The sequence below is a fragment of the Notechis scutatus genome, chromosome 4 (genome assembly GCF_049901735.1).
Source record: "Notechis scutatus isolate UNSWTSFEM ecotype Mainland chromosome 4, rNotScu1.2, whole genome shotgun sequence".
Taxonomy (NCBI): Eukaryota; Metazoa; Chordata; class Lepidosauria; order Squamata; family Elapidae; genus Notechis; species Notechis scutatus.
In genome coordinates, this window is record NC_142012.1 from 48,952,242 (window position 1) to 49,240,599 (window position 288,358).

General features: G+C 39.9%; 7 protein-coding genes and 2 long non-coding RNA genes across 26 annotated transcripts; 3 read left to right on the forward strand and 6 right to left on the reverse strand.

Moving 5' to 3' along the window:
* Nucleotides 1-10,930: 10,930 nt before the first annotated feature.
* On the reverse strand, nt 10,931-41,655 carry LOC113419471 (tripartite motif-containing protein 59-like). 11 transcript variants are annotated; one of them, XM_087963338.1, is made up of 9 exons: nt 40,375-41,655; nt 38,476-38,562; nt 35,663-35,896; nt 33,598-33,620; nt 25,154-25,299; nt 24,863-24,936; nt 24,681-24,779; nt 17,555-17,662; nt 10,931-11,166 (listed from the first exon to the last, which is right to left on the reverse strand). In XM_087963338.1, the coding sequence occupies exons 1-9, from the start codon at nt 40,936-40,938 to the stop codon at nt 11,158-11,160; spliced, it is 1,344 nt and encodes a 447-aa protein (XP_087819464.1). In that variant the 5' UTR covers nt 40,939-41,655; the 3' UTR covers nt 10,931-11,157. The 11 variants fall into 11 exon arrangements, with proteins under 11 accessions (XP_087819464.1, XP_026534632.1, XP_087819466.1 ...); XM_026678847.2 differs by having other exon boundaries at nt 24,863-24,951; XM_087963340.1 differs by lacking the exon at nt 24,681-24,779.
* Nucleotides 41,656-66,450: 24,795 nt separating this feature from the next.
* Nucleotides 66,451-153,181, forward strand: LCORL (ligand dependent nuclear receptor corepressor like). 4 transcript variants are annotated; one of them, XM_026678839.2, is made up of 8 exons: nt 66,451-66,600; nt 88,684-88,749; nt 115,879-115,958; nt 116,126-116,249; nt 119,356-119,610; nt 128,707-128,794; nt 136,968-141,598; nt 151,625-153,181. In XM_026678839.2, the coding sequence occupies exons 1-8, from the start codon at nt 66,480-66,482 to the stop codon at nt 151,747-151,749; spliced, it is 5,490 nt and encodes a 1,829-aa protein (XP_026534624.2). In that variant the 5' UTR covers nt 66,451-66,479; the 3' UTR covers nt 151,750-153,181. The 4 variants fall into 4 exon arrangements, with proteins under 4 accessions (XP_026534624.2, XP_026534625.2, XP_026534627.1 ...); XM_026678840.2 differs by having other exon boundaries at nt 66,451-66,596; XM_026678842.2 differs by lacking the exons at nt 136,968-141,598; nt 151,625-153,181 and adding an exon at nt 130,016-134,532.
* A 7,562-nt stretch (nt 153,182-160,743) lies between these two features.
* On the reverse strand, nt 160,744-194,735 carry NCAPG (non-SMC condensin I complex subunit G). Of its 2 annotated transcripts, XM_087963358.1 has the most exons (21): nt 194,628-194,735; nt 193,640-193,846; nt 192,812-193,040; nt 191,897-192,042; nt 188,020-188,104; nt 184,681-184,873; nt 183,517-183,657; nt 182,922-183,062; nt 182,030-182,153; nt 180,001-180,090; nt 173,961-174,140; nt 173,018-173,128; nt 171,785-171,904; nt 169,916-170,125; nt 169,020-169,201; nt 167,995-168,160; nt 167,674-167,835; nt 165,858-166,026; nt 165,002-165,082; nt 163,248-163,320; nt 160,744-161,292 (listed from the first exon to the last, which is right to left on the reverse strand). In XM_087963358.1, the coding sequence occupies exons 1-21, from the start codon at nt 194,733-194,735 to the stop codon at nt 161,181-161,183; spliced, it is 3,030 nt and encodes a 1,009-aa protein (XP_087819484.1). In that variant the 3' UTR covers nt 160,744-161,180. The 2 variants fall into 2 exon arrangements, with proteins under 2 accessions (XP_087819484.1, XP_087819485.1); XM_087963359.1 differs by lacking the exon at nt 165,002-165,082.
* A 3,799-nt stretch (nt 194,736-198,534) lies between these two features.
* On the reverse strand, nt 198,535-209,361 carry MED28 (mediator complex subunit 28). Its single transcript, XM_026678816.2, has 5 exons — nt 209,224-209,361; nt 207,109-207,420; nt 206,075-206,141; nt 201,288-201,400; nt 198,535-199,210 (listed from the first exon to the last, which is right to left on the reverse strand). The coding sequence occupies exons 2-5, from the start codon at nt 207,289-207,291 to the stop codon at nt 199,013-199,015; spliced, it is 561 nt and encodes a 186-aa protein (XP_026534601.2). The 5' UTR covers nt 207,292-207,420; nt 209,224-209,361; the 3' UTR covers nt 198,535-199,012.
* A 3,855-nt stretch (nt 209,362-213,216) lies between these two features.
* LAP3 (leucine aminopeptidase 3) lies at nt 213,217-249,308 on the reverse strand. Of its 4 annotated transcripts, none has more exons than XM_026678834.2 (13): nt 249,151-249,308; nt 242,057-242,172; nt 240,862-240,916; nt 238,551-238,656; nt 237,303-237,462; nt 235,180-235,344; nt 233,008-233,166; nt 232,507-232,631; nt 228,372-228,460; nt 227,483-227,585; nt 221,089-221,168; nt 219,446-219,555; nt 213,217-213,731 (listed from the first exon to the last, which is right to left on the reverse strand). In XM_026678834.2, exons 1-13 carry the CDS (start codon nt 249,280-249,282, stop codon nt 213,536-213,538), a joined length of 1,596 nt encoding a protein of 531 aa, XP_026534619.1. In that variant the 5' UTR covers nt 249,283-249,308; the 3' UTR covers nt 213,217-213,535. The 4 variants fall into 4 exon arrangements, with proteins under 4 accessions (XP_026534619.1, XP_026534621.1, XP_087819486.1 ...); XM_026678836.2 differs by having other exon boundaries at nt 248,743-249,248; XM_087963360.1 differs by lacking the exon at nt 249,151-249,308 and adding an exon at nt 247,458-247,632.
* A 58-nt stretch (nt 249,309-249,366) lies between these two features.
* Nucleotides 249,367-257,763, forward strand: LOC113419468 (uncharacterized). The gene is made up of 3 exons (XR_015749261.1): nt 249,367-249,482; nt 255,963-256,080; nt 257,629-257,763. It is a non-coding gene; the product is annotated as an uncharacterized LOC113419468 (long non-coding RNA).
* On the reverse strand, nt 257,441-267,128 carry CLRN2 (clarin 2). The gene is made up of 3 exons (XM_026678838.2): nt 266,738-267,128; nt 263,802-263,981; nt 257,441-257,840 (listed from the first exon to the last, which is right to left on the reverse strand). The coding sequence occupies exons 1-3, from the start codon at nt 266,988-266,990 to the stop codon at nt 257,575-257,577; spliced, it is 699 nt and encodes a 232-aa protein (XP_026534623.1). The 5' UTR covers nt 266,991-267,128; the 3' UTR covers nt 257,441-257,574.
* Nucleotides 267,129-269,327: 2,199 nt separating this feature from the next.
* Nucleotides 269,328-283,502, forward strand: QDPR (quinoid dihydropteridine reductase). Its single transcript, XM_026678837.2, has 7 exons — nt 269,328-269,464; nt 269,789-269,881; nt 271,876-271,972; nt 273,384-273,524; nt 278,733-278,841; nt 279,400-279,483; nt 283,343-283,502. Exons 1-7 carry the CDS (start codon nt 269,372-269,374, stop codon nt 283,446-283,448), a joined length of 723 nt encoding a protein of 240 aa, XP_026534622.1. The 5' UTR covers nt 269,328-269,371; the 3' UTR covers nt 283,449-283,502.
* A 957-nt stretch (nt 283,503-284,459) lies between these two features.
* LOC148130732 (uncharacterized) lies at nt 284,460-284,829 on the reverse strand. Its single transcript, XR_015749260.1, has 2 exons — nt 284,723-284,829; nt 284,460-284,677 (listed from the first exon to the last, which is right to left on the reverse strand). It is a non-coding gene; the product is annotated as an uncharacterized LOC148130732 (long non-coding RNA).
* Nucleotides 284,830-288,358: the final 3,529 nt, after the last annotated feature.

Here is a 288,358-nt window from a genome sequence, read left to right on the forward strand (position 1 = left end):
ATTCTCCTTGAACTCCAGAATTTTAAATAGCCAGGAATATGAAAGGACCAATGAGAATTCTCGCTTCTTCTGCATTATTGGTCTCCAGGCAGAGTCTGGAAGAAGGAACCGGAGATCCAATTTGAAAGTGAAAAGAGTAAGAGTGATAAAAGGAACAGAAAGTAGCAGAAGGAAAGTGGAAAGTAAAGCTGAGATTTGAAGGAGGAAGAGAGAGGAACACCCGAGATGACAGAACCATATTGAAAGACCGTGTTTGATGGTGCTGACAGTGAATGACTAAGTAAGATTATTGGACTACCTATTAAGCTTAAATTAAGAGAAGTTAAGAGACTTTGGAAAAAATATAGATTTACATATACTGTTTGCTTATTGTAATTATAAAAGCTATATATTACTCACATACAGTTATAAATACAGTTATATATTTATATTGAAATATTTATACAATTCATATTTGTATATATTTAAGTTCTTATTTGTAATTATATTTTTCCTAATAGAGATATTGCTTAATTAGATTGCTAGATTGATCAGATAGTAATAGACAAGTTACTGTTGAATCATTATTCTATTTACTGAACTATTAATGAATTATTACCTAAGATTATTATTCAATAGAATTAATTAATAACGCTTAGTATACAGACTAAAAGGAATTAAGTAATATATTATATATAAGATAAGAGTTTCAAGAGGAAGTTGGACTGAGAAGTAAATATTTGTGGTATTTGTACATTCTGGGATAGGTAGCGATATAGTGAAATTAAAAGATTTAAGTATTTAAATAATAAGGAGAATCTAATAGGTTGGACTAAATTACAACATGGAAGAAGACAATTAAAATAATAAGTAGAGAAATTAGCAGAGAAAAGAGACTTAATATAAATTATTTTTTAAATAAAATATAAAGTGGATGGTAGTGTGGGCAGAAGTAAACAGAAGTTTAAGAAATGTGACAAGTGCCATAACAACAACTCTGAAAACAGCAAAGAAGACAACATCTAACCCATCATTAACAGTTATATCTCCAACTGGCCAAAAGACGATTGAGGGAATTTGGGTGTGGAAAAACAAAGCGCAACATCTAATATACAATCAATACAGACAATGCTGCTGGCGATTCAAGAAACCATGATGAAGATGCAGGAAAATATGTCAAAGAATCATGTGGAAATGAAAGGGGTCATTAATAAATTAGAAGCCAAAGTAAATACAATACAACAAGCCACCGAGAAGAATGAACAAAAATTACAGCTGGTGGAAATTAGATCAATACAGAATGAGAAGAAATTGGAATTTAGTGGACAAAAAAATGATGACAATGAACAAAGAATTAGAGGAACGAATTATTCATTTGGAGATGGGTTGCGCAGTGTTCTACCTGCAGTTCCAGAACATTATGGAAAGCAAAGAGGAAGATCTGAGTATCATCATGGCAGAGCTAATTGCACAAGCATTACAGAAGACAGTCAAGAGATCCTGCTAGAAATTGATGAAGCCTACAGAATTCATACTAGTTATTCAAGACATAATAGACTACCACAAGAAGTCCACATTAGATTTGCTAGAAAAAAAAAGTAAGGGACATAATATATTAAGATAACGAGGGATGAACCTCTAATATATAAACACAAAGAGATACAAACCTTAAAACAGATCCCAAAGAAAGTAAGAGAACAGAGAAGATATTATAAATTTCTTGCAATGCAATTGATTAAGAGAAATATAATGTTTCAGTGGTTAATTCTAGAAGGGCGTTGGTATCATGGCAGGGCTAGAAAACAAAAAAGATACCATCCTAAGAGAATATGATACAAAAAATAATGGTCTGTGTGGAAATGGATAAATTCACAGTGGAATTAAAAAGGCAAGGATGAATCGGACTATTATGCAGTTTAGGATAGGTGGTACAAATGGGCAGAATATAGAAATAAGAATTTATGTATAGGTATAAAAGCAAAGATATGTGTTACTAACGACACAATGCTATTAATGTAAATAGAGACTTGTAATTTTGTTTTTTTTAAAAAAAGGATTACTTGCATCAACACTCCCCCCCCTTCTTCTTCCATTGAAGAATGGCAGATACATGGATCTGACAGCAGGGAAACAAATGTTTGTGGGACTAAAAAAAAAGTTCACTCAATCAATTCCAACTTTGCGAGAACTTTTTCCTTCGCGAGAAAAAACAAGGACAAAAAAATAATAATTCAAGATTATTATGAAAAACTGTTTGAGCAGGAGAAAGTTCCAGAAGAGAGAATTAAACAATATTTGGAAAAAGTAGATCTACCTAAAATACCAGAAACAATGAAAGCCATGTTAAATAGATATCGATGATGAAATTGTCAGAAGCAATTAAGAGGCAAAAAAATAATAACAAAAATAACACCAGGACCAGATGGGCTGCTGGCAGAATTTTATAAACATTTACAAGATATTTTGGGCCCATCAATGCTGGAAGTTTACAATGAAGTACTGTTTGAAGTAAAAGTACCAAACTCGTGGATGGAAGCAAACATTACTCTTATTCTGAAAGAAGATTTAGACTTAATGCAGATAAGAAACTATAGACCAATATCCTAACTGAATGCTGACTATAAAATATTTGCCTGAATAATAGCAGAGATGTTGAAAAGGTTTTTGAATGAATTTATACATTCAGATCAAAATGGCTTCCTGCCTAAGAGACAGATTAAAAACAATTGGAGAATGATCTTAAACGCATTGGAATATTATGAAGCACATCCTGGAAAACAAATGGCATTGATTTTTCTGAATGCGCAGAAAGCATTTAACAATGTAAACTGGCAACTTATGTTGTTACAACTAAAATTTATGGATTTGGGGGAGAGATTTATTCACATGATTAAGGCAATATATAACAAACAAATGGCAAGGGTGATGGTAAATGGAGATATGACAGAGAATTTTAATATAAAAAAGGTAAGGATGTCCATTATCCCCTTTATTATTTATATTAACATGAGAAGTGTTAAACAGAAATATTAGACAAGATAAATAAATTAAAGGTATGGAGATAAGAAAGGAAGAGTACAAGTTATTGGCGTTTGCAGATGACTTGATTTTTATTTTGGAGGCTCCACAAGAAACTGGACTTAAATTAATTTTAAAAAATAGAAAAATATGGGGAAGTTGCAGGATTGAAAATAAATAAAGATAAAACTAAAATATTAGCCAAAAACACATTACAGATACACAGAAAAAAAGAGTTAATGAGGAAGATAGGCATATAGATAGTTAAGAAAGTAAAATACCTAGGAATTCAATTAACAGCAAAGTGTGTAACAATTAAAGAAGATAATTATGATAAATTGGCGCAACAAATTAAAACAGATTTAGAGAAGTGGAAAAATCTGCAATTGTCATTGATGGGAAGAATAGCCACTATAAAAATGAATATCTTGCCGAGATTATTATATTTATTTCAAACAATGCCAATAAAATTGGGAAAAATACTTTGAGGAATTAAACAAAACAATATTAAAATTTATTTGGCAGGGGAAAAAAGCAAGAATAAATTTTAAAATGTTGCAAGATTCTAAAAATAGAGGGGGTCTTGGACTACCAGACTGGGAATTGTACTATCAGGCTTTGATACCCAGATGAAAAAAATGGATTGGCTTGAGGAACAAAAGACTATTGACTTTGGAGGAACATGATCTCCAACTGGGTTGGCATGCTTTTTATGGTATAGATGGAAAAAAATAAAATACATAGCTATTTCCAAAGACATTATATTAGAAATGCACTACTATCTGTATGGGAGAAAATTAAAGAACATTACCTGAAAATACTGATCTGGCTGTCCACAATGGAGGCATTGATTTACCCAAATGTTATTGATATGGAGAATATAAAGATATAAAGATATTCTGAATGAAAAGGGGGAACTTAAAACCAAACAGGAACTGAGTTGATCAAGGAATTGAGATAACATGACGGTCATACTTGCAGATACAATCTAGATATGAGAAGGATATTAAAATGTATGGTTTCTACAAAGACTTAATAGAAATAGATCAGCTGTTAATGGGGACAGATGAAAAAATAATAAAGTAATTATATAGCTATTTATTAAGTATTAAGATGGAAGATGAACAAGTAAAAGAGACAATGATAGTATGGGCTAAAAATTATGGCTATCCGATTGAGTTAGATAAGTGGCAGAAACTATGGGATAGTAACTATAAATTAACAATGCCTACTATGTACAAAGAAAATCTTTATAAAATGTTTTATAGATGGCATTTTCCACCATCAAGATTAGCAAAAATGTTTAAGGATAAGTTTGCAAAATGTTGGAAATGTCACGAGACACCCGGCTTGTATTATCATTATGTGGTGGACATGTCAAAAAGTGAAAAAATATTGGACAAAAATCCATACATGGCTGGAAAAAATGATAAAACAGCATATTGACATGAAAGCAGAGATATATTTGTTGGGCATTTTGCAAGATCTTTTTCTTTCGTGAGAAGTTGGAATTGATTGAGTAAACTTTTTTTTTAGTCCCACAAACTTTTGTTTCCCTGCAAATGGCAAGAAATGCAATGGAGAAACATGATGGAGCTGGGCTGTGGCGATGGTGCATGTGCTCATGGAGAGGGCTCTGAGTGCCACCTCTGGCACACATGCTATAGGTTCTCCACCACTGGTGTAGAGTCTACACCATGTGGCATCCTATCCTTAAATCGAGCAATTACTGTATATTGTCAATTTTTTTTCCAGTAGTACCTAGGAATGCATTATATAGGAATGTTTTAACATATAACATTTCCATATCAGGATGAACTTTAAAATAACAGTAAGACAACTGTTCCCATTCCATGTTATTCAAACTGCTTATATATGACCTTCAGGGATAGTCAAAATCTATTCTAAAACTTTAACAAGCTGGGGAGCACATTTGGAATTTCAAAAACAAGTCATGGATATTCTTATAGAATTGCTACTTTGATGGACATGATCAGTTTCAAAACATCCATTTGCCAAAAAGCCATGTCATGGGGAAAATCCCATCATTCCCTTCTATTCCTATAAGGGGACCTTTGTCACAGACTTTATCTCTGGCCCATTTCTCTTTGCTTTCCTGCAGTGCTATGCAGCCATCCTTTGGGTGTCCAAAAAAAAAAGATCAGCATGAAATTTGTTAGTTAGATTGGCAGATTTATTAACACAATTTTTCCTTAATAAAGCAGAGCAAGAAAAAGATAATGAGATACAATAACAACCACACAGAACACATTGCAAAGAAAAAACAATAAACACATATTTCTTATCCTGCTACCTATTTGAATAGAACCTTGGCCTTCAAAGAACAAGCAGAATTTGTTTCAGATAAAAGGTTCTGAGAGAACATTTCTATATTCTTGAATTAGATAGGTTGTTTTAAATAAGTCTAAACTTGTATTACCAAAGTCACCTGGTTTCAGCTACATAGATTGCTGAGAAAAATGTTTTAAAAATAGATCATTTAATCAGCCTGTAACCAAGGGAGATGATATGGGAAGGCAGACTGTTTTGTAAGCTATTGAAAGGCGAGGTCCTTATCTTTTTCTTGCAATGGTCATTATGTAAAATTAATTTTTAAATTTAATTAGGCTTAGCTTTCATTTTTTATCTTCCTCTTCGTTCTGTTCTTATTTGGTGATATGCATTTTAGACTCTAAGCATGTAAGGCAGGGAGTATTTTTTTTTATTGAATAGATATAAGCTATTCTTTGGTTGAAGGATAGGATAGCAAAGATTAAAATTAAAAAAAATTAAATTAAAGCAAATGACTTCTTTTTTAGATTTCTTTACTTGACAGTCAGTGGAGAACTACTGAATTATAATAGAGTGCACAGGTTTGTTGTGGTAGAAAATATACATGTAATGTACAAAATGCACAAGGTGGGTTGTAGATTAATTTCATGCACACATCTCCTACGAAATCATTACTTGTACATATCATTCCTGTTTTTGTCTTTCCACTTTTAGCAGTTATATTAAGCAGAAATATTAAGCAGAAATATTGCTGGGTAACTTTGTAATCTATTGTTTTAATCTATGAATTGTTTGCATTCAGATATCAGTTAAGCCTGGGTCTGAGAGCAATCTTAATATATTAACACAATCAACAGTATAGATATCTTTTTCATACTATTGTCTTTTACTCCTACTCCTTTGCAACTTGTTGAAATCTAAAAATAAATGTTGTGTGTACAATCTAGTTATTTTTAAAAATGTAGTTCCATTAATCTAATGCCATTAAATGTGCTGACAATGATAACAGATATATTTTTCCTACTTCATTAAATCATGAGTTTTCATCAAAGGACCAACAAACTACACTGCTCAAAAAAATAAAGGGAACACAAAAATAAGACATCCTAGATCTGAATGAATGAAATATTCTTATTAAATACTTCATTCATTACATAGTTGAATGTGCTGACAACAAAATCACACAAAAATTATCAATGGAAATCAAATTTAGCAACTCATGGAGGTCTGGATTTGGAGTTACACTCAAAATTAACGTGGAAAAAAACACTACAGGCTGATCCAACTTTGATGTAATGTCCTTAAAACAAGTCAAAATGAGGCTCAGTAGTGTGTGTGGCCTCCATGTGCCTGTATGACCTCCCTACAATGCCTGGGCATGCTCCTGATGAGGTGGTGGATGGTCTCCTGAGGGATCTCCTCCCACACCTGCACTAAAGCATCCCCCAACTCCTGGACAGTCTGTGGTGCAACGTGGCGTTGGTGGATGGAGCGAGACATTATGTCCCAGATGTGCTCAATTGGATTCAGGTCTGGGGAACGGGCAGGTCAGTCCATAACATCAATGCCTTCGTCTTGCAGGAACTGCTGACACACTCCAGCCACATGAGGTCTAGCATTGTCGTGCATTAGGAGGAACCCAGGGCCAACCGCACCAGCATATGGTCTCACAAGGGGTCTGAGGATCTCATCTTGGTACCTAATGGCAGTCAGGCTACCTCTGGCGAGCACATCGAGGGCTGTGCGGCCCCCTAAAGAAATGCCACCCCACACCATTACTGACCCACTGCCAAACCGGTCATGCTGGAGGATGTTGCAGGCAGCACAATGTTCTCCACAGCATCTCCAGACCCTGTCACGTCTGTCACATATGCTCAGTGTGAACCTGCTTTCATCTGTGAAGAGCACAGGGCGCCAGTGGCGAATTTGCCAATCTTGTTGTTCTCTGGCAAATGCCAAACGTCCTGCACAGTGTTGGGCTGTAAGCACAACCCCCACCTGTGGACATCGGGCCCTCATACCACCCTCATGGAGTCTGTTTCTGACCGTTGGAGCAGCCACATGCACATTTGTGGCCCGCTGGAGGTCATTTTGCAGGGCTCTGGCAGTGCTCCTCCTGTCCCTCCTTGCACAAAGGCGGAGGTAGCAATCCTAATGCTGGGTTGTTGCCCTCCTACGGCCTCCTCCACGTCTCCTGATGTATTGGCCTGTCTCCTGGTAGCACCTCCATGCTCTGGACACTACGCTGACAGACACAGCAAACCTTCTTGCCACAGCTCGCATTGATGTGCCATCCTGGATGAGCTGCACTACCTGAGCCACTTGTGTGGGTTGTAGACTCCCTCTCATGCTACCACTAGAGTGAAAGCACTGCCAACATTCAAAAGTGACCAAACCATCAGCCAGAAAGCATAGGAACTGAGAAGTGGTCTGTGGTCACCACCTGCAGAACCACTCCTTTATTGGGGATGTCTTGCTAACTGCCTATGCTTTCCACCGGTTGTCTATTCCATTTGCACAACAGCATGTGAAATTGATTGTCAATCAGTGTTGCTACCTAAGTGGACAGTTTGATTTCACAGAAGTGTGATTGACTTAGAGTTACATTGTGTTGTTTAAGTGTTCCCTTTATTTTTTTTGAGCAGTGTATTTCAAGGTATATGCAAGTAGTCCTCGACTTATGACCACAATTGAGCCCAAAATTTCTATTGTTATGTGAGACATTTGTTAAGTTAATTTCGTCCCTTTTTAAACCAGTTGTTAAGTGAACCACTGCTGTTGTCAAGTTAGTAACATGGTTAAGTGAATCTGGCTTCCCCATTGACTTTGCTTGTCAGAAAGTTACAAGCCGTGGTCACATGACCCCAGGACACTGCAATTGTCATAAATATGAATCAATTGACAAGTGTCTGAACTTTGATAACATGACCCTGGGGATGCTGCAATGATCACGTGAAAAATTGTCATAAGTCACTTTTTCAGAGCTGTTGTAACTTTGAATAGACACTAAATGAATTGTTGTACGTCGAGGACTACCTGTACTTTGAAGGAATAGTCATTTGATAGCTGTACCTTGATGACAGAAATATTACTGCTAAACAGAAAACAAAAGAGCAAGTGCAATAGGGATTTTCCAAAAATGTATATTTTTAATGGACTGTTAAATCAAACAAAGAAAGGGAAATTGGCACAACCCAGGAAAGTGAACAGGAGAGTGTGTGTAAAGTAAAGAGGCACTTAGCTTGAGACTATTTTGGGAACAGAATTTCCAGAGCTGGAAAGTCTTCAATCTTTTTTTCTTCATCGTCCCTTTTGATTGGCCAAGAAACAGGTGCTCCAGAAGGTGATGGCAGGAGTATTCCAGGCTTCCTAGTATGTTATTTAATAAACTATATTACATCTGTGTTGCCTGCATACTTACTTGTTCAATCAATTCAGTTACAGGAATTCTTTATGAGACAAGTAACAACTAAGTAATCTTCTGGGTTTATACGCCAGACTGTTAATATAGCATGCTAAGCTACAATTGGTTTGTTTTTTTGTCTTAAGTGTATCATGTGAGTCAAGACATTATTAAAAATTGATTCCTTTTACTTTTTTAAACTGGTTATGTCTAATTTGGCCAGTGAAATAAGAAATAGTCTGGTTTTACGCTAATCAGTCACAATGTAGTTTACTTTTTAAAAAGTATATCAAGGGTTTGACTTTATCTTCCTCTATAAATTCTCTAATGCTTTTCCTGGCTTCCTGGTAAAACAAATTATTTTCTTGTTCATATACTGTCCAAGGAACACATTTTCCTCCTCCACCTTTTTTCTTTTCTCCATAGGATGGACAATGTTATGGTATGGAATTGCTGTATTACAGGGATTGGCATTAGGGACAACAAATTTTATGATGTATGTTGGTAGATAGCTGTTGAAAAGCAATATAAACAACCAGTTAGAAAAAGGTGGCCAAATTCTGAAATATATTCCTTTTCGTACCATGTTTCCCTGAAAATATAACCTACCTTGAAAACAAGCCCTAGCCCAATTTTCATGCCTGCACCTAATATAAGCCCTACCCAAAAATAACCCTGTTAAGCCCTGCCCACCATCTGGTTGTATGAAGTGGGGTGAGGTGCATGCATAAAAATCAAGCTAGGGTTGGGAGGGTGGAGCGCCCTGCATCTGCTTACCTTAGGACCACTGCAGTCAGGCTTCCAACACCTGTTGTGCTGCTGCCTGACTTCTGCTGCCATTCACGGCTGGATGCCATCTGGTGCATCACACCAGTGTTGCCACTCACAGCAGGCAACTTGGCTCATCATGGAAGGCCACAGGGCATGTCACGCCAGTGCCACTGCTCGCAGGAAGATGCTGCGAGGCTCATTGCATCAGTGCCGCAGCTTGCAGCAGTATGCCGTACTGCACATCGTGCCAGTGATGCTGCTTATGTGCGCAATGGTACAACGTGCCATGCAGCCCCCTGCTGGGAGCAGCAGCACCAGCACAAGCCAAGCAGCTTCTGGGCACAAGTGGGCCCAGAAGTCAGGCATTGGTGTGACAGGTGTCAGGGAATGGGAAACCTGGCTGCGGTGGTCCTAAGGTAAGTGGGTAAGACATCCTCAGAAAATAAGACCTGGTACTTATTTGGGGCCCCAAAGAAAATAAGACTAGGTCTTCTTTTTGGAGAAACACAGTAGTTCTTCATTCACAGAATCATAGAACACAAGGTTTGGGCGGAATCTTTTGAGGCCTTCTAGTCCATCCCGCTACCTGGTACAAAGCAATCCAGCCTATTTAAAGGTCTTCAGTAAATGATAGTTCCTCAGCTCCTGAGGCAATCTGTTTCATTGTTGAAAAGCTCCGATAGCCATAGCCTACTTTTATAATCCAAATGCATTGTTTATTGGCTTGCTTTTTGGAACACTCCAAATGATCTTCCTGTCTGACAGCCCTTCAGATATTTAAAGTCAGCTATCATGTTTCCCTCCTGCAACCATCTCTTCTCTAGGCTAAACATAACTAGTGTCAATGGTCCGACTAATGAACCCAAAAGAAATAGGCACGCTCAGGAACTTTGTAATCCCAAAGGCATAACTTTATTGGATATACCATTTTGGCACTGAAGAATCATAGCTTTAGCATACTTCAGTACATCCACATAAACCCCACTAGCCAGCCGCACTGACTTCTTACAAGCTTCCTGATACAATTCAGGATGTTATCACCTGTAAAGGTCTAATGTGGACAGGCTATTAAGAGGATTGCCTTTCTTCAATGGTATCTGCCTGCCCACATGCCCTACAAGGAAAAAACAATCTGAAGGGACCTAGGAGGTGTACTTAGGAGGTGTACCTGCCCTTTGGAATGATCTCCCTCCCCTCAATTTACCCCAAACCTTTTTAGAAAGGCACTTAAAAACTTGGGTTGTTTGGGGGGCATTGGGATAAGGATGTCTAAATTTTTTGTTTGAAACAGTGTAGTAAATGTGAGGTTTTGATAATCTCTCAGTGCTTATTTACTGATTTTTAAGTGTACCTGTTGTTTTTGTAAACCCAATTAACTGTTGAAGGAGCTAAAAGGTAGCTTAAAAATAAACTGTACATCTTTGTATAAGAGTATTGTGACAGAAAGGAATATAAGATCTAGCCAACTGCATCTGTACATTTTATTATTTCATTCAGGTGCTGCCCATCTTGTTGTTTGAGGAGGACCAACAGCAAAGTTCCCTCTTTCACACACCGACCCATTTTGGTTGCTTTTTCATTCTGCTTGCTTTGGTCTTCTGGATGTCAACTGTGAAATGCTTTGAAAATAAAAAAGCTTCTGTCTTTTGTCCAAGTGCTTCTTTTCCAAGTACAAAATCGTGCTGCACTGTACTTCAATGAATCTATAGGAAGGAATAAGCTTAGTAATTGATTTTTGGATAATCTGTTTTGACCCTCTTCCCATTTTTGGCACGCTCTAGTTTTAAAGTTACCATAGTACATTGGATTACTAAATCCTGTGGAATCAACTGAGTTTTAAAAATATGTTTTTGACTTTCAATTTTAGAGAACAATGTGAAAGACTAAATTTACTAAATATTATACAGTGCAAAAATATCTGAAAAAACATCACTGTGGAAAATGCTGGGTTCAATTGCATAACAGGCTAGAACATTATTCCTTAAAATATTTGCTTAATTATTGTAGCACATCAAAGAAAAAATGCAGTCTCAAAGGACTTTTAGACCTTCAAATCAAGTTTGACTCCTTTTGACAACATGGACATATACGTTTTTCCTTCTCTTAGCACTTATATGAAAATAAGTGTTTTTCCTTCCCAGTATACAGCTCTGGAATATTTTGGCTGTCTTCCATCTTAATACCAAACAGATCCAAACTATGTTACTTTTTTTTAAAGATCAACCAATGTCAGTTTGGTGCTATAGCAAACAACAAACAAAAATATGGGCACATAAGGATGTCAGCTTTATTAAGCATCATCTTGCTCTATCCATTATTACTACCTATTGTTTCTTATGACATGCAGATTACTCCAGAACAGTGGTTCCCAAAGTGGGCAGTACCGCCCCCTGGGGGGCAGTGGGATGCCTTAGGGGGGCGCTAAGAGGCAAGGGGGCCGGCAAGGGGGCGCTAAGAGGCGGCAGGGGGGCGTTTGAGGCATCGGCCCTGCAGGGTCAACCCACTGACTGTTGCACCGCTCCGGAACCGGTGCCTCGAAGGCGGCAGCTCCAATGCACCGCTCCGGTGCAAGAGTCAATGGCATCCGTGGATCACCTAGGGTAAGGATCAGCAACGTGCCGCACATGGCCCTTTGGACCCTCTCCTGCGGCTCCCTGTCAGATGATCCCACCACTGGCTGGCTCTGCCCCTCGCCCTCCCCTCCCCCTCACTCTTTGCCTGCCCTAAGAGAAGGGCAATGGAGGCAGATGGAGTCTCATTCCGTATTCTAGGGTAGGAGCGAAGCGCCCCTCTACTTGCTTCTTTTTCTGGCCCTTGTTGGTGCTGTATTCACCTCGGCCGCTGGGAGAGACTTTTCTCCAGCCCGGGACACTGGCCGGGTCAGCTTGGAGCCGATGTTCCGCATTGTAATGGGCTCCAGGAGGAGGAGGAGAGGATGGAGTAAAGTGCACTAAATTTGAGTGTGCTGCAAAGGTGCTGCAAGAGCCAGCTGTGGTGGGGCCTGGAAGGTGCACACAAGAGGAGAAGGAGGGGAAGAGGAAGGAAGCCTCCGTCACGGCTTGCGCTCATTCCTCAGCCAACCTGGATTTCCAAAAACTCGCCAAGAAGAAAGAAAAGAAGCTTCTCACACTCTCGGAAAGCCCTGAGTGCTCTACTTGGGGCCCTTTGCTATCCTTTTTTCTTCCTTCCTTTTGGAAACCCAGGCTAGCTGAGGAACAAGCAGAAGCCGCGGTGGAGGCTTCCCTCCTCCCCCTCCTCCTCCCCTCATTCTTCAGCCAGCCCAGATCTCCAAAAGGAAGAAAGAAAAGGGGACAGCGGAAGAGCCCCAAGGAGAGCACGCAGGGCTTTCCAAGAATGAGAAGAGATACAGACAGGGAGCCAGAGAGACCGAGATACAAAGGGAGGGAAGAGAGATTCGGCTCAATTCAGCTCTGTCTGCTCCCCTCTCTCTGCCTTTGCCCAGTTTTGCAAGGATTCAGCAGCAATCTAAGGCAGCAACCTCGTAGCACTGTGAGGCAACAGCCTAACTGTCACTCCTTTTGGAATGCAAGGTTTATTTTTGTATCTTTCCAGAGACAGCAAGAACGTGGCCAAATTTCCTTACAGTTATTCCCTGGGTGTGAGAGTTGGGAAGGGAGGGAGTGGGGGAGAAGGAGGGAGGAAGAGAGGCATAGAGAGAGAGAAAGAGTTAGAGGAAAGAAAAAGAAGGAGAGGGAGAGGCAGAGAGAAAGAGAAAGAGATAAGGAGGAAAGGAGAAGGAGAAAGAGGGAGATAGAGATGGGAGAGGGAGCACAGAGAGAGAGAGAGAGCAACCTGTTCCCCATAGAAAACACAAAATCACAAAACCTGGGCGGTCATGTGACTCAGTGGGAGTGACATTGAGTTGCCATGCCCACCCATCTCTTGGGGCTCCCGGTGTTTTCTGTGGGAAACAGGTCCAAATAGCTTTTTGAGTGTTTAAGGTTGCAGACCCCTGACCTGGGGGAAGCAGAGGAAGGGGGGCTTTGACCACATGCCCAATATCCAGGATCCCGCTCAGCCAAGCCCACCTCTCTTTGTAGTTGCCATGCCTGATAGCAAGTTCACAGGGTGCCCCTCCTGCCAGGGATCAGCTTCCCAAGCTGCCCCCCCCCCCGGTGCACTCATGTCGTAGAGGGTGGTGCTGTTCCTTCCTTCCTGGAGCAGGGCAGGGTTGAGGAAGCCCAGGGCAGGCAGCTTTGCTCTACTTTCACAACGTGCCATGACTGCGTTCGATGCGCCGGCTCCGCAGGCTCACCCCATTGAGCCCCTTGCACTGCTCCAGTGCAACAGTCAATGGGGTGAGCCTGCGGTGCTGGCGCCTCGAACGCCCCCCTGCTGCCTCTTAGTGCCCCCAAGGGGGCCGGCAGAGGGGCGCTAAAAGGTGACAGGGGGCGTTCGAGGCGCTGGCACTGCAGGCTCACCCCATTTACTGTTGCAGTGCTCCGGAGCAGGCACCTCGAATGCAGTGGCGGCGGCTTTGCTTTACTTTCCCAAAGTGCCGCTGCTGTCACATTCTGTCTTGTCTGCCTGCCTTCCTGCCTACCTAGTACCTGCCTGCCTGCCTGTCTTTCTACCTACCTATCTACCAATATCTATCTATCTATCTATCTATCTATCTATCTATCTATCTATCTATCTATCTATCTATCTATCTATCTATCTATCTATCTATCTATCTATCTATCTATCTATCTACCAATATCTATCTACCTATCTACCAATCCATCCATCCATCCAAAAGGACTGTCTGTCTTCCTGCCTGCTTGCCTGCCTACCTAATTACCCACCTACCTACCTACCAATATATCTATCTACCTACCTATCTTATCTATCCATCTATCTACCTGTCTCTCTCTATCTATCCATCCATCCATGTTCGAAGCACTGGCCCAGCAAGCACATCGGAAAAATAGAGCAAAGCCAGTTTGGGGTAGAGAGAGAGAGGGAGAGAGGGAGGGAGGGAGGGAGGGAGGGAGGGAGGGAGGGAGAGAGAGAGAGAGAGAGAGAGAGAGAGAGAGAGAGAGAGAGAGAGAGAGAGAGAGAGAGACTTGATGCATCAGATTGAAATGAGGCCTAGTTTAGACTGAAGCCCTTTTCCACATTGAAACATCTTTGGCTTCTATTAAAGGTCTCGTGGACAAAACATAGTCAAGACTATCAGGAAGCTCTCACATTTTGTTGAGGCTTTAAACGGGATCCATTGGACCAGATCTCCACCCTAAAAAATTACTTTTCCCCAATGTATTACAGTGCCAATTCTGAAGAAGGTAAAACCAAAATGTACTGGTAAATTACAAGAACACACACACACATACACACACACTCCATTCTAACCCTGCTGGAGCAGGTGATTGGACTAGAATAGATATCTCATTATCTTTCTCCTCCCTCCTTCTTTATTTCTTTTTCTTTCTATCCCTTCCTTCCATCCACCTTTCTTTGTCCCCTTTTCTTTCTTTCCCTTTTCTCTTTCTTTTCTTCCTTCTCTCTTTCTCTCTCTTTTCTCTCTCTCTCTTTCCCTCTCTCAGGCTCACCCCATTGACTTGGTGCACTGCTTCACTTGGACTTGCTTGGGCAGGTCCCTCCAGTGCAGCGGGCTCAATGGGGTGGACCTGCGGGGCTGGCACTTAAAACGCGGCAGTGGCGGCACATCTGAAAAGTAGAGCAAAGCTAGAGGTCAGTAATTTTTGCTGCAAAGAATCACAAAAGCTTCTGGGTTGTGCACAAGAAGGGACACACATGTGAAAAAACAGAATTTGCAATCTTATTATTTACAATTAATGCCTTGATAAAAGGGTACAGTTGTTCCTGAAAGAAATACATTTTTAAAAAATTATAGAATATACTAGTGATATTCAAGTTTTAGAATTTATTTTGTAATATTAAGTACTTTTTCCATATGATATTAATGTGGTCAACATGACATAGGGAATACATTATGAGATACTGTATATAAAGCAATTTATTTTAGTATCTTAATCTTCTAAATTAATTGAATTATATTTCATGTTCTGGATATATTATTTCTGCAGCTGTCCAAAGTAGATAGATTATTAATTCCAACAGATTTTAGCAGAATTCTATTAACAAAAGTTTCCATATTATATTAGGAAGCTATATTTGCAGATAAACGAAATATCTACGTCCATAATTATTAAATATAGAATTACTAAGTAATTATTAAAGGAAAATCTTTCTATGGTAGAAACAGATACAAAATAAAAATGAAAGTGTTATATTGTTTTACATTAGACATATATTCCAGCTTTAGAGACAATGGCTTTCTAAGCCTTGGAATGGGAAACAAACATAAACGCTTTTATAAGTGGCTTTGAAAGTTCAATCCATTACTATGAAACATGACTTTCTGTATTGGAAATAGACATGAGGTTTAATGTTGATTTACCTTGGACTTTAATAACAATGAAAGTAACATTATGCCACAAACTCTAAAAACAAAACAAAAAATGACTGAGTAAAGCCAACTCACAAGAAAAAGAAAGAATAAAAATAGCGTTCATTATTGTCTTTATAAAAAATTGATTTTTTTGAAGATGAATTAATATTCAAAACCAGATTTAGTGTTTTATATGTTTTACAAAATCAGTATCTAAAAATTCTTGTTAACTATTTGCCCATATAATTATTCTAAATGAGAATGCTAATAAACATGTAATGTGAAAAAATAAAAAAATGCTGTCACTATGCTTCAAAATATTGTATCTGATTCTATTAAAACATCATGAAAGAAATTTTATTTGATCATTTTCCTCTGAAAGAAAATTAATAACTATTTTTATATTTCATTCTGCTTCATTCTGTTTACACATTCTCAGTTTCCAGCTGGGTCGTTATATCTTCAGAAACAGAAAAATATTCTGATAGCGTGCTTTGATCACTAGCAGTGGACACTTGATTTATGTCTTCAACATCAGGATCTGAATTTGCTGTGCAATTTGTTTCATTAAGTACTGAAGGAGATCTATATTCTTGGACAGCTAATGGATGACTTTCTAAAACATTGATTTCAGTATCATCAGTGGAAACTGAAGTACTGCTTGCATATGAATCACAGACTAAATTTTGCTGAGAAACAAGAATACTATCATTTTGAGAGTTTAGACATGTTCCCATGCAAAATAATGAATGACATATTGCTTTTTGTTTTTGATGCAGAGGCCCATTTTTTTTGGATGAAACAGGTTTTTTTTCAAATGCAGTTTTAGCTTTGGAGTTAACTTCTGATTTATTATAAGCATATTGAGTTTTATTGAAAGGCACTGTTGGAGAAATCAAAGCCTCATAATTATTTCTGGAAGCTTCTTTGACACATGGAGTATTCCCTGTCCAAGTACAATTATTTGAAAAGAAACTTCTAGATATTGGTGACTGCTTTGAAATGTTCTGTTTAGATATCTCAAAACAATTACTTTCAGAAGATAAATCTGAGGAAAAATGTTTTCCAGTAACAACATTTGGATTAAAATTAATGGCTGTGCTAGTAGTAGTAGCAGCAATTTTTGTAGGGAAGGATGAAGAGATTTTCTCATTTATATTTCTCAGGTTGCAAACTTTGCTTTTAGGATTTTCCAGAAAAAAATTGGACAACACTAATTTTTGTTTTTGGAAAGATGAAGTAGATGACTCTTTCAAATTGGCACCAAAATTTGAAAAATGCTCCATAACTTCTGTTGAGACTGGCTTTAAAGTCTTTTTTGGTTGTATGACTGTCTGAGATACATTTGGGCATGCAGTAAATGAGAACAGGGTTTTAGAAGGATAGGTTTCTACAGGAGTTGGCAAATATTTTTCTGTCTTAAGACATCTATTGGTATTTTCCAACAGGTTAGTTTTCTTGGTGTCATTTTGAGTGTCTTTTGGATCTAATACATTCAAACTACTATCTGAGCCACAAAAATTGAAGTTTGAGATTTGTGTTTTGAATGCAAAACCAAGGGAATTAGATAAACTACATTTATTGGCAATTTGTTGTTGTAGTATTTGCGTATTTTGTTTCTTCGGATTATGTGCTTCAACACCTAGGCAAAACAAGCCATTTCCTGAAATTACCTTTTTTGAAAAGCAAAATTTTGGCAATGTATTTCTTTCATGTAAATTCTCTGCATGTAATTCATCTGAATGTACTTCACGTTTCATGTAATGTATAAAACGCAGCTCCTAAAATAGAAGAGGATACCATACTTATTGCAAATTTCCCAAAATGATTATAATTATTTTCTACCAGCATTTCAGATTTATCTAAAATGTAGCAGTGACCTGACTCAATCAACTTTGGGTGATCTTAAAAAAGCTGAACAATGCTGAACATTGTTAATAAACCAGGAAATCCCTAATCTCTACTGTAGGTTATATCCCAAGTTGAAAAAAATATTCTGGAAGATAACAATGCCAAACCAATTTTGTGTTATTGCCCCCCAAAACTACATGGAGTACCCACATAGTCAACAGGAGTCAAAACTGACTTGAAGGATTCTTTATATTACTAAGTTACACATTACAGTACTTAAATTTAGTTAGACATTACTAAATAAATATCCAGAAATAGCACAATCTGCAAAGAATAAGGTTGTATTATTATAATAGGGTGAACCATAATTTTTCTTTTTTCAAAATGTGATCCAAGTAATATGGGCAGTATACATACTTCATATAAAAGACAATAGAAATAGGGAGGCTGTAATACACTGGGTGGATTTGAATAACTTCACTCTTTTACATGACAACAAATTACTAGCTTCATTTAACAGTGGCGCAGAAGATATAACCCAGATTTGATATTTGTGAGTGATAGTATAATCCAGCAATGTGTTAAAGTAGTTTGCCCACCTATTCCAAATACTCAGCACCAGCCGATTATGTGTCAGGTTACCGCTGCAGTTCGACCTCACAGAATCCCCTTTAGATGTAACTTTAACTTTAAAAAAGCTGACTGACCTAAATTTCAGAGACTGTTGGACATTGCTTTTACTCAATTAATACCTAAAGCAAGCTAAACTAAACAGCCGTGGTGGCACAATGATTAGAATGCAGTATTGAAGGCTAATTCTGCTGACAACCAACTGCCAGCATTTCAGCAGTTCAAGTCTCACCAGCTCAAGATTGAGGCAGCCTTCCATCCTTCCAAGGTCAGTAAAATGAGGACCCAGATTGTTTGAGGACATATGCTGACTCTGTAAACCACTTACAGAGGGCTGTAAAGCACTGTGAAGCGGTATATAAATCTAAGTGCTATTGCTATTAAACTAATTTGTGGAGGCCATTAAAAATGTTCCCTGATATCAGTCCTACAGGGTTGTAAAACCAATGATATTGAAGCCTTACAGTGGAAACAAAGAACAAACCACAGAAGTATCTTGCTCTTTTTGAAGTTGATGCAGAGGGCACAGTGAATGCAGGCCAACGGTTAATTACTTCTACAACTGAAGCTGGATTAAAACAATAGAGGAACTGGACATACACATAAATAGCCAGAAAGTTTGGAGATTGTTGAGCCACCTGAATAATGATGCAACTTGCTCTAGAGATTATGCCAACATGACTGCAGACCTAACAGCCAGTCAGCTTCTTAAGATGACAACCCAGATCAAAGGCAACCAAAACAGAAGATTAAGATCCATAGAAATGAAGAAGATGAAATGACTAACTTATCGCCCCTCTTTATTATAGAAGAACTGAGAGGCTATAAGGAAGAGTAAGCCACTGAAAGCTGCTGGTTTGTATGACATCCTTGTTGAAAAGATAAAGCAATTGAGGCCGAAAGCAATGTCTACTAGAAATGTTTAATTGAGTGCTTCAAACAATATAAGCTTCCTAGTGTCTGGAAAAAGGTTACAGTTGTAGCAGTTTTAAAATTAGGTAAAGATGCCAATAACCCTAACTACAGTCCCATTTATCTCTCTCTCTCTCTTTTTTAGGCTAAAAACTATGAACATTTTATTTCTTTCCCTCAAATCCATCCACATCCATCAAGGGGAAGTCTGCAAATGAATCCTTCATTTTATAGTGATTTTTCTTATAATATTTCAGTAATTGAAATTGGGTTGGAAAGATGGTTTACTAAAAAGTTGATTAAGAAAATGTAAGTCTCAGCAAACCATTGTTCAGGATGGATAAAAATACTGATTTATCACATTAGTTTGTTTTAACAGACAATATATGAGAAGCATGTTGAATATTTTAAAACTATGCATCGTTAAGTATTTTTGTCAGCCCTGGGAGCCTGACATTCTTATCTTGCCAGCAATAAGAAAGTCAAGGATAAATATTTTAATGTTTTTTCAATAAAATTAACATAACCTGAGTGCCATACCTACAAAATCTTTGAAAGAATTATACAAAAATCACCTCACTGTAGCTGTAGAATACTTTCTCATACCACAGCAGGGTGGATTTTGCCTGAAAAAAGCTGCATCATACAGGTCCTGAATTTAACCCAATATATCACAGATGGATTCCAAAAGGGCAATGTAACAGGAACTTCATTCATAGATCTCACAGCCACATATGATACTTAGGATCTTAGGAGACTGAAGCAGAAAGGCATGACTAAAGATTTTAAATACCAATATCATCAGGAATCTGCTTGATAACTGTATACTTTTTGTGGAGTTCCAGGGGGAAGGCTTCCAAAGAAACAGCTTACCATAGGGTAGTGTATTGGTTCCAATTATTTTTAATATTTATACAAATGATCAGCTGCTCCCTCAAGGTACTAAACAATTATATGCTAATGATCAGGCAATGGCTGTACTGTTTAACTGAAGCCCAGGTAGAGCTGGATCAATACCATTGTGATAACCAGTTAAGACCAAATCCAGCAAAACCTCAGGTATGTGCCTTCCATCTTGGAAATAAGTTGGCTGCTAGAAAGCTGCTTACTATATGGAGTGGAAAGTTACTGGAAAATTGCTACAGCCCTATATATTTAGGAGTCACTCAAGATAGGGCCCTAACATATAAGCAGCACTGTACCAATACTAAACTGAAGGTCAGTGGATGAAACAACATCCTCAGGATTAATGAGCTCTACCTACCGAGGTTCCTTAAGACAATACCTCTAGCTCTTTGTTACTTGGTATAAATCAGCACACACTTGGAAAGTAGATGTTGCTCTCAATAAAGCAAGCAGAATTATTACTGGATGCCTTAAAACTACCCTCTAAGATACCCAATGTTGGAAATGTAAAAAAGTTGACAGTACATTTTATCACATGTGGTGGTTATGCCCCGAGACCAGGACATACTGGATCCAAATCAAAAATTGGTTACAAGAGATCACTGGGTATCAGATTGAGCTCAGACCGGAAACCTTCCTCTTAGGAATCATCAAAGATGGATAACCGAAAGAAGTAAAATACTTATTATTACACATTATAACAGCTGCCAGAATAGCCTTTGCGCAAGTATGGAAAACCCCAAATACTCCTAATGAAGAACTAATAATACATAAAGTAACGGAAAGTGCTGAGATTAACATGCTAACAATGAAACTGAAAGAAAAAGATGACTCTGAATTCTTTTCAATTTGGAACAATTGGTATAAATGGTTAACAAACAGAACTAAGGTGAGACAAAAAGCCTAACTGAAATAATCCTTAAGAAAGTAAAACAAAATTTTGTAAACTAAAGATATAAGAATAGTAATCATAGTTAAAGCTATTATTTAATATTAGACAAATGTAATATAATTATGATATTTAAACCAAAAACCTGTATAGATGCCGGGAAAACTTCCGGTTTGTCGGCCCATGAGCGGCAGGATTTGCGAAGCTGCGCGATCCCTGCCGCGCTAGCCGTTTTGGGGCTCCGACCCAGCCGGGTACGGAGCTAGGCCCCTGCAGGGGCAGCTGAAGGTAGGGGGATCCGGAGAAGGGTTTGGGGGTGCTGCAGACTCCCTCCCTGGCCGGCAGAACTCCCTTTTCCCAGGACGTGCAGCGGCGGTCTGTAATGGCCGCCACAAAGAAGCTGGCAGCCGGGTAAGAATGCGCAGGAGGAAGTGGAGAAAGTGATTGAGAGGAGAAAGTTTTTCTTGGCTCCTAGGACTCTAAGACATATCTAATAAAATTCCTGAAAAGTATGACTTTCTGAATAATACCTGCCAGAAGAGAAAAAAGCGGCTGTTTGAAGGTGCTGAAAGGATAGCTTTCCCTCTTTTCCTACGGAATAAATAACTGGATATTAAGAAACCTATTTCTTTTAGGTGAAAATTGGTTTTAAGCGATGAGTGGGAAGAGAGAGGATTAAAAAGAAAACATTTGTATGCTAAGACTTTGTTGGAGCAGATGCCTTAAGGATTTGAAGACTAGAATATATTGCAATAAGATTTTAAACAGATTTGGACTTTCTTTCTCTTGGATTGATATTACCCCAGAAGGAGAAAGTGAGAACTCTGCCTTGGTTTGGACTGACTGATAACTTTGGGACTGTTTTATTTTTTTTATTTTCTTTTGAATATTCTGGTTGTTGTAAGAAGAAAGAAGGGGAAAAGAAAAGAAAAGATTTATAATGGCTCTTTCTGTTGAGGAACTAAGAAAAGAATATGAACAAGCAAAAAAAATGGTAAAGATGGTGTGGAAGAAGCTTTCCTTTTCTTAGAAATGGCGCTTATTAATTATCAACAAACATTACAACAGATGAAGACAGCAGAGGAACAAGAAAGAAAGAAAGGAGCCATTTTTAATGAATCTCAGAACTTGATCCAGAAAGAAGGAAGAGAGAAAGAAAAGAAAAGAAGAGAAAAAAGAAAAATTAAAGGACTTAAGGACTTAAGATCTAAAAAAACATTTAAGAAAGGGAAAAATAAGGTGCAAAACCAATATGATGATAGTAAACAAAAGGGAAAAGGAATACGACAGAGAAGGGAAGCTGGCAAGGCAGAGGCTAGAAGAAGGGGGGGTAGAAAGGTTTGTTGGGAGAAGAAAGAAAGGGAAAAGGTGGAGAAAAGCTACAATGTTTTGAAATTAAATGAAAAAAAGAAATTTTTTTTGGATAATGGATAAAGTATAATTTTTTTAAAAAAAAAAGATTTTGCAAGGTACATAAGATGAGATGGTAGTATTGTAATGATTTAAGAGTTGATAAGAGATTAAAATGTTAAAATGTTTAAAAAATGATTGGCTTTAAAACCTAATAATAGGGGAGGTTTAGAATATTGTTTTAATTAAAGAGTTTAATAAGACTATGGTATTGATGTTATTATAAAATTTTTATTATAGTATCTTTTTTTAATATTTGGATTTATTGTCTAATTATGTACTTAATTATTTTGGATGTATTAGTTAGATAGAATGTACCAAGCAAAATCGGATTGGGTATTAGATATTATTTTAAAGATTAATTTGATTAACTTAGGGGGGAGATAGAAAGGCATCATACTCTGATTAATGATTTCAGGAGAAACTTATTTTTTTTTTTTTTATAAGGAATGAGACAAAGGGATGATAAAAAATGGACAAAAGATATAAATATAATGATTCAAATTAAGATGATTAATTAAGATGGAAGTAAGAAGTGTGAAATATGTGGGGAAGTTAATATAGAAGGCTTAGAATGGTAAATAAAATAAGTAATGATATGTAAGATGAGCATGAATATAATTGAAGTCCATGAAGAGAGAGACACCTGGGTCCAAGTTACTTTCCAAAAAGATTTTTTTTTATGTTTTGTGTGTTGTGTGTATATGTCTTTTTGGGGGGAGAATTAGTTAAAAATTGTAGAAATATAGATTGAGAATAATGGTAACTAAGTCAGAAAGAAACAGATGAAATAATAATAATGATATTGAATAAGAGTAAAGAGAAGTAAAGAGAAATTGAATAAGAGGTTTTGGTATGTTGTATGGAAATGGTTTAAAACAGAATTATAATTTATCTGACTTGTTAAATTGACAATGAAAAAAGGTTTAAACATGTAATGAATAATGACAATTTGTGTGTTTTAAAAATTAATAAAACTTGTTTTAATAAAAAAAAAACAAATGCAAAAAACAAAAACCTGTATAGATGCCAAGAACGCTGTTGATACCATGATGTTTTACGATGTAACAAAAGCAACTCAATAAAAATAAAAAAATAAAAAAGGGAAGGAAAGTAATAAGGGCAATAAATAGGTATATTTAGTTCCTCCTGCCCTACAACAGCACAACTTGGTGGCCTTTGTCAAGCACAAAAAGTCTTCTGCATGGCGGGTCTCAGAATATTGTCATGAAAGGGCCAAATAAAAGGCTCCAGAGCTCTGTAGGAGCTCTTCCTTTGCAGCCTTGAGTTCAACATCTGGCTCCAGGAAAGGCTGGCTTGCAAGACTCCAGATGTGGCCAAAAATATTAGCAATCCAGTCCTTCAAGGAAAGGGTCCCATTTTGAAGCCACAACCGGCAATTCTGATCAATACTGATGTGGTTTATGGAAGCAACCCAGCCCCACAAAGTCAACAGTTGTTAAGGGATAATAGTAAATAGTCGTAAAAGTAAGAGTCTCAGTGGTGCAGTGTTTAGAATGCAGGATTGAGGCTACTTCTGCTGACTGCTGGCTGCCTGCAATTTGGCAGTTCGAATCTCTCCAGGCTCCATCCTTCCGAGGTGGGTCAAATGTGGACCCAATTTGTTGGGGGCGATACGCTGACTCTGTAAACTGCTTAGAGAAGACTGTAAATCCACTGTGAAGCAGTATATTAGTCTAAGCACTATTGCTATTGCTGTAATAAGTGAAATTAAAATCCTTTCCTATATGTAAAAAAAAAAAACCTACCCTCTAGATCAGATCTAGCTAGCTGTGGTGACATGCAAAGAATAAAACATATGTATACATGCCCTTTTTGTCCTGATCAATGTACACTTGAGGACCTCATGGCAGCACGACTGAACACAAATAATATTACTAGTTTCTGGGGAAGATTTGTTTAATTTGTACATATTTTAATCTTTTATTTTATATTTTAAATGTTATGTTGTATAATATGCCTTATTTTAATTGTGATGCTTCTGACACAAATAAACAAATGTGCTTCAAGATGAAAAGAGAAAAGATATGAATATTTTATTGAATGTCTCTATTTGTGAGGTCACTGAATTGGGTTAAAAAGGATAATATCCAGCCAGATATCAAGAGCCCTTCAAGTATCCATGCCACCCAGCTTACATTTGAATTACAAAGGCATTAAGACTAAACATGTAATCTTACCTCATGACTCATGTTTTGAAATTTAGCAGTTGCTGACACTGACATATACTGAGTTGGAATATTCTTACCATTTTCCAAAACATCTTTTCCTGGTACTGGCTAAAAAAAGATATTTAAATTAAAAACTGTTTTGATAGACCAACTGAAATATCTATTACCATCTATTACATGCAGTAACTTACATGGAAATTATCTTGTTCAATTTTATCTTCCCATTTGTCTTCAGGATTTGCAGATGTAGAAGGTTCACTATTTCCTGAAGGAATATCAGCTTTTAAGATGAAAGGTAAAAGAAAAGTTTGTCTTATATACTGATGACTATATTAAATACACCGAAATAGTTTTAGCCATAATTTCCATGTTTACAATTAGTAGAGCAAATGAAACAGGAAAAACAGGAAAAAGTTCCCTATTTATGTAAAGAAAAGCTTTAAAAATAAGTATGAATCATTTCAATAGCTGTATAATCCTACCTTTTGGCATATCCAAACTAACTTCAGTAAGAGTCAAGGCTGAAATATCCTTTATTATAGATTTGATATCTAGCTGTATTTGTTTGCATTCTGGCTGATCTTCATGACCAGATGCCATCTGAATCAGCTCAAGTTGAGTCTTCATTCTGTACAACAAAAATACAATTATATGGGATTTCCTCTTGTGTTTTTTTTAAATTGAGAAGTATATAAAAAACATATATAAACGTAGAATACTATACAAATAAAATATTTAAATAAGGACACTTATTTGTGCCAAGCACAACTAATCTAAGTGAAATAAAATAACTGTTAAGTGAAAGTTGATTTTTATGGAATTATCAGAAAAAAATACTGGTAGGTTGGGCAACCTCCCCAAAACTTGGTCAGAAGCAAATATTACTTTAATACTAAAAGAAGATTCAGACTTACAACAGATAAAAAGCTATAGACAGATATCATTATTAAATGTAGACAACAAAATACAGTGGAACCTCGGGTCACGAACGCTTCTGTTCGCAACAAAATCGGGTGATGACCAAAATTTTGAGAAAATTATTGTTTCTGGTCACGAACAGATCATTGGGTGCCGATCAAATACAGCTGCAGCGATTTCTCCTTCTGCGCATGTGCAGAATTGTAGGCACATGCACAGTCAGTCCCACTTCTGTTCGCAAGCAAATCGGGTTGCGACCAAAGTCCTGGAACTGATTATGGTTGTGACCCAAGTTTACATTGTATATGTCTCAATAAGAGCAGAGAGATTAAAAGGCTTCTGAATGAATTTATCTATCCAGATCAGAATGGCTTTCTACCTAAAAGACAAATTAAAAATATGAGAATTATTTTGAATACATTAGAATATTATGAAGTACACTTTGAAAAATAGTTGGTGCTGATCTTTCCAGACGTGCAAAAAGCCTTTGATAATTTGACAATAATTGACAATAATTGGCAATTCATGATATCTCAATTTAATATCTCAATTTAATATCTCAATTAAAATGTATGGACTTTGGCAAAAAATTATAAACATGATTAAGGCAATATATTCTAACTGCAAGTGACAGTAAATGGAGATATGACAGAGGATGTTAACATTAGCAAAGGCACAAGACGAGGATGCCCTCTGTCCCCCTTATTATTTATAGTGACTTTGGAAGTTTTGACAAGAAAGATCAGACAAGATTCAGAAATAAAAGGTATTGAAATAAAAAAAGAAAACTACAAATTGCAGGAATTTGTGGATGATCTAGTATTTATACTAGAAGAACCATTAGAAACAGGATCTAAGTTATTAAAAATAATAGAGGAATATGATGAAGTAGCATGATTAAAAATAAACAAAAAAACCAAAATGTTGTTAAACAACCTTACAAATAAACAAAAAAATGAATTGATGAATTGATGAAAAAAGTAATATACAATATTTAGGAATTTGATTAACAGCAAGACGTGTTACTATCAGAGAAGATAATTATTCTAAACTAATTCAATAAATAAAGCTAGATCTGGAAAAATGGGAAAACCTATAGTAATTGATGGTAGCAAGAATTGCTACAATAAAAATGAGTATCTTACTTAAGCTATTATTCCTGTTTCAAACAATTCCGATAAAAACTGAAAAAATGTTCTTTGAGGACCTAAACAAATTGATCTTAAAGTTCAATTGGCAAGGGAAAAAAGCAAGAATAAAACTGAAAATGTTACAAGAAGCTAAAAACAAGGGAAGATTTGGGTTACCAGATTGGGAGCTGTATTACCATGCCTCAGTGCTTACATGGGTGAAAGAATGAGTAATTCTGAGGAATAACAGGGTAATGACCTTAGAAGGACATGATTTACAATTGGGGTGGCATCAGTGGTAGACTGCTGCAGGTTTGGACCATTCTAGCAAACCCTCGATGATTGGGTGAGCAGGTTGGCCAACTGATCCGCCCCTGCGCTATCCTGTCTTCCATTTTCTTCTTTTACAACTCAGCTGATTTGTGCAGCAAAGTGGATTACTGCGCGCGCTCACAGAACTGGTTGTTAAACTGGTTGCAGCCTACCCCCTGGGTGACATGCATTCATGTGGTATGGGAAAAATAAAATACACTGTTATTTCTGTTATATTAGAAATGCTTTATTATCAGTATGGGAAAGGCTTAAAGAAAAACATAAAAAAAATACCGATTTGGCTATCCACAATGGAAGCACTAGTTCATCCAAATGTTGAATTGGGAAAAATTACAAGATATAAAGATATTCTAAATGAACAAGGGGAATTAAAATCGAAACAAGAACTGGAAAACCAAGGAATTGATTTGGCCTAGTGGTCATTCATCCAAATACAATCAAGATACAAAAAAGATGCAAAAATGTATGGATTTTATAAAGAACCTTTAGAACTAGACTAGATATTTTTAGGGACGAATGACAAATTAATAAAAAAACAATATAGCTACTTATTCAATTTTATAATGGAAGAACAGGTAAAACAAACAATGATAGTATGGTCTAAATATTTTGGGTACACCATAGAATTAAGGAATTATAAATTGACGATGTCACCAGTTTATAAAGAAAATTTGTACAAAATGTTTTATGGCATTTGCTGGTGGCAAATGCCAAAGATGTTTCAAAATGTATCTCCCAAATGTTGGAAATGTAAACAGATAGAGGGTTCTTATTATCATATGTGGTGGACTTGCCCAAGGGCAAAAAAAAAAAAAAAATTGGACAAAAATAAAACAGTGGCTAGAAGGAATGACAAAACAACAAATAGACCTAAAACCAGAAATGTTTTTGTTGGGTATTTTACCAGAAAAATATAACAAAACAAAACACACATTTAATTTTATATGTGATAACAGCAGCGAGAATTGGGTATGCACAAAATTGGAAAAATGAAAATATACCTACAGAGGAAAATGTAATAAAGAAAATATTAGATTGTGCTGAAATGGATAGATTAACTTGGAGATCAAGGATAAGGAGGACACAAAATATCTTTTAACTTGAGAACTATTTTATCAATGGTTAGAAAATAGAAGCAGAAGTTACAAAATTAAAAACTATGAGGATATGTAAATAAAAATGAAGTAAACATATAATTAAATAATGAATGTTGAAAAAATAGGATAAGGAAATATGATTATTAGATTTGGAGGATAATGGTGATAAATGTGATATTCACAAGGTCTGATATTAATTATATGATAAAATCAAACAGAATGTTTAATTAAATAATGGAAACTATTTAATAAGGACAAGTGAAGATTATGGTGAATAGATTGAGTGAATAATGGTTATAATTATAATTAATTGCATAAGGTTTGTTATTTGTATTTAAAAGAAATTATATTCAGACAGTACATTGCCATTGTAGATATGGAAATTTTATATATAATAGAAATTGCACAATAAAAATAATAATACAAAAAGAAAAAAGAAAAAACACTGGTAGAAAACTAATTTTAAAAATCCTGGAATTTACAAATAGCTCAAGGATTAGGAAAAACAAAACCCATAAAACTAAAAAATGAGAAATTATTAAAAGAAGGTAAGCAGTAAAGTAGGTTGTGATCAACAAAAAAAATCATAAAATGACTTATTTTTTACATTGTGAACACGGATTTGTCTACCTGATTAATAACTGTATCAATCTAATTTTAAACTATATTTATTAATTATGTAGCTAATATTAACATTTCACATAAGAAAGTAGATTTCTTGACAAGAACATAAATCATACTCAGAATTTGACCAGTTATGGAATCTTGTTATTTGACTTTTTTCAGAATAAAAATCTTATTCAATATATCTTAATATTTGTCTACAAAGATATACTTAAGATTACACTTTTACTTGCCTCAAAACAGTAAGTTCAGGGGTAGGATTCAAATTTCTTAACAACCGGTTCTGTGGTTGTGGCCTAATTTATGGGTGTGGCTTGGTGGTCATGTGACTGGGGTGGGCATGGCCAGATGGCCATGTGACTGGCAAACCAAATGTAAGTGGTCCTCGCTTAATGACCAGGTCCTCGCTTAATGGCCAGTTGCTTAGCCAGTTTTTTTGCCAGTTTGGGAGGGCAGGGCAAGGCCTGGCCAGCCGAGGGCGGGAGGGCAAAGGCGCGGGAAGCTACAAGGAGCTACAGGGAGGGCAAGGCGTGCGGACAGCTATGAGGAGCTACGGGGAGGACAAGACAAAGCCCAAGCAGCTACGAAGAGCTACGGGGAGGGCTGGGCAATAAATAAATAAACAATAAATTTTCTATTTAGTGCTTCAGTTGAAAAAAAGCAAAAGCATTTAAGTCTAATCTCACAACAGAAAAGCAATTTTTTGTATTGGTTAACTATTATATTAATCATCAATTTCTGTATGAATAATCCACTGTGTTTTTAACAACTGAATAGACCCAAAAACGTGACACATAATTATAAAGTGACCATTTTTTTTACGATGAAAAGGAGGACACAAATTGAAGAAAAAAACTAAACTACTTGTGCGCGACGCACTCTTGCATGTGGTACACTCTTTTACATGGCACACTCTCTCAAAACAATTCTGTGTGGCACGCATGCATCTCATAATCACGTCTCGCTGCACTGTACCGAGCCCTGATGAGTCGTCATGTCAAATACAAATACATCACATCACACACAACAGATCAGATCGGCATCGATCAAATATGGAGATTTACAGATTAGTCTTCAAATATCAAAAAGGAGGACATGTATGGGGACACTTTTCGAGAGAGGACAGAACTTCCTAAAGGAGGGCAGTTGGTCACCTTAATAATTAAAACACATTCATGAATTCAAATATGAGAAATGATCAATTCAATATCTGGCTGTACACTGCAAGTGGACTTGTAATAACACTTTGTTTCAGCAAAACATATGCTTGACACCTTTAACTATCAGCTCCCAGAGAAGAGCATTTACACTCCAAAGTAATGAGACAATGCCACCTGCTGTTTTGGAAAGAATAAAATAATTGTGACTCTTATGTAAATGCACCATATTATACATTGCATATGTGGGGATGAAAGACAGACAGAATAACAGAGTTGGAAGAGACCTTGTAGGTCATCTAGTCCAGGGGTCGCCAACTTTTTGGACCTCAGGGACCATCAAACTCATAATTTTAGATCCCAGGGACCACTAACTGGTTCTATGGGTGTGGCCTAATTTGTGGGTGTGGCTTGGTGGTCATGTGACTGGCTGGGCATGGCTTTTATGTAAATATTATAAATATTGATATAAATATTGTTTTTTTTTAAATAAAAAAGAGCAACTTTTACCCAAAATCAGGCAAAGCAGGCAGGTAGATTGAGTTGCTCACAGAATCACAGATTCACTTAGAGATCCGTGTTCCTGCCATCAGCTAGCTGAGTCTGCACTGCTTCAGTCCTGAGCAAGGTTCCTCTCTGCTTAAAAGCAGAGCGGAAGATCTAAAGAGTAGCTTTAGGAATGCTCGGAATGTTGCACTTAGCAAAGAGTTCCAGGAATAGGATACTGACCTCTGTAACAACTCAGCCTGTAAAAGAAAAGCATACTTTTGTTTCTCCAATTCTTATATGACCGTTTTAATCTAGTAGTTTGAATAAAGCACCACCATAAAATAAAAAGAGGAATTAGAATCCTGTGGCATTCATATGTTGCTAAACTGTAATTCCCAGGATACCAGGACACCAGACTACTGGTGAGGGGCATTAGGAGTAACATGTAGAGATATCACAGGTTGATTATCACTACTCTAAAAGATGAAACATGTTATTTATTATAATATACAATATGAATTCTTCATCACTCCTAGATTTTTTTCTGTAGAGTCATATAAGCCAGTACTTATATTTTTAAGAGTATGCTAAAATCACTATAGTGTTTTTCAAGTCAGGGTACCTTGTAATATCATTCTTACAGGCTAACATTACCTTCAGAAATAAACTCTTACATATTAAATGGAGTTCTTTCTAAATTTACATTTAATTTATCCTATCCTTACTCCAAAAATAATATATATTTATCTATGTCAGAGCTGGCAAAGCTATGGAACATGTCATAAATATTCTCATAAAATGGCAGGGATAAACGTAAGCAACTAGGGGATGAGGCAAGTGATGAAACAATTAAAACATCATGACACAAACCCTGTGACTTATGCAACTGCACAATATGTTCTGACACTACAATTTGTACTACAATGGCTAGGTGGGTCGGAGTCACAAAATATCTACAGAATCCAAACTGCTAGCATTGTACCAAATTGTCCCATTTGCCTATCATTAACTTTCTTCCATCCCCTTTTTGTTTCATTAGACAAAACAGAAACATTTCTAAAGAAAGTTCTGAATTGCAGCTATACATTTTATTTTGTTTTTCCTACAAACACTTATGTGACTGAAATAGTATCCAAAGGTTTTCCTTGTGGATGATGCTAAGGACTGATGACTTGCACCACAACATTTTAACTTTTTAAATTAAAAACAACCAGGGCAGAAGTATTTATGGGTGGGATTCTCTCTTTCCCTCTTTCTTTCTCTTTCCCTCTCTCTTCCCCTCTCTCTTTCCCTTTCTCACCTCTCTTTTTCTCTCTCTTTCTGTCCCCACTTCTCTCTCTCTCTCTCTCTCCCCTCCCTCCCTCTCTTCCTCTCTTTTTCTTTCTATCCCTTCCTTCCATCCCCTTTCTTCCTTTCACTTCCTTTCTCTCCCCTTTTCTTTCTTTCTTGCTCTTTCTTTCTTTCCCTCTCTCCCTTCCTCTTTCTTTCTTCCTCTTTCTTTCTCTCCCTTCCTCTTTCTTGCCCTTCCTTCCTTCCTTTCCTTCCTTCATCTTTATCTCTCTCTCTCTCTCACACACACACACACACACACACACACGAGCGACAGGAGAAGAAAGTGAGCAACCCCGGAGTTCTCCCCCTTTCAGATAACCTCCGCTGCTACTTGCTTCTCCTGGGTGGCGGAGTCAGCGGTGGCACTCCAAAAAGGAGGGGGGAACCCCCAGGGCTGCTCCCTTCATCTGGCGGTGGCGCTGGGCAGATTTGGCAGTTACTGAAATTAAGCAGCCCCAATGAGTTCCCGGCGGCTATGGGGGAGCACGTCCGCCGCCCCTCTCAGCCCCAGCACAGCAAAGACAGCAAACAGCTCCGGTTGCCACCATCACCGCATCACCCTGAGGCCTGGCAAAGGCTCCGGGTCAGCGATGGGAGGCCCCAGATCGTTGAGGGGAGGCATTGCAAGCGCCGGTTTGCGACGGGAGACCCCGGGTCAGCAAGGGGAGGCATGGCAAGCCCCAGATCGGCGACGGGAGGCCCCATGTCAGCGACGGGAGGCACAGCAAGGCCCGGGGACAATGGCGGGGGGTGAGATCGGGGGAGGGCTGGGCCTTCCAAGTGGTGGGAGGGAAGGGGCAAAACAAAAGGCAAGTGGTGGGGGGGGGAAGGCGACCAGGTCTTGCACTCACCCAATCAGATCAGGCAGGACTGCAGCAAAAGGCAGGCAGCAATGGCTCGCTTGGCGAGCAGGCTGCAGGGATGTTGTGCATGCACACGATGTTGCACATGCGCAACAGGGACTGACTGGGCAGGTAGCAGAGAAGCGGGTTGAGAGGGATGGGGCCAGCCAGAGGCCCAATTTACCGGTTCTTCAAACTACCGGGAACCATAACAACCAGTTCTATAGAAACGGTTCGAACCGGTAGAATCCCACCCCTGAGTAAGTTCTAATATTGAACTCATCACTGTTCTATCTGAAGTTGATAAGCATAATGTTCCAAACCAAGCCATCAGAAGAAGAGGCCACATTGCTGTGAGCAGAACAGGTCTCTTTACTGGAGTCTCAGCTTGGTATGTGGTGTTTCTAGCCAGCATTACTGGCTTCTACTAGCCAGCTGGCTATACGGGCTCAGCACATTCCACCATCCTGTTACTGGTTGTTCCCGGCTGGCTCCAGCAAGTACTTTTTTGACCTGGTAAGCACTCTTCGAGCCCAGTTGATCACTGGCTGGTTCCAGCAAGTACTTTTCAGGCCTGGATTGCTTCTGAACCGACTACAGCTGGCTTGCCTTCCTGGCTCCTCTCCCAGCATGAGTCCCATCACCTGACACCATCTGTGGTCCCATGCATCCCCCTCCCCCTGCTGTGTGTGGCAACTCTGAAACAGTGCATTGTGGCCACTTTAAATGGCGCACTGTCTCAGATGTTGATATATATTTTTTCCCAAGATGTTTCACTTAATATAGTCAGAAATTTTTACACAAATCAGCACATAAAAATCTGATATGGAAAATCAAATAGTAAAATATCTGGTGTTTTTTTTAAACCACAAAGTCATTTTCTTCTATTGAATATAATTACATACAATTAGCTTTATGCATAAAGTACCTTTCACACATAAAATATTTCCAAGATTTGACAATTACCTAATGTTCATAATGCTAAATCAATTTTAACTTCTTACCTTTGGTTCAAATTGCACGCAACCTGTGAATTAAGAAAAATTAAAATTAAGTTCTTTCAATTATATATGACAACCCACCATATTATCACAATATTTTTCAGAAATTGGATAATTAACCAATAGTCTATATTGATTATTTTAACACGTAAAAGCAAGAAAAAATTTGAACATCTGATATACTGTTTGATGAAATGAAGGCATTAAGATCATTTTGGGCATCTATTCAATGAAATCCTCAAATATTTTGTTTCTAGCTCCACCATCCCAAAGTCTGTATTCGGTCATGTAAGTTTGCATGCCTGAGTATTCAATGTCCAATCACTCCTCCAACTAATAGAAACTATGTTGTACATTTTATGCAGGGCTAAAAAATTAGGACCTTTTAAATCATGGAAAAGTATTTCCATTCTGCATCATTTTATGTTGCTTTTCAGTTTATCTCATTTCTTTCAATTAAGATTTATTTGGAATTAACATTTTGATATTTAGTCTTGCTTTGTTTATTAGGTATATTTTATTGTTTGAGAAGTCTAATATTTTATGCATTTTATTAAAATTAGTCCATTTCAGAGGTAATTAACCTTTATTGTCAGAGTACATGTGTACCATGAGATTGGTTGAGCCTCCCTTCGTGTACCTCCCTCCAACACAACTCACAGTGAGGAGAGAAGTCCCCAACCCAGTCCCAATCTTATTACACAATGTGACCTTGTTGCACAACGAGCCGGCCCCGCAAGTCTATCATACTACGTTAATATCATACTACGTTAATAATTAAAGTTATTTTCTGTTCAGAAGTCTGACAGCCCACAGGTAGAAACTGTTTTTCAGTCTGTTGGTACAGCTGGTGATGCTTCTATATCTACCTAATGGTAGGAAAGTGAAGAAATGCTGACCGGGGTGTGAGTCGTCCCTGCGAATTTTCCTCACTCTTCTAAGGCAGCAAGCCCTAGCGATGTCATCTAGTGGTATCAGGGAACAGCCCACGATGTTTTGTGCTGTGCTCACCACTCTCTATAATGTCAGTGGCTGTAATCAGCAACTGTCAAGCCAGCATACCACACCGTAATGCAATATGAGAGGACGTTTTATATTGTGGACCGGTAAAAGGAGGTCATTGGTTGTTGTTCCACTTTATTCTTTTGCAAGACCCTAAGGAAATGGAGTCTCTGTTGGGCCTTTCTGGCCATCTGGGTTGTGTTGATTTTCCAAGTAAGGTGGTATTCAGCAGGTTCTGACCAGTTCTGAAGAACTGGCAGCAGAAATTTTGAGTAGCTCAGAGAACCAGCAAATACCGTCTCTGACTGGCCCCGCCCCCATCTATTCTCTGCCTCCCAAGTCCCAGCTGATAGGCTGGGTCTTCTTTTGTTGCCCTGCAAAAAAGGAGAACGGAGCTGGAAAGCAGGTTAGTGGGGTGGGAAGAGAATGGGATTTTGCAGTAACCTTCCCTCAGGAGTGGGGAGGGAATGGACATTTTACAGTATCTTTCCTCTGGAGTGGGTTGGGAATGGAAATTTTACAGTATCCTTCCCCTGCCATGCCCACCAAGCCATGTCCAAGTCACGTCACGCCCACCAAGCTATACCCACAGAATCAAAAAATTCAGTAAAAAAATCAAAGAATCAAAGAATCAGTAAAAAAATTTGAATCCCACTACTGGTTTGTTTGGATATCTTGAAAGGAAATGTTTCAAGATGAATAATCAACATCAGTACATCTTGCACTAGAAATCATGTACATCCATCTGAATGCCCCCATTTCTCTCAGACTACTTATTTAGTTGTGCACATCTGAATCCACTATCTAAACACTGAGTTGGTGTCTTGAAAGCTTATTAGGGCTCAACCGTTTAGATAATCTACTAAAATTGTCTGAGCATGCATGCAGACAATAAAAGTTACTTTTACTGGGATTGCCCCAGTGTACACCCAAGTAGAAAATATAAAATACTGTAGCTATTGTTTAGCACACACCCAAAATTATATTTAAAATATATTAATTATTGTTTTAAACAATATGGACAAACAATTCACTTTATAGCAAAGCCAAAACTAAATGTGTTTACCTCTAAGAAATGCTGTGGATCACATTCATCTAAAAGATTTTCACAGTCAATTAGAATATTTTCAATTGTTTTTTGATGAGCTTCTTTCATATTCTTCCATATAAGATGCTCTTTCTCCTTTCTTTTCTTCTGGCTTTCAAGGTTTTTAAGCAATTCCTTCTTTCTGGCTTCCAAAGCATTACAGAGTTTTTCAAATTCAGTTTTAATCAATTCCTCTTCATTCTGCATTAGGGCCTATAGCAGCAGCGACAAAGAAAAATGTATGAACACTGAAATGCTCCTATCCATGCAGAAGTCAAAATACTAGAAAGCAGTTCAAAGCACTAAAATTTTGTGTGTGTGTTTACATGCGCACTTGTGCGCACATGATGCTTTTAAGTCAGTGCTGACTTCTGGCAACTGACTTTTTAAAAAAAGCCAAAAATATTAAGTCTGCATGTCTGAAGTAGGCAATCTCTTTTGACTTGGGGATTGCAATTTCTTTTTGAAACCAATCTAGAAGGGGGTCACAAGAGACAAACTAATATACTATCACTGTAGTGAGGTAACATATTGCAGATATTTAAGATGTTTTAATTTGTACATTATCCCCTACTCTACCCTCACTATTCATAAGGGTTATGCCAGATTTTTAAAGGATAAATCATGTGCTTTAATTCTATGCAAGGCTCTCAACACTCACCTCTACCTAATATATACAAAATCTGCCAAAAGTTGGAACATTTCAGATCCTTCAGAGGTTTTGAAACTGAAAGCAGCCCCCAGATTTCCTACTTTATTCTGTCACTAGGTTGCAACTATTACCAAAATTAAATGCTGTAAGTACTGTATTAGAGTTACTATGTTTTTGCATCCATTTCAGTTTCTTCAAACATTACTGTGCCCAACTTTCAAAATTACCAATAAATAGGATAACTGATAGGGGTTTTTCCAGTTATTTCAATTCACATATAGAAGTCTGGAAAAGTTAAGTTTTCCTGGAATTTTAATCCCAACCAAAGTGTTTGCATACCTGAAAAAAAAAAAGAACTCCGAGAATATAATAATTACGACTATTTATTTAATGTTATGTTTCAGTATTAGATTATTATTGGCTATATTAGAAAAAAACTAATATGGGAAACAAATTTTCTTTCATTTTACAGAAAACCTCTCAATCCATGCCATATTTTTTAAAAAATATATATTTTTAACATGTATTCAGAAAATCTGACTGTTTTCAATTCCAACAGAAACAAAGGACCAAAAGGTTTATCAGTATCAGTGTATATAATACACAGATCAAAATGAAGATGGAAATGAAGAAAAGAGATGAATCAATAACGTGTTTCAAGTTATTCAAGTTACTTCAATATTTTAAATATTTTTGCAGCTAGTTGTTTTTGGATATGTTACTGCTTTTTCTGTAAATAAAATTAAGAATGAGGATATTATCAGTTTTTCTTGAAGCTTCATCAAAGGCTTCAGAACAATAGAAATAAAACCACCACTTTGGCAAAAGTGAACAGATGACAAATATGACATAGTATCCCTTTTCTTTCTGCATTAAAAATAACAAAATGGGTATATAATAATAGCCTTCTCTCTTTAAAAAGCTGAAGAACAAGGCCATCAGAGCTCTAGAGAAACCGGATAGGATTAGAGCTTTTTCAAGAATGAGAAAGGAACAATTAAGATTTTGCCATGATAAATTAATGTTTGCATTCAGTACCCTATCTATCAGGCTCCTATCTATCTTACCTTCAAGTTCCAACAGAATGTTCTTCTATGCATGATGACCCATGTTTAGTCTGTGTCTATATCTACTAGTACTTCTTAAAAAACATCCAAAAATGTTGCTACAGGCCCAAGTAATCTTTGCTTTGACTACACAGCTTTCTTTTATGCAGTGCTCCTTTGCTTTGATCCTGTCTACCAGCTTCACCACTAAAATAATTCTTTCTGTTCTGGATATGCTGTTCCTCTTTAATTTCATGAAATGGCTTCTAATGCAATTGTAATCTCATATACATTTCTTATCCTTACTCTCAAAACTCACTAGCCAGCCCCTTTTATCTTTCCATTTGTAGTGGAATGTATCATTTCCCTATTATCATTCACTGAAGCTTCATGCTGAGTTATCTAATGGCCACCACATCTTTTCCTTTGTTCTCAAACAATATTCAGCTATAACTAAATAATGCATCTATCTGTATTTATGCCTGATCTAATCTTTTTTAAATGGATATGGAACATACAAATGGGTTTTTAGGTTGTAAATACTTTGGATAAGAAAATCTAATTTATTTTTTGTAAAATATAATATACAGGTAGTCCTCAACCCTAACCCTAACCACAATTGAGCCTAGAATTCATGTTACTAACTGAAACATTTGTTAAGCAAGTTTTGCCCCATTTTATGACTTTTCTTGTCACAATTGTTAAGTGAATCACTGCAGTTGGCAAATTAGTAACATGGTTGTTAATTGAATCTGGCTTCACCACTGACTTTGTCAGGTCACAGAAGTGATCACATGATCCCTGGGCACAACCATCATAAATATGAGTCAGTTACCAAGCATCTGAATTTTGATCACATGACCATGAGGATGCTGTGACCGTTATGTGAAAAATGGTCAAGTCACTTTTTTCAGTGATATTGTAACTTTGAAAGGTCACCAAATGAATTGTTGTAAACTGAGGACTATCTGTATATCATTATGCCAATGTTAAGATATGCTTAGGAAAGAATTGAGGAAAGTTAGTATTTTCACTGTATATATGTACAAACAATCTATTTGGTGAAATATTTTTTCTCAACTTATTTAGTTTACCTTTTCATCCTTTGGAGATACTGATATTTCATTCATCATTTTCAGTTGTAATTCTCTTATTTTCTTCAGGTTACTAAAGAAGGCTAGCTGTAGAAAAGGTAGTTTGAAAAGTTAAACCAATTTGAGATGCACAATATTTTGTTTAAACATCACTTCTAATTACTTCAAACATTTTTGTGCTTTTACTAAAAATATCAGCAAAAATGTTTTTCAGTTTTAATGTTAGTATTATGTTTAGCTAATATAGATTCAGCCTGGTCTAGATTTCCAAAAATATATTCAGAAATAGGAGTCTATCCTAATTTTACTGTTATTTCTTAGAATTTGGCTTACAAGTTACATTTTTAATTAAGGTCCTCAATCAGACTTAAAGTCCAGAGACCAACAGGTTTGGTAAAAGTAAATAAGAACTAATAAGTTAAAGGAAAAGGGGAAAGTGCAAATTAATGAACTCACTATTTATATTAACCCCAATTTTCTTTTGCTTATTTATTTAGTGCCTTTCAGTTAGTAAGTTAATGAAGCTTTCTTGGAAATATTTTCAAAAGTGGTTTGCCACTGCTCGATTGCTAGGGCTAAGAGAGAGTAATTTGCTCAAGATCATGCAGCTAGCTTCAAGCCTAAGGCAGGGCTAGAACTCATGGTCTCCTATGCATGGTCTCTCTTGCCTTAACCACTTCACCAAACCAGTGCTTTTCTTACACTATGCATTTTTTGTGCTGCAAATCTTATTTAGTATAGTAATAAATAGAAAGATGGGCTAAATAACAAATAACAAAAACAATGGACAAGATGGCAATCAAACAAAATCCTTTAGTATTTACATTAGTAAATTATATACGTGGAGAATTTTGCTTAAATTTTCACTTCCCAGTTTGATAGTTTGCTACTTAGTTTTTGCTTTTCCATTCCACATCAGTAATTCATCAGCAGTGAACAACTTCAAACAGTTCTAGGAGCAACTAAACAATTTATCTGAAAGGTAATATGGACCTATCGGTCCCTCACTGTTATCTATCTATCCATCCATCCATCCTTAAGATCTGCTGGTCCATATCTTTTAGGTATTCCTATCTTCGTATAAAATTTAACTATTATGATTGAATCAGCTGGATTATCTCAAATTAAGTTACTGCTATACTTGCACAAGCATTTTACTGTATATATTTTATATATGTCATGTATATAAATTATGTACACATTTATATTCTAAATTAAATTGTGAACAGATTACAACCACAACTGGGACCAAAATTTCTGCTGCTAAGGCAGTTAAATGAATTGTGCCTCATTTTATGATCTTTTTGCCATTGTTGTTAAGCAAATCATTGCAGTAGTGAATCTGGCTTCCTCTCCCGATTTTTTGGAAGTCAGCAGAGAAGGTTGATCACACCACCACAGGATACTGCAACCATCATAAATACATGCTTGTTGCCAGTGTCCTAATTTGATCATGTGACCATGGGGATCCTTAAGCGGAAGGACCGACTGATAAGTCATTTATTTCAGTGCCATTGTAACCTTGAACAGTTGCTAAACAAATGGTTCTAAGCCTAGGAAACCTGCAGTACTAAAAAAGCTTGCTACAAAACCCTATATTCTTATTCTATAATATTTTCTTATGGTATTGGATTTGTGTTTGTAAAAGTTTCATCATCTACTTCTCAACAGATTTTTATTGATTCATGTGTGGAGTGTGTCCTAGGATCACAGAGAACTCTATTCTCTTTTATCAGTCTTCCCTGTATCTGATGCTCTTCAAATGGGCTGGGTCTTAGGGAGGCCTTCTGGAAAGTACTCTACACTCCTACAACTGCGTATATGTTGGTCTCTCTTGGGAGGCCCGCGTCCCTTTTCCAGGATCGCTCCCTTCCCTTCCCTCTATAGATAAGCGCGTACTTTTTCCTCTTGGTACACCGTGTCGATGAGGTTGACTGAATGGAAGACGCCACGGTGGTCTTCTGACACGCACTGCCCGCAGCCTCCAGAGCGACACATCCGGCAGTAGAGCTGCAGAGGTCGCCCCGGGTGTTTCTTGCAGATCCCGCCCAGGGCAGCCAGTTGAGGGATCACAACTGACGAGTCCACCTCCGCTATCGCTTCCAGGCTAGGCTTCATCGCCGGGTTGGCAGCCCTGAACAGTTTCACCACCTCGGCTAGCGTAGTGTTGACAGGTAATGCAGAGGCCCCGCGGTCGGAAGGAAGCGAGCAGAGCTTGCGGCACAGCGGGCATGACAGAATAATCGAACCTCCGTCCCGTGACGGGCGGCCCGGGGTCTCTTGCAGTAAGTCACGGCTTCGAGGAGAGGGCCTCGGTGCGGAGGAAGAGGGCAATGCGACGCTTGCAGCTTGACTGAGACACTCGACGACGCAATGGCGGCAGAAGTTGTGAGAGCAGGCCGGCAGCGTGACTGGATCCTCGAAGAGCGACAGACACACCGCACACGTCAGGCTGGCCTCCATCTGCACATGCGTTGCAGAATCCCACCAAATGAGGGTCGAGATGGATGTTTGGTGTTCTAAAGTCTTTCCGAGAAAGAAGGACTTTCCCCCTTACTCTCTATTCACGCTTCCGCCAATTAACAAACGCCCAGCTTGCCTCTATCTGTCATTACTGAGAACTACCATTCTCAGACCATGTCCCGCCTCCTTACCCCAGTAAAGAGCCAATTAAGAAGAAAACGAAACCGTTAGCGGTTCAAAGTCCTTTCTCCCCGCCTCTTAATATCATTCCAACGGATCATTAATTCAGATTGGCAGTATTCCCCACCAATGAATTTGCAGGATATCCTGTTTTTTTTTCCGAACGGAAGGCAGAAATGAATCAGAAATAAATAGTTCGTCCTGGAGAACAAGTGGTAGTTTGAAGCGATCTCTGTTTTTCGTACTATCTATGAAAACGGGCCCATTATATTTTGAGGCTCAAAAAACTGCGTTCCTCATGAAGTAAAATAGATGGAATGCTGTACAATCCTGTCCATGTCCTTTCAGAAATAAGCCCTATGAAATTGGCTGATAAATATAGGATTGCTGTTTCAAAGTATTTTATGTGGGGCTTGATGATATGCTACCACTTGAATACGAAATAAGTTTAGTTTTAATTTACTGGAAATAAAAGTCACCTTTTAAAAAACGTCAATATATGCTGCTCAAACTAAATTGAAATATTACAGATATATAATAAAGAGATGTCAGTGCCTATGTTAGTTGATTAATTTCAAAAGGACTTGTTCTTCATGGACTTCAACTTGCACTTATTGACATAAACAACATGGTCTGGAGAGCTCCATTTTCTGCCATGTTCCATAATATAGTCTCCAACCCATAAATGTGATAACCATAAATCACTTTCAGCTGAACTGGCATTTACTCTGGTAGTTTTCTAGGACCACTTCAAGATATACAAAATCTGCTAGGCTTTATCACCCATGTTGCTGGAAAAAAGGTTTGGGAATAATTTAATTATTTCCTCTGAGGAGAGATCTTTTTAGCAAAGCAATCAATACAGATAGTACTCGACTTATGACCAGTTGCTTAACAACCATTCAAAGTTACAATGGACTTCCCTTGAACTACTTCTGACCAATTTTCGGATTTACACACATACCCACGCTCAGATGACCATATTTTGGGTGCTCAGCAACAAAATCCCCTTTACAGCCATTTACAGCATTCTTTACAGCATTTTTGCAAAATTTGCAAAATACTGGAATTTTTGCCATCTTCCAGCATTTATTTCCAGTTGCTGGCAAAAAGACATCCACTGAGGAAAATAAGTTCACTTAGTGGCATACACTTAACAACTGAAATAAAAAATAGTCATAACTTTAAATCCAACCAGGCAATGCCTAAACTTAAAACTGCAATGACCCCTGCATCAATTACAGTTATAGTTAATTACAGACACTCCCTGCATCTACATATAGGAATATTTGTAGATTTTCCCCATAGAGACAAGATTCCCCATATCTGTCATGAAAAAAACATGAGAAAACAGGCCATAATGTTGCTGCCTTACATTGCCCACATATAACATTTTCCTTTGAATGTACAAAATTTTGTGTTCTAATGAAAGACTTCTTCTGAGCACATTTTACTGTTTCTAGCCCAGATTGTTAGGAAACCAACTTTCAAAGATCAGGGTTTTTCTCCTGATGTCTCAAGCACTATTTTCCCTGTTTTGACCTCGTCTGCAACTGCTGATTAAGAAGACTAAGAATGGCATTAGGAGTGAATTTGATACATCAATTCTGGTTTTTGCTGTCAAGGATGGGTGGAAACACTTTATACTTATTCCATGTCCAACCTTCATCAAGATGTGTGTTTGTAGATTATGGAGATAGATCAAGGACTGCATTTAATATTTTGGGAAGGGTGCATTTTTGGAGAGAATTAGGGGATCCTTCTCTTATTAAAAAAAATATCCAGTATTTTAGGGCTTATACAGTCATTTTCATCATCATCATCTTCTTTTTTTTTTTTTAGCAATGATGGCCAGAGTAATTTAGAAGATTGAAAAAGGGGTGTTAAAGAACACAAATGGTCCTATGGCACCCACTTCTGTTTTAACAAATGCAAATGGCCAGATCATCAGTTGAACTGGTTATCTTCATCTTTTGATGTGGAAGAGGAAATTTAAAAAAATCAGACTCCAATAGTTCGCAATATCTGATTTAAACCATTTATTAAATTATTATTATTTTAATAAAAGTTTTATTGTTTTTTTAAGACAAACATAGACAAACACAACATAAAAACATCAAGCCATCTTCCATGTATATACATACAGTGTGTCAGTTGGTTTACAAATTGTTTTGTGCTTCCACTTCGTAGTCTTCAACTACAATTACATTGTATATGTTCTCATGTTGTCAATCAAATATTCCTAAATACATTAATATCATTGTTAATCATTTGACTATACTATTATTCATTCATGTTTTACAAGATAATCCATATTTTGCTTAATTTGTTTTATGGCAGTTCATATTATCATCTCAAATCTATCCTAGTCATTTTGTAGATATAATAAAGAAAAAATACATCTATATATATTCATTATGTTCTAAAAATCTGCATATTTCATTACCATGTTTTATTGTCTAACCATTGATAGAATAGATCCCAAATTTTTTAAAATTGTTTATCTTCTTGTTCTCTGATTTCAAATGTCAATCTACTCATTTCAGCACATTCCAATATTTTCTTAATAACTTCCTCCTGTGTTGGTATTTTCTCATTTTTCCAGTTTTTGGCAAATACAATCCTAGCCGCTGTTAATACACTTACAATCAAATATTTCAATTATTTACTATATATTTCAGGTAAAATTCCCAATAAAAATATCTGTGGTTTCAAGTCTATATGCTTTTCTGTCATTTTTTCCAACCATGTGTGTATTTTAGTCCAATATTTTTTGGCATCCACACATTAAATTATTAAATTATTCATGACTCACCAAATGGATCAACATACATTTCCATAAGAGTAGCCAAAGCCAACCTAGCTATTCACCCCACTATCTTCTCCAAAAGAGCCCAAATCCAGAATCTTAGAGATAGATGTTTTTAGGGCAAAATCTGCCACTTGCCCAGATGTCCCTGAGATGTCACAACAAGCTATTTTACATTTTAAGAGCCTTAGTTTTAATATTATTTTCATATACTGAAGTTTAGGGATTGCCTACAAGTGTTATTGAACAAGTACAATTGTTTTCCATAAGTCATTGGCTATTTGAATGACATCAAAGTGTTTTTCTATACCCTGATTTAATGTTAAGTATATTGTTAATTTTGAAGTTATTTCCGTATTAACAGAGACACAATGCTTGACAGCTCTAAGCCATCAAATTGATCTAATTGGCTTTTAAGGGGCTGGATCTGAAACCAATGAACCAATCTCCATGACAACTACATTATCAGGGTATTGCTTTGGCCAATATGTGATAAATTCATTGCTGGGTAAGATCAGTGGAAGATCATGTTTGCATAAAGAAAACTAGCACAGCGAAGGAAAAACTGGAGTTTTGCCTTGATATGCTAGCTTTCTGTATTCAAGACATTTTGTATAACAAAAATGAAATATGATGAAATATGAACAAGACATTGAAGCATTCTTACTAAACAGTCAATATCTAGGTGTTTTGAAAGAAGTAGCATTTTTATCTATACTCTTAGCTATGTTTCTTCCTTTTATATGTGTATGTATTATCTGTATATAAGGTTTAATGGTGTGCTGCATTTTAAATTTCGTGACAAGATCTTGGACTATAAATAAATGAATAAATGAAATATAATGGATACTATGTACAATTTATTAATTTATCCATTTTAGAAATGTGAGTGGAGGTTTACAGAAAGAATATAAATTTGTGGTTTATTTGATCCTATACTTTTTCTTATATACCAACTTTTCCTTGTTTATTAAAAAACATTTTTATCATACCTGGCACAGCCCATGAATTAACTTTTTTAAAAGAAAAATAATCAAGCTAGTATTCAGCTAATTTAATGATGTAGTTACACCCCTTCAATTTAATCTCTCTTTCAGAATTACTAAAATCATTTAACAGAAAGCCAATAAATATAATTACATCAAAAGCTATGATGCAAATGAATACATTTACAAATGCCATTTTGATTAGAAAGTTTTCCTACAGCTCAAATATATTAAATTACCCAGGCTGAAAAAAAATGTTGGGGAATCTTTACTTTTTAATTTAATCTCACTCTGCTTTTATTAAAAGGCCAAAGCAATTCCCAAATGGCTTCCCAGACTCAAATTGTAGTAAATCATATACCACATATGATTAAAGTGCCTTTAAGTCATACATATGAGAACTTCAGTTAATTATTGCACAGTAGTACAACAAGTTAATCTCTTGAAAAAACTTGAGGCAACTTCTTCTGCACCCCTTTTAAATAGTGGGTGTTCCTAGAACTGAACTGGCAAAGTGTTCAGTTGAGTCACATTGCAAAGTACATCACAGTCAAAATAAAAGATAAGCATCTAACTTCCGAGTTTTAATTTTGACTTTTATGTTATTTGCAAGCTGGAAAACATGCTATTCACTTATCTGTTGTTGTGTTTTTTTGGGGGGGGGCTAGTAGTTTCATATTTCCCTTTTCCTTCAGAAACTCAAGAAGTGGAGAGTGCTTTTCCTACTTTTCCTCACAACAAGCCCTGCCAAGTAGGGTAAACTGACTGAATCATTATCCAGAATCATACATAAATAATATTATAACTTCTTGCTGTTGTTAGTTGTGAAGTCATGTCAGACCAATCGCAACCCCATGGACAATGTTCCTCCAGGCCTTTCTGTCCTCTGCCACCTTCTAGTTTATTTAAGCTCATGCCTAATGCTTCAGTGACTCTATCCAGCCACCTCATTCTCTGTCGTCCCCTTCTTCTTTTGCCCTCAATCTTTCCCAGCATTTGGCTCTTCTCCAGTGAGTCTTTCTTCTCATTAGGTGGCCAAGTATTTTCAGTTTCATCTTCAGGATCTGGCCTTCTAAAGAGCAGTCAAGGTTGATCTCCTCCAGGACTGTCTGGTTTGATCGCCTTGCAGTCCAAGAGACTCACAGGAGTCTTTTCCAGCATCATAGTTCAAAGGCCTCAATTCTTTGGTGCTCAGCCTTTCTTATGGTCCAACTTTTACAGCCATACATTGCAACTGGGAAAACCATAGCCTTGACTATACACACTTTTGTTGGCAGGGTGATGTCTCTACTTTTTAGTGTGCTTTCTAGATTTGCCATAGCTTTCCTCCCCAGGAGCAAGCATCTTTTAATTTCTTGGTTGCAGCCCCCATCTACGGTGATTTTGGAGCCCAGGAAAATAAAATCTGTCACTACCTCCATTTCTTCCCCATCTACAGTATTTGCCAGGAATTGAGAGGGCCGGATGCCATGATCTTAGTTTTCTTAATGTTGAGTTTCAAGCCAACTTTTGCACTCTCCTTCTTTACCTGCATCAAGAGACTCTAGTTCCTCTTCACTTAAATCAGGGGTGTCAAACTCAATTTCATTGAGGGCCGCATCAGGGTTGTGTTTGACCTTGGGGGCCAGAGTGGGCATGGCCAGGGTGGATGTGGCCAGCTTGACATCACTTGGGTTGGGGGCACCTGTGGCCCAGGTGCTTTGCCAGAGAAAACAGGCTCCCAAACTCTGTTTTCAGCTGGGATCAACTCTCCCAGCAAAAACAGAGTGGGGAGGCACCACAGGCTGGCCCTTCGCTATTTCCAGGGGTCTCCCATGGACCAGATCTAAGTACTCTGTGGGCCACATCTGGCCCCGGGCCTTAAGTTTGACACCCCTGACTTAAATCTATTTGTCATCTCTACTGTATATTCATCAGGGATATGATTTAGCATACCTGGGTAGCCTAGTGCTTTTCCCTACTTTTTTTAATTTAAGCCTAAGTTTTGCAATGAGAAGCTCATGATCTGAGCCACAGTCAGCTCCTGGTCTTGTTTTTACAGACTGGATAGAGTTTCTCCATCTTTGGCTACAGAGCACATAGTTAATGTCAAGCCCGAAATTGACATATGCATAGCCATTTTATTTAGTCTTATTATATATTCCTTTTGTTTCTTTCTCTTTGCTGGTTATGGGGGAAAGGGTTTTGGGGCTTGCCACATTCCTAAGGTGGGAAGAGCAGAGATAGTGAGAGTTGTTTAGGCTAGGTGGTTTTCCTTCCTGTGGGAACAAAAGCTGACCCTGCTGAGACCTGTAGGTGGAGATTGATGACACCAGGCAACGTTGATTTACTTCTATTGGGGAATGTGACTTTTGGAGGTTGTTTCTAATTTTCCAATATTATGTGGTATAATTCCGGGTTGTGTCAGATCTGAAATTACAACAGACTTTGCCAATTTGATGCTTTCCTAAATAAAAGAAATTGTTTTGGAAGATGGAGTTTGCTTTTTTCTTTTTCAATGGATTTCATCACTTGGAAACCTGACAGTCAATCTGATTTCTGTGTTGACTGTCTGGTGATGTCCATGTGTACAGCCGTCTCTTGGGTTGTTGGAAAAAAGTGTTTGTTATGGCCATCGTATTCTCTTGACAAAATTTTATCAGCCTGTGCACTGCTTCATTTTGTACTCCAAGGTGAAACTTGCCTGTTGTTCCAGTTATCTTTTGGCTTCCTACTTTAGCATTCCAATCCCCCATGATGATAAAGACATCATTTTTGGTGTTAATTCTATAAGGTGTTGTAGGGCTTCATAGAAACGATCAATTTCATCCTCTTTAGCACCAGTGGTTGGGGCATAGACTTGGACTACTGTGATATTGAATGGTTTGCCTTGGATTCGAACTGAGATCATTCTGTCATTTTGGGGATTGTATCCCAGTATTGCTCTTCCTACTCTTTTATTTACTATGAAGGCTACTCCATTTCTTCTGAGGGATTCTTGCCTGCAGTAGTATATCTGATGGTCATCTGAATGAAATTCACCCTGTCCACTTCAGTTTGCTGATTCCTAAGGTGTCAATGTTCAGCCTTGGCATCTCTTGTTTGACCATATTGTAACTATAGGATGTCAAAGCTCTGCCCAATTTTTATGTCTGATAAGCATGCAATAGACATTAATTGATAATTTCATGCTCCAAAGAAAGCTCTGACCCTGAGGTCTCTATGTCAAAAATTGAAAGCTCATATCTAGTTTTAATGGATCAGCTTTTCCTCACAAAGAGAATCAATGAGATTCTTGGACATGGGTAGAACACTAAGGAGCATCCATTTTGGAATTCCCTGTTGGTCAACTGGATCATTTCATACTCATTTTTCATATTTTGAGTGTTGTGGTGATAGGAGCCCTTGTGGTTCAAATTTTACTCTTTTTAGGATTTGGAAGGTGAAGGAATGGCAGTAGCATGGAAATACTGTAAGTTGTAGAAGTTCCATGTTGGATCTCTCTTAAATAATCTTCCACCTATTATTTCTTATCTTGCCCTTAGGTGGTTTGGCTACTTTCTCCACCCACACTTCAGCTATGGGTTCAGCTGGTTTTTTTCCCTTTCTGTTTCTTTGACTGCTTCTCTTCTCTCTGCCTCCCAGGATCATTCCCATATACCATTGCAATATCTGATAGTTGTTTCCCACATCTGTTCTCAGACACATAGGACCACAAAAATTTTGGTTGACAGCCTTCTACCTCAATTATTAATGGTCAAGGCAAATTGGTGATAGACAAGGGTCAGTGGAATTCAAGGAGAGCTGGACTTCATTCTTTTGTGGGTGAGAAGGGACTCTAAACTGATAACGTGCTTGACCATTCCCTCAGACTCAGCCTGGTCATCTCTTACAACATGCAGTTTCTTTTTTGTTTAAATGTTTCTATTGATATATATGGAAAACCACAGGATTTCTATTTTCTTAATGAGATGCTTCAAGCTGCTGAGCTGACTCAGCTTTAGGCTTTTGTCCATTGATATCCATGAAGGATTTATTACCACCATTTTATGAGACTGGGAATAAAAGAATAAAATAGAAAGATCAAAATTAATTAGCCAGCTAAGTAACTTTGTGATCTAGCTTACATATGATAGATATTAGATAACTGTACTATGACTAAACTTGTTTGTTTATAAATCACTCTCTCATTTCAGTGGAAATTTGTCAGGCTAGGAATTAAATCAATTGCTTTAAATACTGTGGAAACAAGATGGCAATGAGAAAGATAATCTTATTTGATCCTCTAGTCTAGCCATATCTTGTGTCCTCTGCCATCAGCATCCTATAAAGATAGGGACAAAAAATTGATAAAAAGATGAAAGTGTATGTTCAGAACACCTCTCGATTGAAGATAGATGTAAGTAGTGCTGAAGAAAGACACAAAGGGACAGATGTTGTAATGGTGAATCCATTACAAGAAAAGGCAAGTTTTAATCCATCCTCTGTCATGGGAATCTGTGGGTGACATGGGTTAGTCACTCTCCTTCAGTTTCTAAGAGCTGAATCTAGCAAGGTAGGAATTCTCAGGCCACACAAAACTACTATATAAACACGAACAAAGGTCTCCAATTCTCCAGACTAGAAAAAAATGGTGAAAGTTGGTTGACTAGAAAGGGCTGAAGAAAAAGATTTGGATGTAAATAGATGGATGGAAAGGGAGAGATATCTATGTTCTGCAGTATTCTAACTTCTTTTTTTCCTGCAACAAAACAAAGCCACATATAGACATATGAATCATCTGATGTTACTCAATATAGTTTATGGAGAATGTTTCCCCCCTGCCTGTTATGTAGTCTGACTATGTAAAATTTATTTCAAAAGGTTGTGGCTGTAGAAATAACATGAATGGGGATCCCCACAAAGGTAACTTTGAACATCATTTTATAGAAATACAATAATAAGTTGGTACCTCCATGGGATTCTTTCATATGTGCACCACATATGAAGGAGTGCAGCCTAACAATAACAGTTATGAAATATACAACCCAGAATGTGCAATAGAATGTATTTATTCATGCTCAGTAATGTAGAGTTTTACACCCCTATTCTAAAACAGGACAATTTAGCTATACAACTTTTGGACAGTTATGGGAGTATTTTTTTTAAAAAAGAGCTGACCACCCAGTTTAAGGGTAAAGAAATATTAGTCATAGTTGCTTTTTGAAAATCCCATTTCTGTTATCCTATTACAGGATATTATATGATATTTCTGTTATCCTTTTCATTTAAAAAAAATCATAATTTTATCATTAGCAAGAGTTGCTTGGAATTGGGCAGTATCAAAAATTAAACAAATAAATAAAAATAAGCACATCCAAGTGAGTTCCAAGCTTTGAAGACATCTCACAATTCTTTATTTAAACTAAAACTGTTTTTAAGATAAATTCTGTTAATCTATGATTCCACTAGAAAATGCAAATCTACACTGAAGCTTATACATTAAATATGCAAATTATATTGTACATAAGCAGAATCAAATGCATCAAAACTGAGAGTCATCTGTTTAGTATGCATGTCATTTAAAGTTTTGTTTCATTCTAAAAAAAAATTTAATTGGTATATAACATACTGGGTTTAAACATACACTGTATAAATAAAACAGGCTTCCCCCTTCTATCCAGAGACTCTGTCAAATACCTTAGCCTACACACATTAATATAAAAGGCTTCATTCATTTTGGCAGCATAATTCATAGCACATGCCATCTCACCATACAAGTGAATCCATTATTTCAAGACAAAATTTAACTGAGTGAAGAATTATTACAAGAATGGCAAGAATGGATCAGTTAGGGCACATTTCATACTTGGGATAGACAGTTGGAGAACAGAAAAATAATATACTTATTGTTCTGGATTGTTAGTTCCCAATTTAATTTGCCCACAGGAAGATAAATCTCTCCCCCTGGAGCAGAATTTCCAAGACAAAGAAAGCAAGGAGGTGATATGGAGCTAATCCCCACAGCGTCCTATAGGACACACTGTATTTTCAAAGACTGTGTGGAAGGAAGGAACCTGTTGCAGATAACTGCTTCACTTGTTATATAGGCGAGATTTAGGCCTTGTTTGCCAAAGTAAAGTAAACATATAAAGATGACAGTATGCAAATTCAAGAGATACACAATAAAATGACTAGGATTTTGTATAATGCACTAAGCTGCTAATGCCATTAATCATTTTTACTTCACAATGTGCATGAAATCAACTATTTAAATTGGCTGAAATGATGCAATGATAGGTCCCCTTCTGCCTTTCAATCTGGAGGGCACCAAGTTGCAAAACTACTTTTAGTGATATTTGGGATGCTAGTGGATTATATCCCAGAGAGTTAAAACAATCAGACATTTCGAGAGCTGTTGTGGTACAGTATAAGGCATACAGGGCTGAAGCAAAGCAGACTCAGTTTCAAATCCCTATGAGATTACCTTTTGCTATTCATAAACTCTCAGTTTATCCCATTTCTAAGCATGATTTTGGTACAGAGAACATGAGGTGCTAAGTAAACTGTTTAAGCCTGTGCAGAAAAGAAAGGGTATACAAATAATATAGAAACTGGCAATGTTCTGTTGAAAGAAATATCCTTCTGGGTTGAGTTCCAAGTGGGGAAAAAGACACTGGAAACATGGAGGCTGTTTGGAAAGATGGTTTAATGGTGGGCAGGACCACATGGCTTGGTGTTCCAAAGTGAAAAGGATGATCACATGCTTCAAGGTGAAAAGAGAAGGGAGGACCAAGATGCTGAGAGACCCTTATAGACCCACTGTTGGGCCCCACCTTAGTGTTTCCTGCTCCTGTGCAAGAAATGTATCCCATTGGCTGTCAGGCTCACAAGGGTGCAGGTCTTAACTAACTTTGTAGGCTTTGTCTGGACCACATGGTTTCACCTGAGTCTTGGCTGATAGAATCTTCCCAGGCTAGGTGGTGAGATGGGTAGAGGCCTTTATTATGTAGAATACTCTGACCTAGGCCTTCATGGCCCATTAGTAAAGGTGGGGGGGGTGAGTTTCTGCCTCTTTGGGGTGAGTTTCTGCTTCTGAGTTTCTACTCCTTTTAGGGGAAATATTCTGCCTTTTTAATATTTCCCAGGATATTTCGTTTTTCTAGGAGAGGGGTGGGTGCTAACTTCCTACAGTTCCAAAACTTGAAAAGAGAGTAAAAGAAACGATAGTGGTTGTGTTGGTTTAATAGATCCCTGCACTAACAGGGTTTTGGGCTAAATGACATCCCAAGGCCCCTTCACATTCATACATTCTACCATTCTGTTATCATTAGGAATGAACAGAGTAAATGTGAAGTTGCTTTGGTGCCTGGGTTAGGTACTCTTCAAATAAGCCATCTAACAAGAATATTGTAAGCATAAAAGTAGCATGATGTTAAACAACTATTTGCTGCATTTGGGAGTTGTTTAGGAACAGAAACTACATATTTGTAAAGAACACCCAATAGACTAAGCTAAGATTTGATTATTTTTGGCCTTATCTTAGTGTGTTATGATTGTGTTTTTGTAAACCACGATGATGGGCTGGCTGCTAAAATAAAACAAGTTTATGGCATACACTTGAAAGGAGACCAGGAAGTCTGTAATTGTGGAATCTGTTTGGCAAGAACAAAGAATAGTTATTCACAGAAAATATGCACATGTAACACTTGTAGCAATTCTAGGTGGTTAGAGGACTAATAACAGTATCAAAGAGTTAGACATCCTGCATAGCTCAGCCAAAAGTTAGGAATAGGGATGGCCTGAAGCAAATAGAATGTGTATTAGATAAGTCCTGGAGCATTCATTAGCCAAGGTTTAGGAATAGCGATGGCTAGAGACCAATAGAACAAATTGTGAGATCATTACTAAAACGTTTATTAGATTAAATTTCTTATTATCCCACCTTGTCCTTGGCTAAGCTGTGGATTTCCAAATGCTCTAATTTAATTTTCATCTAACTAGGATTCAGCAAAACACGTTAATTTCTTCATCTTTCTTCTCTCCAATTCCTGGATCATAATACTTATTCCCAACATTGACACAGCACTGCAAATAGTTCACCATTACAGCAGTCAGGAATCTGGGATAATTAATTTGAAATATTAACAGATAAGCGTTTGTTATTGTATCTGTGACTATTCTGTAGTTTAAAAATATGTTAAAGTACAATATAAACATAAAACTGAACTAGAAAGATATATACTCTAGAACAAGAATAAAACCAAAGGAAATAATAATAACCAGATTTAACAAATATTTAACAGGCTGATTGGTCTATAGTTTCCTGGGTTGTTTTTTCCAGTGTTTTGAAGATGGGAACCACATCAGTTCTTTTCCAGACCTCTGGTAGTTCCCCAGTGCTCCAGGATTTTTGAAAAATGTGGTACAGTGGTTCTGAGAGGACCTCTGCCAGCTCCTTTAGAACTCTGGGATGTAATCCATAGGGTCCCGGTGATTTGTATTCATCAGGTGTTCTCTTACTTTCCCCCCCCCGCTTATTTTAACTTTTGTTTCTAGTCTTTTCTTTTACAGTTATGTTTTTGGTAGGTTGGGCTATAATTTATTTGTGTGTGAAAACTAATGCAAATAATGATTTAAGCAGCTGTTTTCTCTCTGTTGCCTGTTACTTTCTTGCCACCTTCTCTCTTTAGTGGACTGACTGTTTCCTTGACTTTTTTTCTTGTTATTTATATGTTGGAAGAAACTTTTTATTATCTTTGACTTTTTGTTGTTATTTTCTCTTCTGTATTTATTTGTATTCTCTATCGGGGTCTTCCCTCCTTTCCTATTGGGACCTCAAGCTTAATTATTACCTTCACTTGGGTCATTCGCTGCTCCAGCCTCTTGTTGTTTCTCTGCCAACTCCCTTCTGTCCTTCAGTGCTTGGGTCTTTTTGGCCTTGTCTCTGCTCTGGTCAGCTCTCTCGGCCTGCCATTCAGGTTTCTGGTCAGCTCAGCTCCGCCATCTGGTCTGCTCCCTTCAGCCCACCACTCAGTTTTAGGGATTAGAGCTCTCTTAACTCAATGCACCTCTGCTGCATTTCTCTCCTCCTCCTCCGATTCTGCCATCCCCAATTTCTCATTGCCCTTTGTTGGATGGGTTGCTCCAGGCTTTTTGTCCTGCATCACACGGGCTGCTAGGTAGGGCTGGCTAGCAGGAGGCGGGGGCTGCTGATCTTGCTGGGGAGGGAATGTTGATCAAGTCCTGCACTTGGGTCAGATGACTGGGGAGGGCTGCCAGGATGGAAGTTTTCAGGGGGAGGGCTGTGGCATTCAGGCTGCCTCAAGTTTGCTAGGCCCTGGGGCCTGCGATGCCTGGCTGTCCCTTCGAGCAGTAGTTTGAAGTATGGGTCTAGGCAATTACTGAATATACTGTGTCCCACTGGTTCTCTGCCTCACTGTTCACTGGTTCTCTGTGACCCATATTCTCCCTCTTGCAAATTTTGACACATCCCACTGTGGATATCTGTGCTGGCTTCTTTTTGATTTGACATGTTGGCTAGTTGATTGGAAAAAAGAATTTGGTTTGTGTGCTCAGTAGAAATGCGGGGATCCAGGCTTCCAAGCAATGGTATCCTTTGCATATAAACCAAGCTGGTGGTTACATTAAAAGGATGCCAATGGACTTTGGAGTTGGACTTTGTTAGAGACTGTATGGACTGTCCATTTCCAACTGAATTGTTTGACTCTCTTTTTCCAAAGATCCAGGGTTTGTAAATATAACTAAGGAAGAAATGATAAGTTTAATGCTGTGTTTCATGTTGTTGCCAATAATTTGGTCATGTTTGAATCTTATTAGTTTCTGTTTGCTCTTCTGCCACATCAAGATTTATCCAGGAGAAACAGAATTTATTATCCCACAAATCTATAACCTGCATCCTTGTTCTTTGAGCCCTGGAGCTTCAGAATGATGAAGGAAGAGTGTGTTAGGTAGCCAAGCCAGAAAGTACCACATAAATGTAATGAAATAACAAGCTGGGCAGTACTTTAGAAATATTAATTACAATCATGATAGAGCTTGATTTTAATTCACTGCCTCTATATTTGTCTCTTCTGGCTACTTCATTTTGCATAATCTTGCCTTGTCTGAGAAACAAATTAATTTGGATTTCTTCCATTCTAAACTGTTTCCATTCCATTTTGGAATTATTAAATTTCTCTCTGCAAAATTAAGACATGCTAGTCAAGTTGATTTTCTATTTCTTTTTGATTCTTGTTTTCCTTTACAATAAATTTGTAGACAGCTCCAGAACACAGGAGGAGAAATGCTTGAGAGGTCTGACTTATAATGAATGGCAGTGGTGATGATCAGAGGTGGTATTCAGTAGGTTCTGACCAGTTCTGGAGAACTGGTAGTGGAAATTTTGAGAACTGGCAAATACCACCTCTGAGTGGAGATTTTACAGTATCCTTCCCCTGCCACACCCACCAAGCCATTCCACAGAACCGGTAGTTAAAAAATTTGAATCCCACCACTGGTGATGATATTGTGGAGGAGGAAAAAAAGGAAGAATGTCTGTAGATAAGCCAAGGAAAAACTTCTAATGGACACTACTATTTAAGAAACATACCTATCAAAGAATAAACACATCCTTCTCATCCATTGCATAATATGGAAATAACCTGTCTTTCTAAGCCACAAGAAAATGGTTTGAGGAGTAAACGATACTTGAAGCCTTGAAAAAACAAGCCAACTTCTTTTTTTGGGGGGGAAAATACCCCTGTATTCAAGAAAGTGTGGCAACAGTAACAAATATTCTTGTTCTGACAATTGTACAACAAATAATATTGGGCACAAATATTTATTTATTTATTTATTATTTATTTATTTGATTTGTCAATCACTTACAAGATAATAGATATAAGTATAAACATGAGTAAGAATACAAGAAATAGGTATGAATAAATGGGGACAATAGGACAGGGACGGTAGGCACGATGGTGCACTTATGCACGCCCCTTAAATAAATTAAATTAAATTAAATAGCTATTTAAACTATTTGCATTTCTTAAGATTGCTTTTATATTCATACACACATGCACACACAGAGAGAATTTTCTTTTAAAAATGTCTTTCAGTTTCTTTTGATTTGTTATTGTTTAGTTTTGTAATTCTTCCTTAAGTATTTGTCTTTTCACTTTGCAAAATACATTAAGATAGATTCAGTAATAATAACAACAAATAATCCAATCAATCAAATCAATCAAATATTTATTACAGTAAAAGACTAATAACACAAATAATATGAAAATGAAGAATGATAATCCACTTCAAAAAATCCAGGTATTTTAGAGGAACAATTTGACCTATAATAGCATTTGTAAACATTTCACATTTCATCTGTGCTTTTGTGTCAAAAATAGTTTTACTTCTAAAGGACATCTGTGGATTACTAATGATAGAAATACAATTTGGTTATTTTCATGAAGTGCTTTGCGGGGTGTCAGAATATTTAATTCAGGATGTTAAAAACATCCTCAAATGTCACAATAATTATATCACAGCAGGCAATTAAAACACAAGAAAATGCCAACTGACTAAGAGGGTTCCTTGTTATTTAGAAAACTCACGAGAGGCTGACACTTACAAGAAGAAAATATAAATTATAACTACAAATTCCTGAGCACGCATTCATTTTAATAGAAAATACATCTTAAAAGTAACCAAAACATTTATTGATTCAAGTAATTCAATTATTGAATAAAATAAATTGCTATGTGATTCCCACGAGGCTGGATAAAGTTAGGTAGCAAGACACAGAGTTTACAGTGCAATAAAATATAAGTACAGGTAGTCCTGGACTTATGACCACAATTGAACCCAAACTTTCTATTGCACATTTGTTAAGTGAGTTTTGCCCCATTTTATGACTTGCCTTGCCATAGTTGCTAAGTGAATCACTGCACTTGTTAAATTAGTAACATGATCTGTCTTCCCCCTTGACTTTGCTTGTCAGAAATTTGCAAAAGGTGACCAGTGTCCCAGTGACCCCGGGACACTGCAACCATCATAAAAATGAGTCAGCTGCCAAGCATCTGAATTTTGATCATGTGATCATGGGGAATGCTGTAACAGTTGTAAGTGTGAAAAGCAGTCACACTTCAGCTTCAAATGGTCACTAAACAAACTGCTGAAAGTTGAGGATTACCTGTACATATATTATTGGAAAAACAGAGATTTAGAGCTAAAATGAGACAATAGAAGTTATATTCAGCCAACAAGCTATTTCACTTAACTCTGAGATGTACTTTAACCAAGATACATCTTAAGGACACAATGGTATACATTATGTGGAGAGATGTGAATATTGGGTTGCAAAGATGTCTCTAGAACCAAGTTTTCATAGAATTGCATGAGTATACTTTGGTTAAACTGAGTTTTGACTGCACTGCACTGAAGCTCTGATTCTGCTGACTTAGTGTACACACTATTTTACTAAAAATAAAAATATGTCAAACCCCCATTGATTAAAGTTATAACAGACAGTGAAGATCAACATCCATGGGCCTATCTGTGACAACCATGGGATATAAGGAGCTGCAATTGGAATATAAGAGGAGTAAATGGTAAAAAAAGCATGAAGTAATTAATAAAACCAAGAAAGAAAGAAAAATGAATATGCTGGGCTTCTGTGGAATAGAGTTGTTTGCTGAAAGCAGGGGAGTAAAGGTGGAGGTTCAGTTATGAATGAAAGCTAAAATGTATACCCAAAAGTATAACCTAGTGTCATCTATGACGTTAGAGGTCCAAATGAAAATTGAAATCCATAGGTTAATAATAGTTGCAATTTATGCTTGAGTAGTGATAATGGTGGCAAGGTGACTTTTGAGAAAAATTGCAAAATTTTTAATGAATGAGATTCAAAGGAAAAAAAATATTCTGCTTGATGACATGAATGAATAGATGAGAAGATGAGCATACAATAAATGTGACTGAACTGTTTGATTATTCAAAAATGAAAGAGAACAGTGAGTATTTGGCAAGTATCCCTAATACTAGTTTTTTGCAACTCTAGCAATGTTAAGATGTGTGAACATCAACTTCCAGAGTTCCTAAGTGCACAGACTGACTTGAGAATTCTGGGAGCTGAATGCCATACATCTTAACATTGCCAACGTTGAGAAACACTGCCCTATATAAAGGGAAAGGGAAGCAAGACGGAATGTAAAACCTGAAGAGGGATTTGTTTGGTATGTTTTATTAGGATAGGGAAAATTGAGACAGATTGTTGCTTTTCAACTGCTCATTGAGATATCTATGAATATGCCTAGGATGTTTGGATCAACCTTGCTTCTCTAGGGAGATGAATTAGATATCAATGTGGATTATTCAGAAGATTCAGAACTGTTCCCACCCACCCCAAACTTCTCTGATTGTACAGAATACAGAAAATGTCTATACTTAGAGTTTTAAACAAGAGCCCTATCTTTTCTTGACTGGTTTGGGGTATTGCGTAGTCTAATAATACAGGACTGTACTATTAACAATATGACTACAGTGATAACTACTTATGTTTCTTAATTAATTTTCTTTCCACTATGTTTAAAAAAAAAACTTGCACTGTATACTAGATCTTACAAATTTCTTTCCCTGGCAACTTCATTTATTTCAGCTCCATATAATTTAAGAGAATAATATGGAAAAGGAAATACTGAAACTCCAGTCTTCTTTTACTTGTTCTTTTAAACAAGTAAGAAGAGGCATGGACAAAATTGGAAGAAGAAAAGGACCAGAGAAAAACAAAGTAATAGGTTAAGAAATTACCAATTCATGATACCTGTTAAATATGCATGATGCTACATTTACATGGACCATGTCATATGCAAAGTGGAGTCTGATGTCAGACAGACAATTCGAAAGCTTCCTCACAACAATTCGAAAGCTTCCTCACTTGTTTGGGGATCCGACATGCCCTATCGGCGCCAGCTCATCCGACGGTGAATGGGCAAGCAGAGAGGATGGTCCGAACGACCAAGGATCTCCTAACAAAATTAGGCTCCGGCGATTGGCAGGAAAAAATTGACAAATTTTTGCTAACCCAACACATAACGTCAAGTGCAGCAACAAACAGGAGCCCAGCAGAAATGCTCGTGAATTGAAAATTAAGGACCACCCTGGACACAATCCATCCAAATTACACAAATGACACCCCTCAAGACTCCACAGGGAAGTGCAGAACATTCACACCAGGAGACACGGTGTATGCATGTAACTACACGGGAGGGGAAGCCTGGGTCCCAGCAAAAATAGTTGAGATTACTGGTCCCAGATCATACAGACTGGAGGTAGAAGGGGGAAAACATGGAACAGGCACATAGACCAACTATGGGGCTGCATGGTTCAACCCCCATATGAAACCGAACAACAAATCACACACCCAACAACAAAACCCCAGATGTATGAGATGCCACTTGAAGATGTACCCACATGACATTATACATACCTCAGATTGGATGTCCAGTTTGAATTGTTGGGGTGGGGTCATGGGATAACTTTCTATATGTAATTTCCAAGCCTTTTGCTTCAGATTTGTATTTCTCCTATTGCTATCACTTCAATTTCAGTAAAAATCCTTTTCTCTATAAAAATGGAGTCTAAGGTTTTCTTTCTTGGAATTTGAATGGAGCCACATCTGACATTCCCTTGCTTTGTTAATTGTATTTCCATTTTAAGTGTTTATTTTTCAATTAATTGTAATCATGAAAATATCAGCCATTCTTTTATATACATGGTATCACATCTTTTTGATAGAATGTCATTTTCAAATCCACTTTCAGCTCAGTCTTAGTCTTGTCTGGGTGAACCTTGTTCTTCTTCCATAACATCTTTTAAACACTAACTATAGTGTCAGACACACTTAAAAGTAACTGAATATTACTGATCTCTGCTCCTTGCTCGCTTTTTTCACTTGCCAGCCTTCACCACTCAACTTACAACAGTCCAAACCACAACATTGTTGTGGTTTTTTTTGCAGTAGCTTACCAAGATGAAAAGGCAACTGAGTTTGTCTGCTTTCTTTGGTAAGAAAACAAAAGGAGATCCAAAAGAGTCATAATGACAACCGTCGGAGTCTGGGGAAAGCAGCACATCAACTACTAAAAGAACTGAGTTGGACATTGAAAGCAATCTTCCCGATTGCTAGACATTGCAGCAGTACCCTAACTTTAAGGAGAAATATGATTGACTGGAAGTTTCCACCCAAAAGGTTGTTGCAAGTATTGCCAAAAAATTGAGATTGCAACAAAAGAAAAAAATGTTCACATAGCAAAGGAATGGAAACATTTCCAAATTGAGGCAGCAGGGAAGACTAAAGAGGTGCAACAAGCGTCTCTTAGGGGAAAAAATGAAAGAGCATTTCTCATCTAAAGCTCACATGGTTTGTACAGAGAAGTTAAAGCAATGTGAGCAGGATGGACTGTACAAGATGACTGAAAATATTTAGGTAGTACTTGTAGAGTATTTAATATAATTTACAATCTGGCACAAAGATGCAAACCATTTTAAGACACAGGAGATAGAATTGCAAATTAAAAATGGATTAGATCTGGGAATAGAATTGCATTCAAGTAAAACTGCAATGTAAATAGTTGATTTCAGTGCAAAAGACATTAGAAAACATTTATTTACTAAAATTATTGAAAAAACTCACAAAATATGTTTGATTATTGATGAAGCCTCAATGATATCTTCCAAACCAGTTCTTATACTTTACTTAAAAGTTGAGAATTCAGTTTTCTCACCAACAATTTTCCTTGAACTAGTTGGAAAAACAAGGTGCAGAGACTAATTGGAATCCCAGTCACATAAGTGCTGCCCAAATCCCCGCAACTTGAGGGAGCCATGCAGCTGCTCCACCCGCCCCTGCCTGCCCACCACACCTGGGCCTGCCAGGCACCGTCCACCCAAACAAGGGTGGGGAGGCTTTAGGACAGCACCCTTCTAGTGCCTGCCACCCAGCCAAGGTGAAGCGGACGGAGGTGGGAGACGCACAGGACTCATCCTAACTCTATCCCAGCCATACAGCACATACCGGGGGCAGCCCATACATGAGGTATGGGTATGGGTTGAGTTTGGCATTTTACCTTGCTGCCTTTTGCAAACTTTTGGCTGCACACAAGGAAAGGAGAAGCAGCAGAAATCTTTCTTTCTCTCCTCCAAGCTCCACCAGAAATGAGTCTTTGTGAGAATGTGCCGGCCTTTTGGAGCAGAACCCTGCAAGGCTTGTTGTTATTGCACATGTGAATGGCAGCACTGCCATGAACTTCATCACACTGGCGCAGCTGGCATTCTACCGCTTGCGGCTGTGTTGGTATGTCAAACTTCACAGCAGTGCCACCACTTGGACTTAATAGCACAAGCCTTGCAGTGTGAAGTTCGACATACTGGCGCAGCCACGAGCGGCAGAACACTAGCTGCGCCAGTGTAATGTAATGAAGCTTGTAGCGGTGCTGCCATTCACATGTGCAATAACAACAAGCCTTGCAGGGTCCTGCTCTAAGAGGCTGAGTTGGCTTGATGAATCTCATGAAGACTCATTTCTGGCAGAGTTTGGAGGAGAGAATATGAGAGAAAGATTTCTGCTGTTTTCCTTGTGTGCAGCCAAAAGTTCGCATGCATCAAAGTACTCCATTGCATGGCTAGCCGGTAAAGGCCTTAAAGAATAATGACATGGCCTCCTTCCTCACCTGACCTAAACCCAAATGAGAACTTGTCAGCCTTTCCTAAATGGAAGATTTATGGTGAAGGAAAACAGTACATCTCTCTGAACAGTGTCTGGGAGGCTGTGGTTGCTGCTGCACAAAAAGTTGATCGTTAACAGATCAAGAAACTGACAGATATAATGAATGAAAGGCTTATGGCTGTTACTGAAAAGAAGGATAGCTATATTGGTCACTGATTTGGTGTGAAATGTCAGAAATATTTATTTGTACATTTTGAGTTGTTTATTATTCTCACTTTAACAGATGCAAATAAACAAGTGAGATGGGCAATTTTTTATTTTTCATTTAGTTGCATAATAATTCTGCATGCTAATAGTTGCCCTATAATTGTGCAGATATTCTCCTAAGAAAGCCAAAACCTTACTTTTACTTTCTTAAATGTTCAGGTTTGAGGTTTATTAACATTTTGGATTGACCAAGAACACTGTAGTTGTTCAATAATAAAATTAATCCTCCAAAATACAACCTGCCTAATAATTGTGCATAGAATGTAGAGAATAAAGTGGTCCTTTAATTATCTTGGTCCCAACTAATAGAATCAATTCTGGATCTAGATCCAGGAGCAACACAAATTTACAAAGCTATTCTAAAATGAGTACAGTTAGTATAGGTGATACCCCCAATCATATATCACCTTTTATACTGACTTACATTTCTCTCTTTCTCTCTCTCTCACTAAAAATAATCTTTTGTCAGCTTTTCTACTGACTTATAGTTCTGTCTCTCTCTCTCTCTCTCTCCCTCGCCCTTTCAGCTACCCTAACCTAGTATACAAGGGATGTGCTACATTTTGAAAATACTTAAGAAGAAGTGGTGCAAGCAGACAAGACCGCTAGCATAGTATTGTCTACAAAATATTAAAGTAGATGCTGCATTTCTTCACAGGATTTCTTCATTATATTTTTATGCTGCCTATCTCACTATAAAAGTCCCTCTGTAGTTGCATGTAATATAAGGGACACAGTTGCTTTCAAGGGCTGTAGGAGATACCATGTATAATCTTCTTATACTTAGGGATATAAACTGGTGGCCTGCAGGCTGGATGCGTCTCCATCCCACCTCCACAAAGGCAAAAAATGTTATGATATTTCATGTGATGTGATCGAGTTTGACACCTGTGCTCTAAAGTATAATTTGCAATGAAATTCACAGCGTTACTTCATTATTTATGTACTTAATTTGTATAGCGCCCATGTTACAACTGGAGGCTGAATGACAATAATAAACTTAAAAACCAAACAAAACTGCCACAATTAATAATGAAATCATGGGACCATAAGGAAACACAGAATCCTGCTGATGGAGTCACCTTAAAAAATAGGATTACTTTACAGCAGATGAAAATATTAAGACTGAGCAGGTGCACAAATAAGGGCATGTTTCAAAGGTACAGGTGCACCTGAGAAATATCCCGTTATAGGAGGCTCAATATCACAACTTAATGGTTGCATGAGATCTACACTTAAAGTAACCCGATTCTTTCCCCTCCTTCAGCCAAAATAAGTGTAAGCCTGTGAAATGTACTTTGCCATTTGCAATGCAGATATTATTACAAGTAATTCTATAGTAAGCTATCCTGAAATCTCAATCCAATGTCCCATTCCTAAGAAGTAATTCTCATAGATGCTGTGATCATTTCACAATAGGCTTGTTAATAGCCTCTTATCTTTATCCACTGACCTATTTAAAGACCTGGCTATCATTGGAACCATGAGTGAGTCCCTGAAGCTTGGCCTCATGAGTTTAATAATAAACACAATCTTTATTTCTTATGTTTATTTACTAACTTATAATAGCTTGTATGCCACCTCTTGATGACTTCAAGATATTTACAAAAAATAACTTTTATGAACTCATACAATCAACATACAAACATAATATTTGGAACAAATAATACATACATTAAAAATGAACAAATTCTCCAAAGGCACCTCAGGATGAAAACTTCTGCCCAAACAACTCATCAGAATGAGATCACTTGGATAGTCAACATTATGTAAGGCCAGAAAGTCTGGGCTAAACAAATCTTGGTACGCAAGTTATTTCTAATATTGCAGCTGACTCCTCTCCTTTACCTTCCAGAATGTACCCTGCACAGTCAGGGTGGGAAAATTCTAGCTTGGATCTTGAAGATCTTCAGCTAACCCATATTCAAATTTATAGGTTAAAAACATAATTTTGAATTGAATCTGGAAACCGACTGGGGACCATTAAAATGACTGCACCACCAGTGCTATACTACTACCACAGCTTACTCTTGCCAGCTAAGTCAAATGAAGTTTGTGAGTTGTCTTCCAGTGCAGCTTCATCTCTAGAGCTTATTGTAGAGGTTTAATTGTATATTAATAAAGATACCAATTTCTGCTAAAAACGAATTCTGCTTCAGCATGGGCACAACTCCTCAACTTATGACCACAATTGAGTCCAACATTTATATTGTTAAGTGGGGAATTTGTTAAGTGAGTTTTGCCCCATTTTGTGACGTTTATTGTCTCAGTTGTTAGTGAATCACTGCAGATATTAAGTTAGTAACACAGTTGTTAAGTGAACCTGGTTTCCCCATTGACTTTTCTCAGCAGAAGGTTGCAAAAAGGGGATCATATGACTCTAGGATTGTGATGGTGAACCTATGGCATGTATGCCAGAAGTGGCATGCAGAGCCATCTCTGCCGGCATGCGAGCCGTCACCCCAGATCATGTCCACTGCGCATGCCTGTGTGCATCCCACCAGCCAACTGATTGTTGGGTATCTGCTGCACGTGCACATGGGAGATGCACGCGCATGCGCATGGGCTTGGGCCACATGCAGGCAGGGGGAGGTCGTGCATGCATGTGCAGAGGGCGTGGGGAGTGTGAGGGGGTCATGCATGCATGTGCAGGTGGCAGGGGGTCACGCACACACTGCATTATGCACGCATACGCACACACTTTCGGCATGCAACAACGAAAAGGTTAGCCATCACTGCTCTAGGACATTGCAATTGCCATAAATGTGAGTTGATTGTCAAGCATCCAAATGTAAATCATGTGGCCATGGGGAATACTACAATGCAGAGGTGGTATTCAGCAGGTTCTGACCAGTTCTGGAGAACCGATAGCAGAAATTTTGAGTAGTTCGGAGAACCGGCAAATACCACTTCTGAGTGGAGGTTTTACAGTATCTTTCCTCTGCCACGCCCACCAAGCCACGCCCACAGAACCAGTAGTAAAAAATAATTGAATCCCACCACTGCTACAATAGTCGTAAGTTTGAAAAATGGTCCATTCCTTCTATCTTCTTGGTTAACTTCATCCAGTGGTGCTTTCTGTTAGAGACTGATTCTTTTCTAATATCCAATCTTATCAAACAAATGACTAGGCTCAAATTATTCTACTTTTGGACCCATTATACAAAGACCTAGCTCTCTCTGGAGAAGCCTAAGTCCTGGAAGAAATGAGAATATGACCATCAGCAGCAAGGGGAACTAGTTTACAGCAGCAATGAGTGCATCACAAGAACAAACAAAAGACCAGAATAGGGATAGATTATCAAATCTATCTATGTTATTGCAAAGAGATTTATTTATTTATATCCCAACTTTATTATTTTTACAAATACTCAAGGTGGTCAACATATCCATCACATCTTCCTATTTTCCCCACAACTCCTGTGAGGCGAGTGAGAGAGAGTGCCTGGCTCAAAGTCACCCAGCTGGTTTTCATGGCTAATTTGGGACTAAAACTTATGGTCTAATGCTATTGCTCCAGGGAAGGCTCTAATGCTGAGAAAGAGTAAAAGGAAGAGGATGAGCACCAACAGCAGGGTAGATGTGTTCAGATACAGGAGCAATTAGGGCACAGTTGGAAGTTATGAAGGACCAGAATAGTGACAAATCATACTGGAGGAAAGCTAACTATGTAGTCACTAAGAGTTCACCTCAAATTGATGGCATATAATCAATCCACAAGAAGACCTAACTTTCTGGAGAAGTCCATAATTCTGGGAAAGATGGGGAAAAGAAATGAAAGGGCCACCAGCAGCAAGGTGGAAGGATTCAGTTACACAGCTTTAAGACTCGTGGACTTCAACTCCCAGAATCCCTCCTCCAGTTATATTAGTTCAGGAATTCTGGGAGTTGAAGTCCACAAGTCTTAAACTTGCCAAGTTTGAAGACCCTTGAGTTACAGTGGTCACGTTAGGGACCGATTGTCCTGGATAAAATCTATGTGGTTTGTAGGTTACTAGCACCAAATGATTTGGTGGCATATCATCAATCAATGCAAAGAGCCAGCTCTCTGGAAGTAAAGAGGGTGAGGTGAATAGACTCAGTTACAGGGGTGATGTGCATTTTTGGGAGACCCGAAGAGGCAGATTAGGGATAAAGAAAATCGATCTGGTTGCTAGGAGTCGGCCACTACTTGACGGCACATAATCAGCATGAAGAAGCGGTTTATATTCTAGGAAAGGCAGAAGGGAGGGTAGATGACTCATAGCAGGAAGGTGGATGGCTCAGGTGCAGCGGGCTATGGGGTTCAACTTGGAAAAGATCAGGGTGGGGAAAGATCGTCCCGGAGAGGCTGCGTCTAAGGGCAGGGAAAAGTCGGCGCTAATTAAGCGTCCCATCAATGAATGAAGCTTCCGCCAGGGTCTGTCTACCTGCCTCTGTTTGGCGCCCTTCAGTGCTGGTCCTGCTCTTGCTAGCCTTAGCTTGTCACCGCCAGCAGCGGGAATGGCGTCCCCCTCCCGAGGGTGGGGGTGAAATACGCGCGCGCGCCGGGCGGGGCGGGGCCTGCAGGGACGCGCGCGCTCCCGCATGCAAATGACGGGCGTGAGGTCAGTGGCAGTTGGAAAAGGGAACAAACGGAATGGCCGCCGCGGCTCCCGCTCCGGGCGCCTCGCAGTGCCGGAGCCCCCGCTGCACGGCGGAGCGCCGGGGCGTCCGCCGAGAGCTCGACTCCTGGCGGCACCGGCTTATGCACTGTGTGGGTAAGGAAGGCCGGGCTAACCCCGGCGCGGGAGGGCGGACGCGGGCTGAGCATAGGGACTGACCCCCGGCGCCGCCGCTGCTGCGGTCATTCTCCGCAAAACCGGGCCGAGAAAGGCAGGCGGCCGTTGCCGATCCAGTCTACGGCCCTCGGTTCGGCTGCCTCCGCTTGGGCGCCATCCCTTTTGTCCTGAGCAGCCGGACGAGAGTGCGCTGGCCCCTTTAAGAAGGAAAGCCAGTCGGCGTTGACGGTTGGGATTTGAAGTTCCCCTCCCTCCCCTCCTTGGCGTTGCCATAACAACGGCTGTTCTCACTCCTCGTCGCCCGCCCTCCCGCCAGCGTCCGGCGGGGCTCTTGCGCCTCCCTTCTCGCCGCTTCCAAAACTTTCCGGCCTGGAAGCAGATGGCAGCGCCGGCGGCCCAAAGAAGTTCCTGTCCCGGCTCTCTCTTGCTGTGTCTTGTGTGTGTCTTTCCCAACGCGGGCGCGATCTGGTCTTTACGAGCGGTGAGGGGGCTTCCTACGTGGGCTTTTGCTTTGCCCCCCCCGCCGAGGGGTGGCTGGATGGTGGCCAGGCAGCCTAGGAAAGAGTCTGGGTCTACAGGTTCTGCTGCAGAGACGAGCCGCGGACGTTGATGGCTCCCTTTCAGCCCACGGGCTCCAGAGCAGGTGATGAGATTGGCTGCAAACGGAGAGCCATTCCCGGATGAGAGGGAGAAATAGGGATCTCACTTTGCAAAGTTCCGGGTCCAGGGAGAACTTTCCGCCCAGCAGACTCGGCCAGAATGGTTTACAAGGGATTTGGGGGGGAGGGGGGGGGGCAGGAGAAGGCCATCGTCCTCGGTCTGTAACGGCCGCGTCGTTCTCTAGCCGGAAGTCCGCTCTTGTCCCTCTTTTTCCACCTGCAGACTTTTCCCATCCCTCCAACACAATGGAGACGTCCCCACGCGCATGGCCTGGGGGGGGTTGTATTTTCATCCAAACGCTCCCCATGGCTTGCGTGCATCCTTGGGCTTATTTCATTGTAGAATGTAATCTTGCCCAGCTGCACATTAGAGACTGCCTTGCTTCCAGGGAGCATCATTATTCAACACTCTGCCCTTCCCCGTTTTCAGAAAAGATAATTTTGCATGGTTTTTAAGAGACATGCCTTCTATATATCTGGCTATGTAGGGTTTCTGGAATGGCTTTATGTTGACAAATGGTCTTTGCTTTGTAAATAATGCCTTTTAAAAATCAGTAATGGTAGTACATCAGTTATTTTGTAGCTAAAAATAAGCACGGCAGCTTGATAGACTATTGGAAGATATTAAAATATCAATAGGATAGGCATGGGACAGAGCATTGAGAAGCTTTATGTAGGGGGCCTTTTCAAACTAACTTAAGTATACATGGTCCTCTGTTTTTTTTTTTGCACATTTTGCAGTTTCTCAGAGGGGTTACATGTGTGCCTAAAAATTCCAATATCCTAACCATTGCTTTTAGCATTTGCTGAATCTAGTAGTCCTTTTCTGAAAGAAAGACTACAGAAGGAAAAAAAGGAAGTTTCATTCTTCAATCTGCTTCTGGAGATTTTATCTTTTGCACAGTATGCTAAAAGATGAAAGTACAGATTTTGCATTAGAACCGATTCTGTGCAGGATGCAAATTTTATTTGATTTCTGTATATCTGACATTTTTATTTCAAGATTTGAAAAGGCATACTATTGCTAATTTACAAGCAGAGAAGAACCACTTTTTATAGTGCACTTTCTGAATGAGATGTCATATCCCTTTGACAAATGAGATGTGATGTGAATATAATTAACTGTATATATTCTACTACAAACTTCACAAATCTGGGAAAAAGTTCTAGTTCAAATTGTCTTCCAAGGAGTGCTACATATTAACAGAAGATTTAGAATATATTTTAGAGTATTTAGAATACATGTTGGACCATATCATGACATTGATAAAGTAAATGGGTATTCTCTGTGTGACTAGTAAATCTTGGTTTTGCAGCAAATGATTCATAGCTCCTAATAATATCTTTTGGGGCAACTTGTCTGCTTCTCAAAGGAGGCTAGGAGTGCTTTTTTTACAAATCAGAAATAAAGGCATAAAGTCATCTTGTTAGCTTGATGCCTGTTGATTACTATACATGGATTTGTTTGCTTGGTAACAATAATATATTGCTAAAAATAGAAACAAAGAATTCAATAAAGGGATGTACAGCTAGTATATATATTTTGCAGCTTGCACAAATAATTGATGGTAATACATATGAGGATGCTAATTCATCTTGAAATTCCAATAGCTCTTACTGTGACAGGACTCCTTATATTTCTGAGTGGTGTTTAATTAGAAATGCACTAATCAAATTTGATTTCACTCAGTTTTTGTTTCTCTTCCTGTTAGATCCTTTTATTATATTTTCTTACTGATAATAAAAATCTTCCAAAATCCATTCACATCTTTGTAATGGTTATTGTCTGTATATGATTTAAGTTTGCACTTTTTTAAGGATGCAGGTTAGTTAAATTTGTAAAATGAATTTGTCCCTATCTGTTCTGTTTTATATTCATTTCACTAATTGTTGTTTCTCAGTTGCCCTCCCCCATTAATTTTTTAAACTCCATTTCCAATAGCTCAGGATTCAAATAGTTTTTTTCTATTTGAATGCCTCATCTTATTTCCTATGTATAAACTACATTATAGTCCTATTTATCTTTTGCATCAGTATCTGTTGCCTTTTGTCCTTTCCTACCAAGGTGGCTTGTTCCAAATTTCATTTTTCATCTAATTCCTTTTCCTCTTTTGTCTCAAAACCTAGATTTCTTTTGGTTTATAAAGCTGCACTTTATTTATCCCATAGTATTTTGTATAAAACATTTCAAATTGTGATTGAAGAGTTTGTGAATAAGATAATAAAATCAATATTGAGACCTGTGGTTTCATTTCATTCTACTTGATCTCCAAGTAGAACTTATTAAATGTATTTTATTGCATTATTTGCTTTTATCTGTTTTGGGGCATAATGACTATGGTTGTCAATTCTTTATCTTTATTTGATCTTTAACAAATTCTAAGGCTATAGTAAAGAATTACATTTCTTTAAAATTACTAGAGTGGTATGCTGGCAGCTTATTGAATACTTTGGCTTTTAAATAAATTCTATTATTAAATTGAACTTACATTACATTAGATAAACAATAGAAGTTAAGGACAGATGATTTGTTGCTATATTTGGAATCTTGAAACACTGCACTTAACCTTAATATGTTTCTGCTAAATTTTAAGGCTATGAAACTTCAAGAGTTGGAAAATTGAAATATTAGCAGAGTGCCATTTGATTAAAGTAAAACATTGCAATTATAGATGTTTTTGCCTCCATTTAGCATACCCTTTAATATACACATCTCTTCTAAAAATCCAAACACCAAAAAACTCACAAATGAACCATGAGAACAAGACAGACTTTGGGAAATACAGATTTATTATAACAAAGTACTGTATTTGCCGCGTATAAGCGACTTTTGCCTAAAAACATGCCTCCAAGTGGGGGGGTCTTATGCGCATGCGAATACATTGTCACGTGCAAGAGCGACGGGCGGAGCTCCGCACTGCGGCCCCTTCAAGCCCAGCCGAGTCTCTCTTCCTCCTCCCACCCACCCACCCACCCACCCTCCGCCCGGCTCGGGCGCTGAGGCCAATCTGGAGGTGGGGTGGGGTGGAGCGGGAGGGTCTCTGGCGGGGCCCGCCCAGCCAGCCCCGAGCCGCGTAATGGCCCAGGGGGGGGGAGAAGGTGGTGGGGGTGGACTGTGGCGCCCCTCCTTCTGGGCAGCGGGCGGGGCGGCAATTTGCTCCTCCCGCTTCTCCCTCCCTCTTTGAAAGACCGGGAGGGCTGTGCTTGGGCGGGGGGAATGTCCTCAGGAAGTTCCTGATGGGACCCCGCTGGGCAGGGCCACCCAGCTCCCGAGCTGCTTTCCAGGGTCCCCTTGGGAAGAAAAGGGTCCGGTGGGCGGTGGAAGAAGGCGAGCGCCCTCCTCCCGCCCCTGTCCCGTCCCGTCCCTCCTCTTGTCCCCTCCTCCCCTCCCCGCTTAAGAGAGAAAGATCTGCCTCCCCTGCACCGAGCTTCCACCCGGCGCCGCGTCTCCCGGCCAGCGCGCGCTGCGACTTGGGAACCGGCCAAGCGACTTTAAAACCGAGCGGAGGCCAGAGATAGCGGAATTACCCTCCACACCACACACACACACACACAGAGAGAGAGAGAGAGAGAGAGAGAGAGAGAGAGAGTGAGTGAGTGAGTGAGTTGGCAGCTGTCCATCCCCCACCCTTGGAGTCCCGATGGCACGCACGCGGGGCTGTCACAAAGAAAGGGAGAGGAATTGAGTGCCAGCCTGAGAAAGGCGAAGCTGCCTCTCTAAAGCATTTTGGTGGCTTTGTAAGTTTGGGGGAAAGGGGTTGGGGTGTCAATCAAGAATTATATCCAGAATACCCCAAGTGTTACAACTTACCGTATTTGCCGGCGTATGGACGACTTTTTTGCCTTGAAAAGCATGCCTCCAAGTGGGGGTCGTCTTATACGGCGAGTATATAACAAAAACTATATTTTGAGTGGAAATGTTGGGGGCTCGTCTTATACGCCCAGTCGTCTTATACGCCGGCAAATACGGTAATTAAAATTTGCTTCACATTTCACCTGGACACTCTCTGCACTTCCCCAAAGGAAGTACATCTCAGAGATTGAGAAACCCTGGTTTAGTCAGTGTCACTTTTGGTTGAGTTTCAGTTTTCATAGTCTCATGTTCTCAAAGATCCTGAGAACATGACAATGACAAATTCATAGTAGATTCCGTGAATATGAGCTGCCCAAACCCTGACGCAGCAAAGCGGCTCCAAACTCCAAACATTTCTACCACCATGGGTTACAATTGGTATCAAGTTCTTTTGATGAAATGCTGTATTTGGTTTTCACCAAACACACTCCATCTTTGCTGCTCTGTCCAAAGCATTGTTGCAGAAGTTCTGGTCTTTACCTGGGTATCAATGAGCAAACTTTAGTCTGTGGCTTTCCTTCTGGCACACCTGCCATGTAGAATCTGATTTGTGCAACTTCTAATAGTACAGTCATGCATTTCAGCATCATAGTGGCAAAGCTACACATCATGAAATTCTGGGACTCAGATATTTCTTACATAATCTTGCAATCTGTTGTTGGGTTGAATTTGCTGGAGTTGCTTGGCCTAGGAAAATTGGCTGTTCTTTGAACTCTATTTGCAGAAGATTTTTCAGACAAATTGATATCATTTATTTAGCAATAGTATTTGTTGTAGAAACAATATTGTTATTAATATTAATGTTGAGACTTTGGAAAAAGTGCGGAGAAGAGCAACTAAGATGATTAAAGGCCTGAAGACTAAAACATGAACAGTTGCAGGATTTGAGTTTGGCTAGTCTAGAGAAAAGGAGGAATGAAGGGGGACATGATAGCAGTATTCCAGTATTTGAAAGGCTGCCACAAAGAGTAGGGGGTCAACTTCTTTTCCAAAGGACCAGAGGGCAGGACAAGAAACACTGGATGGAAATTAATCAAGGAAAGAAGCAACCAAGAATTAAGGAGAAACCTAACAGTAAAGACAATTAACCAGTGGGACAGCTTGCCATCAGAAGTTATGGGTGCTTCATCACTGGAGGTTTTTAAGAAGATACTGGACAGCCACTTGTCTGAAATGGTATAGGGCAGGGCTGTCAAACTCCCGGCCCATGGGCCAGATGTGTCACAACCTGGCCACACCCATGCCTGGTTTAATGAAGGGGGGGAAGTCAGATATATCACATGGTGCCACAGTGACAACATGAACTTAACACCCCTAGTATATGCTTGAGCAGGGGGTTGGATTAGAAGATCTCCAAAAACCAATCTGATTAACTGATCTTTAAATCTGTTACCAGACTTAGTGGTTATCTATAACCTAATTTCTGAAAACCTTATCTCTTTGATCTAGGCAGTCTATACCACACAACTAAAGAGCAAATACATGAGGTGTGAATTAGATAGGTTCCTCCCAGATCCTCTCTAATAATATAGAAATCATCTACTCTGATATGTGCACCTGAATCTAATTCTAGTATTGGAGGTAGTAAAATGTAGTTATGTTCTTTTTCCAAATGCAGAATTTCCATTTATATTTATAGGTAGTGCTTGGGTTATGATGGTAATTGGGATTGGAATTTCATCACTAAGCAATGTGGTGATAAGATGCAGTACCACATCACTTAGCAACAGCAATTCTGTCAGTCTGAGTTGCCATAGTTACCAGTGATAGTTAGGCAAGAGCCCACCCTGAACTAATTCATTCCTACTTTGGTTACTTCCAGTTCCAAGCCGCCATAAGACATCTTCTCTTCAACTCCCCCCAATTGTCTTCCTCCCCCATCTTTATCCTTTTGGGCATCTTTCACTTTCTTCCATTGCCTTTGCTGCCCTCTGCTCCACTGGCCCTACCACCCCAGTTCTCCGTCTTCCTCTTGATACTGGTACATATCTGGCTTGGCCTTCATGGTGATTTGGACAAGAGTGTACATAGCCTACATAACCTTCAGAGAAAGGCCTGGCCCAGCCAGCAGCTGCATAGGAAGGTCCAAGCTATCCATGTTTTGTTGGCAGCAGAAAGAAGATGGTGAACATCAACTGAGGACAGGGCCCATTGGATCACAGAGTGGCCAAAAGAACAAAGATGAGGGAGGAGATACATGGGGAGCAATTGAAGTGCCCCTGTAATAATTGGGTAAGCTTCCAAAGCACCCAATTTTTTTTAAAAAAAATATTTTTTATTATACATTTTCCTTTTTTATACATTTCCATTTCTGCAACGGCTGTGTACTATCTATCAATTCTCCTCCATGCTGCTACGAGAGTCCAGGATAGAGAAAGACTCCTCCTATGTCATCCAGCTGAGTCTGCCAAAGCTATAAAGGCCAACTCCTTTGACCTTCTGGGGGTGGGATCAAGGTATTTCCCTTGTTTTCCTTCAGGTAGTCCCTCCTGAAGAGGGGTTTTCCAGGCCCCCTGAGCAAAGGTTTTCTTCCACTCAATTCTGATTGGGGGGAATATGAGGAAAAGGGTTCTATGGATCCTTCAGACCAAAGTCACTCCTCCATGTCTGAGGAGGAAGAAGGGGAGGTTAGAGATTCAAATCTATCAGAAGATGAGGGATTAAAGCCTAAACAACCCATTTTTCAGGTCTTTTAAAGTCATCCTTGTTCAAATCTCTATTGCACAAGGCCCTAATTACTGCCCTGCTGGGATCTAATGAAGTGGGAACCTTCACCCCAGGGCGATTCTTTATTTTAAAAAACTAATTGTTCAAGCTGAGGTACTTCTATCACCCAAGTTATTTTTAGATCTGGTGCGTGAACAGTACACCTCTCCAGGGTCGGGGCCATGCCCTCATCCCATGACAGGTGTTTTTATAATGTAGGCCCTTGGCCAATGCCCTTCTAGTGCCGCCAGTTGACGCTCCTGTGGTTGCCTCTGTCTCCACACCTGGAACTCTGACAGAACCAGAAGATGTCCTTAAGACTGATGACAAGAGGTCAAAACACTCTTAAGTGCATTCATCAAGCCGCAGTATGGGCAGTCCGATCCTCCACCACAGCATCCTTCTTTACAAGGTCTTCTCTGCGTTGGCTATGCCAACTACAAGATCATTTGCCTCCCAGTGATACCGGGTCCCACCAGGACATGAATAAGATCATTGCTGCAGCAGAGTTTACACCTTAAACTCTGCAAAATTTGCATCAAAAGCAATGGCATCCTCGGTGGCAGTGAGACACCTTCTGTGGCTGCGCAATTGGCAGGCAGAATTGTGTTGAAAATGGAAGCTCGGGTGAGAGTGTATGGGGACACCCTGGAACCATACCTGGTCAAAACCAGGTACAAAAGGAAGATTCTTTTATCTGTAAAGAGATCGGATTTTTGTCAGGCTCCGTACTTCTGTCCATCTTCCTTTCGGCCAGAGTCCAACACCCATTTTCCTCGGGGCCAGAGGGCGTTCCCTCCTCACCAGGAGCAATAACTTGATCGATCGGGCGGATAACAGCAATTTTCCAGCAAACGGCCCTTTTGAGGCAGAGGAGGCCATTCGTTCCGATACTCTAAATGACTGCTCTCCTTTCCCTTCCATCGGTCCTCAGCTTGAGTTCCTCTCCCCTCCTCCGAGGTTTTTTCTCTGCTGTCCAGTTTCTCAGGACAGTTCTAGATGGGCCCTCATGGAATCAGCCATTCAACATATGGTAGACATAAAAGCCATCCAAGTGGTTCCAGTGAATCAACGGGGGCTGGGATTCTACTGCCGGCTCTTTGTGATCCCAAAGGCCTCGGGGTGGGGGGTAGAGGGCAATCCTCAACCTCAAGCCCTTTAATAAGTTCATTCCCTACAGGTGCTTCAAGATGCAGTTCCTCCAGACTATTCTGGAGAGCATTCGGGAGGGCGACCTCCTCTCATCCATAGACCTCTCGGAGGCATACCTCCATATCTCGATCTGGCCCCTTCATAGCCAGTTCCTTTGTTTTTGCTACAACAAGCACTATCAATATCGGGCCGTTCTGTTTCGCCTCTCATGGGCCCCCAGGGTATTTAACTAGTTTCTGGTGGCATTGGCAGCGTTCCTATTCACCCTCCCTGTGAGGGTCCAATGCTACTTTGATGATATACTGATTCAGTCATCTTCAACCCAATCCGTCAACGACGACCTTCAGAACATGGTACGGATTCTGCAGGAACACGGTTTTTCCATAAACTTTGGCAAAAGTCATCTTCTAACAACCATCTGTCTCCTACACCTAGGGGCAGTCATCAACACAACCTTCTGCAAGGTTTTCCTTTCCCCGGATCGTCAAGAGAGTCTGAACAACTTTATAAACTGGATTTTGACAGCAGCATACAGTTCCTCTGTCTTTACTATCCCAGCTCCTAAGAAAGATTATTTCCTGTATGGACATTGTGCCATGGGCCCGACTCCATGCCTGGAAACTGTAATGGTTCCTGCTGCCATTTCAATGGGCAGGAACCAGCCACTCATCCAACAGAGTCTGAGTTCCTCCACCAGTCTTTCGTTCTTTCTGGTGGTGGCAGTCCCAGGCCATCAGGAAAGGCCATTTTTTCAAGGAGCGAGACAGACTCATGATCATGACAGATGCCAGTCTATGACTGGGGGGAACATCTGCAAAGCGAGATAGCTCAGGGTCATTGGTCCCAGACGGACAGGTCTCGCCCCATCAATTGGCTCAAACTCAGGGCTATCTTTCTGGCTTTGAGAGATTTCCGGGGCAGGGTGACAGGGTCCCACGTGTTGATTATGATGGACAATGTAGCTGCCAAGGCCGATGTCAGGAGACGGGGGGACCCACTCCAAATCCTTGATGCAGGAGGCCGAACATCTGGGGCTGTGGGCAGAGAGACACTTTCTGTCCCTCAGAGCAGATCACATCTCAGTGGTCGACAACATCCAGGCTGACTGGCTGAGTCAAGCCAGGGTCGACCACTTGGAGTAGTGTCTTCATCCCTGTTCCAGGAACTGTCCAACAGGTTCGATCCCTCAGTAGTCAACCTATTTGCTACCCCTATTTGCTACTGCTCAGGTAGAGAGATTCTTCACCAGGTTCTCTACCCAGGGAGTGGAGGGGACCAATGCACTTCAGAGCAGATGGCCTCCTGGTCTCCTCTACGTCTTCCCCTCTCTTCCTATCATTCCGGCCATTCTTTGGAAGATGTTGGAGGAGAAGGCAGAGCTGGTATTCCTGGTGTCTCATTGGCCCAGGTGGCCCTGGTTCACTGACCTGGTGAACTTGTCAGTTGCTTGACTGTGGAGAATCCCACCCAGTAGGATTTCCCTCAGCCAAGGGCCTTACTCCACCTGGAACCTCAGTGGTTCCAATTGGCCGCATGGTGCTTGAGTGGAAATCTCTGAAAGAGACTAACTTACCCGATAAGGTGATTAAAAACCATTGAGGCATCACGTAAACCATTCACCAATCACATATGGAGGGCCTTTTGCAGTTGGTGCTCTAAGGCTGACCGAGTTCCTTCATCAGCCAATGTCTCTGATGTGCTGGTGTTCTTACAGGAAGGTCTAGATAAAGGGCTTTCACCAAACACACACCACAGGCAGATTGCAGCCTTATCCTCAGTGTTGTCATGGGATAATTATAACTCTCTGTCCTACCACCCATCAATATGTAGGCTTTTAAGGAGAGCCTCAAACTTGCATCCCCCGGTAGTTCATAGATATCCCACTTGGGACCGCCCAAAAGTACTCAGGCCCTGACGGGACCCCCATTTGAACCTCTAAGGTCAGTGGGTCTCTGCTTCTTGACTCTCAAAGTGTTCTTCCTGGTGGCCATCACATCGGCCAGGATGGTGTCGGAGTTGGCAGCTCTCTGTGAGACAGGACTTGTGCATTTTTCACTAATTCCTGGTTCCACAGGGCACAAAAACTAATCCTACCTGACTTCTGACCTAAGCCTCGACATGAGTTAGAACACAAGTAGCATATGTTGGATGTGCGGAGAGCCCTCTGTATATATGTAAAACAAACTGCAACTTTTTGCAAGACGGAAGCGATGTTTGTGTCCTTCCAACCAACTTCCTTAGGGAGCAAGGCTTCCCCATCCATGATGGGCAGATGGATGGATCAGGGCTTGTATTTCCACAGCATATGAGACTTTATCTATCCCGGTTCCCAAGAAGCTTACATCCCACTTATCAGGAGTGCAGCCACGTCGACAGCCTGGGTGGCTCAGGCGTCCATTGAGGAGATCTTCAGGGCAGCAACCTGGGTGTCACCTCCATTTATCCAGCACTACTGACTGGACTCCTTCGCCTCTGCAGAAGCAGCTTTTGGCAGGAGGGTACTTCAGCAGGTTCTTCCAGTGTCGGACTGGGGACCAGACCTAGGCCCTCCCTTGGATATGCAGACGTTGGTATATCCCTATCCTGGACTCTCATAGCAGCGTGGATGAGAATGGGCGTTGGTAGAATTACCTGAGACTCCTATACACGCGAGAGAGTCCAGCCCCACTCTGTGTTCGTCTGGTCATGGTTTGGGAGGGGGCTTCTCACTGTTTTATTTTTCAGACACACCACGTCTGTCAAAAGTCTGCCGAAAAGCTGGGGGCCAGCAGCAGGGGCTGGCTTTTATGGCTTTGGCAGACTATAAATGACGCAGGAGGAGGAGTTTTTCCCTATCCTGGACTCTCTTGCAGTGTGTATAGAAAGGGCATCTCAGGTAATTCTACCAACATCCAATCTCTTTTGAATATACATAATATTACGCACACCGTAATTATAACCATTATTCTCATATACAATATAATCATTCATATATATATATATGGCCTTCAGCTTTGTTCGGGTATTTTCCCACGTCATAGTTACCCGGCTTGGTTCGGGTATTTTCCCATATATACATACATACATACATACATACATATATGTGTGTGTGTGTGTGTGTGTTTTCTGAGGTTCTCGCGGGTATTTGTATGTGGATCTTTGGGTTTTCTCCCGCGGCTCTGTGCTTCTCTGCAAGCTCACATTACTCTGAGAAGCACAGAGCTGAAGACACAAGCCTGAAGATGATGAATGAGACTTTTATCGAAACATTGCCTGTGATACTTCAATCTTTCCCAAATCCATATATATATATATATATATATATATATATATATATATATATATATATATATATATATATATATATATATATAACACACACACACACACACACACACACACACATATATATATACACCTCCACATCTTTCCACCCTACTGGCGGTTCCTGAGGTTCTACTGTGCAGGCCAACACTATTAATATAAGGCCCATTTGGCCTATCCTCTGCGCCCAGGACTTTCACCAAGTTACTGGCAGCGCACCTCAAGGGAGTGCCCATTCATGTCCAATGCTACCTGGACAATATTTTGATTCAGTCCTCCTCCCGTCTTCAGGCAGCAGAGGATTTACAACTTACGATCTGGGTCCTTCAAGACCGCAGCTTTTCCATCAACTTTGAGAAAAGTCACTTGGCTCCTGCTACTTGGCTACTTCACCTGGGGGCGGTTATAGGCACCTCGTTGTGTCAGGTTCACCTGTCTCAGGAGTGCCCAGACAGCATAAGGGCCTTAGTGAATCAGATCCAAACAGACTGAAGAGTCCCTCTGGCCCTTCTTTCCCAATTCTTGGGTAAGATTATGTCCTGCATCTAAATTGTCCCCTGGGCACGCCTGAACGCCAGGACCTTACAGTGGTTTCTGCTGCCTTACCACATGTCTGGCAGAAGCAACTCAACGGCCAGGGTTCAGGTTCCACCAAGGGTACTTCGCTGCTTCCAGTGGTGGATGTCTTGGCCCATAACCAGGGAATGTGCCTTTAAGGAGCCCAGCCGTCTAACTATCAGCACAGATGTCAACCTCTTTGGTAGGGGAGCCTACTTCCAGTCCCAGATGGCACAGGGCACTGGACACAGGAGGACCTGGGGAACAACATAAACTGACTGGAACTCAGGGCAGTCCATCTGGCCCTTGGAAGGTTCCAGGACTCGATTTTGGGCTATCATATCCTCATTTTGATGGGCAGTGTAGCCACTAAGGCCCATATCAGCTGCCAAGGGGACACCCACTCCAGGTCCCTCATGTGAGAAGCCAAACAATTGGGCCTCTGGGCGGAGAAGCATCTTCTCTCCATTGGAACTGAACATATCTCAGGGACATTGAATGTGCAGGCACACTGGCTCAACAGAACCACATTCAACCACTCAAGAGTGGCGCCTGCATCCAGACCTGTTCAGGTAGCTATCGGAATGGTTCAGTTTCCCGATTCTGGACCTGTTTGCCACCCTAACAAACAGCAAGCTGCACAGGTTTTACACCAGATTTCCAACACCGGGGGCAGAAGAGGGATATTCTATGCTTTTCCTCCTCTGCCCCTGATTCCAAGGCTAATCAGGAAGGTGCTGGCAGAGAGAGCAGAACCCTAACCAGGAAGGTCCTGGCAGAGAGAATGGAAGTCCTGCTCCTGGCTTCCCACTGGCCCAGATGGCCTTGGTTTGCCAATCTGGTCAGCCTGTTGGTATCCAGACTGGAGGATTCCTCAGGACAGAATCTCCCTCAGGGGGTCCTGGTCCACCCGGAGCCGCAATGGCTGCAACTGATTGTCCGGCACTTGAGCGGACAGTTCTGAGATGGGGTTATTTCTCCAACAGGGTGATACAGAAAACCCAGGCCTCCAGACAGCCATCCACTAACAGGATTTATGATTCGAATTGTAGGCCTTTTGTGACTGCTGCTCCAAGGGTCACATTGATCCTTTATCTGTATTGGTGGCCCAGATCCTGGGCTTCCTTCAGGAAGGGCTGGACAAATGTCTGTCCCCCAACACCATACGCAGGCAGGTGGCAGTGCTGTCTTCGGTGTTGTCATGCGGAGATCTAGAGTCCCTCACTCAACACCCTGTTGTGCGCAGTTTATTAAAGGTGCCACTAACCTGAAGCCTCTGGTTGTGCACAGATATCCCACCTGGGACCTGCTGAGGGTCCTGCAAGCTCTCACCTCTGCATCCTTCAAGCTGTTACGATCAGCCAGCCTGCAAGGTAGCCTTCCTTGCGGCCATTACCTGGGCCAGACTGATCTCTGAACTAGCGGTCCTCTCTATAAGGAAGGACCAGTGTGTGTTCCATTCAAACAGGGTGGTTCTGCAGTTGGATCCTTTTCTCCCCAAGGTTAATTCCTTGTTCCACAGATCACAGGAAATAATCTTACAAGACTTCTGTCCGGACCCATCCCATGCCCTGGAGAAAAAGTGGCACACCTTGGATGTTAGGAAGGCCCTCCGTATCTACATTAAGAGAACTGCTTCTCTTAGGAGGACAGAGTTCCTGTTCTTATCCTTCCAGTCTTCTACGCTGGGACACAGGGTTACGGCATCGACCATGGGTTGGGATACGGCCATGCATCGCCAATGCCTACGAGCTTTAGACTTTCCCACTGCCTCTGCGGGTGACAGCACAATCCACCAAAAGTGCGGCCGCGATAGCAGCATGGGCGACACAGGCCTCTATTGATGAGATCTGTAGAGCAGCGACATGGTCCTCTGCATCTCCATTCATAAGGCACTATAAAATAGATGGCTTTGCATCGGCTGAAGTGGCCTTCTGCAGGCGAATCCTCCAAAGGTTGAATGCAGGACTGGGGACTCCGGACCAGATCACTGCCCTTAAGGACAAGCCAGCTTTGGTATGTCCCATTCCTGGATTCTCTCGTCAGCACACTGGAGAAGGGGCATTGGTCTTACCTGATACACTCCTTGGTGTGCTGAGAGAATCCAGCCCCACCCTGGAGGTCATCTAGACCAGAGTCCAGGAGTGGCCACAATCACACCAGAAACATGTCAAGTCTGTCACTATGCCTTCATCAAAACTGGGGACTGTTGGCAAGGGAGTCATGTTCACACAACTTTGTCAGACTCAGTCTAATGAACAAGACGGAGTTAACCCATTCCTGGATTCTCTTTCAACAAGAAGGAGTGTATCAGGTAAGACCAATGCCTCTTTTACTTTTCCCATACAACATAAATGCATGCCACCCCAATTGTAAGTCGTGTTCTTCTAAAGTCAATATTCTTTTGTTCTTCAAATTTATCCACTCTTTTGCCCATGTGAGCGCTGAGGCCTGATAATACAGCTCCCAATCTGGTAGTCCAATTCTCCCCCCATTTTTGGTGTCTTGTAACATTTTCAGTTTGATTCTTGCTTTTTTGCCTTGCCGGACAAACTTTAAAATCAATTTGTTTAAATCCTCAAAAAACTTTTTTCCTAGTTTTATCGGAATTGCTTGAAATAAAAAATAGCATTTTCAGTAGGATATTCATTTTTGTTGTGACTATCCTTCCGACCAACAACTGTAGATTTCTCCACTTTCCCAAGTCTTTTTTATTGTATTGTTTTTTATTGTTTTTTATTGTATTGTATTGTTGTATTAATTTAAGGTAGTTGTCTTCTTTAATGGCTGTACATCTTGCTATTAACCAGATTCCCAAATATTTAATCTTTTTACTTATCTGCATGTCCACCTCAGTTCATTTTTCTGTTTATTTGTGAGATTCTTTGTCAACATCTAAGTCTTTTTCTTGTTTGTTTTTAATCTTGCCACTTCACCAAACTCTTCTATTATTTTATTAATTTGGGTCCTGTTTCTAGGGCTTCCTCCAGAATAAATACTTGGTCTGCAAATGCTTGTACTCTGTAATGTTCTTTTTTTATTTCCAAACCTTTTATTTCTGGATCTTGTCTGATCTTTCTAAGCAAGACTTACAAAGTTAGTATGAATAATAAAGGAGATAGTGGACATCCTTGTCTTGTGCCCTTGCTTATGTTAAAATTTTCTGTTATATCCCCATTTGCTATCACTTTTGCCATTAGTTTGGAAAATATTGCTTGGATCATGTTTATGAAGTTTTCACCAAAGTCCGTACATTTTAATTGTAGTGTCATAAACTGCCAATTCATATTATTGTAACCTCTGACTTTTTCTTGACTATAAAGTTTCCTAAAAAAATTCGAAGATTATTTTCTTTTTGTCTTTGTTCTGGTGATAACGAGTCCCCTTCTTATTTATCAGTTTGTATATCATTTTCTTCTCTTTCTCTTTTTTCAACTTGTACGCTAGCCATCTACCTGGCTTATTTGCATTTTCAAAATAGTTTTGTTTCGCCATTTTAATTTTTTGTGCCATTTCATCTTATACTATTAGGCTTAGTTTATGTTGTATTAGTTCAACTTTTTTTTTATGTTATTTTTTGTGGATCAATCTGCAATTCTGTTTCCAGTTTCTTAAGCTCTTCTTGTAAGGTATTTTGCTGTTGTTTCTTTTTCTTACTTTTTCTTGCTATATATGCTACTGCTAATCCTTGCATGTATGCTTTTGCCGTGTCCCAAACAGTTTGCACTGATGTTTCTTCTTTTCTATTTTTTAAAAAGAAAAAAATCCATTTCTTTTTCCATCGTTTGTGTGAACTCCTTATCTTTTAGAATAGTTTGATTCAGTGTCCATCTCAGTTTCTTCCTTTGTCCCTTCCATGTAATTTTTATCGGATTGTGGTCTGCCCATATGTTTATTTCTATATCTACCTCCTGGACATCTGTTCTCATTTCTGACGACAAGCATGCCATATCTATTCTCGACCATGATTGATGTCTATTCAAATAGAACATATATTGGTTTGTTTTTGGGTTTAGCTCTCCATATATTCTGTAAGCCTATTGTCAGGCCCATCCCCTATCCATCCTAGGTCATGCAGGGAGCAGAGGATCAGGGAAAAGCGAGGTCTACTCAAGAGGAGATTACCATGATCCTCCTCGTGACTTGCAGGTGGGAGCTATGTATATAGGTTTGCAACTGCGCAGTTAGAATTGCTGAAGTCAATTAGTGTTTACCTTGAAAGAGGCTTATCTTTGCTGGCGTTCTTCCCTTGGACTTTTCTCAGTTATTTTCCTGGAGTTTATAATTAGTTATCTTGGCTTCCTTCGGAACTCTTATCAATGCAGTTTGTTTTGGTTTTCTGCTTGCCTCATTATTTACTTTTGTGACTTTTAAACTGTGCCTAATAAAATAGTGAAGTTAAGTTGAAGCCTTTACAGGACTTTAATATATGTTTTGGGTTTTGGGTTATTTTGAAAGACTGCGGGTCATCACATTTTGACTTCAGCTGCAACGGATGTGATGACGGACAGAGACCATATCTGTTTCCAGCAAGATGGCGCCCTTGGTGGAAGTGCCTTTGGAGGAACCCATGCAGTTGGGGGCTGGTCGCCCTCGCCTGACTCAAGTAGAAAAGAATAGACGTCGTCTTGATGGTTTATGCCTCTATTGTGGAAATCGAGGCCATTTTGCGGCCAAGTGTCCTGTTAAGACATCCATAGCAGCGACACCTGTGATGGTGGAAAACGAGCATCGCTCAGCCGACGGGGGGCTGCAGGTCGGGGTGTTAAGTCCATAGGCCCGCCATCTTCACCAACGTTGCCACCCTTGCCACCTTAGACATCTTCGACATCTCCACCACAGTCGCTATTGGTGAAGCATCTTGTGCTGCCAGCAAGTGTGTTCGTGCCTGGGGTGGGAGCGGTGGAGATCCCAGCTTTGGTCGACTCAGGGGCCACAGCCAATTTCATGGATGCTCATTTTGTCAAGCAGTGGTTCATTCCTCAGCAACAGGTATCCCCACCAGTAATGGTGGAGACAATTGATGGTCGGCCCCTTTGTTCGGGACCTGTGGTTGCTGCAACCAAACCCCTTTGCATGCGTATTGGGCAGCATGTGGAGGAAGCCATGTTTTACGTTGCTGCAGTGCCTCATTTTCTGGTGGTGCTGGGTTTGGAGTGGCTACAGGCCCATGATCCACAGATTGTCTGGTCGTCTGGAGCTGTGCAGCTCCTTGATAGGAAGTGTGTCAACCATTGCTTGCATTCCTGTGCAGGAAGTGTGGCGATGCCCGTGAACCTGGATCTACCTGCGGAGTTGGTGGACTTTGCTGATGTGTTTGGGAAGAAGGAGGCGGATCAGTTGCCTCCGCATCGGGCGTATGACTGTCCAATCGACGTGTTGCCCGATGCAAAATTGTCGGTGGGTTGGATATATTCCCTGTCAGAACCGGAGTTGGCCGCATTGCAGGATTTTATTGACAAGGGTTTATCTGGCCTTCTACCTCCCCATTGGCTGCACCGGTGCTTTTTGTGAAAAAAAAATCTGGGGAGCTATGTTTGTGTTGTGATTACCGCAAGTTGAATGCAATCACAGTGAGGAATCGGTACTCGCTTCCCTCCATCCCTAAACTGATTGAGCGGCTTCGTCAATCTAAGATCTTTACGAAGTTGGATTTGCGTGGGGCCTACAATCTGGTTCACATTCGTGCAGGGGACGAGTGGAAAACAGCTTTCTGGACAAGGTACAGGCATTTTGAGTATACTGTGATGCCTTTTGGATTAACCAATGCCCCAGCTGTGTTCATGCATTTCATGCACAATGTTTTCCATGATTTGTTGGATCAATTCGTGGTCATTTATTTAGATGACATTTTGATTTACTCAGACTTCCTACATAAACATTGGCAGCATGTGTGGCTAGTGTTGCAACGTTTGCGTGATAACCACCTGTTTGCTAAATGTGAGAAGTGTCTGTTTGCACAAACCACGATTGACTTCTTGGGACATCGTATTTCACCTGCTGGGGTGGAAATGGACCCGGAAAAAATTCAATCGTTGCAGGAGTGGGAACCTCCACAGCGGGTTAAGAATGTGCAACAACTGTTGGGGTTTGCGAACTACTACTGCACATTTATTCCCTGCTTTCCTGCCTTGACTGCTCCCCTTTCTAATCTGCTCAAGAAGGGGGAGAAGTTCTATTGGGGTGCTGAGGAGCAGACAGCTTTCGAGGCGTTGAAAGTCGCCTTTGCTTCTGAGCCTATCCTCAAACACCCTGATCCAGGCCAGCCATTTGTGGTGGAAACAGATGCTTCCGATGTGGCTGTTGGTGCGGTGCTCCTCCAAGCCTATGCTCCCGCAGGCACCTTGTTCCCGTGCGCTTATTCCCGGAAGTTGTCAGCTCCAGAGCGCAACTATACGATTTGGGACAAGGAGCTATTGGCAGTTAAGGTCGCTTTTGAGACATGGCGGCACCACCTGGAGGGGGCTCGTCACCAAATTGAGGTTAGGACGGATCATCACAATTTGGAACACCTACGTACAGCTCAGACATTGAACCAATGTCAAAACACTGCACCTCATCTCTAGGACATTTTGGTGGCCGAGACTTAAACATGATGTGTCGGCATATGTGGCATCCTGTGGGATGTGTCGCCAAGCCAAGTATGCTCCGGGTGCGCCCCCTGGTCTCTTGCAGCCCTTGCCCACACCAGAACGACCGTGGGGGGCAGTTTCATTGGATTTCATCATTGAGTTACCACCATCGAATGGTGCCACAGCAATTTTGGTGGTGGTGGATATGTTGACTAAAATGGCCCACTTTATTACTTGTGTGGGTCTTCCATCGGCCAAGATAACAGCTCAATTGTTTATCTCCCATGTTTTCCGGTTGCATGGGTTACCAGACCGCATGGTATCAGATCGGGGGGTACAATTTATGGCACACTTCTGGCAGACCCTATTCGCGAAACTGCAGGTTCAGGCGTGTCTCTCGTCTGCTCATCACCCCAAAACCGATGGGGGGACAGAGAAAGTGAATGCTATTTTGGAGCAGTACCTCCGCTGTTTCAGCAATACTCAACAAGACAATTAGCGATTGAGGTGGAGATACTGCCTGTGGCGGAGTTCGCTTATAACAATGCTCAACATGTATCCACCCGTGTGTCTCCTTTCTTTGCTAACTATGGGTTTCATCCACGACTTTTCCCTTTAGCCCCGTCTGATTCCCCAGTTCCGGCAGTGGATACGTTTTTGCAGGAGTTAAGAGCTGTGCACCACATGGTCTGTGATCAACTAGAGAGAGCCAAGGAAGACTATAAACGGTTTACAGACCAACATCGTTGCGATGTTCCACCTTTAGCAGTCGGCAATCAGGTTTGGCTCTCTACTCGATATTTACCAATGATGCGACCATCAAAAAAGCTCAATCACTGTTATTTGGGACCTTTTCCAGTCGAGGCAGTGATCAATCCTGTGGCTTATCGTCTCTCCCTGCCACGGACCATGCATATCCATCTTGTTTTTCATCATTCACTGTTAGTCCCTGCCTCGCCCGACAGTCCATATAGTCCGGCTCCATCTCAGCCGGCCCCAGTAGCCCCTCTGGGAGAGGAAGAATACGAAGTGGATAGCATACGAGATTCACGCCAGTTGCGGGTCCGATTTCAGTATTTGGTGGCATGGAAAGGTTATGGACCAGAGGACTTCACCTGAGTCGATGCCACTGATGTTCATGCTCCTCATTTGGTCCAGGACTTTCACACTCGGTTTCCTTTTCTTCACTAGACTAGTCATGCCCAGTCCTTGAAACTGATCTTCATATGTTTTAGCCTCCAGGCCCCTAATCGTTTTTGTTGCTCTTCTCTGCATTCTTCCTAGAATCTCAACATCTTTTTATAGTATGCTGACCAAAACTGGAGGCAGTATTCTAGGTGTGTCCATCCAATGCAGTGTCTCTATTAATCGTTATTCTACCTCGCTCTTAGTGTTGGAGCAACTTTTCTTTAGAGAAAGAGATTTGGGGGGGGGAGGAGAATCCATTGGAATCACCTGGTCTTTGCAAACCCAAATCAGTTAGCTTTTCAGTAAGTTGTGTGAGCTGCTATTTCTTCTCACTCCTTTTTTCCTCCAAGGACAGAGATAACAGGAGAGGGCAGCCTGGATAAATCATATCTACAAGCATTGCGTTCCCCATTCTCATGGGGAAAATCTCTTCCAATCCACCCCCTCTTCCCCCTAATCTCTGCTAGAAACACCCCCCTTCACCCACATCCAATGATCATGACAACATGAAAAGTCCTGGATGTGTTCAAAAGTGCTCCCCCCCTTCTCTCTACCTTTTTCTTGCTCGCTTTTCTTGTGTGTGAGAAACAAAAGGGGAGGAGGTGGTGGGGGTGGCTTTGGATGAGCGATGATTGTGGCAGGGAAAGCAGGGATCGAAAGAAGCGGTGCAGGCGAGGCTTTTCAGCGTGGACAATGGCAAGCTACACATATGCAAGCAAGGGTGTGCATGGGGCGCTCCTTACGGCCACTAAAGAAACAGCCCGGTGGAGAGACAAGGGTGCATGCGGAGGGGGGGTGAATTAAGGCACCCCTCAAAAAGACAACCTAGACATTTTTTCGGGGGTCTAAAAAAAAATAAGGACCAGCCTTATTTTCGGAGAAACACGGTAGAAAAACCCTAACAATAACACAAAAAAACCAATGAGCACAAATTGGGAAAATAGTATTATATACATTGATATTTAAAAGAATCTTATTACAATTATAATGTGCATATTAAGGTTGGAAGACAAAGATGTATATTTAATTGTATTATTATTGTTAGCATTGTGTAAAAAAAAATATTGGCCCAGCCAATACATTGTACACAAAATATGTAGAGTTGTTAAAGGAAAGCTATAAATAAAACAAACAAACATACGTACAAACATACATACATATATAAATACATTTAAAAAGTCTCCAAACTTGGAATGCAGTAGGTGTGTGTGTGCATGCATAGTTTTGGCTGCCAGCAATTTGGGGAGGCGAGTTGTGGGGCACCAAATTGTCCCCATTTTGAATTAGCTAGTGAAACTTGTACCACCCCGACCCAGGTGTCTTGAGTCAGCCGTGGTCAGTGAGCGTTGTCAGCTGGCCATGCCCACCCAGCTATGCCCACCTACTTGCGGCTACCCAGCTATGACCACCAGCCATGCTTACCACCAGCCAGCCATGCCCACTTGGCCACATGAGTCATCATTGTCGTACACGCACAGGCCCTTTGAGGGCAACCATTATGCTGATGCAGCCTTCAGTGAAATTGAGTTTGACACCCCTGTTTTACCATTGATTATTGAGTTTTTCTTCGAAATCTCTGTAAAGGTAATCCTCGACTTACAATAGTTCATTTAGTAACTGTTCAAACTTTCAATGGCACTAAAAAAATTAACATGACTGGTTTTCATACTTATGATCATCATGGCATTCCCATGGTCACCTGATCAAAATTCAGATGTTTGACAACTGACACATATGTATGATGGTTATAATGTTGTAGGGTCATTTGATCATTTTTTGCAACCTTCTGACAAGGAAGGACAATGAGGAAGCCAGATTCACTTAGCAACCATGTTACTAATTTAACAACTGCAGTGATTCACTTAACAAATGTGGCAAGAAAGGTAGTAAAGTGGAGCAAATGTTTCACTTAGCAACTGAAATTGTGATCATAAACCAAAAACTATCTGTATCCAGAAATATTTTCTTTTCTGTAACAATGTGCTTATGTGCAGTGATTTTCAGCTGCTACATTTGTAAAACTATTTGATATACTGTACAGTAAAATGTTTAATTTTTGTTTTTTTGTTAGGTTTTGAAAGTATTTTAGAAGGGCTTTATGGACCAAGGCTACGAAGAGACCTCAGTTTATTTGAAGGTAATTAATATCTATTTAAAAAGCTAACATCTTAATTGTGGATTAAATGGTTTAAAACATTTTTAACATTGAGAATTCTTGCTGGATCATTTTAATGTAAATATTATGATTTAACATTGGTAAATGTTTACTGTCTTTTAAAGTCATTGCTTAAAATGGCAAACATGCAGTTCGATTTTTATTCTATGAAGTCCTTGAATTAATTAAGTCAATCTAGAGCAGTGGTCGCCAACCAGTGGTCCGCAAGAAAATTTTGGTGGTCTGCAGAGAAAAGGCTGCATGGGCCTACATGGCCCGCCCACCCACTGGCCCCCTCCCTTTGGCCGAGCGCAAAGCTTACCTTGTGCAGCCACATGAGCTGGAACTGGAAGGTAAGGCCAACAGCGGGAGAGAGAAATCCACCCCGGGGTGGCTTGCTGATGTTGGTGGGAAAGTCGGTCCCATATTCCAGAGTTGCAGTAGTCACAAGACTGGCCCTTTGGTCATCCCAGAACAGCTACTCCAGTCCATGGCAGGCTGGTGCACCCGGGTAGAGGAGCAGCTGCTCTGGGATGCCCCAAGGGCCAGTCTTGTGACTACTGCAACTCTGGAATAGGGGACTGACTTTCCCACCAATGTCAGCAAGCCACCGTCAGTCAAAATTCATATTAGTGGTCCGCGGGATTTAAATTTATGGATTTCGTGGTTCCTGAGGTCCAAAAGATTGGCGACCTCTGATCTAGAGTTTTCTGCATTTGGAATACTAAAACTCTTATTCCTTTCATTAGGAATCCTAGAAAAGGAAATATAGTAATAGCATTGAATTGTGTAGAAACTAAACCTGAAAAGTACAATGATTTCATATCAATTTGCTCTTGTTTTGTATGCCTTGCATATGTAATTTGGTTATTTTGTTTTTGTAAAAGAATGCCATTTCTTTGGAACATAACAGGACAATTCTTTAATGATAACTGATTTAACTACCCAAAGTCAGTAGAATCAGACAAGACATTTTGGGGATGACTGAAACTTTAGAATTCTCAGTAGATATTTGTACGTTTAAGTGTTTTCCTGGGGGATACAGTTTCCCAGACAGCATCATCTTGATCATTAATGGTGTTGATGCTCAGAAGCAGCACAGAGTACAATAACGTAAAAAGAGGTACATATTTAGCCTTTCAATGTCAGTGCTAGAGTGTGATTTTGTTTTATTTTTGTTTTATGTTGCAGTTAATAAGGAGGATTGAAGTTCTTTCATCTCAAGTGTCCCATTAGCAATCACCAGAATGATAATTGTTGGGATAGCGGTTCTGGTGTTATATGTTTTCTTCCACAGTCCAAAGATCTTCTTGCCAAAATAGATATAGGTACTCTTGGTCTACTGCAGATGTGTGATTTTAGAGAATATTAAAAGCCAATTGATAAACATGCCTCAGGATTTTAATGATTTCTATGATATCTTTATGAGAGATACCTGATAGATGGGTAACTACGATAGTTCTTTTAACATAGACAAATAAAATCTAAAATCTTTTTAGTTTTACCTGGATTATTTTCCTCTATATCTGTGATGGCGAACCTATGGCACGCGTACTAAAAGTGGCACACAGAGCCATCTCTCTGGGCACACCAGCTGTTGCCCATTGCCCTTCTGGGTTCTGGTGCACGCATGCGCACCAGCCAGCTGGTCTTCGCACACGGGGGACTGCTGGAAACTGGAAGAGCAGGTGGCCAGCACGCATACGCTTGCTGGAAATAGGAAGCTCACCTTCCTGGCTCATGTATGCGTGCCGGGGGAACTGTTCTTCTGGTTTCTGGTGTTTCCCCCCCACCAACATGCTCCCGTTTCGGCACTCAGTGTTCACCAACATATGAATGTGTAATATGGAGTTAGATTAGTTAACTCAGGGGTAGGGAACTATGACTCTTTTATGACTTGTGGACTTCAACTCTGAAGTTGAAGCTGAAATTGATGCTGGCTCAGGAATTCTGGGAGTTGAAGTCCACAAGTCATACAGAGGCCATAGTTCCCTACCTTTGAGTTAACTGAAGACTGATATGAGTGATAAGCAGTGTATGTCCTTGTGGACATTGTTGGATTGTAATTCCCATTATCTTTCATAGCTTGCCACATTGGCTGGGGCTGTTAGGACCTGGAACACCTGAAGGATCAACATTGCCAATTCGTTATTTAGAAAATGCTGATGTTAACTAAGTTCTCATTGATGTCTGTAATGAGGAAATGGCTGGGGTATTGACAAGATAATCTCAGTCTTATTGGAGCCCGGATTCAGGAGACTTGGATGTTCTGGAAATAATAATGATTGGAGTAATGCTAGAGGAAAACCAGTGATGATTGACTGAATGAAAGAAATTAGGGTATGGTTCAAATTTTTCCCTTTGATTTGCCATGTAGTTTTTTTCATCATAGTTGGTATCACAATCGTTTGTATCATGAGCCTCAGACAGAGATAAAAGATTCTTCATAGTTTTCTGTGACCAGTTAAGCATACATAATGGTCTTAATTGCAAATGGCACTGATAATGATTTTGGACTATCTGTGAGAAATATATCAGAAGCTAAATGTTCCCTGATTTGTCCTATCTGAAAATGTGGGCTGAATATTTGGAGTTATGAGACTAATCAGTCATATACTTTAGTTCTCCCATGAGCTGTTCAGAGCATCCAGAAGTGGGAGGTGCTTCAGTCTCTTCTGGAAAGGCTGGGCTTAAAACTCCGGGACGCTCCTCCTCCTCCACGGGACACCTGCTCAGCGTCCCCCAGTTTTAGCTCAGCCTTCGTGGTAAGAGGTTGTGCACTCCCTGAAGTGGAACGGTTTCTGATTCAGCTAGTCAAGATTCAGGTTTGCTCTTGGGTTAATTCGGCTTGCAAATTTTCCCCCCTATTAATCTGGCGATTTCAAGGCTTGTGGCTCTATTAGGTTATCACCCCGATCAGTTGAGAGCAGCTCTTTGTGACTGGCGGAGCCTGCCACTTTGCAGGCAGTCTGAGATGGCCGCTTTAGGCAATTAGCCTATCTAATTCCCCGATCGTCTTATCTTTGTGATCTTGCCGGAACGCTCGCAGCCACGGCTCACTTCTCCTTACAGGATCATTTGTCTGACAGTTTGGAGAGTCAGCAGCAGCGGCTCGTTAAACTGCTCAGGCATTTAACATCGGAGATTCTGCCTTCCTGCCTTTTTAAACGGCTGGCTTCAAGTTCGCGCCTAAATATTACAGGCGCCTTTCCCCGCTGGTTTCCCTTCTTGGGGACCGGGGCAAGTACTTTCCCACTCCACTTTCCTGGGATTATTTCTCTCGTAGCCTGCTGGCGTTGGATAAGCAGGCTAGTCCTTAAACAGGAATTTTTTTTCCCCCTCTTGCAATTGCCTTTGGATCGTTACATTGGAGCGAAGCCTCAAGTGCCATTTCAAACAGTGGGACATTTTTGACAGGAAAGGATCCATCCAGGACCTGTATAGCTGGTTTCCCTTGTTGGGGACCAGGGATCCTGAATATTTCTTGCTTGGAGCGCTTGGGGGGTTTCCCTTGCTGGGGACCCTTAGATACTGTTTCCCATATATACGGGCTTACATATGGATATAGGCATATGTATATATATGTGTGTGTTTGTATATAGATATATATTATATAGACTTACACTCCTGGAGAAGCGCCCTACTTTCAACCACAGGGGTAGGCACCACCCCTAAGTACAAATTAACAACAACAACAACAACAATAATAATAATTAATAATAATAATAATAATAATAATAATAATAATAATAATAATAATATAAAGTTAGAGACATGAGATTCAGTTCTCCACAATGAAAGGTGACAACGTCTTCCGCTCCAAGACAAATAAGTCCCGAGATAAGTCAGTGGGCCCCAAAAAGGCCTCTAAGGCGGTGGATAAGGATGCCCATAGACGGCACCAAGCTTTGGAAAGGCAGTGGCAGAAACGGGCCAGGGAGGCGGACAAGATGGCTATGACACAACAATCGGATCAGGGCCCAAGTACATTGTTGGGGCCCTTGAACTTATCCACCCAGCCCAGACAGGCTATTTCTGGACAGCCTCCCATAGGCATATCTCCTCCAATGAGCACTGCCCGGCGAATCCCAGAGGCAACCTTCACCCCTACGGCCACCGGTTTAATACAGGAGGAGGGATTACCTGAGACTATTCCCATTGAAATGAGGCAATGGATGGAGATGGCCATACAAAAGGGCATTGACGCTGGAGTTCAGCAATCCATCTGGACCAGACACTTTTCGGCTACTTCAGAAGCGGGATCCCTGTCTGCTCGATCCTTTGCGCATATGGGACATCATCAAACTCAGGTATTCCCCAATATCCCTGACATACCAGCCCAGGGTCTTCGGGAGGAGGTGGAATTAGATGACCAGCATGTTCCCACATGGAGGTGGGGTTGATCCATCAGATGGACTTGGGGTTGTCAGAGGCTGACCCACTAGAACGAGGAATGTCAGATGACGAAGGCCTCATTCCAGACCAACCTACCTTTTCTGGTCTTTTTCGTCTGCACCTCTTTAAATCTTTACTGTTCAAAGCAAAGAACACCGCTAAACTAGGCACATCAAGCCCTCATCCATTGTCAACATGGTCTCAGGACAAATCCGAGGATCTAATATTCTCACAACCGGCTCATGAGGCAGAAACTATTCCTGTCCCTCGTATGTTTGCTGAATTAGTACAAAATCAATGGGCATCAGCAGCACCCTACCTACCCCAACAGGGTACGATAAACGATATTATAATTTGGCAGCAGAGTTTTCAAATTTTCTCAAAACGCCGGAGGTGGATGAGCCCATTGTGGCACTGGCCTCTTCTTCAACCTTTCCCAACGAGGGCGAGGAAGCCCTGAGACTGGAGGAAAAGAGAGCAGAGTTGGAACTCCATAGGGCGCATGTTTCTGACGCCTGGGCCATTAGGGCAGCTACAGCTGCGTCCTTTTTTACACGGTCCTCCCTACGATGGCTCTTCCACTTGAGGGATATATTGCCGGCATCAAATGTCAGAGCCCACCAGGACATTGCTAAGATTATTGCAGCGGCAGAATTCTCCGCCGATGCCACATTTAATGCAGTCAAATTCTTGTCTAGAGCCATAGCATCTCGCGTATCAGCACGGAGACTGCTATGGCTCAGACATTGGCAGGCGGATACCAAGCATAAATGCAAGCTGGCATCAGCCCCAATATTGGGGGATAAATTATTTGGCAGTGTCTTGGAGCCCCTGCTTATTGAGAATAGAAACAAGAAAAAAGTGCTTCCCCCTCTTTTTCGGAGGTCTGAAAACAGAACGCCCCAGTTGTTTCGAAGGGGTTCCTTTCAGCCCTACTATCAAGGCCCATACGTTCCCAGATTGCAGAGAACATCAGGCTACAGCCCCAGTTTTAGACAGGATAGGTCGGAATCTAGAGGTCAGTGGGGAGGCCAAAACAGAAAAAACCTCAGAGGTACCGGAGGCCGATTTTTTTGTAGCCCCAAGTGAGTCCTTGACAGCAGCTCCCATTGGAGGGCGGCTAAAATTGTTTGCTGATCAATGGGACAGCTCCACCTCTGATGCGTGGGTCAGGGACTCTGTTAGGTTTGGTTTGGCGCTAGAGTTTCAATCCTCCCCTCCGAACTTTTTCATTAGGAGCCCTAGTTCCACGGACCCCATTAAGAGAGCGTTGATGCAGGAGGCTATCAATCATCTTTTGCATATTCGGGCCATTAGAGAGGTCCCATCTGAACAATGGGGTCAAGGCTGTTACTCTCTATTGTTTGTGGTCCCAAAGAGTTCGGGGGGGCTGGAGGGCAATTCTGGACCTCAAACGTCTGAACAGATCATTGGTTTATCAAAAATTCAAAATGACTACTCTCCAGTCCATTCTGCTCAGCATCAGAGAGGACAATGTCCTGACCTCTATAGATCTGACAGAGGCTTATCTACAAATACCTTAGATTTTGCTATTGTGATCAGCACTACAAATATATCGCCCTACCATTCGGTCTGGCTTTGGCCCCTAGGACTTTTACCAAGGTCCTAGCGGCTTTGGCTGCCTCCCTCAGGATCAAATCTATTCTTTTACAATGTTATCTGGATGATATTTTAATTTTGTCATCTTCCAGACATCAAGCAAATTTGGATACCAAGATTACTCTGGAGACCCTTCAAGGTCACGGCTTTTCCATAAATTGGGATAAAAGCCATTTGATCCCTTCAAATAGGTTAGTTCATTTAGGGGCAGTGATAGATGCTGTGGAGGGCAAGGTTTTTCTCTCTCAGGACATGTTGAATAGTATCCAGTCTTTGGCCAGAGAGTTCAGAGCCTTAAAGAGGGTTTCCCTGGCAGTTCTGTCTCAACTGTTAGGGAAACTGATTTCTTGTATTTCCATTGTGCCTTGGGCTCGATTCCATTCTAGAGATCTGCAATGGTTCCTGCTACCTTTCCAGCGATCCGGAAGAGCCACTTCCAACGTCCGGATAAAGGTACCACACAATGTTGTCCGATCGCTCCTCTGGTGGTCGGAAAACACGATAAAGGGGTATCCTTTCAATGAACCTTGCAGGGCAACGATCACAACCGACGCCAGCCTGGTAGGATGGGGAGCTCACTTCCAATCCCACACTGCACAGGGAATTTGGACTATTTCCGAACAATCACAAAGCATCAACCTGTTGGAGCTGCGAGCAGTTCATCTGGCGTTACGCAGTTTACCCCTTTTCCAATCATGCCACGTTCTGGTCTTGACAGACAATATCACAACCAAGGCCCACATAAACAGATAGGGGGGGTACCCACTCCAAACTTCTGATGCTGGAGACGGCCAGGTTGTTCAAGTGGGCTGAGGCCAATCTGTTGTTGCTCAAGGCAGAGCACATAGCAGGGGCCTTAAACACACAAGCGGACTGGCTCAGCCTCGATAGATCAGGCAGAGTGGCGCCTACACCTGTCTCTTCCAGGAAGCAGTGCAGAGGTTTGGGCAACCGGTGATCGATCTATTTGCCTCTCCCCGCAACGCCCAATTGCCCCGGCATATTTCAAGGTACCCAACTCAGGGGGCGGAGGCCGTCAATGCTCTGCGATGTCAGTGGCCTCCTGGACTTCTATATGCATTTCCTCCACTCCCTGTAATACCCAGGTTGATCCAGAAGTTATTGGAGGAACAAGGGAACTGATATTGGTCGCTGCTTACCGGCCCAGGCGAATGTGGTTTGCGGACTTACAGGACCTGTCGAGAGAACAACCTTGGAAAATTCCACCGTCAAGGGTTTCCCTCTCACACGGGCCAGTACTTCACCCGGACCCACAATTGCTCAGCCTAGCCGTATAGAGGTTGAGCGGAACCGTTTAAGGACCCAACAGATTTCAGAGGATGCCATTGCCAACATACAAGCATCCAGACGGTCCTCTACAAATCGTATATATGAGGCCACGTGGTCCGCTTTCTGTTGCTGGTGCCGGGGGCCTAAGATCGACCCAACTGCCCCATCAATAGGACAATTATTGGACTTTTTACAGGAGGGGTTGACCAAGGGTTTATCTCCAAATACTTTACGCAGACAGGTGGCGGCCTTAGCCTCGGTGATATCCTGGGGTGACCTTCATTCCATAGCGCACCATCCACATATCCGCACCTTTCTTAAGGGTTCTGCAAACTTACGACCTCCTGTAATTCACCGCTATCCCACTTGGGAGCTCAACAAGGTGCTAACCGCACTTACAACTGGCCCGTTCGAGCCTTTAAGAACCGCTAGTCTCAAATTCCTGACATATAAGGTGGTCTTCTTAATTGCGATCACATCAGCAAGGAGGATTTCCGAGTTGGCATCATTGTCGATGAGAAAGGACCTGTGCGTGTTTCATGTGGACAGAGTGGTTCTCAGATTGGATCCATCGTTCATCCCTAAGGTAAATTCAGCCTTCCACAGAGCGCAGGAGTTGGTGCTTCCAAATTTTTGTCTGAAACCATCTCATAGACTGGAGCATCAATGGCATCGACTTGACGTTCGAAGGGCGTTAAGCATCTATCTAGACCGCATGGCGGCATTTTGAAAATCTGAGGCTCTATTCCTATCCTTCAACCCATCCCCTTTAGGACACAGGGTGTCGTCGACGACCATTGGTAGATGGTTGAGAGCCACCATAGCTAAAAGTTACGAATGCCAGTCCATCTCAGTTCCTAAGGGCATTACAGCCCACTCGACAAGGAGTGCGGCAACATCAGCAGCATGGGCCACTCGGGCTTCCATAGACGAAATCTGCAGAGCGGTGACTTGGGCTTCACCATCGCCCTTTGTCAGAAATTATAAAATTGATGTCTACGCCTCAGCGGACGCTTCATTTGGCAGAAGAGTCCTGCAGAGGGTCCATCGAGTTTAGGAGTGGATTTCGATCCAGACGGAGTCCCTCCCTAAGGACAGGCCAAGCTTTGGTATGTCCCACTTCTGGATGCTCTGAACAGCTCATGGGAGAAAGGGCGTTGGTACTTACCTGATACGCCCGTTCTCTGTGAACTGTGAAGAGCATCCAGCCCCACCTATTTCTTTCCGTCTGGTGGGGTTCCGTTCTGGTCAGGGATCTAGATTAGGTGATGAGTCCCGGATTTTGGCACTCAGTCTTCGCAAAACTGGGGGACGCTGAGGAGGTGTCCCGTGGAGGAGGAGGAGCGTCCTGGAGTTTTAAGCCCAGCCTTTCCAGAAGAGACTGAAGCACCTCCCACTTCTGGATGCTCTTCACAGCTCACAGAGAACGGGTGTATCAGGTAAGTACCAATGCCCTTTTTGCTTTTCCTAGTTACTTATAGTAGGCAAATAGATAGCAGTGGAAGAGAATTCCGTTAATGTTTTATAAAAGTCTTTCAACCTCCACTATTATATATATATATGCCAGAATCTAGTTATGTTCCATTCTAGCACATGGCAGTCAAACATGTAGTTGTATCTTGATTCCAGAGACTTTGATTTGAACGAAATTGTCCAGTTCTATATTACCATTTTTCTGGTCCATTTAGGTACTAGTTATTAAAAATTTAAAAATATAATATGATATGGAAAGTTAATTAATATTATATGAATGTAAACTTAAGAGGAAAAGACTATAGATATTGCGCACAAGAAATATGTACCAACCAACGCACTGTATAACTGAAATAAGGTTTTATTTTTTGTTTTATGTTTATGTTTTATCTTTATGTCTGTTGTCAAAAATAATAAAACTTTTTATTAAAAAAAAAGGAAAGGTGGATAGTTTGAGGGGAAGAGTGTGGATTTGGGGATGTGACAACAGAGTCAGGTAATGTGTTCCAGGCATTGACCACTCTGTTGCTGAAGTCGTATTTTCTGCAATCAAGTTTGGAGCGGTTTACATTGAGTTTGTATCTGTTGTGTGTTCTTTTATTGTTGTAGTTGAAACGGTTGAAGCTGAAGTAGTCATTGACTGGTATGACATTGTAGCAGATAATTTTGTGTAATACTTTTATTAAATATTTTTATTACTCTGATGACCCAGGGTAGGATACAAAACAAACACAGTCACAGAAAACAGGTGAAGCCCCTTTTATTCCTTCAGTTTGCTTCCAAGCTCCGAATATCTTTGACGGAAGACAAAAAAAAACTCCCGCACAGTTACATGAAGAAGAAAAAAAGCAACACAAACCAGGCAAGATAAGGGCTGGAGGATGTCCACAGATAACACACACTGGGAAGGACGCCAAACTCAGAGAGGAACTATAAGCTAGAGATTTTACATGATTTGTTTCCAGCATTTGCCAGTACGCAGGTCCAAACTCTTATTCAGTTGTCACACCTGCAGCCCATGAAGAGGATCAAGACCGTCTCCTCCTGAGGAGACCACGTCTCTCCCTTATCCTCTCCTCCCTGCGTGCCCTAGGATGGGTAGGAGATGGTCCTGGGTCCTCCTCTGACTGCTCAGCTGGCCTCTGCCCTTCCCCAGCTCCTCCACAACCTCCAGAGTCACACTTCCCCTCCCTGTCCTCTATTCCTCCTCCCTCAGAGTCAGTCTCCACCAGGGGCATGACAATTACTATTTTTTTAAAAAATAAATAAAAAGCTTTCTATTTTGACGGATCTCTCAGCAGATTTTAATTCTCTATGCATCAGTCTTTAATCAAACAGCACTGGTATTCTAAAACAGACATTTTAGTAGTCTTGGAGCAATCTCACGATTTTAAGAAGAATAAATGTTTATATCAGGCAGAAATACTTTATTTGTTCTTATTTGAGTTACTGTGCTTTTGTGATAATAGATTAATGATCTGATTGTGTCTTAATGGTAAGATTTATGCAAGATTTGCCAATGTCAGTGGCATTTGTTGAACATGGCAAGCCATCAACACTTTGGAATACAGGCTCTGAGAGAAAAATCTGCCATTGCCTGGACTTGGAATAGGAGCAGTCAAAGAATGTAGATTTTTGGTGTAGTCTTCAACTGGCTGCTGACTGTATTTCCCCTAAATAGGTCCCGTGAGAAAGGGGTCTGGTGAGCTTGCTTAAGAGCTCTCAATGTACTTATGACAACCCTCTCCTTCAATCACTTGGTTTGGTTCGATGAATCTTCTAGTCCTGAATGGGGTTGCATTGCCCCAATCAAAACTAGTATAATCTGGGTTGACTGTCATTTCCAGCTCAAGGAGCAGGTGGCAGAGGATCAGCCTATATGGGAATTGTGCCCATTCTTGGACCTCCTTTTAGCCAGTCTTCACCATCTTGCAGATATACTGTTACAGTAGATTGTACATGGGGTTATTCTTAAAGAGATAATCAGAAGCTACAGGTGGCACAAACATCTGCCCATGTCATACTTATGCTGCATTACCTGTTTTAATCAGTTAACTTCCAGGTGGAATTCAGGGTTCTTGTATTACCTTCAAAACCATATATGGCAGAAGACCGTTATCAAAATGCTCATCTGTTTCTCATAGAATCTGCCCATTGCATACAATCCAACAGAGTTGGCTTGCTTTGGGTTCTCTTAATTAAACAACTAGGACCCAGGAAATAATCCTTCCCTATTGCTGCACCTGCCATCTGCAACAGGGTCTCCCTGGATACTTGTATGGCTACCCATCTTTAAATGGCCCTTATATTTTGGCTCATCCCCCAGGCCTTGGGTTAGTGAATAGTTGGCCTATCTCAATTGGAGGATGGAGCAGATGTTCTTTTTAATTTATTCCCTGTGGTTGACTCCTGTTCTGTTCTTCTGTGATCCTGTTTTCTATCTATTTTTAGTTATGAACCTGTCCAGAATTGTCAGGAGGTATCAGGAGGCCTAGAAGTTTGATGAGTAAATAACTAAATGGAGGCTTGTCTATTGAAAAAAGACTAATAGTCAATTAAAATTAAAGACTCTTGCGTGAGTTTGTAATTTCACTTTCATATAAATTCAGAAAAAAAGGATCTTAAAGGAAGGACAAACACACATTTATCCTAAAGAAAAGAATTTTATTGTGGTCACTGAGCAGAACTGATAACAGAAACACACTAAAAATTAAAGTAGGAAAAATGTCAAACAGAAAAGGAATACTTCACATGGAATATTTTATACATGCAATCTCCAATTTGGAGTCTGAAATGGTAGAGACTAGGATGTAAAATTCTGCTTAAGAAAGAAAGCCAGAAATGCTATTTTTAAATCTCATTTTTGCCATAAACTCATAGAGGTTATGCAATCTGGGTTGTATAGATCAGCGGTCGCCAACCGGTGGGCTGTGGAAAAATTTTGGTGGGCCGCAGAAGAAATGGCCCCCAAAAGCAATTAATCTGGCTGCGCAGTTCTCGTGCCTCCTGGCTCTTCGAGGGACCCCAGAGTCAGGTCCCTGAGATGCATGTGCCAACCAGCTCCCACATACGGGCGGCGGCAACAACAGTCCCCTACCCCAGCGCCCACTGTCAGCTCTCCCCATTAGTTCTCTCATTTTGAATTGCTCCTGCCTCTCTTTCCTTTCCCCTCCCCCTCGTGCCCATGTGCAGGCAGCCAAGGAAAGGGAGACGGAGCCGTGCGCAGGTCTCATCTCCTGCAGCCCTCGCTGCCTCTCCCAACATCGAAGCCTCAGAGATGCAGGCAAAGCCGCCAGAGCGGTAGTGCCCAAGTTGCCTTAGCATGCTTGGTTAGTTAAGAATCGCCCTACCCAGAGAAGGAGGTGCTGGAGGAGGAGGAGGCAGTAGTGGAGAAGTAAGCAACTCAGGGTGCTACCACTGCAGTGGCTTTGCCTGCATCTCTGAGGCTTCGATGTTTGGAGAGGCAGCAAGAACTGCAGGAGCTGAGAGCTGCGCACGGCTCCGTCTCCCTTTCCTTGACTGCCTGCACATGGGTGGAGGGGGGGAGGGGGAAGGAAAGAGAGGTGGGAGCAATTCAAAACTAGAGAACTAATGGGTAGAGCTAACAGTGAGCGCCGGGGGAGGGGACTGTTGTTACCGCTACCATGTGTGGGACCTGGTTGGCGCGTGCATCTCAGGGACCTGACTCCAGGGTCCCTCGAAGAGCCGGGAGGCGTGAGAACTGCAAGTGAGAGCATTTGGTGATTTCGAAGAACTCCTGGAACGCAGTAGATTGACGTTTTGTAGGTCTTGGTGAAAGAGTGAGCTTTGTTTTGCCTCCTTTCCTCCCCTGGTAATGCGAGAGATGCTTTCTCTCCCCCCTGCCCCCAAATAATCACTGGCTGTGGCTGGGTTTTGCAGCGAAGTGCTAAAATGAGTGAAGTGCTCCCATGGACACCTTTCCTTGCCTGTCTCCAGGTGAGGCTGGAAGGGTCCCCCCCCAGCTTTTCCTCGGCTGCAGATCTGAGCTCTCTCAATCCTCCACCTGGGATCTGAAAGGAGCTCCCACTTTCTCCTCCTCCCCTCCCCCAATTAATCACCAAGGGCAGCAGTCCTTCTGTAGGCAGATGCCTGCTGAGAAGCCCCTGGAGTGGCGACCAAGGGGCGCTGCCCCCCAAGGAGAGCAAAGCTCCCTTTCTGTCTCTGTTTCTTCCAGGGGCAGTTGCCCTGAGGCCCCTCAGTTCCGCTCTTCTGTCTCTTTGCAAGGTGCCAAGTGGAGGGAGGTTTCCAGGCAGGAATGTTTTATTTTATTATCATTAAGCATTTACATTTTTGTTATAATTAAGTGTGTGTGTGTGTGTAAATATGTGTGTGTGTGTGTGTATGTGTATATATATAATTATTGAATTTATATTTAACATAAAACATTTTTATATTAAATATATTAGCTTTTTTTAAAAAAATCGTATTAGTGGTCCTCGGGATTTAAAAGTATGAGTTTGGTGGTCTCTGAGGTCCAAAAGATTGGCGACCCTTGGTATAGATGACGTCAGAAAATAATGTCAAATTCTTTAGAAGTTTGGGAGAGTAATTTAAATCACAAACTTTATTGTTTCTTTTAAATAGGATCTTTTGCAAACATGTTCACAAGCAACATTTTTAATTTGGGCTTCATTTTTAAAACTCCTTTAGAAAGTAGGAATAAGCATTTGGCCTGTGTAATCTTCCATATGTCTAATCAATCCTGTTAGTTATTTATTTATTTATTTACTTACTTACTTACTTACTTACTTACTTATTATTTATTTATTATTTATTTATTTATTTTTATTTTTTATTTTTATTATTTATTTATTTATTTATTTATTATTTATTATTTATTTATTTATTTTATTTATTAATTATTCATTCATTCATTCAACAAATTTTAAAACTGCCCATCTTTCTCACAGAATACAGGTAATCCTAGAGTTAAGAAAGTAATAGAACCTGTCAATTACATTCCTTATCTGAGTATTCATTAAATGAATGTGACCCTCAGCTTTACCCAATGCATTTGTTAATTGAATGCATAGGTTGTTAAGTGCACATGAGGTTTCTCAGGGTGGGGAAAACCTTGGGGTGGGGGGCTAGTGCTTCTGGCCACCAAAGACCTCCCTTGACCCACTGAGATATCTCATACTATAACACACACACCCATTCTGCCCCACTGGGTCTCAACTAAGCCTGTGGAGACTCACTTACCTTTCTTTTCTTTTTTTAAAAAATTTTTATTGAACAAAAAGAAAAACATTTAAAAACAGGGAATGTGGTGTAATCATCCTGACACACATGACTGTCTTATATATCTATTTTGGATGATAAATAATACATATTTACATAGTATATACATCAATATCAATAATTCTTTATAAGATGTTATCTTAACATCCTTATCTCATTTTAATTTAGATTTTAAGTCCTTCCTTTTTCCCAGTCAGTAGTAAAACTTTTTCAATACTTTATAATATTCAGATTCATCTTTATTTTTTAATTCCAGTTAATTTATCAATTTCTGCCCATGTTCATATCTTTTTAATTATCTCCGCTTCATCTGGAATTTCCTTAAGTTTCCATTTTTGAGCATAGACTAGTCTTGCAGCCATAATCATATGTATTATTAGGTACATCATATCTTTATTATACCTCTCTATGTTAATTCCCAATAAAAAAAGTTCCGGTTTATATTCAAGTTTGATTTCTCACCCATTTCCTCTAGCCATCTCTGGATTTTATGCCAGAATTCTTGGGTTTTCCTACAAGTCCACCATACATGATATATGATCCATTTTCTTGGGAACATTTCCAGCAAATAGGAGATAAATTTGGATACATTTTAGCTAATTTTGTTGGAGAAATGTGCCACCTATAAAACATTTTGTATAAATTTTCTTTGTACGATGTGGTCACTGTTATTTTTTTTATTTCTTTCCTATAGAATTTGTCATTTATCCAAATTAATACCATCTCCAATATCATCCATGCCAACATAGTTTCTTTTACTTGTTCCTCCTCTAATTTATATTCCAATAATATTCTATAAATTTTCCTTATCAATTTATCATCTCCCAGTAGTATTTCATCTAATTTCATTTTTTGTCTACTAATTCCCTGATCTCTCATATCTTTCCTATATCGTGATTGGACTTGTAGGTAAGCCCACCATTCCAAATCCATTGTTTGCTCTTTCAGTTCTTGCCTTGATTTTAGTTTTCCCGTCTCATTTAGAATATCTTCATACGTAATAATTTTTCCTCAGCGAAGCAAGTTTGGGTGCATTAAGGCTTCCAATATGGATAACCATATTGGTGCTTCTATATATATTTGTTGTTTAGTTTTATTCCATATCGATAATAATGCCTGCCTAATCTTATGTCTTTGAAAGTATCGGTGGGTCTCTTTGTCTATCTGTGCCATCCTGCTTGCAGGTTGTGGCCTTCTAGAGCTAACATTCTTCTATTATCAAAAGTTATCCACTCCCTCATTCAGGTGAGCGTTGCAACTTGATAGTAGATTTCCCAATCGGGTAAGCCAAAGCCACCTCTTTCTTAAGTGTCTTGCAACAGTCTTAATTTAATCCTGAGCTTTTTCCTTTGCCATATAAAATTTAATATTAATTTGTCCAAATCACTGAAGTACTTTTTGTAATTTTATGGGGATGTTTTGGAAAATAAACAGTAGTTTTGGCAATACATTCATTTTTGTGACTGCTATTCTGCCCATGAAAGATAACCTTAAATTATCCAATTTTTCCAAATCTTCTGTTATGTGTTTCATTAGTGGAATATAATTGTCTTCCTTAATTGTTACGCATCTTGCCAAAATCTTAATACCCAAATATTTTACCTTGTTTACTATCTGGATGTCCATTATCTTGGTCAATGCTTCTTTTGCTTATTCACCATATTTTAGTAATTATTTTAGTTTTTTCCTTGTTAATTTTCAGCCCCACAACTTCTCCATATTCTTCTAGATTTTCTATAAGTTTTGGTCCAGAATTTTGTGGGTCTTCTAGAATAAAGACTAAGTCATCTGCGAAGGCTTGTAGCTTAAACTCTTCTTTATTAATTTTTGATCCTTTTATTTGTGTTTCTTTTCTAATTGTTCTTGCTAATACTTCTAATGGTAGAATAAACAGGAGCGGCGATAATGGACATCCCTGCCTTGTTCCTTTTCGTATTTTAAATTTGTTTGACATTTCCCCATTAATTAATATTTTTGCTTCCTGATTATTATATATTGCCGAAACCACATTTAAAAATTTCTGCCCAAAGTCCATATATCTAATTTGTTGCAGGATAAAGTTCCATTTGACATTGTCAAAAGCCTTTTGGGTGTCTAGGAACAGTAGTGCCACCTGATCTCCATTATGTTCTTCATAGTATTCTAAAGCAGTGATCCCCAACCTTTTGACGCCTGTGCCCGGTACCGGCATCAGCTGGGCGCCGCGGCCAGGCACCGGCATCAGCTGGGCGCCGCCATCTTTTTGATGAAAAAGTGCTTCCGGTGACCTCACCGGAAAAGCTCACCGGAAGCACTTTTCATGAAAAAAGATGGCGGCGCACATGCTGCCCGGTAGGAGTTGTTCCGCGGACCGGTGGTTGGGGACCCCTGTTCTAAAGTATCCAGGATTATCTTTATATTATTTTTAAGTTGTCGTTGTGGGAGAAAGCTGTTTTGGTCTATGTGAATAAATTCATTTAAATTTGTTTTAAGTCTGTCGGCTACTATTGTTACAAAAATTTTATAATCCACATTTAGCAAGGATATTGGTCTGTAGTTGCTCATATTTGTCTGAATCAGTATCTTCTTTAGGAATACTTATGATCGTCATTTCGTTCCAGGTTTGTGGGACTTGGCCTCTTCTAAAACTGTTGGTGCCACAACTTTATTACTTTATTTTAAATAACCTATTTCCTAATATTTCTTGTTGACAACTCAGGTGGAAGCCCATCTGGTCCTGTTGCCTTGTTATTTTTTTGTTTATTTATCCCCGTAATTACTTCTTCTAATCTAATTTCATCATTTAACATATTTTTATTTTCTTCCGAAATTTTTGGGAGCTCTGCTTTCTTTAAGCTTCTTATCACTTTTTCTTCTTTAGGGTGATTATCTTCATTACATAGTGTCTCATAAAATCTCTGGCTTATATTTCTTTTGTCTGCCTCTTGGTAGCAGACAATTTAGTAATCCATCTTTTCTCTAGCACGACAATTGGAGAATCCACGGATGGGTTGACAGATGCCTTTCTGCCTGGAGACTTGAGTCCATAATCTTTGCCACGCCCCTGTCAACTGTCACTTTTCCCCAGTTCACGACTCAGTCTTGCCCTAAGAGGTTGTGGCAAAGATTGGCTCAAGATCTTCTGTCAGAAGCGTGGATTCTCCAGTCCGTTATTTAATGCTGTCAGGTTAGATCTTGCAGCGCTGTCAAAGCACTGCGGAGACTTGTTTTTTCCCCATCTTTTTCTGGATTTCTAGCCATTCCCTGTAGCGCTCTAGTTTCCAGCTGCTTGCCAGGGGAGTATTTTCCTACGTGTAGAAAGCCTGCCGCTCACCTGAGATGCCGCTTCTTAGAAGCTCCGCAAGCCTCTCAACAGCTGTTTTAAAAAAATTTCTTTCCCTTGCGGCTCTGCGGCTATTAGAAGCTTTAGTGGCTCCTTTTCTATCACTACTTGCATTCCGGAGACTATTAAGGGGGGCCTTTTAAACTTGGTCATCCTCTGCTGTCATCAGCAGCCTTTTTGGGAATGCGTGGTTACAGGAGGGGTATGCTGGCTACCAGTGCTGGTTTGCTGACACAGAGCCCAGCCTTATTTAGCCCGATTTTTAAGGACGGTGATCAAGGGGCTAAGAAGCTGTCAAGATGGCTGAACAGCTTCTGTTGGCCCATAGCATGGCATGGCAAGTAGCCTCCTCCTCTTCTTCCTCTTCTCCCCAAAACAGATCCAGCTCCAGAAGGGGTAGATCAGCTAGCCAGGAGGCAGCTGAAAAAAATAAATCTAAGGCTATCTACTCCAGAAAACCATTGAGGACTGAAGAGAAAGATGCCAACAGAAGGCAGAAAGCCCTGGAGAGACAGTTTTCCAAAGTGCAAGAGACGGCTCAGCAGGAAAGTATCACTTCTATTGCCTTGACTCAGACCATTACTCCCCTCCACCAGCCAGCTTTCCAAGACTACTGTTGCAGTTCCTATGAGCTGATCACCAGAGGACAATAGGGAACATTTTTCTATTTTTCCAACTGAAGGTCAGGTTGAGACAAAGCAGTTTCCCTTTGACTATAGGGTTTCTGAAGGTGCTGATCCCCAGATTAGGGAGAGGGCTTTCACCCCTGAGGCAATTTTTACTCCCACAACGGCGGGTCCCTGCCCAATAGATAGGTAGGGGCCTGGTCTATCTGAGGAACTCAAATTCCTCATTTCACAAGCTATCTCCCAAGGAGTAGCCACCTACATCTTGGGAGACATGCTGCTTCTGTTACCTCCTCAGCAGTCACATCACTACATGTATACTAGGGAAGCTGGGTGGTCACAGGAGGCTACATCTCCCGCCCATTCAATCAGAAGCAGGGCATCTGTCTTAGAGGAAGTAGACCAGGTGAAACAAGGGTTCTCGGACGATGACCTTGACCTGGCCCCTGACCCCCCACCTTTCACTGGACTCTTCCGTCCAGCGCTGTTCAAGTCCCTCCTTCATAAGGCCAAGGCAATGGCCCAGATTGGGACTTCTTCATCCATACCTGTGGAACCATCAGGTCAGACAAGGCTGAATTCTCTAAACCCATCATGATGCAGGAAAACATCCCCTGCCCCAGGTTCTTCCCTGGAAGTAATTTAGAGACAGCGGAACCAGCCTGGTACTTTTCCCAAGCTGAGTAGCAATGACAGGAGGCATTTTAATATGGCTCCTTCTTTGTCAGACACCTTAGAGTTGCCTACAGTGAATGACCCTCTAGCCTTTCTTGTTTCCCCCTCAGCTGTCTCTGTGGACATTGCTGAGACTCTGAAGCCTGAGGACAGGAAGGCAGAATTGAATTCTCGACGGACACACTTAGCAAATGCCTGGGCATTTAAGGTGGCCACTGCCACCTCCTTTTTTGTTAGAACCTCCTTACTTTGGCTCAAGGTGAGGGTTCCTCCAGGGGAGACATGCATTAATAAACTGGTGATAGCAGCCCAGTTTTCGGCTGACTCCTCGTTGCATGCTGCCCGTTTCTCCTCTAGGGCTCTCACCTCTAACATCACCTGCCGCCATCTTTTATGGCTTCGCCAATGGCAGGCGGACGCCAAGACCAAATGGAGGTTGGCTTCTGCTCCCTAAAAGGGTTCCTATCTTTCGGAGAGGCCTTGAATCCATTCCTAATGGAGAACAAGGACAAGTGTAAAGTCTTGTCATCTGTCACTAGGAGGGCTGATAGGCAGGCTTCGCCTTATGGGCGTCAGCCTCCCTTTCATCTGCCAGGCGGTGTTACCAATCAGTCCTCCTTCCAGTGCCCTTACCCCCACAGATCTGACCAATAGGACAGATCTACCTTTAGAGATAGGTACAGACAGCAACATTAACCTCAGGCCAAGCGGCCTTTTGGTGGAGTGGGGGGGGCACCCCTTTCACTGTTTCAAGTGACTGCCAGAGCTCTCCCCTCATTGGCGGGTGTCTAACTTTATTTGCCCACCAGTGGGAGAAAATTACTTCAGATTGGTGGGTTCTGAATACTCTTAAGATTTGGCTTAACTCTGGAATTTCTCTGAGGCACTTTATCCATTGCCCCATCTCCAAGAACTCTATCAAGAGGGACCTCATGAACAAGGTGATTCAACACCTCCTGGACATCCAGGCCATCGAGCCAGTCCTAGAAGATCAACAGGGGCATGGATTTTACTCAATTGTATTCCTTGTTCCGAAGTCCTCAGGGGGGAATTGGAGACCAATTCTGGATCTTAAAAGGTTAAACGTCCATTTGATGTACAAGAGGTTCAAAATGCACTCTCTGCAGTCAATCTTGGACAGCATCAGGGAGGGCGACCTCCTGTCATCCATCAACTTGACGGAGTCATACCTCCACATCTCCATCCATCCCCGGCACCAACAACCTCAGATTCTGTTACTCGCATCACCATTGCCAGTACAGAGCCCTGCTGTTCTGTCTAGCCTAGGCCCCCAGGTCCTTCACAAAGATCCTGGCAGTACTGGCTGCGCACCTCAGATCCATCCCAGTGTGCCTCCAGTGCTACCTGGACAATATCCTTATCCAGTTGTCCTTTTCCCCAGCTTGCTCAGGAGGATCTGGAAAAGACAATCCGTGTTCTCCAGGAGCACGGATTGTCCATAAATTTTCATGAAAGTCATCTGATACCTACCACTCGACTGCTCCATTTAGGAGCAGTGATAGACACCAGGTTGTGCGAGGTCTATCTTTCCCAGGAGCGACAGGATAGTATCAAGTCCTTAGTCACTCAAATCAGGATGGAACGCCTTGTTCCACTGGCAGTTCTCTCTCAGCTTCTGGGAAAGATGGTCTCGTGTATAGCCATAGTCCCATGGGCCCGATTGCACCTAAGAACTTTGCAATGGTTCCTCTTACCATTCCAGAGAACGGGGGGCAGCAATTCCATCACCAAAGTCAGGGTTCCATTGAGACACTCAGGTCCCTCAGGTGGTGGGTGTCCCCAGCAATAGCCTGGGGGACATTGTTCAAGGAGCCCAGCCTCCTGACTTTGACCTCAGATGCCAGCCTGTTCGGATGGGGAGTCCATCTTCAGCAGCAGCTGGCTCAAGAACAATGATCTCAGGCAGACCTGAAGAACAACATCAACTGGCTGGAGCTCCGAGCTATCCACCTCGCTCTTCGTCACTTCAAAGCCACAGTAGAGGGACAACACCTATTAATCTTGACAGACAATGTGGCCGCAAAAGCACATATCAACCACCAGGGGGCACCCATTCGAGGTCTCTCATGTGTGAGGCGGACCAGCTATTTCTCTGGGCAGAGACTCACCTGAGTTCCATCAAGGCAGAGCACATCTCAGGGCTGGCAAATGTGCAGGTAGATTTTCTCAACCGGAGCACGGTGGACTGCTCCGAGTGGCGGCTGCACTCTGACATCTTCCAGGAACTGTGCCAGAGGTTCAGCCACCCAGTCCCGGACTTATTCATCACCCCGATAAACTTGCAACTGCCCAGATACTTCACAAGGTTTCCAACTCTGGGAGCAGAGGGAGTCAACGCCCTCTGCTGTCCATGGCCCAGGGGCCTGTTGTATACATTCCCTTACAACTCTGATTATCTATGATCTGCATTTCTTCCTCTCCCCATCATACCGGGAGTGATCAGGAAACGTCTCGTGGAGCAGGCAGAGATCTTGCTCATCGCATCCCGTTGGCCCAGACAGCCCTGGTATGCAGACCTTGTCAGTCTCCCTGTGTCCCGGCTTTGGAGAATCCCTCAAGACAGCCTTGGTCCACCCGGAGCCTCAGTGGCTCTAACTGACCACCTGGCACTTGAGAAGTGGATCCTGATGAAGGGACAACTTTTCAAGAAGTGTTTCCCCCCATTTCCCCCCTTCTTTCACCTTTACTTTAAAAAATTTTTATTATTATTTTTTAGTTTCAATCCAGTTTTCTTTCTTCTTGATGACCAGCAGATATCTCTCAAACTCAGCCACTAAGTCTCTTTCTCTGATGTTAAATATGCCGTGTCACTGTCTCTGTAACGTCCATTTTAAATCCAAAATCTCACAGTTCAAGTATTCTCAAATTTCAGTTCAAAGAAAATGTCCAGTCCAGAGACTCACTTACCTTTCAAAGATCTGGATGATCCAACGAACGTTCTCATCTTCAGACTTTCTACCGCAGTTTCTTTGTCTACTCTTGACACTCCAAAATCGGAGCTGTGAGAGCAGTGGGGGAGTGGGACCAGCCCACCCTGCTCAGCTTGACTAACTCACCGAAGCTGCCTGCGCAGGACACCTAATCCGCTTTTGGAGCACCAGGCAGCCTCAGTGAGTCTGAAGGAGTACAATCTTGCGCTCTTTTAGGCCTCCGTCTTCCATGCCAAAAGCTTTTGCAAAGGGGTCCAGAGGCCTTAAGAAGCACGAGATCGCACCTTGAAAGATTTCCATCCCCTTTGCAAAAGCTTTTGGTATGGAGGCCTGAGGCCTGAAGGAGCACAAGATGCCCCCAAAGGCTTCTGTTCTTTGCACCAAAAGCTTTTGCAAAGGGTATGTAAGAAGATGGCCACTTTTCTGCCACATGGCCCTGACTCTGCAGATCTTCTAAATGTAAGTGGGCTATTGGTGACGGGATGGGGAGGAATGTTGCAGCATCTCTGTGGTCGGTTGTAAGGGTGAACAACTGCAGTGATGCTGCATCATTCATAACTTCGGGACTGTCATAGGGGGAGGTGTCATAAATTTGAATCATCGCTGTCATAACTCGAGGACTACCTGTACTGAGGTACTTACTTCCTGTACTTCCAAATAAATATGCAAAATAAATATTCAGTTTGAATGAGTTCAAAGAACAGCTCATATAACAGAGGATTTTGGGGGTTAAGCGTTAAGAGATTAGAGCTTGAATCCCACTGTACCTCAGTGGGAAATTTTAACCCTTTGTTTACTTCCATTGTAAAAATATAAAACAAAAGAATAAAAGAGGTTCTTTGAGGGAAAAAAGAACAGTATTCATATGTGTCCAGGCTAATTTTCAGTTATTTATATTCCATAGAAAATGAGGTTTATATGTGTTACAGGATGTTTTTCAATAAAATCTTCAAAGTTATAAAGTGCTTTATGTATAAAAATATGTTTAGCACTAAATTTGTTGACTTTTAAATATCCAACAAAATCTGTTTATCATTGTTAAAACATTTTATTGTTTGATAAATGCTTAATTGAAAATTTGGCATAATGCTTAGTATCATGGATACTTAAAATAGATTCCATCAGAACTAATTATATAATGACATTTATATTTGCATAATTAAGGTCATACTAATGGACATCTGTGGGATTTGCTAGAGACACTTTATCATAGATTTCTTAACCACTGTATCTGTTTGGTTTTTTAAAAACAATAGTTGTTGGAATAGACTGTAATGAATTCCTTTGGCTTTAGTACATACCTTAGAATTACTGCAATCAGAAGAAGTCCAGTTAAATCCATTGGGTTAGTTAAAAGATACTTGCGTTGCAAATAACCTTTTGCCCACATGCTCCCCCATTTCAACACATAGGAGTTTTGAAATTTCTACTTCAGTTTTTATTTACAGTTCTATCCTATCTTTAATCCAGGAGCTCCAGATGGGATACATAAAATTCCTACTATGTTTTTCTCATAGTAGCAACTTTGTGAAATAGGTTGCGCTGAGAGAGCCCCCCGCTTATTCTGCCATCAGAACATGATCAACCAAAATTCAGGTCATAATTTATGGAGCTGCTTGTTTCAACAATCACAATTAACATTAAGCACTGTTTAATGTTTGAACATTCCTTCAACCTGCAGTTGTTCTCTTATAGAAGCAGAAACTTCTTTGGCCATGCCAGTTGGCCTATCTGAGACTCTGGATATTCCTATAACATTAAACATGGTTCAGCAATTATCTGTGAAGTAATGATTCTTCAGCTTAGATGTTTTAAAGCAGCGGCCCTCAACCTTTTGGGCAACCTAGGCTAGTTCCAGGGAGATAGATTTTTCATGGACCGGAGGGGGTGTCGTTTCATGTGCTGCCTGCATCCCATAGATGGGGCTTTGCTTGTTTGCGTGGTCTAGTTTCTGGCATGCTACAACCCGGTGCCGGTCCACAGACTGGGGTTGGGGACTCCTGTTTTAAAGGATTGGATTGTATGGAAGGGCGGTGGGAACCCAGTTATAACATAAGTGGAGAATAGGAGCAAATAGAATCCTAAAATCATAAAAGTTGGAGTAGTAATTGAGTCCAGCTCTCTGCTCAGCACATTTTTTTTTTAAGAAAAAGAGATTACAGGGAAAGATTTGGAAGATATGTGATAGGGATTTTCTTTTCTTCATAATGCAACAACTTGGCATTTCGTTCTATATAAGCAAAGAAAAAAATGTCATACATAATTCAGTATTTTCTATCATAAGGTAACAGAAATTTGCTTTATGTTTAAATACTTTAGTAATAAAACTTAAAAATAGAGGTAATCAGCCCAATGTTAGAAGCATTTTCCACTCTTCTAAGTATAAAGAAAGGATGCTGCCTCTGATAGCGGAACATTTATATCCCACTTTAACCAGGACGGAATTTTGCTTTTGAACCTGCAATGGAGCACCTTTATGAACTAACACAATTGGATTAAAGGAGGAAGTGGATAATTCTAATGGTATTAGTCAAATGTGTTGTTGAGTTTTTGATGTTAGCACTATTAACTATCAAGAGTCATTAGAGATGGCAAAAGTAATAAAGGCAATCTAAGCCAATGTTGTCAATGAAAAGATCATTTAAGTTACAAGATGGAACAGTACATTATTGGGACGGGAGGCACTTTTAAACTTCTAATCCCATGGTAATATATTCACTGTACATAAAAATAAGTTTAGAAGTGGATTTGTGCACTTCAATTGTACCCTCAAACCCTATGGTTGTGATGGCAAACCTATGTCACGCATGCCGGAAGTGGCACGCAGAGCCATCTGTCTGGGCACGTCAGCCATCGCCCGTTGCTGTTCTGGGTTGGCCACTTGGATTTGTGTGCGCGGGAACACCGGAAACCGGAAGAGCAGCTCCCCGGAGCACATCCACGTGCCCGCCACCTGGTCTTTGTATGCACGGGAGCGCTGGAAAATGGAAGAACAGCTTCCCGGAGTGCATGCGCATGCCAGCCAGCTGGTCTTCACGCATGCAGGAGCACTGGAAACTGGAAGAGAAGCTCCCCAGAGCTCATGCATGCGCCAGCTAGCTGGGCTCCGCATATGCATGCGTGTTAGAAACTTGAAGGCCAGGTGGCTGGCGCATGTGACGGGAAGCTAAGCTTCCGGTTTTCAGTGCTCCCACATGCAATGTCGGGGAGCTACTCTTCTGGTTTCTGGCATGAATCTGGCTCCCGTTTCAGAACTCAGTGCTGAAAAGGTTAGCCACCATTGCTCTATAAGTGACATACCATTAGATGTGGCTAAACTCTTTTTGTATAGAACATTCTCAGGATGTTGCTATCTCCATTGTATGATAACAATTGTAAGATTTGTTAGCCAGAATCATGTACATGGGCAGCCAATTCAGTTACATTCTAATTAATTAAGATTCTTTATTTTCTAGAAAGAGTTAATGTGGTACACGAGGAACTTTTTTCACAGAAATTAGAGCTGCATTTCTGACAGTTTTTTTTAAAGCCCTAAACATGTTATGTTATTAGTATATGGAGTGATTTGTGATGGAGAACCAAAACATTAGACAAAGTTAGTGAAACAGATTATTACCCATTCTCAGGAATTAAATAGCTAGATAACTTCTGTCAAGGCAGTTATTTTTCAAGCAATATATATGCAGAATCCATCAAGGAGCAAATTTATAGAAAAAATAATCTAGGATAATTGAAAAGTATTAAAACTTTCGTACTGAAGTTGGAAAAGGAAATAAGAGCTTAATGACAATGAAAAGAGTCTATTATTTACTAAGTATAGAAAAGTGAATTAAGTCAGGTTACCATAACTGTAAGACAGCATGTAGAGGACCTTGCATTTGTGTTAGCACATGGAATGATAGTTCTTAATGTTCTTTTAGAGCAGGGGTCCTCAAACTTTTTAAACAGGGGGCCAATTCATGGTTCCTCAGACTGTTGGGGGGCCAGACCGGTGGGGTGATCATGGCCAGGTGATCATATGACTGGGTGGGCATGGCTAGGTGTCATGTGAGTGGGTGGGTGTGGCCAATTTAGCAATCCATTTTGCCAATTTAGCACTCCATTAAACAATACACACAAATTAAACTTTAATTTGTTTTGCTCTTGAGGGTGTTTTATTTGCTTTTATTTGCCTGTTGCTCTTTTGGTTGACTTTTTTTTTACTAAATCGTTTTTTAAGTTGTTTAGTAGTCTACTTCAGGATACTCAGTTTTGCAGCAATCCTTCTCAGCCCCAAGGAGTTTAAAATGAAGAAGATGAGAGGTTTTTTTTTCTCTCTCTCTCTCTTTCCCCTATCTATCTATCTATCTATCTATCTATCTATCTATCTAATCTAATCTAATCTAATCTAATCTAATCTATCTATCTATCTCTGTTTCTGTCTATGTTTCTCTCTATCTCTCTTTCCATATCTCTTTCTTTTCATATCTCTTTCCACATCTCTCTCTCTCTCCTGGGGCATCTTCTGCAGGATCCCCTTCAATCCTGGCAGTGCCCTGGGATACCTCGTTGAATTCCTTTCCATTTCCACTCCATTCCATCCTATTCCCACCCCCATTCCCACTCCATGTTACTGCTATTACTATTCCATCCCATCTCATCCTATTCCCATTCCATTCACATTGCAGCAACATTAGCTTTTGGAATCTTGCTGGCTGTCCTGGAGCTTCCTCCACAGATGCCGAACGCACGCAACAGGCTCGATAAAGGGCTCTGTGTGTCTGGCAGGCAGGATCCGACCAGGCAGGCATCACTTGGAGCAGATCAGGTGAGGAAACCCCAAGGCAGGGGCTCAGCGGGTGCTGAAACTCGAGCGACCTAGGGAGCGGGCACTGCAATAGCCGCCCCACTGTCTTCTTTCCCCCACCGTTGCCACTTGGATGCCCTTCCTGCCTCTCTCTCCAGGAGCAGAGACAGACATTCTCCTTCAGGGGCAGGTAGCCTCACCAGCCACTGCCCTGGAACTGCCAAGTGGGAGAAGGACAGGCAGCCAAGCGGGGGGGAGAAGGTAGTGGGGGCAGCTGTTGCGGCATGCGCTCCCTAGCTCACTCGTGTCTCGCCATCTTCGCTTCTCCACGGGCCGCCAAGCTCTCCTCATGAGTGAAGTGCTGCGCCTTTTGCCGTCCGAGGAAAGAGCTCAAAGTTTTGCCACCGTCGCTCTGCCAGGTGGGGGGAGCCAAAGGGTCCCAACGGAAGAGGCTGCGCCTGCTGCGTAATTAAGCATCACTTCCAAGAGTTGCGCTTAGGCCAGGGTGGTCTTGTATTTGAATAAGAATGATCTGAAATTTTGAGCAGAACTATGTTTATCCTGATCTAGCGTTCAGTTTCTTAATCTAAAACATCTCCTGCTTGCTCATTTTTGGCAGGGAAGCAAATTTGAAGTTGTGGTTACTGTTTAGGTGTTGGAATGATATTTAATTTTTCTCATCCTCTCTCTTCCATTGCTCCTCTTCCCCAGACTGTGAACCAGAAGAAGTGACTGACTGGTCTATGGATGAAAAATGTTCCTTTTGTAACTTGCATAAAGAAATAGTCAGTGTAAGTATATGATCTTGACACACATTTTGTCCAAATTTCCAATGTTCTTTAAATTATGCTATATAAAACATTGATAAATATATAGTTATATAATGGGATTTTTTCTTGCTCACCTCTAATAAGATTTGCTTTTACTTAGAAAATCGGGGGTTCTTTATGCATTTTAGGATCCTACAACGGTTCTTGGTTCTTTGCAGTCAACAGAGGAGTTGTCATCTCAGGGCCAGTCCAACACTGATAAAATTGAGTGCCAAGCAGAGAATTATTTAAATGCACTCTTTCGTAAGGAAGGTAAGATTTTACTTCATATTATGATATATAGTGCTCAGCAGAAATTCTACATAAAATTTATTTATTTTTTCTTTCTTAAAAAATTTCTCTAGCTCTAGCTTAATTTCTGAAAGGTATTTTGCAGTTGAAATAGCTTTTCTCTAGTTGAGCTTTTCATATGCATTTAGTTTATGAGGAAATTAATTTTTAAAGAAAGAAAAAAACTGATTTATTTTCCCATTTTTAAAAATCTTGTAACATTTCAAGTAATTTAAACTGAGCATTAGTTTAGTATAATATTCTACATCTTTCCATGCTCATGTGTTGAACATAATATTTTGGAGTACAGTGAAGAAAAATTTGCAAGACATCTGTATTCCTACCTCACAGAATACTTGCAAGAAGTATGCATCCAGTTTTAGAGCAGTTGTTTTAAATTATCCCACAAAGAAAAAGATTCATTTTTTGGGGGGTAGTGATTAATGTTTGAAGGTGAGGAGGTATGAAATTAGTATTCTGTCCGCAAACCTGGTTTTGTATATAAACTTGTTTCTCTTTTAACTTTGAGATGCAGTGTCCTTTATTGAGCTTGAGTTGTTAAGTCAAGCAATATTAGCTGAATATTAAAAAGCTGCATTTTGGATTTGCCAGTTTCTTTTAACAGTTTCTTTGCATGTTTTTTTTTTAAAAACAAAGGTAATTTATGGACATAAATACTCAGAAGAGTATTTAAATTTCCTTGCATACTATCTGCACTGTTAGGAATAATCTGGTTAGATTCTTGTGGCTTTGCTTTTTATGTATAAATGCCTTTGGAATTTAATCTCATAGCACAAGATTATGGAGTAAAAAAATAAAACCAAATTAGGAAAAGGACATAGAACATTTGGGCGAGGGGGTTACTCATAGATTATACAGAATATTTTCCATATATATTTCTGCATAACAAGCATCTCAAACTAAAATGCTCTTGGAGGTTCAAAAGGTGTGCTATTATATTCTTTTTAGCACCAGAAAACATATTTGCCCAGAAATTTTATATTTCAAATGTAATGTTACAGTTTATGTTACATTTACCAATTCTATGTATTTTTTTACATTCTGTTACCATGTCAGCTGGTTTGTTTTGTTCATAGTTTGCAAAATGTTTTGGTAGGAGAAAAATGGAAAAATATTTTAAATAAAGAAGCATAAAATTAATGCAATTTTATCATGGAAAGATATCAAGACTGAGTTGAAATACTTTGAGCTACATTTTTATGCCAAAGAGGTAATATTATCCTATTTGCCATAAGTGAAATCAAAGTCAGTTCCAAAGTTTTATTTTTATACTCCATGGCAGGGATCTCCAATCCCTAGTCAGCATACTGGCACTGGTCCACGAGGGACCAGTAATTGTAGAGCTAAACTTTGCAGTTGGCAAACAACAAATAATATCACAACAGGCTTGCAGTCTCACTTCCCATTTGGTCATTAAGCGAGTCACTATAGTTGTAGGCAAAACATTGTGTAACTGCAATTTTACATTATTCATTTATTTTGTTATATTTTTATACCACCTTTATTAACTTATATGTAACTCAAGAGGGCAAACATACATAATATTCATTCCTCCCCTGTTTTCCCTACAATTACAACCCTGTAAGGTGGATTGGGTTGAGAGACAATGGCTGGCTCAAGGTCACCCAGACAACTTTCATGTGTAGAACTGTTCTCCATTAACTTTAATTGTCACAAGCTGGTTGGGAAGCATGCAAATGGAGAGCATGTGGCTGTGGGACATTGCAATAATTGTAAATAGGAAAATTGGTTGCAAAGCTAGTTTTTATTTATTTATTTAACTCTAATGTGACTTCAAATGGTCTCTAAACAAGGCAGTTGGTAAACAAGAATTACCTGTACTCTATGGTATATTTACAGGAAAAAATAATCTTCCAAAAAGTAGCCACTTTTAATACAGTAGGAACTTTTCAGTTGGACTCCAGAGGCTTTGAATTTGACTCCTTTACATCTTGTGGTTTTTTGAACAATACAATTGTAATAGCACTTAGGCTTATATATTGCTTCATAGTGCTTTACAGCCCTCTCTAAGCGGTTTACAGAGTCAGCATATTGCCCCCAACAATCTGGGTCCTCATTTTACCCACCACAGAAGGATGGAAGGTTGACTTGAGCCTGGTGGGATTTGAACTGCCAAATTGCAGGCATCCGGTAGTCAGCAGAAATAGTACTGCACTCTAACCACCGAGGCTCTGTTGCTTGATAGGATAAAAAGTAAGCTCTTTTTGTCATGCAATGCTTTAATTGTTGATGAAATTATTTCTTATGTTATTTTTGTTTTGTTTTTTTGTGAAGGGTCCTGAAAAGCACAAAAGGAATTATAGGAGTAATTCAGAATTGATAGAGATTGTGTTCTTTCAGTTGCCAAAAAAATTAAACAATAAAATATCCAAAGGCATTTCTTCTGAATTTGATGCAGTAAAGCAGTTATGTTTATGTTAATTTGGCTCTTTAGTATGGAATAAATTATCATTCAAACTCAATGAAATACTTGCTGGTGTATCACTAAAATTGTAGACCCAAGTCAAAGTGAGCAAACATTTGGGGCTAAGAGACAAGGGCTACCAGGGCAGGTGGCAGAGCATTCACACAGATTGCTGCTGCCACCATGCTGAACTTGAGCAAGCAATTGAACTTGGTGTGGTGAGGTGTGTGAAAATGAGATATGTCCAGCCTTAGGAGAAATTTCCTGACAATGAGAACAATAAACCAATAGAATGGCTTATGTTCAGAAGTTGTTGGTGCTTCGTCACAGGAAGCTTTTAAAAAGAGACTGAACAGCCATTTGTCTGAAATGGTATAGAGCAGGGGTGTCCAACTTTGGCAACTTTAAGACTTGTGGACTTCAACTCCTAGAATTCCTCAGCCAGCAAAGCTGGCTGAGGAATTCTAGGAGTTGAAGTCCACAAGTCTTAAAATTGCCAAGTTTGGACACCCCTGGTATAGAGTCCTGCTTAAGTAGGGGGTTGGACCAGGAGATCTCCAAGGTCCCTTTTGTTATTTTGTTATTCTGTTTTGTTAAAGATATGCTGGAATATATTTTAATGGTACTCTTTTCTTCTCACAGATCTTCCTCAGAACTGTGATCCTAACATTCCCCTAGTTGCTCAGGAATTAATGAAAAAGATGATCCGTCAATTTGCAATTGAATATATTTCAAAAAATAGTAAACTGCAAGAAAATCGAAACGGTTCATCATATGAAATGAGTCTGATATGTAAAGATTTCCAAATGAACCAAACTGAAAATCCACTTCAGGAAGAACAAGATAGCCCTCTAGACCTCACTGTGAATCGAACACAAGAACAGGATACTCAGCAAGGTAATCCCTTTGAGTTGTTCATTTGATATTGCTGAAAATGAATGTTATAATATATATGAAAACAGTGTTGAAAATTTTGGTTTTGCTGTTAGATTAGACTTGAGGCTAGAACATCTGTTTTGAATACCTATAGATTGCACTTAGTGCCAACCAGGAACATATGGAGATGAATTTAGTGTAGCATTTTTTCACTCTGCTCACTGAATCTGCATTTGAAATGATTGATGATTTAGCCATGGGGCGAATTATTTCTGTGACTTTGAAATAATTGTTGAAGCAGTGAAATCTATTAAAAACAATTTCTAACATTTTGGAACCAGGTCTTGCAGAGGTGATGGTTGTTTTCAGTGCTTTCATTTGCACAATTATTAGACAAGTTGTATTTTGGAGGATTAATGTTATTATTGAACAACTACAGTGCTTTTGGTCAATCCAAAATGTTAATAAACCTCAAACCTAAACATTTAAGAAAGTAAAAGTGAGGATTTGGTTTTCTTAGGAGAATATCTGCACAATTATTGGGCAACTATTAGTGTGCAGCATTATTATGCAACTAAATAAAAAATGAAAATTTGCCCATCTCACTCGTTTATTTGCATCTGTTAAAGTGAGAATAATAAACAAGCCACTCAAAATGTACAAATAAATATTTTTGATGTTTAAAAAAATAAATAAATGACCTATATAGCCACCCTTCTTTTCAATAACAGTCATAAACCTTCCATTCATGGAGTCTATCAGTTTCTTGATTTGTGACAATCAATTTTTCGTGCGGCAGCAACCAATCTCCCATTTAAGAAGGAACCACAAGTTCTCAATAGGGTTTTAAGTCAAGTGAGGAAGGGGTCATGTCATTATTCTTTCATCTTTATGGCTTTACTGGCCTACTGGCTAGCCACGCAGTGGAGTAGTTCAATGCATGCAATGGAGCATTGTCCTGCATAAAAGTTACAGTCTTCTTGAAAGATGCAGACTTTTTCCTTTACCAATGCTTGAAGAAAGTGTCTTATAAAAACTGGCATTAAGTTTGGGAGTTGATTTTGAGTCCATCTTCAACCTGAAAAAGTCCAACTAGCTTATCTTTCATAATACCAGCCCATACCAGTACTCCCCCCGCGCCACCTTGCTCGTGTCTGAGTCTAAGTGGAACACTATACACATTACTGATCCAGGCCCAGGCCCATCCATCTGGTCTCATCTCATAATTCCATAAAACCTTTGAAAAAATCTATCTTCAGATATTTCTTGGTCCAGTCTTGCCATTTCAACTTAGGTGTCTTATTCAGGTGGTTGGATTTCAGCCTTCCTTACGTTAGCCATGTCTCTGAGTACTGAACACTTTGTACTTCTGGACACTCTGGGTAGGTTGCAGTTCTGGAATATGACAGCACTGGAGGTCAATGGGTATTGAGGTTCGCTGGCAGCCTGTGCAGACAGCAGCAGAATCGGACAGTGGGGAAGAATGGGGATCAGTCCAGGAGTCTGGAGAGGACTCGGACAAGGGTCCTGTGTCCGATGCAGAGATGTGGCCAGGACCATCTGGGAGGGGTGTGCTGACTCCGGAGCCTCCGGAGTCTGGCAGCAGTGAGGCAGAGAAAAAAGGGGAGCCTGTTCCCAGTACGCATGTGCACAGGGCTGTTACAAGACAAGAGCAGCTGAAACAAAAGGGGTGACTCGGGAATAAGGCTTAGAGGTTAATGCCCCTCCCATAAGGTATAAAGGACATGCAAAGGTAAAGAAACATTTGTAGGAAGCAAAGTTGTTCGTTCTGTTCGGATTAATCCTTGAAGCTCTGTGTTGGCACTTTAGTTGTTGGCAGCAATTCATAGAAGAAAAAGGTGGGTGCTTATTTCGAGGGACTGTTTGGGACCCATTACAGGCTGGGAATGAACGTAATTCGCAGCATTGAAATAAAATGAGAGTTGTTTTAACTAAGTGTGTGCTTAATTACGGTCTCGGAAGCCTTGGTCAGAACAATGGGTTCCTGGTAGCTTCATGTTTGATTCTTCTCAAATCTTTGACAGTTAATGTGCAACTTTTTTTCTCAACATGTTTCTTTCAACCCTGTTGACTACTTGCAGCAAAACATTTGTTGGTTCTATGATCATGCCCCAATATGTTAACAATTTTAAGAATGCTGCATCACTCTGGAAGACTTTTTACAATTTTTTGACTTTTCAGAGTCAGTTAAATCTCTTTTTGGCCATTTTGCCTGAAGAAATGAAGCTGCCTAATAATTATGCACACCTTGATATAGGGTGTTGATCTCCTTAGGCCACACCTTCCCTCATTACGCAAATACACATCATCTGATATGCTTATATATCCACTAAGCATTCGAGTTTATACAGCTTGGAGGTGGAAAGTATATGTAAAATGATGATATGGTCAAAATACTCACTTGCCTGTCCCTGACATCAGTGCAGAAATGGAGTGCTAGATTGTCTGCTACTTACAGGATCAGGAACAGAATTTTGCTAAATAGATTTGGTGGGAAATGAAAGTTTCTTGTGCACTTCTGATTGATAGGATAGGTCTTTTTTTCTGACCGAAGAGTCTCTTGTGCTAAGGGGACTAGATATTTAGGCTTTTGTTTCTATACACAGCCTTAGATCCAGGTCACTGTTGCTAATGTTCCTGGATGCATAATTCTAGCAAAGTCTCACAGCCCATTGTATCAGACTCTGTGATTATTGCCTCGAATGGCATATTACTTGTACAATAAAAATTAGAATTAGAATTCTTTTATTGGCCAAGTGTGATTGGACACACAAGGAATTTGTTTTGGTGCAGATGCTCTCAGTATACATACAAGAAAAGATACATTCGTCAAGAGTCATAAGGTGCAACACTTAATAAAGTCATAGGGTACAATAAGCAATCAAATCATACTAGGAAACTGTCAATATAAATCGTAAGGATACAAGCGACAAAGTTACAGTCATATATTCACAAGTGGAAGGGGATGGGTGATAAGAAGTGATGAGAAGATTAATAGTAATAGTGGTGCAGACTTTGTAAATAGTTGGACAGTGTTGAGGGAATTATTTGTTTAGCAGAGTGATGGCTAGAAAAAACTGCCCTTGTGTCTAGTTGTTCTGGTGTGTAGTGCTCTATTGAGTCGTTTTGAGGGAAGGAGTTGAAACAGTTTATGTCCGGGATGTGAGGGGTCTGTAAATATTTTCACAACCCTCTTTTTGTCTCGTGCAGTATACAGGTCCTCGATGGAAGGCAGGTTGGTAGTAATTGTTTTTTCTGCAGTCCTAATTATCTTCTGAAGCCTGTGTCTGTCCTGTTGGGTTACAGAACCAAATCAGACAGTAATAGAGGTGCAGATGATAGACTCAGTAATTCCTCTGCAGAACTGTATCAGCAACTCCTTGGGCAGTTTGAGCTTTCTGAGTTGGTGCAGAAAGAACATTCTTTGTTGTGCTTTTTTGATGACGTTTTTTGATGTTAGGTCATTTTAGATCTTGTGATATGAAAGAACCTAGGAATCTGAAGGTCTCTACTGTTGATACTGTGTTATCTAGTATTGTAAGAGGTGGTAGAATGCGAGGATTTCTTCTAAAGTCTATCACCATTTCTACGGTTTTGAGTGTGTTCAGTTCCAGATTGTTCTGGTTACACCACGAGGCAAGTTGTACAACCTCCTGTCTGTATGCGGATTTCGTTGTTGTTTCGAATGAAACCAATCACTGTTGTGTCATTGCAAACTTCAGCATTTTAGCAGATGGATCATTTGAGATGCAGTCATTGGTATATAGGGAGAAGAGAAGTGGAGAAAGCACAAAGCCTTGGGGGGGGTCCTGTGCTAATTGTACTGGTATCAGATGTGATTCTGCCTAGCTCCACCTGCTGCTTCCTGACTGTTAGGAAGCTTACGATCCACTTACAAGTGTGTTCAGGTACCGTAGCTGGTTTAATTTAGTTAGAAGAATATCTGGAATGATGGTATTGAATGCAGAACTGAAGTCTACAAAGAGGACCCTTGCGTAGGTATTTGGAGGTTCAAGGTATTGTAAGATGTAGTGCAGAGCCATATTAACAGCATCATCTGTCAATCTATTTGCTCGGTATGCAAACTGCATGGGATCTAACAGCGGATCCCTGATGGTTTTCAGGTGGGACAGCACTAGCCTTTCAAAGATTTTCATAACTACCGATGTTAGAGCAACTGGTCTGTAGTCATTCAGTTCCTTGATGGAGGGCTTCTTTGGCACTGGGATGATAGTAGAGTGTTTGAAGCAAGAAGGAACATAGGACATCTCTAGTGATTTATTGAAGATTTGGGTGAAGATGGGGGCCAATTGGTCAACACAGACTTTTAAGCAAGAAGGAGTTGTCTTGTCTGGCCCTGGTGCTTTTCCTGGCTTTTGTCTGTGAAATAGATCTTGCACATCTTTTTCTGTGATCACCAGAGGCTGTGAACCCAATGGGTTGGGGTCAGTTGTCTTGATTTGCTTCTTGACTTCCTAGATGCTCTTCTGGCAAGGAGTTAGAATCATTTAGATGTCTGCTCATGAACAGTGCCAAGAATTTTAGAGGCAAGTGGCTGATTATAAGATACAATGCTACTGTTAAATGGGAGGTCATAAGGGTTCTTGCTCATGATTCACCAAACGGTTGCAAGCATCCCCCTTTTCAGGAACATTTCCTTTGGCAAGATGGTAAAACATCCAGAGAAAGGAGGAAGAAAATGTGGCCACTGTATTGGTCATACTCTTAAATAGAGTGTTATAACCTATATCTTTGCTTACTGCAGTCCATCATCATCTGAATTCATGACACATGAAGACCCTGGCCACAGGACTTTCAGCTGCTAAAATAAGTTTTACTGATAATATATGGGATGGTTATATTTTTTGACAAGGTAGCTCATATTTGAATAAAATATGGAACGTGACAGCATGTTCTTTCAAATCCTTTGGGATTCATTATTTGATATTCAAATGTCTGCTAAAATAAGACTTTTATGATATCAGAGCTGCCATTAATTCCAGATAAATCTCTTGTGAGCTGAAAACATTGTCAGATTGAACATGATCAGAGTGCATTTGATAGAGGTTACTACAACTTGTTCCTTAAGTATATTTTGAAAACATTGTCAGAGGATACAGCATCTTTGTTTATTAAAGCAGCTTACTTATTAAAGCAGCTTCCTTACACCTCACAGATAGCTAGAAAATTTCACTTTATGTATACAATTCCTTTCCATATACAAAAAAGAGTATTTCAAATATATTTTTCTTTGATGTTTTTTCTTTCAAATTATGAAATGTTATGATTGAACTTCCATGTAATTAATCTGTTTACTAACTTAACACTACTATTTTTTTTCTTTCAAGTGCTTTGGAATAAAACTACAGAGTTCTTTTAGTGCACCTTGGCCATCAGCAAAAAAAACCATTCCACCTTGTTCTTATGAATCAGCTTTGTTTTCGGTGTATTCCAATCAAACTGCTCCATCTTGCTGATGTCAGTAGATTTTATTGTTGCAAAGAAAAATGCCATTTTAAACACTTTTAAACAACCACCTGATTGATTTTAGTCATTTAAATCCAGTAACCAAAAATCCAAAAATCACCAAATTATCCAAATAATCCAAAACTGTTTCTTTTTGCTTCTTTTTTCCACTTTCTCTTCCCGGGGTTCTATTGTTACAAAGTTTCAGTTAGAATGTATCTTTCAGGAATCTTGTTGAAATTTCGTTGTAAATTTCTTTTACTTCCAGGCAGTCTCCTCCACTTTTCCAGATCCCACCCTTTTATTTTTTTCCTTTTCTCTCTTTTCTTCTTTTAAAGGTTTTTGAATATCCAAAAGTCTTTGTTATCCCTTTGACATTTTATTTTCATCTTGAATGCCTATTGATGTCAAAATGGAATTTTGTCAGTTTCTTACTTAAATCTCTTAGCTGTCAATATGAGGAAGGAAAGGAAAAAAAAGCCAAATCCTTTCCGTTCCCTCTCTCCTTCGCCGCTTCAAAATCTTCTTTGAGAACAATGTTATTCTTAATAGTTCAAATTCCAGGGTACCTTATGTTATTGCTTTTTCAGTTCAACCCGGTCAACCAAAACTTTCTCTTCTTATCTTCCTCCTGCACATTCTTTTCTGGTCGAGTGCTTTGAGGTGGCCATTTCTGACCACCGCTGCCTTCGGGAAAGGAAGTAATGGCCAGCTGGGGAGGAGAGAAGTGGCTCTCCTTGACCCTGCTGGCAGTCTCCCCCCTCTTCACCACCTCTGCGGGGTGGCTTAGCCCCGAATCCAGCCGGCTCGGGGCGCTCTGGCGGTGAGCACGGATCGAAACCACGCATGATTGCGGATTTCGGTCCATTGCCAAAGAAGCTCAAACCAGAAGTCCCAAATAGCCAAGATTTTTGAGGTCTACCAATCCTAATACATTTCCTTTAAAAATCCTGTGCTTTTTATTAATGCGGAGTTAACTTTTTGGACCACTAATAATATTTAAGCTCAAATTACTGTTCCAACCTTTTAATAAATTTCACACCTAAGACTAGAATACCTTTTAATTCAACTGTTTCCATTTCAGCGTGCCCAAATTATAAACTTATCATAATTATTTTATAGACATTGCTGCTTTTAGCAGTTTGTGTTTGTAGTTTCCTACTGCATTTGAAATTTTCTGTTAAGTTTTTTTTGCAGTATATTTGAAAGAAAAGGTAAAAATACATATTATAAATAAAATACATGCATTCTCTTCATGTAAAAATGCTTGCAGAAAAATATGCAATTTCACACATTAATGTAGCTGAAAAGGATGAATATGCTCAGTAGGTAATATAAGGAAAAAGCTGAGGAAGAAGGCAAATTGTATAACCCAGAACTGCCCTTGAATCCAAATAACCCAAGGATTTGTAGGAGTGACTTAACTGCAATCACTCCCTCCTTTCGCCCACACATTCACTAATCAAATGTGTGGGTCATTAACTGCATATGAAGTATCTTAGGGTGGGGAAGGCCAAGAGGGCCTAGCGGTGGAACAAGCCACTTGCTTTAGACCACCCAAAGCCTCACCTGACCAACTGACATATCTCATTCTTCCTCCCTTGGGGTCCCCACAAGTGCTTCCCCCCATCCTGCCTGCTAGGCCACTTATCTTATGAAGATCTGTCTCCTGTCCAGCCTCTCTTCTTCTTTGGCTGTTCCCTCTTTTCTAGTCAACAAAGCACATGAGGGTGACGCTTGAGGATGACACTTTGGTGACGCTTGAGGATGCCTTCGGTGATGAAAAAAGAGGCTTAGAGGGACACACGTACCTCTCCGGTCCTCCTTTCTCATTGCCAAAGTGCTTGAGGAGGCCTTCAGTGATGAAAAAGGAGGCCCAGAGGGGTGTGCGCGCCCTTATGGGTCTCCTTTATTACTGCCAAAGCACTTGAAGGAGGCCTTTGGTGACACTTGAGGAGGACTTTGGTGATGAAAAAGGCCCTGAGGGATGTGCATGCCTGGATGGATGCATGCATTTCTCTGAGCCTCCTTTCTCACCACTAAAGCACCTGAGACCTTCAGCGATGCTTAAGGAGGCCTTTGACAATGAGAAAAGAAGCCCAGAGGAACACACACCCTTCTCCAGGCCTCCTTTCTCATTGGCAAAGCACTTGAGGACTGCATCCCCATACACTTCGGCAGCCCTTTGTAAAAAGCCTTTGCTGGTAGGAACAGATTTATTGCAAAGTTTTGCTGAAACCTACAGGAATGCAATTTCCCTGCAGGCTTTGGCAAAGAAATGGGAAATGGAAGGAAAGCCTGAAGGTCCAAAGTCTTCCCTCTGTTTGCAAACGTCCACGCCTCAATTCACAGAAGCCTAAAGTAGTGCGAGATCAATAGCACAAGATGTTGCGCTACTGATCTTACATGATCTTGCAGTATGTTAGGCCTCTGTTCTCTGTGAATGCACCGAAGGCCTGAAGCAACAAAGCAGGCAAAGAAACCATGACAGATCTTTGCAAGATAAGTGAGTCTCCAGAGGAGGAGTTCTTGTGAAGACTCACCTTGAGAGGAGGGGGGAATAGGCAGGGCGAATGTTGCAGTACCTCTGCCTTTGTTCTAAGTTTGAACAATGGCTGTGGTGCTGTAACATTCATAATTTCAGGACTAGTTCCTAAGTACTTGCGGGGAGGGGCTAGGTTGTAACTTTGAACAGTCGCTAAGTGAACTATCATAACTTCGGGATTGTAATCGTTATTATAATTATTGTAAAAAATAGAATTTTTTTTTCTTTGAGTTTTCTTTTGGTAATACCAGTAATTAATAATAATGGAAGCTTATTAAACTGTGATTTAATACAAGATTCTAATTCATTATTAAAACCTGACATTTTACTGAGATTTTTTTTTCTGCTTAAGTAAATCTTCTTGAAATTAAGGCATCATCTTCATCACCAAAGAACCACTTTGAAAAATAATAAATATATACAATTCTCAGCTATGGGGTTTTTTTGTAAAAGGATCTCTGCACCATTGGATAATAGGTCCTGTGGTAGTAAAGATCCATTTTTCATTTTGTGCCTGTTGTTCAATTTGAGTTTTCAGTGTGTAATTAATGCTGGTGGTTGTGAAAGCTATCTAGTTACAATTATATTTCTCAATGCTTCTATTCTATGATACATCATTCCACATTAGCTGAACATTACATTTTGGAATAGTCCCACAAGTACAATTTTTAAATATTTTTAATTTTTAAATCCTGGAATTGATTTTACTCTCCAGAAGTTTTTAAATACTGGGAACTGTTGAAAAATAGCACAATACTGTTCTAATCTAATTCAGACTCCACAATGTGATTCTGCTGGATACATTTACCTACTTAGTGTTGTCCTGCTACTAGCAAGAATAAAAAAGTCAAGAGGGTAATCTCCAGGTACTTGCAATCTTCAGAGACCAACTGAAATTTTTAAAAAGTAATAAGTGTTTGCAGTAGTAGTACTGGCATCATCCTTGAGTTGCATAGCATAAGACGTAAAAATTAATAACAGAAATTGATGTATAGCACGAGAGTGTCTTAGTAGTTGCCCTTTGTCATTTTGTTGTTGATAATAGTACATGTTTTTTACTCTTACATACCCCATTTTTATAATAGGGGATGGAGTGCTAGATCTCTCTACGAAGAAATCAAACTTGGAACAGTCACAGTATGATGGGTCATGTTCTGAAAATTCATTGTCTGGGTAAGCATAATAAGCATTACTCTGCTTTATTTTAAAGGGAGTAAGTGGCAGTAAGACAAATATGAAGATTTATTTTGGAATTGACTTGTATAAAATGTATGTTGACACACTCTTCTTCTTTGCTTATGCCAGGGTTTCACTCATAATTCTATGTTTGTGTATAACTCATATAATTCATTTTGTGTTTTTCACTTTTTTCTGTTAAAGAAAAGTTATCAGAACAATCACCAAACTTTAGTTCATGTCCCTAAAAATAAAATAAAATGCTTATGTACATAATGCAATTAGAAAACTAAGTAATAGAATCAAATCTATTTGATATTAAACCTTTACCATTGGAAAAAGAAAAATATTTTACATTTTAATAGTTTTTGGATGTTAGAAGAAAATTAAAGGAGCTACAATTTTAGTATCCCAAAAAGAGAGTGCTCTAGCTTTTTTATTTTACTATGGTATGTGATGTCATGCTACTGAGATACCATTTATGAATGGTTAATATGCTGCTGTAATAAATATTTACTGAAATTACATTGAAATAACATGTTATAATTCTGGCATCTTTCCAGTCATAACAGTCACTTATCATTTGTATAATAGAATTATTCCTTTGGAGAAAAAAACAACCCAGAAAAACTGCTTGCATTACGTATCTTTCTTTCTATCTCCCTGTCCCCCTACTAGTCACACACATTTCTAACTTTACTATAAATTAGAACCATTATTTAGGACTTTTAATTGCATTTTTACAAAAACTGGATTTGTTAAGGTTCTTTTTAATAGTTATAAACAACGTTTCTATAAGGGGGTTGACTCTTTTATTACTTGTTTAGCGGTAACGTCACGTTTCTACTAACAAAACTCCTTGAGGATGGGGACATTCAGTGGATGTTAGATTGTGAAAAGAGAAGTTTTAAGTGTTACTCTGCAAGCATCTGTCAAAAGGGAATTGAAAACAGATGGCAAAGTTACCAAATCCTGAGCTAGGATTTAAAGTTCTTGGAAGGGCTGCTCTAGAAGCTGGGCTATCATTTTCTCACATGGTCCTACCAGAACTTTTGCTATGGTAATCAGTAGCTACCACAACTCAAAGCCTTAAAAAGTGTCAGAAGCAGTGATGTTACCTAAGCAAGGAGTATAATAAAGGAGTGGACCCTTCCCTTCCATAGCTGTGTGAGAGTCTCTCATGCATCAGTTCACCATCGTTTCATTCCATCCATCCAGGAGACTCCACAGAAACAGAGAGGACTTTGTGGAAAGAAGTGCTGAGTTTGCAGATGGTTTGCTCTCAAAAGCCTTGAAAGACATTCAGTCCGGAGCACTGGACATTAATAAAGCAGGCATCCTTTATGGCATACCTCAAAAAACTTTACTTCTCCACTTAGAAGCCTTACCAGCAGGAAACCCTGCACTCTTTAAAAACAAAATTCGAGATTTCAAGGACATCTGTTCTTACAAGGACAGTTCAGAGCCCTGTGCTGTGCTGCAAAAAGTAGCCTTGTGGGCAAAAGCTCAAGCAGAGCGCACAGAAAAAAATAAACTTAGTCTACTTGAAACCTCAGAATTAAGATTCCCAACAGCTTCCAATTACCTCCACCAGTTAACTTTGCAAAGAATGGTCACTCAGTTTAAAGAAAAAAATGAAAGTGTACAATTTGAAATGTCAGCTCCAGCTGTGCAATTAAAAATTCCTCAGCTGAGGATCAGTGCTGTTCCCAAACAGCATGAAAATGCTGGACTTCTGGATGTCATGTACCATGTTTCCAAAACCTCATCAGTCTTAGAAGGATCAGCTCTTCAAAAACTGAAAACTATATTCCCCAAACAGAGCAAAGTGGAATGTTCTGCATCTGTAACTCCTTCAAATCTGGACACTTATTTTCTCCATGGGGACCTCTCTCCTTTGTGTCTTAATACTAAGAACGGCATTGTTGATGGCACCTCCGAATCCACAGAAGATGGCTTAGATCGTAAGGATAATAAACAACCAAGGAAAAAACGTGGTCGCTACCGGCAATATGATCATGAAATAATGGAGGAAGCTATTGCAATGGTAATGAGCGGGAAAATGAGTGTTTCCAAAGCACAAGGGATCTATGGGGTACCTCACAGCACTTTAGAATACAAAGTTAAAGAGAGATCTGGAACTCTGAAAACACCTCCGAAGAAGAAGCTCCGATTACCAGACACTGGGATGTTTAATATCACTGATTCAGGGACTGGCACCTGCAAAAACAGCAGCAAGCCTATGTAGTTTAATTTGTTAGAAATTCTGTGGTTTTTTTTTGTGTGTGTGTGTGCGTGTGTGTGTGTGTGTGTATACATGTGTGTGAGTGTGTACATGTGTGTGTGCGTGTGCAGGTGTAAGCATATATGCGGGAGAAACAAATGTTCACTTAGAAGAAATGAAATGTTGCAGTTCAGAAACCACATACATGCCTTTTTAAAGAAATTTTATTCAGGGTTTTCACTGTGGACAATATGATAGAATTGATCACAATTGTGATACTTTGTATTTAATATAATCCTTGTACAAATAAGTGAAAAGGATTCAGGTTTTATTTAGTTGTCAGCATAAAATGTTGGGAACATCTTCTATTTGTCATGTGAAATATTATTTTTTACTAGTGAAGATTGACCCTAGCTCAGTAATCCATCCTATTAAGGAAATACATGATTTGTGCTTTTAGGGCATTTATCCTCTCAAAATATTTTCAGAAAGTTGCTCACAACTGAAAATAAGCAAATCAAGGGAAGAGGACAGTTCTACTTTCTTACTGTGGAAACTGATATGAAGTATTAGTTAAAACCAGACAATGGAAAAGAAAGTACATTAGAGTGTAACATTGGATATAAAGTAAATATTTCATTTTTAAAACGTGTTAGCAAGAAAACTGGATTATTAAAATGTTATTGTTGGTTTAGCAAGAAATTGGTGTTTACAAAATATATGCTTGTGAAAGCTGACAAATTTAGTTGTAGCTATAGAATAACTATGAAATGAGATGGAATACTAAAGGCATACATAAAATGGTTTTCCTTTAGTATGGAAAATAAGCTAACTTACAAGGGTTGAGAGAAAAGTTGGAGTGCATATTAGAGCATGTTTCATAATGTGCATAGAATGAGCTTGAAAATTGTTATATTGATTTAAGTGTGCTGGTAGTTGGTTTTATGCCTACTTACATTTATTTAAGGATTGTTTAACACTCCTACTGAAAAACCTCACGATAACAGTAACGTTTCGCTGCTGTGACATTTCAAACCTTTTTCAGTTTATCAAAATGAATATCAGGTTTTCATTTTGGTGGGCCGATACATCATCATTTTGCTAATAACCAAATCTTGCAGTTCAGGGTCTTGATAGAATTACCGATTTAAAAAACAGTAAAAACTGTTTTGAACTTTCAGTACTAGAAATTCTTTGTATATTTACTATTTGGAAGCTGGGCATTTCATTTTATTTATTTGATAATATAAGAACTGTCTTCTGAGATGGAGATTATACATACACTCACACACACACTTCAGAGGACAGTTCTTTATATTACAGTTTTTGAATGGTCTTCAGAAAACTCATAATTGGAAATGATCCTTCTCACAGGGAAAATCAAGTAGGGTTCAGAACGAAATGTGCTCACTTATAAATGTGCTAACAGACTTCTGAGCTTCAAGGGAATTAAAAGGTTTGCATGCTTTTGTTGTATTCCTAGGCAATTGCACTACTTACTGAAATTATATAAGCTCTGGCATTTGTGTTATCTTTATCAAATATCTATCAGGGTGGGAGAAAATTAAAAAAAAACTTGCAGTTACTGAGTGATTGATAGATCGATCAATCATATGCCTCAATGCATCTTTAGTTAGGGAGGAATACATTTTTCTGGAGCTCTACAGCAGTTTCACTATGGGTAAGCAATTGCTTACTAGAAGGACCATACTAATTTGATTATATATATTACATAGCTGTATTGTTTCCTATCATTTCTACTTATGAATGATGACATCAATTTTTCATAGAAAAAACTAGATTTTAATATTTCCAAATTGTTCTTTTTCCCATATATGGATGACTGAATGTGTTTAACTGACAATACAAGAGGTCATTCTTTAAATTCTGTGAATTGTACTGTTTATAGTATGTTCACATTTGATACTTTTGAAGATGTCATTCAACTTGGTAATTTCAGAACTGGGAAGGGATTTGACCCCTAATAAATTGGGGGTTACTTAGAAATGAAAGCAACACAACCATGTAATCAGTTCATTGGGAATTACATGATCTGTGCTGAATTTTCTTCAGCTTAACTGCATGGGAAACATGCTAAAAAATTAAAAGTCTCACCCAGTTGAGATTAACATTTGTCAAGGTCATCCTTAATTTTAAAGAACTAAAGCCATATGTTCATCAGGATTAAGATTATTCATTAATAATATATTTCCCCAATAGAAAACAAGATTTCAGGTTTATTTGGAGGACTGCTAGGACCTATAGTTCATTGCTTGATATGTAAACTTCGGATATAAAGTTTTTACATCCAACCTCCTGTTACATCTCCTTACTTCCCACTTCCTGAAGGTTATGAGATAAGGATAGGACGAGCAGGGAAGGAGGAAGAATATACCCATTCAAAACTGGGACTTGTTTCTTCCCAGCTTGTTTTTTAAATGTTTTAGACAATAGTTAATTCATGTCTATATCAAAGACAAATTGCAGTACTCTTTTAATATCATTTAAATGGTGGCCTGACCAAAAAGTAACAGGATTCATAAAATCAGGGATCATTTTGCTATTGACTTTAACGGTGGTAGTTTTATATGTAATGTTATAATTAATTTTCAGCATTTTCGTACTTGTATTTATTTTTGGCCAGAAATAGTATATTAAAATATTTTTTGATAGTTTGTAGATAATATTCAACCTGTAAGTTTTAAAAAGAAATGTTAATTATTTCTAATGAATAGGCTGAACCTTTGATTATACAACTGAGGAAAGGCAGGGAAATACATAAACTTCCCCCTCATCCGCCCCAATTCAAAAGGCTATTTAAATTATAATTTTAAACTACTTTTCAAATTCAGTTACCAGTCACTACTTAGAAATTGACAAGTTTCTGAAAATTCATATTTCAGTAGACTTTTAAATGAAGATGAAAGCAGGCCTTCTTGCTTTCTACTTATTTGAATGTTTCTCAAGTATTTTATATTAAAAAGAAAAAAACAGTGCCTCTGTTTTTAGAACTACTGCTCAGTAAATTAAACCATTTCTGGTAGCTAATGACTATTTTATATTAAATTAAATTGTATAAAAACTTTAGTGAGACTGATTTTTTTAGTTGTTTACAGTACAAATACTTGTATTTGTGTTTTGTTTTTGTTTTAAATTGCAGTATTTTCATTGTTGCAGTAATTTAGTAAAACTCTGTGGCTGCCTTGATTTTTGACAGATTTTGTTAATAACTGATATCTAGGCAATTAGTTCTATTTATGCATAAATCAATTGCACTATAATTCATGAATTATTTATTACAATATTTTCTAATGAATTCCATGTATTTGTCTTGTGTTGTACATGTATTGTAATTCTGTTTCCTCTTTGTGTTGTTATATTTCCAGATCTGAATTGTATGAATTTGTTAATGTGTTTCTATGTTGTAATTTTTAGTAAAGCACTTCAATGCTTTTGCACATAAATTTACAACACTGATGTGTGATTGATTGGTCATTCAGTAAAAGAAAAATGCTTCATGTTGGCTTATTTGATTTACTCTATGGGCCTAATTTTATTGGTAAAACGGCAGTGCAGACTGAACCATAAAGCAGGCACATTAAATACCAGGAAAGATACTTAATAGATAAAGTGCTGCTCTTTTGCACTTCCACATCCTGTATTTCTTTGTGCAGTAAGATCTAATGATTGTGCCCTTGGTTTGTTAAATTTAAGGAATTGAATTGTAGCATTATAACTACATTATGTTCATCAATTTTCATTTGCAGACTGTATAGTTCAAATGAGCCTCAGTTTCCAGGACTTCAGAATTGTGTGACTTTTATGGTACAAAATATATTAATAAACACATTCTATTTAGTAACTTTACAATTTTTCTATTATCATATAGGAGAGGAAATGATTACAAAGTTTGAATTGTTGGTACATGTATACCATAGTATATGCATGTCTATTAAATGTGTGCACTGAGGAACAGCAAGTAAACCTTAATAAAGAATGTGAAGGGACCGATTACTGAAGAGATACAAGAGATATCACTTTACATACTAAATGCTTGCATACACTGTGAACAGGGCTAAACATACATGTAATTATATATGCAGAGTTAAGAGCAAGATTTATCATTTTGGCCTACAGTATATTTACTAAATAGTTTCATCAGCCATGCTTTGCAAAACTCTCAATAATCAGTACTTTCATTACAAAGAAACTTCCATACTTTGTAGATGGAGTTGCCCTTTGAAAGATCATATCATTCAGCCATTTAAAAGCCTATTGAATTCTCAGATTAGCAGTGACGTGTCAACCTAATGGGTAGAAGCATGAGATAATTTAGCTGGAGATAATGATATTTAATATGATTTTACATAGATTTCCAAAGGTATGTTATTGATGTTGCATCCTATTAATTGGTTTCTTCAGAAAGGCAGGAATCAAAACTGTTATTTTTTAAACTGGCTAGACAGGAAACCTGGTATATTACTATCATATGGTTGTAATTTTGGAGTAGATTTCACTTTATTGCTGGGATAGTGTGTCATGTTCAGAGTTTGGTGATCTGTTTGAAATACATTACTTTTCTGAAACAGAATTGTATATTTCTACATTCAAAAGTATTGATAGACATTAATATTTGAGGCTGCATTATGCAATTTCCCCCCTTAAATCAGTATTTACTTTTTGTTGTGAACAATTAACTTTTCAGTTTGAATTAATGACTTGGTAAGTAGTAACAATTTTTAATATTTTGTAGTTGGAATATTTCAAGCAGTAGGTGATGTAGGCCAATTCTTAGTTATATCTAACTTCATTGATTTACTTCTAGAGACATATTTTATACACATTGTGTGTGTGTGTGTGTGTGTGTGTGTGTGTGTGTGTGTGTGTAATTACTGTGTGTATATATGTTTTGTAAACTAAAATATATACAGATAAATATATATCTACTATCTGAAAGCCACTATAATAAACAATAAAATAGAACTCTGTATACAGTTTAGTTTACAAGAAAAGTATACATTATATATTGCAGTTTGTTAAGCTTGTCCCTCAAGGTCCTGGGAAGTACACTTGGGTTAAATTCCAATTATATACAACAAAAGAAAGGCAAGGAAATAAATTTGTGGCAAAGACTTAAAAAGAAATGATTCTCTGAGAAGATAGCTTGCTTTCAATTCAAAAGAAATTGATCAAGTTAAACACATAGGTAGATCAAGTTAAGCACATTTTTATTTTCATTAATGTAATAAGAGAATTAAATATACTAATTTGCTTAGTATACTTGCCCTCTAAAATAAATTCATAAAAAGGAATTGGTTTTTATTCTATTGGACCTTTATAGAAAAGCTTCAAAATGACATTTGATTTGTATATGTACTCCTCCCTAATCTTAAATATTATTATTAAAAATAAGGGGCTACTCAACAAACTGTCAGTCTCCTCCATAAATATGACACAAGTACAAAAATAGTGCCTTGTACATATGGTGTCATCTCCATGCTGGGTATACGTATAGCCCAAAATGTACTTTTAAGATACAGGGGATTTCTTATTTTAAAGTGGAATTTATATAGAAGACATCTGTGTCTTTGTTGATTTCAATATAATTTGTGTATGATTAAAATATAGTTAGGACCAAACCATAATTTCTTTATTTAAATAGTTTGTTGAATTAAAAAAAATACTTCTTTAATTTCTCTTGCAATAGTAAACAGGATGCTACTGAATGCATTACATAGAAAAATATCTTGCTAAACTTTTTTATTAAGCTTTTTTCCTCTTTTCCTTTACAATGTGTTTACAAAATGGATTGAGTGGAAGTGTAACATTTTTATAAGTATAACATTTTATAAGCTTTGAATGATACCATATTTTCATTAGGTTTTATCATGTGTTCCATATTTAATTGTAATTTACTTTTTGTTTCGATCTGCTTTATGTTTTCAGTTCAAGTACAGCTGCTGGTGCAAAACTAGAGGAAACAACTAAATTGGAAAGAGGAAACTCTACTCTAAACAAGGTGTTGGCTTCCTTATGCTCATATCATTGGCATCAGACTTTAGCCATGTTGAAATTTTTCACCCAAGAATCATGTTATTCAGGTTGCAGTAGTCAACTGCCTTACCCTAAATATTCTGAGAGAGAGGAAAATGAGGTTCATATTCCAGGCTTCAGTTGTGATGACAACATGCTGATGAAAAGGTGCCATTCACAAAATGTAAGACCAAATAAGGATTACTTGACATGCCACTCAATGGCCCCTGGCTTTGTTAACACAGTGATGAACAAAGAAAATTCTTTGCTTTGCCATCCTCATGGGTGCTGTTCCAAACAGCTACAACTGTGTAAGATCCATTCTACCCAGGCAGAGTTGTATAAGTACCTCTTTTCAAGAGGGCAAAAAATTAATAGGGGTAGCCAAGTCCGCAGCCTTTCACCACCTTCATTGTCTCCTGTGGAAGCTGATGAATGCAATTCACTGAAGGAATTGGCTGAAGATAACAGATCTGAAAAAAACTGTAACCAGCCTCCCTCACTGTTTCCCACTGAACACAAGGAGAAAGATCAAACATCTCTTGCAGAAGTGCCCAATAACTTGCAGGAAGGCATTGTAAGTGTGAATCAAGAAAATAGCCTTACAATTTCTGATAAGCTTGAAAAGATTGAAAATGCTGATATGTTTCAGGATTTAATGGATCGAATCAATGACAAGTTGAAATCAATAGAAACTACTGATACAGAAATATTGGCAAAATTACCTAAGAGTGATGGGAGAACAGACGCCAATTCTAAATTACGGAACGTCATTACATCTCTCTTACATGATGCTAAGCCCAATGATTATAATTTTACAGAATTACTGAATCAACATGATAACCAAGTGGAAAATATCCAAACAAGATTTCATAAACAACAAGAAACTTTGTTTGCAATGCATAGTTCTCCCAATTCATGTCTATTTAGGCGAAAGCCTTTGCAAATCAAAAGAAAGTTGTCTAGCCTTGATGAAACTTTCTTAAGAAAGAAGGCAAATTCACAGAGAAAAGTTAAAAAATATACAAAAAATGACAAATACAATACATTAAAACAGTTTGATTTACAAGGCTATGAAAATAAAGATGGGACATTTTCTTCTAAGTTGAAGCTTTTGTCACTAGGTCAAGAAGAAACGATAGAACTACCTCTCATGAACTCAGAAACCAATTCTGATTTTGTAACATTTTCAGCAAATGGTTCTACAACCTCTCAAACAGTTTTGGCTAAAACACAGTATGGAATTGAACTACATGTGGATCCAGCTGGTGTGAAAGGAGATTATGATAGAGGCCTGGAGAGGACCAGACATAATATTTTCTCTCCTAGATGGTGCTCTTTGTATGTAGCAAACAATTTTTTATTGAGGAAAAACATAAAATCAAAATCAGCTAGCATAGAAGGGGATAAAATTCTCAAAGATTTTCAAGCTAAGTCATATAGCAATGAAAATATAAATAAGATTATGCAGAAAACCAATCTACATGTTGTTGTAAAGCGTTTGGAAGATACAATAAATATGGCTCAAAAGGCCACACAGCCCATGCATAGCGGTTATAAAATATTGGGCAGAATGAAAGACCAAAATTTTGATGCCAGCAATAAATCTAATAGTGGCCTTATTAGCATGAGTGAAACTGGAAGTAAGGGACAATATGTGTTATCACAGAGTCATTTACCAGGTAGAAATAGCAACAAAAATGATTGTGTGCCAAAAAATGAAAATGTATCTTGTGAAGAAGAATGTGAAAGACTTTTGAAACCCTCAGTTTTAGATTCAAACATGTTGACCTTAAACAAGGAGGAATCTCAAGAAAATTCTCATTTGGGGCATAATTCATCAACATTGAATTATACTAGCCCTATAAAACTTATGTTCCTTTCCAAGATTAATAGCAGTGAAGGAGTCAAGTACACACTAACCTCTGTAAATGATTCATCCAAATTAAACATAGATCTTTATTCTCTTCAGGAGAAAACAAATAAGCTGTTGGCAAAACAGTTGGAGGCAAAGGATTCTGATGAAAAAGCACCTATTGATAAATGCAGCTATAATGAAAATACAGATAAAAATAAAATGAGAACTAGTTTTCCTACAACAGTTGCCACTGAAACCAATCCTAAGCCCAAGGAAGAACATGTGGAAAAAAACATTGGATCCCCCTTGAAAAGAAAACCTGGGAGACCCAAAAAAATTGGTCCTCAGGTTGTAAAACAAATTAAGCGTCCAATTGGACGACCTCCCAAGCCAAAAGCTGATGTGAATAATAATGATAGTCATAGGAAGAACTCCATTGGTGTTGCAAAAAATACCAACTCTAACATGGAATGCCTAGAGGAAGAGAACATTTACAAAAATATTACAGTGACTGTTGTTTTTGGAAGGTCTCGAAGGATTAAAAGATGTGTTTCAGAAGGTAACCTAAATATAGTTAAAACTGCACCAGGACCTCACAGCTACTGCAGTGTTGTATGTGACCCTGATCAAATAACAGTGGGCTCAGATGCCAGGAACAATTTGCCAAAAATTAAAATTATGCAATATTCTACAACAGAAAAGACCTCTACATGTGGCTATGAGGATGTTAGACCACTAGAAAACATTCCTGTGCTACCATCCCATTGCAGCAATATCAGACCAAACCAAAAGCCTTTAAATATAATTAGAAAACCTGGTAGGCCAGCAAAAGTAAAAATATCTGGCATATCAGTGACTGTTAATCAGATTTCATCTCAGGAAAGAAAAGTGTGTATCAACAGCTGCCTGCCTCCCTTAGAACAAGAAGCTGTGTCAGAAAGAAATGAACCATATAAAAAGGATGCTAAGCAATGCAATACAAGAGATGATTTTAAAAGCCTTTGCAATGATGAAGCAGGGAAATTTTCACCCAAGATTATCATTGCTTCAAAAAGGTCTGAAACTCATTTGAGACACACTCTTAGAAGACCATCATTGCCTTTTGTACATTCATTAGCATCTTCTAGCTCTTTTTCTTGTAAACGTGCCTTTTTGCATAAACCATGTAAACTCCGCTTGAAAAATGGTAAAGATCACAAAGTAAAGCATTCAAAAATGCCACCCAAATATACCTCAATAAGTGCAACGGCAGACAATGCAAAAAGTAGTTCTGAGAATAGTAAATCCAGATCCATAGGTGAAATTACTTTGGATCCCATAATTTCATCCAATTCCCTTAGATGGTGGGATCCTTCTATTTCTAATGATTCTTTGTTAAAAGAACTAAACAGTAGATATGACCAGATAACTAAGACTTGGTTGCATGTGAATGGCGAAGAATATAAGAAATGGCCATATAATGGAACATGTCATATTGAACAGGATAATAGCATTGAAGTATCAAATCCTTTGGACTCCTGCATTTTGGAACTGGAAAATTCACCTATAAGAATGCTTTTCCAGAAAAAATGCAGTATAGATGATCTATGTGCATGGTTTATGCAAACAACAGAAACACAATCACTATCGCTAGTCAGAAAAGCAAATGCTCGTAATCCTTTTGAAGTAATTAATACAAGGCAATTCAAAATTGGAACAAGACAATATGATTGTAATGCTAGTCCTTTGAGAAAGCACTTTAAAAAATTTGCACTGTCCACACCTTCAAAATCAACAGGAAAGTTGCAGCTTCTACATAAAATTGTCAGATCTCAAGTCTTAAGCAGGGAGCATAGCTTTACCTTAGCTAAATTGAGAACTAAATTTGAGAACTTGCAACATGATCGATGGCGACAAGTGAAAAAACTGTATAATCATGGAACATCTGACTGGAAATCCAAAAAGAAAAACTTGAGATTCTACTGCCAAAGTCAGTGTTTGACTAATGCAAGAAGGAAACTTAACAAAATATGTACAAGCCTTGAGAATGACCTAGTAGAAACTCAACCAAAAACTTTGTTGGAATCTTACAGAATCACTTCAGCAGCTGGAAATGAAATCAGAGATGCATTTATTCAACAAGATGCACAATTGTCTGACCTCGGTACAAAGTGTGATTCGGTCTCAAACTGTAGGCCAAGTAGTAAATCCATGTACAGCAATCAGCAAAGTATTGAACAAGTACATACCCCAAATGAATGTAATGAAAGTGCATGGAGAGGGCAAACTTTTAAGGATTGTCGAATATTTTTGAAGAAAATTAATCCAGTGGATAAACAACATGCGTTTAATAAGAACTTTGCAATCTGTACTTCAGAATCTATAGAACATCGCAGCAGCCACATCTACTGCCCAGAAAAAATTGAATATCCTTTGAGGTCTACCTCTGCTCAGCAGAGCACGGCTAATAATGGTGAAAGGAAACAAGGAGCTTCTAACAGAGACAGGCATTCCAGCTTGCTCACTGAAGTCAAGAAGTCAAGCAAACGTGTCGCTTTTGAGGACGGCCCAATGGAGACCCCTAAAAAAATGAAGAAGCGGAAGAAGACACAATGCAATTTCACTGAGTTGAACAGAAGAAAAAGGAATAAGAAGCGGTTGTGTAGTACTGGCCAAATATCAAACTGTTATCCAAAATACCACCTGGGTAAGTTTCTTTCATCTCCCTCCCTCATCTCCCTCAACAAAATTCTATTAACTTTACATGCATGTGAAATAATTCAAGAAAAAGCTAAATGTAGGAAAATAGATTTTTTAAAAACAGGGCAATAATTAAACTTCCCATTGCTGATCACAAAGCTTAAATAGTATTTTCAAAAGATTTTCTGTTCATTTTTATGAATACTGCATTCTGAATAGAGTCCATAAAAGTTATGCCAGAAAAGTTTAATACATCTGAATGAGTGTCATTCACCCCAAAGAGTTATTAGAGCGGGTAGAGTAGGCTGCTTTTCTGCCTCAATTGTCTGGGAGACGATTGATTATTCCAGTAGTCAGCAAAATGTTTTTATTTAATTCATAATAATTGTTAATGTATTACCAAGTTCTCCATTCTGCTGATCAGGGAAAGAATACTGCAAGGCTGAAACATTCCTTATTGAATTGCATATTCCTTATATTTTTGGCCCATAATTTAAAGAGGGAAAAAAGTAGGCTAAGTGCCACACTGACTGCTTTTATTGGAAAAATAATAGGCTTTCAAAAATGTGATATGTGTAGATGGGGATGGAAGTTCATTAAAAAAAATATGAAGAGCAAACTTTGAAAACACTACATTATGCCGAATTTATTTATTTAATTAATTTATATTGCCACCTATTCACCCATGGCGACTCAAGGCGGCTTACTGGATTGGGGAAAGGATTAGTTGTTTGGCAATAAAATATGCATCTAGTAATGATTAAATAGAAAGTAGAATGTTCTGTCCCGTGTTTCACTTAATGATGCTGTTAACTAAAACAATATAAAACAGCATGCAAAACATCAGGTTGCTTTTGCCTTCCAGAAATGGAAGAAAAGTATGGCGGGGTCCCCAACCTCTGGGCCATGGCCCACTACCGGGCCGTGGCCTATTTGGAATAGGACCCCGCAACAGGCTGGCTGGAGCGCATGTATGCGTGCACGTGTAGCTCAACTTGCCCAAATGGCAGGCACTTGTACATGTGCAGTTCATCCCGCTGTTTGCACAAGTTGGCGCTGTTTGCACTCCAGCCCTCTGTGGCACAGGCGCAGTGGCCTGCCATTCACGCAATAGCTGTATGTGTTTGCGTGCACACTGGCCTGCCATTTGCATGGCCCAGTTCTCCTCTCTTCACCCCCCACCCACCCACTCACCCAAGCTGGTCGGCAAAGCTGCAAAGATTGGGAATTGCTGCTGTTTGGAGTTGATTGCCTTTTTTTCTTTTCAGAAGAGCAGCAGTATTGTTTAAGCATACAGGGTTGTTAGAGGAGGAGAGGGGTATTTCAGTTTGGACTCTGTCCTTCAAATAACTTATATTCAAATCCAATTCAGGATCTCCTGTCAGAACATAGAATGCCCATGGATATATTTCTGATGTGTACAAAGAGCTCTCTTATGACTGTCTCTACTTTTTTTCAAGGCTAGGATTGTTAGATTGCCACCCAGAGATGGTATCTCTTTCATTGATATCCCTGAAGTTTCAATAGGATTCCAGCTCTATCTTGGCCCCATTGTATAGCTTGTTCCCTCACTTCAGCAAAGGGAAGTGGGGGGGATAAGAGACCAGCAGAGGCCCATTCTGCTGCTTATATACTTTAAAATGAAAGGAGAGACGAGTGACCTGGCCAATTTAGGCTTCACAGCTGTCAAAGAAAGCACCTCTTAAAACTGATAAAAAAAAAAGTAATTTAATACAATATGGCTTGGCAATGCTTCATATTTGCTCTCCCAGAGGTTTAGATCTTGCAACTTTGGGAGACTGAGTGCTAGGCAGTGTACAATCCTCAAATAGTCATGTATCTTTAAAACAAACAAACCCTGATAACTTTTTCATAGTTTTTCATTGTTTATTTTAGATTTTTGTTACGTTGTTTTCTCTGTTGTTCAAAGTTTCCAGTACATGAGCATTTACAGAAAATATACCAACACTCAGTGGACAATTCCAAAACCATGATAACCCTGCATTCATTTTCTTTCAAAGCTGTTGTAGTTGTAGCTGCATTATTAACAGTTCTTTTTCCTCTTCCAACAAATAATGAGGAAGTGCCCATACTTCAGGGCAGCCTGCACAATGGATTCTTCAATCACAAGTGTAAGCAATTGCATGAATGTAACCATAAGAATGTAGTCCAAATAAGATACTTCAGGTATTACCATATGGAATCCTCTTACCAAATTTTCCATATGTATTTCAAGCAAGTGAGTCCATTCTTCCATGTAGTAGCCACAGGTAGATTATTTCTCAGAAATACTTCTGTTTTTCACATATTTTTGCTTCCAGGGATTAACAACCACAGGCATAAGCCCTTTTTTATTATTATTAGCAACTTAGAATATCACTGCATCTTAAATAAATAAGATGGACCTTGTACATGGCAGATCATAAGAAAGCTCCACTGAGTTCAATGAAACAGTTAACTGTGTAATAAGAAGGAATCTCTGGATTTCAGCTGGTTTCCTATCCAGCATCCTTGAACCTTTTGCACTGGGAAAAGACGCAAAAGGAGAGACACCAGCTTGAATGTGCTGTCAGTGAGAACAGCCTCTCCTGCCCTGCAGAAGAAAAGTGGATCTTGAACCAAGCATAACAGTGCTCACTCTCAGCATTGAGTCACTGATGCTACATCTCTCTTTCCCTCTAAACATCTATATAACTTGTAATTTGAAGAGCAACACTATAGTTGCAGTTGGAGCTTCCAATGAAGGACAGAATGACCTTGTTCCTGTAGCATTCTTTTTAAGAAAGTCCCCATAACCATTGCAAACCAATGCTTCATTACATGAGGCACTGCGGTGTTTATCTTCTGTAGGAGTTTTATAATCTTCTGCCCTCCAAAACTGTTTTTCCAAATTTTCTTGTAAATTAAAAAGGGTAATTTAAGAGTGGCCCTAAATCACTGGTGGCAAGTCCAATTAGATTTCCTGTCTTCCAGTACCCTCTCTAGTTCTCAGCTTCATGAGCTCTTTCAGTATGTCTTCTATGACATCATTTGTATTTCCAGGTTTTTACAGCTGCCAAGTCTTGAGGGCTTACTGTTGCTCTCTGCTAAGTGTTTAGCAGAGAAGTATAAAATTTAACTTTATGATCAGGGTATGATTCACCAGTGCACCTTCTGGGATGAGGTTTTCATTGGAGAATAAATGAAATGAATTCACAACGTACAGTACTGATTGCAACCTTAGTAAGAATCTGTTTTTCTGAAAAAGAATGACTGCCCTATAGTTATGGACATCAAACTAAATAGTTCTATGAGGTACAGGCATCATTTTTTTTTACCTAGTTTCTCCTGAGTTTATATTAGGCCATCTGACATCAAGTTTTTGTCAATATTTATTATACTGCTTTGGAAGCTTAGTTAAAAGACCTCTGCTAGTTTAGAACCATTTAATCCACTGTCCTCCAGTTTTCCAGCCCAGATATCTGCTGGAGAGCAGTAGCAGTAGTTCTGCAGCAGATGTTATTTAGAAATATAAGTAGTCCTTGACTTATAAAGAAATGGAACATATCCATCATGAAGTTTATTGTGGTTAAGCGAACACTCTGTTTTTGCCAAAAAAAACAAGTAAATGCCAGCTTTCAGCAAAACTCATAAAACCCAGGTCACATAGCAGCAGGAAACAGCCATAAGTGCAGCCTGGTTGCTGATTGCCCAAAGTTTGGTCATGTGACCCTGGAGGAGGCTGACTATCGGAACTTCAAATTCAGGTCATAAGTAGCCCCCAGGTAGATCATTTGTAATTTGAATGGTTGCTTAGCGACTGGTCATAAATTAAGGACTACCTGTATACCTACATATAAATTCTTATTCCAGAGATAGTGTGATCCATGGCTAGATCTAGATCCATGGATAGTGTGTGACTTGATTGGTTCTTGGGGAAAATGTATAGGAAAAATCTAGGAGAAATCCAAAAAAACAGGAGAAGGCAAGAAAGATCATTAATATATACCATTTCTATTTTACTGCTGATTCAACCACTTTGAAGTGATTTTCTAGAATTCTTCATCCATTTTTATTTTATCACTTTGGATTACTGTCCATATGTGACAAACGTATTACTCATCCCAAGCTCATTTAAAAAGCGTAAAACCAAAAGCTGAGCTTAAGGAAAATTTTGTTTCTTCAATTTCTCCATTATGAATAACCACCCAACCTTTCTGCTTGCTGCTTTTACCCAGCAGTTGTCCTCTCTTGTGCTGTGATTGTGAAGTTTCTTTGAAAACCCGAGGCTATGGATTATCCAAACAACAGAAAGCCATAGTAAATCTTTGAAAGTAAAAGGCTAGAACTTAAGAAACAAGTATGAAAATAAAGAGTTAGCATATAATACACTTATTACTGGAAAAAAATCATCTGAGAATAGACCTGTGGCAGAATTTACACCTTTGTTTACTCAGGCACACTATTACATTATGCAAATGCTTATGCCTAATATCTGCCTCTTTTCTTGCACCAGGAACATAGCGTTCCTTACACATATATATACACAAATGCACGTCATTCATATTGGTTGGTATTTCTTTTTCTGTCTCATTCTGTTTCATCAAAAGAAATAGCAGGAATTTTCAGGTGGTCTCGAACTTTTTTCTTTCAGATCTGAAATAGTTAGATTTTGGTACTTTGTTGAATTGAAAGATTTTTCGAAAACCTTCAGGTATCTAAAATTAAATACTGATTTTCTGCCACTGTAAGAGATGAAAAATATGAAATATGAAATGAAATGCAAAATATGTATTGTAATATTCACTAATGATTTTTTATGTAAATTACTTAAAAACTGAGAATTTACAAAAGGCAAACATGCATGGGGAAATAGCTATATAATATCTTTTGTTTCTCAATAAATTCTTGCTTTTTAAGAAGTAAAATAGTAGTTATGTTCTGCTGGAAATCAACATAAAATTAGGATACTTACAGGTATTTCCAGAAAAGGAGTAAAAAAAACAGGAACCATAACTCTGCAATTGAAGTCTTGCCTTTTAATCGTTGGATGTGATCTCCCATTTTGAGTTGTTTTTTTTTTAGCTTGACACCTATAGTAAGCATTTAATTGTTAGCTTGTTTTTTTTATGCCAAGAAAAATACAAATGAAGCATTAAACTGTTGCTCAGTGAAATCCTTTTGAGTACAGGCTGGAACTGGACCAGGTTTCTTCATTGAGAGTTCCTGAATCAAAGGTTTGGCCCTCGCACAGAGTTCCAGTCAGAACCTTCCAGGGCTTTGAGATTTGGTGGAAGCATTGACCTACATGCATTATATCTCTGTTCCCTCCATTCTTCTTCAGCCAATGCTGTGTTTTTTGGTGTTGTCCAAAATAGTGAGTTCTACAGCAGTATTGAGTCACCTTATCGAGTTTCTTTTTTGGCTTCATGGTTTTGAAGCCTTCTCCATGCTGGAGTAAACACCCTTTCAGCAGATGTAGTTTCTCTTTATTTGCATTTTTTCTGGTGGAGAGAGGTAGTGGATTCTTTCTAGAACTGGTAACCTAAACATCAGATTTTGGAAGCAGTCTTAAAAGCTTCTGAGACCTTGAGTGCTTTAGAATTAAGGGGTGTCAAACTGGTGGCCAAAGGGCCAGATGCATCACACGCAGGCCACGCCTATACCCAGCTCCATGAAGGGGAAAAACATAGCAAAACTTGACGGCAACCTGACACCTTGAGTTTGACACCCATGGTTTACGTCATATATCAGTGGCTTCCCATTCCACTTGCTGCTGCTCCAAAAACCCAGAGAATCACTTGGCTACTTCACAAGGTCCCTTTCAAACATCACTGGGACACAATGCCAAGAGGACTCCCACTAATTGAAGTAGAGTTGCTTGGCTGAATTGATTAAAAGGAATACTTCCAACAATTGAATGAATCTACCCCCTTGACATGAACATTGAAAAATCCCCACCATCCTCTATAATAAAACAACCAGCCAAGTCAAGGCTTTCCTCTTTACCAAGAGCCCCTTATCTTCAGAGACTCACTGAATATCAATAGCAGAATCATACCGTTACAATCAAATCCAGCACTGCCACACTTTAGGCTCAATTTCAATGCACCTAATATACTATATCTAACAGAACTCAAGCATGGAAACGCCCCTGCCTTCCTATCTTCTATCATCACCCAGTCCATTTAAGCTCACGCCAACTGCTTCAGTAGCTCCAGTCACCTCATTCTCTGCCATCCCCTTCTTTTGCCCTCAATCATTTTCAGCATTCTCCAGTGAGTCCTTCCTTATTATTAGGTAGCCAAAGTATTTTGAGTTTCATCTTCAGGATCTGGCCTTCTAAACAGTCAGGGTTGAAATCTACTAGGACTGACCAGCTTGATGTTTTTGCAGCCCAAGGAACTCGCAGGAGTCTTTTCCGGCACCATAGTTCAAAGGCCTCAATTCTTCGACACTCAACCTTCCTTATGGTCCAACTTTCACAGCCATACATTGCAACTGGGAAAACCATAGCCTTGACTATACACACTTGTTGACAGGGTGATGTCTCTTGCTTTTTAGTATGCTGTCTAGATTTGGTACCCTCCATATGTGCTGGTACTGACATGGAACTTCTTGGTCATTTTTCTAAGTTGATGACATCCTCATTTGAGCTTCTGAGCTGCTTGACTCCAAACATTCAACAACTTCTCTTCGATGGATATGATAAAATACGACCTTTCAGATGAATGGGAGAGTTTTGTGCATTGCAAGCAGCCCCTTGCCTCTCTTTGACTGTGATGTTTCCTTTTAGTTGTTGTTTTAGCTTTTTTAAAAATATGCCACAGTAGGCTTTATTCACAGGCTTCCTTTGTGTGAAAACCCATTTCCTCTAACTTTATGAGAGCTGATATTTTCCAGGTAAGCAGCACATTGATCCTATTTGTTAATGACTAAATTGGCAGTAAAGAACTGGTTACTTCTATGTCATTGAGGTCAGGGATGGCATTCAATTTTTTTTACTACTGGTTCTGTGGGCGTGGCTTGGTGCATGTGACATGGTTTGGTAGGCGTGGCAGGGGAAGGATACTGCAAAATCCCCATTTCCTCCCCACCTCACTAACCTGCTTTCCAGCTCCGTTCTCCTGCGCAGGGCAACAAAAGAAGACCCAGTCAATCAGCTGGGACTCAGGAGGCAGAGAAGAAATGGGAGTGGGGCCAGTCAGAGGTAGTATTCCAAACTACTCAAAATTTCTGCTACTGGTTCTCCCAAACTGGTCAGAACCTGCTGAATACCACCTCTGATTGAGGTTCTTTAAGTGCAGTTCAGGGAACCAGTTCTTATACTCACATTGCTCTTCCATAGTTCAGTGGCTCCTTTCAGATTCCACACATGTAAGAGGTGTGAAACATTAAGGATACTGATGTGAGTCACACCTAGGTGTATATGCAAATATGCACAAAGAACCAAATTTTTACTAAAAAAATTCAAAACTTTGGAAGTTTCTGACAAAGTAGGGAAGGCACAGAGCCCACCAGAAGTATCTCTGTGGCAGGTAAGAACGTACTTTCCTCACCCTACTCCACCATTGTTTCTCTATCTTGGTAATATTAAAGATATGTGAACTTCAAATCCCAGAATTTCTCAGCCAACCATGATGGAGTCCATATATCTTAAAATTGCCATGGTGGAGAACACTATACTAAAATGAGGACAATCAAATGACATTTGAATTATCCTTTGTTTGCTGTTAATAAGGCCTATGAAATGATGCGGTCTGCTAAGAGGAATTAGACATACATTTCTCTGTTTCTCCCTTCTGTAATCCTCTCTTCTGCTTCTTCCTAATATTGTGTTTACTTTTCAAACTATTTTTTAGTTGTTTCTTCAAATCTTGAATTTTTAACTCTTTTTCTCCCCCTTTTCCATTTTACCCCACATTGCATTGTTTGATCATTAAAGATGGCTTCTTCTTTGTCCAACTCTTCTTTTCTTCAAGCATTTCTTGTTGTTTTTCATAGTTCAAAATCTCCATTTCTAAGAATTGAAGTACGAAGCCAAAGGATCCTCCTCCCTCTTGCGACTCTTCTCTCATTTTTTTAAGTTCCATTTTTAATTCCTCAAGGAGTACTGCCATTTTAAACACTTTTAAACAACCACCCAATTGATTTTAATTCAAACCGCTAAAAATCTAACACCCAAAATTCCAAAAATCACAAAGTAATCCAAAACTGTTTCTTGCTTCTTTCTTTCACTTTTCTTTTCCGGGGGCTCTGTTATCTTTTAACAAAGTTTCAGTTACATTATATCCTTTGGAAGTCTTTTTAAAGTTTCACTGGTAATTCCTTTTATTTCCAGGTGGCACTCTGTTGTTTCCAAGTTCTACCCTTTCTTTTTTTCCTCCACTTTCTTCCTTTTAAGGGTTTTAGAGTATCCAGAAAGTCTTTATTTTCCCTTTGACACTTTAATTTCAGCTTAAAATTGCTTGTTAGTGTCAAAGTAAATTAACACAAATTTCTTACTTAAATTTCTTCTTGACATTCAAAGCCGATTGTAACTGTCAATATGAGAAAAAAAAAATCTTTTTCCTTTTCCCCTCTCTTCTCCGCTGCTTTAAAAATCTTTTAGGAATAACACTCTTAATACTTTTAATTCCAGGGTACCTTGCATAGATGTTGACTCTGCTTAGCCCGGTCTATCAAGCTCTCCCCTTTGTCTTCCCTCCTGCTCAATCTTGTCCAGTTGGGTTCCTCTTTGAGGTGGCCATTTCTGACCACTGCTGCAACTGTGTTCAGGAAAGGGAGTAATGGCCAGCTGGGGAGGAGAGATGTGGCTCTCCTCGACCCTGCTGGCAGTCTCCCCCCTCTTCAGCACCTCTACGGGGTGGCTTAGCCCCGAATCCAGCCGGCTCGGGGCGCTCTGGCGGCGAGCACAGATTGAAACCACACATGATCGCGGAATTCGGTCCATTGCCGAAGAAGCTCAAACCGGAAGTCCCAAATGGCCAAGATTTTTGCGGTCTACCAATCCTAATACATTTCCTTTAAAAATCCTGTGCTTTTTATTAATGCGGAGTTAACTTTTTGGACCACTAATAATATTTAAGCTCAAATTACTGTTCCAACCTTTTAATAAATTTCACACCTAAGACTAGAATACCTTTTAATTCAACTGTTTCCATTTCAGCCCTAGGGATGGTTTTAGGTGTTGTAGTGCCTTTTCTATGTTATCGTCTGTAAAATCAATATGTAGAAGGGCATTACAGTTAGTTATGGTACAACTAGGAAATGTGGGACATTTAGTTCCATAAAAGACTACACATTGAGTGAAGTTTGTCAACCAGTTACAAATCCATCTGGTGATGATGCTGTCTATCCCACATTTTTTTAGCTTACCAACAAATAGTTTGTGGTCTACTTTGTCAAATGCCTTACTGAAATCCAAGTATATAATGTCTAATGCATTTCAGTGGTCCACTAATTTCAAAGAACGAAATAAGATTTGTTTGGCATGATCTGTTTTTGACAAACCTGTATTGGCTTCTAAGTATAATTTTGCTTGCTTCTAGGCATTTTTATTAGTTATTAGTTATTTATTTATTTTTATTATTTATTAGTGGTTTTTTTACATTTCTCCCCATACAACATTGTTCACTCAGAACACAAAACAAACTATTTAGACTTTTTATTTAAATTGATTGTGATTTTAGATGAATTGTACTACCTATTCATGCACCTTGGTTAATAAATGGGTGACAATTACTCTTGGCATCTTCTTACAGTTTTATAAACATTGCCAATGAAAAAAGTGAATTTTGGCCATCTAGACAGGTTTTGCCATTGATGTCAATAGGAGAAATAAAAGAACATATTTAAATTTATAATTAAAATCTCTGGATTTGAAAAGGTTGGGACTCTGCTAAACTGCAACCTACATTTCTTTAAGAAAAACCAGCATTGAACAGAAGTTGTAAATAGATTATTCTCAATTTGTATCTCAAATTTTTCCTGTCAGATTTGTAATGTGTAGAGATTGCAAATTAGGTTATCATGGCATCTTCCTTTCTTTTAGGTCCTCTTAAACCTGTTGGGCTGCATTTGCTGGGTGGACTTGCTAGCAAAGCTGTTGAATTCTCCATGATCCCATTCCAATTGCCTCTCCATGGAAGCTCTCAAGTAAATCCCATGAATTGTTAAAATGAATTCATCTATCATCATCCCAGAGAAGCATGCAGTACTGTGAATGATTGTCAAACTGAGCAAGTCATTGCTGTACTAACTAAACAAAACTGCTTTGAAGAGCTAAACATTCAAACTCCTTTCTGGAGGCTGCATTTAATTGAAATTGAAAGAATTACGTGCACAACTTAGTGACAAGCTTGCATATAGGATGGTGTCCGTGTTGATGTGAAGGATCTAAAGTGTGGTTCCTTGGGACATGCCTATCAAAATATCTCAAGAATGCTAACCATTCGAATCTCATGGTTGCATATTGGCTTCCAAATGTTATCCCCACCCCCAGTGAATAATAGTACAATGGAACTTCTTTTCTCTTTATTTGTGACAAGTTGCATGCATGTTAAGATATGCATCTTAAGATTCAACAAAGAAGACTGAAAGGGAATCCACCTAGCAGAGTATATCGGAGCAAATTCAGAAACCTTGGCAAAGGCTTACTTTTCCATTATGTGTTTAAAATGGCCTTTTAATTTGCAGTGTGTCCTAAAAACTACCCCTCTGATGGATGGCACAACTGACAATTTGTTCTTGAGGCCCAGAATCTTATCTGAAATGAGCTTACAGGAATCATAAGATATCAAGGGCAAGATAGGCATTAGCGTTCTTTTTTTTTAAAAAAAGAGAAAACTAATATAAGACACCCTAGAGAAACATTTAGCACAGTTATGGATGAGATTTCTCCAGCCTAAAGTTCAAGCCAAGAGATTCAGTGAATTCAAATGAACATGATATGTTAGTGGCAGCCTGTTCTATTTCCAGATTTGTCTTGTTACATCAGGGTTCTAGAAAGTATAAGGTACAATCAGAAGGCAATAGATGTTTCTGAAATTATTTTGTCCAAGGTGTATGGAGGCTGATGATGTGCCACTTGAAACTTGTCAGCTTTATCAATGATATTTCTAGTAAGAAACCTGCCTCTATATCCAATTCCTAGTCATATTTTATATTTTCTCTTGGTTAAGTGGTACCCTTTGGTGGATTGCACAAATCTCAAAAGAAAATATGGTTTAGGCACAAGGGAAAAAGGAGTGCCGCCATTGTGGAGGATGAAAGCTACCCCTTATTTGTCCTCTCTCCAGAGGCAGGCCTGCCAGACTTTCATCAGATGAGCAGTCCATTATACAGAGCTTCATTGGTGTTGTACTTCACAGAGGTCTTACTCTTCTCATCTTGAGATATCTGCACAGACACATCAGAAAGACTAGAGCAAGAGAAGCTAATGCACATACATATTTCTTGGATAGTGTTTCTTTAGCATTGGAGCAATGCAATCGACTTTGTGTTAACTTTACTGAAGAAACTAACTTGTTTAAAGTTCATGGCCAATTTTACAGTATGTAACCATAGGAGGAAAATTATTTTATGTTTATAAATTCATTTTCAAAGAACATTTTAAATGCCAGACTTTTAAAACTTTACATAGATTCGGTGTAAGGAGATTGGATGGATTGTATAGATTTACATTTGGCAAAAATATAACTGCAAGGCAAGCAATCTCATTGCACTTGTTTCTACAATATGTATTCCAGGAATGATATCAAATCTTTGTACCATGAGATAAAAATATGCCGATATCAGCCCTTCAAGGAAAACCAGACTAGGAAACCAGAGTTATGAATGCTAATACTATTTTTGTTAGAAGGTTGCAGTAAGAGAATCTTGTAAGTCTGAACGGACTTTCCCTCTCCTTCCCTCAATCTTTGTGAGGAGTAGAGAGGTTTTGTCTGAGACCAAATTGGGTATTTCGGTATATGTCTAGTTTAATGACATATGAAGGACTGGTGTGATAGCAGTGTTCCAATATCTAAGGGGCTGCCACAAAGAAGAGGAGCCAACCTATTCTCCAAAGCACCTGAAGGCAGGACAAGAAGCATTGCGTGGAAACTTACATTATCTGTCCAAACTAGCAATTCTTTGTTAAGGGTTGCACTCGAGTGTATCAGAAAAGTTCAGCTCTTCCCTGCCAGGTCAAAATTGGCAAGAGGAAGGCAATTTATGCTGGTTGGGAAATTCTGAGAGTTGAAGTCCACACATCTTCAAGTTGCAAAGATTGAAGAACGTGGCTGTTTTAGCAGTACATCTTTTCAGGCAAGAGGAGATTAGGCTTAGTTTGCATAATGCAGAAATAGACTCTGAAAGACACTGAATGATTCTAAGGATGTATTTGTTCATTTTGTTTTGAATTGCTTGGCTCAAGGCATTGCAAGTAGTCCTCGACTGATTACCACAATTGAGCCCAAAATTTCTGTTGCTAAGCACGACAGTTGTTAAGTGAGTTTTCTCCATTTTACAACCTTTCTTGCCCCGGTCGTTAAGTGAAACACTGTAGTTAAGATAGACAGTGAATTTGGCTTTGCCATTGACTTTGCTTTTCAGAAAGTCACAAAAAGTGATCAGACAACCCTGAGACACTGCAATTGTCATACATATGAATCAGTTGTCAAGTGTCTGAATCTTGATCAAACGAACATGAGAATGCTGCAACAGACATAAGTATGAAAAACAGGCGTACCACTTTTTCAGTGCTGTTGTAACTTCAAATAGTAATTAAATGAACTGTTGTAAGTCACGGGTTACCTGTTTCTATCAGAATGTATATATAGTCTGTCTTAAATTTGCAGCAACATGAATAGAATTATGTTATGGATGAGGTTTCATATTACACATAGTCCTCGAGTTACAACTATTTGTTTAGTGACTGTTTGAATTACATTGTCTGCTTTTCACACTCAGAACCATTGCAGCATCCCTATGGTCATGTGATCAAAATTCACCTACTTAGCAACTGGCATGTATTCATAACTGTCCCAGAGTTATATGATCATCTTTTGCGACCTTCTGGCAAGCAAAGTCAATGAGAAAGCCAGATTCACTTAACAGCCATGTTACTAACTTACCAACTGCAATGATTCATTTAACAACTGTGGCAAGAAAGGTCATAAAATGGGGCAAAACTGTCTGGCTTAGCAATAGAAATTTTGGGCTGAATTGTGATTGAAGTTGAGGATTACCTTTGTTTCCAACGCCCGTCTCTTGGTGGGGAGGAGGCATTTCTCCATGTTTGCACAATCCATATCCTATGGATTACATTGGGTGCTTCATTGGGTTACTTTGACCACCAAGAAGTTACTTTCACCACCGCCATTTTCATCCTTACTGGGAATCATCAGACCTATGGAGCCCAATTATGATAGGGTTCAAACCCTTTATGATATACAGGTGAAACTCGAAAAATTAGAACATCATGCAAAAGTTCATTTATTTCAGTAATCCAACTTAAAAGGTGAACCTAATATATGAAATACTCATTACATGCAAAGCAAGATAGTTCAAGCCGTGATGTGTCATAATTGAGATGATCATGGCTTACAGCTCATGAAAACCCCAAATCCACAATCTCAGAAAATTAGAATATTGTGAAAAAGTTCAATATTCTAGGCTCAAAGTGTCCCACTCTAATCAGCTAACTAAGCCATAACACCTGCAAAGGGTTCCTGAGCCTTTAAATGGTCTCTCAGTCTGGTTCAGTAGGAATCACAGTCATGGGAAAGACTGCTGACCTGACAGTTGTGCAGAAAACCATCACTGACACCCTCCATAAGGAGGGAAAGCCTCAAAAGGTAATTGAAAAAGAAATTGGATGTTTCCAAAGTGCTGTATCAAAGCACATTAATAGAAAGTTGTGTGGAAGGGAAAAGTGTGGAAGAAAAAGGTGCACAAGCAGCAGGGATGACCGCAGCCTGGAGAGGATTGTCAGGAAAAGGCCATTCAAAAGTGTTGGGGACTTTCACAAGGAGTGGACTGAGGCTGGAGTCAGTGCATCAAGAGCCACCACACACAGACAGATCCTGGACATGGACTTCAAATGTCATATTCCTCTTGTCAAGCCGCTCCTGAACAACAAACGTCAGAAGCCTCTTACCTGGGCTATTGAAAACCAGAACTGGTCTGTTGCTCAGTGGTCCAAAGTCCTCTTTTTTGATGAGAGCAACTTTTGCATCTCATTTGAAAACCAAGGACCCAGAGTCTGGAGGAAGAATGGAGAGGCACACACTGCAAGGTGCTTGAAGTCCAGTGTCAAGTTTCCATAGTCTGTTGATTTGGGGAGGCATGTCATCTGCTGGTGTTGGTCCATTGTGCTTCATTAAGTCCAGGGTCAATGCAGCCGTCTACCAGGGCATTTTGGAGCACTTCATGCTTCCTTCCGCAGACAAGCTTTATGGGGATGCTGACTTCATTTTCCAGCAGGACTTGGCACCTGCCCACATTGCCAAAAGCACCAAAACCTGGTTCAATGACCATGGGGTTACTGTGCTTGATTGGCCAGCAAACTCTCCTGACCTGAACCCCATGGAGAATCTATGGGGCATTGCCAAGAGAAAGATGAGAGACATGAGACCGAACAATGCAGAAGAGCTGAAGGCCGCTATTGAAGCATCCTGGTCTTCCATAACACCTCAGCAGTGCCACAGGCTGATAGCTTCCATGCCACACCACATTGAGGCAGTAATTGCTGCAAAGGGGGCCCAAACCAAGTACTGAGTACATATGCATGCTTATACTTTTCAGAGGTCTGATATTCTATGTACAATCCTTGTTTTATTGATTGCATGTAATATTCTACTTTTCTGAGATTGTGGATTTGGGGTTTTCATGAGCTGTAAACTATCTTGCTTTGCATGTAATGAGTCTATCATATATTAGGTTCACCTTTTAAGTTGCATTACTGAAATAAATGAACTTTTGCACAATATTCTAATTTTTTGAGTTTCACCTGTAGTAAATATATCATTGTGATAGAATCTATATATCTCTTCGGTCACACTGCTGAGCAGGAAGACCTGGATAATATGGGGGTCTGGAGGCTAAGCCATATGATGAACGATTGAGGAAACTAGGTATAACCAGTCTAACAAAGAGAAGGACTAGGGGTGACATGATACCTGTCTTTCTGTATTTGTGGGGCTAGAAGTGGGTTGAATTATTCTCCAAAGCAGGACAAGAAACAACAGATGGAAATTTTATCAAATTGAAATCCAACCTAGAACTAAGGAGAAAATTCCTAATAATGGGAACAGTTAAATCAGTGGAGTGGCTCACCTCCAGAAGTTGTGGATGCTTCATCACTGGAGGTTTTCAAGAAGAAACTAGACAGCCATTTGTCTGGAATGGGATGGGGTTTCCTGCTAGAAAAGACTAGAATACCTGTGAGGTCTCTTCCTGTTGTCCTAGGTTCTTTGTTCTAATTCCAAACTGATGGATTATATGCAATCATCTAAAGGGCAAAAGTTGTTGAGTTCAATTATCTGTAGAAGATTTGAACTCTACTGCAGCGTTCTGCAACCTTTCCGGGTTGTCAGCCTGACCTGGGGGGGAGAGGGGGAGAGGAGAAGGGCAGGTTTGCATATGTGCCCATGCAGAGCATTTGTGTGAGCAGCGGGCGGGTGTGGGCACTGCTCATGCAAGTGGAGCTGTGAGCACCAGTGCCTGCCGCACATGTGAGTGGGGGCTGCAGTCCACTGCTCTCACAAGTTGGACTGTGAATGCCAGTGACCGCCACTCACACAGCCCGGTTGCAAATAAGCCACAGTTCAGTAGTGGGCAACAGCCCACAGGTTGGGGACCCCTGCACTATTGAATAAGTTCTGGCTTTGCCTAATGTTTTCTAATAAAAAGGAAATTCATTCCATGGCGGTCAATGTAATTGCATTACTTTTTCTATTTCTTTGGTTGTATCATGGGCTTCAATTGTACAGTCTTATAGGCATACTATCTGATACCCCTGAATTAGCACTTGAATAACTATATATAGTTGATCTATTTTTTGACGAGGCACCCAAACAAATCAATAATAGCCAACTTACTGCTCGCTTGTTCTCCTACGAAAGTTCAGCCACATCATGGGAAAGATATGAGGCTAGTTATTGAGGTATAATCAGTAGAATTGCAAATTGAGCAATTGTCAAGCTCCAGGAAAATCAGGAGATTCAGGCAGTTCAAATGGGTATCAAGATTTATTGCAAGCTTAACCTCTCTACAAGAATCAACTCCTAACACCCATGCATGCTGGCTAAGAGTCACAGGAATTCAACTTGGATCTCTTGTGGGTACAAAGGGCTCAGCCTGCTCATCCATACAGCAATTTAATCAGATTTTAGAGTTAAAAATGCTGAGAAAATATATTATTTACTATTTATGTTTAACAAAGCAGATTGCTTAGCTCCTAAGAACCATTAAATTGACAAATTTCTTTCCTCTTTACCTATAAAACTGCATTAGAAAGATTCCCTTGAGGAAATAAAATGCAAATCTTAGGTTGGTTTTGTCCAACTTGGGTGTATTTTGGAGCATTTAGGGAGCAGGGAAGGAAAAAAGTTGGGAAACTTGTTTTCACAAGTATTCTCATTTGTGATTCTCTAGCTCCAGTGAATTGTCCAGTTTGCTGGGAGAGGATGATATATAAATACACAAACCTGTCACTTGCTATAAACCTTGTCCTTTTCTTGTGCACCTTAAGAGGTTTGAGAATCTGAACTTGCAAAAGAATTCACACCCATTACTGTCAGGATATATATACATAAGGCCAAACAAAGTCTTGATTGGAAAGTGCATTCATCTTGTTTAAACTAAAAAACTTGGTGGCATCCAGCATTGTCCCAGCCTGAATACCATCATGCAAGAAAAGCAATATGTAGGCATGAAACTATTGGAATGTGTAAGAACCCTAAAATTTAGACATTGTTACTTCAGAAACAAGCATCTAAGTTTATTGAAAATACAGGAATCAACTTTTAGCTAATCAAAGAACATTCCTGTATCAGGGATTGACTAATATTCTCTCTAGATATATCAAGCTTTAGCTTTTTCTGCTTAAAACTTAAAAATGTAAGCAAAATCGTGACTGCTGTTTAATAGGTATAGAAAGAGGCCACACTTTATTCAATCAGAAAATATTTCTAAAATAATTAAATGGCATCTGTGTACTTGATATGGTTTACTCCAGTAGGACTATGTTTCAACAAGGCTAACCTCTGTATAAGCCAATGGCATTTTATTATTATTAACAGTACAGTGGCAGTCAGAAGATTCATCTTCTATGTCTTTACAAAATGCATTTATTGAAATAGTATTCCTGGCCCTGATTGGTTTCTAAAAATGAAAATGTGAAAACTGAAATATATTTGACATAAAGAACCAAACAATCTTTGAAAATGATTATGTGCCTTAAATCTACCTGGGGAGTAAAAGCTAAGTTTCACAGCAGCATCTTTGGTCAGATGTATAGTTTTTAACCAAAAGCTCAAAAACGAAGAGAACAGTTTGAAGCTCTTCTTGCACTATTGTTTTGTACATTATATGGATTTTTTTCCTGCTAAATAAGCATTTTGATCATGAAATAACATGCTGGTTATAGTTCCATAATCATGAATATTGATCACTCACTGAAGTCTTTGCATGTAAATACAAAAAATATCTTCATTCTAAGTCCTGTATGAAGCAGAGGCTATCTTTTTAACTATGCTGTATTTTTTCTCATCTTTTTGCCTCTAGTTATATATTCTGTAGTTTAATTTTGCGCACAGATGTTAATATATTTATGTAATGTGATGTGTAAAAGTTATTAAGAAATTGAAGTTTACCTTGGTGCAGAGTTGTATAAAAATGCAGTTTGTAAAATCTTTCAGACAATAATGATCAGAATGTATGCTATGCTTTCTAAATCTTAATTTTCATTTATTGTATGAAATGTCTATCTTTTTTTTAAAATGCTGAAAGGCCACTGATTGTAAAGGAGACCCTTTTAGTCACTTAACCAGCCTTCACATTATCAACATTTTATTAAATATTGGGAAGCGGTGGTGACATTTTGTGGGAAGTTACACTACACGTAGATTAAAATGGTTGCAACCTATCTCCTTTTTCTTATCTGAATTTGTTGTTTACCATTCCAGTTGTCCAGTTTGCTTTAAAAATAAGCCATCTAGGATCTGCATCTAATCCTATATATCACTTATCAAAATGCTGTGAAAAACATGAGAATGGCAATGGAGAAAAAAGTTCAGTTGAACAAATTGGATTCATCTTAACTCCCACTTCTTGTTAGGAAGTAATTTCCAACTGAAGAAAGATGTGGATGTATTTGATTCATTATAGTCAGCTGATACAGAATACAGGGAGTCTTTGACTTATAACTGTAATCGAGGCCAAAATTAGCCTTAAGTTATGGCAGCCATTAAGGTGACTAATTTTATCATTTTTGTGGTATTGTTCAATGAACACTGCAGTCATTAAGCAAATGCATGGTCTTTAATGAATGCATTATATTCAATGGATGGTGGTGTGTTTTTTTGCTGGAAATTAAAGATAAATCTCAGAAATTGCGGTCATGTGACCATGGGATGCTACAACTGACTATAATCAAGTGAAATGAGTAACACAATTTCTCCTGGTGCACATTGTCTATGAATATGACTCATGTAGGAAATACCCAGGAACATCTCATAGCAGGTAGGTATATTCTAACAATGAAAGTAGTTTAGTACATAGAATATTAGAGTTGATGGGACCCTGAAGGTCTTCTAACTCAACCCCCTTTATATTTTCATACATGGAAAAGTAAAGGATGCTGCAAGTTTGTAAAACTACTGGCACTGCAAGACATGTTAGGACACATGATTCTGGTTCTGAGGTGCTATTAAAAGAAGCAAGGCCTATCAAGTATGAAGAGCCATAATGAATATTCATTTGCTCAGTGCAAAAAAATCAATATTCTTTATGATTAAATACATTCAGCTTTGGACAGTTTGCATCCTTCTAAACCCTCCTTACATTACTAATACTATTAGTCTTTGGTGGGAAGACACTAACATAAAATGCTTACTTTTATAATTCAAAAAGTCAGCATGCACTTTGCAATGTACTTCTGATAGTTCATAATAATACATGTGGCTGTTTTATTGATGCAGTTCTGTATTAGAATGATTTTCATTTTTAAATTCTTACAGCTAAAAGCTTCCAAACTTTTAATTGAGACGTTGGAGTTGTACAGCAATCACTTTTTTGTTGAAGTAAATTTATCTGCCATATTAAATACTATGGACAATCTACAACATTTTATTACATTTCACAAAGGACAAATTTAAAAATACGTTTACATTTTGAAAAACAAACTGATTTAACCATCCAAGACACAGCTTTCAGAGTAACAGCTTGAACTTTATATGCAATAAAAATTGGTTGAAATTAAGTATAATTCTCAAGCATCCTTAATAGGAACTATTTAAAAAAAAATAGAGACATCTTTGTATGAAATATACCACATTATAAAGATTTTATCTTTATTATGCAGCACATAAAGCAAATTTTAGTGACAAACAGATTTGGTTAACCTATTCTTTGTCTAGAAGCTTGGAGAGATCCATTTTCGTTTTTGCAAGAGCTGTTGTTTTGATTCGGCGGGATGATCTTGAATATGCCATGGAAACAGGTTGCTGAATTTCTCTGCGGAGAAAGAAAGATGTTGAGATAGGACACAGCGGTTTTTTTAAAATTAGAAGTCACCCTCCATCCGTTAGTTAGGACAACTCTTGAATTCATTAGTGTGTATGTGTATTTATGTGTACACACACACACACAGGAAATCAAGTCCTAAATTGGTTTATAGCAGTAAGTTCTGTCTAGATGGACATGCTTTTCATTGTTTTTCCGGTAATAACAACATTAGACAATTTGCTGTAGATGCTTTTGGCAATTTATTGATTGCTTAAGGTACCAGGTCTAAAAGCAGTTACTTTGATTATGTTGGTATCCAACTCTAATGAGGGACCAGGTTATATTGGATTTCTCTTAGGTTTCTTACAGCAAGATAACATATAATTATGAAACCTACAAAGTGGTTAGCTCTGCATTTTGACAACCAACTGCTCATGTTCCAATTAATTAGAGTAGCTTTATTCTGGTAAATTTAATGTCAATCTTCTCTATAACTCTGAGGAGAACATCATATCTAGGAGCTGCAAGAGGAGGATACACGAAGTTAATTAGTTACATTCAGTGTCATCTTTTCTGCAAAAAAAAAAATGGCTCTCAAGTCACTTGACAGATATACAGCTTACTCTGCAAACGCTGTAGCTGGAGAAGCTACCGGTACATATAGACCTAAAGGCGGTTTAAGTATATTGATAATCACCTGCCTGGATGTAATTCTTAGGATTTGTCTTAAGCTTAAAGTGTAACTGGATAAATAAACCAGTCTGTTCAAGCAACATTCAAGTCTTTCTTTTCCTAATTTACTCAAAATTATACATACATTTTTGTAACAACAATTCTGTCTACTCTCATTAAAAGACATTTTCTGACAACCTTTAAAATAGTAAAGAATGTGCTTGATAGTTACCAGATTGTGAGAGGTAGTTCTTTCTCCACCCCCAAAAAATGGGAATATCAAAATAGATAACAGTGGAAAGAACCCATCTCTGTATCTTTCCACTATTTAATTTTCACCTGAGCACACTTGCTTTTACTTTCCCTCCATAAGAAGTTGCCACCACCACCACTTATTCTTCCCATCAACACAGTTCCCATTCCTGCCCGCTCCAGCTGCTTTGGACATCAGCCTCCAGGGAGTCCATGTCACTATAAGAAGGATGGAAATGAGACTACAGTAGTCTATCAACTGGCAATGTTGACAGTGAGTCTCTTTCAAAAGCTTCCTTCAAGATGGATGAACTAAAGCAGGGGTGTCCAACCTTGGCAACTTTAAGACTTGTGGACTTTCAACTCCCAGAATTCCTCAGCCAGCAAAGCTGGCTGAGGAATTCTGGGAGTTGAAGTCCACAAGTCTTAAAGTTGCCAAGGTTGGACACCCCTGAACTAAAGACTTATGTTTTCCCCTGCCCGAGCTTTTTATCATGGCCAAGGGAGGAGGTCAGCCACAGGCAGTCAGTTTTAGTCCTGCATCCAGATGGCACTGAGGGGAAGAAACAATATCCAATTAAAAGTCCTATTTGATGCTACATAACATTCTTCAATAAATTAGCCCATTGCACTTTGCTATTCTACAGAAAAAAATGTATAGATATAGGTATGTATGATATGCAAATGACCAGCCAATTTAGTACTTAATGTTAGGTGCAAGAAATCAGGAACCAGGTTAGAATTCAGAAAGCACTGTGTTTATTCCATGCAACCTATACACAAGAATCTGATCTACTAATGGACATGAGTAATTGGTGCCAGGTAAGAGTCAATAGACCTCAAGGTCTCCAAGAGACTTAGGTCTCTTTTAGGGTCTCATAGAGACTCAGGCTGATGATGCATTTGACCCCCCACCCTCGGGTATAGCCTGGTCATCTACACTGAATAACCCAATATAATTTTTTAACCACAAAGAAGAAAATTGAAAGCATGTGTCTAATCCTAACAGCAAGAATTATCAGATAACTCAAGGAAATTACCTGTCACTTTCAGACCCTTTAGTTCTAGAACACCCACTTTGATGGTCAGTTTGCACTTCTATTTTTCTCAGACCTAAAGGGATACACAACGTGTACATATCAATGTTTAAAACCACAAACCTGTAATTTCTTCAGAGGTGTTCCACAAAAAGATGCACTCTAGCATTATTGTGCCAAACTAATCTTATTTCATTCTTTGACAAAGTGACTAAATTAATAGACCAGCGAAATGTTGTGGACATAGTATATTTAGTCTTTAGCAAGCCATTTCACAAAGTAGACCACAACCTACTTCTTGGCAAGCTAGAAAAATGTGTAGACAGCATCACCCCCATATGGATTTGTAACTGGCTGACAAAACTCAAAACTCAACAAGTAGTCCTTAACGGTACTACATCTATATGGAAGTAAGCAATGCGGTACCACAAGGTTCCGTCTTAGGCCCACTATTCTTTATAAATGACTTAGATGAGGGAATAGAAGGGGAACTCATCAAATTTGCAGATGACATTAAGCTGGCAGGAATAGCCAACATCCCAGAAGACAAGTTCAGGATCCAAAAAGATCTTGACAGACTTGAACAATGGGCCCTATCCAACAAAATGAAATTTAATGTGAAGAAAAGCAAAGTTTTACACCTGGGCAGGAAAAACCAAAGGTACAAGTACAGATTAGGCGAAACCTGGCTGAAAAACAGTAACTGTGAGAGGGACCTTGGAATCCTAGTGGACGATCACTTGAACATGAGTCAGCAGTGTGCAAGCAGCAGCAAAAAAAGCCAATACAATCTTTGGTTGTATAAACAGGCATAAAATCAAAATCAAGTAAAGTATTAGTACTGCTTTATAAAGCCTTAGTAAAGACACACTGGAGTACTGTAATGGTCACATTACAAACAAGATGTTGAGACTGGAAAAACTGCAAAGATCAGCTAAGATGATTAAAGGCCATGAAGACAATTAACTGGTGGGACAGCTTGCCTTCAGACATTGTGAGTACTTCATCACTGGAGGTTTTTAAGGAGACTGGACAATCACTTGTCTGAAATGATATAGGCAGGGGTGGGATTCTACCATTTGGCGAACCGGTAGTTACGGCGATGATTTGGGCCCGTCCACCTGCCCCTGCCCTATTCTGTCCTTTATTTCTGGGGGTTTCAGCTCAGCTATTTGGCGCATCACAGCAGATTGCTTTGCCTCAGTTGATTTACTCACCTGGACTGCAGCAGAAGGTAAGCTTTAGATCTGAAAAAGCAATGTTTTTCAAATGCAAAGCGCACACTCACCAAACTGGTTATTACAGTGGCTGAATCACATCCCTGGATATAAGGTCTCCTGTTTGGGGGTGGGGGGTTGGATTAGAAGATCTCCAAGGTCCCTTCCAGCTCTATTCTGATTACAATTCCCTCTACCTCCAATGAATCACCTAAGTGTCCAGTATTATTGTATGTATTGGATGTATCTCCTGAAAATGCAGGTAGTCTTCAATTTATGAACACAATTGGGACTGGAATTATTGTTGTAAGTTGGTACTCTTAGTCAAGGAGCCCATATTTCAACAAAATGCAAGGCACTGCTCTTGAAGAGAAAGCCAACATAATACAAGTCACTTCAGTAAAGTCAAAAGTAGCCCCAAAAGTATCCATGTTTTTAAGTTCAGCTTATGCATACACTCACATTTGCCCTTTCTTTAGCCAGAAAAACACTTATGAGAAAGCTTTACAAAGCAAAAGTATATTTGCTTCAGGTGATTACCTTTTGTTGATCTGTTTCTTCTAGGTCTTGACTTTACAGGTGTGTTCTCTGTGTCTTCAATAGGAGTGATTATTTTATCACCTATTTCGGACAATGTATCATCAAACAATTTGGACAAAGTTAATGCCTATGTTGCTATTCTAATCAGAGCATCTCATGCTAATTATAATGCTCCTGAGAATGGTAATACAAGTTTCTTCCTTCCACTAGCTTCTGAGACAAGGGTACCAGTCAAGGCTAAGTGAGTCATTTGAAGTTATTCCGTTATACCTCTTCTACCGTAATATCAAGAAAAACATAACATTTGCAGTCTGCACAAGTTATTCTGTTAATTAAAGTAATAGCAGCCATATTCCTAGTCAGCAACTTCAGAACAACCCCACTGAGCTCATCACTACGTGTTGACCCAGAGTGATTAATGGAGGGGCATACAAATATATGAATGAATGAATGAATCTATTCCACCTCCATTTAAACAACCTATTTCCCAAGCAACCTGAGTCAATGACACATTTCTTGAGTAAAAATGCCCCACCTCTTTAAAGGAGCATAAACAGGGCTGTGTTCAGCAAACCTGAAGGGCAAGGCTTCAGGAGAATCACTAAAGAGGGGACAGACTTGAAACAAATCTGGACTAGGGCTTTCAAGTCCTAATATTCAGGGCAACATATTAAGGCCAACATAAAAGTCATCCATGAATTCACATGATGAGGGTCATGTAAAAACTGAGTAATTCCTCCACCTCTGTAATACAACCAAAGCACACAATTCTCTTGCATACCCCATTTCCCATCCTATCTAGAGATTATGCTCTAAAGAATTAAAAAAATATAGTACAGTATGTTCTCTGTGTTACCTTCCTCATTCTGGCCAGTGGATGTACATGGTTTATTGCAGTCCAAATTGTTTTCTGCTACTTCTGCAGTGTCCTTTTCTTTTGAAACATGTCCATCAATAGGGCTTCCTTTGCTTAAGTTGTTCTTCACTTTTTCAACCATTTTTAAAGACATTTTATCTTTTACTTTCTGTAATAGAGAAGTCAAGAACAGCTTATTTAGAAGTGTACATAATGGGCATTTGTTGATTCTAGACATGTATTGGTGCTGGAATTGAATGTTGGGCTAAGACATTCATTAACAAATAGAAATGCCCATTAATCTCTCTCTACGAATAGTATATTACTGCAAATAACATGGGATAATTTTATTAATATTTGAAAACGACAGAAGTCACTTAAAACTGATTCTTGGAATCTGTGAAATACAATCAGAGACTGTTAAGAAATAAATAAGATTCCCCATTGAAGAATTTCAAGTTTTTGAAATGTGATTCTTTCGCACGGCCTTCTCAAACTGAGAGTAGCAACTGCACGGGGGAGGGGAGTTGCAAGCAAATTTGAATGGAATTGGTTGAAGCAGTTCTTGAAAAACAGCAACCCCTTTGGCCCATAGAGCTGACAGTCCAGCAACTATGGCTTGTCTCTTTCTCAACTTTGTCCCCCTGAATTTGGCAGGGATCTCTACACTATTAATCCCAAGAACCACTCCCCATTGACTCCAAAGGGTAGGCACGGGAGGAGAGTTTTCAACAGAGTGCTTGGCACTTAGGCTCATTCAGGTTCTCCTCTGCTCATTCTGACAAATTCCCCAACAGGTAGCAGGATGAGGAAGAGGAAGAGAAGATGAGGAAGATAAGAACATAGAAGGCTAACAAGACTACAGGGGTGTCCATACGGATTGGGGAGGGGCTCAAAAAGAGTCAAAGTGGACCCTGCTGTAAAACACCCAGCTCTTAAGACTCAGGCCAGAAGAAACTGAGAGCTGACACTGAAGTGAGTGCCCATTTCTTCATTTTGAACCATGGATGCATCCTATAGAAAATGACTAAATTAATTTGCACTCTTTTTCTTCCTCCATCATTCCCATTTTATCATTTATTCACATTGATGCATTATTTGAGTTTATGTGTGTCTTCCTCTTATTTCTGTGGCTGCTAGCATTATATCTGTATCTCCCAGCTTGCTCTGGATAAAAGTATTCTGCATTTTTGTATCTGAGGAAAAACCTATGTACATTTCGTGCTGGCTGCTTCCTCCCTGCTCTTGTTTTATGAACCACCAAGCTGACTTCCTTCCAGTTTGTGAAACTTCCCCATTTTGTCACTTATTCAAGTTTCTGAGGGAGAACTTCCAATTTTCTCTAGAGGGCTATGGATTCTCTAAGTGCAACATCCAGTTTTGGCAATCTAGGCTGATGAAATGTGGAATGAGAACAGGATTTTTGTTTTGAATTTTTTTAAATCATATTTTTAAGGGGAGGGAGAGATCATTTTAAATTTCCCAGGGTGTTCTGGCTGGTGACTTCCATTGTGACATCCAACATATTGATAAATGAACTTCAAACAAATTTATTATTTTACAGGATCGTGGTACCACAATGTTTGATAAACCCTGGCTTCAGGGTTTTTCCAAGAGGAACTTAGAAGATAAGGAAACCTGGTGGCCAAAGGAGGATAATAATTTTTAAGTCTTGGTTTTTGGAGAATGGAGACGTTAAATTTTAGAGGGCAAATATTGTTTCTTCTCACACACTCTAAGACATGTCTCAGAAATTTTACAAGAAACCCACTAAATCTGTGTTTATGTGTCTATGTATCATTAGGTTATGACTTACCACAAGAATATCCTCAAATAAATCCATGAGGTCATTTGTAAAATCCTTACTGAATTCTAAGGAACAGAGAGCTTTTGCGTATATCCGGACATCTGGCGCACTTGGATCCGTCAAAATTTCATTGCATATTTTTAGTGCTAAATTATCATGAACTGTCAGACCCTGAAAAAGCCATTACAATATGGTAATTGTCCAAGTATAAATTGTCCACAATTTCAACAAAAGCATTACTACAAGGGGCAGGAGGCTTTAACCCAGATTTTGAGGGCTTTCTAATCTCAGATCAAACAAAACAACCTCCTCACATACAATTCACCCTACCTGGCAGTTCTGAAAACGTTGATTCAATCCACTGGGCCTTGTTAGATCCACCAGAAGTTCAGCAACGTTAGCTACATCGACCTCTGACAATGGTGATGAAGCCGGAGCATTAAATAATATTTGCAACGTTGGAAGAAAGGTTTCTTCAAAACATTCCTGATTGGTTCTGCATTTTTAAAATGTAACACGTGAGGCCTTAACACAACATCAAATGTACCCAACTGCATCAATTTTCCAACTAACGTAAGAAAAACCAATTCTATGTCCAGATGAAAAAATAAGGTCTCTTGAGAAAGTGGCATCAGATGCAAACGACAGCAAACAGCAAAAAGATAGTCCAATATTCTAATCTTACTGTGGGTCCTTCTGCTTTTTTATAGCATATGGTATACAGATACCTATTAACAACCTTACAAACTAAATCACAGAAGTATCTGGACGATAAGATTGATGTATACCCAGTAAAAAAATCAACAAAGATTATTTTTAAGAAAACATAGAGCAAATCACATGCTTAAGCAGTTGTTATTATTCAAATACAAAAAAACTCACAATACTTTTTTTTCCCAATTAAGTTCACTTTGAGCTATTTAAATTACAGGTAGTCCTCATCTTACAACCACAACTGAGCCCAAAACTTTTGCTGCTAAGCCAGACAGTTAAGTGAATTTTGCCCTATTTTACGACCTTTCTTGCCACAGTTAAGTGAATCACTGCAGTTGTTAAGTTAGTAACACTGAATTTGGCTTCCCCGTTGACTTTGCTTGTTAGAAGTTGGTAAAAGGTGATCCCGTGACCCCAGGACACTACAACTGTCATAAATACGAGTCAGTTACCAAGTGTCTGAATTTTGATCACAACCATGGGGGTGCTGCAATGGTTGTTTAAGTGTGAAAAATGGTCGTGTCACTTTTTTTAGTGCCATGGTAACTCTGAACAATCACTAAATGAACTGTTGTAAGTCAAGGATGACCTGCATAGAAAAAGAAACTGCACACAGACATACACATCTATACAGACTATACCTATTTGAATATGCAAATAAAGGGAAAAAAACTCCTAGGGCATGTCGGAGACGTGTATCCTCTTCAGTCACTGGATTATACCACAACAAAACCAGTCGAGAAAGAAGCTTAGCACTGATTAGCCGGCCGGAAAATATGAGCTTCACCAGTCCCTCGGCAGCCTCAGTTCTGAGTTCTGAGAACTGGAGAAGAGATTGACATAAGTGTATTCCAGCCATTATTCCACAGGAAATTGGAGCTGTAACATCTACCCTAAGTTTCATTCTGCAAGATTGCATTTACAGATAGTCCTCAACTTACAGCCACAACTGAGCCCCAAAATTTCCATGGCTAAGGCAAGGCAATTGTTAAGTGGGTTTTGCTCCCTTTTACAACCTTTTTGCCACAATTGTTACGTGAATCGCTGCAGTTGTTAAATGAATCATGTGGTCATTAGGCAAACCTGGCTTCCCCCGTTGACTATGCTTGTTGGAAGCGAGATGAGAAGGTCACAAGTGGCAATCACCTGCCCGCCCCCCCCCCCAGGACGCTGCAGCTGTCATAAATACATGCCAATTGATAAGAGCCCAAATTGTGATCATATGGCCATGGGGACGTTACAATTTAAGTATGAAAACTAGTCATAAGTCACTTTTTCAATGCAGTTATACCTCTGAATGGTCACTAGACGTTGTTAATCCGAAGCAATAAAAAAAGCTCTTTCTCATGACTATTTCAACATGTCTCTCATCAGGTGAGTGATGTATAACTGATATTGTTAGCATTCCTAGCTTTTTTTCATGCATTATTTATATTGCTAGTACCAGTCAGGGAAACATTATGCTCAAATTTTCTCTTTATATTCTTCCAAACATCAAATTAAAATTTACATCCATATTTGCTAGTTTCAATCATACCTCACTATCTAGAAACCCAGAAAGAAGCTGAAGAAGATTGTGAGTGGTAGCTGTTTCTTCTTCCGTTTCCTTAGTTTTCTCACTCTCGTTTTCTTCATTTCCACTTTGAACTTTTCTGTCTTTGAATGGTTCTATTCCAAATATCATTACCTGGTCAAACAGTGCCTTTAAAGCACTCAATTTTACCTTCATTTCATCAATTTGCAATACCTGAATAGGATTAGAAAGACCAAACAGGGCTTGTGAATTTATATAATTTAAACCAGGGGTTTCCAACCTTGGCAACTTTAAGACTTGTGGACTTCAACTCCCAGAATTCCTCAGCCAGCAAAGCTGGCTGAGGAATTCTGGGAGTTGAAGTCCACAAGTCTTAAAGTTGCTAAGGTTGGAGACCCCTGATTTTAAACTATAATTCATTGGTTGAGCCATTAAAAAAAACAACCTCATTTTGACTCTTGCCTTTTCTCGGACTCTTTAAAGCAGTTCCAAATTTTGCTATAAATTTGAAGTTGACAAATAGCCTTCTCAAAATCTGCATGTTCCTTCAAACATGTAATCAAGACAGAAGCAAAATTTCTGGTGAAATGTAAAAATTGAAGATAGAAACTGAAGCAAGGGACTTCTGAGACACAGGAGCTTCTTATGTCTTTAAATACTCCACCCAGAGCCTCTCAAACTGGCCCAGAACTGGGCAGGCAGCATTTGGTCATACTGCCAAGAAATGTTTGCGGCAGCGTTTGAGTATCTGGAAGGTTATTTCAGAATAGAAATTGGAAGTTTTATCTTTCTTCTTCCAATCCCATCCTTAGCCCCCTCCCCACGTTTTTCAGTTGTTCTCCAATCAACCCCTTCTACTAATGCCTCTGCAGCCTCAAACTGGTCAAGGAAACAAGTCACAGCCCCAACCCTAGGAAACTACTCTGCCCTATCTTACATCCTCCAAAAGAATACCCTTCTACCATGGATATAGGACAGGTGTCTCCAAACTTGACAACTTTTAAGACTTGTGGACTTCAGCTCCCAATATTCAATTCTGGGGAGTTAAAGTCCACAAGTCTTAAAGTTGCCAAATTTGGAGAATCCTGATGTAGGACAATGGAAAGATATGTTTTCAATGTTTCAACAACATTCAGTACATCAGGCCTTGAATAGATGCTGATATTACAATTGAAAAGTATGAGTTTTCCTGCACAGGATTTATTTTAAACAGAATGTGAAAGTGGGAAGATAGGAAATGAAGACCACAGCTGTTTGCAGCAATATGGAATGACAGCATGTTGGCCGTCCAGATTTGCCTTCTTTTTAGTTAGAATTTCCACTTCCCAGTTATAATTCCCAGCAAGATCACTACATAGAACTTGTGGCCAATTGTAAATGGCAAATGTTTTCTACAAGCAGGCTATTCTTCTGCAGCCCACCCATCCACTTGCCCTCTTAGTATGGTATAAAGCAACACTGGACCTCCTTTAAAATTCCAGGATGCCAACATAGTGGCTCCCATCTACTTGCGAGACAGACTTCTCAATCCAGGGAGGGAAGAAGTATGGGAAAGAGAAATTACGATAGATTATTTGGAGTGTTACTTAATAGGTTTTAAAGATTCTGGTACATCAGACTCTCCTAGCAACAAAGATCTTTCCAAGGTGCTAATGTTTTGCTTAGTTTGCCAGCATTGCAGGGCCTGACACTGAACTTGAAAGCCAACCAAATCAATTTAGGCCTACTGAAAGCAAAGTGGAGTTTCTCTGGGGCCCCTTCACACATTTTCCTACTCTTTTGGACTCAAGAATACCTGTTGCAACAGGAACGCTTCTTCCTCAGGGTTCCCAAAGTCTATCAGACATCTCATGAGAATTGAAACCTACTTACCTGCAACAGCAAAGTGAGGTGCTGACTTGCAAATTCCTTGCTCTGAAGGCCACAGCAGCCCAAGCACAGCACTGCCATGTTTCGCACAGCAGGATGGATATTAGTAATTCCTGGAATTATCTAGAAGAACAAACACAGTAAGAAGTGTTGGTCAGAAGAGAACCCTGTAGCTACTTCTTTGCTAAGATATCTTGGTAACCGAAGAGACCAGAGTAACCACAGGGAATGTTTAAAAAGCCAGGATGGAGGGCCAAGTTATTTAATCTCCCCATGAGGATGCTTTTGCAAACAAAAAAAGCATGAACTGATTTTAACAAATGCTCACACTGGTGGTCAAGTAGAAAAATGGCTTGCTCGGATTTGTTTGAAAGAACGATATAAGAAAAGGACACAATCTAAATTCATAAATGGAAAAATAGTGAATCTCTAACTGATATAAATATTTCTTTGGTACAAATAAGGGTGGGAGATTCCCAAACCACGTTGCCGGGAACTGCCCAGAAACTAAAATTGATTCGAAGTGCAATCCAATGGAGGGCTGAAGTAAAAAAGCTGTGTGAGGTGCCTGCAAGGTGAAATCCTATCTAATTCAAACAAATTCAGTTTTGGTCCTTACAGGCATATTCCCCTCTGGAAAAAAAATTGGGGCCGGCCAAAAGAGACCCCCCCCACCGCGCGCCAAGAAATCGCTGCCCAGCTCTTTTCCTGCCACTCAGCGGCCTCCTCTCGCACCGCCCGCCCGCCCGCCGCTCGCCCCGGGCTCCGCTCAGGTATCTGGCTGGGGCTGTCAGGAGTTGCTACCGCCGGCGCGGCTCAGGCGGCTCCAGTCCCGCGTTGCCTCGGGAAGGAAAGGCAAAACCAGGAGCCGCTGCTGCCGTTGCAAAGCGCCGCCGCGGCTCTTCCTTTTGCCTTTCCCTTCCTGAGGCAACGCAGGACTGGAGCCACGCAGAGCCATGCCAGCGGTAGCAACTCCTGACTCGGGGCCTCCGAGGGGAGGGGAAGGAGGAGAAGAAGGGGGAGGAAAGGGGGGGGCGATTCCCAAAAAAATCGGAATTCCGATTTTAATCGGAAGAATATCATGTCTGTCCTTAGCTGTCTTTTGTGGATATACATGCACAATAGAATGCAGAACGAGGATACCTACCTGAGACAGAAAAAAGTATTTGAGACCACATAAACATGCTCCTCACAGATCTTATATATTGTGATACATATCATAAGGTTGTCACATACCAGGGATTCAATTATTCCATCCAATGTAGGTCCTAACCCTTTGGAAAGTGAGACCTGCTTCAGAAGTTGATTGCACATCATCAAACACTTCAGAAGTGTTTCTGGATCACTCTTTTAAAATAAAAGCATCATAGTTTAGTTCAGGATTTTTGTCTGCCCAAATATCTATGCTGCTTTCTAGTAACCAATAAAAAAAGTGAGCAGCATTCAACAGAACTAACAATTTGTTTCTATAGTAAATCAAGCAAAATTTGATCCTATATTTATCATTGACTGAAGAAGTCTGCTTCAGATTGGTCCGTTCAATCAATGGGCCATCTTAAGATCCTTTCTAATTGCAGATTTTTCCAAAGCCTCTCCTTCCAGCAACACTCTAATTCAGTGGTCGCCATTTTGGTGGGCCGCAGAAGAAATGGCCCCCAAAAGCACTTAATCTGGGCCATGCAGTTCTCACGCCTCCTGGCTCTTCGAGGGACCCCGGAGTCAGGTCCCTGAGATGCATGCACCAACCAGCTCCCACACATGGCGGTGGTGGCAACAACAGTCCTCCTTTTTCTAGCCCTTGGACATTATGTAAAAAACTAGATATTGCACATAGGTAGATACAGAAATATTCTGGGTATATTTCTTTTTTAATAGGGGGCACTAGCAGGATTGTCAGGTTTCTCTTCCTTTGCAGTCCTTGCTATTTTCTGGGCTTGATTGTTTTCTTGAAGACATTTCATTACCCAACTAAGTAATAGCTTCAGTGCTGGACTGAAGGACTCCACATCAAGGATTTCACAGTTAAAGTCTGAACTACAAATATTATCTTCTATTCTCTTCCTCTTCTAAAAAGGAGTTTCAAACACATTTTGAAGAGAGCCATTTCATCACATACACAATTCTTTACATGTAAATGTGAAAGCACTGAAAAGACTAGAGCAAGTGTAAAATACAGAACCTTTTCCACGCTTATCTCTTTAGTTTCGGATTCTTCCGCCTCTTTCAACAAGCCACTCTTTATACCTTCCAGCTCTATAATCGTCTCCTTTAACACAGAAGCATGACTGAAGTCTTGCATGGCTACGCACTTCTCTAAAGCATCCTTTGCTTCTATGAGTTTCACTTTGATTTCTGCCAGCTGGAAAGAAAACAGAAATTATGGCCTGGAGATACTGGATATTATATTACGTCTTCTACTACCGTGTTTCTCCAACAATACGGCCTCCACCAATAGGAAGGCCCAGCATGTTTTTTGGGCATAAAATCAAATTAAGCCCCTCCCCACAAATTTAGGCCTATTTTAAAATATGCAAAATAAGGGGAAGGGCGGGGAGACTTGCCGTTAGGAGCGCCGTTAGGAGCGCCGAATTCCTCCACCAGCCGCTCCTAACGGGCGGTCATGGCCAAGCACAGAGAGCTCCCTACTCCCACCTTTGCTGCAGACACCTTTGGCACCTGCCGCTGTTGCTTTCCCTTCTGCCCATTACGCCGCCACGTTTGGAGCTGCCGCTTCCGTGTTTGGAGTGCCGTCGCCATTTGGAGCTCCAAACGTGGAAGTGGCAGCTCCAACATGACGATGGGCGATCTTTTATTTTGGTCCGCGAAGTTCAAAGCGAGCAAGAGAGAGACTGCGATGCCTCCATCCGAGATGGCAACCTCACTAGTGGATCACAACGTGGCTGGAAGCCCGAATCGGCGGGATACGATGGCGATATTTTTGGAGCGAGAGGAAAGGGAGAGAAGAGTTGCAGGCGTAATTTGCAGGAGGAAGTGGGTGTACCCACAGCAGGCAGCCCAAGAAAGAAGGGCCGGTAGGCAACGGAGAGTGTCCTGTAGCTCCGGAAGCAGCTTAGAGACGCACCGGGAAGAGGCGCAGATGCTGCCTTGTAGTCCCCAAGCCAACTGCGTGCGCCGCCTTTAGTTATGTGTGCTCCTCACTTTGGGCATCTCCGTGTGATCGCGACCCTGTCCTTTCCACCTGGCGCCCTTGCTGCTTTCTGGCTCTTTAGCAACCGGCTTCGTGTTTGGAGCACTGCCGCTGTTTGGAGCTCCAACGGCGGGTGGAAGCTCCAAATATGACGGTGGGCGATCTTTTTTTTTGGTCCGCGCGAAGTTTAGAGCGAGCATGAGAGGGAGACCGCGATGCCTTGCTAAAGAGCCAGAAAGCAGCAAGGGCGCCAGGTGGAAAGGACAGAGTCGCGATCACACGGAGATGCCCAAAGCGCGGAGCGCACATAACTAAAGGCGGCGCACGCAGTTGGCTTGGGGACTACAAGGCAGCATCTGCGCTCTTCCCGGGCGCGTCTCTAGGCTGCTTCGGAGCTACGGACGCTCTCCGTTGCCTACCAGCCCTTCTTCCTTGGGCTCCCTGCCGTGGGGTACACCCACTTTCTCCTGCAAATTACGCCGCAACTCTTCTCTCCCTTTCCTCTCGCTCCAAAAAGATCGCCATCGTATCCCGCCGATTCGGGCTTCCAGCCACGTTGTGATCCACTAGTGAGGTTGCCATCTCGGATGGAGGCATCGCAGTCTCCTCTCTTGTTCGCTCTGAACTTGCGCGGACCAAAATAAAGATCGCTCGCCGTCATGTTTGGAGCTGCCACTTCCGCGCTTGGAGCTCCAAATGGCGGCGGCACTCCAAACACGGAAGCGGCAGCTCCAAACGTGGCAGCGGAATGGGCAGACAGGAAAGCAACAGCAGCGGGTGCCAAAGGTGTCTGCAGCAAAGGTGGGAGTAGGGAGCTCTCTGTGGTTGGCCATGATCGTCCGTTAGGAGTGGCTGTTGGCGAGGATGCAAGGGGGGGAATTAAGTCACCCCCCGAAAAGACGGCCTAGCCGTTTTTTCGGGGCTCAAAAAAAAATAAGGCCCGGCCTTATTATGTGAGAAACACGGTAAAAGTAGATATCTCAATCTCCCTGACTGCTGATTCTTGCATGCACCCAATTTTCTTGACAGTGGCAATGAATTCTATCATTGCCTACTTGCAAAAAGTATTTGTTGTCTTTCCAATCTAGTCCATAAACTTGGAATTTTCTGGTCTCCCATCCCCATATCAAAAGAGCTAGATGCTTCTCAGTTCCTGAATCAACTAAAGTTGGATAAATCCTGCCACCTCATCAAAATCTGGAATAAGCAACCTCGACCGGTATGAAATCTATGCAACATGAATATTAAAAATAACATCATTTCATGTTTTTGTGCTTCCCTCAATGAAAATAGTCTTTTATGAGAACTTCCAGGATGACATCATGATGGCTCGGACATAGGAACAGCGGCTCAGCTCTGAATGTCTGATTTTTTCACGTCTGAATGCCCGACGAAGCAACGGAGGACCCTGGAGAGATCTGCGATAGAGAGGGGAAGCTTTGAGGGTAGTGGGTGGAGGCGCGACCCCCCGCTCCTGTAAGAGAAACCCCTTGAAAACGGTGTGGAAGAGACTGGCCCTGGGGACGGATCCAGAGGCATGACAGCCCAAGAAATGGTGACGGAAGCAAAGAGTGAGACAACAGAGGTAAACAGTGAGAATTGATGGAGAGAGGAACCTAATCCTCAGAGATCTGGAGAGAGTGACTGACAAGTGAGTCTCCGGTGAGGGGAATTTGGCGATCTAGTGGTGGGAGTGGAAGATTAACAATTGATCACAACGATTGTCTGTCAGCGTAGGAGAAGTGACTAGAGACTAAGTTTTGAGCCTGGAATCAGCTTAAAACTACCCAAGATAGACAATTTGATTATTTGACTGATTATTTCGAGGGGACTGGCAAGGATTGTTCAAACAGATCGGAAGGAGATTTATAAAGAAAACGGATGAGAAGTGCTGAAGGAAAGTTAAAGAACTTCAGCTGGGGGGACAGTGATTGTGCAGTGACTGTGCATATTAGAAGGAAGAGGACATTTTGTAACAAGGAGAGCTGATGGTGGAAGTATAAAGAACATTAAGTACTTTAAATTTTTCTAATGACATTTGGACTTCTCAAATAAAAAGAATAAATAGAAAAACTTTGAAAAGAAAGAATAATTGTGCAAGATCTGACTTTATTTATTATTTATTTTTATACCACAGACTAATATAACAAGAGTGTAAAAAAGGATAAGAGGTATATGTGATTGATAGACTATAAATTGATACTTATAATTTATGATATATATTGATATATATTTTTTACTTTATCCTTTTTCTATATGAACTTATAGCCTTATATAATTGAATTAATTAGATTAATTATAACAAGATTGTGAACAAGATCATTACTTATTATTGGAAATTGTGCTGATATCAAAATATTATTATAACTCCACAAATTTTATAAAATATATATTATATTTATTTATAAACATTAATTACTAATTAACCTATACCTATTAATTAATTATACCTATTAATTACAAACTACAAATAATATCTATACATAGATTATTGACTTATTGATTTTCTGTATCAATTGTATTTTACTATATTGGCTATTGTAGATAATTAGAATATTGACTATATTATTGGGATAAAGTAGTTAGTATAAATCAATTTCTGATATATAATTACTTAGAGTTAAGTAAAATATACACTGCTCAAAAAAATAAAGGGAACACTTAAACAACACAATGTAACTCCAAGTCAATCACACTTCTGTGAAATCAAACTGTCCACCTAGGTAGCAACACTGATTGACAATCAATTTCACATGCTGTTGTGCAAATGGAATAGACAACCGGTGGAAAGCATAGGCAGTTAGCAAGACATCCCCAATAAAGGAGTGGTTCTGCAGGTGGTGACCACAGACCACTTCTCAGTTCCTATGCTTTCTGGCTGATGGTTTGGTCACTTTTGAATGCTGGCGGTGCTTTCACTCTAGTGGTAGCATGAGATGGAGTCTACAACCCACACAACACAAGTGGCTCAGGTAGTGCAGCTCATCCAGGATGGCACATCAATGCGAGCTGTGGCAAGAAGGTTTGCTGTGTCTGTCAGCGTAGTGTCCAGAGCATGGAGGCGCTACCAGGAGACAGGCCAGTACATAAGGAGACGTGGAGGAGGCTGTAGGAGGGCAACAACCCAGCATCAGGACCGTTATCTCCGCCTTTGAAGGACAGGAGCAGCACTGCCAGAGCCCTGCAAAAGGACCTCCAGCGGGCCACAAATGTGCATGTGGCTGCTCAAACGGTCAGAAACAGACTCCATGAGGGTGGTATGAGGGCCCAATGTCCACAGGTGTGGGTTGTGCTTACAGCCCAACACTGTGCAGGACGTTTGGCATTTGCCAGAGAACACCAAGATTGGCAAATTCGCCACTGGCGCCCTGTGCTCTTCACAGATGAAAGCAGGTTCACACTGAGCAAGTGACAGACGTGACAGGGTCTGGAGATGCCGTGGAGAACATTCTGCTGCCTGCAACATCCTCCAGAATGACCGGTTTGGCAGTGGGTCAGTAATGGTGTGGGGTGGCATTTCTTTAGGGGGCCACACAGCCCTCCATGTGCTCACCAGAGGTAGCCTGACTGCCATTAGGTACCGAGATAAGATCCTCAGACCCCTTGTGAGACCATATGCACCAGCATATGGTGCGGTTGGATCCTCGCCTTGGCAGTCAGTACCTCTGGTGGCCCTGTTCCTCCTAATTCAAGACAATGCTAGACCTCATGTGGCTGGAGTGTGTCAGTAGTTCCTGCAAGACGAAGGCATTGATGCTATGGACTGGCCCGCCCGTTCTCCAGACCTGAATCCAATTGAGCACATCTGGGACATAATGTCTCGCTCCATCCACCAATGCCACGTTGCACCACACTGTCCAGGAGTTGGGGGATGCTTTAGTGCAGGTGTGGGAGGAGATCCCTCAGGAGACCATCCACCACCTCATCAGGAGCATGCCCAGGCGTTGTAGGGAGGTCATACAGGCACTTGGAGGCCACACACACTACTGAGCCTCATTCTGAATTGTTTTAAGGACATTACAGCAAAGTTGGATCAGCCTGTAGTGATTTTTCCATTTTAATTTTGAGTGTAACTCCAAATCCAGACCTCCATGGGTTGCTAAATTTGATTTCCATTGATAATTTTTGTGTGATTTTGTTGTCAGCACATTCAACTGTGTAATGAACAAAGTATTTAATGAGAATATTTCATTCATTCAGATCTAGGATGTCTTATTTTTGTGTCCCCTTTATTTTTTTGAGCAGTGTATATAGTTGTTAAGATTAATCAATACAATATAGAAGATATAATAATATAGATTCTGGGATTTTAAAGTAAAGGAGGCTTACAGATAGCACAGTATTTACTCTACTATAGACAACAACAAATATAAGAATAGTGCCCAGTTGGGTTGGGAATTTATGGTATTCTGGACACAGTTGTATACAATTTTGAGAATGGCAACTACCACTACTACTTCAACAACGAAGACAGGGAAAAACCCAAAGTCAATGATGCCTTCTCCATCAGGCCAAAGGTTGATAGAAAGTATGCTGGGAAGCGAAAAGTCAGGTTCAACATTAAGCCTACAGAATCTACAAGCAACTCTAAACATGATGCAGGAGATGATGATGAAAACTCTGGAATCCATAACAAGTAACATGAAGAAATGAAAGGTGGCATGGAAGAAATGAGGGGAGATATCTGCAAACTAGACAACAGGATGGGATCAATACAAGAAGCAATAATGAAGAATGAACAAAAAAATTAAAAGGGTGGAAGTTAGAACAGACCAACTGGAAAAGAAAATAGAGGTCTCCTAAACATCCTGTCCATCCTTCTACTTTATTTTCTTCTATTCCAACTTGTACTTACATAGACTAAAGAAAATCAAAACAACTGCCATCTTTTTCAAGATTTATAAAAAAGAATTTGAAAATTTGCCTTCTTTATTCCTATTAATTTAATTCTCTCCATTTCTGGGAAATAGCATTCAGATTTTTCAGAAGCTGCAGAAAAAATGCAATAATTCAGTTGTAAGTTATTTCATTAAAAATAAATTACTAAAGAAGTGGCACAATGTCTCCATACCTTAAGCTCTTGTTTTCTTATCTCACTTGCGTCTTGCTGCTTGTCTACTGTCACAATGGTTTCCCGCACCTCTGAAATTATTTCAGCAACCTGAAAATGTAAATAAGCACCAACCTGAAATTGAAACAAGTCTGACTTATTTTATTCCTGTCATAAAGCTAAAAAAACAATACTCATTTCTGGAGGTCCTTTGGGAGAAACTCACATCATAAAAAAAAAAAAAATCTCCCCTAATCTTTACACAGCCACAAAACTTCATGTGAAGCCTTCTCTCATTGCTGGTGGTTTTGAGGAAAACAGCATTCCTTGATCCTTGGAAAGAATCTGCTTTAGTAAAAGTTATCTTGAGCATCCTAAGATCATGTTGGACCTCTGTGCCCCAAATTCTCTCCCATTCTGACTTTTCAATGAGGAAGAACAAGCATGATGCTCTTGAGACTATCTAGCTTGATTTCCAAATCAGGAATATAAACCTTTAGAATTGGGAGGAAAATTGCCGTGTTTCCCCGAAAATATGACCCAACCAGAAAAGAAGGCCCCTTTTTGAACACATCTGCTAAAATTAAGCCCTATCCCTAATTAAGACCCCACTCACCCTGGGGGGTGGGGGGGTGGGGCAAGGCGCACAGGTAAAAATGAAGTTAGGAGGGGTGGTGCTGCCCTACTTACCAGGCTTTGCACACCCCAACACCTGCCTTGACTTGCAGGCCCACTTCTGCGGCTGCTTGCCCCCACTCGCATGCATCACACCCGGCCTCCATTTCGCCTTCCAGAAAGCCGTCTGCAGACAAGAAACAAGGTCCGGATTGACACACGCATTGCCCCCAACCTCCGTTTTGCCGTCAGGGCCTTCCGTAAAGCACTCTGCAGACAAGAAACGAGGTCCAGACTGACACGTGCATCGCCTCTCCGGCCTCTGTTTTGCCATCAGAGCCTTCCTGGAAAGCTCCTTGCAGCTGAGAAACAGGCTCCGGATTGATGCGTGCAGCACTCCTGGCTTCCATTTCGCCTTCAGATGCCTTCCAGAAGTCATCTGTAGCTGATAAAAGAGCTCCGGATCAGGAAAGTCAATAATTAGACCCCCGAAAAGAAGCCCTAGCTATTGGGGGGGCAGTTTAAAAGAAAATAAGGCTGGGTCATATTTTTGAGGAAACATGGTAGCTGTGTCTCTCATCTGTTGAGGTGACAAGCAAATATGATATGGTGAATATATTAGTAGAAAAATCTAGTTGATCACTCAGTTGCAAACTACCCAAGCTCTTCAAAAGTGCTTTATTAAATATAAATGAATGAATCATTTGGAGGTGACATGATAGCAATCTTCCAATATCTGAGGGGTTATCATAGGAAAAAAAATTCTATTCTCCAAAGCACCTAAAGGCAGAAAAAGAAGCAATGGATGGAAACTAATCAGAGAGAACCAACTTAGAAATAAAGATAAATTTCTGACAGTGAGAACAATAAATCAGTGGAACAGCTTGTCTCCAGAAATCATGGGTGCTCCGTTGCTGGAGGTTTTCAAAAAATTACACAATCACTTGTCCGGAATGCTATATGGCAATGGCTCCGAACCTTTTGGGTGCTAGGGTCCAGTTCTGTGGAGGAGTTTTTCTGTGGACCAGGGTGGAGGTGGAGGTTTCACATGCTGTCTAGGTCCCATGTATGCACAGATGGGGTTTTGCTTGCTTGCACAGCCCAATTCCTGGCGAGCCGTGGACAAGTGCCAATCCATGGCCCGGGGGTTCAGGCCCCTGGTATAGGGTCACCTGCTTGAACAAGGGGTTGAACTCGAAGACATCCAAGGTCCCTTCCAACTGTTTTTCTGTATTCTGTCATTTTTCTAAATATATGAATATTTACACTCAAAACTATCAGGGACAATTCAACTGATATTTTTTTTAGCATCCCCAAAAAAGCGAACTGTGTACAAAGGAGAAATGGATTCAAAACAGGTACTTTGGTTAACGTAAATGCTCTGAAGATTTCCCTAAAGGATTAAAGTTGCAAAGTTGCAACTGAAAGAACTTACCATCTGGATCCTTTGGTCATCATCCCTCAAAAGGCAGAGCAACTTTTCCATAAGATGGGATACAAGGGATGCTGACGTGGTTGGAATCATAAGAATTTTTTGTAGGACACCCAGCATTCTCTTCCTTTAAAAAAAAATACACATACATACACACACACACACACATACATATACATATATATTAGTTTAAAATACAAGGAATCATTATTTGGGGGTGGGTTGGTGCCTATATTTCTAATATATGGACATCACTATTTCCTGCCAATGAACAAACTTTCAAATCCAAATGTTAAAACTGTGGTTTCTCCTCTGCTTAGGAATATTGTAAAACATGGGAAAACTTCCCCTGTAAGATACAAGAGATAAGCTCAGATTGAAACAGAGAAAAAAGCTTATTTGGCTACAGCGCTATCTGCTTCCACTACACACTCCAACTCTCACTCCCTGAAATTCTGAGAAAAGGGAAACATTTTAGAGTGAAAATATTCTGCAGCTGGACTACAAATGCCCAGATTAGATGGTCAACTGGATATTCTTAAATCTCAACTATTTCTCTTGATATTCTCCTACTCCTGCTGTCTCCCAGATTCTCCCCAATTTTTGAAATCAATGCAACCATTACTTTATTTTCTACTATAAAACATTTATATCACATGACTGTAAGAAATACTATACCCTTTTGTCTCAAAACAACTATGAGCGGAAAATTTACAAACCACTTGAATTGATGTCAATATGTTAACTTGGTTTGCTCAAAAGGATATCATCAGATCATATCCGTCCAAGTCAACCTGTTCCTTTCTATACACATTTTAAAATATATCTTGTAAAAAATTATCTTTCACAATTGCATAAAACAATTGCATGGTTTTGGGTTTTTTTAGAATCTTACCTGCCTCCTTCTTCGGTGATATCCATGCAACCGATCATTAGAATTAACTGCTGACCTATACATTCCTTGGTCATCAATTGCTCAATGCAGGTCAGATCTTCCTTTTCTTCCTGACTGAGTACTGGAATGCTTTGAAAGTAGCTTAAAGATAAGAAAATGAATATTCCGTCAAAAGTTCCTTGTCAACCCCAGGCTGTTGTATTAATTCACAGCCCTTTCAAATTACACTTCAACACACTTCCCAGAGACAGCAACGTGTTGGGTTTTCTCCTGATCTTTGTCAATGACTGAATATTTAAAAAATTTAGATGGACAATGCAAAATGATAAGACATCTGAAAGAATTTCTCCTTTACACAGCATGGTGCTGTAAATCTGACTACACAACTCAGCCAATCTGCTTTAATCCCCTTGTTATTTCTGTAGCATCCCATGTCCATCAGATATCTTCATTATTAACTATCTTCTAAAAACCAGTTATTCCAAAATGGCACCAGAGAACTTAACACCAATACTTAAGAACGATAACTGTAAGATTAAAGCAGAAGGTACACTGAACTGACATTGCAATTTTTGAATTAATTGTGTTAATTTACCTCAACAGATAATCTGCATAGACAGCAGGCTCTGGCAACACTTCTTCTAAGAATTCTTCTCCTTTGGCTTTCAAGTGCTCACAAAGAGCTTTCCAATATAAGGCACTTTCTACAGTCAGTTTTTCTATTGGAATGGTTTTCCTTCAAAGGAAGTACATGGAGCACTATCAAGTTTCCATTTAAAAAAACCCAATTCTTTTCTTGTGTTAGTTATATAAATCTAATATTCCTATGAAAATCAAACACCTACATTAAAATGTTTCTGAAACATACTACTGTATGTTTTAATATTTATATTTAAGAAATAATGTCATGTGAGTATACTGTTGATGAAAAGTTAAAGAAAAAAGGTTTTGTTCTCTAACATTTGCCTGTTTATTTTTTATTTATTTATTTAATTTATTTATTTTTTATTTATTTTTGTGTTTCTTTTATATCCATCATAATCTACCAAGCTTTGGTGGTTTATATAAGCTATAATATAGCAAAATTAAAACATCAGCCAAATGAGTCTATAAGCCTTTTGATTTCTATATAAATAAACTCAGTCCCATTACAAGAGCTGTATTAAGAACTAACAAAAATATAAACAAGAGTAAAATACGACAATGTGTATAGATTTAGAAACATATTTTCCAATTATATCTCATTTCCTAATCCATTTCCTTTACACATGTTTCAAAAAAATAAACATACCACATGCGTTCAGTAGCAGGCTTCCCCTCATCCTTTCCCCCTGCAAGCTAAACATGTTTAAACCTGAAGTTATGTTTGACTATTAGAGTGCTGTCTGAACCTACCACTACAAGATGCCCTTATAGTATTTTGGGAACATGCTGGGAGAATTAATTTTGTATACAATTTTAAAAGACAAGTATCAGGATTGCTGGTGGGAATTCTGTGAGTTGAAGTCTACACATAGTACAATTGCTAAGGCTCAGAAACATTGGCATAGGAAGGCTCAAAACACATGGTTGCACAAGTTTCACGAAGAATATGGATGCAGGAAATTATGCATGCATTGAAAACAAAGAGCTAATAAATCCAACTGAAGCATTATGGGATATAATTTTAGAGGCAGAAGACTCTACCTTATGTTCCTGCTAGACAGTATACATTACTCTGACCCAGGTAAAAAGACAGCCACAGCTGTATTACGCCTACCTGTCATCAAATTCTGAAATTTGTTTAATCAGATCCTGGCAGGGAGACAGCAGGAATATAGCATTAAGGGCTAGAACACCCACTTCGGGGCAACTCTCCACATCCAGATGATGGAGCAATTCTAAGACATTTCCTCCAGCTAGATTTAACCAAGCTTGGAGAAGCTGTTTCTGTACCACTTCTTTCACGCTTTCTATTAGAGACAGAAATGAATTCCACATCAGTTGCACATACATACACACACGCCACATACAGTATATATGTATATCTGAATAATCTCCCTCCCTCCCTCCCTAAAACATATAAAGCAGGACTCAGAATCTTGATTCTTGACTTAAAACTATTGGCTTTACAATAGTTTAGAGTTCTTGATTTACAATTATTTGTTTAACGACAGTCTAGAGTTATGATGCTGAAAAAAGTGACTTATAGACCATCATGGAGGTTACAACTGTCACACCACTCCCACATGATTGCAATTTGGGTGTATGGCAACTGGCTCGAATTTATAGCAATTACAGTGTCCTGTAGTCACACAATTGAGATTTGCAGCTTTCCCAGGCAGCTTCCAACAAAATTACTGGGGAGGGAGCCAGAGGTGAGATGCTACCGGCATAACAACTGGTTCGGTGATCATGCGGCACGCACACACACGTGTCCTAAGTCTAAAGTAAACCCCCTGTGCCTCTCAGCTGATTAGCAGAGCAATCCACTTTGCTGCGCTGAACAGCTGAGAGGATAAAAAGGACCGAGTAGCCCGGGCAGATACGAGGCCCCAACTGAAGATCCTTGGATCAAGTCAGACCAAACTGGTTCTATGACAGCTGCTCTTCGGATCTACCGGTTCGCCCGAACCAGTCCGAACCAGTAGCATCCCACCCCTGGAAGGAGCCCAGATAAACCATTTGATTCACTTAATGACCATGGTGATTCATTTGATGATGTGAATGAACCTTTAAAGCCTGAGTATGTTTCTTTGTCCCCTTTTATACCCAACAGAACCAAGGTGGCGTCCTTTTGAGTCTTATGTCTTTTTCTTTTCCAGGGCTAAATTCATGTTTCTCCTGCCTTAAAGGCTCCTACGTTCATCTATACCAGAAATGGGTATTAACAGCCACAGTCCTATGATTCAGTCTCCACAACAGTCTGTTTCCCATGTGGCCCCTTGGGAAAATTAACTGTCTCCCACCCCCCACCCACCCCAAATTTACACTGTATTTCTTCACCTTCTCAGATCAGAAGAGTAAAATTGAGTTTAAGGGAGAGTGAAGATTCTCACAGAAGAAATGTTGACTATATATAATTTATTATGATGTACCTTCTATTATGACTCTGTTTCTGGCCTTATGACTATAATATCATGTTTCTCTGAAAACAAGCCCTGGTCTTATTGGGGGAACATTCCAAACTAAGCACTAGAACTTTTTTTTAACATACAGGGCGCGGTGAGCGCGGAGACCGTCAGGAGTGGGATGCTGGAACCACCGGTCGGCCCTCTCCGTCTCACCACCTGTGTGCCCGCAGTTGCAATGGCCAAGTCTCCGCATGCCCTGCCTGCTGGCCCTGCTGCTGCTGGGACCCTGGAGTTCAGGTTTTGCTCAGACTGCTGCTATAAGGCAGAAGGCAGTATGGCGCATCAGGACCGCATGCCCCCCGTGTGCCTCTGCCTACTGCCTGTGCCACCGCGCATCAGAATTGCCTGGCTCCATTAATTCGGGTGTCAATCTGTCCCACCATTTCTTGGCTTGCCCAGGGCTGCGATGGGGGAAAGCCACACGGCGCATCGGGATTGCCTCTCCCACCATGCATCTGCTGCTCTTGGCTGCCCCTGCTAGGTTGCTCTTGCCTGGCGCGAGGTGAGTTGGCTCAGGTCTACGAACTCCCCCTGCTGCCAGCGCCCCTGCACTGCAGGGCATTGCAGCTTTTGTGCTGGCTGTGCGAGGTGGACGTAGGGCTGCCCATGGCTCCCTTTGGCCTCTACCTCACCTGTGGCTGCTTGGCTGCTTCTGACTCGCCTTCTGACTGGCCCAGCTCAGCCCACTGGGCAGTGCTGCCATGAGATGAGGCGAGGGTGGCGGCCGGGGAGATGTGTGTGTGGAGCTGATTCCTTCTGCCTGCCAGACATCTGCCGAAGCCATGTAGGACAGGAGATGGGTGCAGCCTACAGGTGACAGTGGGCAAAGCAGGACGGGCAGCATGGCTCCACTGGCGAAGGAAGGCCAGCAGTGGGGGGAGGCACTCCGGAGGCTGTAGATCTGTAGACTCACCCTGCACCAGGCAAGAGCAGCCCAGCAGGGCAGTCGAGAGCAGGAGCAAACCACTGGGTAGCCTAGGAGGGGCCTCAGAGAGATGCCTCGTTGGCGAGGTTGCCAGGCGCCACAGGAGGGCTGGGGCTGGCAAGAGTGCACCAGAAACACCCCCAAGAACCCAGAGAGTTGGAACGAGGGGCAGGTCCCAGCCCTCACTGGCTCAGCCGATCTGCGGGGCTGCAATTAAGGGGCTGAGTTCAGTCCAGGCTGAATTCGGGGTGGTACTTTACCACATTGCCGATCCCACCACTATACCGAGTCACACCATGTGCCCCCTCCACACACAGGTGCTAAGACCTGGCTGCTGGAGTCATGCTGGTAGGGAGGGAAGGGGCCGAGCTTCCATAAGGTGACTGAGGAAGGGAAGGAGCCGCCATTCTAAGCACTACCTCATGGATTGGTGCCCATGTTTGTGAGGGGACACGTGGTTGGGTGGATGGTCGTTGGCTGTTCCCAGAACTTAGGATGGGGAGAAGGATAAGTTTTCTCTTCTAGGTTCATTGCCCCTCCTTGGCCGGTGCGGGGTTTACAGCTTCAACTCAGGCCTTCAATTTATGTGGGCTTCTGAATTGGTATACCCAGAAGCAAGTTAGAAGACCTTCCCTTTAGTTACTTTTCCCCCCACTGTTTTATTTTCTGCCCTTAGGTCAAACTGTGTTTACACATCTCTCAAGCCCGCCCACACCCTCACATCGTCTCTCTACTTGCCCATCACTACTGCCAGATGTCGGTCCCCGTGCTCTCACCACCTCCTGCGCCCAAACACACACACCCCTGCTGATGATCTTCACTGGAGCTTATTTTTGAGATAAGGCTTATATTAGGCGCACGCTTAAAAATCAGACTGCAGCTTATTTTCTGGATGGGTCTTATTTTCAGGGAAACCTGATTTGACAATTAATCCTAAGAACATCCAGAGTTACTTTAAATTAGATATCCTATCTCCCATTACTAGCTAGAAACATATCAAACTTGTATTAGAAAAAATAAAATGTTTTAAAACATTTAAATTAAAATGAAAATATATTACCTGATCTATCATTAAGTCCTTGCTGCAAAAGTTTTACTCTCTGGGCTATTGTCAAAGCTTTGACATGAACTTTTTCTGCCAGCACCTTTAAAAAAATATTTTCACATAATTTTTCTTTGACTAATATGGATTAAAGAAAATACACTTAGCATATAAAGAAAATACACTTTGCAAACACAATTTGCAATATGTCTCCTAAACTGTAAACAGACAAGTCACAAAGCTAACACAACTGCAGAATAAGACATTCTGGAAAACTACCTTTTTCTTTCAAAAAAAGCAACTGACATCCCAATACACTGACTAAAATGCAACTTTAGGTCCATGTACGGTTTGCAAGAAAAACAACGAGGGATCTATTATACGGGAAAACTAGAGATGAGCCATTAATTTATAAAGGAAGAGAGGTGATGACTCTGAAACAAATACCCAGGAGGGGTAGAGAGCAGAGGAGGAACTACCAGTTTCTATCATCCCAACTGATTAAAAATAGGATTGCATTTAGGACCACGGAGGGACTTTTAATATCTTGGCAGGAAAACTTTAAAATTGATGTTGGACAAGGCACATGAGTTTCAGAGCGCTATTTGGGACCCAAAGAAAAACAAGAAAGTAGGGAAGAGATGGAGAGTAAGAGCAAACGTCAGAGAAAAAAGAGACAGAACGGGAAGAGAACAGAAGAATCGAGAGGAAGAAGAAAACAACAGAAGAGAACTTAGAGCAAGAAAAGAAACAAGAGTTACTCTATATAAACAGTAAAGTGGACACAGAAATTACCCTATTATCAATTAATATAAATGATTTAAACTCATTAATAAAAAGGAAACAGATATTTATAAAACTCCAGAATCAAAATGCAGATGTCATATGTATGCAAGAAGTCCATATCTCAAACAACAAGCAGATCTTGTAGAATTCCCCAAATTAGGTAAACTATATCTGGCCCTGACAAACCAAAAAAAAGAGGTATTGCGGTTTATATAAAAGATTGGCTAAACCCAAGGCAAATTAATAATGAGGAGGATAGAAGGATGTTATTTATAGAAATTACTTTAGAACAAAAGAAGATACTGTTGGTAACAATATATGCTCCAAATGCAAAACAGAAAGAATTTTATGGTAAACTTCATCGGAAGATAATAGAAACAGAACAGGCGAATGTATGTATTGTAGGAGACTACAGTGCAGTCCTTGACATAGAAAAAGATTGCAAAAGTAGCAAGAAGAATAAAAAAAGAGAACACTTCCAACTGTATTCGACAGAATGGTATCAGAATTGAATTTGAAAGATGTTTGGAGGGAATTAAATCCTCTCGAAAGACAATTCACATTTTTTTCCAATCCCTACAAATCATGGTCATGATATGGATGGACTCGGGATTAATGGAAAATATAGAGGAAAGTGAGATTTTGCCGAATACCTGGGCCGATCACAATCCAATCAAAATCAAATGGAGAGGAAAGAGGATTGGAAGGTGGACTTTTAATAAAAATTTAAGAGATAAAGAACATATCCGAATGATAGAAAAAGAATTAAAAGTATTCCTTGAAAGAAAGAGCAGACAACAGTGCAAAAAGATACAACAAAGGCTATAAGGAAGAAAGAAGGAAGGAAGGAAGGAAGGAAGGAAAGAAGGAAGAAAGAAAGAAAGAAAGAAAGAAAGAAAGAAAAGAAAAAGAAAAGAAAGAAAGAAAGAAAGAAAAGAAAAAAGAAAAGAAGAAAGCAGGAGAAATTGAAAAACTTGGAAGCTGACATACAGAAAGACCCTCGTAATGAGGAACTCAAAAGAGCAATGGACCCGGTGAAACATGAAATAAACTTAAATCTACAGGAAAAAATGGCCAGAAAACTTAAATTAGTGAAGCAAAACTAATTTTGAGAATGCAAATAAACCAGGGAGATGGCAGTCACACAAGTTAAAGAAGGAACAGGAAAAAAGAACAATAGCAGCGTTAAGAGATGAAAATGGGAGCTTATGCTCCCAGATAGATCAAAAGAAACTCATCACCCAAAAGTTTTTTACCAATCTGTATACCCAGGAAGAAATCTCGGAGGAGGACATCATCCAAAACCTCAAAGAAAAAAACCTTACCTATAATATCCGATGTTGCAAAAGCTTCGTTAAACAATAAAATAACTATAAAAGAAATTAAAGATGCAATTGGGAAACAAAAAACGAATAAAACCCCAGGACCAGACGGAATACCATCAGAGTTCTATAAAGAATTTCAGGAGTCATTGGAGGAATTAATGCTGGATCGTATAATGAGGCTCTAGAACCAGACGAAATACTGAAGACATGGACAGAGGCATACATAACACTCATACACAAGGAACAGATGGATCTCCAGCAAATAAACTATAGACCAATCTCGCTCCTAAACGTGGATTATAAGATTCTAGCCAGAATAATGTCGGAAAGACTGAAAAAGATATTAAGTGAAATTATTCATTCTGACCAGAATGGCTTTCTCCCAAATAATCCTAGAATATTTGGTGAGGTTGGGTTGGGAAAAACAAGTACCATACTTATTTCCAAAGGCACCGGGTGAGAGACACAGTATTATCGGTTTGGGAGAAATTAAAAAAGAACCACTATGTGAAAATATACCGCTATGGCTATCGACAATGGAAGCGCTAATATACCCCAACGCTTTAGACCGAAACAAAATGATAAAAGATAAAGTTCTTCTAAATGAAAATGGGGAATTAAAAACGCAAAACCAATTAAAACTACAGGGAATTGAAACAGGATGGTGGCTTTACTTTCAGGTCCAAACACATTATAAAAAGACAAGGATCAATTAGGTTTCTGTATAACACAGCAAGAATTAGATAAAATATTGCAAGGGGTTAAAAAAATGATTAATAAAATATATAATTACCTATTGGATTACAAAATGGAAGATGAAATTGTTAAAGAAAATATGATAACTTGGGCCACAGCATTGATTTGGAACAGTAGGAATGTATTTGGCAGGTAAATTGTAAGTTAACATTGTCGGTCTCCTACAAAGAGAACTTATATAAAACGTTTTACTGTTGGCACCTCCCTGCAGCAAGAATAGCTAAAATGTTCCCAAATATGATAGCCAAATGCTGGAGATATAATCATGGTCATGGAATGTATTTTCACATGTGGTGGACGTGTCCTCAAGCATGGAGATACTGGCTTAAAATTAAATCCTGGTTAGAGGAGTTAATGGAATAGAGAATCAAACTTAAACCAGAAATCTTCCTGTTAGGCACGTTAGAGCCTAATCTGAATAAAAAACACCAATATTTAATGCTCCATATTATAACTGCTGCTAGAATTTCCTTTGCCCAAAATTGGAAATGTTACGACCCCCCCTTCCAGAAACTGCAATAATTAATAAGATATATGAATGCGCTGAGATGGACAGATTGACGAAGATATTGAAAAATAAGGAAGGAGAATACTATAAGATATGGGATATTTGGTACAAATGGCTAAGTTAAAAGATGCAGTCATCAAATAAAAATGTACGAGAAATCATAAAGTAATAAGGCTCATGTGTAAATAAATGTATATATGTATAAATGTATGTATGTTTAAAATGCTTAGAATGATGAATGAAGATTTAAATATAGAGATGGATAACACAGTAATAGAGGATATTCACAAATGTAAACACTATTACAATAATGTTGCAAAATGTGGAAATTTGTTTTTAATTGTTGAAATGTTGAATAAACAAATTTATTAAAAAAAAAGAAAAGAAAATTTAAAGTGTTTTTCTTACAGAGTGTAATCAATACACGAAGACATGTTCTTCTACCAACTAAATTCTCCAGTAGTTTGTATAATTTTAACAGAGAATAAATAGCAAATGACATTACCAGATATTTATTTACCTGATATGCTAATTTCCTGACTATCTCCTTTACATCCATGGTACGACCAATAATTTTGGGCAGAGTTTTAACTGATGGACCAATGCAGGATAACACAGCACGCCTTACTTCAGAGTTGGAATCAGTCTCAATTAAACTATTGTAAACTGAGAAGAAAAAAGTATTATGACAGGTTTGTTACTGATAGGAATAGCAACATAAATAAAACAGAATGCAGAGAAGCTGAAATGCAGAAATTCTCCAAAACACTCAGGCTTAGAAGTTTAGAGACCCAGTTAGCTAAAGCTCAGCAGGAGCTATCTAAGCAACTCAGGACCACAGTCTTGTGCTCCACACTTCATAGAATTGTTATTAATAAACTCTTCGCAGCCAAAAGCTCCTGATAGTTGTGTCAAGCTGGATGATTCCCACAGAAAATGCTCACTACCAACCAGTGTTGGAGCCCAATTTGCTACCAGTTAAGCTCCTTTACAAACAAAAGTCCTTTTTCTGGGAAAACTAATTACAAAAAATAAGAAGCTTAACACACATTTTACTGCCGTTTTTAAAAAAACCTTTTAAACTTATTCACAACATTCATAGGATTTTTTGGGACAATTTTGTTCTACGAGGCATCTCTTTCAACGTGAAGAGAACAAAACAAAACTTAAGGAAACCATTATAACACTTAATTCATATAGACTATAGATAAGATGGGCAGCACGCAAATCTAACAATAAATTCACATTGCCGCTCCATGAAGCCTCCTCCCGAGTTAACTATGATTAATAATTTCAAAATAAAATGGTAATAAAAATAAAAACAATCTGAGTTTGATGAGTTTCTGCCATATTAAATAAAATTAAAATATTGCAGCTTAAAAAAAGAACAGCAGAAATAAGTTTAATAAACCACATGAATTGGCAAGAAATGTACCATTAACAACTGGACACTGGTCATCCTTGGGATCCTGAAGCCTAGACAAAGCCAACACGGCTTGGATTCTCACATTCGGTACTTTGTCTCTTGTTCTGAGCTGCATAGCAGTATTAATCTGATCAAACAGTTCATCATCGATCTGGGCGTTCTCTGGCAGACTTCCCAAAATTTTATTAATAAGTTGGCACACACGAAATCTAACTGCATTGCTATTAGCGGGATGGGACTTAAAGACAAAGATTTTCATTGTTATTGTGGTTATACACAATTATAGATTTTAAAATTTGTGCTTCAGCTTTTATATAGCTCTGGCTGAACAATAGTAGCTGAGGTACAAATTGTACTGTTTTGTTTTCAGTGACAAAAAATCCAACACTTATACTCAGATTCTTATCTATATTATTTCCCCTTTCTGAAGCATGGAAAATCTGCCCCAGCCCAGAAATGCTCTGCACAATAACCTTTGGTTAAAGACATCAATTTTACCAAAGGTTATTGTGCAAAGACAGCAATTTCATTTGTGGAATGAATCTGTGGAAGCCACAAATTTAAGCGTAACACGGAGACATTGAATACAAATGACTCTCCTGTACAAATGGATTTCAGAAACTCTAGCTTAAGAAAAGCTAATCAACTGCTTTCCTTAACAAGGGTAGAAAAAGATAAAACTCCCCCCTCCACCCCAATGTGATATTTATACACAGAGATGACTTGGACCATTAATAGCTTATTTTCAAAGTTTCAGATGGTGTTGGATACACATTTTAATGAAAGTTTTTATCTATGTAGTACGAATTATTTCTCATTACTTTACAGATATAGTACCTGAAGGAGAAAAGTCAACAGGTAATTTAGAAAGGGATTTTCCACTTCTTCCTCTTCAGCATCCTCTTTCTCAGAAATATACAATGAAGCCAGAAACTTGGCCACAAAATTTATCACTTGTTCCACAGCAGGTTCTCTTTTGTAGATTACCATGACATACTTCAGATAATGAACAAACTGTTCATGAAAACAGTCCTTATCTTGTAACTAGGAGCAAGAATTAACCTATAAGTTATTGGAGAAAAGGCTAGATACATCAAACAAAAGATCAAACTCCAAAGAATTCAGTCAAGACATTTGCAGACCTTCTTGTTAATACATTCCATTCAAAATATTCTTCTCACAAGTATTTCTCATTAAACTGGCTTTTAAACAGACATTTCTACATGTGAACATAACTCTGCTAATCCCAGGAAGCATAGATCAGCATGAGGAATGCTGGGAAGTTACTTCCACAATTACTGGAAGAAAACAAAATGCCCCTACAATTTTAGGAGACCTTCCAGCATTTTGTTTTTCCACATTTGTTTTCAATCTTAATTGCAGATGAGATGGTTAGTGTCATCAATGCAGTGAACACGAATTTGAGCAAACACTGGGAGAGATTGGAGGGCAGTGGGGTCTGGTGTACTATGATCCATGGAATCACAAAGAGTTGTACACAATTTCATGATTGAGCAACAATTATTTTCTCGTTCTTTCTCACTCTCTCTAGCTACTGCAATGTCAAATATCCATATTGTTTCTTTGGAACTGCAAATATGTCTAACTTATTATGAGCTAAATGGAAATCCCATAGGATCTTAAACCCTCTTGTTCTCAGCTACTATCATTCTCTTGTAATTTTTTTCCCCATTTTTGTTTTTCCATGCTTTCTTAAAGGCTTCATGTTTTTCACATCTGAAGTCTTATAAGTAAAATGACTGTATAGTGACTTTTGAAGCCAATGTGGGAACTCCCATAAGAAGGAATGATAAACAATACTTACCTCATTATAGGTATGCTTTAAAGATGCCACTAATTTGGCCTGATTTTGGTGAGGTTTTTGAGCTTCCTCAAAGGCCTTTCTAATATCAAACAACTGTTCCCCTTCCATAGCTGTAATGAGAAAGAAAAATATGGAAAACAAAGAACACTTGTCATATCAATTCCATCAACTAGTTCCTTGCTTCTGCAGTGCCCAGTTGTGGTGGTGGTTTCATCTTTTGCAACTTTTCTTTGTTCAGTGCATTCCTTGATGTGATGGAAGACACAATGACCCAAGGTGACACAAATATGGAAGACATTACTTCCAATTCTTTCCTCCCTGAAGACAGCTCAGCCCATTATGGCTGATTTATCTAATAAACAATGGTTAGCTGTAGCAAAATTAATCCATAACAGAGACTACAGTCTTCAGAAAACTATTGCAGATGGTCCACATTTAATCTTATCAAACTCATTAAAATTAAAACAAAGGCCATCTGTGGTCTTCCCAAGCAGAAAAATACCTTCAATAAGGATTTAATTCTGTTAGAGCAGGGGTGTCCAACCTTGGCAACTTTAAGACTTGTGGACTTCAACTCCCAGAATTCCTCAGCCAGCTTTGCTGGCTGAGGAATTCTGGGAGTTGAAGTCCACAAGTCTTAAAGTTGCCAAGGTTGACACCCCTGTGTTAGAGGCTATAAACTACTTTAAATTTAATTCCAAGGTAGTGTTTTAGAGGGCAAGGTGGTTCTCCTAAAGCCGCAGAACTGCTTTCCAGAACATATGATTCCCAGGAACAGTTGCAGCTGCTTTAAAGGACCTTCATGAAACCAAACCCAAAGCAGTAATTTGGGTCTAAAAATGGTCCAGATCCGACAGCGGAGAAGCATTTCTTCAACATCCTAATGGAAGGGGCATCGAAATGTAGCCACTGTCTTTCCTTTGCTCAGCCCAAGCAGCAGCCCTGAGAGACCCCGAATGAACAGCCCGGGGGGGGGGGGGGCGGAGGGAGCTGCTGAGACGCTGCTGGCATCTTTCTAAAACCCCGCGGGCCCACGGATACCCACACCCTCCGGACCCTGCTGCGCTCCCACGCACAGCTGGAGAGGATGCCCTGCTGTCCGCAGGCCCAGAGGGCGCCGCGCCGCGAAGCTACCCGTCTTACTTGCCCTAACGGATCTCTTGTTTCTGCCCCCCGCGGCAACTACGTCTCCACCTCGCGCCCTCGGGCTGTCTTCAAATTTTGCGCGCTTCCGAGCGGAGTCTCCGAGAAAATCTCGCGAGAGGTTGGAGATTCCGGACGTTAATAGCTGCCTCCGACTCTATCTTGAAAAGTGCGCACGCGTGCTCGGACGCCCGCGGTTGGCGGAAGGTTGACTGCGTGGTTGAAAATATGTTATTATTTCTGCGTTCTTAAAATCATTCTTCCTCTACTATTATGGCAAAGGCCCTCGGCGGGAATCTGTTGGCCGGGCTGTGAACTGCACCATTGTGATTCCAATTAAAATGTTCTAATTCGTTCAGGATAAGTTTGTAAAGCTTCGTTAAGGAAGGCTTCGGCGGCGATTATGCATTATTTTATGGCAGAAAATGCCTAAAGGCAGATAATTTCTCTTCCCCAAACCCCAAAAACTTTAACCTTAGACTGTCTACTATTGACCTCACCCCTTTCCTAAGAGGTCTGTAGGGGGCGTGCATAAGCGCACCAACGTGCCTACCGTCCCTGTCCTATTGTTTCTCTTATTCTTTTATTTTTCTTATATGTACCCATTTCATATATTCACAACTATGTATACACTTGTACTTATTATCTTGTAAACAATTGACAAATCAAATAAATAAATAAATAAATAAAATAAATAAATTTCAGCATTGCCGGATGGATTGAATTGATTCACTTCAAATTTGAAAAAGTACGAGACAATCTATGTCCAGCTGCTTTGTTATCGAGGATGTTGCAAATAAATAAATACTTAATGAACACCATTAACAAAACAAAAGATGTTTTTGTCATCATGTCCTGCTAAACTAATAAAGTAAAAAGTAACTTTTACACACATCACTTCTGCAACATTTCCAACATACTGTATAACGAAATTGTTCCCATAACAGCTTGGTTCTTATGCATCTCTCAATTGCTGTATTTCTGAAATTTCTGGATTAATACTATAGTTTACTTCACTTCAAAACAGATTTTTCTCAATTCTCATCTTTCAAGCAAATATTTCAATTTGTATGCAAACATGCTACAGCCATACCATTATTCTCTAGTGAAATAATTAGGAATGAAAGCAAGGCACATTTAAAAGATGGGATTTTTTAAATTTTAATTTTTTTTTTCTTTACAATTTTTTAAATTTAATTTTAAATTCAAAATTTTTAACTTTTCTTTTTTAAAAAACATACATTTTTTAATTTTTAGGAAAAAAAATCCACTGAAAAAGAGACTGATGTGACTTGCAAAATATGTTTTAGCTTATGCCCATAGCAGACCCTGATTACTTAAGTACCAAATGTAAATTAAATTTACATTTAAATTTAGAACAAAAAGTACAGGTAATCCCCAGGGTATGAGTGTTCCCTTAGTGAATGTTCAAAGTTATGCAATAGGCACTAACAAATAAGTCCCGAAATTACGAATCTTGCTGCACCACAGCAGTTGTTCGCCGTACAACTGCAGAGGCTCTGCAACATTTGTCTTGCATTTTGCTGGCCAAAATGGTGGGGCAGCATCTGCCCCTCCATCATTCCATTCATCTTTGACTAGAACCATTCTCTCCACTGCACTATGTGCCTATGTTTTAGACCAAAGTTAAGAGCTCATCTGTGACTGATAATAAAAGCATTCCACTTCTAGATGCAATATGCATTTTCTAAAGTATACATTATAGCAAACTACAAAGCAAATTAACTATTTTTGAGTTGTCAGTCTTATTTACTAATAACTGGGAAAAGTAGCCAATTAACTTTAAATACAGTGTATATGCTGCTATTAGTATTTCAAAGTGCCAAATAGTTTAAGACTGGAAAATATTTAAGCACAACCTCCTCATGTCTATTTGTCTGGCTTAATTTTTCTATTTTGTTGGTTTTTTATAAAGTAAGTTGCCCAGAATCAGTATTTCTTACATATATGTAAATTAATAAAATATGTTTACTTGTGTAGTGACATCTTCCTTGAAGATTTTACTTGTATCAGATTACATATAATGGGGCCTTTACACTGATGAATTCCTAGCTCTGAAAAATTCTAAAGTTACTAATTGAAGTGATGTATTTTTAGTACTTATATTTATGTTTCCTAGACCATTAAAATAGTTTTGTTCTTCATAAGTATCTTTGTAAGTTGCAGGCTTAAATACACAAGTCTTGATGTTGTTACTGATATAGTGTTAAATGATTAAGTACAGTAAGATATTTGTACTAAGAATCCCAAAGGTGCTTTTTCAAGAGGCAACTGGACTTACTGGTTTTTCTTTGAAGATGTTTTGCTTCTCATCCAAGAAGCTTCTTCAGCCCTGACTGGATGTACTTCTTGCAGATAGCTGGTCATTTGCATTCTTTTAGAGAGCTGTTGAGGTTTATGTGTTTTGTCAGGGTCACCTGAGTGGTGCATGTGGAGCCTTCTTGGAACAATAAAATAAATTGTGGCACTTAAACAAAAACAATTAAGTGCCAACTATTAGAGTATTAAAGTACTTTTAAGAGGAAGAAAACTAAGAACAATTTTTTAAAATGCCAACTCTTATTATCACTATGCAATATGTAAATAACTTGTTAGGGAAACAAAATTCTCATAAGTGGTCTGTAAAAAAGTAACAACTGTATTTGTATATATAAAGTTAATTTATCACACAAAAATAAAAACTACTTTCACCAGATATTCATTTGTAACTTCATTAAAATAAAGCTAAACATTAATTTGTCCGTGTGCATTTTTTAATTTATTTAAAATACAGCTGTTCAGCTCAAAAACTGGATTCAAAAAATAATTTTTGCTTTGTATTAAAACAATTCAGATCGTGACATATTTCTCATAGGTATTTTTTACACTGTTCCACAAGAATGTTTACGCACAGAACCAGAAGCTGAAACTGTGCAAGAATATTAAAAAGCACCATGATTCCAAAAGATAAAGTTAACGGTAGCACTTGATATACAGAAGTAAAATTATCTTGGAAGTTCATGGGATAGACTGTTCTTGCTCCTTAGAATATCTCCAAAGTCAGAGAGAGACAATGTTCAGTTTGCAGGTGATAGAATAAAAGAAATAATACTTTCCGATCCATGCAATGATAGCTGTAGCCTCATTTAGTTAGGTTCCTTGGTATCCATTTTTACAAAAATAAACATTTTTTCAATACAAAATGTACAACTTTATTCTGGCATTTCAATTATGCTTCTTTTTCATATTTGCTTGAGAGGTGCAGGAATATTGGCTGAAGCTTGTTCTAGATAAGCTAGAGGTCCCTGAGGCATCTCAGTAGGTTTCTTCTGCTGGATATTAATATCGTCTAAAACTTGTTGCCAATGGCGAAGTTTTCCCAAGTGTTTCTGAATTAGTGTTTCTTTCCGCTGCAATTCATTTCTCAGTTCTGAAACATCCTACATGAAACAGAAGCATACAGGAAAGAAACTATGAATGTCTCCTTGGAAAAACATTTGTATTTGAACAAAAACAACTACAAAACCTTAGCAAAACAAGTATCCTGATGTGTTTCAATAAACTAACAGCTGCTTCCTTTCCTCAAACCATTAATTCCTTATGATGAATTTCTACCTCATTTTAATTACAATTGTCTCACACTAATTCTTATGTATTGCACAAAATAATAAAGTAGGTTTTTCTCCTCATTTTTTATCAAGAACATGATGAGTTATGGTTATGGGTATCACCACGCTAATCTTTGGCTTAAAGTTTAAGCTTCAAGTTTATGGCTATGGCTATGAACTATTTTACTTAGATCATCATAAATTCAGTGGACATTTACCCAAAATAACATTTATATTATTGTACAGTAAAATAATTCTACTGCTGTGTAGATGAGATGATACAAATACTACTACTCAGAGCATCGGTGGCTGAATTTTAGTACAAAAAAAAACCACAAGGTGGGTAGGCAGAGAGGAAAACATTCCAAAAATTAGTAGTTTTCTTCAAAATCTCATTTAACATCATAAATTTAACAGATAAAATAAAAGTACCCCCTATCTTTCCACAATAGCCTAAAGACCTGGCTCCGCTGATTGGCCTAGGGACCAAGTGGGAGGAGTTCTAGGCTGGGTGGGTACTGAATTGATGGCCAACTCCACATTTCTTCCCCCTCCCTTTGGTTCTGTTCTGCTCTCCACCCATTTATCTTTTTAGTTATAATATTGATGTACTATTTTCATTGTTCTGTTTTCATTATTTATTTTATTGTCCTATTATTTTATTTCTATTTACGCTCCTTTCATTTTCTTCCCTTGTATTATGATAAGCCACTTAAGAGTAGCCCCATGACAAGATAGGCAGCAAATAAATTTAACAAATAAAATACATTAACAGATTAGATATATCTGCAAATCATCATCCTACTACAATGATCAATCAGTTCTTCATTAAGCATATTAAAATACTTTGATTGGGATAGATTCAGCCCTAATTTATGTAATAAATGCTTTTAATCCCACTTATACCTCATAGCAACATTCCACTTACCCAATGGTGAGACTGAAATAGTTTAACAACTGGTTCGCCCAATGTCAGGTTGGCCGTTGTGGGCCATTCCTATCCTCTGCCACACATGCGGGACAAGCCTCACGCAACTGCCAACCTGACCCTGGGCAAACCGGTTTTAAATTACCACCACCACCACCACCCCACTATTAAAGTGGATCCTGGGTGCTGCGTTATAATGGGGAAATGGAACAGCTGGCACAAGGGAAAGAGGAGCAGGGAGAAGAGGGAAAGCGGTCTCCTTCCCTCACATTGGCTACTCAGTTTCCCATTTCTCCATTGCAACACAGCACTGCGGAGCTTGCCCCACTCACCACTGCCCAGGTGCCTTTGCTTCCCCCAAGCATTTCTTTGCTTACTTGATTTCCAGTTCTATCATGTTTCTCGCTGTCGTGTGCAGGGAAACAAAAGTTTGTGGGACAAAAAAAAAAGTTCAATCAATTCCAACTTCTTGCGAGAGAGAAAAAAAAGATCTCACAAAGTTGGAATTGACTAAACTTTTTTTTCTTTACTCCCACAAACTTGTTTCCCTGCACACGACAGTGAGAAATGCAATCAGGCAAAGAAATGCTTGGGGGAAGCAAGGTCATCTAGGCACCGGGCGCTGAAATGGATCTGCCTCTTTTCAGCAGCTGCCCAGGCCCGCCAGAGGAAAGGCCAGCATCTCCCGGCACATAAATGCGGTGGCATTCCATAGCTCCACTCTTGGACTTTGGGGGAGGGGTTTTTTTTCCCCCCACCTGGAAGGAAATTGAATGAAAACCAGAGGTGTTCTGGAAAACAGATTTTCAGGAGGAACATGTCTAACCAGTTCGCTGAATTCAGCAAAAAAATTAGGTACCAGTTGTACTGAACCGGTGGGAACCGACTAAATCCCATCACTGCACTTACTGTACTACAATTACTGTCTTCTAGCATAGAATCAGATATCATGCTTAAGTCGAAAGAAAACCATATTCTTACCTCCTTAATTACTTGGTCTGGTTTCTGGACAGATAATTGTAGCCTTTTCTGTAGAAAAAAGCATTCTGTTTGTCGTGCAACATCTAAAAATTTCTGGATACATTGATCAACACCTAGGAAATGAGCAACAACAATTTAAAGCTATTAAAAATAAAAGTCAAGATAAATACTATGTAACTTTAACAAACCAAGGGAAGTGTAAAATACTTGGGTCTACACGTGTAAAACGATGCAAAACAAAAGGCCACCAGCTGCCTCAGCAACAGAAGATGGCAAAGGTCAGCAAGGGTGGCAGAGGGCAGGGGGGCAAAAGGGCAGAGATGGAGAGGGCAAGGGAAGTTGAAATGGAAGTGAGATTGACAGGGCAGAAGCATGAGGTTCTGGCTTAAAGACTGCAACTGGGACTAGTAGAACAGCCGTTGCTAAGTGTGCTCATGTATTGTTTCATCTAATGACTGCATGACATTATTTTTTGATAGAAATTCTAGTCCTAATTAGAATAACTAATGGACCTGCCTCTTTCCAGCAGCTGCCCAGGCCCACCAGAGGAAAACCAAACTGGTTATAATTTCAGGTTTTAAATTGGGGCTTAGGGGGAGGGGAATGCTGTGTAGCCCTGAGATTTATGTTTGACTGGGATGGTATGAAGTCTACCTTCAGCAAGGGGTTGGACTAGGAGCCCTGTGATCCTATGTTCTTTGTTTGTGACCCTAGAACAGGGGTGTCAAACTCGTGTCGTCATGGTGGTGTGACATGATGTATCGAGACCTTTTTCTCCTTCACTAAACCAGTGAAGGGGGTGGGGCCAGCACATGACACATCAGGCCCGCAGGCTGCAAGTTTGACACCCCTGCTCTAAAACATCCCATTCTCTAAAACTGCCTAAAACGTGTATTTTACCTCTTAAACTCACATAAAATGAGCTACATTTCAGTTCTACCCACTCCAGTGATGATATAGTTTTACTACCCATAATTCCAACAAGAGCCCAAAGATGCTTTTTCAAGAGGCAATGGGACTTTCTGGTTTTTCTTTGAAGACATTTTACTACTCATCCAAGAAGCTTCTTCAGCTCTGACTGGATGGTGGGGAATGGAAGGATTTATACTCCTTGCAGACAGCTGGTCATTTGTCTTACATCAGCTTAGTAATGCGAATGGTTGTGGAGCTTCTTGGAACTGCTGAAAGGATTGTGTTGTGAAACTGTGCTTTCAGCAGGATGTTTTCTGCCCTGTGTACTTTCACTGTTGAGCACAGACTCTTGGGGATGAGTCTGTGTTGTCTGCATCTCAAACTGAAGTGAAACTGGTTTATTTATTTATTTATTTATTTATTTGATTTGCCAATTGTTTACAAATACAAGTATAATGTATGTACATAGTTGTGAATACATGAAATGGGTACATATAAGAAAAAAAAAAAGAATAAGAGAAACAATAGGACAGGGACGGTAGGCACGTTGGTGCGCTTTATGCACGCCCTACAGACCCTCTTAGGAAAGGGGTGAGGTCAATAGTAGACAGTCTTAAGGTTAAAGTTTTTCGGGTTTGGGGAAGAAACACAGAGTCGGGTAGAGTATTCCAGACATTGACCACTCTATTGCTGAAGTTGTATTTCCTGCAATCAAGTTTGGTGCGGTTTACTTTCCTGAAGTCTGCAGTTTTTCTGGAAGTCTGTTCATACCCCAAAGTGCATAGCTAAATTTCTATGGAGATTCTCAGTCATCCTATCATAGTTGTCCCAAAAGATGAGAAGGGAAACTTTTTCAAACAAGAAAGTCCAGTTGCCTCTTGAAAAAGCACCTTTGGGACAACCATGACCAGGATGACTGAGAATTTCCATAGACATCCAACAAGAAGTGTCCTTGAGGAGTGATCCCTGAAGGCAGAGTAGCTTGTGTAGCAGCTGCTGCCCAGGGTAGCATAGATTTCACTGGTGCCAGTTTAGGTAGAGCAGAGGTGACCCCCACCACAGTAGCTCCATCCATGGCTTGGCCTGGGGTGACCCAGGAACCTTGGTAGCTCTCTGTGCAAGAGTTTTTTGGGCTCTTCAATTCCTCCTAACCTGTTGTACCAGGAACAAGGCCTGGTTCAGCATGATTTCCTCTAGCTTCCCTCCAGGGGGGGTGTCTTCCCTCTGCCCTATACCCCTCTGAATCTGATGGGCTTCTCGTTGAAGTGCAACTCTCGCCATTCTGCCTCGTCTTGAACACAGTATGGTCCAGTGGGAGAGTTGGCTGTAGCTCGTTTCCTCCAGCTTACTCCCATTGTTGGACATTGGATACTTGGTCACCATGGCAGACTGCTGTCTCCGGGTTGACCATTAAAGCAGATCTTGCTTAATGTTAGGGTTGCCTCTGTCCATTTCATAGGAAAGAAAAACCCTTGGCCCCATAGATTGAGAAAAGGTAGTTTTACTAGGAACGAACTGAAAGCAACAAGTTTCAGGCAAGATCTCAGGCAAAGCATGTGAACCAGCAACTTGAAACAAACTGTAGAGACCAATTCCCTTGTAGCTAGGCAACCAGAGGGCTGCTGCATACCAAAGTTAGAAAAAAATGACCTTGGAGAGATAAGCAAAGCCCAGATCATAATTATAAAGCTGCAGTGAAAAGTTCTCCACTGATCCTTCCTCTTTTCCATGGCAGCAAGCAGCAGGCTAGTTGAAAGGAGTATTAAAACTTAATAGGCCCAATTTGTTCACCAAATGCTGAGGAATGATTGTGTTGAACACCAACCTAAAATCAATAAACAGCATCATTATGCACATGAGTATTCTTCTCCTCCAGGTGCACCAAGCTAAGATGAAGCAGGAAAAAGCATCATCTATAGGACAGTTCTTCCGATAGGCAAACTGTAATGAGTCAAATGCAGGGGGAAGGCATGAAACCATATAGTCCTTTACCAGTCTTTCAATATAATGGAAGTGAGTGCAACTGGATGGTAATCATTAAGGCATCTGATGATATGTTTCTTGGGCACTGGTGCAATGATTGCATTCCTAAAACATGATGGAACCACGGCATGATGCAATGAGAGATTGAAGATGTCTTTGAGAAGTAGCCAGCTGGTTAGCACACTCCTTAAGTACCTGCCCAAATGATATTATCAGGACCAGCAATTTTCTGAATATTGACTTTTTGCAGGACCTTCCAACAGCAGTTGTAACTGAGCACCAGTTCATCAGGGAGAACAGCCTTCCTTCTGGAGCATTGTGTGGCCTCAAACCATCCAAAAAATATATTTAGCTTATTGAGAAACTCCGTGTCATCCTTACATGTCAGGGAAGCTGCCTTATAGTCAGTAATGACCAGAATACCTTGCCACGTATGTCTCGGGTCCACAGGATATTGAAAGAAATTCTGTCCTTTCTGACTATAGGCCCGCTTTGCTGTTTTTATAGCACATCTTAAATCCGTTCTTGCTATTCTAAGTGCTGCCACTTCACCTGATTTGAAAGCAGTGTTTCTCATCTTGAACATCGCATGGACCTTCTGTGAGATCCAAGGTTTCTCATTTGCTCATGACAATAGTCCTAAGAACAGTGATATCCTCCATACACTTTGTAACATAAGCAGAAACAGTAGAAGTGTATTCATTCATATCAGTATGTTGTCCATTCGATGTAACCTCTTTAAATGTTCCAATTTGCGCACTCAAAGCAATCTTGTAGAGCGTCCATAGCTCCTGCCAGCCACATACTTGTTTTCCAATTGGTCTTTCTCTAATTAACAAAATGGTTTACAGCAGTTATGGCTAACCTATGACACGCGTGTCACTCGTGACACGCCGAGGCACTTTGACTGACACGCCTGTTGGTGTGGGGAAAACCTGCACATTTAGAGGCTGCCTGTGCTCTGCTCCAATCCCTGCTCCCTGCTTGTTGCGTGGAGGCGTGGTGTCACCGCTGCCGCAAGATCTTTGCAGCAGAGAACCAGTTTTAACCGCCATAAACTGAGGTTTGTCAGTTTCATTACCTCAGGAACGCTACAGGAGGAAAGGAGATCCATGAGGTTCACAGCCCTGTAAGGTGGCCTTCCGATTCCCACATCCTGCACCTGCAGCCCTGAGACCAGGAGACAAGTTTCACAGCCCTGTGTGATCACCCCAGCCCAGTCCGTCATAAACCAAATTATTGATATTTCTTGAAGTGACACACGACCCGAGGAAGGCTACACTTTTTCCCGATTTTCGACACACCAAGCTGAAAAGGTTAGCCATCACTGGTTTACAGTCAGCATATTGTCCCTAACAATCTGGTCCTTATTTTACCAACCTCGGAAGGATGGAAGGCTGAGTCAACTTTGAGCCAGTGAGAATTGAACTGCCGGCAATTGGCAGAAGTGCCTGCAATACTGCAATGTAACCACAGTGCCACCACAGCTCTTGCAACTGTTCTTCATATATTTCTGGCTGCAGGCCATTAATCATCTTACGTTCTCTTTGCATTTTTTCCAAAGTCTCAACATCTTTTTTGTAATGTGGTGACCAAAACTGGATGCAGTATTCCAGGTGTGGTCTTACTAAGGCTTTATAAAGTGGTACTAATACTTCACATGACTTCGATTCTATGTCTCTGTTTCTACAACCAAGGATTGTATTAGCTTTTTTGGTTGCTGCTGCACACTGCTGGCTAAATTTGTCACAATTGGCTGTTAAGCCTTCACTAATATTTATCAGCACAATTTCATAGAGGTGGGTAAAGTTCAACTCTAGGGTGAGAAAAAGAGATGAACATTCTGCATATAAATATTCTAAATTAACTTGAAGATGGACACCCAAACTTACCAGTTCTAATTTCTTCTTGATCTGTACCATTTACATAATCTTGGCTTACAAGGGATGCAAAGCAAGCCTAGATAATTACAAAAACCATTTATTACAAAATCAGATAATGTTAAGAGCTTTATTTTGGCACACATAAAGCTATACTACAGTATATTTTTGCTTTCTTGAAAAATATACTTCTACAATATTTATTTCTAATTCTTTATTTAAAATGGCATACAAAATTTAGTAGGTTCCAAACAAAAGAATTCATTTGTCTGGATGGAATAAATAGACTCCATTTTTCAGATGAAGCTGAAGATAAAATTAGAAGGTCTGAAAAACGAACTCTACATTGTCTTTGTTCAGTACAATTTGCAATGCAAACAATTTTCCTACAAGAGTTACAAGCTCACTAATTTTTAACAACCTATTTTTAAAGACAAATTCTTTTTTTTTTTTTTTACAAAAATTCAAATTCTTACAAAATATGGACATTTCACATACTATCTTATAAAGCATTATTTTTACAAAGAGAAACGCAGGACTACAGGGAGTTTACTATAGAGATGAAGTAGATAGCCAGATATAGTCCTTTTATCTGGGTTTCAGTTTGTGTTTAAATGGTCGCCTGCCTGAAAAGAGGCGCCTGTTAATCCGATATTAACAAAATATTTTTTTCTCATCAGAATAAGGAAACATCTATAACAAGCTAGTGTGGGTTGATAATGGCTCTGATCTCCCCTTGGCTTGTGGATTACTCTGGGTCCGATCATCACTTTCAGCCGAATGTACCTCGCTGGGCGGTAATGTGGATAAAAAGATCCCCCTCCTGGATACTACCCTGAACTCGTTATCTCAAGAAAGGGAGAAGTATTAATTTATTTGCTAAATTGAATCAAACTTATTTTCCAGAAACCTATTTTTGCAGCGCGGAATAAATCATGTTTTACGGGCAATACTTTTGTTTTAAGAGGCTTTCCTTTTCCCCACTTCAAGCGTCCGTCTTTCCTCTATCTCTGTTAAAGAGAGGGCACTCGCACTGCAGAGCCTACCTCAAAAGAAGCCTCCAAATCATCCACAAGGGTACCGATCGGGTTTCGCGGACCCGTGGGGTTCGGCGGAAGGAGTCCCGCGGGTCCTTGACCTCCGGGGACCATCGGGGGAGGTGGCGGAGGAGGTGGCGGGGGTGGCACCGGGCCCTGATTCCCAAACATCCCACTCAGTCCAGCAGCCATAATAACTGAGGGCAAGTTGGAGCGATTGCGCAGGCGCAAGAGAAAACGAAACCGCGCTGGCACGTCACGACATCGCGAGACGAAGGCTCGGGTGGGGCCTCGAAGGCGGAAAAGGCATTTTCTTTGGTCCTCCGTGAAAACACGCATGCGTACATGAAAAAAATTGCAAAAATTATTAGTAATGATCAGGAGCAAGTTTTTGGGGCGTTGCCCCGTGCCCTTCAGCTGCGTTCAATAGCCTCTCCCTACCCACCCCAGGCACTTGGTCGTTACGCATTAACGGTCTATATATGTGTTGGAGAAGCCTCCTCAGCCCAAGGACTCCATGATTTTTATAGGAATCCCTCCCCACTTTTCCCGCTTATTTCTGCTAGGAGTTTGATTTCTAAGTACGGTGACCATATTTGATTGGAAAAAATAAAGGACAAATGTGAAAAGAGCAAATCTGCAAGAGATTCATAATCATAAAAGAAATAACTAACAATAGAAAATCCAAGAGCAAAAAACCAAGAAAACTACAAAAACAGTATATCAAAGTAACTAAAACAGAATTTGCAAAATTATTTTTAAAAGACCAATTTTCATATTTTACACCTCAAATCAAAAAGATTTTTTACCATTTCTATTGATAAAAGTTAAAATAACCAAAATAAAGGACAAAAGTGAGTGAAAATTGCAGTTTTCTGAACTAAAGGACTCTGTTTATATTAAACCACTGTGCTTCCAAACTATCAAAAAGCGCAGAAGACAACCTCCGCCTAAGGGCATCCTGCTTTTAGTCAGTTGAGAGAAGTGAAAGTGGTTAAAATGAGCCATTTGCTAAGAAAATAACCTTTATTGCTAAGCAGATGCAAACCAGCCTCTCTGTCCTAAAAGCAGGGGTCGCCAACCTTTGGACCTCAGGGACTACCAAACTCATACTATTAAATCCCGAGGACCACTAATGCAATTTTTTAAAAAAGGATAATATATTTAATATAACAATTTTCTTTTTCATATTAAATATAAATTTTATATTTTTATATTTGTGTGTGTGTGTGTGTGTGTATTTAATTATAACAAAAATGTAAATGCTTAAATCATAACAAAAGAAAACGTTCTGGACAAAAAAACAAAATAACAAAAATAACAAAAGAAAACAAAAATAACAAAAAATAACAAAAATAACAAAAAAATAACAAAAGAAAACGTTCTTAAATCATAACAAAAGAAACGCCTCCCCGCGCCTGCACCTTTCAGAGACAGAAGAATGGGCGGTGTGTATGTGTGCGTCTGAGCTGAGGGACCTTGGGGCAACTGCTGCTGGGAGAAGCAGAGGCAGAAATGGGGCCCCTCAGCCGTCCCTCCAGGGGTTTCTCAGCAGGCAGCTGCCTGCAGAAGGACTGCCGCCCTCGGTGATTAATTGAGGGGAGGGGGAGAAAGTGGCGGCTCCTTTCAGATCCTGGGTGGAGGATTGAGAAAGCTCAGATCTGCATCTGAGGAAAAACTGAGGGGCTCCTCCAGCCTCACCTGGAGGCAAGCAAGGAAAGGTGTCCCTGGGGGCACTTCGCTCGCTTTAGTGCTGCTGCCAAATCCAGCCACAGCCAGTGATATTTGGGGGTGGGAGAGAGAGAAAGACAGCATCTCTCGCATTACCAGAGGAGGAAAGGAGGCGAAACAAAGCTCACTCTTTCACCGAGCCCTACAAAACGCTGACCTATCCCGTTCTAGGAATTCTTCAAAACCACCAAACACTCCCACTTGCAGTTCTCACACCTCAGGCTCTTGAAGGGACCCTGGAGTCAGGTCCCTGAGATGCACGCGTCAACCAGCTCCCACACACGGCGGCGGTAGCAATAACAGTCCCCTCCCCCAGTGCCTGCTATCAGCTCTCCCCATTAATTCTCCAGTTTTGGATTCTCTCTCTCTCTCTTCTCCCCCACCTGTGCTTACCTAGAGGCAGGCAAGGAAGGGGACATGGAGCTGTGTGCAGTTCTCGGCTCCTCCAGCCCTCGCTGCCTCTCCCAACATTGAAGCCTCAGAGACGCAGGCAAAGCCGCCGCAGTGGTAGTGCCTACGTTGCCTTAGCATGCTCACCTCTCGGCCCTGGTGGCAATGGGTACTTGCTGCAGTCATCAGGCAAAAGCACGAGCAGCAGCTGCTGCTTTTTTCCCGGGTCTTTAAGCCTGGCTTGCTTCCAGTTCTCCAAAAGCCCTCTCCTGAAACTTTAAATGACTATAGGCCAGTAGCTCTCACACCCATAATTATGCAGTGTTTTGAGAGACTGGTCTTAAAACATATACAGGATTGCCTCCCATCAAACCTTGACCCATACCAGTTTGCCTATCGGAATAACAGATCCACAGAGGATGCTATTGTCATGGCTCTCCACATTGCACTGAACCATCTGGAGCATAGTGGGAGCTATGTAAGGATGCTTTTTGTTGATTACAGCTCGGCTTTTAATACCATCATTCTGGATATACTGATTAAGAAGTTGCTAGAATTGGGCCTCTCCTCTCACATCTGCTGTTGGATAAAGGACTTTCTTACTAACAGACCCCAAACTGTTAGGATTGACAGCTATTTTTCCTCCACTCTTGCTCTCAGCACTGGATCTCCACAGGGTTGTATTCTCTCTACACCTATGACTGCACTCCCTCTTGTCCCACTAACTCTATAATAAAATTTGTAGACGACAGCACATTGGTGGGACTCATATCAGAAGACGACGAAACGGCCTATAGGTCAGAGGTTCTCAGACTGGTCTTTCTTCCCCCACCAAATCTTCCTACCCCCTTCTTCTTCTAACCTCTGCCTTGCTGGGATCCCTTCTCTGTTGTGTTCCCTTTTCTCTTGTTTGCTATCATTATATTTACTTTGCATCATATTTTTCTCTTTCTCAAATGTTTTTTTAGATCTTAAGTCCTTCATTTTCCTTGCTCTCTTCCTTCCTTCTTCCTTAGATAAGTTTTGGGATTCAATAAAGATGGCGTCTTCGTCTTTTCCTTGTTGTTGTTCTTCTGTTTCCATCTGTTTCATTGTCTGTTGGTAATTGACCAGCGCCATTTCTAGAAATAGAAAAGCTTTTTCCATACCATCTTTGCAGGCTGCTTTTGTTTGCTCATATTCATCCCTCAGGTCTTCAAAAGGGAAAGCCATTATAAATAAATCTTTTCTTTTCTTTATTCCTCTTTCTTCTTACACCAACCAAATATTCCGAGAAAAAGGTAAAACAATCCCAAAATCCACAATCCTCAATAAATCCAAGCAAGCCAAAATTCCCCCTTCCTCTTCCAGGGGTGGTATCAAACAAATAAAGAGAGTCCAAATCTGTATTTTAAAGCCTTATTAAAATTATGTTTCTGTCCTCAAATATTCAAGGCATCTCCTCCAACAAGATCCAGATTTATATATTTTCTTTATCCTCTCCCTTCCGGCTTAATTCCGTCGGGAGGAGAGTAACTTTCCTTTCAGCACCTCAAAATTGCCGCTTTTTTTTTCTCTTGTGGAAAAAATCATCAAAGAATCATCTTTTCCAGGAATTAAATTAGATAAATCTCAAAGCCCTGGGTCGACAGAGAAGAACTTTCACTTTCAATAACTTTATCTTCTTCCTCCTGAGCATACTTGCCCGGCTGCCGACTTCTTTGTGGCAGCCATTACGGACCGCCGCTGCACCATCCTGGTAAAGGGGTTCTGCGGCCAGGGGGGTCTCAGAGCAGCCGCTTGCTCCGCACCCGTCCGGATCGGAGCCCCAAAACGGCTAGCGCTGGGCAGGGATCGCGCAGCAACGCGTTCTCAGACTGGTCTTCTGGTGCAAGAGTCATAACCTCACCCTGAACATCAAAAAAACCAAAGAATTGATTATAGACTTCAGACGATGCAAAGCAGAGCCTCTCCCACTATATATCAATGGAGATTGTGTGGAAAGAGTTCATAGTTTTAAATTTCTAGGAACTCATATTTCCGACAACCTTACTTGGTCGGTCCACACTATGGCCACTGCAAAGAAAGCCCAACAGCGCCTGCACTTTCTGAGGCTGCTGAAAAAGAGTGGTCTGGGTGAGAAGTTGCTGGTTACTTTTTTACCATTCTACCATTGAGAGCATTTTGGCATACTGTGTAGCTGTGTGGTATGCTGGATGCTCTGTAGTGCATAAGATGATGCTCCAGAGAGTTATAAACACAGCACAAAAAATTATTGGTTGCTCTCTTTCTTCTTTGGAAGAGATTGTGAAGACCTCCTCTCTAGAGCACTAAAAATCTCCACAGACCGTTCTCATCCTGGTCATTCATATTTCAAATTGTTACCATCAGGAGACGTTATAGGTGTCTTAAAATGAGGACTAATAGACTGAGAAACAGTTTCTTTTCCAAGGCAATAATTGCCTTGAATCAAACAGTACATTTGTGATTTAGCCCTATGTATAAAGTGGCATTTTTAAACTAACTTAATATATGTTTTAAATAGGTTTTAGATTAGGTTTTTAATTATTATTATTACTTTAATTATTTTAATTTTTAAATACTCTGTAGTGTGATTGTGATGTGGTGTTTGGGGCACTGTGCTGGAGTAGCTTTCAAATTTCATTGTATTTTGAATGCAATGACAATAAAGGTATTCTATTCTATTCTATTCCTATTCCATTCTATTCAGATGCTGCTTCAAGGGCAGTCTGTTACCTGGAACTGCTCAGCCAGCCCTGTAGGAAGTATAATGCCACAAGCCCCTTCCCGCACTGCACACACTCTCCTTCTAGGAAGTGTAGAAAGTTGGCACCGACCCTTCTAGAGGAATTAAATATTCTGGGAAATATTAAAAAGGCAGAATATTATAATTCCCTGGATGAGAAAAGGAGAAACATGTTTTTAAAGGCAAAGAGCAGCTCCCTGCTCCCAGTGATATTTGGTGCACATTGGGGAGACTGGAACAGCCTGTCTACAAGACAATTAGACCTTGAGCTCCAGGGTGATGGGATTAAGACATGACCCTTCAGGACATAATAGGATTATCTATCAGCAGAGCTCACCACATGGCACAACCAAGCTTTATTGCATCACCCAGCAAGGTTCAACCAAACTTATATCACACCACTTGAGCTACAGACCCCCTACATAGCCCCTTGGGAGTCTGACAACCAATAGAATACATTTCTTGCACAGGAACAGGAAGCTCAAGGGCAAGGGCCAAGAGAGGGTATCTATACCCAGTGGTGCAATTCAACCGATGTAATAACCGGTTCAGTGAGTGTGCGCTTTGCATGCATGCACACCAAACAGGTGCTTTGCGTGCATACTCCACATTTTAAAAAGCCCATTTTCAACTCAATTACTTTACCTTCTGCTGCGTTCCTGGTGAGTAAAACTGCTGATGCACGGCAATCTGCTCTGCCGCGCGAATCAGCTGTGCTAAAAAACCCAGGAAATAAAGCACAGGAAAGAGTAGGGATGGGTGGGCAGGACCAAATGCTCACTGGAATTACTGGTTCATCCAAACCGGTAGAATTCCACCCCTGCAGATACCTCTCTCTCCTCCATGTGGTCAGCAGCCCAGGACCTAAAACCCATGTGGTCCTGTTCACCATTAAACCATCTTTCCAATCAGCCTCCATGTTTCCAGTGTCTTTCTTCTCACTTGGAACTGAACCCAGATGGATATTTCTTGCAACAGAATGATGGGCTGCCAAGTCCTTCCAGCACCCACTAGAAGCAGAGTTTGCACATAAAGCACATTTTCCATCAATGCTCCATTGTAGGACTAGACATATCCTTAGGGGCATCCTCTATAAAATTCAAATTTCACCAGCTGGCATGCAGAAATGAGGGCCTTATTCATGCTGGCACAAGGCTCCACCTCTTTCTTAATATTCTGCTTAACCATTTATGAAACAAATCCTTTTGGAAGCATATTCTGCAAAAGACAAAAACCTCAACAGCCAGAACTGTCAGAAGATATATTTATTGTATGTCATAGCTGTGTATCTATTATTCAATCCATATTATAAATCATGTTGGTTTAGACTGATTGCTCTTTGGATACCAAATACAGGACAAACTCCTGGAATGAAGATTATAAAAAGTGTGATTTAGTAGAACTCTATGGAATGAATTTATAGTCCATCGCTTTGGATCATTTCAAAGTAGCCTCCCAAAACTGAAGTCAAAGTTGAATGGCCCTTTGGAATCTTATCCATACACTGGCTGATCCCAGATTCAAATTAACTGTTTCTAAAGCCAGTGGTGATTCTCACAAATCTGCTTTCTAGAAGATTTGCTTGTCTAAGGCCAGTCGAGTAATAAACTCAACCAGGGTACGTGTTGGCCTTCCTGCCATGCCTTTTCGCAGATATGGAACTTCATCTTTATTTTCCATTACACCAGCAATATCTAAATGAGCCCAGTGAGGAGCAGTCACAAATTCTTTCAGGAATGCAGCAGCTGTGCACGCACCACCAGACCTAATAGGACAAAAGATAAAGTTTTATTTGTAAGATTTTTTTTTGGTATTCTTAATTTACATAGGGGAAAAGCTATCTATAAAGCTGGCTATCACCATGCCAAACATCAGAATCAGAATAGAGATGGAAGGGACCTTGGAGGTCTTTTAGTCCAGGCCCCTGTTCAAGCAGGAGATCCTATACCATTTCAGAAAAATAACTGTCTAGTGCAGGGTGTCCAACCTTAGCATTTAGACTTGTGGACTTCAACTCCCAGAGTTCCTCAGCCAGCTTTGCTGGCTGAGGAACTCTGGGAGTTGAAGTCCACAAGTCTTAAAATTGCCAAGGTTGGACACCCCTGGTCTAGTGTTTCTTATAAACCTCCAGTGATGAAGCACTCACAATGTCTGAAGGCAAGTTGTTCCACTGTTAAGAAATGTCTCCTCAATTCCAGGTTGCTTCTCTTGATTAGTTTCCATCCACTTTCTTGTCCTGCCCTCTGGTACTTTGGAAAATAAATTGACCCCCTCCTCTTTATGGTAGCCTCTCAAATACTGGAATACTACTATCTAGTCCTTCTTTTCTTTAGACTAGCCAAACCCAAATCCTGCAACCCTTCTTCACATGTTTTAGTTCCAGGCCTTTAATCGTCTTAGTTGCTCTTCTTTGCACTTTTTCCAAAGTCTCAACATCTTTTTTCTAATGTGCTGACCAAAACTGAAAGCAATATTTCAGGTGTGGTCTTACTAAGGCTTTATACTTCAAGTGATTTTGATTCTATGCCTTTATTTATATAACCAAGGATTGTATTAGCTTTTTTGGCTGCTGCTGCACACTGCTGACTCACGTTTAAGTGATCGTCCACTAAGACTCTAAGGTCCCTCTCACAATTACTGTTTTTGAGCCAGTTTCACCTAATCCAGGGGGCAAAACGCCCGGGGCCACCCCCGGGCGCCAGCCCACCCTGAAAAAAAAAGCCAGGCCCAACCGCGCCGAAAAACGCTGGGTGGAGGGGGCCCCAGCGCAAACGCGGAGCGACAGGAGGGGCAGGCCGCTGGGAGCGAACACCGCCCCCGAGGGCCCCACGATCCCCCTTTTTCCGGGCCGGCTAAACTGCAAGGCAGCGCAGGCTGGAGCCCGAGGAGCGGGGCCACCGGGGGGGGGCGCGAGCCACCAAGCAGGCGCTGGGGAGCCTGCCCTGCCTTGGGCCCGCCCCGGCTGCGGCCGCTCGGGCGGCTAAGCCGCCCAGCCCCGCACCCCAGCACTTCGGCGCTTTAAACCAGGGCGCCAGGCAGATATTCCTGAAAAGGGGCGAAGAGACCCCGCCGCCCAGGAGGCCCGGTGCCAAAAGTTGCTGGGAAGTTGCTCGGTTTCCGGGCTTCCAGGCTTAAACTTTGCTCGGGCGGCACTCCCAGCACCCGAGCAACTTCCCAGCAATCTGGCTTCTTTTAATCGGTGGTCGCTCGCGCTTCTGGCGCCGAGCCGCGCGGCGAAGGAAGCCCGGCGTGCGGGCGTGCAGGCTGCTTGGAGGAGGTTCCGGGCTTCCCTCTGCCAGGTGCAAGCGCCCCGAGTTAAAAGGAAGCTGAAAGTTGCTGGGAAGTTGCTCGGGTTTCTGGGGCTTCCAGGGCTTTACAAAGGCAAAGTTTGCAGACTGGAGCGTCTTCCCGCCGAGGAGCGGGAAGGGTTCCACCCGGTGGGCGGGCGGGCTGCTTAAACTTTGCTCGGGCGCACTTTAAAAGCCTGCTCCCAGCACCCGAGCAACTTCCCAGCAACTTTTAACTCGCGGGCGCTCGCGCCGCCCTAAGCCGCACAGCAGCCCACTCCAAGCAGCCCGCCCGCCCACCGGGCGGAACCCTTCCCGCTCCTCGGCGGGAAGACGCTCCCGCCTGCAAACTTTGCCTTTGCAAAGCCCTGAAGCCCCGGGAAACCCGAGCAACTTCCCAGCAACTTTCGGCTTCCTTTTAACTCGCGGGCGCTCGTGCCTGGCCCCAAGCCACGCGGCGAAGGGGAAGCCCGGCGGGCGGGCGGACTGCTTGAGGAGGCTCCGGGCTTCCCCTCCGCCAGGCATGAGTGCCTGCGAGTTAAAAGGAAGCCAAAGTTGCTGGGAAGTTGCTTGGGCTCGGGCTTCAGGCTTAAACTTTGCAAAGGCAAAGTTTGCAGGCTGGAGCGTCTTTCCGCCGAGGAGCAGGAAGGGTTCGCCTGGCGGGCGGGCGGGCTGCTTAAACTTTGCTCGGGCGGCACTTTAAAAGCCTGCTCCCAGCACCCGAGCAACTTCCCAGCAACTTTCGGCTTCCCTTTAACTCGCGGGCGCCGCGCCTGGCCCCGAGCTGTGCGGCAGAGGGAAGCCGGCGGGCGGGCGAGCTGCTTGGAGGAGGCGACCCAGCGGTGCTCCGGCAGCAGCAACAGGCAGTTTCGCCCGGCTCCACTCAGGTGTCTGGGTGGGGCTGTGAGGAGTTGCTACCGCCGGCGCAGCTCCGTGCGGCTCCAGTCCCGCGTTTGCCTTGGGAAGGAAAAGGCAAAACCAGGAGCCGCTGAGCCTGAGCCTCCGGTGCCGCTGCTCCCGCAAAGCACCGCCGCGGCTCTTCCTTTTGCCTTTCCCTTCCCGAGGCAACGCGGGACTGGAGCCGGCGCCGGCGGTAGCAACTCCTGACTCAGGGGGCCTCCGAGGGGAGGAAGGAGGAGAAGGGGGAAGGGTGGGGGGCGATTCCCCAAAATCTTGTGCTGACCCGGCCCGTCTGTCAAATTTTAAAAGTCAATGCGGCCCCCGAGCCAAAAAGTTTGCCCACCCCTGACCTAATCTGTACTTATACCTTTGGTTTTTCCTGCCCACGTGTAAAACTTCGCTTTTCTTCACATTAAATTTCATTTTGTTGGGTAGGGCCCATTGTTCAAGTCTGTCAAGATCTTTTTGGATCCTGAGTTTGTTTTCTGGAGTGTTGGCTATTCCTGCCAGCTTACTGTCCTCAGCAAATTTGATGTGTTCCCCTTCTATTTCCTAATGTAGGTCATTTATGAAGATATTGAAGAGTACTGAGCCTTAGACAGAACCTTGTGGTACTCTATTTCTTACTTCCCTCCATGTGGGGTAGTATCATTCAGGATTACTCATTGAGTACGGTTTGTCAGCCAGTTACAAATCCATTTGGTGGTGATGCTTTCCCACATTTTTCTAGCTTACTAAAGGAAATTAATAACCTATTCTTTTATAAAAGTATCTATTGTATTATTAAGCTATGATGTTCTTGTTGTTGTATATTAACCCCACAGTATATTCAGTTAAATAGTACGTGATGACTTGCTACAATCTTCTTGGAAAACAGGAACATCCACCCAAGGCAAGGCCACAAGTAAATAAGATAGGAACATCCACCCAAGGTGAAGCTACAAGTAAACAAGATATCTGTTGTCTTGAAGAAATTGTCAAGCTTAGCTTATAGTTTGACTTAGAGATAATGAGGGGAGTGGAGAGGGCTTCTTAGGCATGGCGTGCATTGTGTAGAGGGTATAAAATGTATTGGTTAAATATTGGATTTTGCGCTTTATGATCTCAATCGTGAAGGCCTGCCTTTGCAAACGCATTTTTAATAATCTTTCTTTGTTCAGAGTTGTCTGTCAAATTAGTGAGCATAAAATAAGATTTGGAACATTTTTAAATCTTACATTACCAAGAAGTAGGCTGTGGTATACTTGTCAAATTCCTTGCTAAAGTCTAAATATATTATGTCCACAGCATTTCACTGGTCTACTAATTTAGTCACTTTATCAAATAATGAAATAAGATTGGTTTGGCTTGGTATGATCCATTTTTAACAAATTTGTCCTGGCTACTGGTTATAAAATTTGTTTTTAGAGGTCACAGATGGTTCCCCCACCCCCAAGTATCTTCTCAGGTATTGGTGTTAGGGTGATAGGTTTGTTGTTAGGCTGATAGGATAGTTTCCTGGGTCGATTCCCCCCCCCTTTTTTTTTTTGAAGGTAGAAACCAATCAGTTCTTTTCCAGTCTTCTGATAGTTCCCCAGTGCTCCAATTTTTTTTAAAGATATGGTACAATGGTTCTGAGATAACATCTACCAGCTCCTTCAGAAGTCTGGGATGTAATCCGTCAGGTCCTGGTGATTTATATTCATCAAGGTATTCTCTTACAGTTTGTATCCTTCTATCAGTACACTCTTGTCATGAGTTTCATCCCACCAAGTTTCAGTAATGACAACTATATCATATCTGCCTTCATGTACTAATACTGCAAGTTCACCATGTTTGTTCCCTAAACTTTGAGCGTTGGTATGTAAGCATTTGAGTCCTTTAGTGGTCTTGGGTATGTAGGAGATAATCCTACTCTGTAACTGGGATTTCCATCCTTTCCATCACTCTCTACTTCATTATGTTTTTCTTTTCTTTTCTTCTCTTTACTCCATTCCTGTGATTAGTTATCTAGTAGTGTTTCCTTAGAATTAGGCTCTATAGGTCTGAAGATTGCCCCCCACCTCCAATTTTAGTTTAAAGTCCTATGAACAAGATGAGCCAGTCATTTTCTGAACATATTGTTTCCAGTTCTTGTGAGATGCAGTCCATCCCTTGGCAGTAGCCCTTCATCTAGGTAATGTAGACCATGCTCTAGAAGCCCAAATTCTGTTGACGACACCAGTTTTTAAGCCAGTGGTTCATTTCTAAAATCCTTTGCTCCCTCATTGGATGTTGGCTTTTTGTTAGAAGTATAGATGAAAATACCAATTGTGCTCCTAATTCTTTAACTTTCTTCCCTAGCTGTTCGTAATATCTTGTTATTGTTTTCATATTCATTGTTGTGTCATTGGTCCCCACATGTAGGAGAAGAAAGGGGTGGTAATCCATGGAATTGATTTTTTTAGTAAGGTACTCAGTTATACCTTTGATTTTTGCTCCAGGGAGACTATCTACCTCCCTAGATTGACTGCCTGGTCTGCAGACTATAGTTTCTGTTCCCTTAAGAATTGAATCTCCTATCATCAACATTCGCCTTTTTTTCCTAAGGAAGTCTGCAATACATTTTTTCCTGTCACAGGAATGCTGGATTGTGCCTCTTTTTAAAGAAACTATTGATGAATGATCTTTTGTGAGTGTCTGTATATTTTCTTCCAGAGGGAAGCTATGAAAGTGAAAACTGGACATGATACTACACCAAATCTTGATTCATATAACCAGAAATCAGAATCTAAGCTATGATTTCAACTTGGTACAAACAAAAGCCAACATAAATGTGCAGTGTTTAATCTGATACTAGCACTGCTCTCTACTTGACTTTGGCACATTTTCCTGGTCTCATGTAGAGTCACACTTACTTAGAAAAATAAGAGTTATAGAGGGAGTATCATAGTTGCGCTACTATTTCTTTATAATTTTGTTCTTCAACAAAATTCTCCATTGGTTGTATTCAGAAAAACAACAATCAATTTCTGCATCACAACAAAAAGCTGAAGCAAATTAATGAAGAATTTTCTCTTTGAGTGAACAAGAGTGTCTGTTGGCCTCAGCAAAGTGGAAGGTCCAATTATGCTTCCTCTGCCTAGTCATACCCTCATGAACTTGGCCATAGATGATTGCTCTATTGAATCCTTGCCCAAATAAACAACATCTGGAGTATTTTCAGGTATTTCCTTTAACTCCTATTTGCCCAAGTTCTCTGTAGTCACTGGGAAAAATTAATATGAACATAATAGCATAGCAGCAGCATTTCATTTCAGCTTAGCTATGTTACCTGTATTTTCCAATGTTATTGATATCTGCTAGTTGGCAGTCTGTCATTTGCTTTGTGTAATGTTCAAAGAGAGGCATTCTCCAAACTCGATCCCCCGTCAGAATGCTAGCCTGTCAGTGTAGAGAAAATAATCTATTCAGGTATCAAATTTCCACACAATTCTCTACTGTCTTTAGTTTGCTTTTAATGATTGAGCCCAATAGTTAAGACTTAAACTGAAGCAGAGAGTATGAAATACAGATATTAGGTTCTAAGCTTCATCTTCTACTAAAATCCCCTTTGTTTTTTTAATACTGCTTCAGAATAATAAAACAGAACTGATCTCAGGAAATGGCATGGAGGGTGGGACTTTCAATTTTCTTCTTAATGACGTTCACAACCAACCTGCCTTTTTCATTGCAATCTGAGATTTGGGCAATATTATTACCAAACTATTTATGCATCAAGATCCCTACAAGTTCAGTCCTGCCAGTGTATCTATGAAGGTATCATTTATTAAATATATATATGATATATATATATATATATATATATATATATATATATATATATATATATATATATATATATATATATATATATATATATATATATATATATATATATATATATATATATATATATATATATATGATATATATGATATATATATATATGATATATATGATATATATGATATATATATATATATATATATGATATATATGATATATATATATATGATATATATATATATATATATATATATATATATATATATATACATATACATACATACATACATATATATATAATACTTGTGCATCATTTTATAGTTGCTGAAACTGAATGCATTTATCCTTCCAATGCTCATTTCTTCTGTTTGAAACATTAACTTGACATTCTTTAATCTTTGCTTTATCCACCTAAATCATTTGTTCTCATTGCAAACAAAGCCACTTCTCATATCTGCTTTCAGATCATGTTTGACATCCATGCCTGATCAAAGGGCATGACCCTTGAAACATTCAGTTAGCTAAAGGACTTGGTTGCCTATTTCATCTGCCACCTACAGAAATGTATCTTGTACCTATATATCTTGGCTACATGCTGCATTGGCAAGACCAGTCTGACAATATTTTAGAAATTTGTAACACAAATTGTTGAAATAATTTGAAGCATCAAATATACTGTTTTCCATTTTTCTGTTAACTAATATTAATAAATCCAAACTTAGTTCTCTTCTGTTTTCTATCTGATAAATATTAGAGACAGGATAAAATATCCTCTGTTGCATTGCTGTGTTGTTTGTCTCTAGGTGGCTTACTTTAGGTAGCAGTATAGGCAGAAACCTCTAGGAATGTTGAAAAGAACGTGAGGAAATTATCACCAGTTCACAAAAGTGTTATCAACTCCATAGCCAAGATTTTGTGTTTAGCTTTTGTAGCCAATAGTCATAACTTGGGTTCTCAATAAAAAGGGTTAAATCTTTGCTTAAAAACCCTCTAAATCAGGGGTGTCAAACTGGATGCATCCTACCTTGGTTCCGCAAAAGCAAAAAACATCACGATACATTGCGATACATCACACAATGTGATTGAATTTGACACCCTTGCTCTAAATCAAAACCTATCTTGAAATCAATTATTAGAAGCATCACTTACCTCATACAGGTGATGCCACAGCTTCTGTGAATTTGTAAAAACCCCAGTAGCTGCTGATCCTAATGCTATATCCATGGCACCTATAAAGTATTATAAAATACAGGTTATCCAGCCAGTTTTCAATGTTGACTAGTATTAATTGCTCATCAGCTAGCAATTTATATTCACATTTCTAAAAATACCTTTTTTTCTTTTATTTGCAAGATTATAATATATAGATTTTTTTAAAAAAATTCAATATGTTTGTTCTATTTTCTAAGAAGTTGGACCATTTTCTTGCACACCAACATTACTATCAGGTGCATAGGAGATATTGTTTTACAGTTCCACCCCACTTGTTGGAAGTGTCCTATGAAAAGTTTATTTGATCCATCCAACTCTTTTTAGTGTCTATTGCCAAGCAAAGATAATTTTATTCAGATAGTTTTGGATTTACTTTTGATGTTTCAACCTTTTTATTATCTGCAGTATCAGCACCTGTTTTTGTTTTGCTTTGCTTTTAATTGCTTCAGTTGCTCACAGTGAGCTGCTTAAGTGCACAACCTTGATGAAAAGCTGAATCTGTATTTAAAATAATCCTCTCCCAGTAGTCAGAATAGTGCTATGGTCAACATTATTTTAAACATCAAAGCTTATACTTTTCCATTTGAATATGTAGCCTATTCTTCTGGGGAGGGGGGAAGAGGGAGGACCCCCTAGTAAAAAAGAAAAAAAATCCATTATGTTTTAAGACAATACAAGTCCTCTCCATACAATTTGGAAGGTCTGCAAGACATCACGTTATTAAAATATTCTGCACATGAAGGGGCACTTTTCATAGTATTCCTAATATTCTGGGAAAATTGATGGCGGAACTGATAGCAGAAACCCTGGAAAGAAATACCCAAGAGGTTATAAGAGAGATAGACGAGGCCTACAGGGTCCAGACTAATTATGCCAAAAGACATCGTTACCCAGAGAAGTGCACGTCAGATTTGCCTGGAAGAACATCAGGACATAATATATAAAATAACAAGGGAGGAACCTATAGGACAAAGAAATTATCACTCTCAAACAAATACCAAGACGAGTTAGAGAACAACGTAAAGATTATCGTCACCTGGCTGTACAATTAAGCAAATGAAACATTCTGTTTCATTCAGCATTCCAGAAGGTATGCTGGTCTCATGTCAAGGAAAAAAAATAAAAATAGATAACCTGGATAAAGCTCAAGAACTCTACAACCAATTGACAGGAAAGGAATAAAATGACAACAGTAGAGAGAAGCTAGAGGAAGGAACCCAGGAAGAAGGCCAGGTAGAATCAGAGATAGAAGACCAGGAAGATAAGACAAAAGAAACGCAAGAATCCCAAAAGGAAGAAGGCATTAGAACCAGATCCCAAACGAATAGCAAAAAAAACCTAACAGGAACTAGATGTAGATAGACTAATAAAAATATGGAAAAAGAACTAAAACTATTATCAATAAATGTAAATGGATTAAATGCTGTAGTTTAGAGAAAACAAATACTATCAAAACTGGTTAAACAAAATATAGATATTGTGTGCCTCCAAGAGGTACATATCAATAATCAAGACAAAAAGTATTCAGAATTTAATAAATTGGGGAAACTCCATACTGCATTGGCTGGGGGGAAAAGGGGGTGGTGGTCATATATATCAGAGAAGAGATAGAAGCAAAGCAAATTTACGCAGACATTAAGGGAAGAATATTAATACTAGAGATAAAAATAGGACAAAAACAGATACTACTAGTAAATATATATGCACCTAACAAAAACCAAAAAGAATTCTCAAAAAATTTCATGAAAAAATTGTTGAGACAGGTCAGAAAAATATATGCATAGTCGGAGACTATAATGGAATAGTAGAGACTATAAAAGACTACGTCTGTGATAATAAATTTTTTTTAAAAAAGAATATACTGCCACAAGCATTTTTTATATGACAGAGGAATTGAACCTAATAGATGTATGGAAAACATTAAACCCCATGGAACAAAAATTTACATACTACTCAAATCCACATAAATCTTATTCAAGAATTGATATGGTATGGACAACTATTGACTTAGGTAAAGAAATAGAGAAAATTCAAATTCTCCCAAACACCTGGGCTGACCACAACCCCATTAAAGTAAGTTGGAGAGGCCAGAAAAAGAAAAGAAAAAGATGGACACTGAACCCCCAGATATTATTAGAAAAAGAATTTATTTAAAAAATTTCAAATGAATTGACAATATTTTTTGATATAAATAAAAAACAACAAACATGTTTGAAACCCTATGGAACATGATGAAAGCATATACCAGAGGGGTAACAATATCTTACATTGCAAAAAGAAACAAGGAGAAACAGGGGCAACAAAATACATTACAATTAGAGATTTAGAAAAAATAATGCAAAAAAACTCAGGGAGTAATCAAATTAAAGAACAAATGAATTTGGCCAAACACAAATTAAACCTTATTAGAACAGGAAGATATTGTAAGGGATCTTAAATTTATGAAACAAAATTATTTTGAAAATGCAAATAAGCTGGGGAGATGGCTGGCCTACAAATTGAAAAAAGAAAAAAGAATAATACACCAGCTTCATGATGAATTAGGACTACTACAAAATAATGAAGAAGAGAAAAAAAAGATTGCCCTAAAATATTTTAAAGATCTCTATAGACAAAAAATAATAGAAACAGACAAAATAGATCACTATTTAAAAACAGATAGAATGTCACCAATTGAGGAAGAAAAAAGGAATATATTAAATCGATAAATTGCATTAACAGAATTAAAGGAAGCAATCCAAAAACAGAAGGCAAATAAGACCTCGGGCCAGACAGTTTACCAGGAGAATTATATCAAAAATTAGGAGAATCATTGGAACTAGTATTACTGCAAGTATGTAATGAGGCTTTGTTAAATGCAAAAATACTGGAATCGTGGAGGGAATCATATATTACCTTGATACCGAAAGAAGGTATTGATGTTAATCAAATCAAAAATTATAGACCAATATCGCTCTTGAATGCCGACTACAAAATTTTTATGAGTATTATTGCAGGAAGGACAAAAAGGATTTTAAACGAAATAATACATAGTGATCAGAATGGATTTCTACCGCAAAGACAAATAAGAGACAACATTAGAATAGTAATAAACATATTAGAATATTATGAAATGCAATCAGGAAGACAAATGGCCCTTGTCTTTCTGGATGCATAAAAAGCATTCAATAATTTAAATTGGGAATTTATGGTACATCAAAGTAAGGAAATGAAGTTTGGAGACAGATTTGAAAAATTAATATAAAAGTTTATTCTTCCCAAAAGGCCAATATAATAATAAATGGAGATATAACGAAGGCATTTAGAATAACAAAACGAGTCCAACAGGGATGCCCATTGTCACCTCTGCTCTTTATTTTGACACTAGAGACACTATTAATAAAAATTAGGAATAATTCAGAAATACAGGGAACAAAAATTTAAAAAGAATGATAAGATTTTGACAGGTACTGATGAAAAGGTGATTAAAAAATTGTATGGATATTTATTAGAAATTAAATTAGAAGAAGAACAAGTTAAAGAAACTATGATTGCTTGGGGGAAGAATTTTGGATATGGGATTTAGAGAAATGGCAAAAATTGTGGTCACAAAATTATAAAATGACAATGTCAACAGCATATAAAGAAAATTTGTATAAGATTTCCCCCCGACAAGAATAGCAAGAATGTCCAAGAATAAATCCGAAAAATGTTGGAAATGTCATCAGACACCTGGCTCATATTACCATATGTGGTGGACTTGCGCGGATGCTAAAAAATATTGGACTAAAATCCACATATGGTTGGAAAAAAAACATATAGACTTGAAACCAGAGATATTTTTATTGGGAATTTTACCTGAAATATATAGTAAAGACTTGAAATATCTGATTGTAAATGTATTGACAGCGGCTAGGATTGTATTTGCCAAAAACTGGAAAAATGAGAAAACACCATCACAGGGGGAAATCATTAAGAAAATATTGGAATGTGCTGAAATGAGTAGATTGACATTTGAAATTAGAGAACAAGAGGATAAACAATTTTATAAAATCTGGGATCTATTCTATCAATGGTTAGACAATAAAATACAGTAATGAAATATGTAGACTCTTAGAAAATAATAAATATATAAAGATGTATTTCTTTCTTATTATATCTTCAAAATGATTTTAGGATAGATTTGGGATGATAATATGAACTGTTATAAAACAAACTAAGTAAATTATGATTATCTTGTAAAACATGAATGAATAAAAGTATAGTCAAATGATTGATTAATAATGATACTAAGGTATTTAATTTTTGATTGAAAATACGAGATTATATGCAATGTAGTTGTAATTGAAGACTATGAAATGGAAGCACAAAACAATTTGTAAACCAACCGGCACACTGTATGTATACATATGGAAGATGGCTTGATGTTTTTATGTTTTGTTTGTTTGTTTTTAAAAACCAATAAAAACTTAAATTAAAAAAAAATTAAAAGGAAGAGTATAAACTACAAGCATTCGCGGATGATTTGGTTTTTTTTATTGAGGAGCCACTAGAATCAGGCCCAATTTTGATAGAGGAATTAGAAAAATATAGAGAGATTTCAGGATTTAAAATCAAAGACAAACCCAAAATGCTAGTGAAAAACATAACAATTAGAAATAAAAAGGAGCTAGAAAATGTAATGGGACTACAAATCACAAAAAAAAATTAAATATTTAGGAATATGGTTAACAGCAAGGTGCTCCACAATAAAAGACAATTACACCAAATTATTCAATCAAATTAAAAAAGATTTGGAAAAATGGGGGACTCTACAATTATCGTTATTAGGAAGAATAGCAACTATAAAAATGAATGTCCTGCCAAAGATTTTATATTTATTTCAAAAGAACTCCAACAAAATTAGATAAGAATTTTTTTAGAGAACTTAATAGAATGATCACAAAATTTGTTTGGGCAGGCAAAAAAGCCCGAATAAAGTTAAAAGATTTACAGGATAGTAAGAGCAGAGGTGGCCTTGGGCTTCCAGGTTGGGAACTATACCATAAGGCAGCAATACTTGTATGGATATGAGAATATTAACCATAGAAGAGCATGACATACAAAGAGGATGGCACGCCTTCCTGTGGGACAAAGAAAACAAACCATATTTATACTTTTATAGACATAAAATAAGAAATGTGCTGATACAATCATGGAAACAAATAAAGAATAAATATTATTTGAAAATTCCAAGCTGGGTATCTCCCTTGGAAGCAGGAATCCACCCCAATATAACGGAGGTTAAGAAAACGGCTAGGTATGGGGAAATTTTAGATGACTAAGGGAATTTAAAGAGCAGACAGAAATTGGAAGAGCAGGGAATAAAACTGGATTGGTGGACCTATATGAAAATTCAAACAAGATATAAAAAAGACAGTGAGGAATTTGGAATAGATAATGAAATAAAAAAAACTAGATAAAATCTTGATTGGCCCAGACAAGAAATTATTATCAAAGTTATATAAACATTTATTAGAATTTGAAAGAGCAGAAGAAATTGTGAAAGGAACGATGATTGCATGGGGTAGGAACATTGGACATACTATTGATCTGGAAAAATGGGAAAAGATTTGGAATGTGAATTATAAAATAACAAAATCAGGGGCATATAGGGAAAACCAACATAAAATGTTCTATCTTTGGTATTTGGCACCTTCAAGACTGGCTAAGATTTACCCAAACTTAAAACCAAATTGTTGGAAGTGTGGACAACAACAAGGTATCTTCTTTCATTCTTGGTGGACATGCCCCAAAGCGAAAAAATACTGGAAAATGATTCAAACGTGGTTAGAAGAGTTAACTAAAAACAAAATTGATTTTGTCCCGGAATTATTTATCTTAGGAATAATAAAAGAAAACTATAATAGAAAGATAAAATATCTTTTATTACATATATTAACAGCAGCAAAAATTTCATATGCTTAGTACTAGAAGGAAAACTCTATACTACCTGAAGGCTTAATAATCAAAAAAATTTTAGAGTGTGTGGAAATGGATACATTAACTATGGAATTAAAAGGGAAAACAGGCACAGAATACAATGCAGTATGGGAAACATGGTTTACTTTATTTGGATAGATAATAGATATAAAAATAGAAAATGTAAATAATGTATATAAGAAATAAGAGGGTATGAAAGTATTATGCATTGTAAGTTTTGATAGGGCACATGAATGTATATATAATGTCACAGCACTGTTTAATAACTATTGGTATTATGTATAAATGGAAAAAAATCAATAAAGCATTATTAAAAAAATATTCTGGGAATATGGAATATAAAAGCTTCAAACAAATAAAAAAGGGCTACCTGTTAATGTTGCAGCATCTAAAATTGCCCTTGGATTAAAATGGTGTGCATAGTGAAGAGCATCAGCCAACACCAATCTTCCCTCTGCATCTGTATTGTCAATCTTTTATGAAGAAATCAGAAAATCAGCAAGAGAAAATTACATTCTATTTGTAATAACAGTGTGGGTTAACAAGCTTGCCTTTATCATCAATAGTTAATTTTTTTGGGGGGGGGGGGGCAATTAATAATACAGTTTAAAACTCTAAAATTTAATGCATTATAACTCCAAACCTGAAATAAATAGAATTACTGCTATAAAATAATGGATACACTAGAACAAAACAAAGCTCAAAAGAGTATAATATTTGTGAAAATATTTTTATTTGCCAGTAAGATATCCTTGGAGGATAACTGCCAACATTTTCTCTCAGTAGCAGCTACCTCCTGCCCCACATTTTGTATGGTAATCAGGAAGAATCCCCTATCCAGACTGGCAAATATGAAAGGTTGCAATTCTTTTATTATTACAATGGTATTGCAATCCTGAAAGACTGGTGGTTAATACAAATAGTCAACCCCAATGTTTCTCTACCTAGCAGCTTTAAGTTATATGGACATCAATTCCCAAAATTCCTCAACCAGCACAGGACCACATTAGGGAACATACGTTATTGTTCTGATAAATATGAGATTGCTAACATTCCCTCAAATCTGATGACCTTCAACGAGACTTAGAAATGTTAGCAAACTTGGCTTCTAGGCCTTTCCATGGGGCTTTTGCAAGCAACTGTTGATATAAAGTTTATTTGTTCAGCTAGAAATTATGTTACTAGATGAAACCTCAGGTCCAACCCAACCTCATGTTACTTTATTAAAACCTGTGCTGAATAAGCATCTTAAAACATACCTGAATCGTTTTTCCATTCATGGCTGTCACAACATCTCCGGGTTTGTTTGCCTTCCCACTGGGCAAGTTTTCACAAAGGGGGGCTAGACCTTAGATATAAAGAATTCCAACTGAATTTATGCATACTGTAACATTATTGGGTAACCAGTGGTCTGCAGAGAATTATGGTGGTCTGCAGAGAAATGTCACTCCCAAAGCACTCCCCCAAAGCAATTAATCCAGGCTGCACAGGAACACAAGGCTGCGCCACCCACATGGCCCACAGGAACCCTCCCCGCCCACTCACTCCTTACCCGGAAAATTTGCCTGCTAAATTGCTATTTTTCCAACCATCAGCTGTTCTGTTGTGCTCAGAAATTTAGATTAGTTAGGAAGCAGGAAATGGTTGGATTTCTTGCTTTCTAGCTAGTCTTTAGATCTTCAACTCTGCTTTTAAACACAGCCGAAACTCCCTTAGGACTGAAGGTTCTATTATTCAGTGCAGACTCATGGCAAGCAAATTTTATGTGATAGACTGAGCTAGCCAATGGCAGATAGATAGAACACTGAATGATTCTGTGAGCAACTCAATCTGCCTGCCTGTTTTGCCTGATTTTAGGTAAAAGTTGCTGTTTTTATAATAAAAAATCAATATTTACATACATGATGTGTTGTGAGTTAATTTTGTGAGTTTGCTAGTAAATTTTATGAGTTTGCTTGCAAGCAAATTTTATGTGACAGACTGAGCTAGCCAATGGCAGATAGATAGAACACTGAATGATTCTGTGAGCAACTCAATCTGCCTGCCTGTTTTGCCTGATTTTAGGTAAAAGTTGCTGTTTTTATAATAAAAAAATCAATATTTGCATACATGATGTGTTGTGAGTTAATTTTGTGAGTTTGCTTGCTAGTAAATTTTATGTGACAGACTGAGCTAGCCGATGGCAGATAGATCTCTGAATGAATCTGTGATTCTGTGAGCAACTCAATCTGCCTGCCTGCTTTGCCTGATTTTGGGTAAAAGTTGCTCTTTTTTAATAAAAAAATTCAATATTTATATAAATATTTATAGTATTTACATACAAGCCATGCCCAGCCAGTCACATGACCACCAAGCCACACCCACAAATTAGGCCACACCCATAGAACTGGTTAGGTGTCCCTGGGATTTAAAATTATGAGTTTGGTGGTCCCTGAGGTCCAAAAGGTTGGCGACTTCTGCTTTAAACTATGCTATTTTTAAAACTTGAATCAAAAATTCCTCAGCAGTGGTATTGTTTTACTGGTATGTAATTACCTGATGCCAAGACACCCTTTGCTCACCACTCAATAAGCAAATTTGTACAAATGCCAGCTGAGACGATTTTTTCCTTACAAAATAGATAACCTTGAAAATTTCTCTCCATCCTGTTCCCTGTTTGGTGTACTCCCTCATCCAATTTTTTCCCCTAGAGGAATTAAACCAGCTAAAGAGTAGGTCAGAGATTGTAAGAAATTTGAGAAATCCACTGATCCATATGATATGGTCTTGTGAATGTGTGATAGACTTCTAGAATACTATTTTAATGTACATTAAAGATATTAAAGTGATGCTGAATTATACTGTCAGATATGCCTGGCTTGGCTTGGAGGGCCTCTTAGGCCTCCTGCCATCAAAAGAAAAAAGGGGAGGGACAGAAGGATAAAAGGGGGAAAGATGAAAGAGCAATAAAGTTTTATGTGGACAAGATAGGAAATTGGGAGGGGGGAATGACATATGACAAGGACCAAAGCAGATGGATCCTGTTTGTACCAGCATCCCATGGCCAGGGATGGATTATTCCCAAACATCTCAAGAGTTCTCAAACCATTTTGGCAAGCTCCAGTTGGCTGGAAACAGACTGGCCATGGGGGGGAGGGATGGGCCAGGAGCAAACCTACATCTTATTTTGTATCCAGCGAGCATGGTGATTTCAAAGCTGTCTTGAATTCACTGCAACTAACAGTCCTAGTGGGGAAAAAAATCCTTTGCTTTAATCAAATGGAGTCAAAGGCTTTTCTTTCCTAAGGGATCGGATTGGGGCAGGTCTGACATTAAGCCAGACTGAATGCGGAGCAAGCCATAAAGTTCCTGAGGGGGGCTTTTGGTCATCTCAAAGGTCGAAAAGCTCTAGCCTGAGTGGCACATCCCACTGATCAGCCAATTCCAGCCACGTCAAGTGAGGGAGCAAGTATCTCTGATGCCACAAAGGGCAGCAGCGGTGAGCCCCTTGGCAACCACAACTGCCTCAGTGCCTAGCGCCACAGCCCAGCCTGCACTGGCTGTAGGAGCAGTGCCAGCAAGGCAGAGGACGCAAGACCCCAATCCTGGAAGTAAAGTTGAATGAAGACCCCAAGCAATTGGGGTTCTTCCTAGCACAAGTTTGGACATATATGCAAAAATATGGTCTAGAACAGGGCTGTCAAACTCACGGCCCGCAGGACCACAGGTTCACAATATTTAGAAAAATTAAGTGCAAGACCCTGGCTAGGGAAAAATGAAAAAACAACAACATATTATTGTAGGTATTTTGATTTTGGAAATGTATAATTTTTCTGTTCTGCAAAAGGCAATGTTTTCCACAAATCAACAAATGAAGCACTTATGTTCTTCTTTAGCAAAAATGTTATGATACTTTATAATAAACTATGATATCATTAGGTAATTTCATTTTATATTTGCATTTAATTATAATAGACTGTACTATAAGGTACTTTTTGTAAACTAGAGACTAAGTTAACCATAAACATTAGAATTATATTTTAATACAATATTGTTAATTTTAACCCTTTACTATGAAAGTTGTTAAATTCTATTGTTGCAGGAAATTACGAGACTCAGACCCTGGAATCCAAAAATAAGTTGGTTATATTTGCGCAAACAGGTTCAGAGTATTTTAGTGAGAGTCACTTCTGAACAACTTTCTTACAGAACAGCACATGCCTATATACTTCTTCAGAAGGGGCAAAACACAGAAATATAACTTGTCAGTTATTCATTGGTTACTTGAAACACAGCTTGCCCCATCTCCTGTTGCTAGGCTAGGATGGCTGGATGTCACAAACCCATCTTGCTAAACTCCCTAGCTTGTGGTTTTGTTACAAGCGAGACCAGGTTTCTTGGCAAATATGACTTTGTGACCGACTTTGTGGTTTGATTTTCACACTTCCTTGTTCTTTCTCTTGCTAATACCACATATTTCACTATCTATAAAACTTCTATCATTATTTCTCTAAAATTAATATATTTTTATGTCCTGTCTTCCTATTAGAGTCTTAAATTGGTTGTCTGATTTGTTTAGTTTTAATTGTTATTATTGGTGCTCTTTATTTTTTATATTCTTCTAAAATAAAGAAAAATATTTGAAAATAAAACACAGGTAATCTTCAATTAAAGATTCCAAGTTGGCCTGAAATTTTCATTGCTAAGCAATGCAGTCATAAAACACAATGTCATATGATGATACCGCTTAGCAAAGGCTTCATTAAGTGAATCACCATGGGTCACAAAGTGAGGACATCACATGGCCACCATTTGTGACTGCCTGCTGGCTTCCTCATTGGCTTTGCTTGTAGGAAGCCAGCAAAGAAGGATGCAGGATATTGCAATGTCATTATTACAAGCCAGCTGTCCCAATCACAATCACAGAAACATTCCAGTGGCTGGAACTAGGAAAGGACCAGTAGTATCGCTTGTTCAGTGTCATCACAAATTTGAATGGTTGCTGAATGAGTGGTTATTAAGGACCACTGGTAATTAGGTAAAGGATATCTAAAACATCATGTGAGAAGGGAATAGGTAGAGCAACCGGGAATCCTTACAAAGTGGCAAACCCCAAAACTGGAACATCTACTGGAATGTCTGAACTGGAAGGCTCTTGATGATGGAATCTCACCAGTCTACATTACCAGATTTTGTTCTGGAGAAGAAGCTAGAAGGACAAGGCAATTCAGCCTTCAATTTCAGCAGCTAATTCGGTTTGTTTAGTAGGTTCTATTTCCAGCCCAGGAAGCAAATCATGGGATAACTTCTCTACCACAGACCTTGGAGAATCAAGATGGGCTGACCCAAGATCTGTTGACATCACGTTCCAATTCAAATAACTTTTGCGAATTTATTCTTCTACAATCTACTTACCAATTAGATTAATGGGTAACTTCAACTCTGCAGCTGTGACAATGGCAGAAAAAATGGTGGCTGCTCCTCCCATATCTGCTCTCATGGCATCCATATTGGCTGAAGGCTTGATGGAAATGCCACCACTGGGAAAAAATACAAGAGATGCCACAAAATAAAATAAAAAAAATACAAGAGATGCCCACCCCACTCCACAAAACTTTCAGTATCAAGAGAAAACTTTGCTCGGATGTCAAGCCACAATTTTTTTGTTATAATAAATGAAAAAGGGAAATATGGCACTATTATTATAAATCTGAAAGGTGGGGGGGGGGGGTTCTACAACAGAAAAACATTCAATTCAGATCTTCTGGAAGAATACTGGAGAAGAATGAAGTCCATGGGCTGAAATTGTAGGTAAGCAGGACAATTAAAATCCATCCTATGGTAAAAAAAATACTCATTCCGAGAACAGAGGAGAAATTAAATTCTGCTCCAAAAATGCTCCTAAGTAATGCTCACCTATCAAAAGTTATCCCCTTTCCAACAAATACCAATGGAGCTTCTTTGGGGTTGCTGCTGCCTTGGTAGTGGACTTCCAAAAAGACTGGGGGTTCATCCGAGCCTTTTGCCACACTCCAAAATGAGCCCATTCCTTGCTCCTGTATCCAAGATTTATCTCTGTAATGACAGGGAACAATTTGCATTATTCCTTTCCCAGTTACTGAAAGAGGACACACATTGTACTCCCAAATGCCAGATGATCTGCAAAATAACAACCTTTTCCTCAAATTTTAAGATGACAAAAAAGCAAACACATAAAAAGGAAAAAAATATTAACCAGGTTTCCCTTTTACAACTATTCTGTGTAAACACTCCTTTGCAACAATTGCTTTTACAGTATCCTTTTTTTATTCTTTTATTACTGGAAAGCATGGACATTTTCATGAATGCCTTTGGCAACAACAATTCTGCCTTTCCTCTTTGCAGGGACTCATGGAAAGATGTAGACCAGGAAAACATCATTCTCAGACCAATCAAACAGCCAATTTGTTAGGTCTGTACCACTCAATTGTAATTTTCATGATTCCTGTATAAAATATCTCCTCCCCTTAATTAATTTTCAAAGGACAGGTAGTCCTCAATTTATGACCAGGTATTTAGAACCATTCAAAGTTATAATAGTCCTCCGTAAAAGCAACTTATGACTCAATTCCAAAGTTCAATGGATGCCCCACCCCCAATCATGTAACTGCATTTTTGCTGCTTAGTAACTGCTCTCATATATGGTCATTGGCAGCATCCTGAAGTCAGGTGACTGTGATGTACATTTTTGCTGGAAACCAGCATTTATTTCTAGTTTTGCCATTTAATGACCATGGCATTTACTTAACATGTGGCAATTGCTTAATGACCAACACAGAAATGGACATAAAAAACACAGGTCCAGTCACATGGTGACCTGCTCTCAAGGCTCCAGACTAATGAACTAATGAAGCAAATCAGAACTTGAGACTTGGCTCCTTCTCAAAGGTCTTCTTTAATGAGTACATCATATCAGCACAACTTCAATGGAAAGTCAAATCGAAATCTTTCCCAAGGATTCAGTATAATTAAACTAGGAAATAATCCCCACCCCCAAATGTCATCGGTCACGTTGGCCAATTAAGTTACTTGATGAGCTCTTCAGGTACTCCTTTCCCAACTTTATCTGTTGCCGGTGGAGATGACCTTGGTTCTTATAAGAAAGCTCTTTGTTGGGAGCTTTGTCTCTCCGGCTGCCTGGAGATATTTCCAGAGCATTCTTGCTAGCCCCAGCCCTGCCCATGGCGCCAGGCAACCTTGCAGCTGAGGGCCCCTCTGTTCTGCAGCTCACCTTGTGGCTATGGAGCAGGCAGCAAGCACAATTTGCACTCCGCCAGGCCTGGAGCTCTGGCGGTCCTTAGGCTGCTGCAAGGCTTGTTGTGGTATTGCATGTGTGAATGGCAGCACCACCACAAGGTTCAATGACAGGTGTAGCCATGAGTGGCAGGATGTCAGCTGCACCGGTATGAAGAAGGTCGTGGCGGTGCTGCTGTTCATGCACGCAACGCCACAAGCCTTGCAGGGTCTTGCTCCAAGAAGCTGAGGTGGCAGCACGACGAATTTCACAAAGACTCATTTCTGGTGGAATTTGGGGGTGAGAAAGAAAGACTTCTGCTGCTTCTGCTGCTTTCATTGCATGCAGCCAAAAGTTCGCAAAAGGCAGGAAGGTGAAATGCCAAACTCAACACACATTCACACCTTGTGTATGGGCCGCCCTCAAGCGGAGTGGGAGTGGGGAGGCCATCAGAAGAGTCCGATGCGGCCCCCACCTGCTTCAGATTTACCTTTGTCAGGGCAGTGGATGCAGAAGGGCGCTCTGCTGAAGCGTCCCCGCCGCTTGGTTTGGGGCAGAGCGGAGAAGAGAAATGGTGGAGAGGAAACCCTTTCAAATAGCATTGCCTGTAATTCTTGTTACTCCTCTGCGTCGTTTCTCTCTCACACACACATTCCACTCTCACCAACATGTGCACACAGATTAAGTGCACCTGTCTTTACATAACTGGGAAACTTGTGGATCCCACTACTTACTTCAAGTCCCAGCAATAAAATCTACATTCTTTCATTCTCAGAAATATGCTACCAACTAAAAACTTCTTAAACTGGACTTACCGTTTATGAACAGTCGTGTTGCTACTGAAGCTTTTCAATTTGTCCTCAATGATGGTAGCAAATCTGGTTGGTGTGATATGGTTTGCAGGGCCTTCCATAAGATATCTGGCCAGGTTCTGGCCCTCTGCATAGTGAATCCCTTTCTGCCAGGCATCAATTCCATCACTAAGCAGGAACACAGAATGTTTATCTATAAAGTGCTACTGCAGAGTTTTTTAAAACAAAAACAGAACTGTGGAACTTTACATTCATGAAAGGGAAGATCAAGCTCAAAAACCCAGTCTGGGAACCATGTGAGTGGGCTGAAGAGTCTTCAATGACAACATATACCTAGAGGACATGGTAAGGAGCAGGATCATAGCCAAAGAATTGCAGCTTCTGCCAGGATTATTTCTTTCTAAGGAGGTGCTCTGAATGACAAGGGGCTCTAAGGAAAACAGCTGATCTTTTCAAGCTGGATAGCCTAAACAAAATAATATTGGCCTGGACTTTGACAGGAAATGGCAGATTACGACTGTGGTGGAATGAAGGGCTGACAGGTACAGGCTCTTCAATAATTCCTCTCCAGACAATTGCTCCAGACATTGTCTTTGTGAGGAGATCACAAGATAATAGCCTCCAGTAGTTTTATTTCTCTGGGAGAAGAAATAACCATCTTGCTTAAACCAAGGGTAGCACCTTTAAGTACACTAGTGAAACATGGCTCAATAGTAGTAACTGCAAGAGGAATCTTGGAGTCCTAGTGGACGAACCATCTAACCATGAGCCAACAATGTGCAACAGCAGCCAAAAAAGCTAATACAATACTAGGTTGCCTTAACAGAGAGATAGAACCAAGATCACATGAGACATTAGTACCACTTAAAAACCCAATAAGACCACACTTAGAATACTGCATCCAGTTTGGGACCCCCTAACCCTAACCCACAAAGAACAGGTTGCAAGAATTGGGTATTCCTAGTCTAGTGAAAAGGACCAGGAGTAACATAACAGTCTTCCAATACTTGAAGGGTTGCCACAAGGAAGAGGGGGCCAACTTATTTACCAAAGAACCTGAAGGCAAGACAAGAAACAATGGATGGAAAATAATCAAGGAGAGAAGAAACTTAGGACTAAGGAGAAAATTCCTAGCAGTGAGAACAATCAACCAGTGGAACAACTTGTCTTCAGAAGTTGTGGATGCCCCATCATTGGAGGCTTTTAAAAAGAGACTGGATAGCCATTTGTCAGAAATAGTATAGGTCTCCTGCATGAGCAGGGGGCTGGGCTAAATGACCTCCAAGGTCCCTTCTAACTCTGTTACTAATATTTGAAGTGATTAAAGATCAATATTGTTAGAAGTAAAAGGAAGGAATTTGTCAAGGTTAAAACAGATATGCTATTTCTAGTAAATCTTAATGGACTTTTTCTTGACATCAGAACTAAAATGATGATGCTTTAAGGATTTGATTATAGATAAGAGATGGGATATAGAAAGAAGAGAACATTTGCTGTATGTACATATAGTCAGAGAATGCAGTAAGGTGCTAAAAGTGTTGGTGAAAAGGAGTGAAGTTTTTTCCTAGCTAGATTCTTACTTGTCCTTTTCTATTTTTCTTCCTTTTTTTCTGCAGCTATTTTTCCTTTTCTTTCAATTTTTTAGTTTGCATTAGTTATTGTTGTACTTATAAATTTGCTAATAACTAAGTTTTAAAAATGGAGAATATTAGCCTGACTTAAAATTGGGTCCCCTCCATCACGCAACTAAGGGAAGTACTATTCATTAGCTCCTCTCCTCTAATGAGTTGATATTCCAGCAACTTTGTCTAACTTGATCCCCAATTATTCAAATCTCTGCTATCCTTTACTAGGGCAAATTACTCAAGTTTGACTCCTTGGGATAGCAAATCTATCAAGACTGCACAAACCAAATCACTCTGCCAATGCTCTTGATTCACTGGTTGATCACTGCTGGAGTATAAACCATGTTTGCATATAGAAATGATTTGCTTATTTAAGTGCAAGGTCTTATAAGTGACTTTCAGTAAAGATTTCATTCAACAGCCTTTTACTTCTCAACACTTCATAGCAAAGAAATTATTTCTGCAACAGAAGCACCATACCCAGGTGATTATCTCGGTTACCTGCCATGTAACTGAATTTCAAGGTTGGGTTTCTTTTTTTGCTTCAGTTCTCCATATTCAAAGATGCTCAGGGCAGCCCCTTCAGCTGCAGCCTGAGCATCTCCACAAGGATCCACTTCAACACAAGCGAGTTCTAGGTCCTGCAGCTGCCTGCATCCAGCTAAACAATAAAATACACATTGGAAAAATTATGACACCCCCCACCAAGAGAGAAGCAAGGAGTTTTCTAGCAAACACACCTCCTGCCATAAGGACTCAAAGTCAACCAAGGCAATCATTTATGCAATCAAAGCTTTCTGAAGTGAAAATGATTAATTATAGGACAATTAGATGACTTATCTTGCGGCAACTCCCTACAAGTAATTCAAGAATGAGAAAGTGCCTCACCCAACTTTCTCATGTTAGAAAATGATGACTGAGCAATCTCAGCTGGCCAAAGTACACAATGCATCAAAAAAGCAATTTTTGCAATATGTGCCTTTATTTTAGCCATGTTAAAAACTCAATTCTGTCAAAGGCCACTTTATTAGCCCACTGAGTAACAGTAAAATGAAATTACAGAATTACAGAATAACAGAGTTGGAAGCGACCTTGGATATCTTTTAGTGCAATCCCCTGCTCAATCAAGCAGGAAACCCTGTACCATTCCAGACAAAAGGTTCTCTTCTGGAAAACCTCCAGTGAAGGAGAACCCACAACTTCTTGAAGCAAAAGTTGTTCCAATCATTAATTGTTCTCACTATCAGGAAATTTTCCTTAGTTCTAGGTTGGACTCTTTGATCACTTTCTTTTATGGAAAGCTATCACAAACCAATTGCTATGCCAGCTTTGGTTCTAAAGACTGCAAAAAGTGGGGTTGTTGAAAATATGAGATTTGACATTTTGCATTTAGGCTGGTTTCTGCTGCCATGCTTCCCTCATGGTGCCAAGGACAAGAGCCTTACACACCCATCACATTTGTGTAAAACAGGCAATTCCATCAGTTGCCATTTGAACTGCTCTATTGAAATTCCCTATTTTATGGTTGCAAGAGGCCTGATCTCTTGTAAATTAAAAAAAAATCATAGACTTTTATCCATACTGCTTACAACGTTATGCTCAATATTCACTAAGTCCAACAGAATTTAATGCAAGGCCTACTAAGCTTGACAAGTGGAGACAACCTTTTAAAATATAGATTGCACTCGTTATGGAAGCAATATTAGAGATTATACATTAACACAAAAATAATGTTTTAATTTTGCTAACCTGCCACAGCTGCCCGTATGTTTTCCTTGTCTTCATTCCAGTTTTCATCTATGTTTATTCCCATTGCTTTCTTTCCCAGGCCAACAACTACTACATTTGGAAAGGCCTGCAACAAAACAGAAAAGAAAATCAATTCATTTTTCCTATTTTTGTTTAAAGTTAACCAACTGGAATTTCAAAGAATATTTTTCAAGATTGGATCAATTCTAGTATTTACTTCACATTTTAAATTATCTGTTAAGGGAGACTAAACTAGCATTATGCAGTAAATGCTCTCCAAAGTATATTCTAAGGAATGGAAATATTTTTTGTAATATCCTGATGCATTAATGCTAAAAGGATAAGCAACTGGATGGCATATTATTGTAAGAAAGCCCTAAAAGGGGAAGGCTATTTTGTTTTTTAAACATTTAATTCAGTACATGATATCAGATCTTTTAAACACATAATTGCAACCTCAGATGTTGGGATGGTTCATTGTTTTGAACAAGGATAGCAATACACTTAAGACTTATATACCACTTATATACTTAAGACTTATATACCACTTATATAGTGCTTTACAGCTCTAAGGCTAAGCAGTTTACAGAGTCAGCATATTGCCACAAACAATCTGGATCCTCATTTTACCAACCTTGGAAGGATGGAAGTAGGAGTCAACCTTGAGCTGGTGAGGATCAAACTCCTGGCAGTGAGCTGAATTAGCCTGCTTTCCACAAATAAAACTGCAATGCCCTTTTCAACTATTAGTTTTTAGTTTTGGTCAAAGGTTTAATCTTTGCAATGTTTTTCTTTTTGGAACACTGAGTCACCCCATTGCTTCCTTGGACCTGCCCCATGATTTTCATCAGAGCATTCATGCCCAAAACAGTTTGCCATATTTTCTTAGCTAAGGTCCCAAGTGTCATTTAAGAGATTGAGTTTCACAGTCAAGATTTGAAAGGCTGGAAGTCAACTTTAGAAGCCCTGGAACCTAGGGCTGCAATGTACTCTGGAATTCAGCATTCAGAATGCTGCCAAGTGAATGACCCAAAACTGTACCAACACCATCCCAATACACAGCGAAATTCCCTTCTAAAAGGTCAGGTTCCTCACTGGCTAAGAAACTTGGTTGTAAGCAAACCAGAACTGGTTTTTAATACAGGCAGCTATTATAGTTGGTCCTTAACTTACCACAACTGGGACCAGAATTTCCATAGCTAAGCAAGGTGGTGGTTAAGAAATTCATGTCCAGTTTCATGACTTTTTTTCCATAGTTGTTAAGTGAAGCTCTGCAGGTGTTAAATAAATCATGTAGTCATTAGGGGAATTCAGGTTCTCCCATTGACTTTGCTTGCCAGAAGTGAGCTGGGAAGGTTACAAATGGTGATCACATGATCTAGATTCTAGAACCATCATGCCAGTTGCCAAGTGCTCAACTCTTGATCAGATTGTCCATGGGGATGATGTATTAGTTGTAAATGAAGGACTGGTTGTAAGTCACCATTTCAGTGCTGCTGTAACTTCAAACAGTCACTAAACAAAAGGTTGTAAGTCAAAGACTATCTGTACAAAAGTTTTAATTAAATCTACAAACTTTCCATCTTATTGTCTATGGAGATTCTCAGTCATCCAGGTCATGGTTATCCAAAAGATGCTTTTTCAAGAGGCAACTAGACTTGTTTTCTTTGCAGACATTTTTGCTTCTGATCCAAGAAGTTCTTTCAGTTCTGACTGGATGGTGGGGAATGGAAGGATTTATATTCCTTGCACACAACTGGCCATTTGCATTCTTTTAAAGAGTTGTTGAGGCCACTTGGAGGTTTATCTGGTGTCCTAGGGGTCACCTGAATAATGCAAATGGGTGTGGAGCTTTCTTCTGCCAAAACTGGCAGTCTTTTCAAGAAAGCTCCACATCCATTTGGACTACTCAGGTGATCCTGATGACACAGATAACCTCCAAGTGGCCTCAACAACTCTAAAAGAATGCAAATGACCAGCTGTGTGTAAGGAATATAAATCCTTCCATTCACCACCATCCAGTCAGAGCTGAAGAAGCTTCTTGGATCAAAAGTGAAATGTCTTCAAAGAAAACAAAGTCCAATTGCCTTTTGAAAAAGCACCTTTGGGGTTTCCATATTAACTCCTACCTCTAGATGACCTTCTCAGCATTAACTACCATAAACACTTGAGTAGCAGTCTTTGTTTCAACCCTGTTTCTGCTGTCTTCTTCTGAGGTCAGAGCAAGCTGTGAGCTCTTCCAGCCAAAAAAAAAAAAAAATCCCTTGAAAAATTAAGAGGCACAAGGTTAAATTAAATATTTATCCCCTACCTGATGCAAACCATGGAAGATGCGGGTCTTCCCTTTCTTCAGAGGTGGACCAGAACTAGAATAAGACACAAAGATGTTCAGTAGTCCACAATAAAACAGATGTTACCCACTCACACTATCAGCAACTGGATCAGAAAATTAGCCTTTCCCAGAAGAGGCTTTTGCCTGGTTTACATCTAAGGGTAGCTTCTATCCATGTATTCAGGTTTTGGTTATAGTGGTCGGTAAATATACTAAATAAACCAACCTAATGAATGGCAGGATTCTTGTTTTATGCTGAAAGAGAACTTTTTATCTCTCTCTAGAACAGCAGATGATGAGATAAAGCCTTTAGATCAGTGTCTCTCAACCTTGGCAAGATGGGTGGACTTCAACTCACAGAAGTCCACACATCTTAAAGTTGTCCAGGTTGAAAAAATACTGCTTTAAATCAAGTGATTATCTCAGGCTTACAAAAAGTTTGAAGTAATCAGTCCTACTACTGTGGTTCCACCATGCATTTGCATCAATAAAACATTTCTAACTTAGCCTATCGAAATTCTAGTTTTAAAATATTCACTAACACAGATGGGCCCTTTGACTTTATAAAAACCAACATCCAACACGACCAAGACGTTTGTTTCACTTAGTAAATTGCTAATCACTGAATTCTAATCAGTGGACCATTAAAACTATGCATACTTTGGATTCTCTTCCAAAAGGTGCTTCAGAGGGCCATGCATATAAAAACAGCCGTGTTTTAAAACAGCCATGTCTTTTCCTGGAACTTCATGGCAGCTACAAAAGCACATGCATTCTCCTGGAAAAAGAGCTGCTTGATTTATATGAATATTATATTCATATTCAGAACCTATATGCAAATCTTTTGAGAATCAGATATTAAGTGTTGCACTACCCTTTTGATTAGGACTGTTAAGCCACCTCATTTTTCTAGTCACCTGCTCCTTACTTGAAATTGAGAACACCTGACATTTTGGGGACGCCCCAAAAAAGGCAGGGGGTTGTTTGCAAAGAGCGAGATGGAATCAACATCATTTGAATGGCAAAAAGGAAAGATGAATGTGGGAAAAGAGAAAGGGAGAAACAAACTTGCAACAACTTCTGCAGCTACTTGCAAAACATCTTTTAACGCCAAATGTTGTTTCCTGTCATTTTGCAACAATTTAATGAAAAGGAAATGAAACCCGTTGCTTACATGGCCAGTAACTCCTTCAGCTTCCCATTGACTTGTTTGTCAAAAGCCTCTCCTGCATCAGACAACTGAGAAGGTTCATCATCACGGTCACTGGAAAAGGCTCCGAGAATGAGACCCTACAGAAGGTGGTTTAGTTAGGTAACATCCATAAAACAATGGCAGATACCTTCCACAGGATCAAGATTGGAGGACAAAACATTTCCATCACAGACTCATAGGTATCATTTTGATTGAGTAACATTCTTTTCTATTGAAACCAGAGTCACTCTGAGATATATTAACTTTTAATCAATAGGTTAATTTCACCCAAACTTATCATCTTCTTAAACATGCTCATGACAAGCTAGTCTTCTGAAAGAAAAAGCTATGCGGTGAAAAGCTATACAAATTGGGAAATAGGCAAAATCCCTATTTAGACCATGTAACTGCTGCAAATTCCTACTCCCAGCCCTCTTGCCACAAGATCTGAGATCACCTACCTTTCCAGCATGAGGACTACCGCTTTGTTGATGAGGCATTGTCTGCAAAACTGCTGCTTCTGGCACTTTCAGCTCACTACGGGGCAGGTTTTATAGCAGGGAAGATAGCTTGGCTCCGCCTCCACGGCTTGAACTTTGCCCAGTGTGAAAATGAAAGGAATAGCAGGGCATGAGCCACTGCAAGCCCTCAAGGAGCTCAGTGCTGCTGCCTTCCCAGGAGATTTCATTTTGGTTATCTCAATTTGCCTGGGGAAAATTTGAGGAACAATCTAGAAGCAGGCAGGACTCAGCCGGTTCAGAAAGTGCCTGACCTGTGCCAAGACCATATAAAATACCATGGTCTATTTCAGTATTTCTCAACCTTAGAAACTTTAAGATGTATGGACTTTTAACTCTCAGAATTTCCCAGTCAGCATAATCCACATATCTTAAAGTTGCCAAGGTTAGGAAATGCTGGTCTACTCACTTTAAAGGCTTTGAGATGCTAAATCAAGGCACTTGTATCTTCAGGCGTTTTAAAGGATTTATATATATCTGTCTTTATATATATAAAGGGGAGGTATTTTTTAATTTTTGGGAGATTGGCAACAAAGTAAACCTATCCAATCTTCTTTTTTGTCTCGCATGCCCAGGTTTCTTCTTGTCTTTCTCTATACAAAAGATTGTTTTTTTAAAATTATTGCCCTAAAAGTGGCTGAAAACCACAGTTCCTCATAATTTAAAGATTAAAAAAATCTGATCTCTTAGAGCAAAGGCTGTTCTGAATTAAACCATGTTTTGGGTGTAGGCAGACTGAAATCAAAGTTGTAGTTAAGGCTGGAAAAACTGCTGCCGCCAGTCATTGGGGACAAGATCAATCTAGTGCAGATATGATTTAGTCCTCTGAGATCATATTTATTTATTTATTGAATTTATATTGCCGCCTATTCCCCCCACGGCGACTCAAGGAGGCTTACAGAAGGTAAAACCATATTTAAAATAAAAAATAAAAATAATATAAAAAATAAAAACTAACAAAAAGAATCAAACAAATTAATAAAGTACAATAGAACAAAATCTGGAAAAAATAAAAAAATAAAGTATCCCCCAATTCCCCTCCCCCTCCCCAATGACAGCAGATCACACGAGCCATTTGATGGGCTCCATCCCACTCTGGGTTCCCTAGGCCCACTGGCAGAACCAGGTCTTCAGTGCCTTTCGGAAGAGTATTAGTGAGGGGGCCATTCTAATCTCTGAGGGAATGATATTCCAGAGAGAAGGAGCCACCATGGGGAAGGCCCTTCTTCTGGGTCCCACCAGGTATATCTCCCTCAGAGATGGGACCCGCAACATTTCCTGCCTCTCCGCTCTAATGGGTCAGGTAGATGTGACTGACAAGCGACGTTCCCTCAGATAACCTGGTCCCAAGCCATGAAGGGCTTTAAAGGTGACAACCAGCACCTTGAATTGCACCCGGAAGCAAATCGGCAACCAATGCAGCTCCTGCAGGAGAGGTGAAACATGTGCACACCGGGGTCTGCATAAAACATATGCAAAATCAATACAATTTAGTCACTCAGTTCATCCACAGAAGGACAAATTGGATCAAGACCACATGATTTCTGATCCAACCTAGTTACAAGCAAAGCTGGAATGACCTCAGCTAAATCCCAACCATTGGGAACAAATACATGGCTAAGGTGGGAGGTCCCACCTTGATGTGCCATCTCGATCTTCTGACCTCCAGATGTACTGGACTACAACTCCCATCCCCTCCAGACACTGAATATATTGCTGGGGATAATGAGAGCTAGATCTCAAAACATGCTAGTTATCAGACACAAGCAACAGACTATAATACAGACAAAATAGAAAACTGTATTGTATTACAATACAACACAATACAATACAAAACAGAACACAATACAGACACAAGTAACAGAACACATTCAAACCACTGTCTTAGAATTTTAAAAGAGCTAATTTTGACAAACTCAGAAGTTTGGGAAGGATCCATCCCATGGATGAAAATCTTAAAGGGGAAGCCAATTCAAGAAGCTTGGGAAATTCTGAAAAATTCTGAAAAATATGATTATAAAAGCCCAGTCCAGCTCAATATCACTGAAAAAGAAAAACAAGAAATCCAAGAGGAAACCACTATGGTTGCACAAAGAACTCTTACACAAACTGAAAGGAAAAAAAAGGATAGGTGCAAAAAAATGGAAAGAGGGACATATAACTAAGGCAGAATACCAACAAATAGCCCGAACCTGCAAAAATGAATAGGAAAGCTAAGGCTCAAAACAAAATAAGACTTTCAACAAATATCAAAAATAGTAAAAAAATATTTCAACACATTAAAAAACAAGACAAAAGTCAAATAAACAATTAGTCCACTAATAGGAGATGATGGCAAGGAAGCAATGAACAGTAGAGAGAAAACAGAACTGTTTATTTAACTCATTCTTTGCACCTGTCTTCATGCACAAAGATAATAGAACCCAACTTACCAAAAACAGAACTGTAAAAGATAGAATAGGAATGCAAATTAAAAGAAGCAAAACTAAGATAAGAGCTCTAGACAAATTCAAATCACCGGATCCTGATGTATTACATCCCAGAATTCTGAGGGAACTGGCAGATGTGATCCCTAACCTACTGGTCCATATCTTTTAAAGTTCTTGGAGTACCAGGGAACTACCTGAGGACTAGAAAAGAGCTGATGTGGTTCCCATCTTTAAAAAAGGAGAGAGAAAAACAAATCCAGGAAACTACAGACCAATCAGTCTGACATGAATACCTAGGAAGATATTGGAAAAGATAATCAAGCAACAAATCTGCCAACACCTAGAAGCAAACGAAGTTATAACCAGAAGCCAACATGGCTTTGTCAAGAACAGATCATGTAAAAGTAATCTTATTTCATTCTTTGACCAAATGACTAAGTTAGTTAAATTAAATCTATTTTTATATTAACAACCGGTACAAAAATGTCACACTAAAGAAATTCTGTGATATGGATTTACAGACATTATTCATTAACTGAATACCCTTCTATTACCTCCATGAGTTTTGTTCATTTATACTAGTTGCAGTCTTCATACTACCCTAAGCTTGTATAAACAAGGCATTGCAAACCTTAGCAAATCAAATCCTGTGGGCTGAACAGATATCCAAACTTTCTACTCATTGTAGCAGGAGATTTTAATAGTGCTAATCTAAGCCAGGAGCTGCCAAAATACACTCAGCATGTCAGCTGTCTCACTAGAAGCAAGAATATTTTAGACCACTGCTAGTCAACATTAAAAAAAATGCCTATTGTTCTCTACCAAAAGCGGCTTTGGGACACTCTGATCACTGTATTATTTACCTGGTACCTGTTTATAGATGAAGACTAAACATCATAAAACCGATAGTTAAAACAGTGAAATCTTGGAGTGAAGAGGCAAAGTTAAAGCTACAAGCTTGCCTCGACTACAGACTGAAGCATTTTTGAAGCTGCCCGAGATGATGTGTGACGTATGTATGCTGACTAAAACCTTACTATAGTAATAATAAACTTTTCACAGCTAAGCTTAAACCAGGGGTCGCCAACCTTTTGGACCTAAGAGACCATCAAACTCATAATTTTAAATCCCAGGGACCACTAACTGGTTCTGTGGGTATGGTCTAATTTGTGGATGTGGCTTGATGGTCATGTGACTGGCTGGGCATGGCTTGTATGTTATAATTATATTATTATTATTATTATTATTATTATTATTATTATTATTATTATTATTATTATTATTATAGATATTTATATAAATATTGATTTTTTTATTAAAAAAGAGCAACTTTTACCGAAAACCAGGCAAAGCAGGCAGGAAGATTGAGTTGCTCACAGAATCATTCAGTGATCTATCTATCTGCCATCGGCTAGCTCAGTCTATCACATAAAATTTGCTTGCCATGAATCTGCACTGAATAATAGAAACTTCAGTACTAAGGGAAGTTTGGCTGTGCTTAAAAGCAGAGCCAAAGATCTAAAGACTAGCTAGAAAGCAAGAAATCCAACCATTTCCTGCTTTCCAGCTAATCTAAATCTCCCGGCACAGCCGAACAGATGATGGTCGGAAAAAGGAAAAATAGTAATTTAGCAGGCAAGTTTGCCGGGTAAGGAGTGAGTGGGCAGGGTTTCCGCGGGCCATGTGGGCGGCACAGCCTTGTGTTTCTGCTCAGCCTGGATTAATTGCTTTCAGGGGGATTTCTCTGCGGCCCAAAATTTTCTCCTGGCCCACCAGTCGGCCGCAGCCCACTGGTTGGTGACCGCTGGCTTAAACAACTATGTCATGCCAAAGAAGAAGCCTACAGGAAAGGAGATAGAATGCTCTACAATCAGGCCAGAAATGTATTAGCAAGGGAAGTCAGGGCAGTAAAGAGAAGCTACTCTGAAAAGCTGAGGAATCAGCTCTCAACAAATGAACCAGCAAATGTGTGAAAAAGCCTGAAAAATATCACTGGCTACAGCAGATCTCCCTCTCTTGCTGAAGGGATAAACTGAATGTGTTCTACTTGTTGGAAAGCTCAAAAAATGTGGAATAGACAACACTACCACCACATGGATTTCAAACTGGCTGCCAAACTGCACTCCACGTGTAGTCTTTAATGTAACTACATCTACATGGAGGGAAGCAAGCAGTAAAGTACCCAAGGTTCTGTCTTAGGCCCAGTACTCTTCAATATCTTCATAAACAATTTATGAGGAAATAGAAAGGAAACTCATCAAATTTGTAGATGATACCAAGCTGTCAGGTATAACCAACACTCCAGAACATAGGCTCATCATCCAGATGGATCTTGAAAAACCTAAACAAACTAGACCACAACCTACTTCTTGATAAAGTAAAAAACTTGGGATAGATAGCTTCACCACCAGATAGATTTGTAACTGGCTGACAAACAGTAATCAACATGTAGTCCTTAATGGGATTAAATTCACATGGAGAGAGGTGGACAGTGAGGTACTCCGTTTTAGGCCCAATATTCTTAAATATTTTCATACATGATCTAGATGAGGGAATAGAAGGGAAACTCATATTTGCAGATGACAGTAAGCTAGAAGGAATGGCCAATATCCCAGAAGACAGCCTCAAGATCCAGAAGAATATTGACAGACATGAATACTGGGCCCCATACAACAAAATGAAATTCAGTGTGGATAAAACAGTATGGATAAGATTTTACACTGAGACAAGAAAAACAAAATGTATAGGTATAGACTGAGTAAAATGTGGCTCAATGCCAGTAACTGTGAGAGGGATCATGGAATTCTAGTAGACACTTAAATATGAGCCATCAGTGTGTGGCTGCAGCCAAAAAACCAATGCAATCCTAGGCTAAAATAATATAGGGATAGAATCAAGATCATGTGAAGTATTAGTACCACTTTACAAAGCCTTAGTAAGACCACACTTAGAATATACTGCATTTTTGGCCAATTTTGGCCACCACAATATAAAAAAAACATGTTGTGACCAGGGAAAGAGTACAGAGAAGAGCAACAGGAATGATTAGTGGGCTGGAGGTTAAAACATATGAAGATTGGTTGCAGGAATTGGGTATAGTGAAAAGGACTAGGGGAGACATGATAGCAGTATTCCAGTATTTGAGAAGGTGCCACAAAGAGGAGGGGGTCAATTTATTTCCCAAAGCCAGAAGGCAAGACAAGAAACAATGGAGGGAAACTTATTAAGTAGAGAAGCAACCTAGAACTAAAGAGAAATTTCCTAGGTGAGAACAATTAACCAGTGGAACGCCTTGCCTTCAGAAGTTGTGGGTGCCCCATCCCTGGAGGCTTTTCAGAAGAGACCGTCACTGGACAGTCACTTGTATGAAATGATATGGGTCTCCTGCTCTGTCAGTGGGTTGGACTAAATGTCCTCCAAGGACCCTTCCAACTCTGTTCTTCTATGTTATATCAACAAGGCAAGGCAGGTTTAAATAACTTCAGCGAATTCTCGGTTCATGTTATAGTTGAGAGATATTGAAAGCTGAAACCGCGGGGGCTTTAAGCCATTCCTTCCAGGGGGAACAGATTTCCACGGAATTATAAATAGACATATAACATGACAAATAAAACATTCCTAACATTACAAATAAAACATTCAATTTTCTTGGAAGCAGGAAATTACTAAGCAACTGAAGGGATCCAGAAAGGGTTTCTGCGTCCCTTCGGAAGACACCAACCCGTGTCATGATCGTGGGTAACCAAGCTCCACTTAGGGGCGTCTTTTTTTCCTACAAAAAACAAAAACCCCAGATCCGGGGAGTTGCTGCAGCAGGGGGGTCGCGATCTCCAGCCAGAGGGCTTGATCTTGGGACAGTATCACCGGCAAATGCGAACCACCCTGGCCACCTTCTCTCGTTAGTTCCCCAGCCAGCCAGCTAGCCAGCCAAGCACTCCAACTGCTGGGGCGGCTGAGCCCCCAGCTGAGATGCGAGGGTCAGAGGAGCCAGAGAAGGGCAGGGACAGGCTGCGCGGGACGCAGCGCCTCGGAGCATCTGCCGCCCGGAAGCTCCACGAAGCACCGCGAGGGCTTGACGCCTGACTCTCGCTCAGATTCCCAGAGCCCGGGCGGCGCGCTCGAACCCTACCTGCCGGGCGGCGGCGGCGGCGGCGGTGGCTTGCGCGCCGGTAGCCATAGAGGCGGAGAGGAGGAGAAGGGAGCGCGGAGGATGGGCGACCAATCGGCACCGGACTCTCGCCAACAGCAGCCGCAGAAGCATGGTCGCCGCCCACGGCCTGGGGGACGATGGGAACGGGGCGGGGGAGAGCGCAGGGGCCGGGCGGAAGGCGACACTCTATGGGAGGAGGGGTGGAGGGGTGAGCCATGGTGGGTAGAGCCGCGGGCCTCTTTCATTCAACAGCCTCGCTTCCTCTGCTCTGCTTGGGAGGCCCTGCGCTTGCTGATCAATGCATAAACAAAGTAATAATCCCAGGCGGCTGGGCAGATCTCAGATCCCCGACTTCCGCTTCTCTCTGTGAATTAGGGGGTCCCCAGGCGGCCAACCCCCCCCCCCCGGCCTCTTGCACCCGAGTCCACCAGGAAGTCCACCCCGTTGGATGTAAGATTCTGGTCCGCGTGGGATGGAAAGAGACCTGGATACCCTGACCCTGGAGGGAAAATCTGTCCAGCCTGTGAATGGGGAGCTATTTGGGTTTCTTCTCCAAAACCAACTCCTTTTTTTTCTTTCTTTTTCTTATATGTATCCATAACTATGTTTTTACTTGTACCTATTATCTTGTAAGCAATTGACAAACCAAATAAATAAAATAAATAAACTCAAAAAGAGAAATTAAAAAAAAACACTCCTGAGCTCCAGCCCACAGCCAGGTTCGGAAGTGCTCTACCAACCAGGAGACCCTGAGTTTTAGTCCTATCTTAGGTGCTAAGCCAGCAGAGCCACGTTAGTCAATACCCCCTTTCTCAGCAGTCAAGGGCCACCTTTTTTTTTTTTTTGTAAAAAAAAAAAACTGCAAGAAAACTGCAGATCCTTGTTTTTAAAATTACCTGTCAAAAGCAGACACAAAAGTCCAGCTAGAGTCTCTTCTTTGCATTTACAGTCCTTCCTCTTGTCAAGCAAAATAGCCTTGCTGTTATGACAAGTTTGGCATTAAATCTCCCCTCAATTTCTCTGGGACAAACAGGCCCATCTGCTTCTTGGGATTTGAGTCCAGCTTGTTTGCCATAACCTTCCCTCTTCTGGCTTCTTGTGCATCTCCCTCCAGTATGTGACTCCTATCACAGGCCTGGACTAAATATGGTTTAGTTGATGCAGAACAGGATAAGAGTTGTTGGAAGTAATGTCCATCTGGTTCAGTTCCAAGCTGGGAGAAAGACACTGGAAACATGGAGGCTGATTGGAAAGAGGGTCCATTTATTGATGAACAGAGCCACATGTTTGTAGTTCTGGTGGAGCTGACCACATGGAGTGAGGATTATTTATACCTTCTCTTTGGCTTTGCACTTGAACTTCCTGTTCATGTGCAAGAACATGTATTCTATTGGCTGTTGTCAGACTCCCATGGAGCCAGTACAAATCCTAGGAGTTTGTGTGAGCTAAGTTTGGTTGAACTGCTGGAGAGGGTGCAACTGAGATGATGCAATGAAGGGGCCTTGGCCAATTCCTATTGTGGCTGAGGGCTAATCCTAAATTTGTTGAATCTTGGGTGAGGGTATTTACTTATGAATGGAGCTGGCTATCTCCTTATCTCTTAAGTACTGACATCTGCTGTGAGCTATTAAGGAAGGTGGGAGCTGCTTTCCAAGAGCATGTGTCTCCAATTTTCATTGAGGAAAATATAATAGTCTGCCTTTTAGTTCGTGAGTGCTAACTTTCTGCAGAGTCATGATCTCTTTTGACTTGGACGGGACTGACTTTAACAAAAATTAAACTTTATTAAATATTAAAAAGAAAAATATGCACAATGTCATATACAACATTTCGTTACAAATGAAACCAATATATAAATACAAATAATTGGCATAAAACATATATATCTTATCAGCTAAGACGGTGTAGTCCTTTATTGAATAATTTTACTAATACTCGCTTTCTATTTTTGGTATGTGTTCTTAGTTTAACTACTTCATGTTTCAAATCCTTATCTTTTAATTTCCTGTTTTTTCTTCTTCATCCAATTATACCATTTTTCCCAAACTGTAATATACTTCGAGTCTACCTCATCCCTAAGTTTTTGTGTGAGTAGGTCCATTTCAGCGCAGTCGAGAACTTTCTGTATTATTAAATTATTTGTTGGCATTTGATCACCCTTCCAACATTGTGCCAACGCAATTCTTGAAGCCGTGATTATATGGAGAATTAAATATTTTATTTCTTTTGGATAGTCCCCTTTTAACATTCCCAACAAAAATATTTCAGCCTTAAATTCCAATTGTATGTTTGTAATTTCTTTCATCGACATTCTAATTTTTTTCCAATACTTTTTACTTTTGGGGCAAAGCTACCAAGCATGAAAAAAGGTACCTCTCATTTGTTTGCATTTCCAACAAATCGGATTTAAATTTGGGTACATATTCGCTAACCTTGAAGGTGTCAGATACCACCGATAACACATTTTGTATTGGTTTTCTTTATAAACAACTGATTTTGTTACTTTGTAATTTTGTTTCCAGACTTTTTCCCAATCTTCTAAATTAATGTTGTGCCCTACATTCCTTGCCCATGCGATCATTGGGCCTTTAACTATTTCTTCTGCCATTTCAAATTCTAGTAGATAATTATACATTTTAGAAATTAGCTTTTCATCTGTCCCTTCTAGTATTTTATCTAATTGGTTCGGTTTTGTCTCAATTCCGATTTCTTCTATATCTTTTTTGTATCTCATTTTGAGTTGTAAATATGGCCACCATTCTATTTTCATCCCTTGTTCTCTAAGTTCTTGGTTCATCTTTAATTCTCCTTGGGAATTTAGGACATCATAATATCTAATCACTTCCAATTCCTAAGGCATTGGGGTGGATCAGTGCCTCCATGATGGAAACCCATCCTGGAATCTTCATATAGTGTTTATGTTTGATCTCTTTCCACACTTTTAATAATGAACTTCGAATTACATGGCTATTAAAAAGTGTATATCTCTTATTTCCAGGTTTCCACATGAAGGCATGCCACCACACCTCTAGATCATGTCGTTCTAGGGTTAAAATTCTTTTATTTCTTAAATTGGCCCATTCTTTAATCCATGTTAAAATTACTGCTTTATAATATAATTCCCAGGCAGGTAGTCCAAATCCACCTCTACATCTATTATCTTGTAATGAGCTAAGTTTTATTTTCACTTTTTTCCCTGACCAAATAAATTTCATAGTAATTTTGTTTAATTCATTAAAAACATTTTTATCTAATTTAATTGGAATGGTTTGGAATAAAAATAGTATTCTTGGTAAGATGTTCATTTTAATAGTAGCGATTCCCCCTAACATTGATAATTGTAATCCCCCCCCCCCATTTTTCTAAATCCTTTTTTATTTCTGTTACCAGTTTTACATAATTATCTTCTTTTGTTTTATTTTTTTATTTTTATTGGTTTTTAAAACAAACATAAACAAACAAAACATAAAAACATCAGGCCACCTTCCATATATGTACATACAGTGTGCCGGTTGGTTTACAGATTGTTTTGTGCTTCTATTTCGTAGTCTTCAATTACAATTACATTGTATATAATCTTGTATTTTCAATCCAATATTAAATACATTGGTATCATTATTAATCAATCATTTGACTATACTTTTATTCATTCATGCTTTAGGAAATAATCATATTTTACTTAATTTGTTTTGTGACAATTCATATTATCATCCCAAATCATTTTGTAGATATAATAAGAAAAGAATACATATTTATATATTTAGTATTTTCTAAAAGTCTACATATTTCGTTACTATACTTTATTGTCTAACCATTGATAGAAAAGATCCCAAATTTTATAAAATTATTTATCCCAATAAAAATATCTCTGGTTTCAAGTCTATATGGTTTTTTGTCATTTTTTCCAACCACATGTAGATTTTAGTCCAGTATTTTTTAGCATCCGCACAAGTCCACCACATATGGTAATATGAGCCAGGTGTCTCATGACATTTTCAACATTTTTCAGATTTATTCTTGAACATTCTTGCTTTTCTTGTTGGGGAAAAATGCCACCTGTAAAACATCTTATACAAATTTTGTTTATATGCTGTTGACATTGTCATTTTATAATTTTGAGACCACAATTTTTGCCATTTCTCTAGATCAATCCCATATCCAAAATTCTTCCCCCAAGCAATCATAGTTTCTTTAACTTGTCCTTCTTCTAGTTTAATTTCTAATAAATATCCATACAATTTTTTAATCATCTTTTTATCAGTACCTGTCAAAATCTTATCTAAATCAGTCAGTTTATCATAGAAACCTTCTGTTTTAAAATCTTTATCATACCTTGAATATATTTGCGCATATGAAAACCAATTCATCTTTATACCTTGTTCCTCTAGTTTTTGTATAGATTTAAGTTCACCCTTTTCATTCAATATTTCACCATATCTAATTGTTTGTTCCTTTTTGTATATTATAGGATAAGAAAACGCTTCAATAGTCAATAGCCAGACTGGAATTTTCAAATAACATTGTCTTTTAATCTTCTCCCAGTTTAACCACAGAGACTCCCATATATAATGTCTTCTAAAGTACCCCTGTGTTTTAGTTCCTAGTTTATACCATAGAAAAGCATGCCACCCCAACAACAGATCATGTCCTTCTAAGGTCAACAATCTAGTATTTCTTAATGTTATCCATTCCTTAACCCACATCAAATTTGTAGCTTGGTAATATAACTCCCAATTAGGCAAACCAAATCCTCCTCTTATTCTAGCATCTTGCAAAAGTTCTAACTTTATTCTTGCTTTCTTACCTTGCCATATAAATTTCAACACAATTTTATTGAAATCTTCAAAATAGTCTTTTCCAAGCCTAATTGGAATTGTTTGAAACAAATATAAAATTCTGGGTAATATATTCATCTTGATTGTTGATATTCTCCCTATCAATGACAGTTGTAAATTTTCCCGTTTCGCCAAATCTAGCGCTATCTGCTGTTTAAGTTTGATATAATTATTTTCTTTTAGTGTACTGCATCTTGCTGTCAAGTATATCCCCAAGTACTTGATCTTATTCGTGATCTGAATTTTCAATAGGTCTGCCAGTTCTTCCTTTTGTCTTGATAGCATATTCTTTGAAAGATCTTTGTCTTATCTTTATTTATTTTCAAACCAGCCACCTTTCCATATTTCTCTATCTTTTCTATCAATTTTGATGCTGTTTCTAGTGGGTCTTCTAAAATAAAAACCAGATCATCTGCAAATGCTTGCAGCTTAAATTCTTCCTTTTTAATTTTCATCCCTTTTATATTCTTTTCATCTCTAATATTTCTATTTAGCACTTCCAAAGTTAGTAGGTGTGAGAGTAGGCGTGCTTTTATATGTTTTTGGGGCTTTGTGATTGAGATGCCTATTCCTGTACAAGAATATGTCATTTAATATTTTAATGGCCATTGCCAGATTCCTATGGGGTCATTCATATAGGGGTGATGACTGGCTCTACAAGCAAAAGGGGAAATGCAAATCTTAGGTGTTTTGTTTGTCTGAGTTAATCATGTCAGCTTTGGCCCCTTGCCTATTGTGTTGCTCATTTGGAATTTCTGGCTGCTCCTTGCTTATTAATAGACTGGCTCAGCTTTCTGAATGGATATTAAATATCCACTCCTAAAAACTAGCTTCTTCAAGTTTCTGCTTGAGGTTGTTTTCCTATAGCAGGGGCTGCTTTCTGCCTTTAAGATGTCTTTTCTCTTCTCCTTCAGGGGAAATATTCTATTCTGCCTCTTTTTAATATTAAGAATAAAGAATACTTTATTCTGGGGAGAAGAGCCTTCCTATAGTAGCATTTAGAAGTGATCTTCCTTCCCAATTGGTGATTTTGCTTAGAACTGCAAAGCATCCGGTGTTCCTTCCAGCAATCTATTCCAGTGAGTTCCAAACAACAAACTTATAATAAATTATATATAAATTGCTGAATCTATTAATAGGTCTCAAAAGTTCATGTTCATATACAAAGAGATTTCATTTGGTTGGGATGCCAACATTTCATTGGCTGCATGATCTTTAGCAGATATCAAGAGTTTCCCCTTGAAGACTTGAGAAGTATACAGCTGGAGAAACTCACACATGTTGTTTTGAGAAAGATGAGGAGCTTCCCTTTGATGGGTTGTCCCTAAGCATAACCAGGCCAGCCCGAAGTACAATTACAAATGTCTGTCTGGATTGATGGAATTACAAAAACGTTGGGTACGGGATTCAATCAACCTCTCAACCTTTCTCAAGACAGAATGTTACATTATGTTCTCTTCCTTTTTCATTACAGAACAGCTTTGTTTTGTGATTTGAGATGTTATAATTTGAGGAGGGCAGGCCAGCTCTTCATGGACTGGAATACCTGCCAATCTCAGACTTGTGGCTCCTGGATTCTCTTCAATTCCTTAAAACTACAGTCTCCCAATACAATCAATGATAACAGCATCTTTGTTATTCTCATATTTTGGACAACAGAATACATAAGTGACTATATTGTTATCTGACATTGTGCCATCAAATTGGTGTCAACTCTTAGGGACCACATAGATCTTCTCCAGGACACTCTCCAACCTGGTCTTTCAGATCTTCCAATGATATATCCATAGTTGCTGCTGGATGTTGTATTCTCTTTCCTTCCACCTTTCCCAGAAACTATGTCTTCACATAAGGTCTTTTAAGTAAAATCATTTGAGCCTGGTCACTTTTTGTCTTGGGTTGTTTTGTTTGATGATCTTTTTTATTTGTTTTCTTGATTATCCATTGTATTCTCAGGTGTCTTCTCCTAAACGAAGTTCAAAAAGATCAATGCTCTTCCTGTCCTGTTGCTCAAGACCACTTCCAAAGAGCATGACAGGCAAAACTATGGATTGCACAATTCTGATACTTGCAGGTACAGACAAATTGTATAATCTGAATATGTTACTTACAAATATCTGATTTCCCAGTTTAGAATTATTCAAGGCAGTGCCTTTATTAAAGTATTTCCCTGCCTCATCCATTGAATTTTGAAGAATCTCAAGTCTGAGGCTCTTCCCTTGGACACACACAGTCCTATCTTATTCTTTCTAAATCATTCAAGAGAGAAATAGCAATCATTTTGTTTTGTCACTAGTTTTATTTATGCATATCTCATCTGGTGCATTTGTCAGTTTTAGGTGGCTTTGATAGACATAGATGGAAAACCTGGACGTTTTTGTGTTGTGGTTTTTCCTTTTTGGCATTCCATTTATCTGAGAAGTTTGAGTTAAATTACAAAATGCTAAGGATATTGTGACTGGGTAATTATCTTCAAGGCTCAGTAAGAATGAGCTAGTGATATAAAATAAAATTGAATACAATAATAAATAAAAATAAAAGGAGACATAGAGAAAGTGATTTGTGCCACCAGTTCATCAGCACCATTTTCCTTTGATTCTGAAGAGAAGGATTAAATGCTTAGTGCCTTATGGGTGACATCATTGAAATAACAGCAGCATTTGAGAGGTGGTCAAAATCTGATAGATGGCAAGCAAGACTTGGGTCACAATGCCACAATTTCCATTTTGAAGATTTGGACCTTCAATCCACAAATTCCCATGGAGTCCCATAATTCCCTGAGAGCTCATAATAGTTCCATGATTCCATTTCCTTGCACAATAGGATAGGGAATGCCATCTGATAATTTTTCCAGAAAAGCATTAGTGCACTTCTTGTAATCTCAGCTATGAATTGTATGCATGTTAGGGCAAAGTTTTTGTGATGCTTGGCTGGGAAAGCAAATACCTTAGCCCCTCCCCCCCTCCCCCCGAAGAGACAGCCAAAAACCATAATAGGAAATGAGTTTTCGTCTAATTTTTTGTTATTCTTCAAAAAAGGTAAAGTTCCTTTAATCTTTAGTAAAGGTTTATGGTATCTTGCCAAGAGTAACATATCTGAGTATGAATTAATACACTTCAGAAATAATTATGTGGCAGGAGGAAAAGTTCTCCTTAGTTCCTCACCTTTAAAGATACAGTGATACAGACCTTTTTAGCTTCTGAGGTACTTAACAAAGGCTAATGATATACTGAATTAGTTTTCATGAAACAAAGGTATCCATTTTCCAATGCACAATGTTGGGGCAAAGATAGTGTAAATTTCTCCTTTGGAAGATCTGTGGATGACACCTTATAACCAGCAGGAAAAGATGAAGGGCTCCTAAAGTTTTGGACACTATGAGGGAGACACAATCCTCTTCCAGAGTATGGACACAGCAGATTTCAGCATTTGATGACATCAACCTGTTTGTGATACTAATTTCCCCCCTTTTAGATCCAGAAATGCTACTTGATGTCAGTGGCTTTAAAGTATGCAAATGATCAAAGGATCATGGAAGTTCAGAAGAGGCAAATGGCAAACAAAGGACTTAGTACATGATATCTTCTGCTGTAACATTTGCTTCTTCTATCTTTGTTCTCAGAGTTGGGAAGCGAATTGTGCTGAGGGCAACGATGACCACATTCAGCCCGTTGATTGTTGCACTTGCTACACAAAGCCAGAAAGAAGGCATATATTCTTCTTCCAGGATGAGAAATTGGAAGCCATTTTCCTGAAAATTGGCAATTCTTTCTGTAAGTCGATGCAGTTTGACATCTGCCACAAAAGCGGTCACAGCCAGTGTGGTACATCCGCCTAGAAATAAATGTTTAAAAAAAAGTCATTTATGCACATGCCCTACAGAGCAGATGACTCTCATTTCCAGCTGATCCTGGAGTTGTTCTTATTTGAGTTGTTGACTAGCCAAGGATTGCACCTAACTTTTTAAGAGATGCCAAAGATACAGAGAGCAAGATACTGATGCAAAATGAAGGACACCTCATTCCATAACTCTTGGGTTTTGGAGAAATTAAACTATCCCTTTTGAGCTGAGGGAGTTCAACAGTCATAAGTGTCAGAGGGGCCAGAGGCTCATTTTGCTTTTTATACCCAAAAAGCGCCTTGCAAATATCTCCAGTGGCACAAAGATTTCCTTCCAAAAATACACGAAACTCACAGATTTTATCTCACTGGAAAGGCACAAACCAACCGGTTTCACCTTAGCTGAGATATTGAGCTGTAAGTTGTTTCTATTTTCCATAGATTGTCCTTAATATACAATGTACCTGTGTTTTCCTGAAAATAAGACCCAGTCTTATATTTTTGCCTTCAAAAGAGGCGTTAGGGCTTATTTGGGGGGATGTCTTATTTTTTTTCACATAGAGGTGGTGAACAGAGGAGCTGACAGGAGTGGGAGCACTGCTTCTGTTCCATCATTGTTATTCTTTCTTCTAATGTTGCTTTAATAGCAATGATGGAACTAACAGGAGCAATTAAAAGACAAAAGAATGACAAAACCCCAGGGCTGGATGGTTTAGTTTAGTTTAGTTTATTGTCATTGCACCTCATACAATGAAATTAAATACCATCTTCAGTGTACATTATGACTATGAAAATAAATACAAACACATATCCTTCACATTCTATACACTGAATTTAAATCCTCTAATCTACCACACAGAGTTGTATAAAACTTTACAGGACTTGTTAAGCAACCCAGTGTTGGAAGTATTTAATGAATTATTGATGGAGGTGAAAGTACCAAATTCTTGGATGGAAGCATATATTACTCTCATATCGAAACAAGACTCAGATCTGAAATAGATAAAAAATTACAGGCTGATATTCCTATTGAATGTGGACTATAAAATATTTGCTTCAATAATAGCAGAATGACTAAAGAGATTTTTAAACCAATTTAGTTCAGATCAAAATGGGTTTTTACCAAAGAGAAAAATAAAAGACAATATGATAATAATTTTGAACACTTTGGAATACTATGAAGCACGCTCAGAGAAGCAAATGGTGTTGATTTTTCTAGATGCACAGAAGGCATTTGATAATGTGAACTCACAATTTATGTTAGCAGAATTGAAAGCAATGAACTTTGGAGAGAGATTTATTATGATGATCAAAGCAATATATTGTAAACAAACTGCAAGGGTGATGGTAAAGGGGGATATGACTGAAAAGGTTAATATTAAGGGAACAAGACAAGGATGCCCCTTGTCACCATTATTATTTGTATTGACACTAGAAGTATTAAATAGAAATATTAGACAAGATGAGGAGATAAAAGGTATGGAGGTAAAAAAAGAAAAAATATAAATTACAGGCATTGGCAAACGATTTAGTTTTTATTCTAGAAGACCCTCTAGAAACAGGACCTAAGCTAATAAAAAATAGAGTATGGTGAAGTGGCAGGATTGCAAACAGAGAAAAAAACTAAGATCTTAGTGAAAAATGTCACAGAGAAACAGAAAAAAGAGATAACGAAGAGATTAGATATCCAGATCACTAAGAAAGTAAAATATTTAGGGATTCAATTAACAGCAAGAAGTGCAACAATTAAAGAAGATAATTACTATAAACTGAAACAGCAAATTAAGGTAAATCTGGAAAAATGGAAAAACTTGCAATTATTGTTAATATGGAGAATAGCAACAGGGAGAATAGCAATATTAAAATGAATATATTGCAACAATTAAAATGAATATATATTATACCTATTTCAAACAATTCCAATGAAATTGGAGAAAAAAATATTTTGAAGATCTTAATAAAATCATATTAAAATATATCTGGTAAGGGAAAAAAAAGCAAGAATAAACTTAAAAATACTATGGGACAAAAGAACCAGAGGAGGGTTTGGATTACCCAATTGGGAATTATACTACCAGGTCGGAGTTAACATGGATGAGAGAATGGATTGTATTGAGGAACATAAGATTACTGACTCTGGAGGGGCATGATTTGCAATTGGGTTGGTATGCATTTCTATGGTATGGGAAAAGTCAGGTACACAGTTACTTTCAAACACATTATATAAGAAATGCTTTATACTGTTAATATGGAAGAAAATTAAAGACCAGCACTGTTTGAAGATTCCAGTTTGGCTTTCGACAATGGAAGCACTTATTCATCCAAATATTATTAATATGGGAAATATTGTTTGATACAAAGATATTTTGAATGAAAAGGGTGAGTTCAAAACTAAACAAGAATTAAATGAACAAGGGATTGACATGGTTTGGTATTCATATATGCAAATTCAGTCTAGATATGAACAAGATGTTAAACTAGATGGTTTCTATAAAGAACTGGGTAAAATATTAACAAGAACAGAAGAAAGATTGATAAAAAATTGTACAGTTATCTATTGGGTGTTAAATTGGAAGAAGAATAAGTGAAGGAGACAATGATACCATGGGCAAATTTTTTTGGTTACACTATAGAATTTGATAAATGGTAGAAATTGTGGGATAGAAACTATAAACTAACAATGTCAACTGCATACAACCTGTATAAGATGTTTTATTGATGGCATTTTATTCTGGCAAGACTGGCAAGGATGTTTAAAGATAAATCAGCTAAATGCTGGAAATGTTACCAGATACCAGGAACATATATGTGGTGAATATGTGTAGAAGCTAGAAGATATTGGACATGCTTGAAAAAGATGATACAGCAACATATTGATTTAAAACCTGAAATATTTCTGTTGGGGATTATACCTGAAAATTATAGTAAAGAGAATGTATATTTAATTATTCATATACTAACTGCAGCTAGAATTGTATCTGCACAAAATTGGAAAAGTGAAGAGATTCCGAATGAAGACAATGTGATTAGAAAAATACTAGACTGTGCAGAAATGAATAGGTTAACATTAGCAATCCAAGAGAAGGAACAAGCGGAATATTATATGATATGGGGTTCATTTTATCAATGGTTGAAAAATAAATATGGAAGTTAAAAACTAAAGAAGACAGTACAAAATAGTAAACACATAGTAAGAATTTAAAATGTTAAGATGGGGAATGTTAGAAGAATTAGATATATGATGTAGATTAGTACCATGGAAGACATCCTGGCATGTTTTGGAAGGGAGATAAAAATAAATCCTGCAGTCTCTCACCATTGCTATGCAAACCCCAGAACGGGCAATAACAGCTGTGCCTTCTCCCTTCCAAAATACATTGGGATGTGATCTGAATAAGACCCAGCTTGACCTGCTATTGAAATGCCTCCCAGCTCTTTACCAAAGGGACAGTGTCTCTTCTCTACATTTTGCTGCCTTCAGCGTGCAAGATGCAGCAGGTAAATCCTGCTTTTCATTTTCGATGCGCTCCCTGCTCGCCACAAGTGGGACCGCTGTGAGAAGCTCTGGCAGCAGGCAGAGGCACAGCGCTGCCCACTCTATCCAGTTGCTGCTGCAAGCACATTTTGGGAAACAGCCAGGAAGTGTTTCAATACTGGTAGTAGGTCAAGCCAGATCTTTTTCAGATCACATCCTGGCATGTTTTGGAAGGGAAGAGATGTAGCTGCTATTGTATTGCCTGGGATGTGTTCTGAATAACACCCGGCTAACCTGCTACCATATTGAAACACTTCCCAAAAGGGGAGGGAACAAATAGGAAGGGTGCCCAGACTTGTGGTGCTTTGTTTTGATTCAGGTGCTGCTGCTGACTTGGAAGGGGCAGCGTTTACATTTTCACACCATGTCTCCTGAGAGGTGGTGTGGAGAGGTGGGCGAGTTACTCATCCTTACCTGCGTGGCTTGTCCCTTTCTTTTCTGCTTCAGCCTAACCTAGCCTGTCATCTCCCTCAGAGAAGGGAGGCCAGGTTCAAAGGGGATGGGAGGGTCGGGACCAATCTGCAAGAAACAGACCTCGAGCGACCTTATCCCTTTCCATCCTTCTCCTTCCCCTTGCTTCTGAGGTGAGGGATGAAAAGCCCCATCATTCCCAGCCTCCAACCCATTGTCTGTCTTTGCAGAGTGTGCAGTGGAGCTGGAGGACCAGATTGAATGGCAGGAACTGAGCGTGAAGGGGCTGTGGCATGGTGCCACCCCTGCCTCACCATCTGCCTTGTCTCATTTTGCACAGCAACAGGTGGAGGCAAAGGCACAGGGCAGTGGGGGAGTCATGTGATATGGCCTAACGACACACTATGGCCACCTGCCGCATTGCAGCCGCGGGCAAGCAAAGATGGAGAGAGTGGACAGGCGGTTGCACAGCGTATCCGGCGGGCCAGATCATGTGCCTCCACCTGCACTTCTGCTGGTGCCACCACTGTTGTCAGCCCCGGATACATCTTGATTCAGATTTGGGGTTGCCACAAGGGAGGAGGGTAAGTATGGCAATGAGAGAGAAGTGAGAAGGGAGGATAGCCACAACAACATCCTTTTCCAGAGCTCAAGGTCGAGTGGCTAGAGTTTGGAAGGGAATGACTGGATTTGGTGGGAGTTCAGAATGGAGGTGGATTGGAGAGTGTGACTTGAGGGTCATCAGTAAGGGGTTGGGTGTGAGTTTTAGTGTAGCAGGGGAAAATGCGGGAATTCAGATTTGGGGTTTCCCCAGATGTGCCAATATGACTTCTCTAATAAACTCTTACTTGGATGGACTTTGTCTCTAAGTGCTGAATTTGGGATGGAGAGTTGGTTGGAATGCTGACAGCTGTGAGCCTAGGGAAGTGGTGGGATGAGAATGGCACCATTCTGCGGTCTCTCCCATGTGCTCTCATCCCCCACCTTCCAACCTCATCCTCCAGCTCTGCTGCACAATCTGGAAGCAAAGTCAGATGGTGGGATGGATCACGTGCCTGCCCCCCATGCCTCTGCCTGTGCCTGCTGCTTGGAGGGCTTGGGCTGTGCAGGCTACAGCTGGTTCCGGACACCATCGGATTCCACATGCATGCTCTCCGCCTTCTATGCTGGCTACGCTCATCCACCACTGATGAGGCTCTGAACTAGGGCTTATTTTTGGGATAGAGCTTACGTTGCAAGCAGCATGAAAAATCATGCTAGGGTTATTTTGGGGGTGGGTCTTATTTTCGGGGAAACACAGTATGTACAATTGGGATCAAAACTTTCATTGCTAAGCCATGCAGTCATTAAATATGTCACACCTGATTTTATAATATTTTTGCCATGGTTGTTAAGGAAGTCACTATGGTTATTAAGCAAATCCAGCTGCCCTTATTGACCTTACTTGTCAGAAGTCCCCTATGATGGCAATCATGTGATCCTGGGACACTGCAACCACTGAAAATACATGCCAGTTGCAAGTGCTTCAATTTTATAGTTGCCAGTGAGAGAAGCTTCTAGTGGACCTGCAGTTGTTCACCAAAAGTATTCATTATTAAAGTCCTCAAATCAAACTCCAGCGATATTTTTATTAGGCCAGATTTGGAAAATTACAACAACAAAATTTTTAAAAAATTGCAATCTTTCTAATGTCCAGATATGCAAGCTAGAAAAGGGTGAGATTGGAGAAAAGTGGGTGGCTGAAATTCAGCCTCAAATAATGAGGTTAGGAGAAGTATTTGCAGGGTGTGATCAGAAAAGTCAAGATGGCAGCACAGTGGTGTGATTGATGTACATATAAACACGTGAGGCTCCAATTACAGTGTTGTGGCTGCCTTTTTCTGACCATACCTTGTGGACAGCCCTGATGGCCAAAATTTGTGGACTGTGGAAGGAGACCTCAGACTCTCACATTACACTTTCCTACAATTTCAGTATTGTTGCTGTGAAGAAAGAAAAGTTCATTATACCTGCCACCAAGTTCCACAAAGCTACTCCTGCAGGTCCTTCAATGGCCCGAAAAGGGACTTTTAGGAGGTTCAAGAAGCAGAATCCGCAGCTGACCAGAGCAAAGGAAAATGCCACCGACAAGGAGAGGATAATTGTCACATGGAGCATCGTGTTCACCTTTTTCACCAGGTATGGAAACACTGACGAGGAAAAAGCAGACTCCAGAAAGATTGGGGAGGTAAACAGATCCCACAAATAAACAAAACCACAGAAAATGGGGCAGAGATTGTCAGACTTTCTGTTTGGATTCAATGCAGATTTTTATTACTTTTGCCTGAAATCATGTGCACACCCATATACAGTTGGTATCAGGGAACATAGAACATAAAATAATAGTATTGGAAGGGACCTTAGAGGTTTTGTACTCTAACCCTTTGCTCAAGCAGGAGGTCCTATACCATGCTGGACAAATCTTTCTCCAGTCCCTTATTGAAAACCTCCAGTGATGAAGGCAAGTCTGAAGGCAAGTCATTCCATTGATTAATTGTTCTCACTCTCAGTAAATTTCTCCTTAGTTCCAGATTGATCTCTCTTTGATAAGCTTCTATCCTTCTTGTCTTGCCCTCAGATGCTTTGGAGAACAGGTTGTCCACCTCTTCGCGAGAGTATCTCAAAAATTGGAAGACTGCTATCATGTCACCCCTAGTCCTTTTCTTCATTAGACTAGACATAACCAGCTCCTGCAACCATTCATCATAGGATTCATCCTACAGCCCCCTAATCATCTTGGTTGCTCTTTTCTGCACTCTTTTTAGAGTCTCCTCATCTTTTGTTATCCTGACGACCAAAACTTTTTGTATCGTGATGACACGGTACTCCAAATGTGGTCTCACTAGTACAGTTTAAAGCAGTACTAACACTGTACATTATTTTGAAATTATCCCTACGATGATGCAACCTAGGACTGCAGCAGCTTTTGTGGCAGCTGCAGCAGACAATCCAACTCTAAATCTAAATTATGCAAAAGATCTGGTGACAGTTTGGCCTTAGTCATAACAGAGAGGAATGTCTTTGCCTCTAACAAATCTAGTTGCATTATGGATAGTCCTCCACTTGCAACCATTCATTTAGCAACTTTTCAAAATTACAACAGAACTGAAAAAAATAATTTATGACTGGTCCTGACACTTACAACCATTGCAGCATCCCCATGATCATGTGATCAAACTTCGGGTGTTTGGTAATGGGCATGTATTTAAAATGATTGCAACTTCCTTTTTTGGGGGGCGGGGAACAAAATCAGATTTCATTCTTTGATCAAAGTAAAGTTCTGAGCAAGAAATTGCAAGCACATCCACAAGAGACATGCGAGGGAAGTTCTACAAAATAGAAGATCCTGTGTCCTTCTTATATCCACATAACTCTTAGTACTCTAATTCAGTGATCCCCAATCTTTTTGACGCCACGGCCCAGTACCGGCATCAGCTGGGCGCCGCGGCCCGGCCGGCATCAGCTGGGCGCCGCCATCTTTTTGACGAAAAGTGCTTCCAGTGACCTCACCGGAAGCACTTTTTCGTCAAAAAGATGGCGGCGCTAGCGCTCCGGTGAGCTTTTTCGGGTAGAAATGGCTTTCTACCCGGAAAAGCTCATCGACGCTGAGCGCCGCCATCTTTTTGATGAAAAGTGCTTCCGGTGAGCTTTCTACCCGGAAAAGCTCACCGGAAGCACTTTTTACCAAAAAGATGGCGGCGCCCAGCAACCAGCGGCCCGGTAAGACTTGTTCGGACCGGTACCGGTCCGTGGACCGGCGGTTGGGGACCCCTGCTCTAATTCATCTAGTCCAGGTATCTGCAACCTTAAACACTCGAAGAGCCACTTGGGCCCATTTCCCACAGAAAACAAAACACTGGGAGCCACAAAACCTGGGTGGGCGTGGCCAACTCAAAGTCACTCACTCCCATCCAGCCATGCCTACCCAGGTTTTGTGACTCCCCGTGTTTTCTTTTCTATGGGAAACAAGTATCTCCCTCTGTCTTCCTCCCTCTCACCTCTCTGCCTATCTCCCTCTCGCTTATCTCTCTTTCGCTCTCTCATCTCTCTCTTTCTCCCTATCTGCAAATGGTTGCAACTCCCTGAGGTCAAGTAATCGCCCTTTGCACTTTCCCAGCTGGTTTCCAACAAGCAAAGTCAATGGGGGAAGCTGAATTTGCTTGATGACCACGTTTTACTTAACAACTGCAATTATTCACTTAATAACCATGGCAAAAAAGATCTTAAAATTAGGCATGACTCACCTAGCAACTGCTTTGCCTTTCCAAGCAATGGAAATTCCTGTCCCAATTATCATCATAAGTCAAGGACTACCTGTGTTCTATTCTTTGGGTGGGAATAATAATTTAAGTAGAGTTAAGATCTGGTCGGCAAAGATATAGCCAGGGGTGTCCAACCTTGGCAATTTTAAGACTTGTGGACTTCAACTCCCAGAGTTCCTCAGCCAGCTTTGCTGGCTGAGGAACTCTGGGAGTTGAAGTCCACAAGTCTTAAAGTTGCCAAGGTTGGACACCCCTGATATAGACCAACACTAGACCAGCAAAGACATGTTTTCTGTGTCTTTGGTTGCCCTCTAGTGGTCCCTTTGCTTAGTCAACAGAGCAAGTGAATTAGCCCTCTTTGTAATAAGATGCATCATTTTCCACCTGATTAGCTCCAAGAGCTGCCACTTTGGCCAAATTATGTTGAAAAATAAAATTCTTTTTTCAATCCAAACTTCAGAAGAAGAGAATATAGAATAACAAAGTTGGAAGGGACTGTGGAGAGCTCCTAGTCCAAGCAGAACTTCTGTATCCAAAATTTAAAGGCAAATAATGACCTGAATAATCACTAATTATCAAAGAACCTCACTTAAAATATGTTTATTTGCAAATGCAGGAAAAATGGAAACAAAAGAGGTACTTACTTTTGAATCTGGAAGGGCGACCCCCAAGTCCACACTGCCGCATTTTGTGGCCCCCAAAGAGCCCATAGTAAATTTTCCCCATGAATTTGATTAATTCAGGGTCTGTGGCGTTGACCAGCTCAGCACCAGTTTTGCAAAGGATTTTTCCCGTCATCCATTCCTGGCTGCCCATGGCCACGAGGATCAGGATGAAAGAGGCAAAGCTCAGCACAGCACCAAGAGCAAATAAAGCTTTTTGAAAGCAGCTGGACATTTCTAACAGTTGTGGGAATCATATGGTGAGGCCTACCTACAAGGTCTCTTTCTGATCCATGAGTACTAGTCTTTTTCTTTTTTCTTTAAAGAACCTCCAAAAGATTGTTTTTATCTGCAATAATCCAGAAACAGCCAACAGAGCCTTGTAATTCTGCAGAAAGAGGATGCTTGTTGCTAAGAAGACAATCTAGGATCTATTACGTGACTAATGTTTCATTGAAAGGTTCAAATTTCTCCCTGATTTTAAATATTGAAGTGATAGCCAGGTCTGACTTGGAATGTATTTAGCTTCACAGTCTGCTTCGAAGTCTCTTCTGGACATAGAAAGATCAATTTATTAGATTTTGGGACACCAAATCGCTGTTGCCTAGAATTTCTGTTTCTTAAATGTCATCCTGGCCATCTTGCTCAGATGATACTCTGCTTTCCAATACTGAATAATATTTCCAGATGAATAGGCACACCACTAGCACATTTTCAGGCTATGAAAAAAAAAAAAGATACAAATTGATTGCAGCCTGGAGAAACACATGCTTTTCTTGCAACATTCCCAGGATGAAATGTAAAATGACCTCATGAGGCATGAGGTCTCAGTTATGCCAGTTGCAAATGTTTGTTTAATGACCATTGATTTTATTTTATTTATTTATTGGTGGCTGATGGGAGCTTCAATAATCATTTGTGCACAAAAGGAAGAAACAATCTGGCAAAAAAACAACAGGAAGCAGCATTAATTTCTTTATTTGCAAATATAGGGCTTCTAATCAGGGGCTGCCCAAGACAATTTGCTATTTGAGGCATCAGGTTTGTGGGGTCTTTAGTGCCTTCTGAGCTTGGTTGTTTGCTTGCAGACATTTTATTATCCACCTAGATTATCAATGTTCTGACTAACAAACCCAAGAAAATCAGAATTCTGAGACTAGAGACTTCCTCAAATAATTTCTTCATTGGATACATCATATGCACAATCAAATGCAAAACCAACTCTAAATGTTTCCTACGATTTCAGTATAATTAAAATAAGAAATAACTCCCTCCCCAACAGTCTCAGGTCACGTTGGCCAATTAGGTTAACTGGTAGGCTCTCCAGACACACCTCCCCGGCTCTATCCATTATCTGTGGAGATGACCTTGGTTCTCACGAGAAACATTTGTGTTGTGTCTAGCAAAGCATTCCATCCTGGAGCCACGGGTTGCTGACACATGGACTGGACAGTCATTTGTCCAAAATGGTACAGAGTAGTACTCCTGCTTGAGCAGGGAATTGGACTAGAAGACCTTTAAGATTCCTTCCAACTTTGTTATTCTGTATTTTCTTTAAAACCTCCAGCACTGGAGCACCCACAACTCGGGAATGCAAGCTATTCCATTTATTTATTTATTTTATTTTTTATTTTCATTTATTTAGTTTAGTTTGTCAAGGATGTATGAGAAAACAAGTATAAGTATGAACATAACATATAAACATATAAGTATAAACTGGTATAAGTATATACATAATAAATGAGTATGAATAATGTCAATGAATACTTCAGCTTCAACCATAACAATACAAGAGCAAACAATAGATACAAACTCAAAGTTAACCGCACCAAACTTGATTGCAGGAAATACGACTTCAGCAACAGAGTGGTCAATGTCTGGAATACTCTACCTGACTCTGTGGTTTCTTCCCCAAACCCCAAAAACTTTAACCTTAGACTGTCTATACTATTGACCTCACCCCTTTCCTAAGAGGTTTGTAGGGGCGAAAGCACAACGCACCAATGTGCCTACCCGTCCCCCCCCCCCCCCCCCCCCCCCCCCCCCCGCCCCCTGTCCTAAGAGGTTTTTTGGGGGGGTTGTTTTCTTTTTTTTATTTTTCTTATATGTATCCATGTATTCATAACTATGTTTTCCCTTATACCTATTATCTTGTAAGCAATTGACAAACCAAACCAAACCAAACCAAACAATAAAATAAAATAAAATAAAATACTGTTCTCATTGTCATGAAATTTCTCATGAGTTCTAGACTGGATCTCTCTTTAATGGTTGCTTCTTGTCCTACTCTCAGATGCAAGCTCTTGCCAGGGTTACCCACACACCTTTGGAGGATTTGTGCACAGCTTCCTGCCAGATTCCCTGGAGCAGCGTGCTGGCTGGGGGATTCTGGGAGATGAAGTCCCCGCTGCTTAAAATGGCCGAGATTGACCAAGCACAGCTCTGGACAGTCCCCCACCCCACCCCTGTATGGAAGAGAGTAACCAGGATCCCCTAGTAGGGGCCGTGCTTCCTTTTCCTCCACTTAACCCACTCAGCGTGGGCGGAGAGCTTGGGCGCCCGCCTTCCGCTTCCCTTTCACCAGGAGCGCTGCTGCTTGTCGTCGGAGCAGCAGTCATGGCAGCGGGGGAGGCTTCCAGGGCGTTGGTATACGGCGGTAGAGGGGCTCTGGGCTCCGCCTGCGTGCGGCACCTGCGGTCGAAGAACTGGGTAAACTGGGTGGGGTGCAGAAAGGTTGGCAAAAGCCGGTCTGTAAAGCTCCGGCCTCGGTGGAGGAGAAGGCGGCTTTTCTGCACCTTCGCATACGGGGGGCTCGGTGGGGAGGCCGCTGTGCAAACGCACACGCAAAGGTTTTTGCACACTTCTGGCTTGGGAGAGAAGCCGCGCTGCCCTTAGCAAAAGAGCGACCTGTAGAGAGGCGTTTGCAACGAAGCGCTTTGCTTGCTCTCTGCCGTGTAGCTTTGGGGCAAATGCAGCCCCGTTTTAAAACTTCAAAACAAAATCTTGGTGTGTGTGTGTTTTTCCCCCCCGCAGTGGGTGCTCAGCATTGATTTAGCAGAAAACCAAGAGGCAAGCGCCAACGTCGTGGTGCAAATGGGCGATTCGTTTGTGGAACAAGCAGAGCAGGTAAAAAGAAAACGAGCTCAAGTTTTTTTTTTTTAGGCCTTTTGCGATTGGAAAAGAGCGCAGGGGAAACTTCGGAAATTTTGACTTCAGGTTTCTACCCAAAGCTTGAAAAAATTGGAACCAGTCAGCGGCTGTGTTCCATCTCTGCCAGATTAGGAACAAAAATCTTTGCAGCTGTTAAGACACAAACTTGATGGCAGGTAATCAATCACTGCTCCTAATTGTCCTAAATCCCATTCTGGCTAGGGAATTTGGGGAATTGAAATCCGTGTATCTTAAAAATGGCCAAGGTTGGGAAACCCTGTTCTAAATCTTTCCAAAGTCAGATGGAGTCTCGTGGCATCTTTTCAGAGGAACAAAATACGAAGGCATCGACATGAAAAATCATTATTCTGAAAAGATGCTACTAGACTGCGCCTCATTTTTGACTACCATAAACTAACATAGCTCTTCTCCCACAATATCCACAAGAATTAGGAGGCGCTGATTGATGGGCACTGTTCTGATTGAAGTTTTGCCTGTAACGTGAATGCTAAAACAACAGTGCCAGGGTTGGAAAACCCTGAAGAAACATTTCACAACTGTTTACTCCATTACAGGAGTTAGACCTTTTGTAACCTGCGGATTTTGCATTGATTGGTATATTGGAGAAAAGGGAAAACACATGCCAGAATCCAACTTATGCCACATAGCCCTCCCTTAGATGTAATATACAGGTAATCCTCTGCTTCCAGCCATTTGTTTAGTCACCGTTCAGTTGCAATGGCACTGAAAAACTGGGGACGCTTCTTATACTTAGGACCACTGCAGCGTTCCCATGATCATGTGATCAACATTTAGGTGCTTGGCAACTAGATCATATTTATGACAGTTGCAGTATCCCGGGGTCACGTGATCCCTTTTGTGACTTTCTGAACAAGCAAAGTCAAAGAGGAAGCCAGATTCACTTACCAATTGTGTTACTAACTTAACTGTGGCAAGAAAGATTATAAAATGGAGCAATTGGATTCAATTGTTGTCCTAAGTAGAGGACTACCTGCGTTTTCAGTGCCTATTAAAATGTGATGGATTTCTGGTGATGCTATCAAAGTCACTGTCCTGTTTTTTTTTTTAATTCCTCTTGTGAGTGATATTTTGGTGCATGCTCGGCCACTTCTTGTGAGAGATCCACAGCTGAGAATGGAAGAAGAGGGTCAGATCAGCGTTACAAAGCACATACTTATATTAAGCATCATGCTTTGCATTCTTGCTCCTGTTTAGAGGTAGGAGAGTATGGTTCATGCATGTTAATGACATGAAAATTCAGGAATAAAAGACCATGAAAAGTTTTGCAAAATTCCCAATGTTATTAGTTACAACATTAGCATCTGCTCTGCAGCTTTCGGTCATATTTTACTCCCGAAACAGCCTTATTTTTCCCAGTAGCTTTCCAAAACCTGTTTTGTAGGTCTCGCTCAGTCTTGCTCATCCAAAACAAGTTTTTGAGGCATCCTCTTCATACCAAAGTAACACCTGTGTCCTCTTCGCCCCACCTCTCCCTAGAAAAAGAAACCATGCTTCCCTCCCTTAGAATCCTGCTGATATTTTAATATCTGTAATTTTACTAATTCCCAATGTAGTTAATAATAGCAAAATGGTGAAAAAAAGCATGAAGATTGCTCTCTTGCAGGTAAGGAAGGAGTTTGGAAAGTTCTCCCAGGCAAGTAGAGCTCTTTCTATTCCTTTCTACTTGAGTAAGAGAAGAAACAAAAACAGCAGCCTGGCTACTTTTTTGTTTAATAAAGTCTGTGCCAAAGTCAGATGACTTCAGATTACAGGTTAAGATTTGCTAAAACCAACAACGCCAGGCTTCTAATGATTCCATATGCAGAAATATTTATCTATCTTGTCTTAGTCAGTGTACTACTTTGGTAAGGACTGGTTGAAATGTTTATAAATCAAAGTTGCTGGTGCTTGTTCTATAATTCTGCTGTCCCAACTCTGCCTTTTGAAAGGTGACAGAAGACGTTGGAAAAGTCCTGGGTGAAAAGAAAGTAGATGCTATCCTATGTGTAGCTGGTGGATGGGCTGGAGGCAGTGCCAAGGCGAAATGTAAGGATTGCAGTTCACACAATGCTCTCTTCTTTCTCTTTCACGTGGTCTTTCAGACTGGCCTATTTCTGGTCTGTGATGGAGCTGCTCAGCAAAGAATACTGTAGCTCCCCCGTTTAATGTCTTCCTGATGTCTCCAGGCCTGAAATTCAATTGATGCAATAGAAACTGTGGGACAACATCTGCTTCTTGTCTTCCAGCAGTGTCCTGGACTGACTGGCATTGAGAAAAAAGCCAGCTGGGGAAAAAATAGAAGACCTCTTAACAGTTTTCTAAGTTTAAGTGCATTTCAGTAGGGCTGTGTTGCACAGTTTGCCCTGAAGCTGTCCATGATTGCAAAGATAACAACTAGAAAGCATTTGGGATTTTTATTTTGCTTACCGTATTTGCCGGGCATATCCCCCACCCCACCGGAAACCCCCCAAAAGGCGGGGGGGGGGGCTGATTGCCAGGGGCTGGGAAGAGCAGGAGGCGCAGCCCGGGCGGGCGGGCCGGCGCCGGGACCGGACGAGGCCCGGCCAACAAGCTCCGAAAGCCGGCGGGAGAAAAAAAAAATAGACGCACCCCCACTTGAGGCTGTTTTCGGGCGCCGTCTTATCTACCGCAAATCGGTATTTGATTCCCACCTTTATTCTTTCTCTCTTTAAAGAGGGGTGCCGCCCCCTTTGGACCTCAGGGACCACCAAATTCATAATTTTAAATCCCAAGGACCACTAACTGGTTCTGTGGGCATGGCCTAATTTGTGGGTGTGGCTTGGTCATGTGACTGGCTGGGCATGGCTTGTATGTAAATATTATAAATATTTATATAAATATTGAATTTTTCATAAAAAAGAGCAACTTCTACCCAAAATCAGGCAAAGCAGGCAGGCAGATTGAGTTGCTCACAGAATCACAGATTCATTCAGAGATCTGTGTTTCTGCCATCGGCTAGCTGAGTCTGTCACATAAAATTTGCTTGCAAGCAAACTCACAAAATTAACTCACAACACACCATGTATGTAAATATTGAATTTTTTATTAAAAAAAAGAGCAACCTTTACCCAAAATCAGGCAAAGCAGGCAGGCAGATTGAGTTGCTCACAGAATCATTCAATCATCCATCTATCTGCCATTGGCTAGCTCAGTCTGTCACATAAAATTTGCTTAGTGCAGACTTGCTTTGAATGCTAAAGGTGTCTGAATTGTTTTTTTAATGTATGCCCATCCCATTGTTAAACCCACAGGTATACAGGTTAGAGTTAAATTCCTATTTCCCGCCCGGCAGCTAAGTTAGGGAACTGTTCATAGGTGTCTTCTGCAGTACAAGACCTTATCTGGCTAAAAGAGAACAGTTGGTGATACTCTCTCCAGAAGGCGAATATGTTTCATGATTTCTAATATTTTCCATATTTTTCTGTCCATCCCTTAGCTTTATACAAAAACAGTGACCTGATGTGGAAGCAAAGTGTTTGGACATCAACCATCTCTAGTCACTTGGCTACTAAATACCTGAAGGAAGGGGGGCTATTGACTCTAACAGGTGCAAAAGCAGCATTAGCTGGAACCCCAGGTAAAATGGAAATGTTCCTGGGGTGTGCATGTTGGTTTGTTCAACGTTTTCCTTAGCCTTTAATATTCAGATTGGAAATTTCAGTTGTAGAAATTCTGTCCTTCAGTGACACCTTTAAAGTTTTGTTAGGGTTGAGTGTATAGGTTAAGAAGATATTTGGATGAAGAATGTATTTATGTGTTCTGACCTAGGCTCCCCTCAACAACACGAAGCCGAGTCCATCCCGATAAACCCCTTTTATTTGATTTACAATGAATTTCCTCTCCAACAAAGTCCCAGCCAATAGTCTTTCATGATAGTTCCCAATTACAAACCTTTATTAGGCTTGGAGAGAGGCCAGGCCTATATCTTTCAGACCCTGTAATACTTAGCAAGCATGCCGGAATGAACTAATTGTTTCCTGCAAAGTCCTACTCCCCTTTCGCTCCTCTTTTATACTCTAGGGAAGGGGCCATTCACCATCCACCTGTGACTTTACTCCCAAGTTGGGCCTTGTTCCTCAGCTGTTCCCTCCTTCTGGCAACTCTGTGCCTGCACACATCGGGAACAGGCTCCAGCTGTTCTTCCTCCCCACTGATCTCTGATTCCGAAGGCAGCCAATAACTGTCAGACGGCCCTGGCCCCATCTCAGCCTCCAATGCAGAGCACTCATCAGAGCCTTCCCCAGACTCCAAGACTGGCCCGTGTTCTTCCCCAACCTCCTCACTGTCCGAATCTGCTGCCAGCTCCGCTGGCTGCTGTTGGGCCACAACAATATGTTTATGAAAAGCTTTTTTTAGCTTGTACAGAAAGTGCTTTAGCTTGAATATAGGCTGGCTAATAAAGGCTAAGACCTAAGCTCTTATTTTGTTCCCTAAGTAATAATGCTGATTCTACTTGTTTACTTTGGATTAGACCTTTGTATTTTCTTGCTTCAAAGACAAATGACCTTCAACCCTCTGACTCAATCCTTATAAAATAGACCTGGCCCTATTAATAGTTTGTTTCTGTATAAAATCTATAGAAATGCTGTGCTTTCTGCTAAAAATTAGAATTCCCATTCTACTACGGGAATCTATATTGTTAATAACTTTTTAAAAATTGCAATTCTGTGGAAAACAGAAAAAAGTTCAGTCTTTGACCATTGAAATGCTAGGAGTTTTCACCATCTTTTGCTGAATTGGCAGATTCCAGTTCAGATCAGGGAATCTGCTCTTGTATACAGACCTCCAGCTCAAAGAAAAGGTGGAGGATTAAGGATTCCTATTTTCATTAACAGAGTAGTGTCTGAAATATATTGTAGGACATCTTTATTAGGATATCCACAGTTAAATAAGGTTTTTGATTGTAAATGAATTTATATGTCTTTTTTTGGTTACAATTTACATTGTTCCTTTCATTTAAGAAAAAAAGTATCCAGATTGAGTAGCAGAATATCTAAACCAGTTTTGTTGGAGGGAGGGAGGGAAGGGAGAGTATTCCAATCTAAATTCATAAATATGGAATAGTTTAATAAATTCATTGGTTCATTTTATAATACAGGTAGTCCTCAACTTAAAACCATTCATTTAGTGACCATTTGAAGTCATGATGTCCCTGAAAAAAAAGATAATTGATCCTCATACTAAGTGTTGCAGCATCCCGGCAGGCATGTGATTGCAACTAGGCACTTGGCAAACTTTCGACAAGTTACACCTTCCCAAATTTCCCCTTTAAACAAGGCAAAGTCAATGAGGAAGCTGGCAGAGGAGATCACAAGTTGCAGTAACATGTCTTGCTTAACAACTATAGCAAAAAAGGTTATAAAAATGGGTCAAGTGATTCCTTACTTAGCAATTGAATTACTTAACGAATATGGCTGTAAGTCAAGGACTTATCTGTAAAACAAAATTTGAAGCATTGGTATTTAATGCTAAATACTGCTTTTTAATGGGTTTCAAAAACCCACTAAAATTGCAACATAATATATTAAAATGATAGTTAAAATTAACATATTTGCAAGTCATTTCTTGACCTTGCTCTTATATTCCCACAATGATGCAATGACAGGTATGCTTCAAGAGGCATCTGATGTTATCTGATTCCCCGAATTGCCTTATATCCAGTAAAGTGCATTTCATAACAGGCTTCAGCTAAAAGTCAAACTTTTATTTTTAACCATGAAATGACTGAAGAAGATATTGTTGCCATCAAGGCTATTTCTCTGGAAAACAGAAAAATCCAAGGTCATGGGGTTGAATGGTTAAGAAATATACAGGTAGTCCACAACTTACAATCACAATTGAGCCCAAAATTTATGTTGCCAAGTAAAATATTAGTTAAGTGAGTTTTGCCCCATTTTATGACCTTTTTTGCCGCAGTTATTAAATAAATCATTGCAGTTGTTCAAGTTAGTGACTTTGTAGGACAGATGGGGAGGAAGCTAATCATCACATTGCAAGAATACAAGCGGGCAGTCAGACAAGAAGACCCAAACTCATTGGTAACCTCACACTGCTTTGAACAATTCTTCAGCTATTAAGTTTGTTGGACGAGCAGGCACAAAAACAGCCAGGGAAGTAGGAACAACAGGAGTGCTGATTTACCACCAGCCTATCAAGTACTTAGAAGGCGAGGGCTGGGCAGCACAAGCAAACAACAGCCAATGACTTAAAAGCTAGTCTTCAACACACCCCAATCAGTATATAAAAAGCCACATACAGCACACACTGCTAGAGAGAAGTTCTCTGAAGATGGCTCCAGCACAAGTCCGAAAGCTTGGAAGACAAAGCCTCTGGTACTTCTGACTTACCCCAATTGGATCCTGCAACATTATCCTGAGATATATTCACCTTCATTTGTGGATACAAACTATTCAAAGAAACAGGTGTAATAAAAAAGGAGGTGAAATTGCATTATATGATATCAAAAATGACATCATTTTTGTACAGAAATGCACAAAACCAAGGTTGAAAACCACCTGGAACACATATGGGTCCAATATAAAAGGGGAAAAATGCCATTGCCATAAGTGTATTTGGAAGTAAGCAGTAGGGTACCCCAAGATTTCATCTTAGGCCCCATACTCTTCAATATCTTTGTTAGAAGATACACTGAGTTGGCAAGAAGATCCATCTTGACAGACTTGTCAGAAGCTCAAGATCCATCTTGACAGACTTGAACACTGGTCCTATCCAACAAAATGAAATCTAGTGTAGGGAAAAGTAAGATTTTACACTTAGGCAAGAAAAATCAAATGTATAGATTATGTGAAACTTGGATCAACAGCAGTAACTGTGAGAGAATCTTGGAGTCCTAATGGACAGCCAGTTAAATATGAGCTAGCAGTGTGTGGTAGCAGCCAAAAAAGCCAATGCAGTCCTAAATTGCATAAACAATAGGGATAGACTCAAGATCACATCAAGTATTAGTACCATTTTATAAAACTTTAGAATAACAAAAACCTGGAATACTGCATCCAGGTTTGGGCACCACATTATAAAAAAGATATGGAGACTCTGAAAAGAGTGCAGAGAAGAGCAACTAAAATGATTAGGGGTCTGATGGCTAAAATATATGAAGCATTATTGCAAGGCACAAATCTGGGGAAGGCTACAATAAAACCCCAGGAAGAGAAAGTGAAAAAAGAAGCAAGAAGAAACAGTTTGGGAATACTTGGATTATTTGGTGACTTCTGGATTTTTGGTTATTGCATTTGGATGACTAAAATCAATCGGGTGGTTGTTTAAAAGTGTTTAAAATGGCACCACTTTTAGAAGAACTGAAAATGGAACTTAAAAAGTACAAAGAAGATGCACAAGAAGGGAGAGGTTCTTTTGGCTTCGTATTTCAGTTCTTAGAAATGGAGATTTGGAACTATGAGAAACAACAAGAAACATCTGCAGAACAAGAAGATTGGGACAAAGAAGAAGCCATCTTTAATGAACAAGTACTTTTATGTGGGGAATAAAAGGGAAAGGGGGGAAAGAGAATGAAAAGCTTAAGATTTGGAAAAACAACCCCCCCAAAAATAGAGTGAAAAATAAGTATAAAATCAGAAAGCAACAGAAGAGGGAAATGCAGAAGAGAGAATTAGAAGTAGAGAGACAAGGGGGTAAAAAGGGGAGGGAGAAGAAGAAAGGAAGGAAAAGAAGTTATAAAGGACAGAAACAAGATATAGAGAAACAGGGCCTATTTAGAGATAATGGGTGAAAATTTAATTGAAAAAGGGATTCTGCAAAGGTACATAAGATAGTATTGTTATATTAGAAATAGAAATAATTTCAGAAAATATGAAACAATGTATGATTAAAATGATGGATAAAATAGTTATCGTAATTTAGTGGAATGTTTGTTAATAAATAAATGTAATAAAATGAATATTTAATGATTTATAAAACATAAGTGAAGAGAAATAGGGGAAAAATTAATTATGGAAAGATTATACGTGTTTCCAAGGAAGTATGATATTTAATTGAAAAGAAATGTTAAAGATGTTAAGACTTTAATGAATATTACTGATAGAACTGAATTGGAATGGAATGAGGGTTTTAATTACATATATTTATAATCCTTTGTTTTTTTAAGAATATAGTGTGTATTTTAAGAATGTACCAAGTAGAATTCGATTGGAAGTTATGTATTATGTATTATATTGAATGTTATAACCTTAAGGTATATATTGAAGTTTAAATAAGAGCTGAATGGATAAAATTCAAAGATATAAAGTTGTCATACTCCAATTAGTAACTACAGGAGAAAATTTGTTTAATGAGAAAAGATAATATGAAATTGAAACAGGACAGACAAAAGTATAAATATAATGGATTGAACTGAGATGAGATAATTAAAATAAAGTTGAGAAAATTAAAAGAGGGGAAAAACTATATAGAAAATGCAAAATAGTAATAAGATATGGAATAGAACACAAAAATGAGCATGAAATTGAGTTTGTGTCTGTATAAAGAAGTGTAACCCGGGACCATGCTATTTTCAAAAAAGATGTTTTACTTGTGTGTGAAAACCCAAATAAAACTTTTTTTTTTTTTAAAGAAAGCATCAGGAGCCACGAAACCTGGGTAGGCGTGGCTTGGGGGGGTGTCATATGTGGGAGTAGAGTTGGCCACGCCCACCCAAGTTTTGTGGGTCCCGGTGTTTTCTGTGGGAAATGGTTCCAAATAGCTCTTTGAGTGTTTAAGGTTGCAGACCCCTGGACTAGGTCCCTTCCAACTCTTTTATTCTGTATTCTAGGAATGATTGCATACGGCATGGCCAAAGGAGCTGTCCATCAACTCTGTCAGAGTCTCTCTGGTTCAAACAGTGGCCTCCCTGCTGGCGCTGCAGCTGTTGCGATTCTCCCGTAAGTCATTCTGGAATCACATGGGAGTTACGTAGTTCAAGGGATGGCCTGAAATTCACTGGGTGCCAAACACCTGCAGAGTTGGAACTTCAAAGAGAAGTGGCTTGAACATTGGGCCTAGATCCAGAGGTTACTGATTGGCTTACAACTGCTTGGTGTTGGCAACATTTGGCAGATGCAGAATGTTTAGACCAGGGTGTCCAACCTTGGCAACTTTAAGACTTGTGGACTTCAACTCCCAGAATATGCCACACATATAAAAGAGGGGAGATTTTGATAGTGTGGTCCCTGCTGTGATCTTGACGTTTTTAATCTTCTCATGACTTGTGAATCCAAAGATGTGAAAGGACATTTTACCAACTTTCTATTTTATTTGTCTAAAACGGTGTTTCTCGAACTTAGCAACTTTAAGATGCGTGGACTCCCAGTCATGCTGGCTAGGGAATTCTGGGAGTTGAAGTCCACATATCTTAAAGTTGATTGTCAAGGTTGAGAAACAGTAATTAAACGCTTTGATGGTTAACATTAATTAGACCACTCTTTTTCTTTCTCTTCCAGGGTTACCTTGGATACTCCAATGAACAGGAAGTCCATGCCAGAGGCTGACTTCAGCTCCTGGACACCACTAGATTTCATTGCAGGGTGAGCAAACAAAACTTTTCCAGCTCCCACTCGTTTGAAGCCTTGAACATCTGGTGCATGCATTTTGGTCCAGAGATTTGTGGAATAACAAAATCTGAGTTTTGTAAAGGTCCTGCAGATCGATGTTTGGAGTCTTGGATGTCCAGAGTGGGGGGGCGGGGAGCCATTATGGTGGCCATGATTGAAGAAGAGAAACAGAATAACAGAGTTGGAAGGGACCTTGGAGATCTTCTAATCCAATCCCCTGCTCAAGCAGGAAACCTTCTACCATTCCAGATAAGTGGTTGTCCAGTTTCTTATAATCCTCTAGTGATGAAGCACGTACAACTTCTGAAGGCAAGCTATTCCACTGGCTAATAATTGTTCTCACTGTCACGAAATTTCTCCTTAGTTCTAGGTTGGTTCTCTCCTTGATTAGTTTCCATCCATTGTTTCTCGTCTTGCCTTTTGGTGATTTGGAAAATAGGTTGACCTCCTCTTCTTTATGGCAGTGACTCAAATATTGAAACATTGCCATCCTGTCATCCTTAGTCCTTCTTTTCACTAGACTAGACAAACCCAATCCTACAACTGTTCTTCGTATGTTTCATCTCCAGCTCCCTAATCATCTTTGTTTCTCTTTTTTGCACTCTTTCCAGACTCTCTACATCTTTTTATAATAACAGTGTTCAAAACTGGATGCAGTATTCTAAGTCTGGTGTTACTAAGGCTTTATAAAGAGGTACTAATACTTCACATCATCTTGATTCTACTCTGCTATTAATGCAACCTAGGATTGCTTGGTGCTGAGAAGGTTAGTCACCACTGACCTAAACTGTACATGTTCATTTGATTTTTCTTGCCTAAGTATAAAACCTTACTTTTCGCTAACTTGAATTTCATTTTATTAGATGGGGCCCAGTGTTCAAGTTTGTTGAGATCTATCTGGATTTTCAGCCTATCTTCTGGGCTGTTGGCTTTTCCTACCAGTTTAGTGTCATCTGCAAATTTGATGAGTTCCCCTTCTCATTAAATCATTTATGAAGATGTTGAAGAGTACTGGGCCTAAAACAACCTATTTCTTCTTCTTGATTGGGGAGGCGGCTGTATTATATACCTATGGCAATGGCAATTTCCCCTCCTTTTTTATTGACCCATATTCATTCTGGGAGGCTTATTCTTGCTTTTATGCATTTCTATAGAAATGTAATAATGTCTTACATATAATGCATTTCCACCTCCTCTTTTGTTAGATTTGTTTCTTTTGAACAATTTGAAAGATTTCTATCAGTACATCTGTCCTGAGTTTCATCCCACCAAGTTTTGGTATTAGCAACTATATCATACTTGCCCTCATGTACTAGGACTTCAAGTTCACCTTGTTTGTTCCCCCAAACTTTAAGTGTTTGTGTATAGATATTTGAGTCCTGCATATCTGATCCTGGGTATGCTTCCTATATCTCCTACTTTATTTCTGAGTTTTTCTTCCTTCCCATCACTCCTTACCTCATTGTTTGATTGGTTGTCTTAGGATTTATAGTTGGGATTAGGTCCTAAAGATCCTAAGGGTTGGTCTCCCTCCCCCCTCAATTTTAGTTTAAAGCTTTTCTGATAAATTGAGCCAGTCGTTTTCCAAATACATTCTTCCTGATTCTTGTGAGGTGCAGCCCATCCCTTGCAAGAAGCCTTTCATGTTGGGAATGCAGACCTAGGTCTAGGAATCCAAAGTTTTCTTGGCAGCACCAACTCTTAAGACAATGGTTCATTTCTAAAATTCGTTGTTCCCTCATTGGATGTTGACCTATTGTTGGAAGTAGAGATGAAAAGCCCGTTTGTGCTCCCAACTCTTTAACTTTCTTGCCTAGCTGCTCATAATTTCACAATATTGTTTTCAGGTTCATTGTCATGTCATTTGTCCCTATGTGAAGCAGAAGAAAGGGATAGTAATCCGTTGAGTTCAATTATTTTAGTAAGGTTCTCAGCCACATGTTTGTTTTTTGCTTCAGGGTGACAACATACGTCCATAGATTGAATGTCTGGTCTACAGATAGCTGGTTCTGTTCCCCTGAGAACTGAATCTCCTATAACTGACCAACGCTTGACTTTTTTCCCCGAGGGAATTCTGAGCTATTTTTCTCCCTTTCTCGGGAGCACTTGATGACGCCGCTTTTCTATGTGTTTGCATGCTTTCTTCCAGGGGGAGGCTGTGAAATCGATTGCTCAGCTTCAAAGAGGCTGAACTAGATAGCAAGGACATTGAGAAGACTTGCCTTTTTTTAATATAAGGGCCAAGGCTTTTGATGTAGCAAAAACACACGCCACCTAGAGATGCTTGGTATAGGTGGCCTACAAATTTTATAAATAAAAAAAGCTTCTATTGTGTAGTGAAGGCTACCATCTTGAAAGTTTTTTCAACATGCCTGCTGCATTGCTATTCAGAAGACTCAAAAGTGCTCTAGACCAGTGATCCCCAACCTTTTTTATGCCACGGCCCGGTACCGGCATCAGCTGGGCGCCGCGGCCCGGTACCGGCATCAGCTGGGCGCCGCCATCTTTTTTTGATGAAAAAGTGCTTCCGGTGAGCTTTCTACCCGGAAAAGCTCACCGGAAGCGCTGGCGCCGCCATCTTTTTTTGATGAAAAAATGCTTCCGGTGAGCTTTCTACCCGGAAAAGCTCACTGGAAGCACTTTTTCATCAAAAAAAGATGGCGCCCAGCAACCGGCGGCCCGGTAGGACTTGTTCCGTGGACCGGCACCGGTCCGCGGACTGGTGGTTGGGGACCCCTGCTCTAGACTGTGGGGTGACCAGTAAATGCCAATTCAACCCCAAACTGTCAACCAGAGCATTCTTTCAGACACATAAATATAAGGAAATGATATCAATATTGTTTTCATAACTGGGGTTCTATTGTGGTTCAAGTATACCTCAGATATTGCTTGACTCCTTTCCTCATGTGATTTTTTTATTTTTGGTTAAAAATCAATAATTTAAAAGAATGAGAAGCAAAACACCAACTTCAAGTATTATTTTTATTTGCATTGTTTGTTTACTTGCATCAAAGACCACCTAGTTCCCCCAAAACTTTATGGTAAAATGACTGGTGTTTGGCTAAGCCTTGCGTATTGTTGCATTGACCCATCAGCCCTGGAAAAGGGGTTATCTTGAATAAGAATAGGTAGAAAGACTCACATCTGGGAGCCTGCAGTGGGGTAATGGGTGGTAAACTTGTTCATTGGTATGGATAACTGATTATCTGTCCTCCAGGTGCCGTATTATGAATGGACCTTTAACATGTTCTCAAAACTTACATTATGAAATGTGGATGGAGAAATTGACAGATGGATGGAGTGATGTTTTGCATCAGTTCCTTCAGTTCCTTTATGTATGATCCATTTGGTTATTTTCTGCCTTGTGCAAGCAGGATAAACTGAACTATAGAAGAGAGATCTCCCTTAGCTGAGACATCTTAAACCCACCTCAACTTCATAGTGCCTCTTTTAAATTGTAGATTGGGAATTATTTCCTTGTATATAGGAGGTGGTTTAGCTTCTTTTAGTAGTAGCCACGATGAAGCTGAGAACAGTTGTTCTTGTACGTTACAAAAGTAATGTTACATCTTAACAAATCTTTGGATTTAGGACGTTTGTCTTTCCAGGAAGATTAAGAGATGCATCTCAAGCCCATTAAAATGAAAACTTCTGCACTGTAATCTTTTACAAGGTCATCTAAATGAAGGACTCAAATTGCTTTTCAGCTTATTATCTCAGAACTTTATTAATAGGGAAATTATGGAATAACTATGGAAACTCAATGAGCACTTGGAATGTGAAACTTTCCAATGAAACTAACTCATGCACTTGTTTCCATCTGTTCTGCCAGAATCTTTTATGACTGGATCATGGGTAAAAACCGGCCCGACTCTGGAAGTTTGATCGAACTGGTAACAACTGGAGGAAAAACTGAACTTTCACTGGCCCACCTCTGACCCAAGAGTGACATTTGTGCAAATAGGAGTGAAATCATAAAGATATAAAATCTGTCTAGTGTGTTTAATCGCCTTCTGTTCCTGCCCATTATCTGGCCTTAATTGGAACCAGAACTGCAGTTGTGTTTGCCTTGCTAAATGTGACCCAGTGAGACTTAATTATCCAAAGGAGCAAGTCGTCTTGCATTTAATCAGAGAAATGAGTTTAAAAATGGATTAACATCTTAATTTTGCAGAGTGAAAACCAGGGAGGAAGAGCAAGTGAGAAGCGAGTGATAAAACATGGCTCACGTGGCAAATCATACAACTTACCGTATTTTTTGCACTATAAAACGCACATCCCCCCTCCCCCCAAAAAGTGGCTGGAAATGTCTGTGCATCTTATAGAGCAAATGTAGCCAAAGCCCCACGCACCCGCCAGCCCCTACCTTCAGCCTCTGCCTCCCAGCAATTTGCCTCCTTGAAGCAAATAGCAAACAGCCTGGTCACCAGTTGTTCCAGATTGCGGGGATCATTGCTGATAGCTGCCGCCACCTATCACTGTTTCCACTTGCCCCAATTGTGGCCTCCACATGTCCTGTTTTTGGCCGGTTCCGGGCAGCAGCAATCAGCGGCGGCAATCCCCACAGCCTGGAACAGGCCAAAAATGGGATGCGTAGAGTCCAAAAATGGAGTGCACGGAGGCCAAAAATGGAGCATGCGGAGGCAGTGATAGGGGGCAGCAGCTATCAATGACAGTGCAGCCTAGAACAGCTGATTGGCGGTATTCCAGGAGGCCGATCCAACCACCAATCAGCTGCTCACGCTAAATCATGCTGAAGCTGACCAGGCTGTTTGCTATTTGCTGCAAGGAGGCAAAGACAGATTTTTTTTAAATTGTTTTCCTCCCCAAAAGTTAGGTGCATCTTATGATCTGGAGCATTTTATAATACAAAAAATACGGTATGTATTTGCAACTGATCTTGGTGTGCAAGTACTGAAGAATGAGGTTTACATTGGGACATCCCTGCCCTCATTTACAGGTGAGGCTGCTGTGAATGGAAAATTATCATCTTGTAGAATACTTGTAAAACAGTGAATGGCCATCTTGAATGTTCCCCAGGTAAATGTGCTTAGTTGTCATATTAATTCTGACCAAAGATGCAATACTGTTACTGTCCTTGGAATAATTAGGACTATGTCAAAAGGTTTTGCAAAGACCAAGAACAAAACAAGAGTGTGTATTCTACCTTCCCAGTTCACAACCAAGAACAAAACAAGAGTGTGTATTCTACCTTCCCAGTTCACAAAAAATGCCCTAAATACAACCTAGAGAATGTGAGTGTTGCCACTTAATTCTTCATTCCCAAGTACTTTCTTACGTTTTTTTACAAATGCAGAAAGAAGGGGATATTTAGAAGAGTCTGTTTAACATGGACATTATTGTTGTCATTTGCCTTAAAAGCAATGAAAAATTGTCAGTGCAGAGTGCCAGTTCTCAGGGCTGGTATATCTGGCATATTCCTGCTAATCATGTGCATAAAGAAGGCTATTGACATTATTTTTTCTTCAACCCACACCAGTGATGTTGCCAAGTTGTAGCTAAGGGTTTTTAAGTCGACATGTTCCTTACCATTCTTGATCCAGGGCAAAAGATTTAATCTTTGGTGTGTTTGACTTTGCATCTGAACGAAAAATGGTAATTTTCCTAGTAGCCAACAGGAAGGGATGGTTTCATATACACAAATAGGTTACTGATTGGCTTACAACTGCTTGGTGTTGGCAACATTTGGCAGATGCAGAATGTTTAGACCAGGGTGTCAACCGTGGCACTTTAAGACTTGTGGACTTCAACTCCCAGAATTCCTCAGCCAGCAAAGCTGGCTGAGGAATTCTGGGAGTTGAAGTCCACAAGTCTTAAAGTTGTTAAGTTGGACACCCTGGTTTAGACTTTGGCCCCAAAATGTTCTGTCTAAATCAGGGTTGTCAAACTCACGACGTCATAGCGGCATCACATGACGTATCAGGATTTTTTTCCCCCTTCGCTAAACTGGGTGTGTGAGTGGCCAGTGCGTGATGCATCTGGCCCATGGGCCGGGAGTTTGTCAGCCCTGGTCTAAATGGTGTTATTCTGAAGATGATCTGGCAGTTTTGCAGGAGTAAATCTGAACCCCCAAAAAAAAAAAATAATAATACTTGGAATGTAAAATATTCTCTTTCAGAAAATTGCTAGATTTCCTGATGTGTTTATAGAAAAATCAGATGTGAAATGGTTTTCCTGTACCTAAAGCTCATTGAGATAAATAACAACTATCTCACCTTAGAAGAAATGCAATTTTTCATTCTTGATCCAGCAGTTTCTACTTTTGTCTCCCTGGTCAGCTGTAAGAATCAGTGGGGCCTACCCATCCAGAAATAACTTAATGAATACTCCCCACCTATGTAGTTTCTTAATTGAGCTTAAAAGAGTAAAATAGTCAACATATTGTTATCGCCATATAGAATGTGTGTACGGAATAAATATACTTAACAGAAAGTCTAAGTGGTCTTTTGTGATCTTTTATGAGCCTTGGTGGTGCAATGGTTAGAATGCAGTGTTGCAGGCTAACTGCCCACAGCCTGGAGTTCAATCCTGATGAGGCTTGAGATTGACTCAGCCTTCCATCCTTTCGAGGTTGAGGACCTAGATTGCTGGGTGTAATACACTGACATTGTAAACTGCCCAGAGAATGCTGTAATGCACTGTGGGGTAGTATATAAGTCTAAGTACAATTGCTATTTGGTGCTTTTCCTCAAATGCTACTTGAAAATTTATCTTCATATTCTAATGATTTACAATCTGCAAAATGATGAACATATAAGTATTTGTATTAAATACATTTATTTAATGAACAAATATTGTAAGACTGCACAAGGTAACTGATGTAAACGGCAGTATATAAGCATTGTGAATATCCCTATAGATCAGGGGTGGGCAAACTTTTTGGCTCGGGGGCCGCATTGACTTTTAAAATTTGACAGATGGGCCGGGTCAGCACAAGATTTTTTGGGAATTGCCCCCTTTCCCCCCTCTTCTCCTCCTTCCCTCCCCTCGGAGGCCCCCTGAGTCAGGAGTTGCTACCGCGGCGCGGCTCCAGTCCCGCGTTGCCTCGGGAAGGGAAAGGCAAAAAGGAAGAGCCGTGGTGGTGCTTTGCAACGGCAGCAGCGGCACCGGAGGCTCAGGCTCAGCGGCTCCTGGTTTTGCCTTTTCCTTCCCAAGGCAACGCGGGACTGGAGCCGCACGGAGCTGCGCCGGCGGTAGCAACTCCTGATAGCCCCAGCCGGACACCTGAGCGGAGCCCGGGCGGAACTGCCTGTTGCTGCTGCCGGAGCACCGCCGGTCGCTCCTCCAAGCAGCCCGCCCACCTGCCGGGCTTCCTCTGCCGCGGCTCGGGGCCAGGTGCGAGCGCCCGCGAGTTAAAAGGAAGCCAAAGTTATGCTGGGAAGTTGCTCGGGTTTCCAGGGCTTCAGGCTTAAACTTTGCACAGGCAAAGTTTGCAGGCGGGAGTGTCTTCCCGCCGAGGAGCAGGAAGGAGGTTCGCCCGGCGGGCGGGCGGGCTGCTGGAGGAGGCGACCTGGCAGTGCTCCGGGTTTCCCTCCGCCGCGCGGCTCGGGGCCAGGCGAGCGCCCGAGGAAAAAGGAAGCCGCAAGTTGCTGGAAGTTGCTCGGGTGCTGGGAGCAGGCTTTAAAGTGCCGCCCGAGCAGGACCGCCGAGCCGGGAACGGGCACCAAGGCAGGGGAAGGCTCCACCAGCAGCGGCCTAGCTTTAGGTGGCTCCAAGCAGCCTCTCAAGCAGCCCGCCCGCCACGGGCGGAACCCTTCCCGCTCCTCGGCCGGAAGACGCTCCCGCCTGCAAACTTTGCCTTTGCAAATTTTAAGCCTGGAAGCCCCGGAAAAAAGGGGGATCGTGGGACTCACCTTCGAAGAGGTCGCACTCAAAGGTGATTTGAACTCCCAGCCGAGGCCTTTGCAAAGTTCTTCTTTTCTTTCCTACCCTGAGCGCTCCGCACTGTTTTGCAGCTTTGGGGACCACGCGGCACAGGGCAATACGCCACGCCCAGTGATTTTTTTTCAGGGCGGGCCGGATTGGACAGACCAACGGCCGGATGTGGCCCGCGGGCCGTAGTTTGCCCACCCCCTGCTATAGATGATATATAATAAAATAACATGTTCAATTGTTCCAACATTTCCTGTTCAACACAGACAAACATGTTTTTCAAATAGGATTTTAGATAATTTTCTTTGTAGTGGTGCTGAAGACAACATAGGAAAAAAATCCTTAGTTTGAAAATGCCAGTAAGGAGAGATAAATGCCCGCTGCCCAAAAGTCTTGGTCATCTAAATTCTGTTTCTTTGTGATAAGCTATTTACTTATCCCTGCATACTTAAGCAATTTACAGAAACAGATTTAATGCAGCTCTCTTAAAATGCAAATCAAATTAATTCACCAGTTAAAACATATCTGAAATGTCTCCATTCCTATGCACATGTCAGACTTTGCTTGGGCTAGAACTAATTGGCAAAGCACATAGATTTCAGAAATTGGTTATTTCCAGAGCAATCCTGTAAACCAGGTGGTCATTGGCAGGTGATGAGGCCAGCAAGTCTCTGAATAACTTAATGGGAAAAGTATTTCACCAAGATGTTGGGACCTTTATTTACCAAAGTCATGACTGAAAGCTTTGGTGGCAGAGAAGAAGGCTAACCAGGCTGAGCCACTGCCACTTGCCTCCCCACCAACCCACATCTCGCTTCCCCCCCACACCAGGATTTTGCAGGTTCTAGGCCTCACCTGTCATGGCTGTCAGCGGCCAGGGAGCATGAGACTGCACCAACTGCATTGCCCCTCTGCCAGCCGGCTTCCCCCACCAGCCCGCGACCTTTGGCAGAGC

What these genes read in the sequence shown, in the direction of transcription:
- LOC113419471 (XM_026678844.2), bottom strand. Translation starts at nt 40,938, where the DNA reads ATGGAGGCCAGCCTGACGTGTGCGGTGTGTCTGTCGCTCTTCGAGGAT. An exon ending in CGGTGTACCAAGAGGAAAAA is followed by an intron (nt 38,563 to 40,374) that starts GTACGCGCTTAT and finishes CCTTTTCTACAG; the next exon opens with CTAGCCTTCTTTAGTAACCT. An exon ending in TAGTTTGGATATGCCAAAAG is followed by an intron (nt 24,952 to 25,153) that starts GTAGGATTATAC and finishes TCATCTTAAAAG; the next exon opens with CTGATATTCCTTCAGGAAAT.
- NCAPG (XM_087963358.1), bottom strand. Translation starts at nt 194,735, where the DNA reads ATGGAAGGGGAACAGTTGTTTGATATTAGAAAGGCCTTTGAGGAAGCT. An exon ending in CTGGGTTTCTAGATAGTGAG is followed by an intron (nt 169,202 to 169,915) that starts GTATGATTGAAA and finishes TCTCTTCTCCAG; the next exon opens with TTCTCAGAACTCAGAACTGA. An exon ending in TTATTTGCATATTCAAATAG is followed by an intron (nt 168,161 to 169,019) that starts GTATAGTCTGTA and finishes TTAAAAATGCAG; the next exon opens with AACCAATCAGGAATGTTTTG.
- MED28 (XM_026678816.2), bottom strand. Translation starts at nt 207,291, where the DNA reads ATGGCTGCTGGACTGAGTGGGATGTTTGGGAATCAGGGCCCGGTGCCA. An exon ending in ATTTGGAGGCTTCTTTTGAG is followed by an intron (nt 206,142 to 207,108) that starts GTAGGCTCTGCA and finishes GTAATTATCTAG; the next exon opens with GCTTGCTTTGCATCCCTTGT. An exon ending in TCAAGAAGAAATTAGAACTG is followed by an intron (nt 201,401 to 206,074) that starts GTAAGTTTGGGT and finishes CTCATTTCCTAG; the next exon opens with GTGTTGATCAATGTATCCAG.
- LCORL (XM_026678839.2), top strand. Translation starts at nt 66,480, where the DNA reads ATGGCCGCCGCGGCTCCCGCTCCGGGCGCCTCGCAGTGCCGGAGCCCC. An exon ending in CCGGCTTATGCACTGTGTGG is followed by an intron (nt 66,601 to 88,683) that starts GTAAGGAAGGCC and finishes TTTTTTTGTTAG; the next exon opens with GTTTTGAAAGTATTTTAGAA. An exon ending in AGAACAGGATACTCAGCAAG is followed by an intron (nt 119,611 to 128,706) that starts GTAATCCCTTTG and finishes TTTTTATAATAG; the next exon opens with GGGATGGAGTGCTAGATCTC.
- CLRN2 (XM_026678838.2), bottom strand. Translation starts at nt 266,990, where the DNA reads ATGTCCAGCTGCTTTCAAAAAGCTTTATTTGCTCTTGGTGCTGTGCTG. An exon ending in TCGCCCTTCCAGATTCAAAA is followed by an intron (nt 263,982 to 266,737) that starts GTAAGTACCTCT and finishes TTTCCTCGTCAG; the next exon opens with TGTTTCCATACCTGGTGAAA. An exon ending in TTTGTGGAACTTGGTGGCAG is followed by an intron (nt 257,841 to 263,801) that starts GTATAATGAACT and finishes ATTTATTTCTAG; the next exon opens with GCGGATGTACCACACTGGCT.
- LAP3 (XM_087963360.1), bottom strand. Translation starts at nt 247,592, where the DNA reads ATGAGTTTCCCTTCTATTCCCTCATCTAGATCATGTATGAAAATATTT. An exon ending in CTGAAGGAGTTACTGGCCAT is followed by an intron (nt 240,917 to 242,056) that starts GTAAGCAACGGG and finishes GTCTTATTCTAG; the next exon opens with TTCTGGTCCACCTCTGAAGA. An exon ending in GTTACCCATTAATCTAATTG is followed by an intron (nt 228,461 to 232,506) that starts GTAAGTAGATTG and finishes TTTATATCTAAG; the next exon opens with GTCTAGCCCCCCTTTGTGAA.
- QDPR (XM_026678837.2), top strand. Translation starts at nt 269,372, where the DNA reads ATGGCAGCGGGGGAGGCTTCCAGGGCGTTGGTATACGGCGGTAGAGGG. An exon ending in TTGTGGAACAAGCAGAGCAG is followed by an intron (nt 269,882 to 271,875) that starts GTAAAAAGAAAA and finishes GCCTTTTGAAAG; the next exon opens with GTGACAGAAGACGTTGGAAA. An exon ending in GCAGCTGTTGCGATTCTCCC is followed by an intron (nt 278,842 to 279,399) that starts GTAAGTCATTCT and finishes TTTCTCTTCCAG; the next exon opens with GGTTACCTTGGATACTCCAA.